At 37.7% G+C, this 288,358-nt stretch overlaps 16 protein-coding genes and 2 long non-coding RNA genes across 29 annotated transcripts; 8 read left to right on the top strand and 10 right to left on the bottom strand.

Annotated features, from left to right (window-relative positions):
• Nucleotides 1-7,151: 7,151 nt before the first annotated feature.
• On the bottom strand, nucleotides 7,152-86,120 carry LOC126373303 (transmembrane protein 151B-like). Its single transcript, XM_050019407.1, has 8 exons — nucleotides 85,770-86,120; nucleotides 25,778-25,926; nucleotides 22,296-22,499; nucleotides 19,706-19,790; nucleotides 12,256-12,421; nucleotides 10,640-10,763; nucleotides 10,000-10,120; nucleotides 7,152-9,924 (listed from the first exon to the last, which is right to left on the bottom strand). Exons 1-8 carry the CDS (start codon nucleotides 85,815-85,817, stop codon nucleotides 9,022-9,024), a joined length of 1,800 nt encoding a protein of 599 aa, XP_049875364.1. The 5' UTR covers nucleotides 85,818-86,120; the 3' UTR covers nucleotides 7,152-9,021.
• Nucleotides 27,184-34,182, bottom strand: LOC126373281 (uncharacterized). 4 transcript variants are annotated; one of them, XM_050019360.1, is made up of 4 exons: nucleotides 33,536-34,182; nucleotides 32,808-32,881; nucleotides 32,229-32,513; nucleotides 27,184-31,587 (listed from the first exon to the last, which is right to left on the bottom strand). In XM_050019360.1, the coding sequence occupies exon 4, from the start codon at nucleotides 31,378-31,380 to the stop codon at nucleotides 28,042-28,044; it is 3,339 nt and encodes a 1,112-aa protein (XP_049875317.1). In that variant the 5' UTR covers nucleotides 31,381-31,587; nucleotides 32,229-32,513; nucleotides 32,808-32,881; nucleotides 33,536-34,182; the 3' UTR covers nucleotides 27,184-28,041. The 4 variants fall into 3 exon arrangements, with proteins under 4 accessions (XP_049875317.1, XP_049875318.1, XP_049875316.1 ...); XM_050019361.1 differs by lacking the exon at nucleotides 33,536-34,182 and having other exon boundaries at nucleotides 27,184-29,035; nucleotides 31,429-31,587; nucleotides 32,808-33,225; XM_050019359.1 differs by lacking the exon at nucleotides 33,536-34,182 and having other exon boundaries at nucleotides 32,808-33,225.
• Nucleotides 86,121-105,652: 19,532 nt separating the features above from the next.
• LOC126373053 (uncharacterized) lies at nucleotides 105,653-119,081 on the top strand. Its single transcript, XM_050019010.1, has 5 exons — nucleotides 105,653-106,066; nucleotides 113,235-113,322; nucleotides 113,448-113,681; nucleotides 114,512-114,641; nucleotides 118,395-119,081. The coding sequence occupies exons 2-5, from the start codon at nucleotides 113,254-113,256 to the stop codon at nucleotides 118,493-118,495; spliced, it is 534 nt and encodes a 177-aa protein (XP_049874967.1). The 5' UTR covers nucleotides 105,653-106,066; nucleotides 113,235-113,253; the 3' UTR covers nucleotides 118,496-119,081.
• Nucleotides 119,082-119,083: 2 nt separating this feature from the next.
• LOC126373050 (uncharacterized) lies at nucleotides 119,084-121,013 on the bottom strand. The gene has a single exon (XM_050019006.1). It carries the CDS (start codon nucleotides 120,946-120,948, stop codon nucleotides 119,335-119,337), a length of 1,614 nt encoding a protein of 537 aa, XP_049874963.1. The 5' UTR covers nucleotides 120,949-121,013; the 3' UTR covers nucleotides 119,084-119,334.
• Nucleotides 121,014-123,581: 2,568 nt separating this feature from the next.
• On the bottom strand, nucleotides 123,582-126,580 carry LOC126373052 (trypsin, alkaline C-like). Its single transcript, XM_050019009.1, has 4 exons — nucleotides 126,487-126,580; nucleotides 125,234-125,423; nucleotides 124,185-124,443; nucleotides 123,582-123,969 (listed from the first exon to the last, which is right to left on the bottom strand). Exons 1-4 carry the CDS (start codon nucleotides 126,527-126,529, stop codon nucleotides 123,640-123,642), a joined length of 822 nt encoding a protein of 273 aa, XP_049874966.1. The 5' UTR covers nucleotides 126,530-126,580; the 3' UTR covers nucleotides 123,582-123,639.
• A 1,979-nt stretch (nucleotides 126,581-128,559) lies between these two features.
• Nucleotides 128,560-140,649, top strand: LOC126373051 (uncharacterized). 2 transcript variants are annotated; one of them, XM_050019008.1, is made up of 4 exons: nucleotides 128,560-135,117; nucleotides 135,794-135,917; nucleotides 138,388-138,568; nucleotides 139,729-140,649. In XM_050019008.1, the coding sequence occupies exons 1-4, from the start codon at nucleotides 134,662-134,664 to the stop codon at nucleotides 139,841-139,843; spliced, it is 876 nt and encodes a 291-aa protein (XP_049874965.1). In that variant the 5' UTR covers nucleotides 128,560-134,661; the 3' UTR covers nucleotides 139,844-140,649. The 2 variants fall into 2 exon arrangements, with proteins under 2 accessions (XP_049874965.1, XP_049874964.1); XM_050019007.1 differs by having other exon boundaries at nucleotides 128,560-135,141.
• A 350-nt stretch (nucleotides 140,650-140,999) lies between these two features.
• LOC126373267 (multiple coagulation factor deficiency protein 2 homolog) lies at nucleotides 141,000-148,437 on the bottom strand. The gene is made up of 5 exons (XM_050019318.1): nucleotides 148,344-148,437; nucleotides 144,637-144,793; nucleotides 143,888-144,023; nucleotides 142,821-142,911; nucleotides 141,000-141,973 (listed from the first exon to the last, which is right to left on the bottom strand). Exons 1-5 carry the CDS (start codon nucleotides 148,354-148,356, stop codon nucleotides 141,849-141,851), a joined length of 522 nt encoding a protein of 173 aa, XP_049875275.1. The 5' UTR covers nucleotides 148,357-148,437; the 3' UTR covers nucleotides 141,000-141,848.
• Nucleotides 148,438-163,733: 15,296 nt separating this feature from the next.
• On the top strand, nucleotides 163,734-190,432 carry LOC126372930 (homeobox protein unc-42). Its single transcript, XM_050018832.1, has 6 exons — nucleotides 163,734-164,235; nucleotides 181,748-181,920; nucleotides 182,725-182,832; nucleotides 185,735-185,902; nucleotides 188,027-188,117; nucleotides 190,323-190,432. Exons 1-6 carry the CDS (start codon nucleotides 163,734-163,736, stop codon nucleotides 190,430-190,432), a joined length of 1,152 nt encoding a protein of 383 aa, XP_049874789.1.
• LOC126372931 (uncharacterized) lies at nucleotides 172,245-174,685 on the bottom strand. The gene is made up of 2 exons (XR_007567244.1): nucleotides 174,287-174,685; nucleotides 172,245-173,896 (listed from the first exon to the last, which is right to left on the bottom strand). It is a non-coding gene; the product is annotated as an uncharacterized LOC126372931 (long non-coding RNA).
• Nucleotides 190,433-192,786: 2,354 nt separating the features above from the next.
• On the bottom strand, nucleotides 192,787-219,331 carry LOC126373473 (cilia- and flagella-associated protein 61-like). The gene is made up of 33 exons (XM_050019631.1): nucleotides 219,183-219,331; nucleotides 218,683-218,817; nucleotides 217,828-217,988; nucleotides 215,961-216,105; nucleotides 214,718-214,853; nucleotides 214,233-214,396; nucleotides 213,036-213,093; nucleotides 212,167-212,273; nucleotides 211,434-211,556; nucleotides 211,009-211,100; nucleotides 207,894-208,008; nucleotides 207,365-207,476; nucleotides 207,071-207,147; nucleotides 206,470-206,646; nucleotides 205,655-205,733; nucleotides 205,140-205,265; nucleotides 204,497-204,609; nucleotides 203,936-204,067; nucleotides 203,246-203,440; nucleotides 202,553-202,681; nucleotides 202,309-202,469; nucleotides 201,610-201,812; nucleotides 200,727-200,922; nucleotides 198,946-199,115; nucleotides 198,319-198,419; nucleotides 197,893-197,961; nucleotides 197,236-197,368; nucleotides 196,248-196,421; nucleotides 195,175-195,288; nucleotides 194,276-194,371; nucleotides 193,898-193,966; nucleotides 193,393-193,425; nucleotides 192,787-192,942 (listed from the first exon to the last, which is right to left on the bottom strand). The coding sequence occupies exons 1-33, from the start codon at nucleotides 219,329-219,331 to the stop codon at nucleotides 192,787-192,789; spliced, it is 4,200 nt and encodes a 1,399-aa protein (XP_049875588.1).
• Nucleotides 219,332-220,020: 689 nt separating this feature from the next.
• LOC126373022 (REST corepressor 1) lies at nucleotides 220,021-229,311 on the bottom strand. Of its 3 annotated transcripts, none has more exons than XM_050018975.1 (11): nucleotides 229,041-229,311; nucleotides 228,603-228,755; nucleotides 228,140-228,354; nucleotides 227,865-228,053; nucleotides 227,268-227,348; nucleotides 226,149-226,264; nucleotides 225,769-226,000; nucleotides 225,170-225,323; nucleotides 222,982-223,134; nucleotides 222,605-222,696; nucleotides 220,021-222,290 (listed from the first exon to the last, which is right to left on the bottom strand). In XM_050018975.1, the coding sequence occupies exons 1-11, from the start codon at nucleotides 229,144-229,146 to the stop codon at nucleotides 222,195-222,197; spliced, it is 1,587 nt and encodes a 528-aa protein (XP_049874932.1). In that variant the 5' UTR covers nucleotides 229,147-229,311; the 3' UTR covers nucleotides 220,021-222,194. The 3 variants fall into 3 exon arrangements, with proteins under 3 accessions (XP_049874932.1, XP_049874933.1, XP_049874934.1); XM_050018976.1 differs by having other exon boundaries at nucleotides 228,603-228,740; XM_050018977.1 differs by lacking the exon at nucleotides 227,268-227,348.
• A 4,027-nt stretch (nucleotides 229,312-233,338) lies between these two features.
• On the top strand, nucleotides 233,339-242,915 carry LOC126373018 (uncharacterized). Its single transcript, XM_050018972.1, has 14 exons — nucleotides 233,339-233,747; nucleotides 234,050-234,234; nucleotides 234,858-234,931; nucleotides 235,270-235,375; nucleotides 235,864-236,033; nucleotides 236,702-237,204; nucleotides 237,985-238,169; nucleotides 238,455-238,589; nucleotides 239,075-239,236; nucleotides 240,393-240,558; nucleotides 240,994-241,095; nucleotides 241,627-241,814; nucleotides 242,340-242,527; nucleotides 242,760-242,915. Exons 1-13 carry the CDS (start codon nucleotides 233,633-233,635, stop codon nucleotides 242,493-242,495), a joined length of 2,247 nt encoding a protein of 748 aa, XP_049874929.1. The 5' UTR covers nucleotides 233,339-233,632; the 3' UTR covers nucleotides 242,496-242,527; nucleotides 242,760-242,915.
• Nucleotides 242,916-242,968: 53 nt separating this feature from the next.
• LOC126373017 (titin) lies at nucleotides 242,969-262,604 on the bottom strand. Of its 6 annotated transcripts, none has more exons than XM_050018970.1 (15): nucleotides 262,334-262,604; nucleotides 256,784-262,186; nucleotides 255,984-256,437; nucleotides 255,606-255,709; nucleotides 255,354-255,455; nucleotides 254,737-254,812; nucleotides 254,411-254,561; nucleotides 253,698-253,924; nucleotides 253,266-253,492; nucleotides 252,228-252,363; nucleotides 251,669-251,828; nucleotides 250,701-250,889; nucleotides 249,831-249,999; nucleotides 246,446-246,555; nucleotides 242,969-245,480 (listed from the first exon to the last, which is right to left on the bottom strand). In XM_050018970.1, exons 2-15 carry the CDS (start codon nucleotides 262,156-262,158, stop codon nucleotides 245,068-245,070), a joined length of 7,893 nt encoding a protein of 2,630 aa, XP_049874927.1. In that variant the 5' UTR covers nucleotides 262,159-262,186; nucleotides 262,334-262,604; the 3' UTR covers nucleotides 242,969-245,067. The 6 variants fall into 6 exon arrangements, 4 of the variants coding, with proteins under 4 accessions (XP_049874927.1, XP_049874926.1, XP_049874925.1 ...); XM_050018969.1 differs by having other exon boundaries at nucleotides 262,338-262,604; XM_050018968.1 differs by having other exon boundaries at nucleotides 256,784-262,604.
• A 316-nt stretch (nucleotides 262,605-262,920) lies between these two features.
• On the top strand, nucleotides 262,921-263,979 carry LOC126373024 (N-alpha-acetyltransferase 20). Its single transcript, XM_050018979.1, has 5 exons — nucleotides 262,921-263,066; nucleotides 263,157-263,272; nucleotides 263,360-263,489; nucleotides 263,574-263,710; nucleotides 263,782-263,979. Exons 1-5 carry the CDS (start codon nucleotides 263,014-263,016, stop codon nucleotides 263,865-263,867), a joined length of 522 nt encoding a protein of 173 aa, XP_049874936.1. The 5' UTR covers nucleotides 262,921-263,013; the 3' UTR covers nucleotides 263,868-263,979.
• On the bottom strand, nucleotides 263,954-266,812 carry LOC126373019 (protein crooked neck). The gene is made up of 5 exons (XM_050018973.1): nucleotides 266,624-266,812; nucleotides 266,352-266,537; nucleotides 266,083-266,198; nucleotides 265,739-265,895; nucleotides 263,954-265,617 (listed from the first exon to the last, which is right to left on the bottom strand). The coding sequence occupies exons 1-5, from the start codon at nucleotides 266,660-266,662 to the stop codon at nucleotides 263,992-263,994; spliced, it is 2,124 nt and encodes a 707-aa protein (XP_049874930.1). The 5' UTR covers nucleotides 266,663-266,812; the 3' UTR covers nucleotides 263,954-263,991.
• Nucleotides 266,813-267,952: 1,140 nt separating this feature from the next.
• LOC126373023 (mitochondrial ribonuclease P catalytic subunit) lies at nucleotides 267,953-270,777 on the top strand. Its single transcript, XM_050018978.1, has 5 exons — nucleotides 267,953-268,218; nucleotides 268,352-269,156; nucleotides 269,274-269,651; nucleotides 270,098-270,287; nucleotides 270,605-270,777. Exons 1-5 carry the CDS (start codon nucleotides 268,170-268,172, stop codon nucleotides 270,755-270,757), a joined length of 1,575 nt encoding a protein of 524 aa, XP_049874935.1. The 5' UTR covers nucleotides 267,953-268,169; the 3' UTR covers nucleotides 270,758-270,777.
• A 472-nt stretch (nucleotides 270,778-271,249) lies between these two features.
• LOC126373472 (uncharacterized) lies at nucleotides 271,250-276,630 on the top strand. The gene is made up of 5 exons (XM_050019630.1): nucleotides 271,250-271,331; nucleotides 273,006-273,180; nucleotides 273,854-273,998; nucleotides 275,301-275,412; nucleotides 276,452-276,630. The coding sequence occupies exons 1-5, from the start codon at nucleotides 271,250-271,252 to the stop codon at nucleotides 276,628-276,630; spliced, it is 693 nt and encodes a 230-aa protein (XP_049875587.1).
• A 3,588-nt stretch (nucleotides 276,631-280,218) lies between these two features.
• LOC126373025 (uncharacterized) lies at nucleotides 280,219-282,568 on the top strand. The gene is made up of 3 exons (XR_007567275.1): nucleotides 280,219-280,352; nucleotides 281,357-281,449; nucleotides 282,348-282,568. It is a non-coding gene; the product is annotated as an uncharacterized LOC126373025 (long non-coding RNA).
• Nucleotides 282,569-288,358: the final 5,790 nt, after the last annotated feature.

The raw sequence follows: 288,358 nt of genomic DNA, 5'->3' as shown, positions 1-288,358 counted from the left end.
CTCTGCGAACTAGAGCCAGTCCATCGCTCATATATTATGCATATTAGCTCATACTGTCAGCGATAATTGCTACTAGTCCAAACACCACCAACCCGCAGTGGAGCAGCGTGGTGGAATATGCTCCATACCCCCTCCAGTTGATTGAGGAGACCTATGCGAGATATATTTATTATTCAAATTCAAATTATTTATTTTCAGACACAGGTCCATAGATGTTAGTAACAATTATAGACTGCATCAGCTACTACTGTAGGCTCTACTGTACTGTTTACTATTTCCTAATCTCCTCATCAATCGGAGAATAATTTATGAAAATGAATAACTTTGTACCATTTCGTCCTCTGGTTTTATATGTTTAATATCTTTCCGTAGTCATCTTCTCTCGTGTGGGTTGTCAGGTGGATTACCAACCACATCAGTTCTGGTGGCAATGTTACTATTGAGCCGCCAAAGGCCCCTGACATGACTCATGTAACGACTACTTATCGACATCAGTAAGTAGTAACCAGGACCAATGCATTAATCCGTATCCGTATTAATATTAAAATAATAAAGATCAAAATCAAATCAAATATACTTTATTGCACAATACCAAAAAAAAAAGAAAAGAAAAAAAAGATCTAAACCGAAAGAAAAAAAAGTGTTATAATCTAAACCGTATTTTTTTTAAACTGCTCTTTAAAGTATTTTTTGTTTTCATCCCAGACAATATTTGAAAAAAATGTACTAATAACGCCGACAAACTGATAATATTATTACCAAAAACCTTGTAAAAGCAGCGGAAATTTCCAATTTGAATAATTTAAATTTCTATGAAGCACTGGAGGTAGACTCGTAATTTAATAGACCCGTCATAAAACTCGTCTTAAACAAGCAAATGCATTGTTTTACGAGCTCAAAATTTTTTTGTAGGTATTCAAAATATTCGTAAACATTAATTCAACAACCTTTAATAATACCTACTTGGAAAGACGACCTACTTTGTATTACAGAGACTGATTCGATTATTAAAACGCGTTCGTGTGTTCAAAAAATGCACGGCTCGAACGCCTTTCGATAAGCGAATCGTTCTCCTGGAACCGGGAAAGTCATGAAAAAATCTGACGTGTATTGTCTACAGGGTGTTAGTGACATCATAACGAAAACTTTGACGGGTGATTCAGTCCATAATTCGGAGTTGATATTAAACGGAATTTTCCGTCGCAGAACTATGGAACGGAAAATAATTTATAAAAAAAAACATAAATATTCCGAGAGGAAAAAAATCCACTTGATATCAACTTAGAATCTTGGTCTGAATCATCCCCCTCAGTATCCGTTACTATGTCACCAACACCCTCTATATACGCTATTCTATGAGCGCTCTTAAAGCCGTATATAACTAGGACACCATGGTTGGGCCACCAGTCGGAAATTATTCGGGATTGCCAGCAACAAATGGATTCTGCATTCAGGTGAGGTGAATCGAAATAAATAAATAATAAATAAAAAACACAAAAAACTCAAACAGCAATTCAACCAGAACCTGTCTAGTAACTGTAAAAGTCCTTTAATTAATGGAGGTACCGAAGCGCTCAGCTTAATGCGGGGAACAAATTGATTGAAGTACAAAATACAGGATCTATTGGAACAACAAGTAAATTGTCTATAACGTTTAGCTCATAACCATATTTTGATAATTTGATAAGATCTCGGTAAGCCCTCGTCAGATACTCACCGCATATCGCGCTTGATGCGATAAATAAGCCAATATAATTGGTTCGTTTAGTTAAGGATTAGTATAAAGTGGCAGAGCGCCGTACTCTAGAAAACAAGTACTAACATATTAAAATACATTAATTTAAGAAAATCAGGATTGATTTTTAGTCATCCTTTACAGATTTCTATTTCTTCTTAACATTTTATTATTTATCTTGCACCAAGTCAAATACCTAGTACTATTCCTAGTAACCATAAATAAAGATAACTTACAAATCTCACAAGAGGCCGAAAGTCCTATTTGATTGAAATCAAGGCAGAAGAAATGGTTGTCCTCTATCCTCTGTACCTGCCACAATCCCTAAAGGCCATTGCCAGGTAATTTATATCAGTCAAGATATTTTTGGGAGAAGGTTTGAAATCGTTTGTGATTCACTATCTTTTTTTCTTGGGGTTTTCAGGTAGAAATAGATGAAATTTGTGCCGCGAGAAGTGACGCGATCCATTTGTTGTATTGTATACCTATCTTTTGTGAGGAAAGTCATTTTTCGATTAAAGCGAACACATAGTAACGCTCTTTTAACACTTCATTATTTATTATAAGTAGCTACATCAATTGAATGTAATAAAGAACATAGTCTTTCTATACGTACCAGTAAATTGATTATTATAATAAAACTGTGATATATATTAATATATGAATACATACTTATACTCTCTTTTCACATTAAATCAAATCCAAAGTATATATTTTAGCAAAAAACATGTAAGACGAATATAAATATATTATTATACCTATTATGTTAAACAAAAGGTCCTTAATATCGCAAATAAATATATCCAGCATTTCCTTAAGGAGTCCCTAACAGAATAAAGATATACGTAATAAAATAGAGCGGTGGGGGAAAATTGAATTTTCCTCATGTGCAAAATGGTGGTGGTGAAAAAAATCTATTATTTTCTCCGGTTGCGTGATGCGAGGACATAAACCGCGGAAGATGGTCCCGTTTTATTACGGCACATCATTGCGGGAATCTATAAAGCTAGAAATATGGCGGTATTTGAGCCGAGGCTACCTTTACACTGTTTTAGCCCATTGTAGGTATACGGAAAAATTTAGTCAAGGAATTGGCCTTTGATAGTCTGGAATGGAAAATGCTACACCGACAAGAGTGTGGCTCTTAAATTGATGATGATGAACAATGTAGTATACCCACTCCTCGACAGCTATGTTTAAGTATCATATAATAGGGGGCGAACCTATTGCCACTAGTCCTAGAAACCACGTGACACCAAAGTTTAATTCTTACTATGATCTCAAATTAAAAGAAAATAATTTAATAGAAGGCATTAAATCCGTAGAATATTGCTACGGCGTAGCTGATTGCTATGAGAATTCGTTCGTAGCCCATTAAAACTTGATCTGTGAAAGATCATCAAAAGTTTTGGTTGGTTGTGAGTTCTGAAGGTTAAAAAACATCTTTATTAAATAGGTATAAAAAGTAGGTACTTACATTTTTTACAAAAATACAGGAAAAAGTATGTTTATGGTGTTTCATCGTTTTTCCCGAGGGTCGAGGCCAAAATACGCAACCCATGTTCGACATTGCCCCCGTACTGTATTGTTAAAAAATATTTTTTATTTGTCAATCCAATATTCATCATAATTGTGAAACGATTGCCTGTTACGATAAACATTTACTTCCACGTTTATTCTTGATCAAGATCATCTTGAAAGGTAATACGTACTTACATAAACATAGACCTGAGGTTTTGCGTTGGATAAACATAATAATATTCTAAACAAGCTCTATACACAAACAATACAACGAAAAAACAATATTTTTGGAGTAACATCTCGTACTTACTCGTAGCATTAAGTAAGGGTTGGGGCCTTTTTTAAGCTGACATTATGATTATATTAGGTGACTTCGCAATTCCATAACAATTTTATGTTTGTACCTGTTTTAATAAATTACACCATTTTAATACATGTTACAAAATGTAGCATGCATTTAAAGTAAGTGTGTGTGTGATTGTGTATTCACGTGTGTATGTGAAAATCAAAATCCTTTTACTTTCACTTTCTTCCTACTCTTTCTCTATTTTTCCCTATGTCAATTTCACACGTTCGCGCGTCCAGTTTGTACCACGGTTTGTGCCTTGTGCACCACATAAATCATTGCGCGGTGGTACATTGCTTTGCACTCGAGTAGGTATGATAAATAAGCACACATTTTATCTTCATTTCTACGTATAATGGAAAGCCAATGTTGCAATAAAGGACGACATTGTTGTCATTTTATTAGAGAAATATACACATATGTAAAATTTAGTAGTAAGATAGAAGCCGTCATATTGTTCCATATCCCTATGGAAATAGCGGAGGTCCGTGTTGCTCTATGTATATACGTAGTAAACTATTTTAACAAACTGATACGTGGTTAAATATTAAAAAAGATAAATAAACTATATATACATACACAGATATATACCTAGTTATATATGTTTAAGTACTTACCGTAACCGAAACCGGTCCATTACGAGCTCTATCTTACTAGGAATATAGTTAAATCTTCCTTTATTAACTAAGTATTCCGAGAATGATAAGCAGCATCTTTGTTTTTGTATTCGTCGCCAGACGCACTATTTTCATTAAAGCGGAAATTAGCCGCATTTACCTTATTTTAAATAAGGCGTAGGAAAGCCACGAAGGGTCGAACATCCTTTTTGGCAGTCAGTTAAAAAGGTTCTTTATTCATACGACAGCCAGTATACTACATAACAAAGCTTTGTTTTTATTTCCTGTTTGTTTTAAACTTGCATCTGCGCAATGTGGCCTCATAAACTATTCAGTGTCTCGTTGGCGTTGTCGGCCACACAAGATTTTCATGTAAATAGACCAGAGAATTGAAACGAGGTTCACTGTGTTAAAACGCGTTGTCTCGTTGTGTTCTGCTTTGGGGCTCAGCACTGAATTCATAACGACTTACTTACCTATGGTACCCTAGTGTCCGTGGTTGAGCGTTCACGATCCGGAGATCCCAGGTTTGAGTCCCAATGGGGACATACCACATAAATCAGTTTGAGACCCCGGTTTGGTTAAGACATTACAAGCTGATCACCCGATTGTTCGAAAGTAAGTTGATCCATGCTTTGGAATTCATGTTAAGCTGTAGGTACCGGTTACTACTTAGCTACTTACTGATTTGTAAACGTTTGGAATGTATCATGAGCATATCCGACACGAACTTAAATTAGCGGCACGCTATGATGGCACTAGCAGCCGTTTGTCTCTTTAGCAAGTTTTGTATTAATTAATACGTTAAAGAAGCATATAGTTGTACATTAGTGTGCTCATGAAGTTAAGAATTAATTTATAACTTTACTGCCGGAGCTAATTGCTGTACATTATTTTAAAACGATCATCACAGCGTGGCGTAGTTATGCGGATTTTTTGGTAGCAACCTATGTATACTGGGTTAGCTGAGATTGTTTGGTGTCACTATTATAGCATAAAATCGCGCACTCTTCTTTTACCTTTTTTAATATTCTTCTCATCAGTCACCAGAAAGGACGTAGATATTGAAGGGTATATTTCACCTCGCTGCATAGATACGTAAATATCAGCGCCAAAATATACAACAACAAAAGTGATGTCGAAACTTTAAATGAGTTTTATTTGTACGAATTAATTTCAGTCAGAACTGTTTGTATTATTCGATTATATCAAACATTTGTAAGTAAGCAATCAAGTTTTAAGTGAAAACAAATATAGACTTTAACGTAGTTTATTGAAAATAATAAACATCTCTTGTTCATCGACAATTTACAATCGAAAATATTTTGTTTTCAGCGTAACTACATAATATACCATATTTTACATTACAATGTTGCTTATAGACAACATTAAAAAGCGTGGTATAACTTATGTTTAGTACTTATACCAATATCTACAAGTAAGTTTCACAGTTTGTGTATAATATAACATACAGGGTGTCAAGATACGTAATTATGTAACAATTATTGTTATCATCGTCTGTACGTATATATACCCATTACTGGGTACAAGCATGTTTGAAAACACGTTACAACTTACAAGGCCCGATATTTGGTGCTTTCATCAATTTGCTGCCAGCCATTTTAAGCAAATCTTCGTTCCACCGAGCCTCTGTCCCCGCTATAACGCGACAGACATATCACACGACGTTTATTTATGTAGACAGCGATGCTGAGAGACTAGCTGAGTTGCAAAATGTTCCTATTGTATAACCCGCGCAAATAGAAACGTCTTACAGGTACGGAATGTCCTTTAAGAAAGGTGTTTATATAGTTCAGGCGGGTTATACGTAAGCGAGTGTATAAATTTTCCTTCTGTGCAGCTATTGAGTCTCGAAGCCCACGTTATTTGATGCGTCGCGCACTACGGCGTAACCCATGCAGCCGATTGAATTTGTATACTACAAACTAAAGAATGATTACATTAATTTCAGAAATAAATGTATTTAATGTTTACTTTATTCTTGACACTCTGCACATAAATCATGCTTATCTAGCATTTGTGCTAAAATGTTGCACTGCATTGTGCACATGTGAAGTCAAATATAACCCCGTCCTATTGTTACTGCAAACACCCGGATAAATGCTACTGTTATAATTGTTATGATCTCTGTAGCCTATGTAAACATAAGTAATGGTGATTACTACACAACTGCACATTTCATTAGTTAATAATGGAGTAACAAAATAAATTTAAAATTAGCTTGTAAACAAATTCATATTATGTAAAAATAATAATAAAATATTAATATATTTATTTACTTTAGTATTTTGTTTCCTATATAATATCAATAATAATGTGGAATGTTCTATTTAGAATAATATTTAATATTATATTCAATTTTAGTATTACCATTTTACGGTAACTTTGAAAATAGGATATCATAGCATCGCCCGTTTGTTGGGTCGCAAAATTGGGTCAACAGAAATAAAAGTTGGTATCTCTGTGAGGTCAGGAAATGTATAAATCAAATAAGATTAGGGAAGGTGGGTCAGTTTCTTGCATCTAAAATGGTCTGGTCGAATGGTAGAGCCAACTGTGTTAGTGAAAATGCACTTAAGATAAATTTAATAATAACCCTGACACCAGGGTTGATGGGGTTGGTAATCCAACTCACTACCCACACGATAGAAGAAGAAGAGAATAACTTATTGCAAGTCCGAAATCAAAAGAATCATACGTTGTATAGCCTGCACATTAAGTATTATTCAGTTGTTTGCAGTAACAACTCATAACTCAATTTATACAAGTACTTATTTATCTTTCATTATCTAAATAAGCATTAAGTATTTCATTGGCACTTCAAACAATAATTACTTATAATGCAACTTTTTATTTACAAGCTTTTTAAAATATATTGTGGAAACTTGATAAGAAAATAGGTTCAATAAATAATTATGAGTAAGTAATTGTAATATAATAAAATTCAATTCAATTCACAGGTAGATAATTAATAATGTTCTGTTATTCAAATATTAAGTAAGTAGATTAATTGGTTCCTCGAATATTCAATTATAATTGAACCTCATGCGTCATCTAGCCAAAATATCCTAAATTATGTTAATATCACTTTGGAAAAATTACAATATAATTGTGGTACGTAATTTTTAATCACAAATTCATTTTCAACGAAACGTCGGCAACGAAAATTCATAAGTAAAATATTTAAGATTTATTTTTTATTCGTTTTGCGTATTATGGATCTTTTTAATTTCATTTAGATTTCTCTTCGGAAGTTCATATTATTCCCAATTTTACAATATAATTCTTGATGTTTTATTAAATGAAGCTTTATATTTTCGTTGCCAAACCGTTTCTAACTGTCTTAGGCTTCCTAAAGAAACGCCGCATTTTCTTAATCACGAACAATAAAGTATACAATATACATTCGGTTTATGAGTATAACCTTAGTTTACACATTTTTCAGCCAATATACAAAATCTACTTGTCCACTTGGATGTATCTATAAATAAATAGCAACTTCCAAAATGTGAGTAAAACTTACGTAATACTTATCAGTGTAATCGGCCCCTAAGACATCAATATTACTTACTTACGAGTGCACCATTATTTATGACGTCATAAAAATATTGTTCCTCATAAATTGACAAAATGTCGAGTGAGGGACGATATTATTACGACACGATGCCTAAAGCTATTACAACAACGATACAAGGCACTGCCTTATACCACATTTAATTTGAGACAAGCCTCCGCTGTTAGAATGGCACCTAACAAAAAATATTGACAATAAAAACTACAAAGTTCTAAATATAATCACGGAAATACAAAAATACCAGCCTTTTTAATATAATTTTAAAATAAATGCTGAATGAATTCCACGTTCTGTAAATCGTTTTATGCTGACGAAATTGACGTCTATCCATACATAAATTTCTTACAGACCAGTTCCTTACTGCCACAGAAGAAATACAAAATGTATTGTATCGATTGTAACATCGGTAACCACAACTGACAGCGGAGACAAACCTTTTATTATTATAACTGTAACAACAAGCAAGTTATTTTATTTTTACAACTCTGTGGTAGAAATGACTGTCGTTTATTTTATTAAGTAAAGAGGAATACGGCCATGGACCGGATAACAACCGGAATGAAACAACCACGTCAGGTACAGAAATAACGCAGTGGAAAAATGTTTACGAGCTACCTGTAATTTAAGAGTTGCGTATGTCGGATGAGCATGAAGTATTTAATTTATAGCTGCCGTGATAGAGGACCAAATGTCTCATAAATATAGAACTTCATTCGCACTTGAGTTATTTCAACAGAAGCGTATAATAATTTCACAATATTCATTATTACGTTAATTATATCATAAGGTTATTATTTTATTACATATCTGTTTCCATTTAATTTCGCAATAAAATTTAAGTGGTTTGATAGCTGGAATATTCGCTTCAGGAATTTATTTTATTGAAAATATATTAAGAGTATGTTATTTATTTAGCACAACATTATAAGTTCTTGTTTATGTAGAGACGGATTATTTTATACCATTAAGAGAGTATCATAAAGCAACGTCTATTTCAATTTCATATTATCTACCAATTTTACGTACAAACCTATCGAATACTAGTAATTGCGCAAGCTCTTTCGATTTTTCAAATTTTCCAATTCCAAAAGCGATACCTACTTACGCTATCTCACTGTATAAATAGTGGCCTCCATTTTCACACGAAGACAACATCCTATAATTTATTGCACCATAAAAAGTCAATTATATGAGAAACACTAAAACGCTATAGTGGTGTTTCATCCCCAGGCTCACTGTACGGTAGCCTCACTACTTTGGCTCCGGATAGTACTCCTACTCCTTCCAGGCACGACCTTCTATTCGCGAGAACATCTCTCAAGAATGCCCTTCTAGGACCTGCTAAATCAGTACCGGTAATGGACCTCGTGAGTTTTCTCAAAGCAGGCAGCTTCAAAGCCTCCTCGTAGGAAGGAGGCTCGTCAGTCGGTGTGGTCTGCGCTCGACCACCGAATGGATCTCTAGAACACGTCGGTGACAATTCCCTGGAATAATATAGTGTGTTCTCCCCATTCCGTCTACCTTCAGTTTCTGGCATGGGCTCGTAGTTGACGGCGTTGGACGCTCTGAAGTCTTCGAGGATTTGTCTGGCACTTCTGGTGGTTGTGAGCACTCCCGCCCAGGACCGCCTGTTCTGCTGTTTCGCTTCATTGGACCGCTCGTTCCCTGAGATGTTGTAGCTGGAGTGCGTGCTGGCTATTGTGACTCTCGGCCTTCGAGTGGGTTCGTCGAACGAGTTCGCTTTCATAGTCGGCCTATTAAGTCTAGTCTCAGATTCAATAGCTACTACTACTCCGCTATTGGATTGATTTTCTACAGGATCTTCTCTAACAGCGGCGTCGATGCGCATCGCTTCTGAGTAGGAGGGCACTAAGGCACAGTTTCCTCGAATTGCTGCGAACAGCTCGAGGCTATCTACAGTGGAGGCGTGGGAAAGGGGAAGAGTGCGGGTTGGACGGGGCGCAGAACACATTACGGCACTTTGCTCATCAGCGAGAGCCCAGGCATAGTTGTTCGTCTGAACTGGAGGCATAGTATCGGACAGGTGAGTGTCTAAATCTAGTTGACGACTCGGATCTAATTCGTAGTTTGTGCCGAATATCTTCGTTATCTGTAACAATAAATAACGCTTAGTTCAGCAATACTCATAATCGTGAGGCGACGTAGGTAATTAAAGTTTACTAACCGTGTAATGAACGTAGGCTGTGTTACATTCAATGACGATGCGAAGCGGCCAAGAGAGGAGTAGACAGGAGAGCGTCCAGAAGAGCAATTGGGATGAGTACCACGGGCAGCGGTCGGTATCTCTGGAAACGTGGAACTCGTTAGCAACTCCTCTTTTTTGTATAAAAAAAAACCGGTGAAATAACATCCGTGTTAACTATATTTTCTATATTTTTATGCTTATGTTTATATTTACATGGATTTTTATCCGTACACATGAAACTCGAGATTTATAACATACCATAAACAGTCTATATACATCCCACTGCTGGGCCCATGCCTCCCCTTAATCAACCGAAGAGAATATGAAGTACCGAATACTCCACCAGTGATCTTACTTTTTCGGACAATCAGGTGCTTCAAGCCTGCAATAACCTTAAATATAAAGGACAGTCTCAAAGTGATTTCGACAATGTCTCCATCCGGAATCTAACCCGAACCTCTACATCGTGAGTCTAACGCTCTAACCACTAGACCACGGAGGCTGTCGTTGCAAAATCCAACAATGATTATATCAGGTTGACTACTTCTTGATAACTTCGCAAGAAGAAGATAGGGAGTAAGTATGCTATATAATTCTTAAAATAAAAGTAAAAATGTACCTGTAAGCTACCATGTACTCCTTAAAAGAACTAACGCCAATTAAATCCAGACCCTCGCGCATTTCCATGAAGTCGTCAAATCTTTCATGCTCCGCAAAAAACCTCGATCTTTGATCTTCAAATTCTGAAACAATAATTTGAGTGTATTCCGGAACTTCCTCTATCACGTATTATTAAACTCCGTCTTTGTATTTATGCCGCATTCTTCCGAAATAGCAATAAATGTTTTCGCAGAAAAATAAAGTTATTTCGCATCCAATTTGGCTGCTCGTAAACCTGGTTTGTTATGTTTCGACTCTCATGCCTTTTAATAGCTTCAGACAGAATAAAAAGTATTCCGGTTGTCTGAAGATATAACTAGCTGCATATGGAGTCAATTTAAACTATATGTATAATTATATTTGTTATAACAACAACAGTAGTGGTAGGCGAATCAAACTAAATATATTTTTCGTTGTGATAAATAAAACGAATCCAAAAAAATAAATAAATGAAAAATGAAAATATAATCATGTATGGTTATTTATTATTAATATTATTTCTAGCATTCACCATTGATACCCCTGCAGGGCAAAGGCATCTCTCCCTTTCTCTCATAATATTAGTTCAACCTCTTTTAAATCAATGTACACGTATAAGGAAAAATAAAACTGTTTACGAAGTTACTTTTCGGTGAAATTATGAACATAACTTAAACTCAAACTGTAATCAAATAATCAGCCACCATGAAGAAGAAGAATTTCACCATTTTCAACTAACTAAACTCTATTTAAGTCAAAGTAAAGTTCAAAACTATTTACCCCAAGTTTTACCTAAGAAATAGGAGTTTGCTTAAAAGGTTTTTCGGTAACTTAGAGAGTTGTAACTACGGAATTTGTAACGCAGAAAAACTTTATACTTACTTATAAAAGTAACCAAAGGTATAAAAAACACTTTTATAATGTAGTAATATAACCGTCTACTTCTGTTCTCTATTAGAAACTTAAAAAGATAAAAATAAATCATTTAAAAGATAATGGAATTCATATTTCAAACAAACTAAATAAAATTTTTAATTATACGTTTGATTGATAATAAAATAGAATTCATTTGAATATGGGTTTCAATGACATTTATCCAATTAACTGGCTGCGATCCAAAAAAGTCCGAACAAGGAAAACAAATCAATTGTATTTTCAACCGAGGATTTTTGTGTTTGATATGATTTCTTTCTTTGTTACCATTGAACTCTATATTTATATAGTTATGATACGTAGCAAATACGTAGCTTTATGCTTTTTTGTTTTTATTTGTATTATTACTTACAAACTGTTAAATAAATGTAAGTATACAGACCTTCTCATCAAGCCTTTCTAACTAGACTATTCGAGACTTAAAAAAATACTTGTTAGCAATATAGACTCTGATTTCTATTGTTTTCGTGGTAAAAAAAACATAAACTATATTTTTTATTTTTTTATATTCTAATAGTTTTTGTTTGCGTATGTAAGTAAATTCTTTATATCCACATAATGCATTAAACTGTGAATATTTTAAGATATTAGGACAGGGTTTTTTCTGTTGAAACTGAAGCCTAAACTACTCTGTGTGTGTATTAAACTTAAAGTACTGCTTACCACTGGCAGCTTCAATGTTAGCGAAGGCAAACCCCTTGCTGAAGCGGACTTTCGTGATGGGCGTCTTGGAGTCCAGCACCAGGTTTCTGGACGCGTCACGTTGGCCGCAGCACGCATGCGCGAACGACGTGCTAGCACTGTGTGTGTTCACGCGCTCGTAATACACCTGGGGAGGACAGAAAAGAGATTAGAAAAAAAAAACAAAATCTCCGATATGATATTTCACTAGGTCTAAAATGAGAAATAAAATCAGTCTGAGATGATCAAAAATCGACTTTTGGAATTTTAATTACGAATTAAGTACCTAACAACGAGCACGATGCTGCCGGTTGTATTGATGACGTCGCCCGGATAGTATTTAAACAAATTCAATAGAAAACAATAGGGTCGACTTTTCGTACAAGTATTACACACACAATTGACAATCAATCAATACAGATGGACAACCGATATAGTTCACCGTCTATCACATACAGGTAGTGTTAGTGACATCGTAACGAATACTGAGGGGGATAATTCAGACCATGATTCTGAGTTAATATCCAGTGGATTTTTCTGTCGCAAAATTCATGATTTTTTTAATATAATAAATATTTTCAATTCTATACTTTTTCGATGGAAAATTCCACTGAGAATAATGAGCTGAATCATCCCTCTAAGAATTCGCTACGATGGTGTTACTTACACCCCATACAAGCAGGTATGGGTGTTAGTGACCCCCACGAATATTAAGGGGATGATTCAGACCATGATTCTGAGCTGATATCAAGTGAAATTTTCCGGAAAATTCATGAATAGTTTAGTGTGTTTTTTAATTATTTTCAGTTCCATATTTTTGCGACGGAAAATTCCACGTGATGTCAACTCAGAAACATGGTCTGAATCGTTTTCATATATAACAATTAATTAATTAATAGCTCGGTGAAACATGTTTACTTGGTTCATCGTGTGATATCTATCTGTGCTAATATATGTCTAGTGTAACCTCACTTTTTATTATGTGCTCAAAAAACAAGAAACTTTGAATTATCAAGTTACCCGTGCTGCGATCACATCCATTATTTTAACTTTTCCAAACAAAACTATGGAGTTAAAAAAACTCTTCGGAAACAAAGTAGTTTAAGTTAGAGAAAAGCTACAGTTAAAGGGTAGCTTGTCTGTCGGTTTTTTTATAGGATACACTTCGGTGAGTGTGCTCAAGAACTTCACGAGGTAATTCCACCCACTCTATTCCATCTACGGATAACTAGACGTCGGCAGGTATTTATCATCGGCATCCTTATGTTGTGGACATAGCACGTAACGTTTTGCCTCTTCCTTTTTGATGCGAACAGCAAAGGACTGGAACTGTCTGCCGTCATCTGTTTTTTCCAACTCATTATAATCTGGGAGTCTTCAGGGCTAGAGTGAATAGGCATTTGCTAGGTAAGCGTGATCCACCCTAGACAACGTCGTCTCTTACCATTAGGTGAGATACGGCCTCTGTGGTCCAGTGGTTGAGCGTTGGACTCACAATCCGGAGGCCCCGGGTTCGAATCCCGGTGGGGACATATCACAAAATTCACTTTGTGATCCCTAGTTTGGTTAGGACATTACAGGCTGATCACCTGATTGTCCGAAAGTAAGATGATCCGTGCTTCGGAAGGCACGTTAAGCCGTTGGTCCCGGTTACTACTTACTGATGTAAGTAAGTAGTCGTTAAATGAGCCATGTCAGGGGCCTTTGGCGGCTCAATAGTAACCCTGACACCAGGGTTGATGAGGCTAGTATTCCACCTCACAACCCACACGATAAGAAGAAGATTAGGTGAGATTGTGGTCAAACGCGAGCCTATATTATTATTAAAAAAAGCATCACCTCGAAAGTTACGGAATTACTGAGGTAGAGTGGGATGGTAGAATCTAGCATACAATAATTAACGTGACTAAAGACGACCCTTATTATTATGTACCTACTTACTTCTTCTCGTGCCTACCTCCGCGTGCAATAGCTAGAAGACTGTAGCTCACTAGGACACCATAGACACCAACGAAATGTATGCAGTTGTATAAATGGAAATTACTCTTAAGCATCTTTGAAAATTAGGTACTCTATCGGTTAGCCCGGTGCGTGACTTTGCTGACTCCAAAATCTAAATCCGCTCTGTCGTTAACCATGATCATGATAGCAAAAACACACAAAACTATCTTTCATTACGTAAGAAATACCAAGGCATTTACGTACTTTTAAAAACGATATGGTGGGTGGTATAACCTGACTCTGTTTTCTACACTTGCACATTTAGCACTAACCTATCCAATTTTCCTCATGATTTATGAGATATACGGAGGGGCCTGACGTCATAAAGATCTTCACGCTATACGCAAATACCATCCACGACTACTGGATGAAGGGGCAGAAGAAAAAAAGAAGTACTCCACTAGCAGACGGGGAAAATGCTATTAGGATGATGATGATATTGGCGTCAAAGTAGATACTTTGGTGACCCCCTGACCTTTTTGACCTTTGGTATATTCTTTATTTTATACCACACCCCGGACACTTTATACAAAACATCTCGTTTTAGACAGATACTACACATTGACGTGACTGTGTGTGTGACTTCTGAGGCCCATACGATTCAAGACTAAAGTAAGACCGAGGGGGGTGAGATAAACCTATCTCAGCCGCTGGTGGGGAGCGGAGAGTTGCTGTTCTAAACGTAGTGTTATTCCTTATTCTAAGCTTATATATAACCTTCTACGTAGTCCTAAGCCCATTTACACTAGTAAAAATGAGGGGCTAAATACAGTGATGTCCTATTGACCCTTCTAAAAAGGTTTGCAGGCCTCCTTACATAATTAGACAAGGATGGACACAATTTGTCCTGACATTTGCGTTCCCTTAATTTGTACAAAGCCAAGTTGTTTTAGGATAAGTGATAAATGACAAACAGTTGGAAAGTATGGTCTGGTTTCTAACTATGTTAAGATGATAAATTACTGAGGTAATTGTTTGGTAAGATTCGTTAATATGTTTCTTGCCTCAAGGATCTTCAAAATATCTAGAATAATTGATAAACTTCTAATGCATGCAGCTTGAAATGGTACACGGGATCAGGTACTTATTTTCAAACATGCATGATGGAAAATGCCTTGTTTACCCAAAATTGCATTGCAAGGCATATGAAGAAAAGAAAATTATGTTTCATAAGCGGATTACGGACTCATATTAGTCAATTTTAAAACAACAAGTCTGTAATGATAAAATTCCTTCCTGTGTAAATGGTGTAATTTTAACAGATGATGGGCTAATAACCTAGCATCCTTGCAGCCAAGACGAGCAAAGCGAAGCGCAAGGGCAGGCACTACCTACCTTTTCTCGAAACTTTTCGCCGATTTTTTGATCCTTAAACTAACAGCATGCTATGATGGCTGTTTTGACATAGGTAATAAAGTAAAGCAATTCTCTCGAAACTTGATGAACACAATAAAGGACAGCTATATGCTCCTTTAACGTCGATATTAATTAATACGAGACTTGATGAGCGTGACAGACGGCAAAACGGCTATAAAGCGTGCCGCTACTTTAACTTAGGGCAAACGACCAAAAGTAATAATTTCTTTTACGCTTTATAGGTTTGCCCACTTAAGAAGGGATCGTAAGAGAGCCGCACAGGTAAGCTGCCGAAACTATTATTACATCCGCCTCTTCCTTTTCCTTCTTAATCAACATTTTTTTTAAAACTTTCAATAAGTACGTCACGTATAATAAAACAAATAAGTTATTGAATGTAAAAATGTGAATAATATCAAAATGGACAATTTAGTTTTTTAACGTAATAAGAATTTATTGTGCGAAGAGACGTGTATTAGCTGAGTTTTAAGAACACAATAATATAGAGAATGACGACGAAGCGAAATAGATTAGGCTTTAAACGTCACCGAAACAATTTTTCTGTTGAATATAGATCTATAAAAATAATGTGATGGGACCTTTAGCGGCTCAATTATAACCCTGAGACCAGGTTGATGAGGTTGGTAATCCACCTCTTAACCTACACGATAGAAGAGAGGAAGCGATGATGATAACTTCAATCGTCTGCATGCAATCCCATTCCTATATTATAGACTCAATGTTATAGACAATAATAAATATCATCAAATACCACGTTTTAGTGAAATTAAGTCCAATATATTTGAATACTTTTTTACAATTTATAATTCAGCTTGGTTTTTTTTAATTAAAAACTAAAATGTCCATTTTCTTGTTAATGTGACGCACTAAATGAAGAATTAAAAAGAAACATTGTTGCGGCTAAAAGAAGAGGCGTAAGTAATTAATAGTATAGGTAGCTTACCTGCGTGTCTCTCCCAAATAATCCCGAATGATGTGGATAGACCTATGAAAATATAAAACGATCTTACAACCACTTTTTTTTAAATAAGTGCTGTATACGCTACTTATGCTCCTATTATTTGGAGCGCCTAGTCTCCGCTAGTGATTAAAACATTAATTACCTTGCATGTTTTTATTATTTATGTTCGTGCTGTTAGTTTTATTTTAATTTTTATAAAACTGTAGTGTTTATAAGGCGTTTTAAAGTAATAAAGAGGATAAAAAACTAGACGCTCAAATATAGGCGGCAGCACTGTTGAGTGTTCCTAAATTTTGACAGTTCTCCGTACTGTCCTGCTAACTAAAGTAACTAAACTAACTAAATATTGGTAATAAATTCCTATAAAATATGCATGTAGTGTATCCTGTCTGATAGATGAGTTGCGAAAAAGAAAAGCAACCATCAGTTGAAAAAAGGTAGTTTTGATTGAAAATAAGTTTTTCTAAGTTTTCTTCTTTACGATTTTTAGGGAATAAATATAACACTATGATTTTGCAGTTTAACGCTAAAATATTTTACTAAATGTTCAAAATTGCCCTACAAAGTCAATTAAATACATTAGTCGTGGGTAATTTATTTTTTATAAAATGGCAACTCAGGGTGAGATGACGTCAGCGCACCTAACCTTGAAATGTTAGCTGTCACTTTTGAGTATAACTTGTTATGTTGTACCATGGTTGTATCTCTGACTTACCTTCTAATTTCTTAATGTCGTGATCTTATCGTGGCGGTATTTTACTGTACTTGTAAAGTAAAGGTAAAATTGTATCAAGCATTGATTAAAGATGGCGAAAGGGAAAATAGGTATAAGAATAAGGTAAGATTACAAATAACGACTCATTTCACCTACGGCTTAAAAGACTTTGGCTATAAGTAAAAGTAGAGCAGATTGATTGCAGATTAGATATGAGAATAGGGCTGTATTGTATTGGCGGGTAAGCCACGAAAATATATTACCGTCACGATCATAATACTACTGAATTTATTACACAAGTTATTGGGATCAGACTTTATTTGTAATTTATTGCATAGCCAATTTATTAGGGTAAGTGTGATTGCAAATGAAATTGTCAAACCATTGGAAGACAAGTTAAATCACTTTGTGGTCCCTATTTTGGTTAAGACATTACATACTGTTCACCTGATTGTCCGAAAGTAAGATAATCCGTGCTTACTGATGTAAGTTAGTAGTCGGTACATGAGTCATGTCAGGAGCATTTGGCGGCTCAATCAATAGTAACCCTGACACCAGGATTGATGGGGTTTGTAAACTACCTCACAACTCACATGATATAAAAAGAAGTAACTAACAAATCGCAAACTTAGGTGACTATGGCAATATTAGTAAATTGCATAAATAATAATATAAATGGGTGAAATATTGAAAAATTTCGGTGACGCCATTTTTGATTTTCGCGGTAATTCATTAGGTTTTCTTTTTGTCGTATTAACTCTTTACTTCTTTCTTTTTGCTTTCTTTTTTGTTCTTTGTGAATACCTTATTTAATTAAAATTTGTAGCCAACACTTTAAAAGACACACAAAATGTGCCACCGAAATGACGTACAGAGGCACTTTACGGAACCCACATCACTAGTCTACCCGTGTTCTAAGACTGGCATACAAAATTCTCGTTTCATCATAGTTATTAGCTGCTTTGTCTTGTGTACCTGGAAGGCATTGTACTCTATCCAGCATTGTACTAGCACCAGCTAATGTGAAACGAGCCTGTCTCCTATACATCTTACAGGAACGTTTTTCTTTTTACCAAACGATTTTTTCCGTACATGTTGACGTTACATAACATATTCTTCTATTAGGGTTATGAGGTGGATGGAGCAGCCAAAGACCCCTGACATGACACATATAACGACTACGAACTTACATCAGGAAGTAGTACCCGGGACTTGACGTGCATTCCGAAGCGCGGATCATATTTCTATCGGACAATAGGGTCATCAGCCTGTAATGTCCTAACCAAACCAGGGCTCACAAAGTGATTTTTGTGATATGTCCCCACCGGGATTCGAACCGGGACTTCCGGATTATGAGCCCAACGCTCAGCCATTTGACCACGAAGGCCGCATAATGCTGAAGAAATAGCACACTTTACTTTGCACAAGGTTTTTCTTATAATATGGGCAACCACAAAAATAGGGATTTTGTTAAAACATAGGGGATGAAAGAGATTCTACGCATACGAAGGCAAGTAAGAATGATGAAATGTACCTTTCAAAAAATATTTCTGGCAAAATGACCCATGCCCCACAAAGTTCCTTTCGCAAATTATGCCCATGTCGCAGGATTTAGAATAGTCATTTTATTTTTAGTGTAAAGAATAACATAACATCACGCCTTTATCCTCGAAGGGGTAGGAAGAAGTATATAGTCTCCACTCCTCGCCAGCTATTTAAGTCCCATGTAATAGGGGACGATCTCATTGCCATTGACCGGGCACAAATCCTGAAAACCACGAGAAGTCAATTATCTAAGATCCAAGCATGAATTCAATCTCATAAAGCCGGATTCTGTGGTTTAGAGATTAGAACCAGGGACACTATGATGTAAGCCGCGCGTCCTCCTACCAGGGGTACCACGCCACGGATTTCAGGACACAGATCCAGTGAAAAAGACGCACGAACATTTTTATATAGATTTTATACTTTTTGATAATTATATACAATCTCCTTAGTTTATAAGAATTTCTGTTTTATTCTTCTACATGGTATGATTGTCTTTTGTTTCTTCTCTTCCATTTTCGCTGTCACCAAGATCGGTCGTCGAGTTTTTAAGTTATTTTACTTTTGCTTTTCTTTAATGTATTTATTTTTTTCTTAGGTATATATATTTTATAGGGCTCTATAGCCATCGGCGGCGCTGCGGGAACCCGTAGACTCACAAGTGCTGCAACAATCATCTACGATAGATGCTGTGGCCAATGATGATGATGATATATATTTTTAGTAAAAGGGATATTCCTTTAGTTTTTCTTTTTATTTCCGCGCACCCGCTGCCGAACATTTACATCCAGTATATTCAGCAACGAAAATAAGTAGGTAAAGCAGTAACCAACCTGCGTGGTGGTGTAAGCGTCTCCGTTGCGGTACCTCGTAACTTGCCGCTTGCGTCGGACGTAGTGGTAGCATATCGCCTTCCACCTGCAGCAAATCACACCTTTAGTTGCATTACTAGTATCCTCCAACAGTTCTCAGTACTGCGTATACAAGAATACAATTACAATTTCGTACAGAACACAATAAGGCCCCAATTCCTGCAAACACCACCTAATTTTATTTTAAGTTTTACCTGTCATTTTCTTATCCGCCGAAAATGAAATGGACGGATGATTGACAACGGTGAATTTTAAAATGAATGAGGTAATTAATGAATAACCCGGGCGAATAATAAATGTGTGCTATTAAATTAATTCTGTCGGATTATTGGCCAATGTAAAATTTTAAAAGGGTTGTTTTCTGCCTGATATTAACGCGTGTGGTATATATTTTATGCCTGTAGATTATCCGTTCTGTCCCTTTTCGGCGGATAAGAAAATTACAGGTATAACTTAAAATAAAATTAGACTATGTAAGTATACTAACAAATTGCTTGTTTATCTTAGGGCTGCTACTATTTCTGAGGCATTACGTAACGGAAATAGCGTTGCATAAGTATTCCAAATAACTTTTGTGAAAGAAACTTGGAAGAAGAACAGCGATAAAATAAACTATTATTCCTTCTTTACTTGTGTTACTTCCTATTGGAGATGTCTTTCTAAGAACATCTCGTTCGATCGTTTAGTACGATCTACTCTAAATCGTCGAGCGTGTATGAAACGATTGATGAATATGAGGAAGTAAACGTGTGTCAGGATCGAAGCAAATTGAATTTCATAATCACTGCCTGCCCCGGTGGGAAATAGGCGTGATTTTATGTATGTATGATTGTATTACTTGTATTACCCTGCACGTTTAACAAAAAATATTGTATTGTTACACAGTACAAAACGCTCCCTACGTTAAAATCAAGAAGAGACAATTTCATTTTTCAATTCACCGTAGAAATAATGTTTGTGATATCTTAAATTATAAAAGCAATTTGAAAATATTATTGAAGATTATACATTTTTACTTTAATCGTATTACAACCAGGACTGTGAGGGGAGGAGGATAAAAACAACACAACAAGGAAATTCCCTCCAATCGAGGTATTAGAGAAAATAGATTCCGTAACATTTTATATTTCTTTGCCGACCGTAATAACCCTTCACTTCACTTTAACCCTTTTTATCGTGTATTTTTCCTTCAAAATTGCTTTATCGAAACACAATTAACTCAGGTCGTTTTAGATCCTCCATTTCTTTTATAGACATATCTATAGATATATTTCTATTCCATGACAGTCATCAAGTGACAAATTAACAATCTCAAATTACGGTTTATTTTGTTTATAAAGACACTACGAGAGAGTGTAGAGGGTACACTAGCGTCTTTCGAGCGTCGTCGTCAGCCCAGCGACCGCGCAACGTCGACGCCGCGGCGACGTGACGACGGCATGCGCCAGCGCTGGCCGGCTGCCGATCGCCGAGCGTACGCGGCGCAGGCGTCGCGTAGCCGCAGCGCCCGCGCCAGTTCAACGTTTTTTACGAACAAGTATAATTCACAACACAATCAATTGTAATAGTTCGTCAAATATTCGTTTTGTCATCCGTAAATAATCTTTTAATTTTGTATTTTTTGGGGTCTCTTAGTACTTAGACGTCTATCAGTCAGCGCTCCGTGTTCGTCAAGTGGCATTTCCATGGTGGGTCCAAATTAGTGGGATGGGAGATATCAAATAGGTACCAAATGAAAAATTGATGTTCACTGTTGTACTTCAGTAGGTAAAGTTACTTGCTAAGATTTACGAAATCTAAACTCAACACGTTAACATTCAACTTTCAAAAGTTAAGGAAAGTTAGCGTAGAAATACATATACATATCGAATTCCTTGACTCAGGGTATACACGTACGCGTATCTGAAATTGAATAATCTTGACTTTGTTACCTATTACAAACGAAAAAGTAGGTAAGTAATAACTATTGAGAGTTTCTTTTTATAAGTTAATTAAAGAAAACTACGTCAACATACAACATCACACTTCGACTTTCTAACTTTGTCTTTGATTCAAGTGAACAAGAAAAATTGCTTGCAAAAAGTATACCTATTACATTTCTCTATTCTCTATTCAAGTTAATTATCGTCCTATCCTAGTGACGTCAACGATTTAATTTAATTGAAAGATCAACTTTGGATGTTGTTAATTAAATAAATGTTCAAAGAGCAAATTCGATTTCTGTGAGAAAGAACAGAAGCGTTAAATTACTTAACTCGTTTTGGCATTGAACATTTTAGAGTGATTAAGGTGATGTAAGACTCCGCCCGCGCCAATTCGTATCCGGCGCCGACTTCACCCCCTCTGGGTCTTACCTTAGTCTTAAATGACCGAAAGCCACTAAAGACTAAGTCGCGTTTATACTTACTTACGCATTATATGGCACAAGGTAAGAATGAGATTATTGTATGAAGTATCCAGGGTTTGGTAAAGGTAACGCCTGATTGTCCCGATATTGCGGCCAAACGTAAACCTCTCTTATCAACAAAATCTAAGGAAATATTTTGCTTACCAAACTCTCGGCGTGGCGTTCCTCATGGCGTGTACCCTGGCACTGACAGCAGCGACGTCCACTCGTCTCGCCAGCTGTATCCTCGCTGTACTGTGGTAGCATTCCACCAGGTACACCAGATATAACAGCAATACGAATGCGATGGGAATGTACGCGTAACCGACGTCGCATGGTGACTCGCGCACTGTCCGCTTTATAGGGTACCTGAGGGAGACAAACCTATTTGGCGTTATAATGCTTTCTAAATAACTGTGATCGATATGTTTATTTATTTATTTGTACACAATAAAACAGACACAAGGAACATACAAAGAAAACAGATAGCACATGTAAGCTTATCTTTAAACAAAGAGATGTGATGAGATGTTTATTATTAAAGTGAATAATTCTTGAGTAGATTATGCAGTCGCGTCAGGAAAGTTACTTATATCGACATATGTCAGTCCGGTGTGTATGATAATGAGGGTTTTGTTGTTTATTAGTTGGTTTGTTGTGTTGGAAGGGATGTTTGTGTAATTATTATAGACTGATGTAAAACATTACATTATTCTTTTCTTTAATTACGTTATAAATACAAATGTTTATACTAACAAATACTGCTACTGGTAGTTATAAAAATATTGTATTACATAAAAAAACTTCTACATTATAACTTTTTATATTTTAATATTCTGAAGTTTTGAAACCGAAAGAAATTGGAGTAACAATTTGTTGTAAATTTAAAACACTCTCTGGTGAACAAAACCCAAATGTATATAGAATTTATCAACAAAGGATAAGGGCCTAGAAATGAGCTTTATCATCTTTAATGCACAGGGTAAACTGTGTGTATAGCAGTACGGATGACAAGGGACCCTTGCCGCTCGCAAATTGATATTTGATGGTTTGTTGGGCTTAATAAAGCTGTGTTGAGGAACTGGAAATCCCTTCCTTTCAACTATAGCCTGTGACACAGCGTACATTAATCTCTTGTTTCTGTGCGCGAACAAAAACTGCTGCCAGAAGCATACCTATTGTTGCTGCAAATTCTACTTTTCGGGGCACGCCGCCATTCATCGCAAGACGAACTAAGTACCCACATCGAGCCGAGCTTTCTATTAGGCAGACGTAATAGGGTGATTAGGCGTATTGGTAATTTAGCGCACAAATCAAGGTATTTATAATATATCTTTTTGGGGTCGAAATACAAAACGATACGATGACCAAATTGGAGATGTCCTTAGAAAAGATTTAATACAATCTTCTCTGAACCGGCGTGCGTGTATGAAGCGATTGATGAATGTGGAGGAAGCAAGAGAAGTGTGTCAGGATCGAAGCAAATGGAATTCTATAGTCTCTGCTTACCCCGGTGGGAAATAGGCGTGAGTTTATGTATGGGGTCGAAATATTGTAAGTCGCGCGGCTCTATAAATACATAAATATAGTGTCATGTATAAACACGCCCACGTCATCCTACACGATCGTTTGTCAACCTTATCCATTTCCACCGCTAACCTTAGCATGATAGTATCCGTTTCTAGTTTCCACTTTGTATAAAAGCAGAAAATAAATGATGTGTCCTATCATTGACAATGCAAAACTTTGTTAGTGTCACATTTATCTAGAAGTTGAATAGGTACCTAAATAAATGTATTGGTTATATAATGTGAGAGATTCCCAATGGGATTCGAAATAGATACACAAAATATATTCATTTGATAACCCTGTGACCTGACAAGGATAATTTCCAAATGCTCGGCTTCCTCAGGGATTCAAACCCACGATCTTATTTTAGCCCAGCGACAGGCAAGGCCGAACAGGAAATCATAAATGCTGCCATAGTTAAACTTTTATAAGTTTGAAGTTATATTTTGTATTATTATATTGTTATTTATGTAATAAAGATAAATAAATTTGACACGAGTTGTTTACGTCCCTAGTAGGAGTGGTAAGCTAACGTAAAATAAATTGTGTACAACAAATTTTATTACAACTTTTTTCTCGCGTTTATATAGACAATTCTAGTCCCTTCTATCGCGTGGGTTGTGAGGTGAATTACTAACTATTCTAGTTGGGATTGCGGATTTGATTTGCAGATTCCGAGGCTTTGCTGTTGAGTTTCTATTATTTCTTCTTCACCTTGCGAAATGAAGTAGAATAAAAATAACTGCACAGTTGACATTCAACATGTTTGTCCGTTGCGTTGCACAACTGATTTTAAATTTAGAAATTCAATGACCTTTTAGTAATTTGCGCTACGCTCACTGCGCGAGTATAAATAAGATATCAATTGATCCTGAGCTATTAAGTCACTATTATACTGCTATTAAAAGCTTCCGAATAAAAGTAAAAGAACACTTTTACAAATCCCAATGCGGTGTTTTAACATATTAATCTAACAAGTAATTTTAAAATAATAATCACAGTAATACCTAATAAAATATTTATCTGAGATACCTGTTTATATATCTTCCACTACATACTAAATACTGTCATATAAGAATACAAACATACACGAATACTTACCTATTATTTTATTTAGTTTTTTTATTAAAAATATATTTTTACTTTTCAGCACATTCATTTAAAATATGTACTTACTTAATTAGAAAATTACAAAATGTGCCTAGACTTTGCGTCCATTTTTTGTTTAACGTGTTACCTGATTATCTTACCGGTTTCAACTGAAAACCAGCGTCATAGTCTAGGCTATGGCATTATGCTGAGGTGGAACCGTTTCGGCATACATTCATAACTGTATTATTATATGTTAATTATGTTAAAACAATAAATATGTCGAATAAATATTTTTTTCTTTTCTTTCTTTCTTTCTTTCATTATTCTGTAGTAAGCTGGCTTGCTTCTCAAACCGGTGATTTAATAGAAACCTCGGTGAGGTGTGGTTACTTAGTTCATCTTGCATTTGATGTACCTCGTGACTTCCCCATTGGGATACAGTCGTGAGTCGTGAGCTTAAGTCATATATGTTATATTGATTCAGTGACCTTTAGTAAGTTGCGCTACGCTCACTGCCTAAGTCGAAAAGATTCTTATCTAATGACCTCCTAATTTCATAGATAACAGACATTATCTTTGTTTTTGGGTAGAAATGATGACTCTTTTTACTACACCCAGGCACAAGAACATCTTCCACTCATTATTATTCTGATCAAAATAAACAGAAGCAATATAGATATCAATTGTACTGTTTTCATGTGTTATGTCTGATTGTTGAAATTTTAGTTCTGTGCAATAAAGTATATTTGATTTGATTTGATTTGATTTGACCAACTATTCATAACGTGATCCAAATATTAGGCAACAATTATTTTTATAAGATGCTTCTGCCATTACATTATATTTTTGAATAGTTCTGTACTTACCTGGACAATGAGAAAAGAGGTAATTACAACACCATCTATATTGTTTTTGGGGAATGTAGCCTGGAATGTCCCTCATTTCTTTGAAAGATTTACAAATGAGGGCTGTAAAGTGGTACTCACGTGTTGAGGTCGATAAGCTCGCGGTCGATCTCGGCGGTGTTGCACCAGGCGACGGAGCCAAGGCAGCCCGCGATCATCAGGGTGAGCAGGAAGCACTTCCAGTTACCCTCACGCCGCAGCACACCGCCGAGGCTCTGTTGGCGCGGACGCTGCCACAAGGGAATGAGGTTAGAGTTTATTGGTTAGAGAGAATAACATAGCATCACGCCTAGGTAGAGCGTAAACCGCTGGAGTCAAACGTACGAAATTTCAAGTAGTTAATGTGTATCCTGTTGGCAACATCAAAGTACTGTAATATTTTTGCTATGGCAATATTTCAGGACTTACGCCACGGACTTTGCCGACGAGGCATGTTTTCTTATTTCTCGCTAACTTATATGTGAATAATTTCCTAGTTTTTAATTTAATACAGTCCACTTAACATCTCTAAGAGTTTTTATTTACCGGAGCAACCATCGTCTCCAACATGGCCCTTATCTGCTCGAACCGACCAAGAGACATTGTGTTCTTTCTAAAATACGTAAATACACACGCTCACGCTTATTTCCCGTTGGGGTAGGCAGAAGTGTATAGTATGTACAATACAGTCTCTCCTCGCCAGCTATGTTTAAGTCTCATGTAATAGGGGGCGAGCCTCTTGCCATTACATAAACACACATAAATGCCTATATACGTCCCACTGCTGGGCACAGGCCTCCCCTCAATCAACCGGAGGGGGGGGGGGGCAGGCCTCCTCCAACCCGCAGTGGAGCAGCGTGGTGGAGTATGCTCCATACCCCCTCCTCTTGCCATTAACCGGGCACAAATCCTGGAAACCACGTGATATCAATTATCTATGATCCAAACATGAATTCAAACACACACAGTGCTAGAATTCGAACCCGTGACACTACGATGTAAGTAACGCGTTCTCCGAACGGGCTATTGGATTCATCATCATCACCAGCCCATTAACGTCCCCACTGCTGGGGCACGGGCCTTCCCTATGGATGGATAGGGAGATCGGGCCTTAAACCACCACGCGGGCCCAGTGCGGATTGGTGGTTATTAACGACTGCTAATGCAGCCGGGACCAACGGCTTAACGTGCCTTCCGAAGCACGGAGTAGCTCGAGATGAAAACTTTTTGTGGTCACCCATCCTATGACCGGCCTCTGCGAAAGTTACTTTACTTCAACAATCGCAGATCGAGCGTGTTTACCGCTGCGCCACCGAGCTCCTCAAAGAGCTATTGGATTACCGGCATTAAATAAATTTAAACTGAAAGAATTAAACCAGTTGAAATTTTGTTCAATGAAAGTATTGCTATTCTCCGAAGCGCCTCTTGATATTTAATATAAGAGCCCATTTTGCCTCCTTGTGAAATTGCTTGTCTATTATTAAATTTCTGTTAGGGTCTGCGGTTGGTCGTATTCAAAGACGTTGTTGTAAGTTATAGCAAAATTATTTATTTTCTTGCACACGACATGTTACACGTTACATCTTGATGGCGTTGAAGGAGGAAGAGAGAGCGATTTTAAAGTTGCCACAATAATAAAAAAAATAATATTTTATTGTTGGTGTTGCCAACATAAGTTAGGGCCTCAGCAAATAATGAAAACAAATTTAAGTTATACACTAGAAGACAGCTATGCTTTAGGTATAGTTAATTGTATATAATCACTACAAAGGCCTCAGTTGAAAATGTAAATTAAGCTCTATATAAAATAAAGGTATACTACAAACAAACATATTGTTTTACTATAAATTAAGTATACACAACCATCACATTTTAAAGAGTACCTAACATGACTTAATTATTATAAGATATTAAAGGTAAGTACTAAAAAAATATTTGTTTTACATTATAGATTATGGCTAGCACAGTTTATAATCGTAGAAAGTTATTTAGTTTACTATGTAACATAATATAACGCTTATTTAAGTAAATTATTCATTTACCTAAGCATAACAATTTAAGTTGAGTAATTATTTTATGTAACAGCAAGTATTTATGTATCTAGGTATTATAATTATCAAAGATTCAACACTTACTTAATTTATATAATAATATTCGTTAACGTAAGTTATGTAACAAATTATGTATTCAATGGCATATTATATTTACCTAAAAGAACACTATATAAACACATTAGTATTTCTTATTCTATTAACATGGAACTATGAGAGCATCACAGTGTTAAGTTACAATTAAATGCATATTTATATGCTTGAAAGAAAAGAAAATTATGTTATTTAGATAATTATATTTAAGTACTTACTTTTCTAATTACAATCTATTGGCAATACACAAATCTTCGTTATGGACCTGTTGTGCTTGTGACCATTAGCAGTTTGTAGCTCTACAGCGCGAACTTTTCCGTCTTTTCCAGGAAATACATTCGTGATACGTGCCATAGGCCAATATAAGGGTTGTGTATTGTCATTACATAATATTACAAGACTACCAATAGTAACATTAGGCATATCTTTACGCCATTTAGGCCTACATTGAAGTAGGTTTAAATAATTCCTACTCCAGTATTTCCAAAACAGTTGTTTCATATTGACCGCAATTGACCAGAACTTTAACAGATTTATACGAGTGTTACTTACATCACGCTCTGGGTAAGTATTTAATGGTGCACCCGTGAGGAAATGCCCTGGTGATAAGAATGAGAAGTCGTTTGGGTCAGCCGTCACTGCAGTCAATGGACGAGAGTTCAATACTCCTTCTATTTCCGTCAATACGGTATTTAGTTGTTCATAAGTAAGCAAGGCTTTACCTACCACACGTTTTAGGTGGTGTTTGGCGCTCTTAACGCCACTCTCCCACAGGCCACCGAAGACTGGGCTGTAGCTGGGAATAAAGTTAAAAGAAATGCCACGCTCCGAGGCGTATGTGCAAACCTGATCCTGGTGAACCTTATTAGTGTGTAAGCGATACAAATCATGTAATTGATTCCTTGCCCCTTTGAATGTGGCGCCGTTGTCGCAGTAGACGTCGCTGGGCAGGTTCCGTCTCGCTATGAAGCGCTTGAAACAAGCCAGGAAGGTTTCCGTGGTAAGGTCAGACGCGAGCTCTATATGAATCGCTTTTGTCACGAAGCAGACAAATATAACAATGTAACCCTTTCCTATAATAGGCTTCCTTATGCGGCTGTTTTTGACAGAGACCGGACCAGCGAAGTCTATCCCGACCTTTTGAAATGGGCGGCACGCTGTTATTCGTTCAGCAGGCAAGGAACCCATCAATTGAGCTGACGCGGAGGCTTTCAGTCTGAAACATGTGACACATTTATGAATTACCTTCTTTACAGTGCGCAATCCATCAATTAACCAAAATCGTTGTTTCAGAGAAGTTAAGACTAACTTTTGCCCCGCATGAAGAAGCTTTAAATGTTCATCTCGAATTATTAAGTCAGCAATTTCAGAACCTTTAGGTAGTATTGCAGGGTGTTTTGCATTGTATGGCATAGAGGCATTATGCAGTCGGCCACCAACCCTAAGTATGCCATTACCATCTAAGAAAGGGGTCAAAGGTGTTAAGGAACTACCAGTTAGCTGTCGTTGATTAGATAAACATTTAATTTCACTTTCATAAAAATGATGTTGTTCGTTTTTCACAATCAATAATAAGGCTTTATGAAGTTCGGCTGTAGACAAAAAACCTGTTTGTTTAACAGCGTCTTTTTTGAGATTGTTACAAAAACGTAGAATGTAAGAAAATACACGTGACATTTTATTGATATTAGAAAACTTTTTAAGCTTTTCGTATACATTTGTGTCTAATGTAGTAGTTGTATTACATACAACTTTATTGTCGCTACATTTGACCTCAGGTAAGTATGTAGGCATGTCAAGTATAGATTGAAAATTATAGTCCTTGTTATGCAAAAACAAAGGACCGTTCCACCATAAATGGTGGTCTTTCAGCTCTTGTGGCTGCAGGCCTCTGCTGAGGCAATCTGAAGGATTTTCAGCAGTGTTAATGTATTGCCATGAACAACTATGTGTAAGCTCCTGAATTGCTCTGACTCTATTTGCAACATAAGTTTGCAATTTTGTCGCGTCGGTTTTTAGCCACGCTAGGACAATTTGAGAATCAGAGAAGAGGTAAGTGTCATGTACATTAATCTTTTTTATAAGTGTATTATATACCTTTACAGACAATTCCGAGAGAAGCAGCGCAGCATTCAATTCTAGCCTGGGCACAGTCAGCTGTTTCCTGAGCGGGTTTACCCTGGACTTGGAGCATAATAATTCAAGACGAATGTTACCTTGTGCGTCGATAGAGCGCAAGTAGAGGCAGCAACCGTATGCTACTGATGAAGCGTCAGCAAACCCTATAAGTTGGTGGACAGCTATACCTTGTGTCGTCACACATCGAGGCACTTTAATTGGCTCCATGAGTGATAAATCATGTGAGAAATCGACCCACATCTTACGTACGTTTTCTGGCGGAATGGAGTCCCAGTCTGTTTCACTAAGCCACAGTTGTTGCATGATGACTTTCGCACGAACAAGTATAGGCCCTATAAGACCCAGGGGATCATAGAACTTACTAATATAACTTAATATGTCCCTCTTAGTATCATGAGTGCTTTTGTATGGCTCTGGGCAGGCAGTTTTGAACAGATCGTCCTTCACGTCAAAACTCACCCCTAATGTTTTTACTGACATATCATTGTGCAGTTCGACCTCTCCAAAATAACGACTATCCACTGGTATAGTTTGAAGTAACGCAGTGGAGTTGGAGGCCCATTTGTGCAAGTAAAAACTTCCCAGTTCAAGTAGCCCTACTAATTCAGCTTTCATTTGTAAAAGTTCGCATTCGGTCTTGCTAGTCACCAGCACATCATCCACATAGGTGTTATTTATTAAGATAGCAGAGGCCAACGGAAATTGGTCTTTATATCTTGTGGCAAGCTCTATAAGGCATCTTGTGGCTAGATATGAGGATGACTTGAGACCATATGTTACTGTGCTCAGCTGTATGCATAGAATGTCTTTTTCAGGAGACTCTCGCCATAAAATGTTTTGAAGAGACCGTTGTGATGGATTTAATTGAATGCATCTAAACATCTTTTGAATGTCACAAATAAAGAAATAGGCCTCTAATCTGAATGATATTAAGATTTCAAAAAGTTCTTTTTGGACTACTGGGCCATTCATTAATAGATCATTTAAAGAGATTTTATTATTTGTACGCATGGAGCCATCAAACACTGTTCTTAATTTTGTTGTTCGACTGCTCTCGTTTATAACTGCATGGTGTGGGAGAAAGAAAACAGGATCTTTGCTAAGATCATAGCTGTTTATATCAATATATTCACCATGTTTTAATTCAGTGTACTGATCAATGAACTTTTTGTATTCTCTGAAAAGAACTGGATTTTTTTGCAGTTTCTTTTCTAAATTAATGAATCTTTGTAGTGCCTGATTAAAAGAATCTCCCAGTTCAGAATTAATTTGCTCTAAAGGGACTTTAGTTGGCATAGTGACTAGGAATTTATTATTTTCAAGCCTAGTGGTCTCCTGAAAAAGCTTTTCACAATAATCCTGTTCAGGTACTTGCTCTGGGAAGATTTCAGGTACTTTTTCTGCCCTCCAAAATGCACTCATGTTTTCATTTAAGCTAGTACTACATTCCTGACAAAATAAGGATATAACCTGGTTACTGGATGTAGTAGGCGTGCCTGTACTGCCGGCGACGACGTGACCGAAAGACGTGTGTAGTATTGATGGCTGCTCAGGACTGGCTGCACCCGGACCGCAAGCAGAACGCTGGCTGCTTGTAGTGGCGGCTCCTTCAAGGGGCGGCAGGAGGACCTGAAAAAATATGTCAGCTCCAAGCAATAGGTGCACATCTCCAGGTTTATAAAAGCACGGGTCGGCAAGTTGGCAGTTTGATGGCAGTGCAATGGATGATAAGTCGACATGAGTTTGTGGCAATTTGGAGGTTATCGTTTTTACCACATGACAGTTGACATTTATCTTGAATGGATAAACAGTGGAATGAACCTCAAGGTTTATACATTTGTCAACAGACTTTTCATGGTTAGTAATGCCTATTATAGTAGTATTAGATTTAGTGGGACTCACTTGTAATAAATCGACTACCCGTTGTGTTACAAAAGAAGCTTGCGACCCACTGTCAAGCAGAGCCTTGGCGTAAATGATTGTGCCTGACTGAGAAATAAGTTTAACTCTTGCAGTAGGCAACAATACCTGACCCTGAGTGGTGCTGGAGAGCAGTGTGACAGACGGAGTAGTTTGTGAGTCAATACCATGCAACAATGTGTTGTGTTCCTTTTTACACTCTGCACATTTAAAATGATATTTGCATTTGCGCTTATGTTGGGACAAACAAACTTTACATATTTTGTTGTCTAATGCAAACTCTAAGCGCTTGTTTGGTGCAGCAAGTTTGAAGTTGGGACATTGAAATAATTTGTGCTGGGATGACTTACAGTAAGAACATGCAGCAGAAGCAGAGGGTGTTGCTACAGCATGGCTAACAAGGCGTTGCGGGCGCGTGTTCTGGACAGGAATGTTGTCGTTGGTTTCTAAAGCCAACGCTCGCCGCTCTAAAAACTCTGTCAGCTCCACAACTGTTGGCAGAGACTTGTTGTCGCGCTCCATCTTGAAAGCCCGGCTTGTCAGCATGTCTAATTTGCGTAGCACAATACATACGATGATGCTGTCCCATATGGGCTCACCCAGGTTTTTTAATGCTGCCAGATGCTGCTTGACTTCTGAAATAAGATTATGAAGATTTGAAGGTGTTGATCGAGTCATCGTTGGCATGTCCAGTATGGCATGTATGTGTTCATGAACTATTTTTGTTTTGATGTCAAATCGTTCTTTGAGTAATCGAAGAGCCTCTACATAACTGGTATCGTTCATCGGCAAGTTATTTATAAGAGCCTGGGCTTCGCCCGATAACGCGCCCTTTAAATAATAAAATTTCTGAACCGGAGACAATGAGTTGTCCTTGTGGATCATGGCCGTGAAGATTTCTATGAATTCGTAGTACTCGGTGTACTTACCAGTAAATGTAGGAATAACTACGTTCGGTAGCTTTATCCGTGATGTTGAGCACGCCGCGTTGCCGCCTTGTAAACTGTTTAAAACAAGGTCGAAATTTGCCAACAAATCGAGGTATGTTTCTTCCACGTCCGCCTGGTCGTCATTATCCTGTGGGTCGACTGCTAGAATCTGCGCGCACAGACTATTATAGTCTGCGTAAACCTCCTTTAAGTGCTGCCGTTTAACTTTAATTTTTTCGACCGGCATTTTCGTATAAGATTCCTCACTATACGAATTTTTCAAACGCGTAATTGCGCCTTTGCAGCGACCTCGGCTTGCTACTAACACTTTTATATCTGCCATAGTGACGAGATTAAATCGTATAAAACTGTTAAAGCTTAACTCTGGTTCAATTGCAATCAATATGAAAACAAAACAAACTCGATTTCTTGTAACAGAACAGTGGCGTCTAAAATGGCGACGTGTAAAAATTTCACAAACAATAAAATATAGAACGTATGAATGAATGAATGACAATTGACAACTATATAAAAAAAAAACCTTTTTTTTTTTTTTTGATCAACGTATGATACAAATTACGGACAAGCGTGAACACACATCGAATGAATGACTACGACTACCGTGACGTTTACGAATGAATGACTTATTATTATTTTTTTTTTGTAGAATTAAAGAATTAATGTTCATGAATGAATTAGGTATGTTAGAAAACTACGTAAAAACTCACTTAATAGTTCCTTATACTATATAATAATATACTCGTTATTGATGTCACGTTAGCCCGTTACTCCTGATGAAGTCCCTTGCAGGTCCGGTTGACTGGTTCGCCAACTGTTGTAGTCCAGCATGCCAAATTAATCATCCCAACTGTTAACTTTGTTGCTTCCTTGTATACATATCGCGCCATACCCGACGAAAGTTTTCTTGCGCCGTGATCCTTGCAGGCTTGGTTGACTGGCTCCCCAGAGTTGTTACAGTCTCAGGCTGAATTCATCTTCGCAGCCGTTTTTGTTTGCTACTTTCTGGCGCACATAGTGTAGCCGTGGTTCGCGCCTCACCCGACGAGAAATGTCTTGCGCCGTGATGGCGGCGTACGGCGTTTTCGCGTGGCCTCGCGTCTTCAAAGCGACGAATGTTCCGCAAACCCTTCTCAAGATGCACCAATCCACAGGTTGCTCGTTACTTTTCGAAGGACCATGTTAGGGTCTGCGGTTGGTCGTATTCAAAGACGTTGTTGTAAGTTATAGCAAAATTATTTATTTTCTTGCACACGACATGTTACACGTTACATCTTGATGGCGTTGAAGGAGGAAGAGAGAGCGATTTTAAAGTTGCCACAATAATAAAAAAAATAATATTTTATTGTTGGTGTTGCCAACAATTTCTTTAATGAAAAAATCATAAACGACCCGTTTCAATTCCCTACAGTTTTAATAAGAAAAGTGGACGGAAATTTAATTACACGTGAAGTAAAATACAGTACCAGCTTCTCTTTTAAACGTCGTTTCGAAAAACAATTTTGAAAAAATAACATTCGCTGTTAACGCGTCGTTCTTTCGATGCCGTTTTATCTTTGTGATTAAAAGACTTTAAAAATTTATTTAAAAAGATCCTTGACCTATTTCGAAACCGGATGACCCGTCTTCTTGATAAATATTTTACTAAACCTGTCAATGAATGGGTTTATAACAACAAGGAAATACTTACCTACCTACTTGTTTGCAAAAGCGGGTATTCGCAAGGGCCCAAACCCAATTGCGGAATACCTCCAAGTGTTTGCTCTCGACTGCTTTTTCCCCATTATTCCTTTTAGAACCTGATTCATTATAAAGAAATAATGTTGAAGTTTCTTTAATGTTGGTTTCATTCCCATTTTAAGTGCGATAAGGTGCAAAAGTCCAATCAGTTTCTTGCAAAGTAATAAATTAACTGGTTGCACTTAAAAACTTCCTGGTTATATGTCGTTTCTGTAATAGACCAAAAACACCTACAAAAACATAAATTTTATATTTATGATTTGTTTACTAATAAGTAGTTCATAATTTCACCACTGCTTACAAAAATAATTCGCTGAGCTCAGTATTGCCGTCTAAGTTCGAGCCAACTGTGTTAGTGAAAACTGCACCTTAGATAAATTAAATTAATTATCAGATTAAATATGTATGACAGCATTCGTTAGCTGGTCCGACTATAGGGATCGCTAAAGGGGATTTACCGGCTTATATCTGCAGTACAGTTAATAAATATCAGTCTTTCTGAGGAACAGCCTTCGTGGTCTAGTAGTTAGAGCGTTAGGCTCACGATCTGGGTCCGGGTTCGATTCCCGATGGGGACATTGTCGAAATCACTTTGTGAGACTGTCCTTTGTTTGGTAAGGACATTACAGGCTTGAATCACCCTGATTATCTGAAAAAATAAGTTGATTCCGTGCTTCGGAGGGCACGTTAAGCCGTTGGTCACGGCTATTAGCCGTAAAAATACCTCCACCAACCCGCATTGGAGCAGCGTGGTGGAGTATGCTCCACACCCCCTGCGGTTGATTGAGGGGAGGCCTGTGCCCAGCAGTGGGACGTATATAGGCTGTTTATGTTATGTTATGTTACATCTGAGTAAAAAATAAAACCATACTTATCATCGGAGCTAGAAGGGCGCTATACCGGCTTGAAAATCACCTTTAACCATAAAATCTGAGGCAGATTAGCAGTGAGGCACCTTGGTAATTGAGGGTAGGCAATAAGACGGGGCGATCGGCAATCAACCGACGTTGTTTGGATAAATTCCAGCAAGTGGCTTCTCTTACCGCGTTGATTGGATCAATACTGCTGATTAGCTAGGTATGTAAGTTCGGATTAGATTCGGCAGAGCGTGAAGCAGTGGAATCGAACATTATGAAGTTTCAAGTAGTTAAGTAAATGTGTGCTGTTTATCTGGCGGACCGACTGAGAGAGATTGTGTCCTTTCTATTATACATACATACATAAGATCACGCCTGTTTATTTTTATTTGTATGTATACAGGGTGTTAGTAACATCGTAACGAAAACTTTGAGGGATGATTGAGACCATTACTCTGAGATGATATCAAGTGGAATTTTCCGTCGCAAAAGTATGTAACAGTAAATATTTTTAATAAATAACAAAAATTTTCATGAATTTTCCGACTGAAAATTCCACTTGATATCAACTCAGAATCATGGTCTAAACCATCCCCCTCAGTATTCGTTACGGTGTCACTAACACCCATACCTACTTGTATGGCTACCGTATGTACTTGTGTGGGGTGTAAGTGACATCGTAACTAATACTGAGGGGGATGATTCAGCTGATTATTCTGAGTTAATATCAAGTAGAATTTTCCTTCGCAAAAGTATAGAATTGAAAATAATTTAAAAAACATGAATTTTGCGACGAAAAATTCCACTTGATATTAACTCAGAATCATGGTCTGAGTCATCCCCCTGAGTATTCGTTACGATGTTACTAACAACCTGTATGTCCTGTGTATATGTTTTGTGCAATAAAGAATTATTGATTGAGTGAGTTTCTATGTGCAAGTAAATGTGTTTTCGAATAGAGAGACAACTTAAGACTGCTATTTCCTAACAGAGCTCAACTTGCATCCACATTTGCGTTGCTTGGATTGAATATCAGATATCTTGCTATTCCTTTTCCTCGATCTAGCATAGACCACAAAATTTAACTTACTTCTTCCACTCTCATTAAAGACTTCATGCTTTCCCGCCTGTTTAGAGTACTCTTGACCTTACTAAAATGATGGACTGTTATTTATATTCTGGGCTACAGGGTAATCATCTGTTACCATATGATTTACCATATTTCATCCTAGGACGTTGTATCCAAAGTGCCTGAAAGTTGTCTTCAGAATTCAGGCGTGAGTTTTTATACCTATTGTATAGGCTATTTGTTTGTATGTAATATTATAATAATAATATATGTGTGTGTGTATGTATATATTTATTTATTTACAGTATATTTTAGTTATGTTGGTAATATTATACTTATGTTTAATACACCATCCCGCGCTCCAATGCATAAACTTCTTTCACCCTAAGGTTGCCTGACAGAAATTGCTGTTTAGCAATAAGGCCGCCTATTGTGCTTATTTTTTTATTATTCGTATGTATATGTCCTGTGCATGTGTTTTGTGCAATAAAGAATTATTGATTGAGTGAGTTTATATGTGCTAGTAAACGTGTTTTCGAATAGACGGACAACTTAAGACTGCTATTTCCTAACAGAGCTCAACTTGCATCCACATTTGCGTTGCTTGGATTGAATATCAGATATCTTGCTATTCCTTTTCCTCGATCTAGTATGCTAGTTCTATGGAACGTAGCTACGTGAAGTTAGATCAACCTTATGTCACTGTCACTTTTCGAAATCGTTTGCAACTTGACTAACTCCCCTGTTCAGTTGTACAGGTACCTTGGCAGGAACAGTTGGAAGATTGTAAAAGACTAGAGCGTCGTTCGGGTGAGAGCCTTCAGCGCTCCCCATTTGTCCGGCCAAGTATTTAATGCCATCTGCGGCAAATCTGCAATAAATCACGTCAAAAAAAAAATAACTAGAGCGTCGCATTGGCCGTATAAAACCCTAATAGCGCTGAGTGGAACAAGTGATTCCAGACTTATAAATAAAATCAGCTCTTTACTCAAGTAACAAAAGGGAACAATAAACTCTTTGTTCTACTATATCCAATATTGAATGCCGGTGGTCTTTGTTTTATATATGTTTAAATGTACTTACTTAAACAACTTACTATGAAGCTCTAGAACTTATTATGTAAGTAGTACAAACACCAAAATAAAGTAAAAACTTAGCGAGCTTGAGAACAAAGTCAGATAAAATAAATGAAAAAAGTAAATTAGCAAGAATTACCACTAAGTATCGCAAAACACCTATTACACTTTCACAGAGGAACACTTTACTTATTTCGTAAAAACACTAACTAAGCTAGCTCCCTTATTAAGCAGACTACCTTATTCCCCGGAGAGATAAAATCGCTTAGTGCACGTTAGAAATTCAAATTGTTTTCGCCTGTTTCCTCAATTACTCGGGCGTTGGGATTTTTTTTTAATTAGGTGGAAAAAAGCATGTCTGATATAAATGGAATACTTAATTTCCGCCGAGTCGCGTCCTCAGGGACCTTCATCAGTGATTTTGTTAAAATTGCGGAGCAGTCCGCTGCCCGACTCCAAATTAGATCATAGAGTTTTATGGGCCACGGTGAATTGTAAAAAAGAGATTGGAATTTCATTGGATTGGACAACATTTTTGTGTTAAATAATCAAGGACGACTTATTTTGACACTAGAAGATTTCTACAACTTTTGCATCTTCTATGTGTGCAGTAACTCTCTGCGCACAGAGAAGATACAAAGATGGTTGAAATCAATACCGAAATAATTTCTTAAAATTACATTATTAACAGAACCTTTCAGGTAATATATCAAAATTGTCGCTCGTGGAAGTGTGTACTTGGTTCATCTTGCGATGAATATACAATTGGGAATATAATCTTGAGCTTATATTATGTTATGAAAGAGATAGCTACATAATACCAATCTCTCAGAGAAACTCATATATCTTTCCAAGTGTCAAGATTCTTGCAAACTTAGCTCGCAATCTCATCCTTGTTAAAGGTCGAGTCAAACTCAACTGATTGATTTTAGATTCTTACCACACCAGTCGTTTACAACGGCGGATCGATATTGTAACGTCATTGTGCAAATGGTTTTTATCATGGTTTAGACCGAAAAAAGACCTTACAAACTATTCTGCTGGAGAATTTTATTGACATTTCATAAAGATCCATCATCATCTAGCATTATTCCGTTTTTCACAGAGTCCGCTTACCTAACCTGAAGATTTGGCAGGTCCGGTTTTTTACATAAGCGACTGCCTGTCTGACCTTCCAACCTGCGAAGGGAAAACCATCCCCAGCCATACAGGTTAAGTCACATACCTCCGAAAATGCATTTCTCGGGAATGTGGGTTACATTTCGTAAAGATTGAATAATAAAACATAACAACTATGGGTATTAAATAATAAACGTTTCTTTCTTTCTTTCTTTCTATTGACTCTGTTACTATCATAACTGTACCTATAGTTCAATCAATCAATAATACTTTATTGCACAACAACATATACAAAGGACATAAACATACGAATAAAACATAAGCACAATAGGCGGCCTTATTGCTAAACAGCAATTTCTGCCAGGCAACCTTAGGGTGAAAGAAGATTATTCTATAGTTGCTAAGTTGATTATTATTATTTTATTATTAAATTTTATCTAATAATATACAATAGGTAAAACCCGTGCAATAAGTATCAGCTATATCCCACTGACACAATAATATTCAGACTGCTAACATATCACTGTCAGTATGAAATATAAGTAGTCGACAATACATTTATCTAAGAAAATATACCTAACTCTATCAAAAATAGATGCAAAGTCTATCGATTTGTAGCTCCATCTATCTCAGTACGGATTACGGACGGGAAAATAGGTGACAATGGCGTCACAATACGTCGGGCTATCGAGGTTGCCACCTGGATTATTTGGCGTGTGACGTAAAGGTTGCAACCTCGCGGGGTACGATGCAAACGCGACCTCATACATAGAATTATCGTTGGCTCGACGTTTCACGCTCGGAAATTGCTTGTGCGATGTAATTTTGAACCTATGCGGTGGTTTTGGGGGATTTTATCATAAACTATAGACTGTCCGATTACTCTAGCCATAGGGTCAGCCAATCGGGTAGCGACCTCAAACACCAACCCCGCCAGCGTGGGTGATGATTTCTCTCATTCAGCGCTTACCGCTATCGGGCCACTAGCATCGATTAATTCCGTGCCCAAATGGGGTGCCTCAGGTCTGTGGTCAGGCCAAGTAGTTCATGCTACATGCGGCAAATCTACAATAAGTCACGTCAAAAAAATATCCACTCTTTGGATAAATGCTTGAGTCTAGTAGTAACTCGTATTAGGTCATCATCACTTATTTAAGAGAAACGCTCTTATCGGTGTAGCATACTCCATGCTACTTTTTAGGGAAAAATAGCAGTGATTTCCCTCTTGCCTTCCGCCTTGTATATATTACGTACTTAGGTACTTTAAATAAATGTAAACTTAATAAGGGTAGACCGATGCTTGTAGTTTAATCACCATGATTTATTCGAATTAAACTATGCCTGCATCAACCTACAACGAACTCACGGGTCCTGGAGTTTCTTCTTCGTTTGTCATTACATTTTTATTTGTAATTTTATGCTCCAATTGTATACTGCAAACCAAACCAAAACTTAAACCGCTTTACTACCGCTTCGGAACAAAGCAATCTACCACAATTTCCCACTAAAGCTACCGTGGTAAAGTCCGGATGAAAAAAGTCACTACCTGCACACTATGAAAATAGATTGCTAATGCATTTTCCGAGTTTTAAAATAGAGTTGAATTTTAGTTCAGGATTTCATAATACTTCACACGTGCATACGACTAAAACCAACCACTTTTGATTATGATTTGATTAAACTATTTTTCATTTCATCGTTAATGATTTTAAGTCTCAGTTACGTAAACCGTTTAGAACGAAGGAAAATGTACAAATTTATCGATAGCAATTAATTCATAATCCGATTACGTCAAAGCGTCTAGGTGCGTAGGTGATTAATAATATGATTTTAGAATGGCTTCTAAACTATTAAATCGACTATTATTTAGATACCTATATGTTACAGATTAATCAGACTCTACCACATGATGAACAAGTTGTTTTTGCTCAAACTAGCTGAATTGAGTAGTTTTCTAGATCAAAGATAAATAATGAAATTCTGATTACTAAATAAAGACCGATGTAAAGGTGACAAAAAATGTTTTCTTTTTTCTATTTAACTTATTATTTATGAATTTTAATAATAAAAAATATAATAATAATTGCGACATTTTGTCACGTTTCGTGGTTTGACGTTTAGTAAAAAGTAACTGATTTGTCTAGTTGGAAACTAGCCTATTTATCTGAACACAACTTACACCCGCTTTGCGCGAACAACATTTACCATTTTCATCTCATACATAATATAATACATTCACTACACAGTATAAAACAAAGTCGCTTTTTCTGTCCCTATATCCCTATGTACGCTTAAATCTTTAAAACTACGCAACGGATTTTGATGCGCTTTTTTTAATAGATAGAGTGATTCAAGAGGAAGGTTTATATGTATAATAACACCCATTAAATAGTGGAGAAATACTATTATTTTTGAGGTTTTTAATGTGATGTCGTAAATAATTTCATTTTTTCCTCAGCATTGTACCCGAGCGAAGCCGGGACGGGTCGCTAGTAATATATATGACATACAAAACATATATAAACCGAGACTCGAGGATGAATGAAAGTAGATTTGCGAAAAAAGTTGTAAGGTGTAAAAGGTGTAAGAGTTGGGCGTACATTCCGCGATCAGATCCAGGATGTTTGAAAGAAAGGCCAGGTCAAGAGTACTCTAAACCGGCGAGCATGCATGAAGACTGATGATAGTGGAAGAAGTGAAAGTGGTGTGTTAGGATCGTAGTAAGTGTAATTCCGAGGTGCCTACTCTAACGGGCCATAGGCGTGTTCTTATTTGTGTGTATGTATAGTATATAGATGATTCGATCCCGGTCGTGTTTTCTAATCCCGGGATTTAGGGAAAGTTAATCTCGGGAACCCGGGATAGTCCCGGAATTGTATTGGTAATAGAAAGAAGTAACAAAAAGATAGTGAAATATATCGAAATCAACAATTTTTTTTAAATCTTTAGTTAAAACTTCAAAAACAAGATAAAATTATACATTCTCTTGATAAAATAAACAACAGACACTTCTGTAAATAATTTATGACATAGTTTGATTATTGCCTAGTTTTTTTTTATATTTTCCAATAAAATTAAAAAGTCATCTACTTAAAATTTGTTTAATACATCTTGTAAACGTCCATTTCTTGTTTGTGATGTAACTAGTTGTTAAGTGCAATAAAGTATATTAATTATACCAAAAAAAGACTATATGCTAAAAACATTTAAGTCTATGCTTAAGACTATGCTATAGAAAATAACACCCGTTGGTTTTCATCTTCATTTTTGTTAAGAAAAAATCTATCAATACTTACACGACGAGAAGCGGATATTTTACACATGTTTACACATTCGTTACACGAAAATTTTATTGACTTATCTGAAAAATAAATAATCCGGAAAATCCCGGGATTCGTTAATTTTGGGACTAAATATGACCGGGATCCCTCGAATCCTCTAATAGTATACCAATCTAGGAATATACATACGAGTATATAGTAACAGCTACGGTACACACGGGCTCGCTACATTAGAAAGTTAGTGCAGCCTTAGAAGCACAGTGAAGTTTACTTTACGCTTCTATCTACATTGCGGTGGAAAGTTGCCGATATTTAATTCAAAGTGGTGTAGCCGGTTCTGCACGTTTCCACGCGAGTTCAGACCGGCGTAGGTAATCTGAAATTAATGTCAAATAGCTCTATTGCTTTTTTAGATGACTTGCAACATTATGGCCCTCTGTTTCAATATTGCCTGTGCATGTGCGTTTAATTTGCGGTCGTATCGTTCTGCTGGATGTCCATCATTGAAACAACATTTGTTTATATTTGTTAAGCTGTTAGTGATATTAGGTTCCCCGCCCAACACGCTGTGCACCTAATGATGATAAGTGGCATGGGGAGTACCTAACATAAATTGGCAGGTTCTATTTTTTTTCTTTCCGTTCGTGCTAAAATAAACAACTAACAATACATGTGTTATGTCGGGAAATGATATTTTTAAACGATTTTAGGCAAGAGAAGTATGTCAGGATCGATGCAAATGGAATCCCATAGTCTGTGCTTACGCCGATGCGATGGGAAAAAGGCGTGAGTTTATGTATGTATGTCTACGTAAAGGCATAACATTTATAAAACTATCTAGTTAGATATTTATTAATTTATTAATGTTGGCTTCAAAAATATAAAAAAATTTAGATTTTTAAACTAGCAGCACGCGATGGCCATTTTGATTTAATAATAGAGTACTTACAGCTATTCGCTCTGTCGATATTGTTATAAATAATACGAAATTTACCTAATGAACAAAACAGAGTACTATTGGCTTCTTTAACGGCGAGTCAAACGTCAAAACTAGTTTAAATGGAACACAACAAACACAGAATGCTTATAATCAGCTAAAAAAAACTCTGCAGCGCTGAAATGCAAGGAAAATTTTGAAAAAGTTTAATACGAAAATCCTTGTCAACAATACAAACCCCATCAAACAAAGCATGAACTTTACAAGTTCTAAAAGCCATTACCATTGCCATGTAATTTAAGGGAGAACACAAAAAAGCTACGAACAAACATAATGACAATGGACGCAGAAGGGAATTTGTGGACTCTTTGCGGGACTCGTTAACTAAATTCATGACTTGGGCCATGAGGACAGAAAAAGAAAATTTTGGGGTTTCTTTACGTCGCATAAGTAATATGTATACTTGCCTATTCACGACTTACGATTCCAACCTAATTAAGAGGACTTTTTAAAGCATCGTGAAACATTTCTAGGCGGAGAAAAATATGAGTGGAACATTTAATAAATAAAATGTTTTTTTTTTTAAATTTATTTATTACTAAGCGGCAACCCGTTCTCTTCTATCGTGTGGGTTGTGAGGTGGATTACCAACCTCATCAACCCTGGTGTCAGGGTTACTATTGAGCCGCCAAAACCCAGACTCATGTAACAACCCGCAATTGATAAAAATACATATTCTAGCAGTCTTCTTTTAGATATTCATTCATCTTGGGTGGCATATAATGTGCTTAAAACATACGCATTTGCAGATCAAGGGAATTATAAAAAAAATGCATTTATAAACAATGGAAACTATTATTTTTTTTAAGTAAATATTGTTACTAAAAAACTTGTAGAAAAGATTTTTATTGCGGCAAGGCTTACAACATGTCAGAAGTCGTTAAGTCAAAACAGGCTTCCGGCTTGAACTTCGACATTTAGGTCGGCGTCAAGTTTGGAAACATAAATTCCGGGACTATACAGGGTAGTTTGCAACTATTAGTTTCCTATGTCAAAGATAATGAAATTATCTGATATTAAAGTGATTACTAAACGGGACCAAAACAAATGAAAAACATTTGCTTTTCCAAGTTCAAATCAAGAATAACAGAACAATGAGTTCGATATTTTATTTCGGTTGTGTTTTCATAATAATTAATCGAGGTAAATACAGACATACTTTATATAAAAAAGCTTATCACAAGATTAATGATTACCTAAATGATACCTAGTATTAAATTTAATGTGTTCCCCTAGTTAATGAATAACTTATAATGTATACCCTATGTATACCTACACTGATTTAAAAGATGTGTTACTGTTGCAGTTTCTTGTCAGAAGAATGACAGCCAAAACACCTTTCGAAATGACGTAGATTCAAAAATGTTAAATTAATCTTCAACAAGTTTATCTATGACTAGCTTTTGCCCGCGACTTCGTCCGCGTGGCGTGTTATATAAGAGAGAGATCTTTGTGTGTGTGGGAGTGCATATCAAATTTCAAGCATCTAACTTATGCAGTTTAGATTTTTTCATACAATTTTTTTCCCAATAACTCCCATTTTTCAAAATACAGCCAAAAATGAACTTTATATTTACTAAGGTATGCATGCATGCTAGATTGAATCAATTGATTGAATTGATTTTTTTTTAATTGATTGTTCATTGAGTTTTAATTTTAATACACACTTCCTCTCTTCCCTTCAACGTTGCTGTGCCCTACAGGGTCCATGTTTTAGTTCCTATGCCTATGTAACACCCCATTGTACTACATGGAATGCAATAAATAATTTAATTGAATTGAATTGAAAACATCTATCTTACGCGGTTTCGTTTTTTTCATACAAATGTTTTTTTCCCGCTAACTCCCGTTTCCGTGGGAATTTTGCAATATCCTGTTGCAACTAAGCTTTAAGTTAACTAAGGTACCTGCATGCCAAATTTCAAGCGTCTAACTTAAGCGGTTTAGATTTTTCATACAAAAGGATTTTCTCGCTAATTTCCGTTCCCGTAGGAATTCCGGGAATTCCTTTCTTAGTGCACCTCTACGGTACCTAAGCTATGTCCCTTCCAAATTTCAAATGCCTACATTTAGCCGTTTAGGCTATGCGTTGATTCAGTCACTGAGTCAGTCAGTTTCTCCTTTTATTTAGATTTGATTTTTTCATACAAATGTTTTTTCCCGCTAACTACCGTTTCCGTGGGAATTTTGTAATATCCTGTTGCAACAAAGCTTTAAGTTTACTAAAGTACCTGCATGCCAAATTTCAAACGTCTAACTTGAGTGGTTTAGTTTTTTCATACAAAAGGATTTTCCCGCTAATTCCCGTTCCCGTGGGAATTTCGGGAATTCCTTTCTTAGTACACCTCTACGGTATCTAAGGTACCTGCGTGCCAAATTTCAAACATCTAACTTGAATGGTTTAGATTTTTCATACAAAAGGATTTTCCCGTTAATTCCCGTTCCCGTGGGAATTTCGGGAATTCCTTTCTTAGTGCACCTCCACGGTACCTAAGGTACCTGCATGACAAATTTCAAACGTCTAACTTAAGTGGTTTAGATTTTTTATACAAAAGGATTTTCCCGCTAATTCCCGTTCTCGTGGGAATTTCGAGAATTCCTTTCTTAGTGCACCTCCACGGTATCTAAAGTACCTGCATGCCAAATTTCAAACGTCTAACTTGAGTGGTTTAGATTTTTCATACAAAAGGGTTTTCTCGCTAATTCCCGTTCCCGTGGGAATTTCGGGAATTCCTTTCTTAGTGCACCTCCACGGTACCTAAGGTACCTGCTTGACAAATTTCAAACGTCTAACTTGAGTGGTTTAGATTTTTCATACAAAAGGATTTTCCCGCTAATTCCCGTTCCCGTGAGAATTTTGGGAATTCCTTTCTTAATGCACCTCTACAGTACCTATGGTACCTGCATGCCAAATTTCAAACGTCTAACTTGAGTGGTTTAGATTTTTCATACAAAAGGATTTTCCCGCTAATTCCCGTTCCCGTGAGAATTTTGGGAATTCCTTTCTTAGTGCACCTCTACGGTACCTATGGTACCTGCATGCCAAATTTCAAACGTCTAACTTGAGTGGTTTAGATTTTTCATACAAAAGGATTTTCCCGCTAATTCCCGTTCCCGTGGGAATTTCGGGAATTCCTTTCTTAGTACACCTCTACGGTATATATGGTACATGCACGACAAATTTCAAACGTCTAACTTGAATGGTTTAGATTTTTCATACAAAAGGATTTTCCCGCTAATTCCCGTTCCCGTGGGAATTTCGGGAATTCCTTTTTTAGTGCACCTCTACGGTATCTAAGGTACCTGCATGCCAAATTTCAAACGTCTAACTTGAGTGGTTTAGATTTTTCATACAAAAGGATTTCCCTTCACTACTCTGCTCCTATTGATTGTAGCGTGATGAAAAGTATACTATTACCTGTCCAGGAGTGTGAAGAATAATTGTACCAAGTTTCATTAAAATCCGTCCAGTAGTTTTTGTTTCTATAAGGAACATACAGACAGACAGACAGACAGACAGACAGACAGACAGACAGACAGACAAAAATTTTACTGATTGCATTTTTGGCATCAGTATCGATCACTTATCACCCCCTGATAGTTATTTTGAAAAAATATTTAATGTACAGAATTGACCTCTCTACAGATTTATTATAAGTATAGATAATTAACTAGATTTCGCGTGGTTCGCTCGCAGCAAGCTGCTCGCGTGTCCTGTATTAGTTCGAAGCTTTGTATGGCGGCCATCTTGTTTTCGTGAAATCAAAAAAGTTCTAGGTGCTATAGTTTTGCCAGGCCGTAGCGTGTCTCTCTGATGCGGAGCAGTTTTCCAAGATGACGTTCCGATCACACCCCTGTACATCATTTTTACACCCGAGACATTTTTATGAAAAACAAAAATTTATATGGCGGCCATCTTGTTTTTCGGCCATTTTGTTTTTTTTTCACCGGCGATAAAATTTGACCAAGATTTAAATAGGTTTCGTGAAAACAAAAAAGTTCCAGGTGCGATAGATTTGCCAGGCCGTAGGGTGTCTCCCTGATGCGGAGCAGTTTTTCAAGATCGAGCAGTATTAAAATACTCAACATGACGATCCGATCACATCCCTATACATAATTTTTACCTTCGAGGCATTTTCGGGAAAAACGAAAATTTTGTATGGCAGCCATCTTGTTTTTCCGCCATTTTGATTTTTTTTCAACGGTGATTGAATTTGACCAAGATTTAAATAGATTTCGTGAAAACAAAAAAGTTCCACGTGCGATAGTTTTGCCAGGCCGTAGGGTGTCTCTCTGATGCGGAGCAGGTTTTCAAGATCGAGAAGTATTTCCATACTTACCAATACGTTCCGATTACATCACCATACACAGTTTTTACCCACGAGACATTTTGTGGAAAAATAAAATTTTGTATGGCGGCCATCTTGTTTTTCCGCCATTTTGATTTTTTTTCAACAGTGATTGAATTTGACCAGGAATTAAGTAGGTTTTGTGGAAAAAGAATCGTTCTAGGTGCGATAGTTGCGCCAGGCCGTAGGGTGTCTCCCTGATGCGGAGCAGTTTTCCATGATCTGGAAGTTTTCCCATACTCACCGGGTGGTCTCGATCACATCCCCCATACATCATTTTTACCCCCCGACGCTCCTTCTGGGAGAACAATTATGTCAGTGAGTGAGTGAGTGAGTCAGTCAGTCAGTCAGTCAGTCAGTGGGTTTGCAGCTATATATAGTATAACTAGATGTCGCGTGGTTCGCTCGCAGCAAGCTGCTCGCGTGTCTTGTTTTCCCGCCATTTTTTTACCGCGATAGAATTTGACCAAGACTAAAATAGATCTCGTGAAATCAAAAAAGTTCTAGGTGCTATAGTTTTGCCAGGCCGTAGGGTGTCTCCCTGATGCGGAGCAGTTTTCCAAGATGACGTTCCGATAACACCCCTATACATCGTTTTTACACCCGAGACATTTTCTGTAAAAACAAAAATTTATATGGCGGCCATCTTGTTTTTCGGCCATTTTGTTTTTTTTTCACCGGCGATAAAATTTGACCAAGATTTAAATAGGTTTCATGAAAACAAAAATGTGCCAGGTGCGATAGTTTTGCCAGGCCGTAGGGTGTCTCCCTGATGCAGAGCAGATTTCAAAAATCGAGAAGTACTTCCATACTCAACATGACATTCCGATTACACCCCCATACATTGTTTTTACCTGTAAGTCATTTTTCTGAAAAAACAAAATTTTGTATGGCGGCCATCTTGTTTTTCCGCCATTTTGGTTTTTTTTCACCGGCGATTGGATTTGACCAAGATTTAAATACGTTGTTCGAAAAAATCATTGTTCCAGGTGCGATAGATTAGCCAGGCCGTAGGGTGTCTCTCTGATGCGGAGCAGGTTTTCAAGATCGAGAAGTATATCCATACTCAACAATACGTTCCGATTACATCCCCATACACAGTTTTTACCCACGAGACATTTTCTGGAAAAATAAAATTTTGTATGGCGGCCATCTTGTTTTTCCGCCATTTTGTTTTTTTTTCACCCACAATAGAATTTGACCAAGATTAAAATAGGTTCTGCGAAAAAAAATTTGATCTAGGTATAATAGTTGCGCCAGACTGTAGGGTGTCTCCCTGATGCGGAGCAGTTTTCCAAGATCTGGAAGTTTTCCCATACTCACCGGAAAATCTTGATCACACCCCCCATACATCATTTTTACCCCCCGACGCTCCTTCTGGGAGAACAACCCTGTCAGTGAGTCAGTGAGTCAGTGAGTCAGTCAGTCAGTCAGTACATGGGTTTGTAGCTATATATAATATAATTACGTTGGATAAATGATTTTGATTTCATTTACACGTCCTAAAATGAACTACGCTCCTTGAAGTCCAGCGCAGTAGTAGCGTAAGTTGCCTGGCTTTTTCTTACATATTATGCCCATTTCTCTATTTCCTGTCCTTGATTATCTTCCACACGAGGTTTGTTTCACAAACAATTTAACGTGGTATATGCGTGTAACTGGCAACTGTCAAGATTGGATCGTGACACCGAGCAATCACAACATTGTGTATTCAGGATCGTATTGTATCGATCCTCTCCAACTATTTATATTTCCATAACAATGTTCGATGGTATCGCACGAAAGCACGCACGTAGTAAAAACAAACAGATAGATACCTACCTACGTGAAGTTGATATTACTACCAACTTCACCTACCTGAGTCACTAGTAGGGATAGTAAAACGTCACTAGTGTGTTGAAGTACTACCAAGAATAGGCTACTTGACAATCTAGTCAAATGTGATACTTTTACGAAACGTCAAAACGAAAGTTTTCTTTGGAGTTTGCGTGGAAATACTGTCCTGTGACGTCATCAATAAACACGGTCAAACGTCGTACTCATTGTTACTTAATTCATAAAACAAAATCGAAAATAAGTTGAAAGTAATTTTAGATTGATTTTTGATCATCTTAGACTGGCTTCTATTTCTAGATTAGCATTTTATAATTTATCTTTGACCCAGTCAAATACCCTCTTCATATAGCGTAACAGCTTAGTACATTTAGCTACAGTTATGCTAAAATGATTTGAAAACAAACATGTTTTTCAATAAAACTAAGCCATAATATATCCGACAAATTTGGAGCCATTACTTGTCCTAAATAAACCAATAAAATAAAAATAATTGGTCCATATCTTAGTTTAATTAGTCTATAATTGTTGGTACAAATGATACTATCTAATTATATGTATATTAAATGGCTCGCGTCTATTCATATTATATTATTAATATTATTCTTTACACCGCCGCGCCGTCCTCTCTGAAAAGACTTTGTTAACACTTTCATAACTCTGAAATAACATTGGTCCGTTCTTCACTTCCATCTTGTCAAGTCATAACATTAAGAAGTCGTTTAAGAGCCCTCACAATTATCCCGCGGCCCTCCCTCGCTCTTTCCACTACATAATTCCTTAAGGGGGAACTCGAGCACTCCCACTACCAGAATTTCCATTCAACGAAATATTTAAGCTGAAATAATTCATACTAAATCTCTATTCTGTATTAAAAGATTTTGCTTCAATAGTATTCATTGGATAATGGGTCCGGCGATTCAGACTGTCGCTAACTGAAGTGGAAATGGACTTTAAAATAGTTCTTAAGCTATTGTTACTGACATTGTATAGGTCTAACAACGGAGTGTTAAGTTACTGGATAGATTGTTCTATAAAGCAAAATAAAGGCTGCGTTTTGAGCCTGGTTTATATTAACATAAATGTCACCAAACATCGTAGATATCGCGTTCTTTTATATATTTTTTTGAATGTGCCCACTTTGAATGTGCTAAGTGCCCAGTGATGTGCTTTCCCGGGAAGGTACCAAAATGGGAATGTTCACGTTGTAAAAACTCTTTAATAGTGAGGTTACTGGCAGTTTTTTTTTCTAAGTTGTTTCTTGTACTTGGGTCTTATCTGCCTAAAGGTTAGTTTACGTAGTAAAGCTCCTTTTGCATAAGTTTTGCGCCATTTTTCTGCCGGGAACGTTCCCAAAGTGGGAACAGTAAGTGCCTACATCTACCTATAAAATAAGTAAATAAGTAAGTCAAATTATTTGTAACTTCTAAAATAAGTCGCGGAGGCCTCCAGTCTATCGCCCTCGGAATACTTAATGAAAACAAATTTACGCTACACTTCCAAAGCCTGTCACGGAATCCTATTACACGACGTTTCAGAGATACTTAAATGTTTGTGTTGTCGTAAACGTTTACGTTCCAACCACAAATGAAATGGAAAAAATGCGTCGACATATTTTCTTTTAAAATATATTAATATTGACGCGGGAAAATAATGGTACTCTATTTTTGAAGTCGGTGAGCTACAAGTCATAAGAAAGCAACGTTCAATATTATGTTTTTTACGAACCATTTTACTCCATTTTTTTAATTGTCTTATTTTGACATGACGTAAGTGCATATGGACATTAATTAATTAATTTTAGAATAATTAAACAATAGTTTATTTAATTTAATACATTGATTGTATTTTAAATTAATTTACTATTTAATTTATAGTAAAAAATATTTACCTTTTTAGATGTTAAATAATTATAATAATTTTAATAAAATTACCTACATATTCTTAATAAATTATTACTTGAAATATATTTATTTGTGTTTGCGGTATATAAAGCGAAAGTTGATGGTAGGGCTGGCAGAGGAAGACCGAGAAGGACTTACGATGATCAAATTGGAGATGTCCTTAGAAAAGGTTCAATACGATCTACTCTGAACCGGCGTGCGTGTATGAAGCGATTGATGAATGTGGAGGAAGCAAGAGAAGTGTGTCAGGATTGAAGCAAATGGAATTCTATAGTCTCTGCTTACCCCGGTGGGAATAGGCGTGAGTTTATGTATGTATGTATGTGTGAAGGTATTAATTAGGTAGTTCAAAATATAAATGACGATGTGCTTTCCTGTGAGGTAATTTAATAAACCTACCAATGCGATGTAGATTAATGAACCAAGCGGCTGTATGGAACTGAATCTATGATCAAGCTAAGTTGATTTAATGGCTTTCATTTAAGAAATACGAGTTTTGAATAATAAATGTGTAGTATAAGAGAAATTATTTCTACAAAATACGATCTACTTATCATTCACATTGCATTTTTTACTGAGAAAATCGACGCTGTGTACACTGAATTTAAGTAGGTACCTCTTTGCGAAATTATTATTTGTCGATAGAAAAACGTTACAAAAAGTAATAAAACTTCTCAAAGAGGGTTGTAAGCAATACAAACATAAGAGGGTTCGTAGAGAGAGGAAGGAAGGAACCTCCTTTATCCTGTAGAGGATCATAATGAATGAAAGGGTAAACAACCAAGGGATTTTATATACATCTCGTTAATGTTTTTCTTGCATGAGTGCACTCATACGTTTGCATGAGTAATTTAGCAGGGGTCCATATTGGCTTACATAAAATTCTAAATCATATTATTTGGCTTACTAACGATTTGTGTTCATAGTATAGTCATATTTTTTTTATGTATACAATTTTATTACTACCATCGGAGGTCATAAAGTCATAACAGTTAAGTAGTGATCTTGTTTTTTATTAATATTGTCAATACCAAGAACCATTTTAAAATGATATTTTTATTTCTACATCTTTTTTCTTCATAAAATTCAATGATCATATTGTTTTAATTAGTAATATTGTTAATAGGAACATACTTAAACTCACAACGTCGTTGTTCAGAAAAGCTTAGATAATTAATAAAAGGCAGTATATTTTTTTTTTGTAAAGAATTGGATTTGGCACTTCGCCGGCCGCTCCCGCGGCACGCTTGCTTCGCTCGCTCGGTTCGTGCGTTGTGGTCACAGTTCTACCCTAACCTACAGAACGAATACTGGAATAAAACACATTTATGTGGGATATAGAAATAAAACGGGAAATTGTAAATATCTTTACTCCTTATATTTTAATTAGTTGTAACAAAATCCTCTCACCCGACCGACATCGCACCATCGACTCGCCTTTCTTACTTTTTAAATTCATTAACCATCATCCTTTCATACCATAAACAATCTAATTCTCATTCATTATCCTTCCATAGTATTCTCACTTTCCTACATTTATGAATATTATAATTATTTATTGGAATGATTTTGAGTTTCGATCATTAGTATAAACAAATTTATTAAAACAAATATTATTAAAAAAAAAATTTAAAAAAATTTCAAAGATTATTTTTTTTAATATTTCGTTTATATTTTTTATGAATACTGATATTACTGATCATTATGATTTTAATTGGTATGAGAAATATTTTCGGACCTCCGATGATAGGAGATAAAAAGTTATGTAAGACAATGCGCACCCATTTAACAGACATATCACTCACACTCGTTATTCGTATCAGGGCGAGTACAACTTCAAGGTACCAAACGACAACCAGCAGTAGTGGTTTGAGGTCTAAAGGTCAATATTATTATAATGGTAACGGGTTACCTTAAAGCACACCCCAGATACTTTATACAAACAACCTTGCTCTACACAGACACCACATATTTATTTATTTATTTATTTATTTACATTTCAATTAGTAATATTGTTAATAGGAACATACTTAAACTCACAACGTCGTTGTTCAGAAAAGCTTAGATAATTAATAAAAGGCAGTATATTTTTTTTTTGTAAAGAATTGGATTTGGCACTTCGCCGGCCGCTCCCGCGGCACGCTTGACGTTATCGTACACGCGCATCTGTGTGCGTGACGTCTGACGCCATACGATTGAAGACTAAACTATATTCAAGGGGGTGAGATAAATCTAGCACAGCCGCTGGTGGGGAGCGGAGAGTTGCCGTTCTATACGTAGTATTATTCCTTATTCTATGCTTAAAGATGTAAAGTCCATTGTTCTATTAAAATCCAATCTCGATTGTTAAACTATTGAGTCTGGAAAACTGGGTCTTACCAGGTTAAGGTTAACCTTAAGCCCTTAAGCGCTTATTACAGTCGCCAATCTATCGTGCCCGATGCTTTAAAGTCACGGGCTCGAGCATTGGGTGTAGGTATAAAATGTATGGTGAAATCGTGGCCCCACCCACCGATGCCCGACACACAATAGATGTATGTATTTGCCCAATAAATTGTTCACCAAGGGAAGAAAGTGACCGATTACCGACGAAGGTGTAGTTTGAGGCCTTAACTAGTCACGAGTTGGGAATCATACCTTCTTCCCAGTGGCACATAGTGCTTTTTACAACACCTACAAAGAAAATAGCTAACATTTTTGTATAGCTAAACATTTTCACCGTATATGTTTGTTTAATTGTTATGTTCTTTTAATGCTAAGGCCGCTATTAATAAACTAACATCAGCTTCGACTCTGCTTTCAAGATCGTGTCAATGTTGTCACATTGATCTCATATAAAAACAGGGACTTGAGCATGGTCTTGAGGGCTGGTGGTCTCAGCTGAGATTAGTTTATTAATACCACCCTTACATACGCCGCGCCCAAACCACTAGCAACATTTCGCAAACTTAGATAATAATATACTAAAAATGTTTTATCAATATTGAGCGCTAACAATAAAATAGAGGCAGGTAAACGATATTCATGGAGGCTCCAATTTTCTGCTCTCAACGCAAAGAGCATTACATTATGAGCGATACCAAAACCCGCAATGCATGCTGTTTATCACAAATTGTGAAAAGCAGTTTCCACACTAGTTATTTATTTTACACAAGAGGACGCTCTTGCAACGTCCTATTCTATACACATCCTATTTGTTTGGAAAATGCAATGGATTCCTAGTGTATCTGTTGGGTTAAAAGGCAATATTGCAATTTGACATTTGCACATAAAGAAGTAAGTGTATAAATTCAAAAGCAATATTGCTTTTTGAGATGAATTGCTTCGATGTGGCCTTTTTCATCACATCACTAATTTAAAAGACTCTTGTCGGTGTAGCATTCTCCATGCTACTTTTTAGGGACAAATAGGGCAGTGGTTTCCCTCTTGCTTTCCGCCCCGCAGTACTCTGTCTGACGCGAGCCGCGAGTGTGCGTCTGTCTGAGTGACGTGGCCTTTTCAACCCCCTGAATTACTCTTTTCAGCCTTTTGGGTTGGGCGATTTTCTAATAATAAGTATAATAGATTGACTTAGGTAGAGCGTTGTGAGGGTTTAAGTACTTATTTATTTCGCGCTGTAACGTGATTTTATTAACAAAGTACCCACCTACATGTTTTACAGAAAATATTTGCACTGATATGCCTTAAAGCTGTTGAGGGAAGTAATTAATACCATCTACGGCAAATCTACAATAAGTCACGTCAAAAAGAAATCCCGAGGGAAAGCCCTTAACTTTTCCTCCAGCTTTTACTTACTTTGCGACACGAATTAAGTACGTCATTTAAATTCTGAAGATTAAAATACATAATAAGTAATTGACTAAAATGAATTGAAATATTGAAATATCCCCAAGTCAAGTCACTTATATTCTTATCTTAAACTCATCTGGAGCGTTTCCTCCGATATTTGCTCAGCGATGAGTTTATTTAAGAGCGTCGTGTCGCCTCATTGGATTATAAACCAATCCCGACCAGTCCCAGGGCGAATAAACTAACTTTAATTAGCTGTCCGACTTACACAGACAACCAGCTGTTCGCACCAAGTTAATACTACTGCATTTACTTGTGTAATATTAGAATGACGACATATATAGGTTAGACCATCTTGACTTCTATCCTCTAGAGTACTTGATTGAGTCATCATACTTACTCTTTGAAATTCGTTTAAGTTTCTTAAACTCTTATCTTCTTCTTCTATCGTGTGGGTTGTGAGGTGAATTACCAACCCCATCAACCCTGATGTCAGGGTTATTATTGAACCGCCAAAGGCCCATGACATGGCTTATGTAATGACTACTTACATCAGAAAGTAGTAACCGGGACCAACAGTTTAACGTGCTTTCCGAAGCACGGATCATCTTACTTTCGTGATCAGCCTGTAATTTCCTAACCAAACTAGGGATCACAAAGTGATTTTTGTGATATGTCCCCACCGGGATTTGAACCCGGGACCTCCGGATCGTGAGCCCAAAGCTCAAACCTGGTCTAGTCCACGGAGGGCGTTCTTAATTTCTATGATCTTCTGGCTAATCGAAGTAGCGTGAATAAGTAGGTATGTTATACTAAAATTACAGGGAGGCCAACGGCATTGCCCACTGCCCATTCATATTAAATATCGTACAAGGCAAAACTAAGATAAATCGCCAAGGAAGTCACAGGTGTAGTTTTTATAAGAACTGCCTATATAACTTGGCAAGCAAGGTGGTGATCTTGTTTTCGATTTTTTTTTGACACTGACAGTCAAGAAGTGATAATAATAGACAATCGTTTTTTTTTAATATGATGATGTTGGTAGCATTTTAGGTGCCCGATGGATAGGCTAGTGACTAGTGAAATAGGGTTGTAAATTCCTAAAAACCAAGCCATAGCCAAAACCAAGCACGGAAAATAAGTAATTTATGGTCTTTAATTTAATGCTAGTGAAGTAAAATTTTATTGTAAAAACATAAAAATGGAAAATACAAAGAAGAAAAAAAAAATAAATACAAAAAACAGAAAATACCTTAACTAAACATTGTAGCAGGGATCCCTGCTTAGTCAAACAGGCCCCCCCTCGCCTCGCCCGGCGCAAAGGTCCCCATAACACTCACCGCGTTGCCACGTTGAATGGCGATGGACAGCCTTTGCATCAGGTAGGCCCCGGAGCGAGCATCACATCCCCTCTCTCGTAACCGACGCCCAATCTCCTTGACAAAGTTAAGGGCGTCCGATCCCCAACATCCCGTCGTCTCGAAGGCCAAAGGGACAAAGTGGTATTTGGCCCCCAGAACAGCATACTTGTCCCGCTTTCTGTCTGCTGCAGCTTCAGCAGCCGCACCGGTATTCCGCACTGTGGTCTTGAGATGAGACGCAGCGAAAGTGCTTACGCAAGTTGCGTCCCACAGTAGGCTTTTTCCCCTCTCCCAAGGCACCAGTGTTAAACCGTCCGGCCTTTTCCCGTCAGTACGACAAAGACCTGGGGGCTCCAACACGCATGGTATGTTGGCTGATATCAGTGCCCTCCGGACGATATCATTCAACGCGTGATGGCGAGGGAATCTCCCCGAGCACCGACTGCAACTCAACGCATGATGGCCATTCGCTTCCACCGTGGACCCGCAAATGCATAAATGTGTTTGACAAACATCGCAGCCCAGGCGGAGAGCAACCGCCACATGTGATTTATAGATTAGGTTTTCCAACAATGGCAACAATATGTGTACGTAATGTTTTTATGTACGTACTAGCTTTAGCCCGCTGCTTTGCGCTCATTAATTTCGGGGTAACACGATTCCCCTTTTCTAATATACAATTTTTAGATTCCTACTTTGAAAACTGCGCAAAATCCCATATAAAATTTCCCCCCCTCTTTGAGAGGTCTGGGGAAGATTTCCACAAATAAATGAAGCACGATTTTTGTTAGATACAAATAGTCCGCATACCAATTTTAGCTTTCTACCTTGAAAATTGCGGAATGCTCCATACAAACTATATAGGCCATTTTTGTCTCTTTCTATCCCCCCCCACTTCCCTAAAATGGGGGGGGGATAGAAAGAGACAAAAATGGCCTATGTCACTCTCCATCCCTTCAACATTTCCCATTTAAATATAAATATGGATATTATATGTAGTATTATGGAATTATTCAAACTAAAATGATTTTTCTCTCCTTGGATTTCAAATTATATACATTCTATATATTATTATATAAAAGTTATATTATACTCGTAAAAGATATAATGGGCACTACTCGTAGAACGTCCAACATTTTTAATCTGAAATCTTATTGTGTCTGTTGGTCAGACGTCGCTAACAACAAGTGGGTGTCGCCTAGTTAGGACGTTGAGGGAGACAATTAAACTAACATAAACTGTTTTTTAAAAGCCCTTAAATGAAAGAATAAAAATATTTTTTGACGTAACTTATTGTAGGTTTGCCGCATATGACATTCACTACTTGGCCGGAAACCACTACTTGGTTCGATTAATATAAACATAATTGTTAAGTGATGACTAAATAACTTTATTTTTGCATTTAAAATACTTTTTTAGTTGCATGCAACAGCCTCCGTGGTCTAGTGGTTAGAGCGTCAGGCTCACGATCTGGAGGTCCGGGTTCGATTCCCGATGGGGACATGGTCGAAATCGCTTTGTAAGACTGTCCTTTGTTTGGTAAGGACTTTCTGTCTTGAATCACCTGATTTCTGAAAAAGTAAGATGATTCCGTGCTTCGGAAGGCACGTTAAGCTGTTGGTACCGGCTATTAGCCGTAAAAACACCTTCACCAACCCGCAGTGGAGCAGCGTGGTAAAGTATGTTCCATATCCCCTCCGGTTGATTGAGGGGAGGCCTGTGCCCAGCAGTGGGACGTATATCTTAGGATATTTATGTAAAATACTTAGTAGTTGCATAGGTGCCTATTTAATCCAATTAAAACACAGCACAAGTCTTAGTGGAAAATAAAAAAAAGAACAGACGTTGACGGAAAGTATTGTAAAACCATACGTAAATCTTATTTATTAGCAGTATTATCCACGTACTTAATTATTATAATAATTAAGGCCACAGTATATTCGGGCTAGTCCCTACCTGAATATGACATAGCGCCATTGTACCTTTATTATAATAGTAATTAAGTACGTGGATAATACAGCTAATAAATAATAATTTATGTATGATTTTACAATAACTTTCCGTAAACGTCTGTTTTTTTTCCACTAGGCCTTGTGCTGTGTCTTAATTGAACTAATTCAAATAAAATAGTATTTTTAATGCGTAACATAGTCTATAGGTACGTATATAAGTCCCACTGCCCAACTCACCTCGATTGAACCTTTATATTATAATGAAATGTATATAAATATTCTTTGTTTGTTACTTGATTATCCAGTGTTTGTTCTGTAAAGAGTGAAAATTATAACAATTGTGTACTAGGTTCAAGATAAATTATGAAATTCTGATTACTACATAAAGACAGATGTAAAACTAACGATAAACATTTTCTTTTTCTATTTATTATTTATGAATTTTAATCAAGAAAAACGTAATAAGAAGTCCTTCATTCTATCACGTTTTTCTACGACGACACAGTGTGCTTTTTCATACAAATTTCAAGTCATTTCGTGTTGTTACGTTTAGTAAAAAGTAACTGATTTGACTAGTTGGAAACTAGCCTATTATCAGGATATTTTTGTACCTACATAAAACACTGTAACCTCTAGGTCACATTGTAAACAAAAGCAGGTCAATGTACAAACTTTATACAAATGTTTAAACAGACTGAGGCGGCTAGTGGTTAATACTGAATGTAATGCGTTTTCATCGGAGAGTGGCGCACTTTACTGAGTACAGTGAGAGCTAGCAATCTCACTAACATTTATTTGCCTTACAGCAGCGAGGTTTTATAAGAAAAATAAAAAGATAAACTGGGATTAGAGTTGCTGTAGCATATTTTTAGTATCACATAATATATTTCTACATTGTTTTAAGTTTACGCGGTTATTGGTGCTAATTCCTGTAAATACCATCTAATTTTATTTTAAGTTATATCTGTCATTTTCTTATCCGCCGAAAAGGAAAGGGACGGGTAATTGACAAGCATAAAATTTATGGAACACACGTCAATTTTAAGCACAAATCTAAACCAACCGTCTAAAAATTTTACATCAGTCAATAACCCGACACATTCATTTACTCATTCTTCCTAAAATTAAGAGCTGTGAATCATCCGTCCCTTTCCTTTTCGACGGATATGAAAATGACGGATATAACTTAAAATAAAATTAGGCGGTGTTTGCAGGAATCGGGGCCATTATCATAATTAAAACACATAATAACGGGTTTTTACCGTCGATTCTTAAGGCACATTAAATTATATTATTTTTTGCTTATAAATTATTATTATTATTAATAATAGTCATGTGTGTCCTACCCACTGCAGAGCAAAAGCCTCTCACTTTTTCTTTCACTTCTCCATGTTTGTATTAACCTGTTTGTACAAATAATCTTTTTACTATAATTATGTCAGATTTCCTCATCGTCAGAAAATGAGTAACTACTGAATTTCCGAAAGACATTATACTCGCTCCTTGTTCGAGAGGTATTAACAGTATAGTCTACGTCTTATGCTCCAGCATCGTCACAAAAACCGTAAGGAGCTTGGTAGAATTGAGATAGAACTTCACTTACGGGTAAGTTCGTTTAATCTCATAATTATTCATGTTATTTCTTTCATACTTATAAATAAAGCTCTTAGCTAAATATAAGAAGAAAATGTTGTCAAAGAGGATAGTGTTTTTGTTTCGATTTTGGCGAAAAAACAAAACCAGGAAGTCAAGAAAATGAACAGGAACCGGAAATTGCGGGGAAGAGGGACAGAAACAGGACTACTCGCTGCGGGTAGGTACTTCGATAAGATATCCGACATTTACGACTTTAGTTTTTTTTTGTCGTAAAAAGAAAACTTGGTTTGTACATCGAAACAGAGGCGGCCCTAGGGTGGTGCGAGCGGTGCGATCATGGCGCTAAAATTGACGAAGACGGGACTACCCTACAGGGGAGTAACTGGATTGCGCACACCTGCCCTGTGAATTAGACCTCTTAGCGGTAAAGGACATTTTTAAAAGACTCAATTAAGTAGGTATAGTTTGGTTGTCATAAACTAATCGAAAAATATACTGTAGTTTGAGGGGTGCCACTGTGAGGTCTCGCAAAATATTTTGCTAGTGCCGCCACTGCATCGAAACAAAAATGTGAATACAAATCGGAGCTACAAAAACAATCTGCTTTGTGAGTGGTTGTTCCGTTCCTGTTGAATGAATTGTCTTTTGAAGGGTTTCAAAAGATTACTTCGCACAAAAGATTTTTTGTTCATAATCTTCACGGAATAGCTGGATTCCATGTAATGTTTGATTCCACGTAGTAATAATCAAATCTGTAAGTAAATAAGGATGGAAGCGAACGGAAATCGATAGTCAATGGACCTTTTAATAAGCGTATCCAGTAATGTGCCGTTCCTGTAGTAAAAACTATTTAATAGAAAGTTCACTGGCTGCTTTATTTTTTCAAATTGTTCTTTCTTGAACTCTGATCTAAAGGCTAGGTAACAAAGCTCTTATTACATAACTTTTGCGCCTTTTACTTCCGGGAATGTTCCAAAAGTGAGAACTGAGCGTAACTTTAGTTATGTGCACACGTGCGCGATGTATATGTCGCAGTCGGATTGTATAAACCGCCCTGTTACGTTACGACTAGCTGTTTTCTAAAACGGCTGCTTATGGATTCCGGCGGGTTAGCAATTAGCCGGATTGTTATGAAAGTAATTCCGCCGTAATATGTTCAGCGTTTAACCTTTTACAACATGGCTAGCCGTAATTCTGTGGGTCAATAGCTGCCTCTTTGGCAGTTTTTAGTTCCCATTTCTACACTTGCAGTACAACAATGGCGTCGAATAAGCAGTGATTCCAAAGAATGATGCATGTGTGTAAACAGTGCTTTTCAGCGTGGAAAGTAAAATAACCATGGATAACAGAACGATTTTTGGAGATTTTGTATTGTTATTATGAACACTCTATAATACTAAATTAGTAACTGTGTTTTAAAACGGCTAGCCGTAATGTTAGGTCGGATTTAACAATCTGACTGCGACATGTACATTCTGTGAGCTTTACAAACACCCACAAACTGTCTGTGAAACTCTGAATAGTAAGACTACGACTAGCTCTAGCGAGTTAATCAACTTTACATTAATTACGCAATGTAAGCGGACTATGGCGCATTCGCAGTGCAGTGGAGTACAGAAGTGAAGTGGAGTAAGAACAGATGGTGATAGGTAATTAGATCAATGGGCTGGAATGCAATAAAGGAATTCTTTCCCTCTGAACTTTTAAGAAAGTATTTCTTAAACGTTTGAGATTTGCGTCACACCCCGGACACTTCACTTTAGTACACATTGACGTTATCGTACACGCGCATCTGAGTGTGTGACGTCTGACGCTATATAAGATTGAAGACTAAAGTAAGACCGAAAGTGGCTAACCTCAAGCCTAGCTCTCTAGGTGGGGAGAGTTGCCGTTCTATACGTAGTATTATTTCTTAATCTATGCTTATATGCTCGACTGCGACATAAAAGACAATACGATCCATAATAAATATCATCTTAGGACATCGTATCATAAGGGCAAGATGTCTTCTGATTGGTTATAGCTCTGCTTACACTTTTATGGGTAACGGATGTGAGTAATTATGTATGTTTTTTCTAAATGGATGATTTCCAATAAAGAGCATAACACACTCCCGATAAATGCGTTTCGGAGGTATGTGACCTAACCTGTATAGGGCTGGATTTCCCTTCGCGGGTTGTAAGGTCTTGCAAAAAAACCGGACCTGTCAAATCCTCAGGTTTGAACGAAAGGGATCACTAAGGTATTTAGTAGCAACCTGCCACTTACGTCATTTTCGTTTGTTATACACAACGCGATATAACAAACGGACGGAACTATACGTATCTACCATAATATCATCTTTATATACCAGCAAATAAACTAGAGTATACATCACCGTTTTATTTAAGAAGTAGGAAATGTTACTAGTCATACACATTCATCAATTTCATTTACAGTACCTACAAATAGGAAAAAATATCAAAACAATATGTGTTGTATACATAAATAACATGAATAAATATGATATCTTTATAACATTACGTATATACATACGTATATGACGTTGTTTGATGACCAACCCAATTTAGATGCTAATCAAGTGCGTGCTACGTGACGAGGTATATTTTTTAGATAGGAGTACTCACAAAGTCTATATGAAAGTGATGTGTAATAGGAATACGATGCATAAATAACACTTTTCGTATAGGTACTTACCCAAAATCCCAACGAAACAGAGCCCACGTGAACACAATTCAATTTGCGAGTTGGTTTAGACAGTGACTTCACCGCATTTTGGAAATGTGGAAACGATGATTACTATCGTCTTAGTGCGCTTACAGACTAGCGACAAAAGACTAGTTTCCAACTATCAGTTACTTTTTACTAAACGTCAAAACGCGAAATTACTATGGAATTTGTATGAAAAAGCACACTGTGACGTCATAGAAAAAAACGTGATAAAATGTCGTACTTGTTATTACCTTTTTTTTGCTCTTTTTTCGATTTTCGTTAGTTTTAGAATAGAATAGAATAGAAGTTTATTGCAAGTCACAAGTTATACAAGGTGTTGTAATAAATATGCGTACATGTGACGCCCTGCTAGGGCACAGCATACAATAGGGGCAACTAGTTGCCGATTACTTGAAAATAATAACAATAAAAAAGGAATCTATAACTAACATATCTTAAATCTACTCTTTAGGAACTTTACACTTAAATTAATAACCTATAATACCTATTTATTTAGAGCAATTGAAGCATAACTACCTACTATATATATTTATTTGTTTAGATCTGTCTTTACTTAGTAATCAGAATTTCGTAATGTATCTTGAACCTTTAGTACACGACCCAATTGTGTCGTCGACACAATTCGTCCCTGACACCGCATAAGGGCGTATCTCAGTTTTTTGCAAAAATGAGTTATTTATACAATTTTGATCGTCTAAACGAGATCTACAACGTCGCAAAAGGGTGTAGCTCTAATCACAGTATTTAAGAATTTAAGGGAAGGGCTTATCTCAAATCACGAAAAAAAAGAGCAATGCAAAAGGACGTAATTGAAATACGCCATTATGTCGTACTTCTTCAACTTGAGATACGCCCTTACTCAGTGACTTCATTATCGTTTATTTGTTTACTTGCGCCCGCATGAAGTAAATATCTTCCGGTGTTATTAACAAAATATATAGATTTATAAGTGCCTCCAAGTAAAATTTTCCATTGAATGTCCAACTCACAGGTAAGTTGTAAAAATTCAGGTAATCCTTTGACTTCTAATAAAGAAGATAATGAAACGATTATGACAACATAAACCATCTTTCTGTTTCATCCATTGCACTGTCGACAGCTGAAGTAGAAACCTCAGACAGTATGATGGCAATTGCCAGTTTTATTACTTCCAGCTTAACTAATTTCGACGATGAAGATTTACGTGATTTAAGCAAGCTTGAATCTATAGAAAAAGACAGCAATGCTTCGTACAGACAACCCAAATTTTTCCAATACCATACAACCAGTCTTAGATATCACAACAGAAAAAAACATTTTATTCGAATCAAGTCTTGGAACAAACAAAGATGAAAACGAGAGTTTTCCTGATAATAATTATTCAAAACTTGTTAAAAATTCATGAAAATATGAATTCAGCTCAGCCAGTGGGTATGTAAGATTATAGATCATGATTACGAAGATGCTGAAACTTTCTGCCCCTCTAATAGTTTTACGCCTTAATTGTTTGGAGACCTCAGTGACCTAAATGATCCTGACTACATGCCTGAGTATATGACGTCTCATAAATCACCAAAATATATATATCTGCTCTAGATTGTAATGAACAACGACCAATCATGTGAAGTAGGACATTGTAAAGAAGTTGTTCAGAACAGGAGCTAATGTTTTCGATGCTCCGTTCTTCTCTGCAAAGTGCATTTCGAAGAAAACGATCTACAATGTACAACGCATGAATCCAAAAAAATGCACAACATAGGCTACGGAAACGATGTATATGTACCGCAATCATGTGAAGTCACAGATTGAATGAATTAAGTATTCAGCTCGTATCATCGATGCTCTATCTAGACACACGGTAGCGTGTCAAGCCAAGTTCAAGAAACAGAACTGGCGAGCCACACCGTGTGTAATATTACACGAACCATATGGAGCCACTTTTGGCATCCTCATAAATCACAAACTTTTTCACATAAACGTATCAAATTTGGCTCATATATTGAGACTTGCGAGGTACATATGTGTACTAAATTTCATAAGCTTATCTCAAACGGTTATTTAGATATTAATGTCCAAAAATACTCATTTTTATCATTGACTGACTGAACTCTAACCCAGTTCCAGATGACCAAGAGAGTTAAAATTTGGTATGCAGATAGGTAATTAGATGAATACAAAGAATTAGATGAATAATACATAAAAAAACTGGCAATTTTCTTTTTTTTTCAAAAACATAAATGTGATATGAGAGCCAAGTTCAATATTATGATAAATGCCTTGGTTGTTGACTTCAACGACAAAAGAAGTGAGATCTAAATGGGTGCCAAGTTCAATGGTCAGTCCTGGAATTTATATATAAGTAATAGTATAACATATCATATCTTCTTATAACATAAGATAATGTATTGTAGCCTAAGGTCTGTCTGAAATTTTGATCTCTTTAGTTTTAAGAATATTTTGTTTCTTAATTGCACAGATCTTAGATCTTTATTGTTTTTTTTTTGTACACGATATAAAATATTACACATGAAAGTACATTTAAACACACACACACGCAATCGCTTTTATATACAAACAAACAACGCACACACACGCACATTTTAACTTCTTATGTTCCTACGTTCCGTATTTTTGAAGTGTTTTTAAATGATGACAAATTGTGTTTTTGACATCAAACATAAATAATTTGCCGTTCGTAATGAATTTGTTTTATTTAAAATATAGGATAATTAGTAACACTTTCTACTTGCACCCATATTCAACTCTCCATACCTATTAAGAGAGGCGCCACAAAGGGGCGTCAGTGACTTTCAGGCCTTTTTTTCAGGAAACCATGCATTTTCCGGAAGTGTAAGAACTATAAATAAAAAAAAAAAAAAAAATAATAATTGTTTATTGTCATAGAAAAGATCGACACAACATTGGGTCGACACAAATCGAAAGGATCGACACAAATCTATGCCTTAATTCAACCTTTATCCACCTTATAAATTTCATGGCTGTATCTATATCACTTTAGATTTTATGAACTGAAAACCTGAGGAACTCGGAGAAAAAAACAGTTTTTACGCTCTCCTGAAAAGTTAGGAAAACTGAGATACGCCCTTATGCTTTGTCAGGGACGAATTGTCGATTGTCCATAAGCGCCCTTACTGGACGAGTTATAAATTATTTTACTTGAAACGGTTTGTATTTTTTTTTACTTTTTATATTAAGCCTGCCTGACTGAAGGTTAACGTGTCTTTTATATAGGACAACCCTTTCGTTTTATGCGAGTAATGAAAAGGGATTTATAAAATGTGGTCCTTTTAATCACTTTAATTACTTATTTGTATACAAATAAAATCCCCGTTACGCAATTCCACGGCAGCGATGAAATTAATAAAACAGAAACGAAATCTTGTAAGCGCCTATTTAATTTGTATTTAGAACCAGAGTTTACCTACACCCGCTTATTTATTATAGGCCTTCTACAGTTTCCGATGCTGAGATAAATTAGGTAAATCGGGGTGATTTTGAAATTCTCATTTTAAAAAGTTTTAAATAAGACTTAAATATATTACATTTTGATTTATTGTTTAGCTTAGAATGGCGTGCTTAACTTCAGACAAATAAATCAATCGAGTAATGTGACACTTCCAAATCCAAATACCCGACAAAATACGCAAAAGAAATTGCAAGAGAGGATAATACCTTCATCTCCATATTTCGTAAACCGTGTCGAGACAGCTCGAGTCGCTGACGGAATAATGCGAGTGTCACTTGCTTATCTACATTCGATGTCACGGTAATCTCTATGTGACACGTCTGTTGAAAAAATAAACATCCTATTCTTGTTGCCACTTTGAAATTGTATACCGCTGTAGCGGAGAACAACATTTCAAATTCTGTTTATAACAGTATGAAATTTAACGACTCCTATCATTTTATTTTTTCCACTTTATGTAGTGACTCACTGCGGGCTGCAAAGGTAAAATGCAGCTTTCCTCCGCTTAGGTAAATTAACTTTCTCATTGTTTTGAAAACTCGTTTTTAAATCACTCGAAAATTGATGCTCAAAGTTAATTTTCAGCCGTAGTAATTGATACAAAATATCTTTTTGGCAATTTGTTAGCTTTGACTTCAGTTAGCTAAGGCTTTGCAGGGCTGGAGTATTTTTGCACACATTGAATAAGTCTAGCTTGAATGATTCAAAAGTAAGGGTAATTTTCAACTAGTCATATCAGTTACTTTTTACTAAACGTCAAAACACGAAATTGCTATGGAATTTGTATGAAAAGCAAACCTGTGACGTCATAGAAAAACGTGACAAAATGTCGCACTTATTTTTAAATTTTTCTTTGTTAAAATTCAGAAATAAGTTAAATAAATAAATAAAACGTTTTAGTCGCCTCCAGGTATGTCTTTATTTAGTAATCAGAATATCATAATTTATCTTTAAACTAGGAAACTACCCAATTATCAAATTGGAAGTCTATACCACTTGCGTTTCGGTTTTGCTCTCTCCTCAATGGGCCGTCCGGAGCGGGGGTCATCTTCAATCGACTCTCTTCCTTGCTTGAAAAGACTATGCCACTTGTAAACCATGGTTTTACCAGGGGCAGAGTCCGCGTAAACTGCTAACAGCTCTTGAAAAATCGTCTGAGCGGATTTTCCTTGCTTGGTGAGGAACTTAATGGCGGCGCGGTGTTCAATTTTCTCCATATTCGCTGAGTTCTTCCCGATTCACTTGTTTGTTGGTCGATAGTTCAAACGTTAATGACCCGATTTGCTTCAAACTTGGTACATATACTGTTAATGAGGTGTGCAACTAGCGGCTACCTGTACGAGCAAACCAACCCCCTCCAACCCCTCCATTCCGCGAACTTTTTGACCTCCCCTCGTATATCGTCGCTGCCAATTTAAAATCTATTATGTGCAATCGGGTCAATTTTACAGAAATTAAAAAAAAGTCCGCCTGATTTTTTTTTTAAACTGTTAAAAATATTAAAAGATAATTGATATTTACGTATATAAGTGGTACATTGTGTGAATTAAGTTGTAAGCTCCCCAAACAAAATAAAATAAAAATAAAATAAGAGTTTGTACTGAATGTTTCGAAGCAAAATACTATTCGATCCTGACAAAAAAGAAATTTGGTGAGGGCGATACATAAGAGCTTTTAAATTGGCAACGACGATATTGCGTTTGTTTAACCAGGTTTAACCAATACAATTATTTCACCAACAAGGAAAATGCAATAACAATCAATCTCAGAACGAGTTTGTACGTAAACACAATTACAAATGGGAGCAAACAGGACGAAAGCAATAGGAGCCAGGGGCCGGAAAATGATATAAAATAAGAAATAGTGCTACAGTCAAACTACTACAGACGTTAATATATTACGGACGTTTGTTCGTGAACTCAATAGACGTAACAGGAGAGCTCTTTTTCACATAACTCAAATAGATTTCTCACCACTAACTAGATAGATTAATGGCAATTATTTAATCTACTTAATTCTAACGATTGATTAAGGGCGTGAGTTTATGTTTATACTAAATTCTAAAATAAACTCACAGGCAAGGTAACCTTTTTCAAGGAAGGTACATCCACCAATCTAAGTGCTTACTGTAGGTTGGTGTCTGAAAACTGGAAACAGGATAACGCTAGGAAGATGATTTTAAATGACTTAATTATACTTGATATAAATGAAATGTTCGTTCTTTGCAGACGAGGGGAAGAACCACAAGATAGTCCAGTGGACTCGCAACGGAGACAGCCAGTCGGATTTGTTGGATATAGATATTCAAGTAGATATTTGACATACTTATAAGATTTATACCTGTAATGAGGAAAATACCAATATCACTAATATTCCTCTTTTTATAAGTATAGTATTAAGTACATACATAAACTCACGCCTATTTCCCATCGGGGTAAGCAGAGACTATGGAATTCCATTTGCTTCGATCCTGACACACTTCTCTTGCTTCGTCCACATTCATCAATCGTTTCATACCCGCACGCCGGTTCAAAATAGATCTTACTGAACATTTTCTAAGGACATCCCTATAGAAATAAAATAATATTATTTGCCGTTTAAAGCACATTATTACGAAATTATACCCACCTGCAGTGGAGGTGCGGTTCCAATTCAACAGACAGCGCCGAATGGAGACCGCAGTCGGTGGGCTAAATTAAATATTCGCCTGTGACAATAGTGGTGGGATGGAAATGCGCTTGGATTTCGTTCTACACACATAAACGACGCCGACGCCCGTAATCCCTAATTGGATGGGCAGTGCCAAAAGTACCTAATCAGAGGGCACTTTTGATACAGCATTCGTTCTACATAATAGTCGATTCGAATTCAAGCTTATTTTGTTTATTTGACCATTGTCATAGAATAAAGAATAATATTGCGGGTATAGTCTTATCTCCGCCCCGCACCAATACGTATCGGGTGCCGAACTAGATTTACCTCACCCCCTCTGGGGTTTACTTTAGTCCAAATGACAGAAAGTTGCTGAGGAGTAAGAGCGTGCGGACTATCTGTCTCGTTCGCACTTACGCGAGGAAGCTTACGCAAGGATTTTTGCAAGAAGTATGTCTCGGGTGTACTTTAGTTTAAATGGACTTTTTTTGACGTAGGTTTGCCGCAGATGACATTAACTACTTGGCCGGTCAAATGGGGAGCGCTGAAGGCTCTCACCGGTAAAATAGCCGTAAGTCGTTAAGTAGTAGGTAAGGGTCTTTCTCGTTCGCACTTACGCGGTATGGCGGTAACAGATAAGAACTAGATTTTTGTAATTGTGGAGTATCCCGGGTGTGCCATATTCAAACGTGACACTCTCCACGCCCACTTTACCAGTGCAGTAGGTAAGCATTAACGTAATGAAATGAGGAATAATATTGCCCACGTCAATATTTGTGCACATTGACACAAGTGCAATATTCAACAATTATTGTTTTATACATTGTTTACTCTTTATTAGCATACATTTTCGGAAACATTTTCCAATGTTGGCATTTGTGACAGTAGGCTGAAGGCTGTGTAGGCTGTAGGCCGCCTACAGGGTCTACAGGTGGCGGATAGTTTTTTCTTTCTTTCTTTCTGTCTTTTTGTCTTTTTATTTTGTTAAGCCAGTCATTAAAAACTTTTGTATTTCTTTGTTTTGGTAACATAAGTACGTATACTAGCTAGCTTAAGTAACATAAATATCCAGGAGAGAGGCATCATAGGCTGTAATACAACTATTCGTATACTTAGTCAGCTATGGTACCTACCTATTTATATCTGTGTCTAAGACTAAGCTATTTTAAGGAAAGAATTGTACCTACTTTTTTGGCAATAAATTAAATTATTATAGTAGAACGGCCATGAGATATGATAGTTAGCTGCAACCAAACAGCGACAGGATTAACCTATAAAATGCTACTTAGGTTAGGTCCTATGATGATCTTGTGACGCAGCGATTATGCGCCTCTAGTTCAAAACCGCACCCCTGTTGCCGGGCAGCATCAGTCTCAGTACTGGTTGGAGGCCCAAGAAATGAATTCTGGTAGGGCTCTAGCTAGAACATTACCGATTGAGAAATTGGTCGGTGTACTACAGAACGGAATGCGATTGGCAACCACCATTCTACACTTATGGAGTAATAAAGATAAACAAAAATATTATTATAAAAATCAAAAACCCACTGCACACTAAAAATAGGAAAACAAGCCCCACAATAATATTGTTTAGTAAAATAAATAAAAACTTGTTCTAAATACTAACTAAATAATAATTTGTAAATGTTGATTGAAAGTATCCAAATTTTTGTTCAACAAAACACGTATAATTAATTTTAATTACGTATATTATTAAATGCTACACCGACAAGAGCGTGGCTCTTAAATTGATGATGATGATATTATTATTAAATAATAAAATTAAAGAATTGTAATTATTTTTGAGGACATTCATGTTTCTGCCGTGTTTTCGGTATTAAGACTCTTTGGAATCTTCATATTAAGAACTAAAAACCTTATTTTTTTATTCCTAATATATTGCTACGAAACATAAACTGGTGAGGTGTTTCAATGTTTTATGAGAAGTGTAGTATTATTACGTACTTGTGGATGATAAGTAAGTGACTCGTGACTCGTGGAGCTACTGGGCAGCGGACGGATCGATAGACAGGAGTGAATAAATAAACCCAGGGCTGTTTGTTCCCCGCTCCTTGCCAGAACGAGGAGAATTTTATAGCATATAACATAACCTTACTACTATATCCCAATTGGGGTAGTCAGAGGTACATAAGTCGCAAGATGAACTTAGCACTCACACTCACCGAGCGTCCTGTTAGACCAACCTGAGCCGTATCGCCGACTATAATGGTCGAGCCAACTGTGTTAGTGAAAATTGCTCTTTAGATAAATTAATAACTCATTGGTATAAGTCCGGTACAGGAGTCCCCAATTGAGAAGCTAGCCGGTGTACCACACGATCGTGGAATATGAAATATCTTTTATTGTCATAAATAAATAAGTGTTACAAAAAACACATGTCATTGCTTAAAAACTAGATATTAATTACATTTAAAATTAGTCAAATAGCCCGCCTCGGAGCATACCCGGCTCAAATGTACCCATCACGCTGGCCGCGTTGCCACGTTGGATGGTCAGCGAGATGTGCTGAACCAGGTATGATCCGGAGCGGGGGTCGCCACCACGATCTTTCTTAATATTATAACCAAAAATCATTATATTACTAAAAAAAAATCTTTTATAAAAAATTTGATCACCATAAATTTTTTAACATTATATTTTAAAATACAAAGAACATAAAACTAATTATTTATAAAAGATAATATCCCCCTTTTGCGCTTACTACTTATTCATGTGTAAAAGTTATGTTCCCACCATTATGAACTATAGAAAAATGTATTTGTCATTACTTATTCAATATTTATTGTAGAAGGAAATGAAATGAACGTGGGAGAGGTTCAGCCCCGACAGAGCGTCATAAAAGATGGACTATGAAAGCAGTTTATACAAAGGTCAAGGTTGAAAATTTCTAAAGAACTTTCTAGATAGAGCGTCGTCGCATACTCGTCTTTTCCTTAAACGTGAATGTTAGAAGGACCATTCGCACGTTACGATCGGGTAATGCATGGATGTGCGATTTTCATGTGTTGGTTCATATTTTGGTCTGTGTAAATAAATAAATAAATAAAATAAAATAAATAAAAAATTTTAGGGTAAAGTCGCTAGCCACATGTTACTAAAATGTTGAAAGAGGGACCATTTTTGATGACGCACCGTTTTTAGTTTTGTAGACATCGAAAAAGTCAAATGTTTTACTTTCCGGAATACCTACACACACTACTATATATACTTTGATTATTAGGTTCACTGTTTTTCAAATCCAGACATCACAACTCATTATTTCACATAAACATAGACATTTTTGGTCAATTTGTATAAGCTATGTAGGCTGTTGGCTGGGTGTCAGCCCATTAACGTCCCCACTGCTGGGGCACGGGCCTTCCCTATGGATGGATAGGGAGATCGGGCATTAAACCATCACGCGGGCCCAATGCGGATTGATGGTTATTAACGACTGCTAATGCAGCCGGGACCAACGGCTTAACGTGCCTTCCGAAGCACGGAGGAGCTCAAGATGAAAACTTTTTTTTGTGGTCACCCATCCTATGACCGGCCTTTGCGAAAGTTGCTTAACTTCAACAATCGCAGACCGAGCGCGTTTACCGCTGCGCCACCGAGCTCCTCAGGCTGTAGGCTGTTAACTACCCTATATTGTAATCATCACTTTTTTGATATCGTACAAGTTGCATCGCGTCGTGAGGAAGCTCGCTAAATTTCGTGTTGGTCAAATTCTTCCGAACGTAGAATATTCATGAAGTTTTCTAACAATGTTACGATGGGAAGCGGAGAAATATCACTCTCTCAGGAAAAACTAGGGGCTGATAACTGCCTTTTTTCTGGCTCTTTTATAGATATCCCAGCACTCATTATACTTGATCGAGTGGTTAAAGCTTTCAATATCCGCGCATGTATCGTGTCAAGAGCATAAAGGCTTTCGCGCGGTTTAAATTAATAAGCGAGTAAAATGAAGTGTATCATTGAAACGGTCGATTTTCCTTTGATTTCGTAGAAGCGTAATTTCTTTTGAAACTGCTGCTTACCTTTCTAAACGTGCTAATAAAGCTCTCAAATTGACTTCGACGGAAGTTCGCCTTCACAGGTAAGTTTGGCGACTTTCTGAAAGTTTCAGACGCGGAGGTGGTAGCGTTGTCGCGAATTTATTCTATCCCTCTGCTGTTACAATTCTTGACATTAATCAAACGCTAATAATATATTCACATCGTCTTTCAGTTCAAGGTCTCTCATTCGGATTAACCAATTTTTCTGCGAACGAAAAAATATATCGCCAACTGAAAAAGTATTTGATGTTTTTTCTACAAGATAAATAAAATGGGCATTTGACACCCTTGAATTAAAAAGGAATCCTTTGAACTTCTTACTTTTTTGCTCGCTTTGCGTTTGCGATAATTATTTATATCATAAAAATACTATCAAAGAAAACCTTTTATTGTTTGGAAACGTAAGACGGTAGAATTTTGTAATGAAGACTGGGATTCTTTTTGCTTTGGACGGTATTTTCAGAGAGAAATGTAATTAAACGAACACGGTTTACTTTGCGTTTGTTACAAAGGGACGTTCTTAAGGCGGCCATTATTATTAGAGGACGTACTACATCAGGTGTTGGTAAAGAAATACGAGAAATATCCTGTAAATCCGTAGTAGCTGCACAGCCCCGCCTTTTACGGTCGTTTCGGTGCCTCCGCCGACTGAGGATTAGCATTTTTGTAACTGAGAATTTTCCTCTCTACTGAATTAAAATGCTCCATTAAGATACAAGAATGCAGATAGCGTGTAATGCTGGCTAATTTTGTAAGTGTACTGTAGTAATTACTATTACGAATGAAAATTATGTTAAAGACCATTTTAACTAACAAGTATGGCGAGAAGGCTACAAATTGAGTCTTCTGACATTTATATTGGAAACATTTTATTAAAAATGCACTTTATATCACATATGCCTCGTATAATTATCATCGAGTATGATTATCGAATAATTGCAAAGCACTTATGAATGTACACGTAAATATATCAAAGGCATACCGACTGTGCGGTTAATCAGCTCTCGACAATAATAAATTAATTAAGTTTGTAGTGTTAGGAACTAATTGGATATGGGGTAACCATTACATTAACAATAAAATATTAATTCCGTAAAATATGAAGCTAATCTACGACACAAATCTGTAACTCTACAATAATGTCAATAGGCCTAAATTTAAATATAACCACCAAAAGCCAGCTATATCTTGACAAAGGGTAGCAATAATTTTGTAATAAATATGAGTTACAGCGGCTGGGCCCGAGTGGCATTTCAATTAATGTTCGTTAGTCTGGCTCAACTAATTGGTCCGTCCATCTCAGTAATCTACCTATATTCGCGGCTTACACAGATGAACCACTCATTCGTGCTCAGAATTTAAAAAAAAAATTAAGATATTTCCAAATAAAATAAATTGAAAACGATTCCATTTACGACGTTTACGTTAGTAGTATTTAACGGAATGTTAAGCTTAGTTTTTATGTTCCTTCTCCTTGAATACTATTTCAAACATTGAAGTGGTATACCTACACCAAATTATTTTTTTAGTTTGACAATAGGCTAGTTTCCAACTAGTCAAATCAGTTACTTTTTACTAAACGTCAAAACGCGAAATTACTATGGAATTCGTATGAAAAAGCACACTTTGACGTCATAGAAAAACGTGTAAAATGTCGTACTTATTATTACGTCATACATGACTAAATTAATAAATAGATTCGTCTTTATTTAGTAAATACAATTCCTTAATTTCTCTTGAACTTAGTACACGACCCAATTGTAATATGTCTCTCTCTTTCTCTTGCAGTTATTGTTAGAGGAGGATAGAATTATTTTGAACTGTCGAATTAAGTTAAGATTTTGAGCCTGCCAGAATCGGCACCACTCAAAGGAAAAACAGCAATATCTTATATCAATTACGAGAAGCACCTCCAAGTTCGAAATATTTATGTTTAAACTTGGTCACTTGCCAAGGGTTATGTATCATTCCACAGCGGTTTCTGCTCTGGTACCCAACCCAGTTGTCAATTTAAACCCGCCCGAAGGCCACGAAGGCTTAATGACTACTGGCACGTGTCAATAACTATGACTGACGTGTAGCGTACTCCTGACGGACCCTAGGGTCATTTCGTTTATATGAGTGAAGCCAATACTAGATAATTTGTCGTCAACTTATACTGAAAACCACGTAATTGTGCCTTTCCGATGTGATTTTGTCTAACAAAACCTCGATTCTTCTATCATTTTTCCCCTGTTGATATGTAGGGCTCAAATAACAGATTCCCACTCCCCGCGATCTTTTCAGGCTATGTAGCTTACTCCCATGACATATCGAGAGTTTTTAATTCTCGGTCAACCGATGGTCACTAGGTTTCTAAAAACCTCAATTGATTAAAAGCTCGATTGATTTCGAACAATCCGGATGACTGGTTCTGCTGCTGAATGGGCCGCTTTATGAAAACGGGCTAAGTATAAGGCTCTTGAGGGGCTCTTCATTCCCTTCGCGGTGGAGGTGAGTGGGGTATGGTGCGCTGAAGCCAGAAACTTTGTGCGCGAGTTGGGGCGACGCTTCAGGAATAGTGGTGCGGATCCCCGCTCAAAATCGTACCTGGTGCAACGCATATCGCTGGCTATACAACGCGGAGACGCAGCCAGCATTATTGGTACATTTGCGCCAGGTACGATTAGAGGCCCAGGCGGGCTTTTTAATTAAGATTAAGTTTAATTGTTAATTGTATATAATTTATTTTATTTTGAGTTTTGATAATTCGTTTTAGTTTTATTTATTTAATTTTATTTTTGTTTTGTTTGATATTTTTGTTCTGTAACTGTTTTGTTTATGGTGTAAATAAATTTTATTTCATTTCAATCCAGGTCAAAATGTAACCCACAACCTGTAGATTGAGATTTTGTTAAACAAATCACATCCAAACATGATTTTTCAAAAAAGCGGTACCCGTGTTTCACAATATGTATATGTATATTACTTGACTGAACTAAACATAAGTTATGACGTGAATAACACAAGTATTTCATAAACGCTACAAAAATCTTGGCTTCAACCATCTTAATATATTATTTTCATTAACATTATTTCTGTATTTCACATTAATGGTTTCATTATCTTTGTATCTGCTACAACCGTATTAGGCTCTACAGGCGGCTTATTAAAACCAAGGTTCCGTACTTTGATGCTTAATTAACGTTTGTGATAATATAATGATGTCAATCACAGAATTAATTAATTACAGATGATATTTTATTAACCCTATTTGCTAAAAGAAATCTTGACATTCAAACTAAGTTCTCAGATGACTATATAACGACTATGTTTTAACTGAAAAAACCTGTTCTTGATATTTTTGAACCGGTTTTTTTGTGGACAGAAATTCCCGGGTCTTTTGGAACCGGGAAAAACTGGTTTCGTTGCCCTACGGTTGAGAGCCCAACCTACACTAAGTCACGTCAATAAACAAATTCATAAAAGTTTAGCGATAGCGATTTAGTGCAGTATTATTGATACGTGTCACTCAAAATTTCTTTCATTTGATGAGGAAGGGGCTGTTTACGTTAAATGCTTTTTCTTTCATCTTAAAAGTCATTAAGGCCCACCCCTCTGGAAAAACGGGTAAATTAGATACCAGTGAAACATAATTTGTGCATTTAACACAAGAACTCCTCTTCATACATTTAATATGTTAGAGTAAGAATATTATACTCTGATCCCAAGGTAACAGTGACCTTTGTGGAGGACGCATAGCGCCAGTTAAACAATGGCTCACTGTCACGGATTACTTTTATTGGATGTTCTCTGTACGGAGTTCGACACAAGAATGGTACAACTCGTGCGGCTCGCCTTCTTATAAGGGTTGTCCCCACTACCGTACCTTGCACGTGTGTCGTAAACAAGTGCAGGTGTTGTTTGTTTGCTAGCCGCACGTGTTGTTTACAGTTAACATAATATTTAGATTTTCAATATTTCGCTGTCGCGCTATCAAATATGTCACATGACTGACACAAAGCAGCCTTTATTCGAATGGTTAAGCAGAGTGCGAGTAGAAAATCATAATTATAAATACATACAGGCAGGGTATTACATGCGATGGATTAATATTATAATAACATGTCACATACCGATTAGCGGTGGATTGTGAGGATTTAGGATGACGCGCATACAAGCTGCTTTTGCTAATAACTAGCAGTGACTTTTACTATGCAGGTTTCTTGGAAGTACACTAGAAAAAATATTTAACAAAACAGAGTGACTACATAACACAAATACTCATAAACACACACACACACACACACACATAAACACTACGCACTATATTTTATATTAGGTACATACTTAACTTTATGGTTTTGTATAATAAAATTTATTATTTGTAACTACCCATTCGTTATATATAGACTGATGTTAGACTTTATATAGTCACTCTTTATATAACTTTTTATATAGTCACTCTGTTTTGTGCCCAAAAACTAAAGTTTTGCTAAATATTTTTTTCAGTGTAAGTAATTTTTTGCTATTTCGATAAAGCTATGGATATTCTTTGGTTTTCCAATTGTAATTGTCCCATTTCTTGTGTTGTAACTATTAACTAATCTGTGCCAATACAGGGAACTGATATTTATAATTTGTTATGACAGAAAGGAATATCTTCTGGCTACAGAATCTGGTAAGGCAATAAAGGAACAAACTTGGGAATAACCCACTCGGTTGAAATTACCTATAAATTGTCTTCGAGCTTACACTGAGATCATTTTACTGCGGCGTTATATTTGAATCTGTTATTGCCGGTACTTAAAGTTTACGGCAGCGATTTGCACGGAATCATTCCTAAAATCAATGATCAATTATGTAATATAACACCAGGTCTGCCCTTTACACTCTGCATGTCTGATGATTTCTAACGCTATGGTCTTCATCAAGAAGGCTATAAAATAGTAGTAACACTGAGACTAAGTATGGCTTTAAGACAAGATCAGGACAACAGAGAACAGGCTCCGGACACAGGTTGGCCGCTGCAGAGATAATCTCTGCAGGTGGGGATACCTGGTTGATGGTTGCGATGAGTGCGAGTGTGGAGTTTCACCACAAACTATGGCTTACCTTTTTTGCTGTCCTAAATGCCCTAACACCTGCACTATTAAAGAACTTCACGAAACCACTGACAATGCCGTAAGCGTGGCCAATTATTGGTCAGCAAAAATTTAATATCGATCGCCATCGACTCGCAAATATACCATCTATCATACCAGGGGAATAGGCGATACTGTACGTACTGAAAGTTCCTCTATCATTTGTCTATAGTTTGTCTTTATGTACCATGTAGGTACCTCTGGAGTCACGAGACACGACCACAAAAGTTATCCGGGTGTTTCTCGTTCACCCGATCAATCGATGCAGCGAGACATTCTTCCTTATTCACCATACTAACCGAACACCCGTCAGTTAAAAGGGAAAAAGAAATCCCATCGGGCCGATTGACCGGTCGATCGATCCGACGAACGGGAAACACACCTGGGTATCCTTTTGTGGAACACGTGTGTTGTCATTTTGATTACTTATTAGGATGCTAATAAACGACAAGCTTTATTACCTAAGCCTATGATTTACTTACGTATTCAATATTCTTTATTTGCATACTATGATAGTGTACAAGTTTGTAAGTTACATTATGAGTTTCACATCACAGACCCGAACGCACAACAAAATAGAAGTTTAAAAGACAGAAGGAATCTTTTCAAGTGGTTAAGGTATTCACTAGTGCTGTCATCATCATCATTATCAGCCCATTAACGTCCCCACTGCTGGGGCACGGGCCTTCCCTATGGATGGATAGGGAGATCAGGCCTTAAACCATCACGCGGGCCCAGGGCGGATTGATGGTTATTAACGACTGGTAATGCAGCCGGGACCAACGGTTTAACGTGCCTTCCGAAGCACGGAGGAGCTCGAGATGAAAACTTTTTTTTGTGGTCACCCATCCTATGACCGGCCTTTGCGAAAGTTGCTTAACTTCAACAATCGCAGACCGAGCGCGTTTACCGCTGCGCCGCCGAGCTCCTCACTAGTGCTGTAGTAAACTATAATGAATACGGGCAAGTATTCATTATAGTTGAGGTTTTTATCTTTCTGTAAATAGCATAACAACACATCACGTTTGTATCCCCTAAGGTATAGGCAGAGGTGCATAATTTAGACACCGTTTGCTAGCTATGTTTATGTCTCATATGAATTGTGAAATGGAAGAGAGTTTCGAAATTATAATGATAGAGGCGGTAAAAAGGAGAGGCCAGTATGTGAAGAGTTTGCACTCTGCTACAAACATAAATGACGATAAAATTAATAAAGCAAGTTAAAACGATCAGCATCATCTCCCTGGCATCTCCCATTTAAACGTTTTAAATCGACCCTCACAATCTACGTCCCTCAAACTCCCTATCCCACATCACTGAAGGCGTAAGAAAGAAGTCGTTATTTCTCCCTCCCGGCATAAATCTTGCAAAGGCTCGGTATCTGCATTGCATATACGTGCTAATGTCCCGAGGCTCACGTGTCGAGCCTCGATCGGTCCAAAGTTGAACCGACCAATGACGAGCTTCCGGAAAATCCCAGTGAAAAGCCGTTTAACTTTGCTGAGGCTGTTTACGAAATGAGAAATGCAATACTAAGTACTTATACGTAAATGTGTTTGAGTTTTGTTCCTGATATCAAAGGATTAAAGATATTTATATATTTAAGTGAATTCATACACCGTATCTCATATAAACCTCACTCAATTACATAGCTGGCGAGGACTGGTTGTACGTACATACTAGACACCTCTGCCTACCCCTTTGGGGATACAGATGTGATGTTTTGTTAATTAAATGACGACGTCATGTAAACATGAAATATTATCTGGCACAATTGTACAATAAAATACCAGATAATATTTTAAATTTGTCAGAAAATAATTTTAAAGCTCATGTGAAGCTTACTTTATGTAAAAAAGCTTATTATAAGATTAATGACTCCCTAAATGATAAAAATGTCTGGTATTGAATGTGTTCCTCTAGTTATTAAATAACTTGTAATGTATACCCTTATTGGTTTTTAAAAGATGTGTTGCTGTTGCAGTTTCTTGTCATTTCTTCTCCTCAGCCATAACACCTTGTGAAATGACGTAAATTCAAAAATGTTACATTGACCTTCAACAAGTTTATCCATGATAATTACGTTGAATGAATGATTCTGATTACTACTTACTAATTAATATTAAAATGACTTATCCAAAATGAAGAAATAGAAAGAAATAGTATATGCCGTCTGTCTATAGCATAGAGCATCAGGGACCTCCGCGCACTGGGTCTATTGCCTTGTATTTTTCTTGACTGTTATAAGTTACTTAATAGAAAATACTTGTAATCTCACCCGTGACACGTTCCTGTCACCTTACATTTTTCTATTATGCATAATGGCGGCTATATTCTTACCACTAAAGTCTATTGCTCAAAGTAACTCATTTTCGCAACTTTACATAATTAGCTACGTATGAGTTCTTGTTAAACAAACACGTACTTAACTAAGTACGTTTATGTAACTACATAAACTTAGTAAAATAAATGTTAGCTTTACTAATCTGTTTACACATCTTGTACCATGAGTCTACAACTACGAATTTTCGAACTTGTACACCAACGAAATAATAGGAACTTAATAATTCAGAAACATAATCCACGCACCTGTAATTAATCTTACCTGAATCCTCTTGTTAAAATATTTAATATACATGTAACAGGCAGTAACTTCACTTTTATAATTTATATGCAAATAAGATAAATAATTATCTACTTTATATTATAAAACATAAACGCTGTAATGTAAACTCCAACCTTTTGTAAAATGATTTCTTTATAACGCCATCTTAAAAATAAATAAATTACTGCAGTTTACTTATTTGGAAAAGATTTCTACTTAGCAATAATGCCTTTTGTACTCTTTCTATTTCCCTTTTCTTTTGTATTTTGTATTTCCTGTTTGTGCAATAAAGTATTTGCTGTTATTTTATTTGATTTTACTATATTTTACAATGTTTTATAATTATTTTACGGAATAGGACACAAAATTTAGTATTGCAGTCAATTAAATTTATTGCTTACAGTTTATGACTGTACTCAACACGAGGCTCACATGAATATCTTAATAGGTGAATTTGCAAACAATGCCCGCAGAGCATTATGTGCTCTCACACGAGTGCTATGATAGCACTGCTATCACGTACCTTTACAATCTACATCGTATGAGTGCTATTATGCGAAAAGCACCTTTATAATTTATGACTAGTGATGTCACGAGTTTAGTGGAATAGATTTCAAAATTAGTTTTTTCTCGAAGTCGGTTTTTAGCGTAGAGACGAATTTGGCTAACAAATACCCATTGGTGAATTAGAGGAGTAATTTACTCAAATAAAATATTGAACATGATTGTAAAATTATTTTATTTAAGTTCTATTGTTTTGCATTTTAGATGATAATTTTGTAACTTTTCCTAAAAATAGTAAAGTACCATTCCGTTTACTTTGCCAATTCATGCTTATAAATAAAGGAAACTTACTTGATGTATTTGTTAAATTATTATTTATGACACCATTTGGCGAATTTACTCAGTTCTATCATACATTGTATAGAAATCTATTGACGAAAATTACTCGAGTTGAAAAAATCGTTTACACCGCTCTTACAACACTCATCATATGTATGGGTTTCATCATATTATTTTATCATCGTAGAATCCTATACAAAACATGTGGTTTGTTTTGTAGTAACACTGAATATGCAATGTTATGTGGGTAGGGATTAATGAAGGGGTCTTGGAAAGGCCGTTAAACAGTTCATAAATAATTACTTATCAAACCCTATGGCAAACAGAAGGTGACTCGTAATCCCAATTCCTGCGTTATGCTAATTAACAAAGGGAATGTTAGGAATGAAAACAGAAAGCTCGGTGAGGCGTGGGTTTTTAGTTCATCGTGCGATTAATGTAATTCTGACTACTCCAATTGGTCGTGAACTTATGTTATGATATAGATGGTTCATCATCATCACACGTCATACATCTTTTCCAGATGATTTCTATAGTGTGTAGATGTTTGAGATATCTGTTTCAACAAATTCAAATTCAAAAATATTTTTATTCAGTAGGTAACATAGTAACACTTTAAATCGTCATCTTTTACAATACGGACGTTTCATCCGTCTAAAACTACTGCAGGTTCTGACAACTCAAGCTTCTCACAACTTAAATCACAAGACGAGCCTCAATCTCCTCAGGTCAACCAGGTTACCAGTTGTCGAATATACTTATAGTGATTGCGATTTGTATAATCCTCCGATACCGGCCTCTCCCCGATACTGACCCCACGGTCGTTATCAAAGATTTCCTTTATTTGTCCAGCATAAATTCGGTTTTTGAAGTGTTTTAGACTTCAAACACTTCAAAAACCGAATTTTCTATTTACATTGTTGTAAGCTTCTTATGTGATCACCCATCATCCTAGCGTTATCCCGTTTTCTTATGGTCCGCTTACCTAACCTGAAGATTTGACTGGTCCGGTTTTTTACAGAAGCGACTGCCAGTCTGACCTTCCAATCCCATGAAGGGAAATCCAAGCCAACACAGGTTAGGTGACATATCTCCGGAACGCATTTCTCGGGTATGTGGGTTTGCTCACGAGGTTTTCCTTCACCGCTGAACAGATTTCCACGTAATCTGCTGGAACGCTATCATACCTAACGCGACGCCAACAATGGGCCGACAGAGAATGTAATTACAGGCTCGCAATATCACTGAGGCTTCATGATTTATGAACCGCCTTCCTTGCTAGTTAGCCATAATATCGCTTATCGGTTATTTGCATTAATAATTTTAATTAAACTTTGTTCCGTGCATGGCAAGAAATGAAGCAAAATTTAGAACTTTCACGCTTTTTAAAACCCCAACCACGTAATAAAAGGTCTACTGTCTAACTTTATAGTTTTCTAGGCGATGAAATATTGATTATACAATTCGTCAGGTAGATTTTATTAGCATGGGGTATTTTTCATATAAAACAAATACCAACATTATGTAGGAATAATTGTATGTATGTACAAAGTAAACTTTTTCTTAGTTCTTGTTGTTGTTGGGATGGTATCGATGAAAAACTTATCAAGTTTACGTACAGAAAATGCTCTTATGTTCACAAGTAACGAAAGCTATCACAGTTTTCTCAGTCACATAATCTTATTGCAAAATGTTGAACAAGAGCATGTAGTGAAGATAACGGAGTCTCGGACTTTAAAAAGAAAATGCTATCTCAGTAAACTGTGTTTAGGTCTTACAAAGCTTAAAGAAACGAGTAAGCCAATAACCTTGCATGAAAAAAGAAAAAGAAGACTTTATTTAATGGAACTTTTTAATGTCGATTACATCAGACGATGGTGGTAGAACGCTTGCCTCTCACTTTGAAGTCGCAGATTCGAATCCAGCACAGGCCTAAACCAATGATTGTCCAATTCGTTTTCGAATTCATGTTTGGTTCATAAATGATTATCATGTGCTCATCATGAAGAAATCCACATTCCCGAGAAATGCATTTTCGGAGGTATGTGGCCTAACCTGTTTTCCCTAAACGTTTTTACAATAAAATACCAGATAATATTTTAAATTTGTCAGAGAATAAATTTAAAGCTCACGTGAAGCTTACTTTATGTAAAAAAGCTTATTATAAGATTAATGATTACCTAAATGATAAACATGTCTGGTATTAAATGTGTTCCTCTAGTTATTAAATAACTTGTAATGTACCCTCATTGATTTAAAAGATGTGTTGCTGTTGCAGTTTCTTGTCATTTCTTCTCCTCAGCCATAACACCTTGCGAAATGACGTAAATTCAAATGTTACATTGACCTTCAACAAGTTTATCCATGATAATTACGTTGAATAAATGATTCTGATTCTGATTCCTGTATTGGGCTGGGTTTCCCTTCGCGGTTTCAAAGGACAGACAGGCAGTCGCTTCTGTAAAAGCCGGAGCTGTCAACTCTTCAGGTCAATGAATAATGCTAGGGGATGACATTAGATGATGGTAGGTAGTTGCTTGCTGTGTAAACATCACGTTATTCAATTACCGAGTGATCCTTTACGTCCTTTTTTATTATAAATTATAATATAGCTACGCTATTTGCAGACCATATTCATGTGGGTATGATAAATAATAGATATATCAAGGTATTTTTCGAACTCTGAAGTGCATCGTCGTCTTATGAAAACCTTGAAAGCGGGTTATAAAAACTAAAGAAGGCTTTTCATATTAAAACTGCACACAACAGGGGAAAAAAAGAAAGGTCGGCGCATAAACCGTGATATAAATTCTTGCATCTAGCTCGTTTTGCTGCACGCGACATCATACAACTACGTCTGAAATAAGTAAATAGTTTTTATTTATAACCTACTACGTAGTAATAGGTGAAAAATAGTTGCGAAACAAGTTATAACGTGTAATAGGATCAACACAACGACGTTGCGTGTGTAGCAACCTTTATAATTAGAATGAAGTTTTAAAAATAAAAAAGGTAATTTTATCAAGTGCATATATTATGTAATGTAAAAATAGAGAGTTTCGTGCTATAAGTACTAGAATGTACAGTCAGAGTATTATATTTAAGCTCAATAGTAACCCTGACACCAGGGTTGATGAGGTTGGTAATCCACCACCATATATATATTGGTTGGTTATTGGTTGGTATTATATATAATACTACTACCACTATCGTATGGGTTGTGTGGTGGATTACCAACCTCATCAACCCTGGTGTCAGGGTTACTATTGAGCTTAAATATAATACTCTGACTGTACATTCTAGTACTTATAGCACGAAACTCTCTATTTTTACATTACATAATATATGCACTTGATAAAATTACCTTTTTTATTTTTAAAACTTCATTCTAATTATAAAGGTTGCTACACACGCAACGTCGTTGTGTATTTAAGTACTTATATAGTTTTAGTATACTTATACAGGCATAATAGGGCAAGTGGTACCCCATGTATTCTTGCAGAAACTAAACGAAAGCTACAAACATTTTTTTTAATTTAAGGTACACATAGGTACATCGAATTTCAATACTTTATTTTTTTAAACACACAGCATCATAACGATAAGAAATTGGTATAATAATGCTTGTCAATAATATTTACCACAAATTAAAATAAACTATAATATACGTAAATACTAAACTAGGTACCTATATAAAGAGTAACTTAAAATGATTAGGATTCATTTAACGAATACAAAACCTATTTATAGAACAGTTTTGAAATACGAACTCTACCTCGCAGAGAGCTGGTATACCGAGGGCGAAGAAAATTGCTTCATATACTGAGAGATCGAAACTATTGTACCTACATACCACTATTTTAGGAATGTCAGTTAATTGTAATTATTGTACTGTGTATGATGTGGATGTTGTCACTTTCAAGGGCCGTATTTTCATGTCAGATCGAAGCTATAGAATATCAATATACATCAACGGATCGAAGTAGGTACCAATTTCTGTTCTCTTTCTGTTGTATCACTCGCCTTATAGAGGCCTTGTAAAGAAAAATAGTATGAAGGTATGTATGAGAATATTTTTAAGTTTTAGTTCTTATTGATCACTGTCATCATTTATTGAAGTACTTACTTAAAAATAATAAATAAATTGTATATCTACGCATAATACGCTTTTTTACGATATCATATTTTGTATTACACATTTTTTTTCGTCTAGACAGATAAATTTATTTTTATAGTTTACCTTGAAAATAAAAAATGAGCTCTGTGAAGTAGACTAAAAAAAAACGCGACATAAACTAATACCTCTCAACTTTTAGCGGTAAAATTTCCAGCGAATGTAATTTTACAGAGTAGTTTCCAACGAAAACTGTTAAATGTAATAAAAGTGGTTAATTCTGGTAGCGATTCGAAAGTTTCCGAGTTGTGTCCGGGCAATGCAGATAGACTTTATGTAACACAGCGAGAGGCGAGTCTTGGAACCGCTCCAAAAGAAGCTCCAAGACCCCCCGTTACATAACCAGGTGAGGACCCACCACTACTTACCAAGTCCTCGTCGTCATCAGAGAATATATTCGCTCGGTCTTGCGTCATGTCTCCTTGAAAATCCAAAATCCATTTAAATATTCCTTCATGGCTTCAACACAATGCACAGAGCATCACTGAAACACACTTCAACTGCATCCAAACTCGCCGTGAAAAAGTCGCGCCCTTGCGATTCATATTTGAAGGTAGCACACCTGAGACCTTGGCACTATCGATTTCCGAACGTTTTAATGCCACTGAGTATAACTTGGGGGTTTGTTTTAGAACGCGGGATTATGACTTAAAATTGAATTTTGGCTCGAGAAAACATTTGAAAATACGAGAGAAGTGAGGGTGACGCGCACGACCCTCTCGGCGTGACGATTGGGGGCTTACTGCGGTGTGGGGCGGCCGAAGCGAAAGCACTGCAGCGTCTAGTAACCATGGCAACGCGTACGTTTTCACCTCGCTTACTATGGGCTTGCATGCATTGTAGACAGTAATATCATCCGACAAGGGAAGCGAATTAGAGTGCCTTTCCACCTCTAAGCCCCGGAGGCATTTTTCCGCGGGTGGATAAGGAATGAAAAACGCTTTATGGGCACTTTCAGGATAAGACTTTATCCGCTTTTATGTGGAGCTAAGAGGACCGTAAGTTTTTGTGATTTTAATTAAATGTGTTCTGGTAACCTTCATCATGATATTTATTTCAACTTGTTAAGTTCATGAACCCAATTAAACTTGATTTTGAGACTCCAAAAATACTTCAGCTAATATACACTGAACTTCGACAATAAAGTGAGGTAGGTACTTAACTTTATTCTTACTTCACGTAGGTACCTACCTACGCGGCTATAAATAATTCTACCTCAATTTGTCGAATACAGCGACTTAATCCGTTAAGTTTGGAACTACAGCCGCGAGTTGAATTACTTGACGCTTGGGTACTGTTTGACAAACTCTACGCTACGACTTGCGACAGGTGCACAGCATTATAGAAATATCCCTTCATTATAACATAGCTTTACCATTGCACGTAGTACCAAACAACAACGCAACATTAACTCGGGTGCATGAAATAATACAAACAATAAATTGAATTTGAGGATCCTAACCGTTGTGCTATATGTCATCATGATTCAAAATAATAATGAACGGCTAGTCTGCAAAATCTGCAAAATGGTTTTAAATATATGACATTAAAAAAATAAAAAGAGTTTATTTCGGACATGTTCCATAGAGGTTAGTAACAAGCAATAAACAAACTTAATCTAGCGTTAGTAATAGAACGATTAAAAAAAAAACATTTACACACGACACGGCTCGACAATTACAAATAACAAGAAAACGTACACATTAACACAACACATTACTAAAAAGCAGGTTCCGACCGCCTGGTCACCGGTATCTGCAAATCCACTTCAGTATGTAAGCGCATCCAGTGGCCCAGCAGTGGGGAGTCCCTTATAATTATATTATTACATTAGTATAGAATATTTAGGTATATTCTGTAGTAAGTACATAGTAATCTATTTATTTGTATAGAACGGCAACTTTCTGCTACCCACCAGCGCTACGTTTACCTCACCGCCCTCGGTCTTACTTTAGTTAGGCATCTACGATAACGTCAATGTGTAGTATCAGTGTCCAGGGTGTGATGTAAGGTAAAAAATAAAATTACCGTGTTAATTTTGTTTTCCCGACGTTACGTGATAGTTTACTTTGTGTATAAAGTGAGTGAATCTTTAAAAATGACTATATTCTTTGGTAATACCAATAAAAATATAAAAACAGATCTTATTCGTCGCATCGTTAAGACAACCAACTAACAAACTACAAGAGCGGGTATAATCGCTACATACCTTTTTTATGACGTGACTTATTGTAGATTTGCCGCAGATTGCATTAACTACTAGGCCGGACAAATGGGGAGCGCTGAAGGCTCTCACCCGGTACAACGTTTAAGACAACAGGCCTGAAGGTGCTCAGTTGAGCGCGAACCTCGGCTCAGGGCGTCGTCTGAGAGGAAAATATTTGAAAGAAATAATCGACCCTAGCGGGTTGATAGCGTTAAGCGCTGATTGAAGGAGCGCTACATAGTGATTCTACGTTTCCTATTGTCAAAGGCTTCGAGCTCCTTTTAGTTATACTACCTAAACTTGTCGTTTGAGATATCACCTAAATCTAATTATAGGATCCTACAGAAAGGCAATCAAAAATACATAGGTAGTATTTCATTTTAAAAGCTAATTATACGCTATAGGAACTAAACTGCGAGAGAATAAAGTAAAAGCTCTACCGATGGGTTCGGTGGTTTCACATTGCATTTTACTTATCTCGCTCCAAGTTAGGGATGCCGATTTACCACTTGCTATTAATAATTACAATCAACATTATAAATTTTAGAAAACGTCATAATTTGATAAAACTCACAATGTTCTGGTTGTAGTTGTTGACGTAGATCAGGTGGAATTAAGAATATTAACCGCCTTACCAATAAAACCATCAACCCGCAGTGGAGCACCGTGGTGGAGTATGCTTCATACCCGCTGCGGAGGCCTGTGTCCAACAGTGGGACGTATATTTATAGGCTGTTTATGTTAAGTTACCAATAAAAAATACTCAATAGATTTTTAAGTACACGAAAAATTCCAATTGATATCAACTCAGAATCATGGTCTGAATCATCCCTCAAAGTTTTCGTTACGATGTCACTAACACCCGGTAGGTATATAACACCCGCCGCCTATAGTATACAGAATAACTTTTAATCTAGAATTTTCTTAATCTAGAATAGGTACTTCTAAAAGCTGTAGGTAAGTAAGAAAAAGTCCTTGACCTTTCGGATACTGTACGTCGTGCTTCAGTATACTAAAGGACAAACTATCGTTACCTTCATAAATAGATCCACGTCTTAAAATATTGGTCAAAGGTCAGTTATCACCTAATGTGGTTGTTAACTATTTGTCCGATATACAGATTTTTGTTGGTAAAACTCAGATTTCGCCGTAAAAAACACGTTTACCTAGTCATTCTTACCTTATCAGCAGCGTTACCCTACTTCAACGCTCGGTGCCACTTAGGGCAGCTTTTCTTTGACATAATCCTCTGAGACGTTACCGAGATTTAGTATTATTCTTTATCTTATGCCTGGGTTGAGATTCCGCGGTCAGCTATGCGCAGTCAAACATGCTCTTTCAAATTTATCTTCTTCTATCATGTGGGTTGTGAGGTGGATTGCCAACCTCATCAAAGCTGGTGTCAGAGTTGAAGAGGTTGGCAATTGAGCCGCCAAAGGCTACTGACATGGCTCATGGAACGACTCCTTCGTAAGTATTAACGGGGTCATCTGCTTAACGTGCCTTCCGAAGCACGTATCATCTTACTTTCGGACAATCGGGTGATCAGCCTGTAATGACCTAGCCAAACTAGGGATCACGGAGTGATTTTTGTGATATGTCCCCACCGGGATAAGATCGTGAGCACAACGCTCAACCACTGGACCACAGAGGCGGTCAAATTAATTACTGGGTGCCAACCCTTGTTGCGTTCCTTACCTTTATCTGTTAAGTGATATCTAAGGGAAATAAATAATTTAATCTTCCAATTTCAGCCAAACACAACCCTAACAAAAGACATTCAGCGTCGAATACCAACGAAGGTTTGGCACGATTGAGAAATTCAAGCTTTGAATCTTATTACGTGAATTCCGATCGCGGGTTTAAGATGTCCTGTGCAAATTGCCTATCAGATGGCCCATTATTTCAACGTAGTTTGAATTCTTTGGAATTATTCAAATTCTTGAAATATTTTAATGTTGTAGGAATATGATACCAACTAGAGAACATTTTATTTTATTATACCTAAGTATATTTATACAGTACTTATTGAATATGTTCATATATAGTTGAACACGAGCAGATAAATTTTATAAAAGTCCTTGTTGATAATATAATGTTTCCAGAAAACTGTCACAGTAGACAGTTGTAAGTGTCTTCAGTTACAAAAGGCGGGTATCAGATAGGCTTTATATTCCATCACTCACCTGAAAACCATTATATACCTAGGCACATAATCCGAGGCATCACTTACCGTGAAATATAATTTCACATTTCAGATAAAGCACTTTATATCAGAAACACAAATTTACCTATGATTTTGTAAAATCCGGTTTTTGAAGAATTACTTTCAGTAAACCTTGGCAGACATTTTTATTTAAACGTTGGCATTATTTCTGAGTTGTTTTTCTGAACCCTGCTACTTACTCCGCCGGCGTGGTCGACGATTTCCCTCATGCAGTGCAATTTCAGAGCGATGCCCTGAGTCGAAGTTCGCGCCTAACTGGGCACCCTCAGGCCTGTTGTCTTAAATGTTGTACCGGGTGAGAGGCCTCAGCGCTCCCCATTTATCCGGCCAAGTAGTTAAATGCCATTTGCGGCTAATCTAATATAAGTCACGTCAAAAAACAAATATCTGCGTTGTTTCGACGGTAAATTGGTGTACGAAACATGAAGCATGACTCTTCATATATTAAGGTAATGGAAAAATATTGGATTGCGGTTGTTGTATGAGTACATAGGTAGGTAAGTAGGTATAGGTAGGTAGTTGTTTACGTGACTTATTTTAGATATACACGTGTTCCTCGTCATAAGGCAGCAGACCACTCGTTAATGAACCTATTTTACTACTACTAATCAGAACGACTAGTTGAATACAATTAGTGATTATAGTGACAGATAAATACTAAAATAAATAAATAAATAAATAAATAAAGTATTAATAAAGACCTTCCCAACATTACCTAACTGAAGAACGCCAGCAAAATACTCCCAAGGTAAGGCAACGAATATCAAAGTATACGACAATATTGATTTATATTGAATCCTATTACCATAAATATGAATAAATTGAATTGGTAAACGCAGTCGGGAGGCACGCTAAAATATATTATATAAAATACTGTCTCTTTTGAGGGTGCGATTTGAGTAAGCTACGCTGAAATAATAAAGCTGGAATATGTTAAGGAATGATGACAGGAAATATCCATTAAGTACGGTTTGTATTCTTCGTGATATGTATGCCTGGGATTGATTGCTATCCTTTTAATGCTTGGCCTGCAGGGTTAACATGCGCAATGTGATAAAATTATCGATTCAATAAATTTTGTCGAAATCGATAAATATGTTTTTTCCCTAACATGCTTGGCACGTGATGATGTTCGTATTTTGACAGAACGACATAATTATATCATCAGAATCGCGCGTGGCTCGACGGCGCAGCGGTAAACGCGCTCGGTCTGCGATTGTTGAAGTTAAGCAACTTTCGCAAAGGCCGGTCAAAGGATGGGTGACCACAAAAAAAAAGTTTTCATCTCGAGCTCCTCCGTGCTTCGGAAGGCACGTTAAACCGTTGGTCCCGGCTGCATTAGCAGTCGTTAATAACCATCAATCCGCACTGGGCCCGCGTGATGGTTTAAGGCCCGATTTCCCTATCCATCCATAGGGAAGGCCCGTGCTCCAGCAGTGGAGACGTTAATGGGTTGATGATGATGAATCGATAAAATGACCGTGACAAAATTTTCTCACGTTCCGCATGTTAGCACTACTTTAAACGTCCACCACACCGACGGGTTTGGTATCCGGTGTTTCCTTTAGCGAGCTGATTGGCCGCCTCTTTGACTAAGGTAATCAGGTTATCCGGATCAAAGGTATATTACGTCCTTTATTGGTACGAAATGTATTATCATTTAGCGCACACCTACAATACAATTATTTCAATGTCGCCACCGCTCCCGTTCATATGATATTATTATGTATTAACCATAATAATCAGGAGCGCCCAAGGAATTAGGTTGACTTTGCGTAGTCTCAGTTACAAGTTAACAATATCGCAGTAGACTGAACATCAAAGTAGAACAGACTGTGTTCCTGATGACAAAAATAAAATAATAAAATAGTGAAACCACAAAAACATACACATATTACATACTAACACCCTATATGCATATATTACGACCTCTGTGGTCCAGTAGTTGAGCGTTGGGCTCACGATCCGGAGGTCCCAGGTTTGAATCCCGGTGGGGACATATCACAAAAATCACCTTGTGATCCCTAGTTTGGTTAAGACATTACAGGCTGATCGTCTGATTGTCCGAAAGCAAGATGATCCGAGCTTCGGAAGGCACGTTGAAATTTACTGATGTAAGTAAGTAGTCGTTACGTGAGCTGTTTCAGGGTTCATTGGCGGCTATATAATAATCCTGATACCAGGGTTGTTGAGGTTGGTAATCTACCTCACAACCCACATGATAGAAAAATAATATTATAATATTTATATATTGGGTATACAATTACGTAGCTTCTAAACCATATGTAGAATGAACTATAATATTGAATGCTAAATTATGAATTATATTCAACCATTACAAAACGGTATATTTCGGGGTAATAAGGAAAATAGCAAAGACATAGATAGATAGGGGATATCCTTCACAGCCGCTTTATACACGGGGTACGAAGATACAAACCATTGATCAAAAGACTGTGGACTAAGCTCTTTATTTTTTTACAATGAATACCTAATAAAATGTACACAGGTACATAGGTTTACAAAGTTAACAAATATTGAAAATTTGCACAAGAACGATGCTAATAATGTAACGATACAGAATAATTTGTCGTAAAGCATTTTCCTTTTAGCTCAAACACAATTCAATCAAGCGCTTTTATTTCACGAACGTTCAGAACTACTTACTGAACAACATTTAGCAACAATCTGAACTTGGATAATTGACCTGAATCTATGCGTGCTATTTCTAAATACCTATTGACCGTGTTACGTTTAGTTTCCCAATTAATTGGACTAATACATGCGTCCATAAAACATAGTAATTGCTTTCAAAGTCCCTTTGGCGAAGAGTCCAATTTGCCAGCAATAACAAACTCATTTTGCAATTATTGACGATCACCTCTGACACATTGAAACCTTCGAATGACGACCTTGCAGGTACGGTATGTATACACTTTGGTACCATGTCACATTAACTTTTTTGACAAATTGAACTGTAAGTCTCACTAAATGTCAAATATGTTAGTGCGACAGAGTCCCAAAGTGGGTACATTATATTGCTCATGACTGTACACAGTTCAGTTAAAGTAGCCAGGTTCTTGTAAATTATAACATAACATAGCGTATATCCCCGAAGGGGTAAGCAAAGGTGTATAGTATAACACCACCGATGTGTGTGGGTAAAATTGCTTATTCACCATACCTTTTATTCATTGAATGAATATTTAAATTTAAAGTCACAACTTTTTATTTAAATTAAAGTTAATTGCTGTACTTATATGTTATTTGTGTATTAAAATATCTATTATTGTTTTTTTTTTAAGACAGATTTATTAAAAGTTAGATTTAAAGCATGTTCCTTTACTTATAAATTATTTAATATTCGCACGCTATATGGTTGAGTGATGGACTTCTTTGTTGCAATATATTATTTAAGATCTTTTGTACCACTCTAGAGCGAATAAATTTTATTTAATTTCATTTTCATTTCATTTCACCCCCTCCTCGCCGCTATGTCTGAGTCCCTTGTAATAGGGGGCGACCCTATTGCTATGCCGGACACAAATCCTGAAAAAACTGTGACGATATAAACTATAGGATTTCTATTTGTCGTGTTGTTATTTGTATTTGTAGAGCTTACTTCTACGCTCGTATTTGTATTAGAAAATTTTGATAACGCATCTGCTATCAAATATTGTTGTAACTATTTTTCTGCCGTTCATTTGTCATATTTACTCAGAAATGAGATTATGCTTTCCAAGAAACGTTTGGCTAACTCGACTTTTTCGTGTAAATTAATGTCAGGGACGTTCTTCAGACCTTCAGAAGTTATTGATGATAAATTATATGTATATTAATTTGTATGGAATATAATGTAGATGATATCCCAACAACAAAGTAAAGTTGAATTAGTATTAGATGCAATGGTCTTTTAAAATGTAATTTAAAACATTGTAATGCACGTGCTGGCGACGTTTCTATGATCTCAAATAGGGCCCTAATTTTAGACATGACCACTGACCCTTTAGCTGAATTCATGGACTCAAAAAGTCATAAACCTTTTTAATAAAATAAGTACCTAACAATATAAATCTGACGTGTATTAAACCTTTGATCTCAGTTCGTTGTCAGGTACGTAAAGTCGTGGATTACAGAAACCTTTTCAGGTTTAATTTAAAATTCTTCGAGAACGTTCTGTAAGCTTGAAATTGCAAAACCCTCGTTGTACACAGACTCTACACATTGACGTTATCGTACACGCCCAGCTGTGTGTGTGACATCTGACACCCATACGATTGAAGACTAAAGTAAGACCGAGGGGGTTGGGGTAAACCTAGCTCAGCCGCTGGTGGGGAGCCGAGAGTTGCCATTCTATACGTAGTATTATTTCTTATTCTATGCTGTGGGTGTAGTGGTGAATAATAGCGAGGATAGTTGGGCGCCGGGCGGTCGCGACGCGGCGGCGTCGTTCGGAATACCGCCCCTGGCTCTCTCCAGACGCGGCGCAAATTCAGACGAAAATCGACCCTGAGGAAATTAGCTTGACAGACTTTTCTCTTCATGTGGATAGCTACTTATAAATATATTGAAATTGCTCGGTTTATTATCTATCAGCAAAACTTCGCCATCCCAAGTAATCATCAGGATTATCTATGTCAGATGTTAGAATACGCTTCTCGTTACCAAATTCCGTATTAATAAAATATTTAACTGTAGTAACATTGTTAAATCTTTATTGCCTCAAAAACCGAAATGCGGAAATTTTATTCTCTTTAATAGATAACCTACCTTCTATGGGTCACTGAAGATGTATCTTTCATATCTCTATGGTCTAATTGGAAGAGAACGGGTCACATAATCCGACCCTGTGGAAGCGTGTTTGAAATAATGATATCCAATGTAAGAGTTATTTTCTTTTCAGTGAATTAGATCGAAGTGGAGATGAGGGTTGATGCTCGGATCACGGCAGTGGCCACGAAGTCTGTAACAACGGGATCGGATGCTAATGGGACTTGTCTCACAAATTTACATATCACAAGTCTTGTCTTGGGTCGTACAAGAAGCATCGGTAAGTTCAAATTGACATTTTATATCTACACGGGTTAAAACCTGAAAAAACATTATTTGGCCTCAATCATCCAATGTTCGTACTCAAATATTTATTGTTCTGTGTTGTTAGCTTTCCTCGATAAACAAAAGTAAGTACCTACCTAATAAAACTAATAGTGTTTTAATTTATTTCCATTTACAGAGATACCGCTCCACCAGATATTACGTAGGTTTAAACCTCGAAAAGAAAGCACGTTTCTGCGTGGGTCTTCATAGTTTATCTTATGATGGATGTACCTTTGACTAGCCCAGTCAGGAATATAGTCGTGAACTTATGAAACTTATGTAAACTCACTATTAATTTATTTGTAAATAATAAAGTAACGACAGAAAGTAACAATAAAAATAAGAGTGGTCCGCAGTGTTGTCAGTAAATCGCAACAATTTGTAACAGCATCAAATATTAATAACAAGTTTTAACATGAACTTTCCTCAGTACTCTACCCACTCGCACTATCCTCTTGCTATCCGCTTCACGCCTGAATTGAACCCCCAGAGTACCATTCAGTAAACTGGTGAGACACAAAGTCGATAGTCAAATCTACTTTGCTAGGCCAATCCCTAACTTACGTCATAAATAAAACGTTTGAACACGTTGTGCTCGCTACACGCGCCTGTGACTCAGCTGTGTGGTTATATGGGGTGTGTTCCTTATTTATATTATGAGTTAGTTAGTAATATGATCCGTGCTACGAAAGGCACGTTAAGCCGTTGGTCCCGGTTACCACTTACTGATGCAAGTAAGTAGTTGTTACATGAACTATGTCAGGGGCCTTTGGCGGCTCAATTAATAACCCTGACACCAGGGTTGATGAGGTGGGTAATTCACCTCACAGCCCACATGATAGAAGATATGAGTTAGGGATATAATAAAGACTCTGAAGTCCAGTTCCAAGTACATGTTCATTGATACCGATCAGGCGCCTTAGCCAGGTTGCAAAACATTACAGGCCAATCCCATAAAGTGAAAGTGAATCCGATTAAGGTGACAGGGCAATCCCATACATTTATATTACTGTTTTTATCGTTTTTCGAAATCGCTTGCAACTTGGCTAAGCCCCAGATCAACTCATTTAAGTAATGTAGGAAGGGGTCAGACATTATAAGGGTAATCGTTTAGATGCTTATATTCCAGGATCCTCCGTCTTTCGCAGGGCATGTAAAATAGTCGCTCTGGTTATTAGCATAAAATGTTAATAGTCGTTGTTAAATCCAACAGACCTGTTGTCTTAATATTGTACCGGGTGAGAGCAATCAGCGCTCCCCATTTGTCCGACCGTGCCATATGCATCTTTATAATAAGTAACGAAAAAAACGTTATTAAACCAATATTATAGGTAGGTATATAATTTAACTTTCGTAGCGCGAATCTGTAGTTTTAGAACAAACTAAAAACAATAACAATAAAGACATCACACGAACGTTCTATTTTCAAACCGTGTTTTTTACACCAGGGGAGTTAAAAGCCACATAGCAGCAGTTCATCTCAGGAAGCAATATTGCGCACTTACTTTTATATGCGCAAATGTCAAATTGCAATATTGTTTTTAGAAGTATTGTTGCAATGTGGCCATTTTAACCCCTCTGGAAATGTCGCGAAAAAGGAAACTACCCCTGTAGACACATGCCAGGGCGCGGGCTAATACGTTGCTCGTAATTCGTCCGCACTCACCGCGAGCCAATTCACTTAATGGTAATTACGTACGCGTTTACTGCTAACGTCTACTAAACACGCAATGTACGTCAAACTGCCACCTTCCGCCATAGTTACTGGAATAAGTAAAATATGCCTAGTTATAGAAGAGAATAGTTACGAGATTTTCTCACTTATGAAATTAGTTTTTGTTAGCAACTCATCATGTGGTGCAGCTTTGTACAGAGCTACTTTCACACGCCACATGTCTTTTGAAGCATTAATTTGGTTTTGACTATTGTTCTGTTCTACCTCTACAATATTCTTAAATTCACTTACACTGTATTTCTTTGCTATCTAATAATAATAATAATAATCGGCACGGAGGATAATTAACGTTATGTCGTAAGATTTCCTTAATTACTTTTATAACTAAATTGGGAAACTCAATTAACTTTTTAAACCTCAAGCGCTTATAACTACAACATTATTTTTTATTTTTTTAAATATCTTTAATCGTTGAACCGCCGCATTACAAAACGGCCCTGTTTTTGGAAACAGCTAGCCGTAATGTAATACAGCGGATTATACAATCCGACTGCGACATATACGCAATAGTTTAGCAGCAAGTAGTATGTTAACCCGCTTAGCTCCCCAAAGAAAAAATATCACCCTACAACAAAACAGAACTCGTGAAAACTCCCTAACAAAACATCACCCTATTGTTTGCATGGAACATGCGAGCTGGGGTGGCCAAGTGGTAGCAAGGTCACTGAGTGCGCTATGCAGCATTCTCAACATGATAATACTGATATATTAGTCGCATTGCTTTCCTGCAGTTCTACGTTTTGCTGAAAAACTGCTTAATACTTGGAAAAAAGTACTTACTGGATTTTCACGGCTGCCAAGCTTGATACCTAGGACACGCAGCGGGACGTCAAGCGTTTTCTCCGTTCATGGAGAGACGGGATGCGTCAAGCAGTGCGTCATCACGCGGTGTGTCAAGCATCACGTCAAGCGGCACGTCAAACTGCGCCAAGCAACGCGTGCATTTCAGTAACATAGCGAATCATGGCGCGTCACCCGCCATATGTGACTCTACAATTCAAACAAACGCCTGCAAAACGCTTCTCCTGGAACGCTCAGAACATTGTCATACGTTTGTTTTTCCCGCAGTCCTTAACGCGGCCTAAGTTTTACGAGCAAGTGTAAGTATTAAGTCTCCTACTTAACTCCTTTCCCTAAGTACTTGTAATCTGATATGACTCTATCCTGGATTGCCATTTATGTTTAAGTCCTAAGAGACAGCGAGCCCATTAACCGGACATAAATCCTGGAAACCAAGTGATATCAATTATCCATGATCCAAACGTGAATTCAAACTCAAAAATCTGAAATCAGGGCCCGAGCCGGAATTCAAACCCGTGACGCTACGATGTAAGTCATGCGTTTTCCGAACAGGGCTAGCACGGGTTTAGAACGGTCCTAATTACTGTATTTATTCTTGTTACACAAAACATCTTTTCTCCTTTAACGACGAAACTTGAACCTGCACGCGATATCAACATCACGTACAGTTTTACAAGAAAAATATCCAAGAAAAAACATTTATTTCGCTTTCCAAGGTAACAACAAAAAGAGAAGGCTTTACTTTCAGCACTTATCTTTATAACTATTCAAATTGCACTGTTGTTTATCGCATATCTGAGTTACTTAACCTCTTATCTATTCTTTATACATTATTCTTAATAAATCTTCTGATGTTATTTGAAAATCTCGTGTGAGGGTCTTGAAAACACCTCTAATTCTCATTGAAAGCACGGGAGCCACGTGTGCTGCCCTCATTGGCTGATTGAGGAGAGGGTATGTTTTTGTTATCAACTGAAAGTTAACAGTTAAGTCAAATTAACAGTCCATTCAACCCGTCCTCTATAATTGATACGTCCGCCTGTTAACACAATGTTATCCATCAGACGAGACTTACGATAAGCTTTAAATATAATATCTTCTTTCTACTTAAGAAAGAAGAATTTTCTTTTGAATTTGATATAATTCTTTTCTCAATCATCTCTACTCGTATAAAATTCAATCTGTGTACGTGGGTCTCAGGAATTGATGGCTCGACCGCGGGCTAAATCGATCGTCAATCGATCTTAGCAATTCGTGCGTCCCGACTATAGGTAGGTAATCGGCCCATACCGCGTCCAGATTGATCGCCTATACTTAAGAAGAAAAATGCGACGGAATTCGCTAAGTACAGGTATATTTCAGGTCGATAGTTCGACGTATTCAGATCTTTTATGAATAATAGAGTGATTCCCTAACTTCGTCTTATAAACCATGTGTTGAAGCTATAATTTGTTCTGTATCGAAGTAAATATGTCTAGAGTTCCATATTAATACAACACATTCATAAGACTACGCCTGTTTCTTGTTGGGGCTCCTCTCAAATCGAACCTTTCGCTACCGCGTAGAAGGGACGCTCTCGTCACCGCACCCGATACATGCCGGAGTCCCACAAGGCTCCGTCCTCTCCCCTTTACTATTTTCATTGTATACTAGTGACATTCCCAAATCCCCTAATACCGAATTAGCTTTATTTGCGGATGATACAGCCATCTATTCTTCGTGCCGTGGTCGAGTTATGATGACCGGAATCCTCCAACGCGCGGCCAATGCCTTGGGCAAGTGGTTTCGCAAATGGAGAATCGAGGTAAACCCGGAGAAAAGTGCAGCGGTGTACTTTTCAAAGGGCTATTATAACACGCCACGGTCACGCCGTCAACTTAAAATCATTAAGATGTTTGGCAAGCCGATCCCTTGGGAGGAGCAAGTCAAATATCTCGGCGTAGTCTTAGATAGACGTCTTACTTTCAAGGCCCATATCAAACGTGTGCGCGATCGCGCCGCGTTTGTAATGGGCCGTCTTCACTGTCTTCTTAACAAGCGAAGTAAATTGTCCCTTAGGAATAAGATGAAAATCTACACGACTTGCATCCGTCCGATCATGACCTATGCAGGGGTAGTTTTCGCTCATGCGAGTCCCTCTCAAATCCACCGTCTACAGGTAATACAAAATCGTGGTTCCTTCGCAATGAAAATCTGCACATTGACCTAGGTCTGCCAACCATTGCCCAATGGCTCAAATTAGCTTCCAAACGTTTTTTCGATTCTGCTCCGCACCACCCAAATCCCCTGGTAGTTGCGGCTTCCGAATACATCCCGCTTAGGGACGGTACTGAAAAGTATCGGCGTCCGAAAGACGTAATATACGATCCCGACGACCCGATTACTCTAGCCATAGAGGCAGCCAATCAGCTCGCGACACCAAACACTTCAGGACCCCGATACCGACCCCGCCGGCGTGGTCGACGATTTCCCTCATTCAGCGCTTATCGCTATCGACCCACTAGGGTCGATTAATTCTTTCAAATATTTTTCCTCTCAGACGACGCCCTGAGCCGAGGTTCGCGCCCAACTGGGCACCCTCAGGCCTGTTGTCTTAAACGTTGTACCGGGTGAGAGCCTTCAGCGCTCCCCATTTGTCCGGCCAAGTAGTTAATGCCATCTGCGGCAAATCTACAATAAGTCACGTCAAAAAAAAAAAAAAAAAAAAATCTTGTTGGGGCAGGATGAGACCACTGAATTCCACTTACTACGATCTTGACACTTCAGTTAATACAATATTATCTGGATAACTACATTTCAAGCACTTTATAGTTTTCAAAAAATCGCAATCGCAATTTATTTCTTGACATGGACACAGGAAATCTACTCGTCTCTGTACGGATCTAGGCACCTAGGCACCTCTAATTAAGCATTCCAAATAAGACCCTAAAGATCACAACCGATAATATTCTCTTGTTCATGATTTTTAGAGCTATACAATTTTCAAACATTTTATAATCGATTAAGAAGGAAATGCTTAAACAACAGCGAGAATCGTAATAAGGAAGATTGCCTCCTCAATTACAAGGCGAGCTGGGTAAGTAGGTACCTAACTTTAAACTTATCTTTGGCTTTTATAAAACTCTTACGACTAGGTACCGTCTCAAAGAAAATTAGAGACACTAAATAAACCAAACGCAAGATTTTTGTTCACAAGCGAAACCAAAAGGCTGGTGGGGTGAAACGAACATCGTCTAATGGTCCGTAAAATGAAATCGTTCACGTAGAAATATTCCCGGCCGCAGGGAATTCAATATCTTGTTGCGAAGTAAACATTCCATTTCCGAGGCTCTGGGTCCCAGTCAGACGACAAGAAAATGTCCAAGTGGTAAAAGACAAGACGAACTTATAATTTATGATAATTACTCAACCTAAATGCGTCACGCTTACCTATCTAAAAATTTTTCTTATCATTTTCATCCTCGTCGTACCTCGGAGCCTACTTATTAATTCATAGCAAAAACTGCTCATCTTTAATTTGCATTAACATTTCTTTAGGCGTTTGGAATAAAAATTAAATACGTCTTTATTCAAGAATAAGTCAAAGAAAAAGAATGTGATTTACTCTTTGACCTCAGACAGAACAAAGGTGCCTGTTTAAAGCGATAAGTCACGTCCGCTTCCACCCTGCACTTGAACCAGATTTGGCAAGATGTCTTCTATCAATTTCCCTACATAAGTACCTATTATATAATTTTTCGGGAAAGCAATTCGTTGGAGTGTTTGCATTTAATAGCTCCTGCTCTCCTCCGAATTTGTCATAAAATTAGTTTATTTCGGGAAATTAAAGCTACTGGCGCATGTCGAAGACCGAAATTTCAATGAGAAGCTTCTAATTATTATTGTAAGTGATTGCTATTTTAGAATAATCATTATTTTGAATTTGTCACCGACCTACAAGGGGTGTATTACTTTCATAATTATAAAACATATAACTCGTCTCTATTTAATAGGTTTTACAAATTACATAGGTAACGGATTTCCTACAGCTAACGCAGTAATACTAATTTAAAACTCATTCCGTCCATCCCAAGAACCTTTCCACTGCAAAATAAAAAATGCTACTCAACAGGTAAGATTGGCCCATAGAATATGAACAAAAGCTATGGACATAAGAGACATAATTCAAAGAGCTGCGGCGGTCGTTTGAAGCCTTTTTGCAGCCACTTCCCATGAGTACACTCGTCACATCGCTTCACACTCAAACCTAACCACGAGTGACAATTTTAGGCCGTTAGAATGTCGCGCCGCGCTAGGAAAAGCTCGCGGCTTTATTTGCGGTTCCGGTCTAGGCATGGAACAAGATCATCCCGGATTATTTTAAGTTCGAATTTTCAATCACTTACCCACCGTAGAGGAGACCTGAAGAAAAGACCTGTCCGTGGAAGAGGCCTGTGCCCAGCAGTGGGATGTATAGGTACGTATAGGCTATTTATGTTATGTATGTTTATGTTATGTAATTAATTATAATTATTTTTTCCATTTTGGATCTCGCGTCTATACGAGTGAGTGTGAGACTCATATAGGACTATGAATATGTATAGTGCGATAAAATCTCACAAAATATTTGAGACAAATTTTATAATGTTTGACACCTGCATGTATGTACCTACACAGCTTCACAATAAATTATGTTTCTTGTTTTTCTTGTTTCTTGTCACTTATTACCCCGGACACTTCGCTGAAGTTTATCAATGAATGATGAAATATGACAAATCTGTATGGTGATTATTCATTATATTACCTACATGCATATTCTCATAATTTATGATACTAGACACAAAAATTAATAATTGTTATACTTGCTATAGACTTTTCGGAATTGTATTTATTAGGTACAAAAAAAAAATTAAAAAAGCCGCGGTGGAGTCACGATCATTAACAGCGAGGACTCCATTGACCACAGATGAACAAGAAATTCAGTACTTAATCGTCTTTTTCATTCACAATGCAATTCCCCACATCGCATCGATTTATTAGGCCCTTCGTTAGGCATAACGACTGACTGTCACTCATCTTTCTGCTGTGAATTCACTCTCAACCCACATGCCACACAAGGGTTTCCATCTTTCTCACCGTTTCATCATCATTACCCTCTATAGCCGCTATTTTTCCCTCTCATATAACATTGGCCAATGGTTGGGAAGCAAGGGATTATTACGTTCTAATATTTCACTTAAAGCCGGGATTCTTCAATGTGGGTAAACTGAGTACCCAGGCATTATATTTTAACCGTTTAACATTGGAATACTACATATATTGTTTGTATAGTTCAGTTTCTGATCGAAAAGAGTCATTTAATATTATGTTTTTAAGAAAAGTTCACTATAAAGTTATTGCGTAGTGTTTGGGTCTTCGTCTATGACCGAATTACTGTAATTGTATTTTATAATCAGAAATCAGAACTGTATGAAATATAAATATGTACATAATAACGAGTTCTTACCGCGTTTAAATGGGGATATGAGACTAGGGAGTCTCATAACAACAACAAATCCAACACAACAACAAATCCACACAATACATAACAATAAATCCTAATTATAAAAAGAGCGATAATTATTATTCATAAGATACATCAAGCTTTTTGAGCCGTGGTAGCCCAGTTGGTAGAACCCTTGCCTCTCACTTTGAGGTCACAGGTTCGAATCCAAACCAACGATTGTCGAAATTGTTTTCGAATTCATGTTTGGATCATAAACTATTATCACGTGCTCAGCGGTGAAGGAAACATCGTGAGGAAACCCACATTCCCGAGAAATGCATTTTCGGAGGTATGTGATCTACCCTGTATTGGGCTGGCTTTTCCTTCGCGGGTTGGAAGGTCAGACAGGCAGTCGCTTCTGTAAAAACCGGACCTGTCAAATATTCAGGTTAGGTAAGCGGACCCTGTGAAAAACGGGATAATGCTAGAGAGATGATGATGAGATGTACATCAAGCTTCTAACTGTAAATGTAAGTTTTGTATGTTGTGTGCAATAAAGTATGTTTGATTTGATTTGATGTAACTGATACGTAGAAATTAGGCGACACTTTTATGTAGTCTGCTTCCATCCAGTATACACGCCATAATTTTATTTTATGTCGTATCATCGTAGCAATATGGTTCTTTATGACGTCACTAAACGATCCCCCATGGCGCTTATGAAGTAAGTTCTAAGGGCGCGGTAAATCATACGGAAGTAATGAAAACACAACACATACATACTTTATACTTATTTATGTGGCATTGTACGGTCACGAGCATAATATGTATACACTTTGGTACCATGTCACATTAACTTTTTTGACAAATTAAACTGTAAGTCTCACTAAATCTCAAATATGTTAGTGCGACAGAGTCCTAAAGTGGGTACATTATATTGCTCATGACTGTACACCTATTGGATAATATAAGGTTGATAAATAACTGCCTTAGGTATTCAGTGAACTGGAGATAAGCGGGATAGACGGTGGAATGGGTATGTTTTGTATCATCGCTCTACATAATAGAAGAAAAGTGAGGAAATATTTTGTGAGCCGGAATTCTAACCCGGAACCTTCAGATGGTGAGCCCAACGCTCAACTACTGGACCATGAAGGCCGCTAGAGGTATACGTAGCTACGTCAGGTAAGTATTTATTGCGACCGATTTATAACCAGCTTTATTGGGCTTATATAACATTCTCAGGGTTTAGTAACAATGACCACACTTACTTTTAGAAACAAAAAAGCAAATAAATTAATAAAGTTTTCTCTATTACTTCCAGCAATCACATTCCCATTAAACTTTTAAAATAGCTATTCGCTAGGAATTCCGCTGCGAAGGAACAAATCAAACAAACAAATTGGATTCTTTGTGTTTTTTCAGTCACTCGACTATTGAATACGACGTCTGAGAGAATGAGAAGGAGGCAAAAGAATTATCACTTTGAATGTTGCTATCTATTACATTTCTCTAAGGTTTCGCTACGAAATTCAATTCAATTTTTTATTTATAATAAATATTACACGTCAATGAATATTTCCACAAGTACACTAATACACACAAATTCAAATTCAAAAATATCTTTATTCAATAGGTAAAATAGTTACACTTTGAATCGTTAATTTTACATAACGAACGTCTCATCCGCCTAAAACTACTGCAGCTTCTCACAACCTGACCTCATCACAACACATACATACCTACACACACTATATAACAACACATTATCACTATATTGTTGTTATCCTGATTTTATGTTAATGAGAAACTCTGTTAAGTCGTAATAGGCTCTATGAACCAAATACTGTTTTAATTTATTTCCGAAGCATTCGTCGCTGAGTGCATCCCTGATATATATCATTGGGTATGGCGTTGTACACTTGAAGCCCAATTCTTGTCTGATAGATAGAAGAACTGAGTGAGCTAACACTATTTAACCCCTCCTTTGACCGCAAAGAGACAACCTTTAGGGCCATATCTCACTAGGACACCATCGTGGCGGGCTCCCCAACGTTCGCGCTGCCAGCAAAATGTATGAGATAGCCTTTGGACAACTGCATATGTACATTTGATAGATGTCCTAGTGAAGTAAGTAAGTTAGCGTGTTGGTAATTTACTGAGGGGGATGACCCAGACTATGATTCTGAGTTAATTTCAAGTGAATCAAGGTCTGAATCATCCCTCAAAGTTTTTATTACGATGTCACTAACACCCTGTATAATTTGGGACCAAAATACAAGACGTACTTGATGTAGATATAGTGCAAAATATGATCATCCATCATCAACATTGGCCACTACATCTTGAGAGATGATGCTAACAGTGGCTGCGTAGCTGTCACGCTTTTACATTTTTGAAAATTGTTACCTTTGTATTGAAAAAAATATCATTAAATCGCGGAGGTCCGTGTTCCTCTATGCATTAATTACAATAGTCATTACTTTGTAACTATCACAAATTGGTAATATTAGTAATATTTTAGGTACTATTAGTAAGACCATGATATTCCGTCATGTTAGACCGTGTTATTCTTTATTGTATGGTAGGTACTATGTAGTCACAATGTACTTGTCGGTGGCAACGTTTTTATTTACAGAGTCCAACGGTTAATATCCCCTCTGACGACGATGCAGTCAATTGTTTTAAGTAGAATGTTTCTCACGGCTAGTTGATACCACAACTCGCTATGCATTACCAACATTTTTATACAGTTTTAATAGTCGAATATACGGAGATACAGTATAAAAAAGTCGTTCGTTTCGGTTGACGACCTTGGTTGACGATTAATTCTTCCAAGACAAGTCAATAGGTTGCGTGCTGTGGCCTCGGCGTGACGTAACCGTGCCTTCGGATTCACAGTGGCCGCGCGACTCAACCTGCGCGGGCGACGTACCGTAAACAAATTCGAATTACGAACTGTTTTAAATCCCAGCCGTTTAAAAACCGAACTCCCAGTTTTATAAATTTAATGTGTCAAAGACACACAAGTGATTTGTAAACGATGTGTTGTTAAAATTGTATGGAATGCCATAATGGATTAGATTGTTTGTGTTCGCAACGGTGATCAACCGGGAACTTGTTTACATTTTATGGGTAAGTTTTTATGGCCATGTTCTATTGAATATACTAGTTAAACGCCATTTAACATCAAAATGCTCTAAGAGTGTTTTTTTATATTTTGTTAAAAGACTACATTAAAAGTTAGTTAAGTATTATAAAATCTACTGTCATTACATTACATAGGTACCTAGTAGCCTTTTTTGCATAAGTACTTGTAAGTTACGGAATATAATTTAATACCAACTCTGTGTGGGATGGAATGTTCTGGTCGTTAGTCAACAAATGCACTTTTGATGACAACAGACTTTATTTTAATTCCGAGTAACATAACATTAGCGGGTAAGAGAAACCTCTACCTGAAATCTAAACATAGCATAGCAGTCATCATATTATTTATTAAAAAGGAATTTGAAAAGGCAAAACTAGTTCAGAACGCCGGCAACGTGTTTGGAATATATTGGCGAGATTAACATTTTATACAACGATGATGTGATAGAGTAGCTGGTCGTATACCTTGACCACTGTTGGCAACCTCAACATTAAATTTATATTTTTAATACTATGACAACATTTGTCTGTCCACTTCCGTTTTTTTGTACTCCATGTTTTCATCTCAGGCTTATCCTCAGACAACCAGGGGCCTGTTTAATAAAACTTACAATTGTAAATTACAACGACAATTTGGTGTTCATTACGTAGCTAATATGAAACTGCAAAATATTCGTGATCACACACTCCGCAATGTACATCAAATTGTCATTGTAATTTACAATTGTAAGTTTTATTAAACTAGGAACTTTACACCCAAATTCTAACAACCACTTCACATTGAGTAATTCCCAGTAGGAACTGTAATGATGTGATCTCTATGGTGCACATGATCACATCATCCTGCCTGGCGCGTTATTCGTAATTTTTATGAGACGTCAGTTGACAGAAAGAGTGTTGATGGCGCTGTGCGCCGGGTACAAGGTTTGTTTCTATCCCCCTTTTTTATAATTAATATAATTATTGTAAATAACAAGAAGACCAGCAAAAACATGTTAAAGCGACTTCTTTGATTGACACGGTGCGACAGTACCTACTCAAATGATGCAGAAAAATAACAACATAATGTGCCAATGGAAACGTTAACTAGGATAGGCAACTCGAGCAGGAGGAAGCGCCAATTTATTTTTATTTCGTTCATTATACTTTCGTACATATAAATAAAAGGCCAGTGACCTCATACATAGTGCATTTTTAGTAATCCTCAAGAGCATTCAGAGTACTTCATCAGTCTTCATCTGCCACCCTTATTATACCTAAATGATATAAGTAGAGGTCTCCGGTACTTTAAACTCGAGAAACAATGATATGATATCACGATCGTTTGTCATACATACATACATAAACAGCCTATATACGTCCCACTGCTGGGCACAGGCCTCCCCTCAATCAACCGGAGGGGGTACGGAGCATACTCCACCACGCTGCTCCAATGCGGGTTGGTGGAGGTGTTTTTACGGCTAATAGCCGGGACCAACGGCTTAACGTGCCCTCCGAAGCACGGAATCTTCTTACTTTTTCGGACAATCAGGTGATTCAAGCCTGAAAAGTCCTTACCAAACAAAGGACAGTCTCACAAAGTGATTTCGACAATGTCCCCATCGGGAATCGAACCCGGACCTCCAGATCGTGAGCCTAACGCTCTAACCACTAGACCACGGAGGCTGTTCGGCTGATCGTTTGTCGACTTTTCTTTAATTAAAGTACTTTCTAAAATGTAAATAAGTAACTAGATACTGCACAGCTATTCGAAACTAAATAAAGGCATAGAAATAAAACGATAGTTAAGATTCTCAATATTCTCAGTAGTTAACGCAAAGTGAGGAGTTTCTTGAGAGTTGTCGAGTAATACTTGAAACGAGATGCTGTCGCTTGCAGCCGGTATAAAAAGTAAACCTAGCAGGAACATCCTGACGGAAATGTCGTCATTTTACCGATTTACTACATTCCTACATTCCTTTTACATTAGATATATCTTTTAAAATCTAGATAGGTTTCTAGAAAGCTAATCCATTAGGTAAGTATTCGGAAAGTAGGTACTGCTTATATTTATACGAGAGTCACAGTGTCCCAGCTACTAAGTAGGTACCCCTGGTTGGGCGTTTTTGGTAGGGGTGACTCTAAAGTCGATAGTAATATTGAGTATCCCTTATCCAGGGTTGATAAGGTCGGTCATCGAACTCAAAACCCGCAAGAGAGAAGAAGACTTTGTCTGTTTTTGTGTGTATGTATGTATCACACGGATCACACCTAAAATACTAAATCGTTTTGAATGTCAATGGGAATTTTATTGTAAAAAATATACGTAGTACGAAGTTGCGTGCAGAAAGGTAAAAAATGAGCAGTAAAACTTAGAGTCAGAATTATAAGTTTGAAATATAGCCTAATTAAAAACTAAAATGTTTTACAAATTCTAAAAACATCATTAACCAGTTAACTGAATTAATAAGTGTGTAATAAAACTCAGAAATCATACAAGATTTGTAGTAGAAAAGTACCTAATATTTTAAATACTAATAAAGACTTAGCTGTTGTCCAGTTTTAACCACTTCACCAATCTCTATGTATACATATAAATATGTATATACTTATATAAATACGTCATGCGAAAACCTTGAGAATTCCTTATTATTCTTTTTAAGTGACTTGTAGTCACGATTTAAAAGGTGCGCAAATCGTTACTCGTAAAAAATGATAACAAATACCGAATTTTATTTAACACCAGATTTCTTTTTATTTTTTTAATTATGTTAGGTACATATTTACATATATACTTCTATCCAATCTATATAAGGAATACCTTGGTCACGCCTTAACATGAGAACGACTGCGGATTTTATTCACCTTTTTTGACTTCACTTTGACTAAACTTCAGAATTCAGATTCTAATATTGTATTCAACAAAATAATAATATTATTTTACTTTTTGTTTGACAGATTTTGAAGTCGGTTTAATTTTAAATTAAATTACTTCTTTTCTAGTAATTCCTATCGTTTTATGAGGGATATAATCCTGACCACCTGAATTGCGAATATAGTTGTGAACTTATGTTATGACGTCATGAGTTTAAAGACAACAAACAACTGTCTGTGTGTGTGCAGACTGTGTAAAATACGTTATTTTAAAGAATAACAGACGAAATGAAGAACTAACAGGTGTAAATTGGCTCTTTAACATAATTTTATGGGCAGGTGCACGTTACGTAAACAACGACATTGGTATGCATTGGTGCAACTGTGCATCGTGACCAATTTATTCTTTCGTAGAATAAAATATTTTTCAAAGCGTTTTTTTTTTGAACGTTTAAAATAAAAAATGTTGTCATCAATATGATAAATAACTATACATAACATAAACATAACATAGATGTTATGTGTGTTGTGATATGTTATGTTATGTAAATAATTTTAAGTGTACTTAGTAAAAATCTAAAAATATTTTTTAAGTGAAATACAGGATTTTATCCCCGAAGTTAATTAAGATAAATTATTTTGGGTTGAAAGGTTTTCCCCATGAAATCTTTTATATAACAGAAATCAAGTACCAGAAAAAGAAAACTGTGTCATGTTTGCTAGTTTATTATCAACTTCTCACTTACGTTCTCCGAAGACTATATCAGACTCCTAGGTCAAGATACCCCCTACCCTAACATGGACAATAATATATCATTCAAAGAATCAAATCGTCATTAGAATCCTACACATTCCAGTACAAAAGATAAAAAAGAAGGCCGCACTAACGAGTGTCGAGGTTCAAATCAGTTGAAGTGTAAGCAATAAGTCCACACGCCCACGTAAGGGACCGAATTGGATAGCTCAGGGGCATTGCCTTTTGAATGGGCTAGTACACTTTCTTGACAATTTGGAACTTATAATTTTGTATGACATTAAAGAAGATACTTTCGTTTATTTTTGTATTTGTCTCATTCTTAGAATCGTACCTACACCTAATGGGTTATGAGTCAGAGGTGTAAATGATGAAGTGAATTTATTTGTTAAGATACCTACAGTCATGGTTCAGTCATTATGAAAACCTTAGTAACTTAAATCTCTATCTCTCTATCTTATATATCTTGGATATCCCAATGCAAGTTCTCAGTATTATTTAACCCGCGACGCAAAAACGACGGGGTGTTATAAGTTTGACGTGTGTGTGTAAATGTGTATGTGTCTGTCTGTGGCATCGTAGCTCCCAAACGGATAATCCGATTTTAATGCGGTTTTCTTTGTTTGAAAGGTATATCAATCGAGAGTGTTCTTAGCTATGTTTGGTGGAAATCGGTTCAGTTCTTCAAGGTTATCAGGTCGTTTGTTAAGTGTGATAGGAATGTTGACACGCTATTTTTTGCTTTTTATAGAGTTTAGCATGTTTTTGTCAACTGCGACAACGCTATTTTATGCAAAAAAAACTTATCACAGTTCCACTAAAACAGAAAGTAGTACCTACCTACCTACGTGTGTCTTTTGAATTCTATATTTGGAACAAAGAGCAACAGCGCATTTGCGCCTTACTATTGTGGTATAAGTAACTGCTCATTGATCTGTTATTGAGCGATTGCCTGTTGCATTCATAATGATATCGTCTATCAAACTAATGACACCATCTGTATTGACAATAGACAATGCAATCAATATGGTACGAAGAACATCTTTTCTTGCTAAGTAGGTCCTACAACTACACAAACAACAACAATATTCAACTTAACTGTGTTCTTGTCCTAGAGTGGTATTAATAAACTAATCTCAGCTTCGACACTGCGCTCCAGATCATGTCATTGTGACAGTTCTTATATAAAAACAGAGACTTGAGCATGTTCTTGAGGGCAGTCTCAGCTGAGATTAATGTATTAATACCACCCCTAGTGTTTAGTGATATCTTAGATTGATTCAGTTCTTTGCCAATACACACATACAAATATAATAGATTGATAGATATATAGATATTATGTGCATCATATATTCTAGGTGATAAACAGTATAGAACATTCAAAGTTCTTTTTAATCCTTGACCTAGCAAACCTTTAACCTTCATGAATCAGTTTACCGGGTTTTGCGGGTAGGAAGGTCAGACAGGTCGCTGCTGTAAGAAATCGGACCTGTCATATCTTCAGATTAGGTGAGCGGACCCCGTGAAAAATGAAACCAATAACGAGACGATGAATAGGTTTACCAGCTTTCTTCTCAAAAGAGAAGCGCCGCCGCACACTTGCGCCAATGAGTTATTAATTTATCATACTATTTTCACTAACACAGTTGACTTGACCCTTGATCATTATAGTTCAAAACAAATTCAAATTCAAAAATTTCTTTATTCAGTAGGTAACATAGTTACACTTTCAATCGTAAATTTTTACATAACGAGCGTCTCATCCGCCTAAAACTACTGCAGCTTCTCACAACCTGTATAGCCGGGGAAAAGAAGCTGCAAGATACCTCGGCACAGGGCCCTAGACGTTCTTTAAAAAAAAAATAGTCGGCGATACGGCTCACCTATCACATTAGTCTAATAGAAATCTCGGTGATCTGTGGGTACTTAGTTCATCATGCGATGAATGTACCTCTGACTACCCCAATTTCCAATATAGTCGTAGCGTGTGTTTTATGAGTAGGTAGTTTTATGAGCAAGTAGGTATAGATTATAATTATTTGTTCTTACTGCGTATTTACTACAAAAAAGTAAGTTTTCCTTGAAGCTATATCGGTCTCTGCATATGTTAGCAATGAGGCTTGACATCATTGCATTCAAATTCAATGTTCCTTGTAAACGACAATTGCGGCGCACTGAGAACATTCAATTTGTTAACAATACTAATAGCTAGTTTAAAGGAAAATATCGCTTTAAAGGTACCTACAATGGTGCTGATTCCTGTACACACCATCTAATTTTATTTTAAGTTATACCTGTCATTTTCTTATCCGCTGTAAAAAAAGGGACGGGAAAAAAGGGATTTATAGAACACAGGTCAAAGGCAGAAATTTAAAAAACCCTTCCAAAATTTTATATTAATGGAATTTCAATAGGCTGTTTATTTTTAGCGTGGGTACCCAGTTCATCTTGCGATAAATGTACCTCTGACTAGCTCAATTTGGATAATAGTCGTGAGCTTGTGTTATGTTATGATACTCTTTTTTTTTTGATGTTTAAAGCACGGAAGAGCTCACAATGATTGTTATTAAACGGTCACCCCTGGCTGATCGAATCATGAGATTACTTGATTGCTCATTTCCAATTTGGGCTCTTCATAAAGCATAATCATAGCTATAACATTTCAAGTCACGTAAAACAAAGACTATATCTCGTTCTTGATCATTCTTAGAGATACCAATATGGGCGCGACGTGGACCTCATACATAATTATTGAGCGCATTCCCGACATACATGTTCCTTACTACTACAACACCTACACTCACGCCTTATTAAGTACCCCTGGCCTTGGGTAGTCCACTGAGCCAACAGCCCTAACAATAACCTTTACAGTGCCCAGCGAACCGGAAAGACATTCACACCGGCATAAAATGAGCCCTGTTGATTAGCTATAAAAGTAGATTACCGAGGACCTTATTAAAGTGGATGTATTTGTTCTCATCACGCCAATTAGACGGGTGTGAATCCAAAATAACATATCGTGTATCGCTATCGGAGGTGGCAGTCGTGTGAAGACAGTGTTTGTGTTGACAATCAGTAGATGGAGCATTGGACCACATTGAACGAGAAACAATGGGTTTCACCGAGACATTAAGTTCTTGCCAACAATACCGCGGAGTAAATCCAATATGAGATAGGTAGGCCCGTCGACTTAAGACAAAGCTGTCAATTGTTACTCGTGTGGTATCACAGTATTGAGTAGACAAAGATGAAATAATTTTAAACTTTTTAACAATGTATGTCCCCGCAATGCAGCAGTGTGGTAGAATAGGTAACTATCTATGTGCCATGCCTCCTACGGTTGAATGAAGGGAGGCATGTGTCCTGCTGCGGCAAGCCTAGACTTCTATATTTGTACTTACTAAAATTGTAGCGTAACCCGTATTTGTATTTTTAAACATACTTAATCTCATTTGCACAAACCATCGTTATAGTTTAATAACTGACCCACGGTTTCTTACAATAGTGGTAAACAATTTATCATCCGCATCTTTCTATTTGTTACAGAATCACGAATGGGGTCAAGATGACAAGAAAGTTTCTCTTCTGTTTCCCCCTGCGACTGGGGAATATCATATTTGGTTATATTGTTATTGTAAGTGCTTTTCTCTTTACTTGTGAAAGTGTCTGCTTAAATGTATTTAGCAATGTACCTTTATTACTCTTGCTTTGATAAAAAATACAGGCGCTTTAAACGTGTATCATTGTCTTGTGTTTCAGATAGTTGCAATAGCAGTGATGGCATTTAATTTATACAAGCTTGGACTTGGAATTGTATCTGAAAAAACTGAAATCGACGAAAAATTTCGAAATTTCGAGAATGTCGACAGTATCTTTGGACAGAACAAAAAGGATCTTATAGCATTGATTGCTCTGGCGTACTACTCAAGTTACGTTGTTATTGCGTTTCTTCTATTTATATTTAGTGCTTTATTTACATGTGGAGCGTATCGAGTAAGTACCTATATCAATAAAAACTCCATCATATTCTTAAAATTATTAACTCATTCATGATACTTAACAGCAATCTGGCAGTAACAAAATCAACGCAAATAAGGAAGCTGGAAGTCTTGAATTCAACATAATACCTCTTAGAAACACTTAGCCTTTAAGAACTTTGAGGAAAGTGCAAGCTAATTTCACGTTCTACAGAGGAAATTAGGCTGTCAGACTAGACTTAACGTCATATCATGTTCAAGGCGAAAGTAAAATGAGCAAGTTCGTTGCTATATGTATACGTATTATATGAACATGCATGCAACGGGACTTTGTTGCAGCGTCTGTAACATTATAATAATAAAAGTAATCATAATATAACAATATATATTAGCATTATAATAGTAATCCTGACACCAGGGTTGATGAAGTTGGTACTCCACCTCACAAACCACACGATAGGAAATTAAATATTATATTTATTTCAGGCTCAGACTCATAGTACCTACATTACGATTAAAATTCAAAATGATAAAGTAAAATAAAAATATATAATATAAAATTCAAATTTAAAACTAAAATAATTGTATTTTAAAAATTCTAAAATGATTGTCGTCAGAGTCAGCTTTTAAAATTTAAGTTGTCATTCTGAATGCTGTGCAACACCATCAAGTGTCGTATAAACACGTTGTTTATCCTGTGCAAGATTGCAGACTGTCTGTTGTGAACGTCAATACATCGTTTTTTTTTTATGATGTGTCTGAGATGTGCTTTCTATTAGCCCATAGTATTCGACCTACCATAAAAGGTCGTCCATCGGACTAATCCCGACACTGTGTCAATTTCAGGCAAACAGCTGTTTGATAACGACGTTCTTCGGATACAGCTTCGTACATCTGTTCCTGTCCATCGGTCTGCTGGTGTGGGAGGCGCTCACTGCTGGCTGGATACAGCTCGGACTGATTGTAGCCTCCGATTGTGAGTATTCTACAGTACTTAAATTCGTAAGACCTGGAGAATAATAAGAATGTCTTTTTAAAATCCAAACTCATTGTTTAACTATCGTGACTGAAAATGTCGACCGCAGGAGATTATTGCATTATGGAATGCATTTATACTGGTCTGTGGACTGAATAAAAGACATAGAACTGTCAAGTTATCTTCCCGCGGGGTAAACTAACAGGAATTGTGTCTTTTGTAACGACGGATTTTCATTCAGACATTATAAGGGCGATGGGTTGATCATCTATCACCATACGGTTCATCATATCCATCTTCGGACTTCAGAAGTGCTACTGTTGTCTTCTGTTTACTTGTTATACTATCCACCCCAATATAAGTTACCGGCTTGAGGTCTTTCAACCAAAAGGGTGAACCAGCCCAACCTCCGAAAACACATTTTTCGGGTATGTGGGTTTCCTCACAATGTTTTCCATCACCGCTGAGCACATGATTATTTATGATCCAAACACGCATTCCGAAACAAATTCAAAAATAAACTATATATATAAACTAATAAATAAAATAAACATTCTTACAACTGGAGTACCCCGTCTTTTAACAAATGGTTATTAACTATTATTAGAAGCGTAAGTGTATACGGAAACTCACAACATATATAATAATAAATGTTGCTAAAGTTGACCGTAATTAGGGAAGTTAACTGGGTTAGTGCTCGTCCAAGCCGGCGAAGTTTGCGAATCCAGAAGGTCCCTAATTAAGATATTACAAAAGTTACAATCACATTAAATTCATGACTATATTAAGACATGCCATGTTTTTTGAATAAGGTTTTTGGAATATCCAGAAATCAGAAATCAGAATCATTTATTCAACGTAATTATCATGGATAAACTTGTTGAAGGTCAATGTAACATTTTTGAATTTACGTCATTTCGCAAGGTGTTATGGCTGAGGAGAAGAAATGACAAGAAACTGCAACAGCAACACATCTTTTAAAAACCAATGAGGATATACATTACAAGTTATTTAATAACTAGAGGAACACATTTAATACCAGACATTTTTATCATTTAGGTAGTCATTAATCTTATAATAAGCTTTTTTACATAAAGTAAGCTTCACGTGAGCTTTAAATTTATTTTCTGACAAATTTAAAATATTATCTGGTATTTTATTGTAAAAACGTATACATAACCCCAAAAAAGATGAATTTAATTTACTTAATCTAGAATTTTGAATAGCAATTTTATGTTTATTTCTTGTATTGTAAGTATGCCTTTCACAGTTTCTCGGAAGGAGAGATAAGTTTTTACGTACATACATAATGTTTTCATATATATATTGACTTGCGACCGTCATTATATTTATTTCTTTAAACAGCTCCCTCAAAGAGTCCCGACAACGCAGCTTATAAATAGCGCGAACTGCTCTTTTTTGAATGATGAAAATAGTTTCTACATCAGCGGCTCGACCCCACAGCAAAATACCGTAAGACATTATGCTGTGGAAGTAGCTGAAGTAGACAAGTCTAGCAGTGGGTACATCTGTGAGTTGTCGGATCCTTCTGACGGCATATGCTGCTGAACTTAGCTTGCCCGCTAGTGATACAATATGTGGGCCCCATTGAAGTTTTGAATCTACAGTAATTCCTAAGAAAACTGTGTGTTCAACAAAATCTAGTTTCTCGTCGTTAATTTTAATGTTATTATTTACTTTCTTTACGTTTGGTAGAACAAATTTAATACACTTCGTTTTCTTAGCATTTAGAACTAGGTTATTTACTGTAAACCAACTTAGAACCTGCGACACAGCGCTGTTTGCTTCGTCAAATTCCTCTAACTTTCTGTCGATTTTAAATATAAGAGAAGTGTCATCCGCGAACAGCACAATGTCAGCTTGGTTCTGTACTACATAAGGTAAATCATTTATGTACACTAAAAAAAGAAACGGACCCAAAATGGATCCTTGAGGAACTCCCATTTGAACATGAGAGCCCGAAGAAGTTGTACTATTGATTTGTACCTTTTGTATCCTACCACCTAGATATGAATTTAACAAACTGAGAGCTCCATTATTTAGTCCATAGTGCCTCAATTTCAAAAGCAAGGTCTCGTGATCCACGCAGTCGAACGCCTTAGACAAGTCACAGAATACTCCTACGGCATTCTGCGACTTCTCCCAAGCATCGAAAATGTGTCGAACAAATGTCACACTCGCGTCTGTTGTAGACCGACCCTTAGTAAAACCAAACTGCTGGCTGTGGAGTAAGTTATTTAAATTAAAATGACATAGCAGTTGGTCGAGAATAATTTCCTCGAAAATTTTACTAAGTACTGGTAGAATAGAAACCGGTCTATAATTCGTGGGGTCTGATTTTGTGCCCGATTTAAAAAGAGGTATAACTTTACTGATTTTCATTAAATTTGGAAAAGTACCATTTTCAACACTCATATTAAAAATGTAAGCTAGATATGGTGCTAAGATATCAATAACAGAGCTCATCAATTTGACAGACAATCCCCATAAATCTTTCGAGGTTTTAAGTTTCAGCTGTTTGAATACTTTAACAATACTACTCGGATCAACGCGTTTAAAATCAAATAATTTAGTGCAAGCAGTAACATCCTCGTTATTTTATATTGTCCAATAACCCGGCAGAATTAAGTTGACGGCACACGTCAAACGGATTACTTATGAGCGAGACGCATATTAAATCCCCCGTCATTCATTTAAAGTTAACCAGTTGTCAATCATCTATCCCTTTCCTTTTCGGCGGATAAGAAAATGCTAGGTATAACTTAAAATAAAATTAGGAGTTGTCTGTCGTTGAAATGACATCTTCGTGTATGTTTATGTCCTTTGTATATGTTGTTGTGCAATAAAGTATTATTGATTGATTGATTGATTGAAATGAAATGTGATCCTTATCACTCATCTATTCTAAGATACTTTATTTGCTATGAATTCATTCAAGTGCCTGAAAAGAGTATAATTTGTAAGTGAAATAGTTAATACACCACAATTGTAATGCCAAATACTAGTAAATGAATAATCATGTAACCACTTGCTAATGACCAGATATAATATTCCGGACAGGCAGACACATATAAGGTGTTAGTGACATCGTAACGAAAACTTTGAAGGATGATCTAGACCATAATTCTAATTTGATATCAAGTTGAATCTTCCGTCGCAAAAGTATGGAATGGAAAATAATTAAAAACAAAACACTAACACTTTCATGAATTTTCCGACAGGAAAATCCACTTGATCTACTCAGAATCATGGTCTGAATCATCCCCCTAACTATTTTCATTGTCTCAAGTTGTTTCAAGTCTCAAGCTTTTTTATCATTTTTTTGCTATATGGATGCTCGTAATCATTTACTTCCTATACATACTTTAGAAAATATCTTTTGAAATACAAAAAGATCATTTAGAATACAGAAATCCACACAAGCTGCGTCAAAGAACAACAACAAACAGCAATAAGCCATGTCAGGGGCTTTTGGTCGCTCAATAATAACCCTGACACCAGAGTTGATGAGGTTGGTAATTCACCTCACAACCCACACGATAGAAGAAGAAGCAATAAGCTTTGTCAACATTACTTACTCCAAAAGACCACGCCGAATCATCTCCAGCCAAACCTATCAAACTGTCAGCGTTCCTTTGCTGTATTGCCGGAGAGATGCGCTGAACCAGGAATAACCCAGATCTATGATCATGCCCACTTTCTCTCAAATGTAATGGTTGTAAATGTCCACAGTGCTCCTCGTAGTTTGCCTGTTCAGCGTCAAATACCTGATGGAAGCCATCCGGACCGGACACATGTACTGCCAACCCGGCGAGGTCTACTACAAGTACTAATTAAATATTATGAAATTCAACACTTCAAAAATATAATTTATTATACCCGTAACAATCAGTTAAAAAAATAAACGTGGCGGTGAAAATCTGAGCTAGCAATAACAGTCAGCCATACGCCGACCTACGATTATAAACTTTTATCGATATAAAGATCTCTGACTGTGACTTTTGAGTGTATCTAGTATGTGTTGTTTAATGAGACAACAAGAGTATTACTAAATTCACTCTACTAAACAGTACAAATCGTCATGAGTTTGTTAAATAGTAAAATAACCTGACTAAAATAACAATGTGACATGACGATTACTATCTTTATCAAACTACTTATTTATCTGCAGTTACTTATTATTTAATATACTTACCTAAAGAAAGTTCAAATCTTGGTAATTTATCAAAAATTCTATTTTTGATTCTGAGTAGTTCAATTCGTGTTGATATTGAAGGTTATGTGATTTGCTTAAGTCTATTATAAATATATTTTTGCTTAGATTGTCTAAGATATATAGAAAATTATAATTAAGAATTATTTAAATATTTTGCATTCTACGCACATGTTAAATAAGATAAAATAAAAATACTTCAAACACTTTGTCGTTTTATTTTTCGTCAAATAAATTAATGAATTAAACTAATGAAGGCCATTGTAAAAGGTACACAAGCAACAGATTCGAGGCACCCAAATACAATCGTGGCATTTTTACTATCTTACATCTAAGTACGTTTGAGTACTCGCAAACATTTCACGCATATCCATTCAAACTTAACAACAATCACAGTCATATATTAATTAAGTACTTATAATAAATAAATAAATAATTTAAATAAATTACGAATAAAGTCTATTGATATCTGTAATAGATATTTTGCATGTGTATTTGTTCAGGTATTGATTCACTGAGGTCTCTCCGCCGCCGGCGCCCGAGCATCATGGGCACGACCATGGCCATAGTAGCAGGAACCATACCCGCACCCACAGCCGCCAGTACCGTCGAACTATCAGGCGACACGTTCGAAACTATCTTTCTCTTAACCACTCTATTATAAACCGGCTTATGCTGCGTCCCTGCCGTACCTAAATCCTGCAACTTATCCATATCACGCTTCGATTCTTCTACAGTTTGGAAGCTCTTCTCCACCTCCAATAACCCTCCATGAGAAGTCGTCATGTTTGTATGCGCGTTGTCTACTGGCAACACTGTCAACGCTACCGCTTGGTGTGACGTCACGGACGGGTAATCCGTGCGGTCGTCGGAGGCAGCAGGGTTCAGTGACCTCTGACGCTTTTTATTCCGATATCCTTTTGTAGTTGAAAGTAATACCCACTGCCCATCGCCATAAGGAGGTCGCGATGAACGGTCGCTGTCAAAATCTGATGACCCCGCATATACCACTTGAGTAGGTCGACGAAGAGGTCGGTGCACTACCGCCTGATGTAAAGCTTCATACTCGTGAGGGAAATTAGAAGGACGATGATCAGTTACTACTGAATCTGATATTCCATAATATACTGAATCATCGGCAGGGTAACTTTCATGTGAATCGCAGTTAGGTCTGTGAGGACGCCTGCTTTCATCTGGAGACCATGTTGATGTAAAAGAACTTTGCTGGGGCTTTGCCCATGACGGTTTTGAAGGTATTTCCGCATCATAATCTATTGGTACGTGCAATTTGTTGTTAATATACTGTGGTCGGGGCATAGAAGTGGGAGTAGGTTTCTTTTGTGGGTAATTGTAACTGTTCCCCATTCCTTGGTAAGAATTGTAGGGATCGTCAGTAGGAAACCTATCTTGATCATCATTCCAAACAGTGGGTTTATGTTTCTTGATATTTGGCTTCCATTTCGATATCTTGCTGGTAGACCATGCCACTGGTTCCAATGTCACCCACCCATCTTTGTCATCATAGGGATGTTTGTGCTGTTTGACCTTCAGTCTGTTCCATGAAGTGTACACTTTTCCATTTCCATCATCATCCTCAGGTTCATCATTATTCAAGGATGAATAACGATCCGCTTTTAATTTGTCTTTTTTGAGTTTCGCCGCAAGTGCTGTTATTGCTTCTAGACGATCCTTGGAGAAATCGCGGTAATCTTTAACTTTATCTGTATCTAAAATATAGTCATCAAACTCTTTTTGTGGTCCTTCTTCCCCGTTAAACCCTTCTTGACACGACGGCCCGTAACACCGGGGGTTATTATCGTTAACGTCGTGAACTATGTGCGTCATTAAATTTTTCACTTCAATATCATCCTTATCCACGGCAATTTCTTCCCATCGATGTTGTGGCTCAGTTACGGGTCCAGCTTCGATAATGGTGATAGGTTGTTTTCCAGGCACATCCAACTGGTACGTCTTCACTTTCTCGTTGTATTTTTCGATTTGCGTCGGGTCATTAGGATCCGCGTAGGCCAATGCCAATGCGCAAAAGGTTACTAGTCGCACTGTCAGTTTCATCGTGGTAATTTCACTTTCGTCGGGTCGCGTGACGGCGCGCTGGCGAGGCGCGCGGAGACTGAACGCTGGCGCGGCAGCAGCCGGCTGATATAGTTTTGATTGTGATGCACAATAACCCTCCCTGCGCTCTAATGCAATGGTAATTTCAGTTCGGTCACGACGAATGAGCGAGATAATTATGTGGCGATTGTCGTTTGCCGGCGACTATCTTAATTGACTATCACGTCTCTCTCAAGCAGGGCCGTGACCCGCGCTCAGGTGAAACCGTTTTTCATTTTGTGAAATGTTTTCTCCGTGGATAATGGAGGAAAAGTTTCGCAGGCTCTTCGACAATTGCTTTTAGATTGTGATCTTTATGTTTGTTTATGACTTTATTTCGTGATTTTTTCACAAGATGTCAGAATCAGAAGTCTTTTTGAAGCTGTTCGGATTTTATTTTCCTAGTGACGGCTAATGCACGTTAGATGAGTAAAAATAGAGGATGCCGCGCTGTGTTTATGTTTAATTGTATCTCCTTTCCCCTTTACCTATCAATCGGATCGAAGCGCGACCCGAGGCGCCGCCTACTCCATTTCTCGGCGCGTCTGCTCTCTCTATAATCGACGTTATTATCCCTATCTCGTCTCGATCAACTCGCTCTAATTGCACCTGCACTTTTACCGGCCGATCTCGCTCCTGTTTGTCTCTTTATGTTATACTTACTTACAAGAATGACAATTTCGCGTGTATGACAAGCATAAATCCTGTAAGTAACTGTGCTAAACGGAAGCGTGTAAGTATATGTGCTACTTTTAATAAGATATCCATACAAAAGACATTGATAACTTCTTGGCTTAAAAAAATAAATAGAAAGAATTGAATTGCCGGTATAGACTATTCGATTACCTTAACAGACACAACAACAGCGTTCTTTTCTAAAAAATGATGTGGTCTGTCAGCAGCTTATTTAACACTCATTGAACACAGAGCTCGCGTAACAAACGTAATTTGCACGGAGAAAGGTAACGGACGAATGGTGATTGAAATTTTATTACGTTTCTTTTTATTTTATTTTGTTATATTGCAAAAACTTTGTAAACAATCTTATATGACGAACCGGATATAATTACATAATTACTAGACTAGTGAACTCGGAACTATTGTACGCATGTCTATTGTGTTTTGTAAAGAAAGATGTTTGTTTTCACAGGAACTATTTTGATGTTACGTGATATCTTTTATTAAACGTTGGCATTACAATATGGACGTTTAAAACTGCTTGTATGTAGGAAGTTTCTGGTCCATAAACTATTAACATAAAAAAGAAAAGATTTTGTTTTTTATAAATGTATTCCAGACAAGAGTAATCTCGTAAATTCCCGTATTTTATTACCATAGGGTAATATACACATTACGTGCATTAATTACATTATTATTAATAAATAAACATTACTTTTAAGACATCTATTGTGCCGATGCATGGTATGAACCAGTTTTATACAGCCGGTGATGTTAATTCTGGCTGGCAGACACAAAATTAATTTTATTTTTATAGTTCTAGAACTAGCTACATCTGTTTCTACACTACAGATGATATTTTTAGAGTTGTTAAAGGATGAGTTTCATGGGGGTCTAAAAAATAATTTTATATTTGCGTACCTACCTATATAAAAAAGTAAGTGCGCAATGCCAACAAATGTCTATAGAGCAACACGGACCTTAGCGGACCTGTCAATTAGTTTTTTAGATGAACTCCTTCAATGTGCTCCGGACCCAATGCCATTAATGTCATCGCAAAAATTATCCTAGAATCTTTTTTCTTTTTGCAAATATCGTCTTGGAACTTATGTATGTTTTAACTAGGCATTTTAAAAAACAAACAATTATATGATATTTTTACGGAGTCCCAATAATATTGACTTCCGGTGCTCTGAAACTCACAACAAGGTAAAGTAAAATTGCCTTTTGTACACCAGATTCGGTTATCGGTTACTTAGTTTTTTTTATTTCCCCCGGGGTTAGAGCCTTTAGCGCTCCGCATTTGTCCGGCCAAGTACTGAATGCAATATGTTAAAAGAAAATCCCCTGCAGTAGTACGTGGCCGGTCACGGTAGGCCCGCCGACCGGCGACACTTCTCTTCTCATTTAACGCCAGGTTCCTTTATGCTTTCTACAACGCCAAATGGATCTATCCACGGATTTCTAAATATATTTTCACTCGCACTTTTCATTTAAGTACTCGTTTGTTTTGAAAAGCGGCAACGTCTTCACCGATTATCGTAGAAGAGAAAATTCGCGTTTATTCATAATTTGACAAGTTCTATAAACGACGATCGTAAACATCAGAAATGTTACAAAAGCTAAATACAGGCAGTTTGAATATAAGCATTTGATTGATTTGCCATTTATCGATAGAAAGTTCCAAGTTGATAATGTTTAATCGGATAACGATAACACCGTCTCACGCGACAATGATGGCGGTACTTACCAAAAAAAAACATGAAATTGAGTCGAATAGTATGTTTTTTTTTTATCTTTAGGTAACGCTTACAATTTTGCGAGACATTCGTAGAGACATGACCACCCGCGAGACCCGGGATCATCGTCAATTACCTACATCTAAAGTGTCGAAAAATCAAATCAAACATCAGCCGTATACTCATAACAATTTATTCTTAAAATCTAAACGTATTATTCACAGTTGTATTACATTTATATGGAGCCATTCTCGACGATCCAGTTGGACAGGTACGCGACATCAGCGTAGACGCCAGGGTAGAAGGCATCGGCGCATCTGTAGCCCCAGGAGACAACTCCGACGAGGATATCACCCTGGTGGGCGAGGGGGCCACCAGAGTCGCCCTGGCAAGCGTCCTTGCCACCGACGTCGAGAATACCAGCGCACAGCATGGAGGCAGTCAAATCGGGCCAGTTCTGGAAACCGGGCTGTGTCTTCAGGAATGCGTAACGCTCAGCGCAGAGCTGGTGGTTGATGATGTTGACATCCACGTGCTGAAGCTGCTCCGGAGCGCTGCCGCCAGACTGAAATATTTAATTTTAGAGTTAAGAGAAAGTGTACGTCGTGCCTTATTGAGAAGTAAAAGAATAGATTGAAGTAAATTAAAATTAGAATTTTTTTATTAAAAGCCTAATCAATATATTTAATAGAAAAGGAGCATATCACTTTACGTAGGATTAACCCGCGTTTTCCCAGACGTAATTGCGAAGAACAGCTAGTAACCACACAAACTAGTTACCGAGAGGGTGCCCCATCCAAGAGTGGTGGTGACAGTTCCAGCAGGGACAATGTAGTTGGGTCCGGCGATGCGAGCCAGCTGCACTGAGGCAGAGATCGTAGCTGGAGTAGCCAGGTGGACGATAGCGACGTCATTTTCCAGAGACCCGGGCCGGTTGTAGCTCTCGTGGATCGTGAAGGAGTTCACGTTGTGGATGGTACCACCTGACGACGAGAAGGTGGAGCCCAGGCGCACACGCCAGGAGGAAGGAGAGTCACCGCTATGGGAAACAAATTTATTTATTTATTTATTTTTTAATAGATCACTTACAGCTATGCACATTATAACATACAGAACATAATTAAACAAAGTAAAATAGTACTTATATAAGCCAATTACAAGTGAACACAACCTTCATCATAAAAAAACAATATCTAGTCTGATGAGGCTAACTTCTCAGCAGCTTAAATCTCACTATTAATAACATTACATCATATTATTGCACTAGTTGGTACAAAAAACAAATAAAACTATACTAATACTAATTTAACTAAAAACTGGCGCTTTATATGTATATTCTCTTCATTTCATCATCATCAGCCGTACGACGCCCACTACTGGGCATAGGCCTCCCCCAAGGATCTCCACGACGATCGGTCCTGCGCTGCCCGCATCCAGCGGCATTCTTTTCATTTAATAAGATGTAATGGCATATTCGGATCTGTTTGCGTCAATGATACATAAATGTACACAACTAAGCGACGGCTTGTGGCCATTAGTGGCACATGTGTTACGCTGTTTACATAATGTCATTATTTTCAAAATGCATCCATATAATGCATCCATTCATAGAATGGACACCTATTGGGCGTAGAGGTCTAACAGGCCTAAGAAGCGTTGGACAGATGACCTGGATGCTTTTGAGGAAAAGTGAACAGAGATCACACGGATCGAAAAATTGTCCCAATAAGGCGCGGACTTTTCCCAGCAACGGGAGAAGTTCGGTAGCAAAACTAATAATAGAACTACTTCTACAAAAAAACTTTAGGCTAGGGAAAAAATATGCTTACGAGTAGCAGTGAGCAGCGGAGAGGATGGTTCTGGTGGTGATGAGGGAGCCACCGCAGGACGTGGACCAGAAGACGCCCCACACCAGGTACTGCATGTTGGAGATGTAGGGGTAGGTCTCCACGGTGGTGGGGCTTCCGCCCACGATGCGCTCATGCTGCCTCGGCAGAGCGCCGGGGATGGCGCTGCGTGCTATAGAGGACAGGAAATTCATGGTCAAATTTCAGACTTATCTGTCGTATGGGTTGTGAGGTGGATTACCAACCCCACCAACCCTGGTGTCAGGATTACTATTGAGCCGCCAAAGGCCCCTGACATGGCTCATGTAACGACCAACACCTTAACGTGCCTTTCGAACCACGGATCATTCTTACATTCGGACAATCAGGTGATCAGCCCGTAATGTCCTAACCAAACTAACGATCACAAAACGATTTTTGTGATATGTCCCCACCGGGATTTGAACCTGGAACCTCTAGATCGTGAGCCTAACATTCAAATCAAGACTATGACAAGACTAAGACTGTTAACAGACTGTCTAAATGTATCTGTGACTTTTTGTGTTGTTATGGGCAAACTGTTGTTTCCTGATTACTCTGGCAGGTATTTTTTATCTGTAATTACTAAATACAAAGAATTTATTAAAAAATAATCACAATAGTCAAGTCTTTAATCATTAAGGAAGAAGAATGGCCTGCCCGAAAAATCACTAAACAATTATCTTGCAAAATCACTCCCTTAACAACGCTATAGAATGAATAATAGCCATGAGTATTAATTTGGCTGTAAATTAATTACGAAATACCTTAGCTAAATAAAAATAAAACCTACCATAATATTAATTTTGTTGCTACTTATCATCAATAATAAGGTCCCTTTGGAATCTTCTGCAGTTAATGACGTTATAATTATTTTGGATTTTTTTTTTAAAGTAACTTTACATCAAACGGCCTATATTTTATTTAGAAGATATGAATGCATGGGATTAACTGTCCGAGAACTGGTATTAGGCAGCTAAATTACTCAATTGTATAATAATATTTTAACGTCTAGGGCCCTGTGCCGAGGTTTTTCTTGCAGCTTCTTTTCCCCGGCTATACAGGTTGTGAGATGCTGCAGTAGTTGTAGGCGGATGAGACGTTTGTTATGTAAAAATTGACGATTCAAAGTGTAACTATGTTACCTACTGAATAAAGATATTTTTAAATTTGAATTTAAACTAACTAACCGAGTAACCCAAGTTTAAAGTACTTACCCAGGGCGGCACCCACAAGGGCTAACAGAATAATAACACGCATCTTGATGAACTATGGGCTCACTGACACAAACTCAAATAAAAACACATTTAAATATTGAAAATTTATCTCTAATCTCACTGATTAACTTACTAAATTAATGGGCAAGTGTATATCGGACTTATTTTAAATCGGATTCCGTTGGATTTTTTACACATCGAACTTTAAATTAAATACCCCGACAGTCTGAGAGCACTTTAAATACCCCGACAGTCTGAGAGCACGCACATCATCGGGATGCGCACTATGGGCAATTCTCTCAGCATAGCTATGATGAAATCGACGGGAAATCGGCTTCTCGCCCTATAGATAGTCCATCTTCTTCTTCTTATCTAGCGCGACGTGTCCCACTGCGGGGAAAAGCCTCCTCCATTTCTTCTAAGACTCTCTGTGCTCCCTCCGGCCAGGCTTGCAGGAAATCATCCAAGTCATCTCCGCTTCGGTCTGCCACGCCTGCGTCTCTCTACTCGGAGTCCATCAATTTGTAAAATATTCCATATAATCCGCGGCATATAAGTTAAACAATGGCGGTCGTTTGCGTAGGCAGGCAGCAGTGTTTGCAAAAGTGATACATAAGTGTTACCTTTCAAAAGTATTGACTAAATAATTTAAGGAACCCCAAAATAAAAATAAGTAATATAATTATCAACTAGATAGACTATTGATAAAGTAACGACTGTAATTAATCATTGTAAAGAAAAATAATCCGGAATTAACAGATTAAATAACTAAACTAAACTGCTTCTTAAAACTACGTCATTAGTTCGATAGTAACGTTTTCTTACTCAATAATATTATTGTCAAGTATTCTACATATATCCTAACAAGAGAAACAAGAAAATTGAATTTCATTTTAATTATTTCCGATGGATAATAAATAATAATGTAAACGCTTATTTAGGACAAACCACGATAAGTACGAGTACACATATAAAAGAAAATTACAAAATAAGTAAATGACAGGTATAACTTCGATGGTGTGTTATGGAATCAGCATCAATATCTACACATTCTTAAAAAAAAAGTAGTTATCGCTACTAGATTTTTACACCGGAGAAACCGATTTTATTTTATCTTATCATAACTCAGATTGGTTTTACCATATTGATATTTTTGTGTAAGTAATTATGCTGACGCGTAAATACTACCTAATCGTTTTAGGTTTTACCCATCCATATTAACATGACCCCGCATGCCGTGCACCGTGCACCATACGTGCGTTGCATATGCCTTGCCACGAATGTGATAGTACATGAGACGGGACAAATGCCACGCAATGATTGTTTCATCCGATTTAAGTAAAATTGTGTCAATCAGGACCTAAATTACGTTTTTCGTAGAATATTCCATGCTGATTCTTCCCGGGCATTTCGTAGAAGTACTTACCTAAACTAATATATTATTATTTTTTGACGTGACTTATTGTAGATTTGCCGCAGATGGCATTAATTACTTGGCCGGACAAATGGGGAGCGCTGAAGGCTCTCACCCGGTACTACGTTTAAGACAACAGGCCTGAGGGTGCCCAGTTGGGCGCGAATCTCGGCTCAGGGCGTCGTCTGAGAGGAAATATATTTGAAAGAATTAATCGACCCAAGTGGGTCGATAGCGATAAGCGCTGATTGAGAGAAGTCGTCGACCACGCCGGCGGGGTTACCTAAACTAATATGGCATCACGAATCTAATGCATCATAATGATATTAAATGAAATATTCCCGGTGGGGAAATATCACAAAAGTCACTTTGTGATCCCTAGTTTGGTTAGGACATTACAGGCTGATCACCTGATTGTCCGAAAATAAGATAATCCGTGCTTCTGAAGGCGCGTTAAGCCGGTGGTCCCGGTTACTACTCACTGATGTAAGTAAGTAGTCGTTACATGATCCATGTCAGGGGCCTTTGGCGGCTCAATAGTAACCCTGACACCAAGGTTCAAGGTTCACAACCCATACGAGAGAAGAAGAAATGAAATATTTGTCACGTAGTTCGGCAATCAGCATAAGATCGCTGTATGATAAAATTCAGTTCGAAATTGATGTTATAAGTCTAAAATTATATTTATTTTATTTTTATTTTTACAGTACATATTGTAGGTACGAGTGAGTATTTTGTGAAACATTTAAAGATTACTCGGTACTATTAAAAGTGATAACGAAACAGGTTTTTTTAAGATTAATTAGTTTGACGAATTTTAAATCTGATTAGTATATATAGATAGTTATATCAAAAATAGGTGTCGTACCTACACGACCGATAAACACATAAAATAATGTGCGACGTCGTTATCGTAGAACGTGTTAGCTGTAGTTTTGATTAGTATACTTTTGGCTTGAATTCCAGTAGCGGTTTGTATGATTGGTTGATTTGACCGCGATACAGCGCGGTTTCTTACACTTACGAATCCCAACAACCACGACAAAAAGTCGATCTATTCTAGAAGATCTAATTTTACTATTTACATTAACATTTATTTTATTCATTTATTTTTATCATTTTAGATTTTAGTAACCCTGACACCAGGGTTGATGAGGTTGGTAATTCACCTCACAACCCACACGATAGAAGAAGATTTACTTTAACATTTTAGAAAAACAAACATCTTGTCTGGAAGAGCTCGTAGGCACTCAAGAGCTCTACTTGTAGAGGAAAATGGACGAAAACCAAGTGACCGTATCATCACGCAAATAGCACCTTACTGTACGTTAGCGAACGATTGCATCACGCCCGGTAAAGTTCGAAAGTACAATTGCCTCAATGTTACAAGAGCAAGAAAGAGAGCACTTTCGCACGGTACCGACGCCGAAAATGCGGACAGAGGCATCCGTGGAGAAGACTCCGTTATATAAATATTAAAAAGAAAAATTTTAACACAAGTTAAAAAAGAAAGAAAGAGGCCGAAACGGACCGATAGCAATCAAAATCTAATAACTACAAATTAAAACTATATCATCTTCCTACCCTTATCCCGTTTTTTTTTTACATGGTCCGCTTACTTAATCTGAAGATTTGACAAATCTAGTTTTTTACAGAAGCGACTGCCTGTCTGACCTGCGAAGGGAAAACGTACACATTAGGTCACATTCCTCCGAAGCGGATCTCTCGGGAAAATGGGTTTCCTCACAAGGTTTTCCTTCACCGCTGAACACACGATAATAATTTATGATCCAAACATGGTTTAGGTCCGTGTTAGGATTCGAACCTGCGACCTCACTCTGAGAATCAAGCGTTCTTCCAACTAGGCTACCACGGCTATTTGCAAATTAAAACAAAAAATAATAGTATATTTTGTAATGTAGTACACAATTACAATTACAATAACATCAATTCATAATCTATTGGTGGTAGTAAATCACAGACAAACATCGACCTCGACTTAATTAAAACTGATATCATAATTATTTGGTATAACAACACAATACAGGTAATAACAAGTGGGTATGTAGGTATATGTAGTGTAGTTTTGGTATAAGTTTACTAAAAAATATCTTCTTCCTCAAATACGTACTGACCCCATATAGCACGACACCCACATTGTCAATGTTGCCAATGTTGGACAATGGACTCCCTTTATCCCTTCAATTTTTCCAAGGCCATGGTAATTTCATCACGCCCTCTGTCTAGTCTTAAGGTACTTAATTCATGATCAGGCGATCTAAAAGCGGCCTCACCTTGTAGGTAATAGTGCTATTTGACAAATGTCAAAGTGCATTAATAAATTGCTGCGATGTGACTTATTTGATCCCCCAGATCACTTGGTAGTAATTTTGACTACAGGTCATTGACATTTCATTCAAGGAATCTGAGGCTATGAAGTCCTGGCCTTTATCAAGTCATATACCAAAAAAGGTGTTCTTTTTATTAAAAAATTCGTCTCCACGTCATCGTGGCGGTCAAGGCTGGCACTCGTTTTCACTTTCCGCTACCAAAACATTTTCTCCGTACTCTCACGCCGCGCTAGATTCAAATCGCAGTAGGACGCTGAGAAATGGAAGCGCGTGCGCCGTGATACTACTGTACAACAAATATTATGATGGCGCTTAAATTGCGCACGAAACTTGCTTGGAACGTTCGCACGGGTTGTTTTTAAGCTAACGCATGTTAATTTTACTTAATTTTACAGTACATACGGAAATGTTATTATAAACTAAGCTACAAATAACTTACTATAGAGGGAACTGCTGTATACTTTTATACCTAAAGCATACATATTACATAGAGACTGATTATTAAGTATACGAAGCGAGTCAAGAATCTCATTAATAATCCTGCTCTGGTTGAGGTGCCTAAGGCTGCTTAGCTTCGAGCACCAGCGCGTCGCATGGTTGCTTATTTATCAGTATATTATCGAATACATATCGGCGACTATGCATTGGAATTACACGAATTAATTGGCAACTAGACATGAGCTGGGATCCCACCCTTATCAACTTCTACGAAGCATTTCGCTTCCTTATACGAACGGTTAAGAATTGGAATTCTGTACCAGTGAATCTGTTTCCCGAAAAATACAAAGATATATAATATATATATATATGACAATAAACGCATAACGCATGAACGCGGGTAGGTGCATATATTATATACCTCTGCCTACCCCTTCTACGATACAGGTGTGATGTTAGGTATAGAAAACTGAAGGGGAAAATCCGCACAATCAAGACCACAAGTAAAATTCATGGAAAATGATAACCCGGAAGAAATAAAAAATAGAGAATCACAGAGAATAATATCAGTAAAAGATGTAATGCCTATCTCAGGTTAAAACGTTCAAAGCTTGTAAGGATAAAAACTCTCCTATTCAAAAGTCACACAAAGTATAGAGAAAAATCTTAAAACTGGCTGAATCCCTATTTTTTTTTTGGTTTAATAACTAATGATATCAATATTATAATAATCATTATACTCTTCTCCCAATGAAGTAAAATCATACATAATAAAAAAACATCTCATTGTAAAACGGGCAAAATAATGTACAACGCCATCTCTTACCCCGAGAGAAAACTACAACGTGTCTAAGAACGCTTCAAAGCTGAACTCTAGCATTGGTAGAGCCAATGTACGCTCTCTTGTACAAGTAGTCTCTGCAAGTGCTGTAGTGATTTTTTTATTTGGCAACTAGATGGCGCTATAGGTAATAAAACTAGCTAGGATAGAGTCAAAATGTTGATGTGCTTACCGGCAGATTGTGTACCCGAGATACCTGATACGTAGGTAGGTTGCAATTTTTAACGGCTTTCTTAAACATTTCAAAGTTCTAATTGATAAACTAGGAACTTTTACAAAACATTATTTAAAACTTTATTGGTGAACTAACACTTACAATTTATAAATAAATAGCTCTAAATCATATTTTTTGGGTAAATATTTTAGGCAGATAGCCAAATATAATATTTTTTTACAGTTTATTTTATTTCACGAATCGTAAATTAAGTTTTCAAAGTGACGGGTTCACATTTCTGTAAATACGCAATCAAGATCAGTCTAAAGGGAAACGTACTTATATTTTTAACTCTGAAACGATAAAAACGGAAAAACGATTGTTTATCTCTGTGCAAGTAGAGCAAAGATGGTTATATAACAGAATGAAATACGTTTTACGCTCTGAAAGATAACATACACGCAACTAAATACAATAACACTTACATGCGAGCTACGAGACGACATAGTAGATACAAAGTGGACAACAAGCCTACCTTATACCTACTTTCTTTAAGGTATATCTTTAAAGTATCAGTTAACGAAATTTTACTTGCTATATTACAAGTATTGAAGGAGTCTACTAATAATTAAGAAAAAAGAAAAGATATAAGAAAAAAGTCGTACAAGGTACGTCGTTAATCCTTTCAAGAAACACATCTCACGTATGGGTAGTGAGATCAATGACAGATCTCATCAACCCTGGTGACAGGGTTATCATTGAGCCGTCAAAGGCCATAACGCTTAACGTGCCTTCCGAAGCACGGATCACCGTACCTACCAAACTAGGATCACAAAGTGATTTATGTGATACATCGGAATTCGAACCCGGCTCCTGCGGATCGTGAGCCAGACGCTCAACCACTGGACCACGAAGGTCGTTAGTGAGAGACGCCTACAGATACACTCATGGCATTTACTTCTGTTATGGTAGGTAGAGCTAGAATCGTCTAAACACAAGTTGCAACCACGATTGTTCACAGATTTATTTTGTATGACGTGTATTACTTCAGTTTTTTTTTTTATCTTAAATATTATTTCCAAAACAAAAGTTTTTATACTTTTACAATCTCCTTCAACACTTTCACTGCCGATGGTATTATTGTTGTCAAGTCGATGTTGTTGCAAGTGCACATATTACATGCGCGTTACGTGTTGAAATGGCCGATGCAAATTGCTGCATTGTGATGCACATTTCTACTTGCTCTTTTAGGATGCATCCGCATAGAAAATTTGCTTTTACTGAAATCACATTATCTGGCTGCTTACCTTCTTGAAATGCATCTAGTTGAATAAGTTTGCTTGTACTTTCTTGGCTTGTTACTATTTTTCTATTGCATTGTTTTCGCAGTTTATTTTACATGGCGACTCTAAATATCCCTTCGGTAGTATTCGGTTTGTTTTCGTGGAGCGCCCCGGTTGGATCACTAATACGTGACTTACACCAATGAGTTTTAAATTATACACGGCAAAACGGCTCATCTGATAGATGGTTGCTCAGTACGTTAGTATTAAGTATGTGCTCAGGTGAAGCGTAGCCACTCAATTCATGTTGCGGGAATATCATCTCGGGAATATAGTCGTAATTTTATGTTATGAAATATTCCATTTTAGAAAACGATCCAATCTCATTCAAAATCCTACTGGGATAATTGTCAAAGTTGTCAGAAGTCGCTTTTAGCAGTTGTAAGTGATTTGTATGCTTTGATGGATAATGAACAATGATTAAATAATGAATACCTGCTGACAATTACAACTCATTCAGACATATTCGATATATTGGACGGGACTAGTGTTGCCAAATAATCGATTATTTCCTAAATAATCTAAATACCTATATGCCTATCGATAGCCGAGATACCATCAATTATATTGCAATAATCGATTAATCGATATACAGTCTATTATCGGGCAACACTAGACGGAGCTTAGCTAACTTCTCCAGCATTCGTAATAAGTTGCATCAAACATTATTTATATTTCCATCCCTAACTATGCATGGAATAGATTGTACCTTACCTAAGCACCTACCCTTGGGTAGGACTAAAATCCTGATATCGCAGTAGTACCTACTATATTTTGAATTTTGTACAGACTCAGGCCACTGCGTGTGTAAAGATCTATTGTGGCCGAGAATGTTTTATTTACCTTCAAAACGGGGTCAGTAGCAAACAATTCATGTTGTAAACGTTATGTCACTGTCACCGAAATGCATGTGGTGTTCCAAATAAGAGATGTAACCATTACGGAAGATCGACACCAGTACCGACTGTTCCGCCAGGCTTATCGTCAACGCTGCATCTATTGTGACCGTCGCCGGTATTACTTTCATATAGAATAATCTTTTTATCTATTAAGTCAGAAGAGCCACCGTAGAAACAAGTATCTGTAGCAAAAGTATTTTCTTGTTCGTCAGTGTTTGTGGGTTAAACTTAAATGCCGTAACCTCCCGTTGGCACCTATAATACATTTTGATAAAATTATGTTTCACTTTTGTAAACCTCTCGTAAATTATAGATAACAAAGAAAATAGTAAATATATAATACAATACAAAAACTCTTTATTGCACTTAAAACATATTAAAAATACATTATTATAATTAGATAGGTAGAACAACGAGCGGCCTTATTGCTAAGATAGCCTTCTGTGTTTGTATTTGAACTCGTATGAAATGGTTTTTATACACTAGTCGAATGTTTTGTGTTATTTTAAGTAAGTAGTTCTATATCAACAGTAGTAATTTAATAAAATACTCTACCAAGTGTAGATTATGAAGTCCGACAAAACTTTATGTCTTAGTTAATTTAATCTCACTGTTAGTAACCAATTTTTAAGGGTAAGTAACTAACTGTCAAGCACTTTAAAAATACCACACAAGTTTCAACATAAAAATATCCAGGGCGCCACTAAAAAGCAACAACAATAGCGCCATTAGCGGATGTCATCGTGCGTGCGAAACAAAAGGACGGGAAGAGATATAACTGTGGACTTGGCTGCCCGGCTTGAATACTACCTCGAACTACGGCCCGACTACCTGCTTCCTCAGTCAGTACTATCACAAACCCCATACAAGATGGTCGGGATCGTCATACTCCTATCCTGTGTCATACTAGCTTCGGGAGAACATTCCGGCGCGTACTCGTCTCCTCAATACGCGAAGAAAATGTACCCAAAAGGATTTGACACCAACGCCCTGCTGCCTCGAGAGAAACCTCCCGTAGTCTTCAAGAGGCATACGGATTCCATCGACAGGTTTGACAGCGAGCATAATGAGACGTCATACGGGAGGTCTTCCTTCCTGGACTCTGCTGGCAACTTCCTCAGCGGCTCCGGCGGCCAGTTAGTATCGACCCTGGCTAAGGACTTCATTGCAAGGTCCACAGGGAGCAGCCAGGTTGGTTTTGACTGCATATCGCAGGTTCGTATCGCACACTGTACAAATTGCACGCATTCTTCTTGCATGAGTAAGTTGTTTCCGAATATCTATTAGTAAGGGTATGAAATGAGTCATGAAGGTATGACGTCATAATCTGACCCTTTTAAGTCTCCTTTTGTTGAAAGTCCGACTAGACAGACGATTACCTTAGATTAGATAAACACAGTGATGTAATTCATTTATAACAGACAAGTAAGTTCTCGTTAAATATAGTTATATAAGATATTTTTTTTATTATTACATTTTCATGACATCGATTATTATAATTGAAGATTGATTTGATTGATCGATTGTTATATGTGCCGAAATTTGCCCGAAATAAAGGTGATAAAATTGTGATATATTTTCAGAACTGTATGTTTGTTAGTTCGATTTAACGACACAGGCCTCCACGGGCCTTTCAGCTTACATTCGACTTCGTTTTTAATGAAAGACTTGAACAGAAGACGTCGTTAATCAACATGAAACATTTAATGTTTTTCATTCGTCATTAATCATGTCATTATACATAATATAACCCCATGACTGTATTACCAAATTGAGCTAGTCAGAAGTAGGTCGCTTGAAGAAATAAGTACCCACGCCTCATCGATGTTTTTGTTATAAAAAAGCACTTATTATTATATTTTTCTAGGTATTAAGCTTAAACTTGACTAACTTGGTGATCCTGATCGTGCTGAAGGCGTTGATCCTAGCTGCGGGGTTCTTCGGCGCTGGCGCATGGAAGGGGGGACACCATTACGCGAGAAGCCTTGACGGTAAGTAAATATACAGGTGTAAGTGGGCCATACCTTAATACCTCATACATGTCGAGCATTTTCAGGAATATTTTTTTTCAATCTTCAAAAATACACATTTCAAAAATAGAATACCTGTAAAAATACCTTGGTATTTTTGGTAGAATTTCCACTGGAGTGTTTACCTGAAAAGGCTCGATAAAGTTCAAGTAAAAACACTAATCACTCTACAAATAAAAAATAAACCAGGAATGAACGTGGGTGTAACTATTTGACAGCCAAGCAAAGTTCAGTCGAATTGTTTGCATTCAATTTTGCTTGGCTGTCAAATACTTAAACCCATGTTCATCCCTGGTTTATTTTTTATTTTTAAGGTGGTTATAGAAAAAGACGAGTAAAATATGTCAAACGAGTCATTTACGCGACTATCTTATTTATAATGAGGGATATGTGCTCCAAATTCTCTCTTGAGGGTACTAAATCACGATTACCTACGTCTTAATACCTAAGTAAGGCCAACCAGACGAGATAAATAATGTAAACAAAATTTCAGGGGTTCAAAACATTTTTATTTGAATACCTTAACTTTTATTATCATAAAGTTCGATTATTAATCATTCGCATTACATCTTTACTATATCTACGCTCATAATTAAAGCACATAATAACGGGTTCTTACCGCGTTTAAATGGGGATATGAGACTCCCGATATTTCGACACTGTTGCAAGTGCCATGATCACGGGATGACTGATGAGATTGGAGTGGAGTAGGTAGATCCATAAAGTTCTACGGGCAGACATATCTGTCTACCCTCTTTCTTTGCCGCTTGTTTATATTTTTGATATCGGAATGTTCGGAACCATCTGAACTCGCACCAAACTCACTACGACAAACCGCACTCACTGTGTCCTCACGTTTTTTCACCACATTAGGCCGTTTCAAGCTTTTTACAACACCTACTACTGGATTACAACACCTACTACTGGATTGTCGAAATATCGGGAGTCTCATATCCCCATTTAAACGCGGTAAGAACCCGTTATTATGTGCTTTAATTATGAAAATAACCGCGTAAACTTAAAACAATGTATCTTCGCTCATACTGTATTTCCTCAATAACAAATCTAGAATCCGTAGTTTTATCATCAGCTTTATGAAACACGACATATTTTATTTTCAAGGTAATAAATGTTATGTTCACACCTGATGTTGTTATCACCTGATTGTCCGATTGTGAGATGATTCCGTGCTTTGGAGGGCACGTTAAGCCGTTGATCCCGGCTATTAGGCGTAAAAGCACCTCCACCAACCCGCAGTGGAGCAGCGTGGTGGAGTATGCTCCATACCCCCTCCGGTTTATTGAGCGAAGGCTTATGCCCAGCAGTGGGACGCACCTATATAGGCTGTTTATTTTATGTTATGTTAACGTTATGTTGTCTTTATAAATAAACAACATCAATAACTTTAATCATCCCCCTAAGTCCATCTATTTATATCTACTTAGTCCCTTACATCTTCGTAGTTATTTTTTGTCCCTATAAACGTCCAGGAAGCACAAACATACTGGCCACTAATAGCACAATGATGCATCTGCCATTACTGTGAACGGGGTGTACCCTTTGAGTATATTATAGCACATGGACTGACCATCGCCTCTAATCCAATATTATCCTGATGCATTGTCCGTGTCGCGGCGACTTACGTCCTAATCCCATTGGCACAGGATTATCTACCAGGCCCATATCACCCGTTGACCATTGGCCTTTATGCCTTAAATAAGGAATGATGGCACCTTTTAGCGTCGTGTGATTACCACGACAGTCTTCTGTTTTCAAAGTACTTCGATATTGGCTTAAACAGATTTGTGTGGCACAAAATCTTCGGAATTTGAATGCTTAGTTTTGCAGAAGATGTTTACTATCTATTTATTTGTACTCTCTTGAGTTTGTTGTTTTTATTACGTGTTTGGATTGTAAGTTATGTGTTATTCCGTGTTTGGATTTATATTTGTTACTGTGGTGTCCCTATAATAAACGTTTCTTTCTGAAAGTAGAAGCGACGTTTTAACAGGTTGACGCTAATTTTCAAATTTGTTCATCTTTCTTGATGTCAACCACTTATTGTACTGTAAAGGAGCCATAATTCAATACTTGATCACAGGTTTTTGAGATTTTTGGCAATTTTACTCTTCAGCCATAACACCTTACGAAATAATGCAGAATTAAAAAAACATAAAATAGTAATTAATAACTTTGATAAGTAGGAAGGAATTTACGTCGAATTTTAAATGAATTTGATACTAAGAATAATTTCGAAATATAGATTTATCTACCCCATCAAAAGTAAAAATGCATTATGAGTCATGTCAGGGGCCTTTGGCGGCTCAATAATAACCCTGACACCAGGGTTGATGAGGTTAGTAATCCACCTCACAACCCACACGATAGAAGGAGGAGTAAAAAGTCTAATGAAATAATGAATTACTTTTAGACAACAAAAACGCGACGTACATAACGGAAGACGAAATTCTGCTATACCTGAGCTACCTGTCAGGCCAGCAGAGCAAGGACTACGGGTGTCTGTATCGGTTGTCATGCCAACGACCGCAGCAAGCTGCTCTTTACTCCTCGGGAGCTGATCTGCTGCTGCAAGGAGCTAAACTCATGCAAAGGTGGGTCTGCATTACATTATTTATCTAGTTCTAATAACAAGTCTGTTTGTACCTACTCTCTACTAATTACCTTTGCCAAACGTTCGATTCTCGGTTGTTATTTTATGAAACAAACATTGCAATAGGTATAAAATGCCTGATGGTGGGACCACGGGTAAAACATGGAATGATGGCTTAATCTTAGAATAGTACACATACATACATATAAATAATAAACTCACGCCCGTAATCCCAAATGGGGTGGGCAGAGCCACAAGTAATCAAAGATAACTTCCTAAGATGGATATGATGAACCTTATGGTGATAAGGGATCAGCCTATCGCCCATAACATTAGTCCATCATGTTAGAGGACGCAATCCCTATGTCGGTTTTTACGACATGCCCGGGAAGACAAGCAGCTGAACGTGTTCTATGTTTTTTATTTGCTCCCAGAACAGCATAGAAGCAAGAATAGTAAACCTGCGTAAATTTTTAAATAAACAGTTTAAATATAAATATTAGTATTTATCTTTTTCATGTGAGTTAATAAAATTAAAAAAAAAGATTAACGTATTAGATACTTACGTGATTATAGACAGTTACTATGTTGTAAATGCTTATCACGTGCTAATTAAGTAAAAAAGTAAATTATTTTAATTTAATTAATTATAATTATGAATGCAAGGAATAAAATTACGCTTCGATACCAAGATGTCGCTGCAAGTACTTAGACAGTAGCGGTACAGCCCAATACTTTGTATCTGTCTATCTTACCCATAGTTTTATGAACAGATCTACCTTATCCGTCCTGTGGCCTCATAATCTTTATGCAGCATAATTTTCAATCAAACAATACAAAGTTATCATCACCAGCCCATTAACGTCCCCACTGCTGGGACACAGGCCTACCCTATGGATGGATAGGGAGATCGGGCCTAAACCACCACGCTGGCCCAGTGCGGATTGGTGGTTATTAACGACTGCTAATGCAGCCGGGACCAACGGCTTAACGTGCCTTCCGAAGCACAGAGGAGCTCGAGATGAAAACTTTATTTAGTGGTCACCCATCCTATGACCGGCCTTTGCTAAAGTTGCTTAACTTCAACAATCACAGACCGAGCGCGTTTACCGCTGCGCCACCGAGCTCCACAAAGTTATATGCTTCAATAATCAATTTCAGCAACAGCATCGAGCTTCACGAATACGAAGACATTGCGAAGGGCATCCGCGAAGCAGCCGCATGGGGCGAAGATGGACAACTTTGCGACAAACGCTACACATGCGGGGATAATTAGCTCTATCTCATCAATAAATAAGGCTGATAAGGCGCACTTTGAGTCCATGTTCTTATAAACTCGTCTAATGCTTTTTTTGTTGTAAGTACCTACGTATTTCCGTACCTTTAAGAATTGGGTAGTTTCCTAGATCAAAGATAAATTATGAAATTCTGATTACTAAATAAATAGAGACCAAAAGATGACAAAAAACTTTTTCTTTTTTCTATCTTAATATATTTATGAATTCTAATAAAGGAAAATGTTATAATATGTGCGACATTTTGTCATGGTTTTCTATGACATCACAGGTTCATGCAAATTCCGTAGTAATTTCGTATTTTGACATTTAGTAAAAAATAACTGATTTGACTTGTTGGAAACTACCCTATTTTCAAGTACTATGAGAGTGCGCACTTCGGGCGCGATTTAGTCGTCGTAGACAAGTATTTATATACGTATAAGTATGATGTAATTTCGGACGAAAACATGTCTAAAGTGCGGCTTGCCTAGTTAGTACTAACTAGGGTCCTTTTAGAAGTCTATGGTGCAGTAAGGTCGCTATGGAGTTGGTTTGTTTATTGACGTCATCTTCAATTAATTACTCCCTTAAGTTATTACAATTATAATTTCTAGCGTTTTTATTTTGTTATTTTGCCGATTTATGAAACTAGACATTAAACATTACCCAATCAAGGTACAATTCGAGTTTAGAAATTGATTCGTATCTATCTGAAATGTTGTAATGGGACAGTAATGCATTTAAAGTAAGCACAATTTAAGTATCGTCTAGAAAATGTAAATAGGTTTTAAAGTCATAAACATAAGTTGTGAGATGTAATAAAATTTATTGTCTAATATTTACACAAATTGTATAAACATGCACCTGTTTTCTTTATATCCACCAACTTCAATATTGTACAAGTCATGTAATATCACTTCGACAAGGATATAATGAGCATTAAAATTCTACTAAAGTCATGATAATTATTATCCTTCGACCAATATTAAAATGATTTAAGTCGAAGATATTCTCCACAAAAACATAGAATAATAAATAAAATAATAAAGTACTACGCAAAAGGTACTTTTACTATATTTAAATTATGTATGTTATTTTAAAGAATACTGAAAGGTAAAGCCGATATTACCTTTTGCATTAAAATATAGAGTCAGATAATATGTTTAGCGGGAAGTGGGTGTCTTTACTGTACACCTCTGTTCCTGAAGGGGTCCTTCGGGGATACAATGATGCTATGTTGTTGTTGTCACATGATATTGTTTTACAACTGTACAATGCCCAAATAAAAACCAAAGAAAACCTCCGTTTAACCCCGTTTACAAAAGTTGAATCAAACTGAATATGTTGTTGCGGTAGGTTGAATAGTGAGTATTTTACCATAAGAAGAATCTGCTATGAAAATAACGCTGAACACATGATTGTATCAGCAATATAGTAAATAAACGATAGACAGATATTTAGGCCTTCAATTGTACCCCACATATCTATAAATCACATACAATTAACGTTACTTAGGCCGTCAGCCATGCACTTCACAGCATTCTTGACATCCTATTTTGCTAATTTAAAAGCATCCGTCACACACGTCGTCGTCAGCTTTTACATTGATGTACCATATACAGAGTGACGAAATTATTTCATGTGAAATATTATTATTGCCCTGATAGTTAATATTTTATCTTTTAAGAACGTCATGTATAGATGCGATATACTTACACGCAGTACCATTCGCAAGGACAGTAAGAGTGGTGGCGAGATTTGTACGAAAATCGTATAGAATACTCGTATGAAGTTAACTTATATGTCAGTATTCATTTTGGGTTGGAAATATGCGCCTGCCACATTTCAGCGAGCTATCGATAGCTTAATTTAGTGTTTGCTAGACGAACGCTACTTCGTTTACATTGATGAGATCTTAGTACTCATTTGAATGCAGACAATAAGATTTCAGAAGTTTAGAGTTCACGTTCTTAAGACTTAAGTGAGTTCAGTATATCGGTGTATTTATGCTGCAAGCACGTGTGGTGTCCGTTCAGACGGGTTGTTGGCGCGAGCAGCCCGGTACTCCGCGTACGACACGAAGCCATCTCCATCAGTGTCGTCTGACTCCAAGGTTCGATCCACTATCGCTGGAACAATTATTTTTTAATATTATAAACCCGGTATCAAAGCCCATGATTGCCCTGTTCGGAATCGAACTTGCATCGTAAGGTTCGGACTCTAAACCACTGAATTCATCTATTAGATAATTTATATCGCGCGGTTTTCAGGAATTGTGGCAATAGAGTCATATCTATTACATGTGACTTAAACATAGCTATTACATGTGACTTAAACATAGCTGAGGAGAGGCTGAGGTGTATAGGGAGGTGTAATACAATAGTAGTAATAGGCAGAGGTCTACCACTTCGAAGATACAGGCGTGTTGCTGTGTTATGATGTTTTGTAATATACCCCGCGTGAATGGAATGCCGGCACATGATACTTTTCATACGTTTTAATAAACTAATAACGGCCTCTGTGGTCCACTGGTTGCACGTTGGGCTCACGATCCGGAGGTCCCGGGTTCGAATCCCGGTGGGGAAATATCACAAAAATCACTTTTTAATCCCTAGTTTGGTTAGGACATTACAGGCTGATCACCTTATTGTGCGAAAGTAAGATGATCCGTGCTTCGGAAGGCACGTTAAGCCGTTGGTCCCGGTTACTACTTACTGATGTAAGTAAGTAGTGGTTACATAAGTCATGTCAGAGGCCTTTGGCGGCTCAATAGTAAACCTGACACCAGGGCTGATGATGTTGGTAATCCACCTCACAACCTACACGAGAGAAGAAGTATGCAGAGGTCTACCACTTCGAAGATACAGGCGTGTTGCTGTGTTATGATGTTTTGTAATATACCCCGCGCGAATGGGATGCCACATGATACTTTGTATACATTTTAACAAACTAATTTTATACATTTTGGAAACTTACCGATGTAAGCATCAAGATCGTTAGATTCAGGCTCTATCGAAGTATCCGCATCGGGATCAGCCTCTTCGTGTTCTATTGTATGATATACAGCCTGCAGTAAAATAAGTATTTTTTTTAAATTGTATTATTAGCAGACTCAACTATCGTATTTTTGTGGTAATCAAACACCTTATTAGGTATTTGAAAATATAATAGTTGAATCAATTATAAAGAACTCATTTAAAAAGTTTCGTATTACACAGTATTTTACTTAATTAGAAAAACACTATTGAATTCGCCTTGAATACTATAAAATATAAAAAAACTCTATTGCAATTTATATTATACACAATATAATTACATAAACTGCCTATATACGTCCCACTGCTGGGCACAGGCCTCCCCTCAATCAACCGGAGGGGGTATGGAGCATACTCCACCACGCTGCTCCACTGCGGGTTGGTGGAGGTGTTTTTACGGCTAATAGCCGGGACCAACGGCTTAACGTGCCCTCCGAAGCACGGAATCATCTTACTTTTTCGGACAATCAGGTGATTCAAGCCTGAAAAGTCCTTACCAAACAAAGGACAGTCTCACAAAGTGATTTCGACAATGTCCCCATCGGGAATTGAACCCGGACCTCCAGATTGTGAGCCTAACGCTCTAACCGCTAGACCACGGAGGCTGTCCAATATAATTAACAAGTAATAAACTAAGCAAACCGCCTTCTTCATAATCTGCATACTTAATTACGTAAAGCTTAAATAACAGCCTCCGTGGTCTAGTGGTTAGAGAGTTGGGTTCACGATCTTAGGCCTGAAATCACTTTGTGAGACTGTCCTTTGTTTGGTAGGTACATTGCAGGCTTGATTCACCTGATTGTCCGAAAAAGTAAGATGATTCCGTGCTTCGAAGGGGGTGTTAAGCCGTTGATCCCGGCTACTAACCGTAAAACACCTCCATCAACCCGCAGTGGAGCAGCGTGGTGGATTATGCCCTACACCCCTCCTACCCGGTTGATTGAGTCCCTTGCCCAGCAGTTGGACCTACCTATATAGGCGGCTTATGGTATGTTTAAACAATATTACCTTAAGCAGTTCTAGTCCATCAAGCTTGGAGTTCTTGTCGAAGTCATGGGCGGAGAAGTAGTGGAACTCCAGCTCCTCAGGAGACATCTTCGCCAGCATCTCTGCTGTCAGTACTGACGAGTCTTCTTCTATGTGTCTGTTGGATTGAGTAGACCAATGGAGAGTAACTGTCATTACTATTCAGCGGCAGAGGACAGGAGTCCAAGTACGGCTTTGAAATAGACTACTCTGGGCGCCATCCCACTCGCGTGTGACAGAGTACTGCGGGGCAGAAGGCAAGAGAGAAACCACTCGTCTATTTTTCCCTAAAAAGTACCATGGAGAATGCCAAACCGACAAGAGCGTCGGCTCTTAAATTAGTGATGATGACCAATGGGGATCCCCTATTGGAATATAGTCGCAAGCTTATGTTATGTTACCAATGCCTAGATGGCGCGTTTAATAATTTACAAAGTCGCAACTTAGGAACTTACTGGGTGATAATTATGAATCGGACTTCCGATATTCATCTTTATCTTGTGGTAGATACGACTTTTTACACTAATTCAGAGTTGAACTTGGATTGAAACCAAGTACTTAAATTCGATCTGCTATAGGAAGCTGACGGAAAGGAACTGTGACTAAACTATATTCCGGCAAGTAGTTACTGCCACTTACGGTGAATCCACAATAAATCACGTCAAAAAAATAACTACAACGGCGATGTAGTTTCAAGTAAGTGTCAAATTGTTTATGTAATCAGAACTCACTTCCTATCATGTAGTAGCTGAGTATCTCCAGTGAGCGACTCCGAGTGTCGAGGCTTGTAGTGGTGGTGTTTCTGCTCCACCGGGGTCTGCCCGTGGGGGTGGTGAGGCCCTCGTCGCAGCCCCCACACCACACAATTGGTCAGCAGAAGGAGACATGCTGGAAATACGATTAAATCAAATACTTATTATCGATGACAATAGTCTTATCATATCTAGCCTATTCGATCCCACTGCTGGGCAAAGGCCTTCCCTTAATTTTTCCACTCCTCTCGGCTTTGTGCGATCTCCAGCCAATCCCTCCGATAAGCATTAAGGTCATCATACCATCTTTTACGCGGTCTGCCTCGTGGCTATACCCGCCTTGTGGTATCCAGTGACTAACGACTCGCAGCCATCGCTCCGGATGCATCCAGCAAACGTGTCCAGCCCAAACCCACTTCAGTTTGGCGGCGGATGAAAATAGTATTTTATAATTATTGTAACTACGCTTATTTCCAGAATTTTCCTTATTCTTAGAAATATCGTTATTGAAATCGACTAATAGTTTAATTTATTTTATTGCATGGTATTTTATTTTATTTTATTTTATTGTATTGAAATGTAATTTGTAATGCTATGGGACTAGTACCTGAAATAAACGATAAATAAATAAATAGATTATATTTGCTGCTAACATAATAATTGTTATTACTATTAAGTAATAACTTTAATCTATATGTGTAACTAGACACAAATAGGTACCATGGCGCGTAACTTTGGTGTGACTTTATTACTGTACAAAAATGATACAAAACCATAGAATATGTAAATATTTCAATAATAAAAATAATAAGAGATAAATCAAGTTAATTCTATGTTTCTGTATTGGTTCACCATAAAAATAAACCTGCAGACGGACCGAATAAAAACGGAAGCAAAGCCGACAAGAACCTGGCGGAAATATTTATCATTAACCTAATATTCATTTGCACTGACTTCTTTTTTCACAAATACTACCGACGGCTGTCTGAGAGAGTAAAAAGTGAAAGATTAAAAACCAGTGACATAAATTACGACGAGACTAAAGTATCATAACTTTGAAACCTCCAAAGTATTTATATTTGTCTCGTAACTACACGGATCTGCCCCATACCAAATCAGAGTTTTGATATTGTATTTATTCTTCTGATTTCAACATCTAAGCCAGCGCACGCGCCATCAATTTGTCCGACAATTGACAAATAACAAAACAATCAGAGCGGGACAGTACCTGTCTATAATTTGAAGGGCTTTGTTGTAACATAAAGGGTAGTTTGGGGGCCTTAGAGAGGCAGCTGGGGCCTCATGGGGTCTAGTCCCCTAGAACCGGGCCCCCACTGAGACGCAATATTCACACCTCATTTGACAAGTGCCCTGCCCTCACATTTGTGAATGCCGTCAAATTAAATGTTTGGCTGTAAATTGCAATCGTAATTAGCTGCCTTGCATAGTATGCAGGTTCATTTATGAATTGCCTTCTGGTTTTGATAGCGTTGATTTGTTATCAACCTTTTTTTAAATACCTCTGTTTTTGATAGTAATTTTAAGACGGAATCGTTCGACCTTTTTTAAGATCGAATTGTACGATCGTACGTCCTTGTTTTCAGTCACTGTACGGTACGGAAAAGTGGATGCAAGTAAATTGTTAACCGACGCGACGAGTGACTCTACATACAATCACATTCTGGACAATCCATACAAAATCTCATACTTATCATGTGCCGGCTCGCTCCTTAGCAGCGTACGGCCATTTAAGACTAATGTAAGACCCAGAGGGGGTGAAAGCGGCGCCCGATACGAATTGGTGCGGGGCGAAGAGTTACCGATGTATACGTACTTAGTATTATTTATTTTAATAGGTACTAATAGTCGTTACTACTGATGTGTGTAATTGTTCATTGTTGGATGGTACGTTTTAAACCATACACGAATTGTCGAAAGTGAAAGTAACTTATCATAAAAACAAAAAAAAACAATAACAAAAAATATTTAATCACCAAAATCTCAAAATAAAACAGGTGTCGTAATACCAGCTTGCAAAAAATCTATTACAATGGAAGTTTCAATATATCGAATGCATAATTTATTTATTCAGAGCCCCCTTGGCGAACAGTTGGTGGAAGAAAGACGAGCTGGTCTATAATCGGACCCTCTTTATTACAGAGCAACCCGTAATGGAGGACAAATTATGGATGTAGTGACAAGTGCGCCGTCCATATGTCGGGGTGTCCGCTACAAGCGATGCTGGGTGGGGACATACTGCTCTGTACACTGGCGAACAATTATCAACCTAGCCAAGTTGCAAATATTCCTATTTCTACACTCGCCAATATAATGCCGTCCGAATTTAAACATAACATCTTGCTTAAGCACGATAAGTTACTGCAAGGCATCTCGATTTAGGTCACACCCCGTACACTTCATACAAAACACCTCGTTTTACACACACTCTACCCATTTACGTTATTTTACACGCGCATCTGTATGTGTGACGTCTGACGCCATACGATTGCAGACTAAATTAAGACCGAGGGGGTGAGGTAAACCTAACTCAGCCGCTGCTGGTGGGGAGCGGAGAGTTGCCTTTCTATACATATTATTTTTCCTTATTATATGTTTAGGTAATCGACACAAGGTCTCGTGTGGGTTATGAGATCAATGAACGACGTCACCACAGTGGTGTCAGGGTTACTATTGAACCGCCAAAGGCCCCTGACAAAGCCGGCTGAAATAACGAAATACTGAGACTGTTGAGATACAGTCTGGACAAAAAAATATATGATGATACCATCGTTTTTAAGTCTGTCTTTGGCAAAAGTATTAACCCAATTCAATTAACCGATTTAAAGATAGTAAACACATTGATAACTTCGTCACTTAGAGTCCACGCCACGAAAGGAGTCGTGCTGACTGTGGTCGCAGTATCTGCATAGAAATGATTATGACTTGTCACTCAGTTCCATTGAAATTTCGCGGGACTTCTTCCATGACGCGAACTGTACAAACAAAACCTCGACTAGTGAAAATCTCAGCAAGATAAAATAGCTAATCGTCAAAGTCCGTGTGTACAAAACGTGAATTAAAAGTACAGCCGCGTAAGGGCAGTACTCCTAGGGTACGACTCGAGTCCCGGCCCACCGTATTATCACCCTAACACCCTAATCCCCCATGATTACAATAGATCTTACGCCACGGGTCAAAAAATCCTTTATTCCACAATGCGCTTTGGTTACACTTTGGCTTTTAAAAAGAGATTGATGGTTTTAAGATAGCTTTGAATGAGTGAAGACAATTATGAGGCCGGATTTAGTTGTTAAAGGAGAAAGTGTGTAGAAAGATAGGTAGGTTATTATTAAATGGATTCTGGGCTATAAAAAACATAATCTTCATTTGTAAAATTATTCAAATTCTAGAACAGATACCTGATTCGCTTTATAGAGAGACGAATATTATTTAGGGAACATTTCTCATAGCAACGATACATTGAGTCCTTACCATAAGCAACTTCCTTACCTCATGAGAGATTTTTAAACATTTGATTATTTGGTAATAGTTATTCATAATTATGTTAGTATTGGTAACAGTAAACGCGGTCAGGTAACTGAAGTAACCTGCTTCAAGTAACAATTAAAACAAGAAAGCTAATACAGAAAACGTTATCAAAATTAAGGTAATCTACAGATACTAACCTTCCAGTTTCATCGTTATAACATCACTTGCCTTCTAGCAATTTGAACTTTCGCTATTTTTTAAAGATAAGCTTCACATTTATAGAAAGAATTATGTTTTAATTACAAAATATTTTCTTGTTATTCCGCATCTGTCAATCGAGGAATGTCACTAGAAATCAATTTAACAGCGCACGCGCCAAACGCGCTAACAAATATCAACCTTATGTCAATGGTTTATGATCTGTTGTGGGTAAGGCAGTGAAATTACTTCGGCGCATGTCAGCTTTTGCGTAATTGCGCCACTCTTCAATAGATGGCACTGGCTGTCGAAAGAGGTCTACAATGCTTTTATGACTCTCGGCTATGTCCTCGGCCCATGATTTCAGATTATAATTATTGGTTTTTAATATAAGTAATCGAAATTCGTTGTACATAATATTGATAATTTAATTGTAACAAGGTGCTAATGAATTGATATGGTAGTGTAATTTTTTTGTTAATAATAACAAGTTCACAATGTGCTTGACCCTACTTTTAATTGGGTATTCATGCGTCGGCGAATAAAAGTCAAAAAGCCGAGATTGTAATTTTTAAATAAACCAACATCCAAATAAGTTTACTTGCTTACAGATACCTATACGTACATGTACTACTACTCGAACTTCTGTATAAATAATATTATTTAAAAAATAAAATGTAATTTCTCGTTCTGAACATTTTTTTATTTATATTTTATTTTTCTTAGCGTCCGATTACAAATTTGCGCGAGGCTGTACAAAGCTACGCCGTAGCTAGTAGGGGAAGATCGTAGCCGTAGCTAAACATTCGTAGCAATTGATTGCTACATTGATGTACGCAAATCAAATTATGTTATCGATACTTCTGTGATAATATTGTAGGCAAATTATGCTTATACGACCTTTGTGAAGTTCGGTCAATAACATAACATAGCATCACGCGTGTGTCCTCGAAGGGGTAGGCAGATGTGTATAGTATACCCACGCCTTGCAAACTATATATAATGCAATAAAGTGTTTAGTTCAATGTAGGTACGTATCTAATTATATGTCCGGTCCGGTTTATAGTTACTTACATGCGATATTATATATTTTTTTACTACAATTATTTTTATAATATCTTTTATTGTACCCATATTGACTAAAGAAACAAAGGAAAGGGAAAAGACAAAAAAGCGGGTTTTATCTAGAATAATTTTCATCGAGTCAATTCCGTATGGTGTATTTGGTGATTATACACTTATAGGTAGATAATATACAGATAGCAGATAGGTAAGGGCACTGATGTGTAATATGAATTTCTTTGGGTAAGAGTATTGAGTATAATTACAAGCTCACAAGCCCCTTAAGGCTTTCCATGAACTTGAACCAACATAATCGCCATGTTGTTTTTATATTGAATAGATTGAGCTACGTAAACTCATTTAGGTTGGCCTATAAAAAGCGCGCTAATGCACGGTTAGCTTTCATATAGATAGATCATTATCTCCCTAGCATTATCACAGGGTCCGCTTACCTACCCTGAAAATTTGACAGGTCCGGTTTAATTAGAGAAGCATCTGCCTGTGTGACCTTCCAACCCACAAAGGGTTAGGTCACATACCCCCGAAAATGCATTTCTAGGAAATTTGGGTTTCCTCACTATGTTTTCCTTCACCGCTGAGCACGTGATAATCATTTATGATCCAAACATGAATTCAAAAAGTCTGTGCTGGATTCGAACCTGCGACCTCAAAGTGAGAGGCATGCGTCACGTAGATAGATATATAAGTTCGCTCTTATGGATCAGCCGAACTACGTAATAACATTATATAAATAAAATATGAAAAAATTTCTCAATAGATTAACAGAACATATTTAAGTAAAGTCAGCAGTGGGCGTCGTACGGCTGATGATGATTTAAGTAAAAACTTATTTTTAACATATTCTTCTGTAAGAACCACGGGAACACGAACACGGTATTATAATAGGTTATTTTCAATATTTTAAAATAATTTATTATAAAGTTTGTGAATCATTTAGTACATAAATCAAATTTAAAACATAATAGACTGTTATAATACATTACAAGTAGGAAACATTCATCACTCTGCTAGTTTAGAAGGCAAAAGTGGTCGAGGGTTTTTTGGAGCATTCTCCTTACTGGAAGAGATCTGTACCCAGTACATATAAGATACATCAGTATTATACATCTCCCCAAAGTCTTTCGTATATTCATATGTACATGTGAATATTACTAGTATTTAAAACTTGTCGAAAGCCTTTTATTATGCGAGTCATTTATCTTCATTTAAGTTCGCAGCGTATCCACTCCATGCGGAGTGAGCCTCGTCAACAACCTGAACCCGCTCATTACGTCATCCGTCAATAACCGCCTCTGAAATTCTGTTATACGATTCATTTTGTTTCAACTCGACATTGAAATAGATCTTTATTCCTTTAAAGATAGGAACAGAATTTGCTGGCACAACAAGTGTAAATTTTTACTAGTCAAACGTCTCAAAGATGTATCTGTGTGATTTTTAGATTCTGCGCTGTAATGTATAAGGTTTAGAGAGTAATTTTGTATGTAATAAGGAGTGGGTTAAGGCGTTTCGAGATATAAATGTTTATGTTTATAGCGATCTGTTGTGGGGAAGTTAAAAAGAGACGGGCGTATGTAAGCGTGTGGAGGACGTATGATCAATACAAGGGGCGATGCCGTGTGCCAGCGGAGTCTGCCATAATGGTCGTTTTCTTACATTTGCATGCTAATTGACATCTCTACTCGCAGCCTTCTAGTACTTCCTTTTGTCTTGCGACACAAATTACGATGTGTTACAGCGAAGCAAGTTTAGCGAGGCACCAATTTGAATTGTACGTTGTGTGGTTGAAGACTTAAGTGGGACGGAGTGTTAGGAAATGTGGACTGCTTTTTGCAAGTACTTACTCGATCTAGTTAATTTTGTATTGTAATAAAGCTATCTAGGTTTTATTTGGATTAGATATACAATTGTTACAGATAACATGAGATCGTACCGAATTTTAGACTGAACAAATATTTACAGATAGTAAACTACTTTGCTTTACGAAAAATAACTACTGTGCTGAAAGTATTCAAAACCTCCGAGAATATTGTGTTACTGTACATTTACCCCGTAAATAAAACATAAATCCGTGTGTTAGAAACAATAAATTTTCGGTTTTCTGTATCAAACCATGGTATCAAACGGAGATTTGCGGTGCAGGGCGGGGGTGGCGTTGCTAGGCAACCGGCCCCCCTCCCCTCCCTTGGAGCCCCCACCAGGATCACTTTTAAACTTTCATGTCGGAAAGTTTTTAAGGTTTGCTTGTGGCTCTCAGATTCGTTTTCTTTTTGTTTTAAGCCTCTTTACGTCGGAAAACAACGCGCAGAGAGCTTCGCATTAAAAATTTCGCAAGAATGAAGACAATGCTGGCAGCATACTTCGTCACTGGTTTAAGGACGCTGTGGTATATTGTTCTCAAACATGACAGTTTAAAGATCTAATTACCCAAAAACAACTGGTCCTATGGCAACAAGAACTAGATATTGTTTATCTTGTAGCTGCGAGATCCCATCTGAATAATAAAACGTCGATAAACATCGCCAGCGTCAGCACTTTGGTGACAACGAAAAAGAAAAAAGTATTTTTCCGCTGCTTACATTCTTTAATCTGCGAAAATGTCGGAAAATCCCGGCGAGATTTACCTTCAGGAAAAATATCGTAAACATAAAGTAAACGTGTAGGCGGTAAGTATAGCCTTGATACGTTAATGGATCTTAAAAGTGGAAGGAAGACAAATAACATGTCGATGTAAAGGTCATATAACATAGCTAGACTAAAATAATCGTGTTGAATTTCTTACACTACTTACTTTTTTCAGCCATAACATTTTCAGAATTAGTGCTTGGTAAATTATAGAATTGTCGAATAAAACTAAAATGAAATCTGAATTTTAAATAAAGTGTTCTCTGATGATCCTACGGTATAAAATAAACGATATTTTGACACGCAACAATAAACACAAAGTTAGAGTTAAAAGTCCTAAAGTAGAACTAAATGTCGGGTAAACCAGGGATACTTCACAATATTCGTACTACTGCCCTCAATTAGTCAACTCATTACAGTAGGTAAGTATTTTCCGACAACTCGGCCTTAATGTGAGCTCCTAGGTATCTGGGGTCTGTTTACCGGTATTTTTTTCTAAAAACTTTTTAACTTGAAGAGTGCGGCTTGCAAAATTGATGAGGCAACGAAACCGCGCGGCCAGGCAAGCAACCCGTAGGTGCTTTTAGCTCGTAATTGGCTGGCTTTTAAGACTACCGCGCGCGTTCGTTTGGCGTTCGCCCGTACTGCCGACGAGCAAAACAACGGGAATAAAATGACATTTCAAAAAAGAAAGCGATTTTTCCAGCCAGTGCTACAGGAATCCCGTAATATTGTTAATTAATGTAAGAAATGCTCGTGCTTATACTTAGTATTAAATAAATTAAAACACATATGGCGGAATCCACAGTCACCCTGTATATTAATGTAAATACTATTTACATTAATATACAGGGTGACTTTGAAAACTTTGTGGGATGATTCAGACCATGATTCTATGTTGATATCAAGTGGAATTTTCTGTCGCAAAAGTATGGGTCAAAAAAATAATTAAAAAATACATAAAAAAATATGATTTTTTTGACAGGAAATTCGATATCAACTCAGAATCATGGTCTGAATCATCCCCCTCAGTATTCGTTACGATGTCATTAACACTCATACCTACTTGTACGAGTATGGCTACACCGTATGTACTTGTACGGGGTGTAAGTGACATCGTAAAGAATACTGAGAGAGATGATTCAGCTGATTATTCTGAGTTAATATCAAGTGGAATTTTCCATCGCCCTGAGAATTCGGTACGATACCACTAACACCCTTTGTTTCGTAAGTACTTACCTACAAAATTTAGTTTTTCTTACGACCGTACATGAAAATTAAATCGATAACTCGAAACATTTAGATCAAGCAATACGAAGCCTAGTAAGTATAATGCTAATACGACGAATAGAACGTAGACATTTACACAAGAGTTCTACAGAAACCGAATTTCAAGATTAAGTAAGTGCGGTGATGTAAATTCTTAAATCAGAAATGCACTATATACCCGGTACTTATCATTTATTTCTGTGCAATGTTTGTAGCAGCACTATATTAATGTTGTAAATACTAAATTTAATAATAGCCACCAAGTCAATGTAATAATACAGTAGCATTACGTAATTACTTAAAAGAATTCTATAGAATGTGTTTCTTCTGTTTTTTATTAAATAAGTTTTTTTTTCGAGACTTCGGAGGCCACTATTCCTCAGTGTGTTTAAGTACTTTCTCGGTATTGTATGTGTTAACCTACCTAGAAACATATAATCATGTTCACGTGATGGATATATGTGCAAATTAATTGCGCATGCTACTGTTATAATTACGTAGTGGGTATTTTTTCAGAAAGTGGTAATATATTATATTTACTATTATAAAAGTCGTCTACGCTACGCTTCGCTCGGTGATAATTGCATAAACAATTCAATAATTGGTAATACAATTACTACCAATAAAAAAACAAAGGGATAGAAAACTCTACCACATTTTATTAGTTCACATGAAAATACTACAATGAAAGTACAACAAAAAAGTTGTAATACTTACTTACCAAAAAAAAATACGTCGAGCTGGCTGCATGCCATACGCCGTTGCCACGTGCCTGCAATAAAAAAGTTAAACGTTCCGATTTCAAAAGTAACGGTGGGCGTGAATGGCGCGCGCCAAAAATTAGGCGGCAATTTTGACAGCGGGAGAAGTGAGAATTTTCCTGTCAAAATATTTTTACAAACAATCGCTGCTTCAATTCAACGACTAATTTTGACCGCCCCTTTTGAAATAACAAAACAAAACCACAATTAGCATAATAGTTACTTGTACGTTTATTGTTCGAGCACAATGAGCGAATGAAGCTTTCATTGTGTGGAATTTATTTAAGACTCCACCTTTCGTATTGGAAACATTGTTATTTAGGCAGTTTAGAACAGAAATACCGAATTCGCAGTAACTATCAGTGTACTGTAAATTATTCTTCAAACAATTGGTGTAAGTATATTAATAAGTATAGTTTATCATAGGCAAACGAATATCCCTGACACAGTCACTGACATAGTTTTGATCTATAAAACTAATAATCATATTATTATTGCTTTTAATTATTTTTATTGATTTAGGTCTCATTTTGTATATGTTTGTAAAATTCCCTTTTATATTGAAAATCAATATTTGTCTGTACTAATTATTTTATTTATCGTCAGAACTTTTCCTTCATACCGATGTTATTCGCCATCCCTGCCGTAACAAGAATATTCTTCCACGGATTAAATGTCGAGGACGGGATCTCTTTGCATTAATTACTTATTTCAATTAACCTGGCTAACAAATCGGGACATCACATAAATATTTAATCAAGGAAAACGGTCCAAAAAGGATGAATTATAAAATTAGCTCTCAAACGTTTCAGCGACATGGAAGGGTGCTTTTAGCAAAGTAGTTTTATTTCAAATGAAGTTATAAATACGTATCTAAATTGAAGCTGTATTATGAAATAGCAGTTATTCATATACAAAAAATTATAATTTCGCGTTGATATCAAATATGAAATGAATCGACTACTTACTTACTAAGGTTTGGGAGACGATTGTGCGAAATAAAAATGTCTTTCATTTGTTTTATTTGTATACTACACAGAATAAATATAATTCAAATATACTGAAAACGAGACACATGTAAAGTACCTTACTTATCGTTCCTTATGTTTGTATGGCGGCAATAATTATAATTACTAACCTAACCTAACTGTATCAGACCAGAATTAAAGATATTTATTTGAAACTTCTTTACAACAAGAAATTCTTTACGAAAACCATTTTCTTGTACGTATACCATTTTCCATTCGACCGACCTTTACAAGTGCCTTTGGATGTCTTACGATTACCAATTCCACAATGCCTCGGGCAACACTACTCAAGGACTCAGAGGGGAGGAGTTTCGGTACTATAGGAGGGGGGAGGTAATTGCTCGAGATGATGTTTAATAAGTTTTTAATGGCTACGACGGTGCGGGCGCGCCGTTTATTCCAACCCGAATACATACCCAGTAGCTCTACATCAAACGCCAGTTTACCTTGATCCTAGAAATTACATAGATCAAGCCAAAATCACACCATGAATCGTAAATTTCACGGGCCGTTTTAAAATGGTCAACTATATTTGTCTGTCGTTCTTCGAAACATTCCAATTTTGCTTTAAAATGCACCCTTTGCCCCGTTAACGTTTTATTTTGTCTTGCCTGCTGAATTTTTGATGTTGACAATTTATTTGGGATTATCTTTATGTATTTGCTTTTATGAACTATGTTGCTCAGCTTTTTCGAGTTAATGGCACTCTGATACAGTGCGCTCCTAGTATTTGGCTCCTGAAATGGCATTGTCAGTAGTATCAAGTCCACCCGCGAGCAGGCGGCAGGGCAAGAAGGATAAGACTTATTGTACTAGAATGCTAATGACGGTACTAAAGAAAACGGCGCCCGAATGACGTATTATACGATCCCGACGATCCAATTACTCTAGCTATAGAGGCGGCGGATTAGCTCACGACAACAAACACTTCAGAACCCCGATACGAACTCTGCCGGTGTGGTCAACGATTTTCATCATTCAGCGCATTTATCGCTATCCCATTAAGGTGGATTAAGTATTATCCTCTCAGACGACGTCCTGAGCCGAGGTTCGCGCACTACTCGGCACCCTCTGCCTGTTGTCAAAATTTTGTACCGGCTGAGGACCCTCAGCGCTGCCCATTTGTCCTACCAAGTCGTTAATGCCATCTGCGGCAAATCTACAGTAAGTCACGTCAAGAAAAACATTCTTCTCAAATGCTCCTTATAATATATATTTGAAACAATGTTCTTAAGCAAACTTTGTAGCAGTGTATTGGTTGGGTTTCCTTAAATGTTCTTTAAATTACCTGTACTTACTTCTTTTTCTTTCCACATCAGAAATTAAAAGCATTTCAAAACCTTCTAACTCCTATCACGTTGGTCTAACAGGAAGCTCGGTGAAGTGTGGATGCATAGTTCTACACATAACATAAGCTCGACTACATCCCTATAGGGGTAGTTACGTCAAAACATTCTGTTTAATAAATAAATTTCCTCTTTGGAGTAAATATTGAATAAAATAGAACGCCTAGTGTCACGGATTTTAATCCCGGCTCGAACTCTGCTCTGAATACGACTTTATGACTTTGAATTCATGGTTGGATCATAGATGAATCATCTGTGGCTATAGGCTCGCTCCCTATTACATGGGACTTAAAAGTAGAGCGAGTAGTAGTGGGTGTACAGTCATGAGCAATATTTAATGTACCCACTTTAGGACTCTGTCGCACTAACATATTTAACATTTAGTGAGACTTACAGTTCAATTTGTCAAAAAAGTTACTCGTGACCGTACATACTACATACCTCTGTCTACATCTGCCTTTTTTCTATTCCGTGGCTTACCCCTACAGGAAAATAATTAATAATGTTTCAAACATCAGTTTTTTATTTACAGGCCCGCTTATGTAGCCAATACATTTTACCCAACCAACAACACACTTAATAGAAACGTATACTAAATAGATATTGGAAAATATTTGTGGGAGTCTGGAACGAAGTATCCACCACCGGAAGCGCCGCGGCTATGCACCGGAAGGGGTCACGTCGTCAGTGGGAATTTCTTCTCTACTTATATTTCACGAGTCGACGACTCGCCTTTCGCCCTGACACGCTCAGAAGTCTGGTTTGCACTGGTTTACTGTAAAAACTTCATAGTACGAAATATTAAGATTACCTTAGTTAAATATTGTTACAGACACCGAATCGAATGTTATTTGTGAATTATGTAATAAATTCAAATTCAAAAATATCTTTATTGAATAGGTGACATAGTTACACTTTGAATCGTCAATTTTTACATAACGAACGTCTCATACGCCTTAAACTACTGCAGCTTCTCACACCCTGTATAGCCGGGGGAAAGAAGCTGCAAGAAAAACCTCGGCACAGGGCTCTAGAAAAAAAACAAAAGAAACATGCCGTGTAGAAAGTCATCAAACTACTGTACTTATATCTATTTTCAGCGATTATTTTTAGGCGTTCTAGGATGTTAGAGACAGGTGACGTACATAAGATCCTGTTTTATTTTCATTGCAGGCTTGAATCACCTGATTATCCGAGAAAGTAAGATGATTCAGGAAGGCACGCTAAGCCGTTGGTACCGGACTACTACCAAATTCCTGCACCAACTCGCAGTAGAACATCGAGGTGGAGTATGCTCCATACCTCCTCCGGTCGATTGAGGGGAGGCCTGTGCGCAGCATTGGGTCGTATATAGGGTGTTTATGATTATGTGGTACTTACACACATTCCAGTTTTATACTCACTTGTCCACTACTAAGCTATTTGATTACTTACAATAGAAACATTTATTTAATAGGTCATTACGGTCATGAAATTTTTACATAAATACTGGTGGTGTAATGATACAATCACATCGATATAAAATTATTTTTTCCGTTTAAATTTTAAAAGAAGAATTAATAGTATATTAATATACTTACAGTAGATAAGCGTTACAACTTATTTTTTGTATTTGGACTACGTACCATTGATCTACTAACACTAGCGGTGGTATTAATAAACTACTCTCAACTGAGGCTGCCCTCAAGATCATGCTCAAGTCCCTGTTTTTATTTAAGAACTGTCACATTGACATGATCTTGAGCGCAGTCTCGAAGCAGAGATTAGTTTATTAATACCACGCTAAGTATTCATGGTAATAGATCAGTGTAACGTCCTATAATAAAGTTAACCTTAAATGATTGCAACAAGTAAACTAAACTCAACTCACGTTTGCCAATATAAATAAATATAGTGGTGTAATAATTGCAACATTCATCAGAGCATGTGTGCGTCCCGCCCTCTACCACCCTTCAGTCTTTACATTGCACCCTCCACCTACCACTAGCGTGTTATTTGTATTCTAAATACCAAATTATACTCATTTTACTAAGACTGGTAACGCGTGCTTTCGTTTAGTATGAGTTTGCTAAATAAACTGTATTAAGATGATAGAAGGAATTACTTTGGTTTGATTGTAAGATACTTCTCTTGCAAACGTCTCTTTACTAAGAGACGTTTGTCAAGAACGAAACAAATGGAATTTCATAGTATCTGCTTAACCCAGTGGGAAATAGTCGTGAGTCTATGTATGTATGTTGATTATAAGAAAAATAACTACTTAAGTAAAAAAAAAACAATTATCTTATTGTCCAAATGTCCAATGTAACAAAACGTAACTGGGTTTTCATTCCGATAGCGTATTATTATCATAATCGCTACTTTTTGTTTGATTTTCAATACAGCTATTGAAAATCAAGCCTGAAGTGAAAGCGTCGAACTTGAACAGCATTATCATCACAAATCAAAATGACTCAAACTATCCTTAATCACAAATGAATACCTAATTAAATTTTGAGTCTTTCTTCTATCGTGTAGGTTGTGAGATGGGTTACCGACCTTATCAACCCTGGAGTTAGGGTTGCCAAAAAAAATGAGCTGCCAAAGGCACCTGCCATGGCTCATGTAACGACTAGTTACTTACATCAGTTAGTAGTAACCAGCACCAACATCTTAACGTGTAACACACATTTGAAACATTACCCCATACGGCTACACATAAAATTATCCCATCTACCCTCGTCGTAAGTTTGGCAGCACATTAAAAGTTGGTCTCAACCATATGGAGAATGTTTCAGCTGCTTACAACGAAGGATGCCCTTAACGCTTGTCGAAATAATGTGCTACTATTTATTGGTACAGATAACAAATGATAAAATGTTTGATAGGTACTTAAAAATAATGAAAGAAACATTCATTATTTTAGGACACTATATAGTACAGATGCATTTAAGTACAATAGACTACTTGACAACCTAGTCAAATGAGATAAGAGATACTCTCCTGTGACGTCATAAATAAAAGCGGTCAAAAGCGGCATTCGAAAAAAGATTTTTGATCATCTTCGACTGGCTCCTATTTCTAGATTAGCATTTTATAATTTATCTTCGACCCAGTCAAATAACCTATTCAACAGTGAATCAATGTAATGCATGATATGTGTGTACTTACGTTTCAATTTTACATTTGAATATGACAATCGCTACTGTTCACGTACTCTTGATCCCACAATAAATTACAAATTGTAAGAAAGCAATTAAGTATTTAGGAATAGTAGTCACATATTTTTTATTGAAAACAGTTTGACTTGAAAAACAGTACTTAACGAATTTTGTACAATTGTATAAAGCATAAAATGAAAATCTCGAAAGACATTGCAGCCCAAGTTCGCTGACACATTTTCAACTTATACACACCACTTAACAACTCATAACGTATGCTATATAATCTTTTAAATAAGTAATATCTTAATATGTCGATATCTTTTAGAAATGGTGTCGTAAGTTTCCCTCACCAGTTAAATAATATACGCCAAAGTCCCGCATGTAGGAATATATAACATTAGTACTGAAACGTACAAACGCCAGAGTGTTACTTCAAGGAGCGGGAATCAATTAAAACTAGTAATAAAGTTGTAAGACACTTCCCTTACTTGCACTCCAACAAACTTTCTTGCTCGGGATGTAGTCTATTTTGCTTTGGCTGCTCAATTTAATCAACTACATTTAAATGTATCAAATAATGTTAGATGTAGATAATGATACACCTTACATAACTTAAACAGCATATGGGTTCAGTGGGTCTAATATGACTGCATTGAAGCAATTCATCCAAAACAACGTTAGTTATTTGACATCTGTTGATTTTTATTTATTTATTTATGTCACTCACAACAACTATCATTACAGGCTAACCTAATGCGACAGAGTTGGGAACTTATTTATACATATTAAAAAATTATATATAATATCCGGTTTCCTTATTTAAGTAACATAACAGATCACTCACATTGCTATTTTTGCGAATTCACTCTTGGAACACGAAAACAGATTGATTGATGAATTGGCAATCGCAAATGACAAATTGCATTTTTCTAAGGAATTGATTCAATGTGGCCTTTTTAACCCCCCAAGCCTACCCCACCACGCTGCTCACTGGAGGAATTCAGCCTGCAGGCTGCATTACCTAAAAGTAAGATGATTCCGTGATTCGGAAAGTCTACTATTAGTAGTACACCACCACATACAAAGTCTCAGTTATCCTAATGTTCGAGTTAATTATTAAAATCATTACATCATACAAAAAACCACCGCACATCAATACTAATAATGCTTCACGTTTTGTCAATTTTCCGAAGAGAAATCCTACGTGTAGCTGGATGCTGTTTTGATGATGTTGTAAGGGATCGTCCTCACAATGCGATTCGATGTCGCAATGATCTGCCGTATTAGGGTGCGGTTGCCAGTATTGGACCACATGTTTTATAATTGACAACTGATTGATTTTCCTGGTAAATCATGAAGTTTGATGAAGGATATTTCATGATTTTATTGCAACCCATGCGAAAAAATGGCAGTTATAGTGTTCCAGTAATTGAAGACACGATTATAGAAGCCAAATGTGAGTATTACAGGGCGGATATAAATCTTAATGTTTTCTGATGTGGTTGATAACACGTACAACAGAGCCGCCAGTAGCTCGCCATCGTTCATTTTAACTGCTCAAGCTTAAAAATAAGTAGCCAGTTCACTAAAACAATAAATAATTTAATGGCAAAGCAACTAAGTAAGAAAAATATCCTTCGATTGTACTGTCATAATAAATAAAATAAATAAAAAACACTTTATTGCACACAAATTTACAAAACATTTACAGGATAAACTTAACAGTGACAGTTAAGTTATTTTTTTAATAACAAGATAATTTTGATGCTTGAAATTTTCTTTTGGGTAACATTATGTATTTTCAAATATCTTCATAGATAAAAAGTCTGAAAAAAAAGTCAGAAAAACAAACCTTGAAATGTCTTTTTTAATTTCTATTATCAAATTGAAATAAAAGTAATTAAGTAGGTATAGGTAAGTAATTAACATCTGTTCGGCTGTATGCAATCTTAACATTTTTTCATATATTTATTCAGTAAGTAAATTCAGTTGAACATGGAACATAATTGTTCGAGATTAGACCTCTTTTTCCATACATATTCCACATAAACGTTTTGACGATTTACCGGGTGAGAGTCCTCAGCGCTCCCCATTCGCTGGGGCAAAATCTGCAATAAATGACGTCAAAAAATAATTGACGTTTCATATGAATATAGCTTATCAGCTACTTGCCCTATAAGTATTCAAACGAATCGCGTCGCTCTGTGAGGAAGGTCGCTTACATCCAAACTTTTTATTTATAGCTCAATGCACACAGAAGCGATATGAGAGCGTGGCGGACGGGAAGCGGGAGTTTATATGAAACCGCGATTTCTGTGTGATCGATTGCATAGAAACTCAACTTGTACTGTGTACAATAGCAATGTCCTTTAAAATAGCTAGTTTACTTAGCTCTTTAGTTTCTATCGGAACCAATAAACAACAAAAATGCCAGGGTTGATGAGGTTGGTTATCTACCTCACAACCCACACGATAGAAGAGAAAATGTAATTGCAATAAACAGACATCCAAAACCATATCAATAAGATAGGTATTTTATAAAGTACAATCTGCGATATAAATGAACAAATAAACCTTTTAAAGGGTTGGTTTTCAATCAATTTGAATACGCAGTTTATCTTATCTTCATCATGTTAGAACTCGATACTGCTAATGATATTCACGGCATGACCACCACGAAGGGTTACCAGATGCTATCTTTAAATATGAATGCGCCACACTTGTCGCTCTCTCCGAATTTTATTAATATTTTATTACAGTTATAATGTTCACCGGCCCTTTTATTCTGGAACCCTTTAAATGTTTAAAGTGAATTTGGTGGTAGTTAGGTTGCTTGAAGGTAGACTAAAACAGTCTGACAGAAGTAAAATGTTCCTATTATACCGCCACTAAAGTGCCAGACGGAAAATGAATCTTTGGAGAATAACCCTTCCCTTTTCACCAGGGTGAGGAGCAGCCCCAACAGCATCCTGAAGACATTAGCTGATCGTTACACATCGCCGCGAGGTGTTTTGTGCGTAGAGTGACAATCACAGGACCCGTTCTCGTGATGGTCATTTCTACTCCACTACTACAAGTATTGCATAATTATTACTGACATTAGTTTTTAAATATAGTCACTTTGACTAACTTATATGGGAGTAATGTGTTTTGATCCGAAATTCTTAAATAATCTTTAAAAATGTATTTATTTTATTTTATGCTTATTTCTACAACTTTATTTTTTTTTTAGCAAATTGCAAAATATCATAAAAATCAATAATAAGAGTTAGTTACATATTAATATTTTGATGTATATTGTATGTGTCATGTAGTATAATTAGTTGCTTGTGAGTAATTAACTTTCTTAACAAGTATACATCACCGTCAATTCGGTATGTACCTACCTTATATTGTACATGTATTGGCTATAGATTTTAGTATAACAATCAAATAATAATTTTGTTGCTTTTTCAAGTACATCTATGTGAATGTATCGGTAATCACACCCGTCGAAACTCGAAAAAGACAAGCCAAAATATTTCTTAAAATTAAACTATTATTAGCCTATTAGAAAAATATGCAGCTATAAACTAGTGTCTATGATTCGAACAAACTCTCAATATAGTGGAAAATCACTGACACAAGGAAAAGCAACTGATTAATAGGAGCTCGTGTGTGTAGAAGCTCGCTACGTTCCGATGCAATCGATCATGCAAACACCACCAGCACAAAGCACTCGTGTGATTCAACCTCCACCCTCCTTGTTTCACATTTTACCTCAAGAAGTTCATACATGACTTTTGTAAAATAAAACATTGGTGCAATGCATAAACTTTAAACGCAGGATCGACGAGGAACCAAGGAGACAATAAAACAAAGAAAAGGCTTTCTGCCCGGAGCGGTGCCGTGGAGCGGGCGCCGGCTCGGGACGGCCAATCAGCGCGCTGCCCCGCCCCATCGGCCGCCGCGCCGCCCCCACGCGCCCGACATGAATGAGACGCAGCATCCCTATAAAGATTTTACATCGATTATGGGGGTATGGGAGCAGTGCGTTTCGTTCTCGCCCGTGGGCGGCGTCGTACGGTCCTCTCGCGCAGTCGCGAACAATTAACGCGCGGGGCGGCGTGCCGCGTCGGGCGCGACGTCACTATAATGTGGTTAGTCAGTGAGCGTCGGGGCCGAGCCGACGGCGACGGGTCTGAGCACGAGGCTCGGTCTGGGGAGCGCTGGTCGCTGAGCCAGCGCGCCGCCAGCACGGTGGAGTTCAAGAGCGCGGCGTGCGCGGGGGCTGCCGAGCCACCCGCGCCGCCCCTGCCTGCGCTGCCCGACCCGCAGCAGTTCAACATCTTCCCGGCCTTCTTCAGCCGGCAGCTCAACTTCACGAGCAGCGGGGGCTGCGCACAGGGCGCTAAGATCATGGAGGAGCTGCGCCCCAACTTGGTTGGAGGGTTACTGGGAGTTGGAGGGTTGCTGGACGAGCATCAGTCGGATGCCAAGTTCTTGCCATCCGGGGAGAGTAAATACACGCCTGAAAAGGGTCGCAAGTGCAGTAATGCTTCGTCATCTTCAGCTGAAGAGTTTGGCGCGCTGTACGGCGACCACGCTGCGACGCCGCCTGCGCCGCCACTCTCGCGCTCGCTACAGGATCACACAGGTTAGTAAAGCTTCAGTACACCATAAACACTTCCACTGTTGCCCATCAACCCTCCTATTTACCTATTGTCAGTTCCTGTCCCTGCGTAGGTCATTCGTTGTCTTTTTCGGCTTTAATGTCCGTCTCAACAAGTTGAGTAAATAACAAAGTGGAACTGCACATTGTTTTTATCGGTTCTCTATTGTATTCCCTAAAATTTCTTATCCTACTTTTTATTTTCCTTCACATTTTAGTCCTAAGTATCGAATGTCCTAATGATCCTAGTCCAATTTTGTTAACTCCTAGTGTTCATTGCCCTATTTTTTTTCATCCTAATGATGGTAAGCCCTAATGTCCATAGTTACAATCGTTTATATTCCTAAAATGTATAGTCCTAAATAAAATGTGAAGGAAAATAAAAAGTAGGATAAGAAATTTTAGGGAATACAATAGAGAACCTTCACCGCCGCCTCTCGGCCCTTCGGGCCTCGATGGTCACAAGTAACCTAACCCACTCGGCTATATGGCAGGGGGCTCGCTTTGCTCGCCCCCTGCCATACAGCCTTCGTAACCTATATCTACAGTGTCGGGGTGCCGCGAATTTCCGTGCTCGCTTCGCTCGCACCCGTGACTGCTGTCATATCGAAACAAATCTTCACCGCCGCCTCTCGGCCCTTCGGGCCTCGATGGTCACAACTAACCAAAATATGTCAAATAGATCATATAGGGAATGAAAAATTCGGAATTTCAAACTTTAGGGACATTAATATTAGAACTAAAGAATATTAGGACAAGTATTACGGTAGGATAATCAATATTTAGGATGATCGAACATTAGTACAATTAAATATTAGGAAAATGATGTTCGGAAAATCGACTTTAGGACTATAAACATTAGGAAATACAACAGGCCCCCGTTTTTATCTTATATCAACAAGATATACATAAACGTTTCATCTTCTGACAGTTCTTTGCTATTGTTTCAGTAACTACGTATAATACAACACTACCTATTCAGTATTTGCCTTAGATGTTGTGATCAGCACTCAACCAAAACATTTAATTTTATTTCCATAGAACTGTTAGTTAAAAATATCTTCATTCTGTTATAATTCTAGCATAAACCGATTTTGCTGCCTCTTTCGCTAATTTCATTACAATATGTTCTTTAAAATAATAACAAAGTTTCATTAAAGGTAGTTAGCTTATTATTATTCTACAGTTACTTTTTGAAGTGCAAATGGGTGTTTAAACTATTATTAGGATTCTCTATAATATAATAACATAGTTTAATTTCTAGAGGTATATCAACACTTATTGGGATAAGTGTTTCCTTCTTTCCCTATTGTTTATATTTAATTAATACTTTCAAAATAATAGATAAGATTTTTATGTCAACTTAAAATTACAGCATACTTAGTATAATATTAGACGGATTTCAAGAGCGAATAAAAATATTTAGGTATCTATTATAAAAGTAGAGGTAGTCGTATTTAATTATAATGACATTATTGGGACGATTTAGGTCTTGAATCAAAAAACCTTTCGACGTGCTTAACCCGGGAAGCTGGATAAGCCAAGAAGTGGGATTTTATAATAAGTATTTGATGCGGTTTTATACAAAAGCCCGCGTCCGTTTTCTCGACACTGTGTGAAGCAAGCCTTACAAACATTGTATAACATAACTTAAGCTCACGACTATGTTAGTAATTTATCTAGCAAAGGATATTAGGTATGTATAGGTAACAAGAAGTTTTTTTCTATTATAAATAGCTTACAACTATGATTCTCTGCTAGAGTTGGACAAAAAAATATAAAATGCGGCTAACAACTTTTCTATGCTTTTTTATACAAAATAATAAAAAAATAGATGCATTGATTTTATTTATTTCAGATGAATATTTATTTATTTACTTTTCGGAAAACCAACAGCTACTTTAAACATTGTAGTACATATAAAAATATATAGGATACAGAAATGCTAATTATAGGTTTCCACAATAAAGTAGCAATATAAATTAATTAATATTATAATATTAAATTAAGTTGACATGAGAGGAACGCATAACAAACAAAAAACACAATTATTCTGTCACAGAAAATATCTAGCTTTTAATTATTTTAAAATATTAAAAGCTAGTTATTATTATTCATTGTTGATTAAATAAAAACGTTATTATTTGGAAGACTTGCGGTCTAATAATTCCTTCAGACTGTAGAAAGAATTATCCAGTAGCAAGTTTGTTTGATAGTATGAGATATATTTCGGAGCATCCCGAAATACAATTGTTTCTTATCTGACTGTAATTGGGTCCTCTTTATAATGATAAACTACTTATACGGGTGATGGACTACGAACCTGAAACCATAATATGAATACGATTCCAGCACCAAGTACGACTAGATCTTCTAATGTCTTCATATCCCACATTATACAAACAAAAAGCGGGTGTCAGTTTATTCACGTATGTTCAAATTCAAATACAAAAATATCTTTATTCAGTAGGTAAAATAGTTACACTTTGATTCGTCGTTTTTTTTTCATAACGAACGTCTCATCCGCCTAAAGCTACTGCAACGTGTCACAACTTGTAGCCGGGGAAAAGAAGCTGCAAGAAAATCCTCGGCACCGGGACCTAAAGGATCTTTTGAAAAAAAACTGTCACACAATTTAAAATTTGGCTGCCTAATATCAGTTCCCAGAGAGCTAATCCCATGCATTCATATCTTCTAGGTAATCACTAATCTTATAACCTTTTTTAAACTAAGTTAAATGAACTCTATACCTTTTTGCCACTACTTGAAGGTCTAGAGAACCTATAAAGAATAAAAAATATTATAAACCCTTCCTTCCTTAAATAGGCATTCAAATCGATGAACCTATTGACAACTTCCTATTTAAATGTTCTTATTATTACTTATTATTCTCTCTCTCTCTATTTAAGAGCTGCGCTCTTGTCGGTGGAGTAACCGCCATTCCTCTCTTCTTCCCGCCAAAACCTTCACCTCCCGATACTACACGACCTGCACCTTCTCTTTTATTTCTTTCATAAATGTTATCCTAGGAAAAATTACATTATAGAAGGAAAAATTGAAGGGAAGAGAGGAAGGGGTAGACTTATTATTAGAAACTACATCTATACTTATAATAAATCTGTAGAGAGGTCAATTCTGTACATTAAATATATTTTCAAAATAATTATCAGGGGGTGATAAGTGATCGATACTGATGCCAAAAATGCAATCAGCAAAATTTTTGTCTGTCTGTCTGTCTGTATGTTCCTTATAGAAACAAAAACTACTGGACGGATTTTAATGAAACTTGGTACAATTATTTTTCATACTCCTGGGCAGGTTATAGTATACTTTTCATCACGCTACAATCAATAGGAGCAGAGTAGTGAAGGGAAATTTTGGGAAAACGGGAGAAGTTACTCCTTTTTTTAAGCTTCCGTCACGTGAGCAGCCTTAATGGTTAAAGTTACATAGAAATCATGTATGACGGAAATATCTTCTAAATATATAAAAGGAAAAACTGACTGACTGACATATCAACGCACAGCCTAAACGGCTAAACGTAGGCACTTGAAATTAGGAAGGGACGTAGCTTAGTTACCATAGAGGTGCACTAAGAAAAGAATTCCCGAAATTCCCACGGGAACGGGAATTAGCGAGAAAACCCTTTTGTATGAAAAATCTAAACCACTCAAGTTAGACGTTTGAAATTTGGCATGCAGGTACCTTAGATACCATAGAGGTGCACTAAGAAAGGAATTCCCGAAATTCCCACGGGAACGGGAATTAGCGGGAAAATCCTTTTGTATGAAAAATCTAAACCACTCAAGTTAGACGTTTGAAATTTGGCACGCAGGTACCTTAGGTACCGTAAAGGTGCACTAAGAAAGGAATTCCCGAAATTCCCACGAGAACGGGAATTAGCGGGAAAATCCTATTGTATGAAAAATCTAAACCACTCAAGTTAGACGTTTGAAATTTGGCATGCCGGTACTTTAGATACCGTGGAGGTGCACTAAGAAAGGAATTCTCGAAATTCCCACGGGAACGGGAATTAGCGGGAAAATCCTTTTGTATGAAAAATCTAAACCGCTTAAGTTAGACGCTTGAAATTTGGCATGCAGGTACCTTAGTTAACTTAAAGCTTAGTTGCAACAGGATATTGCAAAATTCCCACGGAAACGGGAGTTAGCGGGAAAAAAACATTTGTATGAAAAAATCGAAACCGCGTAAGATAGATGTTTTCATTTCAATTCAATTCGCAATTATTTATTGCATTCCATGTAGTACAATGGGGTGTTACATAGGCATAGGAACTAAAACATGGACCCTGTAGGGCACAGCAACGTTGAAGGGAAGAGAGGAAGTGTGTATTTAAATTAAAACTCAATGAACAATCAATTAAAAAAAAAACAATTCAATCAATTGATTCAATCTAGCATGCATGCATACCTTAGTAAATATAAAGTTTATTTATGGCCGTATTTTGAAAAATGGGAGTTATTGGGAAAAAAATTGTATGAAAAAATCTAAACTGCATAAGTTAGATGCTTGAAATTTGATATGCACTCCCACACAGACAAGATCTCTCTTTTATAACACGCCACGCGGACGAAGTCGCGGGCAAAAGCTAGTATAAAATAAGTTTTGTAAAGCATTATTTACGTTCATTTGTAACATAAAATACAGAAATTTAGTAAATATTTTTGTATGGAAAGGGTTATTTATCATTAATTTAAAGAAAATAAATTATTATATTACCTCTTGTGGCACAAATAAAATGAAGCCTTAGAAGTAATGATAAATGAGAAAAAGACTAATTTATTTACGTTTTACACTGAATCTGCTATACGTACGCCATCTAGGTAACGGATAGGAACTAGACTAGGGTCCCTACACCCATAACGTGATTTTCGAAGCACGGAATCATCTTGCTTTTGTGAACAATCAGGTGATTCAATAACCAAACATAAGACAATTTCACAAATAAATATCGACAATGTCCCCATCGGAAGTCGTTCCCGGATTTTCAGATCGTGAGCTTAACACTCTATAACCACTCACCACGGAGACTATTTTCTCGTATATCAGTATTATTATTACGAATCTTAGTCTCAAAACAAATTATAAATTTTTAGGGTTCTGTACCAAAATTAAAGGAATCCATCACGCGCCTTTGTTTTTCAATTACAGCTGTTATACAAGTTCTACTTAATGATATACTTTAAATGTTATTAATAATGTCGACCCTCCTTTACAGCGAATATATATTTTTTAATTTTGTTATTAGGTATCTACCAGGTAGTTACATATTCGTATATTTTCTTAAAAGAGAAGAAACACCTTTTTTGTATTTTTTTTTTCTTTTTTTTCCTTTTATTTATTATTACCTGACTGACCTGATGTCCTTTTTAACCGAGTTAAAAAACGAAGGATATCAAAAAAACGGTCATAATATGTTAATATACTTATATGTAGGTTTCAACACGCATCTGCCACATTTCACAGGCATTTAATACTAAAGTTTCATCAAAATCGGCTGATTACCTATGTTTTTACTACTATTTTTTTGATTTTTGAGAATAACTTCAAGTATGAAGTAATACATACTTAATTATGGTATAATACCAATGATCTCGTTGATGTCTTTTGTATGAAGGAAGCATTTATCAGTGTTTCTAGGCAACATGAAGTCGTATGAAGAATTGATTATATGATTAAGTATCCTTCAACTTAGAATATAGGGGAAATTTCATGATTTTTATTTTGTAATTTTTTTAATAATTTGTACTTATTTTACTTAATTTAATACTTGACTTGCATACAAAGTTTAATAATTTGATAATGATAATAGAATTGACATTGAATTAAATTGTGTTAATAATGTTTTTTGAATAACTTTTTTAATTAAGGATATTATTGTAGAAAATTTTTACATGCCAAATTGCGGCAAAATGTGAACTTCAAAAATAATTGTAAGATCTTATGTTACCATGTTTTTGTGCAAATAAACAATTTATGATTATGAAAATCGGTTTAGTAATTTTCATGTCATGTCAAACAAGCGTTAAAAATTCCGACTATACTAATAGGGGTAAACTAATATTATAAGTATCATTAATAATGGTTTGAATGTAAATTAAAGAAAATTTTAAGGGCGTATCGAACATACATTAAACGAATTATAAGGCCAAACCACTCCAATATAACTATATTCAAGCGATTTGATAATGTAGATACTTGGTTAGTGTTACCTACTCGCGAGTAAACTAAAAAGTTTAAAAAAGGTAAAAAAATAACGTCATTTAAAATAATTAAACCGACTTATACCCTAATTTTCTTTTTTGTTATTAAAAAACACTGCCTCTATACGAAATTAATTCGAAGGCTATACTCGAATAAACTAAAAGATATTAGAATATAAAATTGCGGGCACGTAACGCGCACACTATCGGGTATGTGCGAGTAATTACAATTCCAATTAGAGTAATATTGCAAACAATCGGCCCGGGGCTGACGTCATGAATACGAAATGTCACTAACGACCGCCTTCCCCCCTCGACCCGCGCGCGGAGCCTGAATTTTCAAGCGGGTTGGGTTGCCTACTCGGGTATACGTATTTACGTATCTATGTAAGCAATTAATGCGCGATCGCGTGAAAGCATCACCTAAACGGTACTTGAGAGTGTATGAGTTAGTACTGGAAGAAGTGACAGATTTCTGTTTAACATACATACATACATAATATCACGCTTATTTCCCGTTGGGGTAGGCAGACACCACGGAATTCCACTTACAACGATCCTGGTACACCGCTTGCTTCTTTCACTCGCATCAAAGACTTCACGCATTTACTTGTCACCTTTAGTCAGCGGCTAGATCAAATCTTTCACTTACTTCCAATGCCTTCAACTAAATAAAAAATCTAGTCATATATTCTTTTTTTACACACACAACACACAAGAATTACTCATTAATTACGATTTAATGTTATTAAATATATATATACATCCTGTATACGTCCCACTGTTGGACACAAGCCTTCCTTACGAAAGATACAATATTAAACCACTTAGCTATCGGGTAATCGAACTACGACTAAGTAAAATTAACCATTTATAATACTAAATGGTACCGAAATACCGGTAATCGACCAATTTGTCTTTCAAAATTAAGTTTCAGACGAGATAGGTATTTAAAATTTAGTTGAATTTTATTTTCATTAATTTTATTGTAACGTTTTGTTAGCTGCGAATAGGGAACATAGTACATTCGATTCAATCAATCAAAAATAGGTTAATGCCTCGACAAATAAGGTATTTAAGGTACCTACATAACAAGACCGTTTCCGTCGCAAAAGTATGAACTGAAAATAATTGTAAAACACTAAAATTGATATGAATTTTCCAACAGAAAATTCTACTTGCTATCAACTTAGAATCACGGTCTAAATCATCCCCCTCAGTATTCGTTACGATGTCACTAACACTCATACTTGTAAGGCTACCTGTACGTATTTGTACGGATGTAAGTGACATCGTAACGAATACTGACAGGTATGATTCCGCTTATTAATCTGAATTAATATAAAGTGGAATTCTCCATCGCAAAAGTATAGAATTGAATACCTAATTTAATAAAAACAAAAAATATCATGATTTTTGCGACGGAAAATTCGACTTGATATTGACTCAGTATCATGGTCTGAATCAGCCCCCTTAGTATTCGTTGCGATACTTACGATGTCACTAACACCCTGTATAATACAAACTATAGATAGTAAGTAAATACAGTAATCCGGCGCGCAGTCGATGCAAAGGCGTGTACACAGCGCGAGCGTCACGTCGGCACGTCCCGCACTAACAATGGCTGCAGGGACGTGCCAGACACACTCACATGCACACCACCTCTACAGAGCTGAGCTGACTGTGTTTACTTTAAATTTTAAGTACACTATACAAGTACACATCTATTTAACTATACTACGGACTTTTTGTGAGTGAAATAAGAAAACATTTAGGGATATTGCATATTTTATTTGAAATATAAGTAATTAAAATTGTATGAATATATCAGAACCACATCAGAACTCGATAAAATATTGTTTCCAAAGAGACTTTATATCAGTATGGTCGGCGGTCGAATCCACCTTTAAAGAAGTTATCGAATAAATTGTTTTCATTTTCCAAATTTAAATAACAACGTTGCTACTTTGTCACTCTGCTACTTTGATGCGACTTGAAACAAACATTACGTAACAGAATAACTTCTGATTACAAATCCATGGCATGTTTTCAGAACGGAACTTAGAGAACAAAATAGTAGTTATGAGGGCGCGCTTACCGCCACGTAGGCACGTAGCGGCACGTCCTGGCACGACCCGCACTAACAATGGCCGTGGGACGTGCCACATGACAAGGCTTTATCTCGCGCCCAACCACCCAATACTCGTAGTCGTGCCGGCGGAGATACAACTCCATATATTGTACAATGTACCTAAATACTTTGTTTATTCACAAGCAGAAGCTCGTAGTACTTACATGCTATTTTTATAACTAATACACAATTGCTAAATAAGTATATTTTATGAATACAGTATATTGAAATATCTGTACAATTGTAGGTACAATTAGTCAGAGAGTTGTAAACAATCACAAAAATAGTTTTTATTTTGCATTCACTTAGTGTTTTTTTGTGATTTATCGAAGCGGGATTTCCTATTGACTATTAAATAAACAAATACTTAATGAAGTATATTCATAAAATCAAGAATTTAGTTTTGTTTACTTACTAGTTAAAAAAAACCTGAATATAAAAAGGGTGTGTAATTTCTTGGCAAGTCAGGAATTTCCGACAAATTCTAGACAATATATACTGTCGTACTCCGATAAAAAGATATAAATTATCTTATGTAAATATTAAATGACATTTATTTAAGTACATATTTTATTAATAAATTCAACATTCGTTTGTTTATAAAGTCATATTATTAGATATATATTTATGTGAGTAAGTAGGTAAATAACGGTAACGGTTTCTTTTAAGCTTATGTATAATGTACATCAGCGGGAACATTCCGTGGCGAGAAACGGGAGTGTTAATGAAACTGCCGCATTCGGATTCGGTCAGAACAGTTTGTACCCACACGAATATAAACCCAAACATTACATATTTTATGTAAGCATTGAGTTTTATTTTTCTATATAATATACAAATTCATCCATATTATAATTTGAAACCTGATCCCCGGGTACAACAGGTTGCGCTTGAAACATGAACTTCTTAGTCATTACCTTCTTCCATCTGTTGCTCACGTCAGGTCTTTTAGTAGGTTGGACTACTGGTCTTGGAGAAGTCATGCCTTGATTGTTATTGTTGTTTATATTAGGTCTATTGTTGACATTTCTCTCAGTCGTCGTGCCTTTCTCCTTCTGTCTCTGTTCCTCTTTCAACTTATTCATCTCTTGCAGTTTAGCTAGGATATCTTCTAACTTTTCTTTTTGTTCTTCAAGCGTAACCCGTGTGTCAGGGTTCAGGTTGTTCATCGGTCTTCTGTTTGGTTTATTGTAAGGCTGTAGGTTAATATTTTGATTGAATGGTGACAATTCCTGCTGGTTTGTGCCGAGGAGTGATTCAAACAATCCTACTCCTAACTGACATCGGTATTCTGAAAATAATTATGCTTATTAATTTTCTTTTACTAGGTACATTATACATTTACAGGTGTACATTTATGCGACAAATAGTCCACTTGAAGAGTTAATTGTTTTGGAGTAAGTAGTACGATTTAGACAGTAGTCATTCCACTTGCTCAGGCTTGATTGATTAAAAGGTGGAACTACTCATCAATTTGTATAGTGTATTTATTTATAACTTTGAATGGTACATTTGTGAGTGGTGGATGATAATTATCAGATTGAAAACTTGATTTTTATGGGATACTAATCATCAATAAATTTATTTTTTCACTCTCTGAAGACAATGCCATTCAACGACCATTATCAAATGTCTACTCGTATACATTAAGTACAAGAAAATACAAAGAAAACACACTTACCAGGAAGAATTAATAACATTGAAAACATCCAAAGAGAAACTGAAGAGTGCATTATTCCAATGACGTCACGTCGTTGTAATGTAATTAATAATTTAAACTTTAGTTATAACACCGTCTCAAAAGTATGGTACGATCTAAAAATATATTTTCGGTTTTTCTTCTTTACACTGTTATATATATACTTAACACTATTCTCTTGTTTTTTATTTATACTTTATGTTTGCTTCCACTAGAACATTTTCCGTTCACTTCTCATCACACACTGAAATATATCAAGTCGCTTTTATTAATGTACAAAGTCGTTACTTAACTATTTTGATAATTGTGATAATTGATATTATCATTTGTCAATACGGTTTACTGTCACAAATTAGATTGTTTGATACATTATACGATATAAAAATAAGAACTTAAGAAGTACCTATAATGTCAGCTTTAAAAATATCTCAACATGCCTACCCACATTCATCATTCATACACATTTTTGTTGTATTTTCTAATGTCAATGTGGATAAGAAATGACTAGCCATGAGACCGGTTGCCATAAACCATACAGTTGAAGTTGACTAGCCATGACATTCAAGTCGGTCTAAACTAAATCTAAAGTAATTCAGTATAATTGAATATCATTGACTGCTATTTAAATACTGTACCTAACTTTATAAATGAAAAGTTTATTTTAAACCTGCGAACTATAGTAAAGTATTCGTTTAGTTGTATCAGTTTTTAACAATAGGAAATAAGACCTAACTAAAAAACTAGAATTTCACGACGTTCGTCTTTCTATGTGTCGCTGTTAAGATATAAATAGTAACCAAAACTAAATGTGCTTATTAACCCTAAAGGATGGCTTACACAGTCAACAACAGCACGCTTAATGGACCATCTTAGTGTCTAACACCCGTATTGCAAGATGTTTACTCAAACCTTCCTCATCTTCGTCCTCAGTTGAGAAGATTTTATTTTATTTTTTTATATTTTTTCTTCGGAAAACCAACAGCAAAAGAAATAATAGATTATGTTATAACTATACAATAAGCCAATTATCCCGCGTGATGGTTTAAGGCCCGATCTCCCTATCCATCCATAGGGAAGGCCCGTGCCCCAGCAGTGGGGACGTTAATGGGCTGATGATGATGATGATGAAGCCAATTATAGGTTTTCGCAAATAACAACTTAATATCTATATGCAAGAACAAACTTGCCAGAAAAATTCACGCCCAACCATTTGGAACCCGCTACTCAGGAAACCACAACTCAGCTGGTGCCTAATATCTTTAGGTCTAATATTAAACAGATCCAAATCTGTATCACGTGACAATTCATTGAAGGATTTACTAGCTCTGCATATGTAAGAATTTTGACGGTAATTAGTTGTAGCAATGGGAAGAAACAAAGGAACGTTAAATCTAAGACGTCTGCTAGGTACTCGGAGGTTAATGCGGTATAGTAAGTCAGGACAATCAATAGCACCTGAGGCAATTTTTACAAGGAATTGTAAGTCAGCAATACTACAAAATGCTGAATGTTGAATGCTAATGCTGTCTGTAAAAGCTTCATAATGTATTGCTGTATGTGTACCTAAATAAATAAATAATATTACGACAGACGTCACGTTGAGTGTAAACTGATAATGCAATATGGCATGACGTCATTAATTTTGTATTATTTTGTTGGCAGTGTGACATACTCGACTCCAGTGAGTAAATTCCTCAAGTCAAGGAAGTAAATGTTAACTTAAAATACCATAAAGCTCAACTGAGGAAGAGTGGAGTGAACATCTTAAAATACGGCTGGGTTTAAATGCTTTATTCATTAAATAAATCGTAAATTGTTCTACAGTCTAATATAAAAACAAAGAGCAGTCATTCAAAGATATGTACTTACCACACAAAGTCGGATGAGTTTTAATAGGAATTTTGCCCTAAATAATACAAGGTGAAGCTTTGAAACCCTTTGACAAACTTAATTAAGTAACTGTCGTGGAAGCTGTCTTAAAGAACATTTTAAACAAACATGTAGGCATTTAGATCTTCTTCTTCTTCTATCGTGTAGGTTGTAACGTGAATTACCAACCTCATCAACCCCGGTCTTAGGATTATTATTGAGCTGCCAAAGGCCCCTGACATGGCATTTAGCTAATTACATGTTATTTAGTATCAACCTTTTTTTCTTTGTTGTTGACTTTGCTAGTTCGTGATTTAAACTCAGCACTCGCACACAAAACATTCCTCTCTTGTTGAACAAATAACTATAGTCATTAAAGTAAAGTACCTACTATTTCTTTTATTTTCATTAATGACACTAATTCTTGCAATAAGTATGTATTTAACAAAACCTACGGATTTGTCCACTTGGAAGCTTAATCGGCGTAAAATTACACCTTGTCAACAGCTGTAACATGAACCAAGTTACAAATCATTCTGTACAAATGTTATGGACTATTTGCTTCAACAAATAAAGGTAACGTTAAGAGCAAACATAAAGCGGTAAATATAATGCTGGTCGCGTGGCCGGCGCGTGCGGTTCACACCTGCCTAGTGAGCACCCCTTTATATTTTTCGGAATCGGAAGTGGTTGGATTAAATACTTTATATTTTACATCGTGACGGAAGAATCTTTGGTAAATTAATGAAGACATTGCGTTGAATCACGACAGTGATAGTGTTAGGGCTGATTAGCAATAAAGGCATCTATTATGTTTGTTGTCCGTTTATAACTATTCTATATGTGTAGTCATGAGCAATATAATGTACCCACTTTCGGAGTCTGTCGCACTAACATACTTGACATTTAGTGAGACAGTTAAATTTGTCAAAAAAATTAATGTATACATATGAATGCGTGACCGTATGTTATGTCTTGTGCAATAAAGATATATCGATCGATCAAAACGATATAATATTATTTTAATATTCTAAAATACTAGCCGATTCGAAGAAACATTACGACAATTAATTTGTGATATGTATACTATTTGAGCAGCGTGGTGGAGTATGCTCCATACCCCCTCCGGTTGATTGAGGGGAGGCCTGTGCCCAGCAGTGGGACGTGTATAGGCTGTTGATGATGATGATGATGTATACTATTTGCAATGGCTAATAAAAATGATTAAAATAAAATTACATAATATTTAATCGGAAAAAATAATCTTTACAAAAGGACAGCAACACTATAACAATTTAAAAAGCAGCTATGAATGTTACAGACGTGTGACATTTTAAATTCACAAATTTAAACCACTTAACAAATACATACACAAATTCATGTTCACAATTCCCAAGGGGGTAGGCAGAGCCACAAGCAATCAGAAGACAACCTTCAGCTTCCTTCGATACAAAGTCATTGGATGGAATTAGTTATTGTTCTGTCAACTGTTGATCAAGCACCTATATTTGACGGAAGACAAGATTCAAGCCTGTGAGATTACCAACAAACAGACATTTCAAAATTAGGTATCAAGGGGTTTTCTACATTTAAAAAACAGATCCCTAAACGATAAGCAAATAAAAAAAAACGTAATCCCCTAAAGTACTAACCAATATGCGCATAATAAATCCGGTGTAGAGAGCTCTCGACATAATGGAGTGTAGATTGTCGCGCGTTGTACCCTACAACAAGTAGGGACCAAGTACAATCCGCTAAACCCATTGTAATTACTCACATCATAGCCAAACACCCGAAGGGTCAGCTGGCTCTTAAAAAAAGTTACCTTTTCAAGTATTTTTTTTGTTAAGCTAGAAGTGAAAGGTTAAGAGTAAAATGTCTTGCATTTTAATTTATTAAATAAAAAGTTTAATGAAAAATTAATTGTGTGTAAGAAAAATATATGTAATTTAGTTAATATTTTTTTGTGAGTTAAGAAAACAAAATACATCATAATAACGAAACACAATAATACAAAATAATACATAATACTTAGATCAAAACTTTTACATAAACAGGATGAGGACCCGGTGCTGCGATATAATTTTCTTTGTAATTACAACATTACAATAATTCTCTTTGTTAGTTAGGAAATCTTAAAGGAATGCAAAATTTACCGGAACGTTAGAGACGCGAACGCACAAACATTGCATTAACAAGAAACCAAGGCAAATGTTTACAACAGTGGTTTCCGCAACTTATAACAATGTCAAGTAAAAGCTTGAAATCGAAGATAAGAAAATGAAGTTTGAGATATCTATATCACAGAGTAAACCCGTATGTTATCACGTTAACGGAAACTAACAAAACCTATCAGATATCTGTTCCAATCACATGAAAAATACGTAAATAATTAGTACTCTCTACAAAAGCACTCGACAGATCGCTGTCATCACAAACCAATAAATAACGATCAAAGATGACAATCTGCGGATTTGCGGCGCCATTATTAAGCTGTTAGAAGAGCGGCGACATATGCGCCAGCGCACCCCCGCGGTGCAATGCTACGGGGTGCTATGCCGTGCTCTAGGGTGCTGGGTGTTATAAGGTACTCCCAGGGTGGTCCGAAACTGCCCCCTAGCTGTAATAGATTTTAAGTTTGCTGCACTTGCGAATAGGAAACTTTCAAGTGTTTTTGTAGTTTGTTAATAAGACCATAACTAAGAGGTGGCAAAAATTATATGATTTAGGAAAAAAAATATTCAATATTTATAAAACGTACCTAATTGAAAACTTTTTTTATTACCTATTACCTAACCTAAGCAAAAAATATATATTTGTACTTAAGTAAGTACATAACATTATTATCTATTATGAACCTTGAACATTTTGATAAAATCTTATTCTGTGATAAAATACGCTTGCTTACCGTATCTCAATGTTTTCCGCAACTTGAATTTTAGACGATTGACAAATATATATGAAGTAGTATAATGTTCTTGGCTCAAAAATGACAAAAGTGTCTTTGTAAAAACATGTTTATCCCTGGAATCAATTTAACATTGTCGCAGTTAAGTAATAGTAACGGGCAGTCACCCGACACCTCTGCCACCACAGATGGTGCTTTTATGTCAATCGTCATAATTAGGGGCTTACGACCCCTGATGACATGTTACATTGAATCTCTGTCACGCCCCGCACAAATGTTCTCCACTCAACTCCGGATAAATAGTGTTCATTGACTTATCACAAGAGCTTTGACAAAATAATATCATGTTTATGAAAATTCATTTGAAGTCCAGCACAATATGTTAAAAACTATATATTAGGTACGAAGAATGCCTAATGGACTGGCTGTGTCCGTTACAAACCTTACCGAAGCTAAAACCTTCGTCACAAGTAAAAATCCATAAGTGGCATTAAACATCATTGTGTATCACAGTTTGTTCGTAGTAAATGCTTTCAACGTTTACCGCTAAAAACGTCTCTACCACCATAATTTGATCTCGAAAAAATGACAGGTAAAAGCGAAACCAATATATTCGCCATCAAAGCCCCTAAAAACATAGAAGCGAGGAAAAAAACAACCTTTTAAACGTTAAAAGGCACCGTTTACCGCGGACGCAAACACTTAGCTCCACGTTAATTAGTAAGTAGCTGGAACACCGTCAAAGGGAATGCATGAATACTTGCCCAACCGACCTCCGGCGCCGCTTTTAAAATCTCCCCCTCTTAATTCGAAGGCTCAGAGAAACCGAAGGTAAACTGATTATGTCGCCAATATGCGAATTTTTCAGGGAAACGAGTTTACGTTTGGACCATTTGAAGTCGTATGGAACATGAGGGAATAAATTATACGTGCACCGGGATTTGGATATTAGTAACATGCGAATTGGTTTCAGCTACAAAATGTTGTCAGGGAAATACGGGTATAAGTTGTGAGTCGCCGGCGGCGCCGCGGCAGCGCTTTGCAAATATAGTGATGTCGCTGTATTTCGGCGAGCCCGGCAATATCCGATTGCGGTCTCCAGTTGAGTACACATGCCGGTGATTGGCACGAAATGAATGTTCTCTGTACCGCGTATCTATGTAGTCATAAACCTACTACATCTGAATACTGGATGACCTACATTTTTATTAAAGTACTGCATACAATACTATAAAAAGAAGTGACCTAAAAGACAATAAAAACGACTATGAAATCGAATTGAAAGTGTTTTTTTAAACTCATCCATACAGCAACAATCTATAACTTTTTCTTTTTAACGGTTCTGGGTGAGGGGTACTATAATTACTTCGCCCCTTTGCCTTCTCTCCTCCTCTAGCAAGGTAGACTAATTTAGGCATTTACCTACTAGATGCATTCTATATTACGTGAACAAAGGAGAACCCCACATCGTCAATTACCGTCAGACGAGATTTTGGCAAACCCGAAGCAGTAGAGTAGGTAGCCAAAAACATATTGGGTTTAAACGATGTCGTAGGTAAATAAAATTTTATTTCTTTACATGCTATGTGTCGGTGGCACGTTTGGAGTGACGTTGAAAGAAAATAACAAGATGAGTCCGACATACTACTTATAATATCAAGCGCTTACATAGTCACAAATCTTACGTGGCAAGAACGAACGAATCATTATTACAACACAAGAAATACATTATCTAGCAGTAAGTATAGATAATAACATTACAGTAAACATGCTCATAAATTGACAATGTCTTTCACGCACCCAAAAAACTGGTTAATTACTTGTGACTCTGCCTATATACCATCATGGGCATGAATTTATGTATGTATAATGTATATGTACACCCAGAACCACCGTAGTAGATAAGTTTAGGCAAATGCACAACTAGCAGTACGACGTACGATCTTTATGTAAATTAAATACCTCGTGACACACTTTATCAACTCCCAGACAGTAGTCACCCAGATAACTGTATGTCCAAACGGAAACGACTGCGCCCGGGCCCGGCGTCGCATTTCTCGCGTCGCGGGGCGCCAAAAGCGAAAGTGGCCCTGCTAACAGCGTTAGTTAAAGCAACACAATTACAATTATGAGCCAGCCGCGAACTTGACCTACGGCAAGGGATCGATGCGCACCGACCGCTATGCAAATAAGAAGCCGGGCCTTCTTTGGAAACTGGTGGATGGGTGGACGGGTGGACGGAACTAGGAGCGCGACCCGTCTTGTGCCAAGGGTCTTAGTAGGTTTCAGGCGTAGGGGAGTTTTTCTTGCGTTTGTTGGCCTTTAGTTGAGGTTTATTAAATTATTATTTTTGTAAATAAGGGCAGGAGGATGACTTCAGAACTCGAGCACTCCAACTTTTTAAGAACTTATAGTGCTTCTTGATTATCTATGAACTGGACTTTTTTTCTATGATAGTTATAAGTATCATGTTATCAAAAAGATATGACTTAATAGCAGTTAATTTTATTTCATTGTAACCATTCGGTTTAGTAAGGAACTTCAAACGCGTCTACCTTCCAAACTCATGATATCCAGGAGTCCTATTAGAATTTAGAAGTTCCGCCTACTTTTTCGGTGGTTAATTTCAAAGTTTAACAATCACTAAAACTAGCATTCTATTACAGCGGAAGGCGCATTCAAAAAATTAAAACCGGAGCCGGGTGGGAACGGCAATTCGGGCACTTCGGGTGGCTCGGCACTATCACCAGCGCTGGGACCGCAGCACGCGGGCCACACGCCCACCACCGCCTCATGCCCTACTCCTGCACGCCGGCGGCATCGAACTACCTTCACACAGGTATGAGCAATCACCAATATTCAACGGCAACTCGGGCACCTCCGGCACCTCGGGCAGCTCGGGCAGATCTGCGCTATCGCCAGTGCTGAGACCGCAGCCGCACCTCTTGCCCCACTTCAACCCGCCACCAACTGCAGCTACAACACATAGCGAACTAACTTCACATAGGTAGAGCAGTAAGCAATATGTGCTCTATATCTTTCACCGGCAGTTTTCAGAGTAGCATTCTATGAGTCTGATTGCAGTAAGTACGTAGTTACATGAGCCACAATAGGGGACCTGGTAGCTGCATAAGAACTCGCAAAGCTGCCAAACTAACTAGCCGTGTTACCCAGATTGGTGAAGATGGACTCCATAAATTCTTTCATCTCCCCTGGACAACTTATATTATGCTTTCTGAAAAAAAAGATGCTAACCTCGTTTCTTAATCTGATACCACTTGAGAACTATGACTGTTTTCTACTCACACAATATCCAACTGATTGATTTGCAGTGAGGATGTCGCCTAACCTCACGTAAGTAGAAATAGTACATAGTTATAGCCTTTATAGGAAATAAAATAAATCGTACTATATTCCTTGGTCCTCTTCATAGACTCGTATTCTATTTAGCCTTTACGTTGGCCTACTGCTGAGCAAAGGTCAAAGGCCTTCATCTCTTTATTTTTCGTAATTCTCAACGATCTTTTGGTTTCTACCCCGTTTATCGACATGGCAACTCTAAATCACCGCTCGTCTTACTGGAATACTTTATAGCGTGCTTTACTTTTTACAGCAGTGTTGAAACTATGAATGTGTTCAACAGGAACAGTTAGCAGAATTAGAAGCAGCATTTGCGAAGTCCCACTATCCTGACATCTACTGCAGAGAAGAGCTGGCGCGGACCACCAAACTTAACGAGGCGAGGATACAGGTCAGGATACTTTACCAAAGTTCGAAAACCTCAATTAGTTAGAAGATCATTTTCAACTAAGTACCTAATTACGTATTAGCATTTTTTTAACACATTTCGCCCCCGACATCATACATAAGTACACCGTACACCCGTATTCGAAACGTCATCCATCATTGTACATAAAAATGGACGGGCGAAAAATTGGAATTAGTCAATATGCGACACAATCGAAGCTCGGTATTGAAAATGCAGAGGAATTCGTGCAAAATGGCCCACCCGCGGCGAATGCAGGGCGACGCGAGACGCGTATGGCGTGCGGCGTGCGGCGGGTGCGAGCGGGACGCGCGACGCACACAATGCTGCCGATCGGGACGGTCTTGGGCGGAATTGTCGAAATATCAATGATGCGCGAATACTCGGATAATACAATTTGGAGCAGAGGCCGGAGGCGGATTGAATTAAAGCGCCATCTGTCGTCCTCGGCCGTATGAATACGAAATGCTTACAGTTACTCGCGAGCGATCTTTATCTCAGTTTTAAAATTGCTCAATCCCCCGGGACCCTCGTTATTGATTTGTCCCTGGAGCGCCTAATTTGTCGCTTTAGATATTTTATTCAGAACGTGACTTTTAGCATCCTCTTAAAAGTCATGACTAAATAATTATTCATGATATTTCGCTTTAATGGGAATGCTTTATACTGTTGTATCTATACCGGAGCAGGTTCAGTAATATGTTACGTGGAGTGGTTGTTTTAGTAGAACACGCGCACGTTTCATATATTATTCACCGTGCCGCCAGCGAGTTGGTAAATTACTTTTATATTTCAAAAACAATGAGGAACAAAGTTCGACTTAAAATATAAAAGGCTTTGCGAAATGATATTAGAACGGAGACTTTTCCATATCTCGGCCGTTAAAAGCGCGTGTCACGTAGGCGGTGGCCGTGTGCGCTAAATGTGTGTTAAACAAGTGCCAATAGAAGCGCGCGGTGCGACGTGCGAGTACAAGCTCCGCCGCTCCGCGGGAGGCTATTAACGTTCACGCGACGCTACATAAGAACGTAAACGTTAAAGACGACAGCGACGTTGAGCTCCCTCCTTGTGGAGGAAATTTCGATATAAAAATACAGCACTGTCGGGGCTTGCGGGGCGCGGGGCGGGGCGGCCCCTGAGGCATTGCAATCCCATCAAATGGATCCGTAACGAAGTTAGCCGCTCATCCTCCCCGCGCGCCTCTCGACATTGTCTCTGCCCTCAAATGAATTCTACAATTGGAAATAAGAAAATGTTTTGTTGGATCCCCGTGCTTTTTCAGTTTAAAGGCGACCGTTTTCTCCGGATAACTCGGCGCCGAGTGGGCGGGTCGCATCTATCGTTTGTATTGTGAACTGAACAAAGTGTTTCAGGGGAGGGATCTTTACTGAATTACGTTTTATCTTTCTTCAAATTGTTGTTTACAGACGCTTACAAAACTTTTAGAAAAGGTTTAAATACCGTACAGATTTTATGTATTTAAGTAAACGAACTTTATATTTTTGAAGTTCTAAGATTTTATAGGTACAAAAGACTTCAACGCAATCTTGGTTCTTATTACTTTAAGATATTTCCTTTCTTCTTTACAAAACTTTACAAAACAAGAGATCTTTAATAATAAAATTAAAGATAATAAGCAGAAAATGTCGCTCCACAATTGTAGTAAAGCGATCGCAGCCAAACCTTCAGGAAATTGCTTCGTTTTTCATTACAACGCGCGGCGGGCGGCGGCGGTACTCGTACGACGCCAGATAGCTTTGCGAAAAAACTAATATCCCATTTACGTTTCCTCACCCCTATATACGCAGTATATATGCTGCAGGGTGGGTTTAGGAAGTTAGGTATAGGGTGTATCGGTTTATTTATATGGAGAACGCGTGAGAGGGGAGGGCCACCCTCTCCCTCTAATCAGTTGTAATCACCATATCAAACGACGCACGCTCTCATTCTTGTTGACAACACGCAAATTAGGGCAGCCTCTCTTTTCTCTCTCTTATTTTGTTTGTCTTTCCACATTAACTAAGAAAGTAGGCACCAGTAATCGAACATTTTAAATATATATTTACTATAAATTACAAGTATTATTTAGTTTTTTGATAATATAGTTACTTATACAGAATAAATAAGATTAAGCGTTTAAAATCATGAAAGTAATATCGTTGGACTTTTTTAACGATAGGTAATGTATTAGTAATGGCGCATCAAGCATACCTTTTTGTCGATTGAATCGAATGGTCTATACAATACTGAAAAAATGTGCAACAAAAATTACGTACCTATAGAAACACGATTTCTCCGGATAACTCAATGACTACACACCTATACATACATACCTATATCGAAAGAATTTCGCATGGGCAGAAGGAGGACCCGATGGTGTAATGGTTAACACGCTCGTTCCGGTAAAAACTGCGGGCTCAAGTCCCTTCCGAGTCAGAAATTTTTCGATTTCAATTTTCTCTTATAGCAACATCGGAAAAAATCCCTCGCAAACCTTAAGACTGACATACGGTACTTATTATGAACGGACTTAGAATTATTAGGAAACCATGACTTAGAGGATGCATTACCCCTTCGAGGATACGGGTGTGATGACGTAACGTGAATGGCGGGGCGTGATATGCATTATGCTATATTGAATATAAACTATTTTTGATTTTGATTATACATACCTATACCTATACATAAAGGGGGTAAGCTGAGATTGGAATTCCATTTGCCTCGATCCTGACACATTTTTCTTGTTTCCTCCACATTCATGAATCGTTTTAATACACACACGCTGGTTCAGAGTAGATCAAACTAAACCTTTTCAAATGACATCTCCAATTTGATACGTAATTTGATTTTAAAAAAAGATAATTCAAGTAATTGTGCAACTCACCAGGTCTGGTTTCAAAACCGACGCGCCAAGTACCGCAAGCAGGAGAAGCAGTTACAGAAGGCTCTGGCGCCGGCGGTGCTGCCGGGCTGCAACGGCATGATGCGCAACATACAGGGCTACCGCGGCTACCAGCCCTACCCGCACCCCAACACCATCAACCGGTACCCGCAGGTGAGAACACATAGCTATTTACCCCACCAAATAACTTATTTACCCCGCTACTGGAGTCAGACCTCTCGGTCAGTCGCTCCACAGCAGGTTTGCGGAGGTGTTTGGCCTTGTAGCTGGATAGTAACAGCCCTACAGCTTCCACAGCCACCAGTCTTACCCAGACAAGTAAAAGAATATTTTATTATTCACTAATCTTTCATCTACTCAGACTGTATCAGGACTTCTCTCTTTCATGTCATTCTTTCTGGCTCTGTCCAAGTCTTATCAATTGATTTCTGGTATACTTCAAAAACACCCGACCATGGGCATAGAACAAGGAATAATACTACGTACAGAACGGCAACTCTCCGCTCCCCACCAGCGGCTGAGCTAGGTTTACCTCACCCCTTCGGTCTTACTTTATTCTTGAATAAAACGTCAGACGTCACTCACACAGATGTAACGTCAATGTGTAGTATCTGTGTAAAACAAGGTGGTTTGTATGAAGTGTCTGGGGTGTGACCACTAGGGTCTCCCTCGACATATTTGGTCCATTTATTGTCTTCTGTTAATTTTTAGTTCAAGAGGAGCTGATGTATGTGCTGAAGTTGAAAAATACATAACATGCAACAAATTCAAAAGAGCTCCTTTCTCTCTTTCAATCTTTGACTAATTAAAAGGTGAACTATTACGACCAGACAAACGTCACATAGTCGTAGTAGATCCTATCTGTACATCTCCTTTCTACGGTCTAAGTACAAGCTGACTAATGTCACCAAGAGCTCGCTTTGACCATAGAATGTTTAATCAGCTGTATGCTAATGTACTCATAGTGCCCGAGTAGGTACAGAACTATAAGAAACGTAACCAGCCAATAGGACGTATATATTTAATACTATTACGTAGTACGTATTCCAGGCAAAAGTGCGTACTTACGTACAACGCGTACATTGTCTCATTAGCATGCGGTGCTAATCAGAGCGCTGATTACGAGATAATACGATTGCTGGATTGCGCGGCCGGCGGCGACCGGAATCGTCGATACATTTCACATACACGCCAAACACAATACTCTTAATTTTCCATGGACATACAATTTCATTGGTGATACAGTTTCAAAATGCAACGCAGCATTGATGAAGCTGTGTGTATTAACAGAAATATTCGGCGTGACTGCAAACTGACTGTAAACTGTATCGCAAATATTTTCAAAATACTTATTAAATAACAAATATATAACATAAACTCACGACCATAATGTTTGTTTCCTTTTGTTGGTTGCCTGGAAGAAATTGCTCTAGAGCAATAAGGCCGCCCAAATTGTACTGTGTTCTGTGCAATAAAGTATATTTGATTTGATTTGATTTGACCATATCTCAATGGGGTAGTCAGAAGTACATCCATCACGAGATGAATTAAGTACCCGCACCTCACCGAGCTTTCTGTTAGACCAACGTGATCGGTGGTGAGCCGTATCGCCGTCTATAATGGTCGAGACAGCTGTGTTTGTGAAAACTGCCCTGCTTAATCTTAATCGTTAATTATCATTACTGAAAGTGCATCAATATCATCGGTCACTTACGATACGAAATCCACATCGAATTTCCATTTAAAGTAACTTTAACATGAAAACAGCGAGCGCTTTATGTCGATAATATATGGTCGACTCCGCTAACGTTAATCTCGGTCACCGCTATCGCATTACCCATTAACTGAGGTGTTAAACGTAACAAAATATAACCGCGACATAATGAAAACGATTAACATAAAATGGCAAGTGAAAAATAATTACTGGGCCGGCCGGAGAGTGGTAATCAAAGCGTTGATGAGATTTCGGCGCGCCAAAATGCATTGGTTTTGCGAATAGTGTTCTGTCGGCGTGTTTCCATCAACGCTCGTCTTTGTGAAAACACCTCGCCTGTTTTGGGATATGCTTTGTGTTCGTTATATGGATATGTATGGATATGTTGTGTACTGTTGCTATCATTTTACTCCATGCCCAGGGAGACAAACAGCTTATCGTGTTCCATGTTTTGTTATTCGCTATAATGAATAATATTTTTTGTATTATATGTGTATGTTCTCTCCAAACAGCACCACGGGAGCTACGAGGAGTTGCAGAAGGACATCTTCTCATTGTCGCAGATGGGCGGCGGCTCTTACCCCATGCCGCAGGGCTTCTCTATGGGCCACGGGGCTAACATGAGCGCCGTTGGTATGCGCCAGGATACTATGGGTGAGTTGCGACACATAAGATTTCATATGGGTACATCAAACACACAGCCTCTATATGCCCCCGCTGCTAGGCACGGGCCTCATCTGAATTCGAGACATTTGTACCTTTTCGTTTTATCGAATAACGTTAAAATCATCTCAAAATAAAAAAATCCATATTAGGTAATACTAAGTAACTGAATTAAAAACACTAAAATCAAAGTAAGATTCTTATTAAACGAGTATATACCTATCCGCTACACGCGCTACCAAGCCTCCAAAGTTTCCGTTACGACCAACTTTTAAATTAGTATCAAATAAAATAAGTTATAATATTTCAGTTAGAACTAAGATGCAAGTTGGGAGCGTAAAACAAAAAGCGGTAGACGGCAGGAGACAGCTTTCATCAACTTTCCATTAGGGCCGCCAAGGCAATTATAAAGTTGGAAGAGCGAGGATGATCGCCGCACCGCCTCGTTTTTATACAAATACCCCATGGAGTAATGAGAAAACTTGCTCTCTTTGCCACACAACGAGCCCGACAGATGATCTTGAAAAAGAATAAAACTTAATTAGAATTTGTTAACACCAACGCTTCTTCTTTATTCTAGCTCTAATTCTTTTCCACTTAGTGACACTTGTGCGGCTCAGGGCGCTATTGAGCAATGATTTTTTTTTGTTTAACTGATAAAGTACTGACTGAAAAGTTGTAATTTTTTAAAATACTTAACTTTCGAAAATCGTAACGTTCTTTGACACATTACATGATAGTTTTAAAACGCACTTTCATTTAGATCCATAAATGTACCGAAATGCGTCCGTTTTAGTGATTGCCTTAGTGGTGAACGAGTATAATAACGCTAACACAGTTGCTGTTGAGACGCAGAACGTTACAGTAATCCAATGATGCTCCAGTCTGCGGCCGGAGATTATTAATTTGCTCAGCTCAATTCAAGACATGTGTTAATTTGCCCTTAGAACATATCAGACTAGGCATTACCCAATTCAATATTCAAATCTGACCCGAATCCATTATATACATTTGACCTACTTCATCTTACTTTTCATTCATACTCAGAACAAACATGAAAAAAAGCAAGCAGATTCATTTTACAGGTATAGTTTTCTCAGGTTTATAACGTTTGACGATCAAATCATGGCATGAAACGATTTTTTTCCATTTCGTTTCATGCCGTATTTTCCTCTACAATAGCGCGAACGTAATAACTAGGTACTTTCAGGGAAAAAATCTTAGCGCGATAAAGCGTGAAAGTCGTAGCAGCCGCGGGCGAGCAGATTCCTGCGTAGCAAAAAACGAGCAAGTAATAGGACCGAGGCATCGTACCGTAGATATTCTAATAAGAAAATTTCCACTACATTTACTTTGGCGGGCGTCCTCGCGGCGTCTTCGCAAATATCTTATTTCCTGCGGCGAGATTGCATCTTGAGAAAACGCGAGGGTCGATTCAGTACCTCACTATTCGCTTCCCTACCCTCCCCTCGGTATACTTCACATAGTTATCTATATACCGCCGTAGCAGGAAAACAGGAGTGGTACGCGACTGCGCGCCGCTACGAATACGCTACGTTAAGTGCTACGCCCTTCGTCGAATATCTCTGTATATATGTGGAACTTCCAAAAATAAATTTATGCTAGGTAAACGAACTCAATCTTTTTTGTTTTTATTACTAACATATTGTTTCGATATTTTATTTTCCTAAGTCTTATTTTAATCATAAAACTATTTCCGAAACAAGCGTATTTTTACAGATAACAAAACACAACTGACTTAAAGTATCTTTATTTTTGTTCATTCATATAAATAGAAAAAAATCCTGTTTGTCATACTGGTTCACACCAGTATGACAACACAACCTGGTGTGACGACGAATCTGGAGGGGAATAAGTTCATAATTCAAGGGGCAAAACATGACATTAGTAGAGGTAGTGTCTTTATTTTTCCAATTTGCTACTTTTCTGGGCTGCATATTATTAGTGTAAAAACAAAGTACTTAAAAACGAACTAAATTATCGACCGTATATTCTTTGATAGTTAAATTATTTTATTTAAGTACCACGTAAACAGGCCACTTATAAAAGAAATCATAGGTTTAGGCCCGTGCTGGATTAGAACCTGCGACCTTACAGTGAGAGTCAAGCGTTCTTCCAACTGGGCTACCACGAACTGGGCCATGTTATGTTATAAATAAATGTTATCAACAACAGGTATGAGCGCGGAGGACGAGTGGTACAACAAGTCTCTTTCGGCGCTGAGGATGAACAGTGGTCACCACGCGAACCTGGCGGCGGCGCCCATGCTGCAGTACCAGACCTAATCGCTGCTCCACGGTGCCGACTACTCGCCGGCGCCGGCGCCTGACTACCCGCCTCCGTAGTCGGCGCACACTCGCCCACGCGACCACGGACTATACGGTAACGTGCAGTGACCGTATGTTGTATTGTGTACGTATAACACTGGTGTTTATTAAGGTGTATATTCAGTTGTATATGTTTTATTTTAAGGATCATTATTATGTAAAGTTATATTCGTTTTTCTTTAAATAAGCACTTTAAATTTTTAAGTAAAGCACTGTTTCGGTGTATTTATAAGTTTCTTTAAAACGACTTATTATTTATTCGTAGTTTAAAACATACTTTAGAAAAGTGGCGAAGGTAAAGTTATTTAAAAAGAATATATTCTATTTTATTTAAATCTTCATTTGAAAGACATTTGAGTTATTTTTTGATAAACTTATGTTAAACTTTTTTAATAACATTATTAGATACAACACATGTCACTGCATATTATTATCGAGCGTCATTCGACACGTTAGATTATGATAGGGTACAAATAGTGTTTTATTTTATCGGAACCATCGTTTCTGATATACGTAATTTCATCGTATGCTAGTCATATTGTACAGTCATTTCAATCATAAGCTAAGTAATGTATTTTCTTGATTGTTGTATGATTACTTGATAAAGTCACCGCGTCTTTTGATAGCTCCTCAGATAGTTCTTAGCTATTTTGTTAAACAAACTCCAAATCACGTAATTACAATACGGGAATCACATCCGATATTATATTTATATAAATTCCATCGTAAATTCTAAATACGAATGGGTACCTGTGTTTTAACTAAAGTATATTACGCCGGGGATAAGTGATACTATAGATTTGAAATCACAGCACGCGATATGCACTGTCAATCCGACTTTATATTATATTTATAGTTTGTTTCTTACCAATAAATCTATTTTAGGTAAGTTTTTCAAATTTTAAACATTATTTATAAATGGTACACCAACAGCTTCTACGATACTGTGCTATTTACTGCACTCATAAGTACTTAGTTTTATAACCATATCTGATTCGGTTTATAAAAATACCTTTCTATGGAAATACTATTAAATCCAAGTAAAGCTTTGAATTATTTATTATAAGTTGAAGTTTCGGTTACGCTGGAGCTATCAAAATTGATGCCAATTTTCTTTGATACAGCCTGTGTAAATATAAATCGACTAGGATATAATTTTAAGGTGTTAACAGCTCAACGATATTGTAACGTTCAATAAATATTATTTAGTCAAATTATTAAGAGGCCATTCCAGTACCAAAGAGGAAACTAGTTACTCCAAAAATCAATTGTCTTTAAAAATACGAGTATCCGTTTTTACAGCGTGTGAGTAGATATTAAATAATACTAATGATGATAATTTCGATCACTTGGGCTGTTCATAAAAAGGTTGCTTTTTAAATTTCACAAAAGAATATGTGTATTACCATTCCACTGTCCATCCCATCAAGTATTCGTATTAATTGAATACGAGGAAACTTATACCTCTATGTATCTGAATCAAAGTGTAGGTAGAGGTCGTTGAACAATGATGTTGCGATAATGTTGCTAACTATCACGATATTGTCCAAATCATTTGAGAATCCGTTATTTTAAGAATATGTCTTTTTGAAAACCTGTCATTATGAGAATACAGGAATACAAGAACCTAAAGTATGACATGTCTCTTACATTATTGTTTCGTCAAATTTTTCAACAGAACTTTACTTAACATTTGCGTATTTATGACCTTTATATATACAATACAAACAACAGCCCAAAACCTCGCATTAGCTTGCAAATATACCAGGCCCACACCTAACTATCATGTAAGACTGTGAGAAACACAATCAGTGGCCGTTTTGTGCATTTTAATGTAAATATAAATTGTAAGAAAACTTGTCTTTAATAAGCAACATGTGTAAAATGAAATAAATTGTCTAAAATGTAATCGTTCGTTATTGCATTATACTATTCAACCTACGTCGACCGACTTCTGAGATACCTCACGAAATCTTTTTTTATCTAGATGACCATAAATATAATAATTGTTTAAATGAGCGCACCGACGTGCGCCATAAGTATATACCACGGGCATATAAGCGCTTAGCAAACATGACATTAAACAAGTACTTACCTTAAGTAATATAATAGAAAAAAAATGAATGATAGAAAAATATATAAAGTATAATAAAGTATTATTGATTGATTGATTGATTGATAAATATAAAAAATATATACAAAATGAATGAATGATAGAAAATAATTATAATGGAAACAAGAAAGAAGGACTTCGAAATAGATAATTTATATAGCATAAATTGAGAAAATAAACAATAACAACGTTATAATAATTAGAAATACTCAGGGTTAGGCGGCGCGTAGTGGGGGTTGGTGACGCTGTTGCGCGATATATGTCGCGCCATGTGTGTGAACACGACGCGCTCGCCGCCGACCTCGTCCCAGAACGCTGTGATCTGCTCGCGCATCGCCGGGTTCTGACCACACTCCTGTGGGACCACACCTTTATTTGAAACTTGATATAAAAATATACTTGCTTACTTTATTTTATTTTTTAATAAATCAATAATAAAGACAAACCTTAGATAATACAAATTCCTCAAATCAAAAGGTATGTCACATTGCTAATATTTTTTATATATAAAATATAAAACCTGCTCAAAGACATTACCAATTTCAATGTATAAACAATGCCAAAATAACTTATTTACATGCTAAATAGAATACGCACTACGAAAGAAGTCCTGCGGATTTCAATGGATTCCTAGCAGTTACTACGATACCAGCGCCGCAGCGGCGAGATTCTTTCGTGGCGCGGTCTCTAGTATAGTTTATCGCTACGCAGCTTAGCATTGTGGTAGGACGTAAGAAGGTCTAAAGTGGCTCACCGGGAGTGAATGTCGATGATACATTAAAATAATAAAGAAATATAAACTTACCGTCGGTATATCGCAAGGCTCCAATTCTTCCACCTAAAACATGATGGAAGAATGATACTTGAAATAAATCATTGGATAATTTTGAGTGAGCCCTAGAGTATCAAATATCTCTCACACTCAGCAACTCCCACTGAGTAAGGAGGGCCCCGACACCGACCCCGCCGGCGTAGTCGACGATTTCCCTCATTCAGCGCTTATCGCTATCGACCCACTAGGGTCGATTAATTCTTTCAAATATTTTTCCTCTCAAACAATGCCCTGAGCCGAGGTTCGCGCCCAACTGGGCACCCTCAGGCCTGTTGTCTTAAACGTTGTACCGGGTGAGAGCCTTCAGCGCTCCCCATTTGTCTGGCCAAGTAGTTAATGCCATCTGCGGCATATCTACAATAAGTCACGTCAAAAAAAAACTGAGTAAGGAGGTCAAAACGAATTTCAAAGTTTTATATAAAAAAAATATGTATTACTTATAATATAGTAATTAAGTATTATGCATTGTTATACTCACCACTCGATTTCTTATTTTTTCCACAAAATTGTCAAGCATAGTGCGGAAGTTCTTCGGTTTACGTAATTGCTAAAACATAAAATACTATTATTATTAAAAGCAATTATTAAACAGACAAGCCGCATATTTTACTTAACGTATAGAATTCGTGAACTTTGGGTTTGTATAGTTAACCCGTGTAGAGTTAGAAGCCTGGCTCTACATGAGATCTGATAATTTTTTGATATTGCGATCGATATGATCTCGTCTTGGCACATTTTACATGAACATGTTTTTGGTGGGAGTGTTTCTTCTTCTTCTATTCATTCCTCTTGAGAACCTCAGTAGCGAAGCCTCGTACAAAAACTAGTAAAATGTCAATAGTAGGTGAAAATATACCCTGTGGTCCAAATCGAAGAATACTGAAGAGGATCTTTTGTCTTTGGCTGCCTCTTCACCAGCTTCTATCTTCGACTTCTTAGCCTCCATCAGTGGCTGTCATAAATTATAATAAAATTAAAGTGTTTGAACATTTTTTACAGAAAAAGCGACTACTGTGTAATTTAATTTTACTATTTTTTTTTTTTTTTCATTTTGTTATTTTCTCTTGACCATGACTTTCTGGAGGTAGAGGCCTGGAGTCCTAAAACACAGGGTATCCTAGTTTAGGCTCCAGACTTTACAAATATTACCATGTATTTTAGTGAGGAAATAAAGATTTTACTTACTGTTTACGTAAGTACGTAACTCATTAATTGCTTTAACGGTAACGGTGATAAATCCTTAGCAAGGTTACATCCTCGGTCTTCTATTTTCATCAAGATCGACAGACCATAATTGGTTAGATGATCTTTCTCTTCCTAATTTTGTTGCTTAAAAATAAAATTCAAAACGACCAGCCCGCAATATAACGTGCTAAAATTCCGGTAGATTACTATCAACATTCGTTACAAGTACTATCTTTGGAAGTTCCATGACGGACATAAGTTCCAAACTTAAATGTGCAGGGTCTGCATGACAACCGCGCCGCGCGCCACCTACGTAGATAGCATTCGTATCGTTTATTGGTCGAAGCGCTCAATATAATTCGCGCCGCAGGCGGCGCGGTTGTCATGCAGACCCGGCAGGTGCAATTAATACTAATATAAATCCATGTTCAGATTATAGATAAAAGATTTCACGTGGTTTCCAGGAATTGTACCCGATTAATGGCAATAGGCTCGCTCCCTATTACATAGGATTTACCCCTTTGGGGTACAGGCGTACCCCAAATGCTATATTATGTAAAATAAAGTTACCTGAACGATGTCGTAACGGTTGATGTTGTTCAACAATTCTTCGAAGTTCTCTTGATAAATGGCCGCCATCCACGGCTGAGTGAAAAAGGAGAAGAAGTCTTCTATCTGCTCCGTCTGTGGAAATCATTCATAGTTATAAACATTATGATAGCCATTACCCACTAACATCCTATAAACAAATAGAGTCACATTCACTAAGGAGTTTTTCTAAAAAAGTCCGAACCGTGTTGTAAATACGTATACATTAAGTTATGTAGATAGTATAAGATCGTTCCTTCAAATTAAGATGTTATGAATAAGATTATAAAGTGAAATATCTGTTGTACAGTGTCGTTACACGCCGTCGCCTGTTGCAAGATGCGCCGCGGACCCTTATTTACAGAGATTGGTTGTCTATTTGTTATAGGAGGTCTATAAGGATAAAAGTCTATGTAATGCAGCACATTCAGCTGCAGGCGGGAGTAGGTAAGTAGTTGTCGTCCGTCCTTTATTAACGTAAGTTAGAGTCACAACTCACGGTAAACTTAACTACACGACAAAACTTCGCATAAGTTGTTCTCGTTTACTCATGTTGACATTTTGTGTTGACGTTCTGAAGTCGATCGCACACAAGAGTACAGGTATTCAAATACCTGTCAATTTGTTCAGGTTAGATAAGCCTATTTTCCCTCGTGCGAATTGAGAGGTCAATGACCGACCTCATCCCCCTGGTCTCAAGATTACTATGGAGTCGCTAAAGTGCATGGTATAAATTAGAAAATCAGATAGGTGGCGGCGAACAGTTCTTACGGTAATTTCTTTCGTAAAAGCAACCATCGACAAACGAACCAAAAATTGTAACTGTCCTATTAATATGCAATACTTAAATATTCATTGAAATTGATGAAGATTTGGTTCCATGAAAGGTATACGCAGCTCTAGGATAACATGTGTTTAGTGTCTATGCTAATTATTATACTCTATGTACTTAAATTCAGACCATTCGTTAATCCCCTTCCATATAAAGTCGCGATCTGTCTCTTATTTTATGTAATTTCACTACAAACTTAAAAGGTGCCCTGTTCAGAACTCACCTGACACCGAAGCAGCAGCTTGTTAAAGAAGGCCTCGTGCTTGCCGTACAGCTGGGACAGTATCTCTGGGGAGAAGTACTGCTGGCTGAGGCAGGTAATCGAGTCAATGCAGTGCAGCAAGTTCAGCTGCAAGCGGAAGTAGTTGCCGTTCTTGTCCGTTATTAGCTTGTGGCCCTAAAAGAAAATATGTAAAATAAGGTTATAAAAAAGTTCTAATACAACGACGAGGTACAGTTAATGATGAGGTGAGGGCGTCAATGTTTAACGGAAATAAATTGATCGAAAACTTCCATTGGGAGAAAGAGACCAGAAAATACGCGGTCACGCTATGTTGCGGGCTCTGCACGGGCTGCGCTATCATCCACGACGCGATATATACCAATAGACGTAGCTAGGTGTCTACACTACGGCGTAGTTACACTAACGTACGGACATTGATCGAATCCCGCGATATTCACGCCGCAGATAATACCGTGTTGGTCACCGTGTCTTTAACTTCCTATGATTTGAGAAGTACGTACGGCCAAAGTAATACACATTCCATTAGTTTTCCAATATACTTCATTTGAATTGTAAACAATGCGTAGATCAGCAAACCACTCAATTTGGGCGATGGTTTGACAACCTGTTACTTGTGTATCATCATCATCAGCCCATTAACGTCCCCAATGCTGGGGCACGGACCTTCCCTATGAATGGATAGGGAGATCGGGCCTTAAACCATCACGCGGGCCCAATGCGGATTGATGGTTATTAACGACTGCTAATGCAGCCGGGACCAACGGCTTAACGTGCCTTCCGAAGCACGGAGGAGCTCGAGATGAAAACTTTTTTTTTGTGGTCACCCATCCTATGATCGGCCTTTGCGAAAGTTGCTTAACTTCAGCAATCGCAGACCAAGCGCGTTAACCGCTGCGCCACGGAGCTTCTCTTAACTTAGTTTAATTGTGTATATATTTATACAATATTATACAAATCACATGTATACCTGATGTGGCAGAGCCATTTGGACCTCCATAGGGTTCTCCATCCCCGGCCGGCGCACCTTCATGTAGTAGAGCGGGCCGGCGTACGTAGCTGATATCACTATTGGTGACATGAACTTCAGCACAGGTTGCCATCTGTACGTGTATTTAATTAGTACCTTAAGTTAAAATGGTATCTATCTTGTAATAAATAAACATCTAAAATATGACCTGTTAGAATTTAGGCTTTGGACAAACACGGAGGGAACGGCGTGACCCCTCTAGAGGTTAGTAAAGCTAGTTAGACGCCTGTCCGATTAGTATTATTATGTAAAAGTACTCTATGTATGACACCGCACGGTTCCCGCCATGCCTGAATGTACTGAAAATATTATATAGCTTGTAGATATTATGTAGCTAGTATGTAATGCCACTCATTCGAAGTGTCTGGTATTTCGTCTGGATTATACGTTAGATTTAAAGGTTTGCTATAACATTTACGTGTACTTATCTATTTAAATTAAACTATAAGTAACCTGCAACGTCTCTGGTAGAACAGTTGAACACCATGATCACTAATTATTGTGTTTCAAGGTGATTCTCGGTCGGATTGATTTAAGAAAAAATATTTTTTCGAATCTGGCTACTAACACTTGGGAATATTGTATACGATTGCTTACCTCCTCCCAACTGGTAAAGTTAGCGCGAGACGAGAAATTGTGCACTCCGGTATACTGGGATGAGAACGACTAAAAAGTACAACCGGATTATTATTCACGTATATTTACATGTAACATAAAACATAAAGAGCCTATATATATCCCACTGCTGCGAACGGGCCTCTATGTATGTACCATACTCCATCGCGCACCTCCAGTGTGAGTTGGTGGATTGGGCGATGGTATAGAATAGGTAGTGTATTATATATTTATTATATATATTTATAAATATAGTATTTTATATTTTCTTACTCATTATGTTTAACAACCTACTGATATGGTAATGTATGGACCATACAAGGGACAACGGATAATATGTGATGGCGTAGGATGATAAAGAGCATGGTAAATATAAGATTGTTTATAATCGCAGACGGTACGGTTTACCTGTACAAAGAGGAGCTGTATCTCGGCAAAAGATCAGCACAAGTGAAGTCTGCGTGGCAGGCTATGAACGGATCCATCTTGCGCAGGAACAGATTAGCCAACTGAAACAACGTAAGTACCTATGTACGTGTTTTAACAAATCAGAATTAGGGGTTGATTCAGACCATGATTCTGAGTTGATACCAAGTGTAATTTCTTGTCGCAAAATTCATGAAATTGTTTATTATAAAAGGAAAACAACAAGACAATAACATTACATAAAAAAATCACAAAGCAACAAAAAGCATAGATGATGTTCATTAGAATGATCTTAAGGTGGTGGTGGACGTCCTGAGAAAATGTTAGTGTTTACTTATTATTTTCAGTTCCATGCTTATGCGACGGAAAATTCCTCTTGAAATCAACTGAGAATCATGGTCTGAATCATCACTCAAAGTTTTCGTTACGGCGTCACTAAGGGTGGTATTAATAAACTAATCTCAGCTTCGAGACTGCCCTCAAGATAATGTTACAGTTCTCATATAAAAACAGAGACTTGAGCATGATCTTGAGGGCAGTCTCAGCTGAGATTCGTTTATTAATACCACCCTAACACCTGTATAAGTGTCAGTATAATGCAGTACATACGGCCTCGCCGACATCCTCCGAGTTGTAGTAGCGATGCAGGAGTCTCGAGGCGTACAAGCGGCGCGAGTAAGTGCAGCAAGTGCCTGCTCCGTAGATGTGAGGGTCATTGGTCTCGAACATTGGTCCCACCACCAACCCGCCGTCGTATACCAGCCCGCATTCATTGATTGCTACAGAAACATATAAAAATATTAACTTTAAGGCTGCTTTACCACCTGAGCTGTGTGAGGTAGTTAAGCGGTGTGCGAGGAAAAACTCCACCAATAGAATCACTTTACTTTCCTAGCCTCGCTCAGCTCAGCTCTGGTGGAACAGGCTTTAGCGAAGCGAGGTCATTCTACATACAAAACAAGCGAGAAATGTGTGCGAAGGATCGCACATTTGCGTATTTTGACAGCTCCGCTACACTTCATCGTAGGAAACCCCTACATATTTCCACAGCACAGTTACACATCTTCGTACGACACATTTTACTCGCACAGCTCTGGTGGAAAAGCAGCCTAATATTAGGGGCAGGGGACAACGAGTATGGATGGATTTCGTGAATAAAAGTATGTGAGTGGAAAGTATGTAGTATCAAATCAAATATACTTTATTAAGTACGCAAAATTCAAGATTTTTTTGTTTTTTTTTTATTATTTTCAATTCTATACTTTCGCGACGGTAATTCCGCTGGACAATAACTCAGAATCATGAGCTGAATCATCCCCGTCCGTATTTGTTGCGATGTCATTTACACCCCGTACTTACAGCCATTCAAGTATGTCCTAACCAAACTAGGGATCACAAAGTGATTTTTGTGATATGTCCCCACCGGGATTCGGAATTCGTAACAGTTAAAAAATATTTTAGCATTTTTTTTTAGATATTCACTACTACACACTGGTACTGTGATTGAGTACCTAATCACTGGCAAATTATACATCCATTTGCGATAGTTCGCGAACGATCCACGCAGACATTAATTTATGCACGTTCGTACTCGTATTAGTGTACTATGCAATCATCAAGGGGGATTACGTATAGTTAGGAATGTTGCTACGATTAATATTTTAGTTCTGGATAAGTTTCAAACATTTTATTGTTGACCAAAAAAATAGAGGTACTTAAGTAACAAAAACGTCAGATTTTTAGTTTATTGATTCGATGATAAAAATACGTCCCCCGATCTATGATGCACACACACATAAATACATACATATACTCACGCCCATAATCCCTAATGGGATGAGCAGTGCCATAAGTAATCAGAAGTAAACATACAGCTACTTTTCATACGAAGTTTAAGCATATGACGACTATTGATTACATACAGGTTACAGCTGATCAGCCAATAGGGTACTTTTATCCAAGAGCAATGTCTCCGAGAGCGACACATCTGATAGAGCGAAGTGGAAGAGAAGTACGAAGAAGGCAGACCCCATCATCAGATGGGAATAATAAATGCCAAGGAGAGAGAGAGAGTGAGAAAGAGCCAAAAGGGTACTTTATGGTCCGTCATATTCCAAAGGACATAATCCCTTTTAAACGTTGTACCGGGTGAGAGCCTTCAGCGCTCCCCATTTGTCCGGCCAAGTAGTTAATGCCATCTGCGGCAAATCTACAATAAGCACGTCAAAAAAAAAGAAGACAATCCCTGTCCTAATAAAGTCGGTATTTACGACATGCCCGGGAAGATAAACAGCGGAACGCGTTCTATATGTTTTGCTCGCTTCCAATCCAGCATAGAAGTAGATAATGTAGATAATGGAAGATTATACACTATTCTACAAAGAACCAACCTTTAAAAGCATGTATATCAATTGCCTTTAACCCGTAGTAGAATAAAGCGTAGCATTCGACGTTGATACAATGCAGAGGGGTCATGAGTTTGATAGACGTCACCCAATCCCTTTGTGTTTCCCAGTCGATCAGCCGACACTGCCGCAGCATACGCACCCCCATGACTTCTAGACTGCTTTGTACTCGTTCGTCTACCTGTATATAATAAGGATATCATTTAATTTTGATCAATTGATGGCGATTTTGGCAAACACTGATGTTAATTTAGGCACTCTAAAAACAGTGTCATGCTTCATTTCATCTTTCAATTTCAGAAATTATAATTAAATTGGTATTGGCCAGAACCGGCACCAATATTGATCAAAATAAATTAATAAAGAATTTTATAAAACATGATTTGTTTAATTTTTCACACATGCACTTTGATAATCGTAGCCTATAGCATCGAAAACACTACCCATTAAGAAACAGAAAGTGAGGAAATGTTCTTTAGAATCCGAGCCTACTGTCCTTTTATTTTACCCTTCCAGTAGGTAGAGACGAGGTCTGTGCTCAGCATTAGGACGTATGTATAAGATATAGTTGACGTTACCTTTATCTTAAAACATAATATAATAACAATTTATTTAATAGCAAAGAGATTTGTACGTTTAGTACCTATATAGAAAGTGTACAAATTATTTGTTGAACTCTGATTTCCAAACTATGCTTATAGGCCTGTGTCTTGAGGATCAGCGTTAGACAATAATATTACAATCTTCAATGCTAGAATGATTAAACATCTGCGCGTGTCCCACCTTAGACCACAACGTGACCTACCAACAGGTGAGATTGTAGTCAAACGCGAACCTAAAATCAATAAAAATATCGGAACCTAGGTACCGTCTCATCGTTAAAGCAGTTGACTCGAAGCGCGGTGGGGTCTTCAGGAGGGAAGTTCTCCACAAAAATGATCTCATTGCCCATCACACCCAACTCTATCAGCGCAGAGATACAGCAATATGCCTCTATGCAGTCTCCAAACACCACTATTGGGTTGGATTCTTCTAAAGTGCTCTCTGAAATGATACAGAGCAGTTTTACGTCTTAAAACTTGTCTGAAGTTTCAGTGGCAGTTGCAGGACACGAAGAAGATTAAAAGGTAGGAAAGGAAAAAGCTATTTGTCATCATAATATCAGCCTCACAAATCAAACAGTTGTCTCACGAAGAACAAAACGACTGTAAAAGTAACGTACCTATATCCGGTATGAATTAACTAGTCACTCCCGTGGTATTAACCTTCTTTCACACGAGGTGCCTAGTTTGTAAGGGTCATAACAACTTGATGACGATACTTAGTTTATCAATCGATATTTTTACCACTGACTACTTTTATCTCCCTAACGTTATCCCGTTTCTCATGGGGTCCGCTTACCTAACCTGAAGATTCGACAGGTCCGATTTCTTACAGAAGCGTCTGCCTGTCTGACCTTCCAACCCGCGAAGGGAAAACTAATCCAATACAGGTTACGTCACCACTGACCACTGACTACATAATGGGAATATATCTTGTCGTGTGCTTATGTTTTATCCGAACTAACTCTCATCGGTCATCATCTTGAGCAGCTTTCGCAGCACGACGTTGGCCTGGAAGAGGCAGTTGATGACGAACACGTTATTCGGCAGCTCCGGCGGTGGCGGCAGCTTGTCCGGTTGGTACTTCGGGTTGTCCATCAACATGCGCTCGCATGGCAGGCCTTTGCTGGTGACGATTTTAACGACATTTAATTCCTACTTAAAATAGAAATAGGTCTATAGTTCCTATTATCATACCGGTTTGCTTACCTGATTACCTTCGCTCTCTTTCGGGACTCTTTCAAGTAGTTTGGATGTTGGAACTGTTGTCCACATGTCAATACCAATTCATCATAGTACTTCACTCCGCCGCCTTTCAAGTGAATGCATTTCTTTTTTCTGTTAAAATATTACATAACAAATGAATACTCAAAGACTGGGGGGTAATAGTTTTCAAGAGTAAGTATAAAGTTCAATGAAAATAAATGTTTTGTTAACCTAAGTCAAACTGTCTTAATGGAATAGAATACGAAGGTTGACCCCTAAATAATAACGTTCTGCTGAAAGAAAATATGAGAAGAGAGATATCCAAGACCAATTTTGTATCGTTAACGACCACTTTGCCTGTTTGTTGGGTTTTTTATTCCCAGATCGGCTTACCTAACCTGAAGGTATTTACAGACAATTGGATAGTGTCCTAGGTCAAAGATAAATTATGAAATTCCGATCACTAAGTAAAGACAGATCTACTAAAGGTGACAAAAAACGTTTTCTTTTTTCTATTTAACTTATTTATGAATTTTAATAAATAAAAATGTAATAATAAGTGCGACATTCAGTCACGTTTTTCTATGACGTCACGTGTTGCTTTTTCATACACATTCCATAGTAATTTCGTGTTTTGACGTTCAGTAAAAAGTAACTGATTTGACTAGATGGAAACTACCCAATTCTAAAGCTTACCTATCAATAGAGACTACAACAGCAGGAACGACGTCGAGGTAGAAGCAGAAAGGCACACTCTTGAGGTAATGATCGGAGTACCGTCCCTCCCGAGGAATGCATAAGTCAGCAGCTTTGAGGCACTCTGCGACTGTTGGCAGTCCGTGCTCAGATACCAGCGTTAGGTTGGTGAATGTTAGGTATTTTGCCGTGGGACTAGTTGGGTGACAGAAAAACAAACTTAATTTAATATTATGTTTCTTTGAGCTTCGAGATGAAACGCGGGTATGCGAATATTGTAACCTCTGACCCAGTGGGGAATATTGTGGTGAGCTTTTATTCATATTCATCGAGTTATAAAATGACAATTACTTGGTTTCCTAGGTCAAATATAAATTACGAAATTCTAATTACTAAGTAAAGACAGATCTAAAGACGACAAAAAAGTTCCTTTTTTCTATTTTATTTATTTATGAATTTTATAAGTGCGACATTTTGTCACGTTTTTCTATAATGTCACAGGTTGCTTTTGCGTACAAATTCCATAGTAATTTCGTGTTTTGACGTTTAGTAAAAAGTAACTGAATTAACTAGTTAGAAACTACCCTATTCACAGCTCTTAAATTAATAGTAAACACTTACTAATGCAAAATCATAAATAATGATTTGAAATAAGAATACAAGCCGGGGGATATATAAGAACATATTTACCCAGTGATCAAAGTTTCCAGAAATGCTAGCCCGGTTCGACTAGCCCCGACGACTACGATGCCGTTGTTGACAAACACCTTAGGGAAGCTCGACAGTTGTCGCTCCATAATCCATAAAGCGAATGGGCATGCTCTGCGAAGAACAGAACTATATTAAAGGTTGCTGCACGCAGAGGCGGCACCGAGAGCATTCCGGAATTTTGTATAATTTTACAAAATATAGCCTGAAAACTATGTTTCATTTACATAACAAGCTTTATAAGTAGACAGAGACTACCGTTTTATTGAGATGTAGGTTTTCATTAGACCCTTGTATCCATTGATGTATAATATATGATGTTACTATAGTAAATTGTACATACGTATCTACTGTATTGGCTACGCGATAAATAGAGCAAATCTATTGGCTGATACTAAGTACCACGTCGCACACATTATTCGGGCAGGGTGCTTCGAAGGCAGATAACTTATACTTACAGGTATCAATTTACAAGGGTCGACTACGCTATGCTACTTCTGCCACTTCTACTTATTTATTTTTTCACATGTACCGTCAACTAACTTGTCTCTGAATATGCGATCCAAGTCTCTATCCCCGCTGATGTTAGGCAGCGAGCGACGCGGGCGCACCGGAATCATACGCTCCGCCAATGACATCATGTTACGGTACGGACTCTACGTCAAAAAATATCGATCATAATCTTTTGTAGGTTGTAAACTTGCAAGTTCGATGACCTGCTGATGACATCGCTAACACCCTTCGCAATCGGTAAAATTAATAAAAATCGCAATTAGTCAAAATTGTAATCCTTCAAAATAGTAAAGTGTCAATATAGAGTATAGAAAGTGACATGACTAAATAAAATCAACAATAACAAAGTTTTTCACAGGGCCCGCTTACCTAACACAAAGAAACATACACACGACTAAAGACTATAGAGATCTAAGAGTCATCTAAGAGTTTTATTGTACTGAGTAGATACATAAACCGTGTGCTTATGTTATGTTATATCATCTACTTACCTAGTATTATATAAAAAATAATACCTATTTCTTTCGATGGTCACACCGTAACTCGACAACGGCTTTACCGATAACATTCATCTTTTTTTTTCTAATACTTTATAGAAAGTTCTTTCAGAAAACTACGCAGAAAATAGGAAACTTTTAGAAAATTATATAAAAATCACGACTTCGATTATTACCTGCTCCCCCCTAGCGAAGGGGTGGCAAATCCAGAAAAGCGTCGTGAACTTAGACTGGCGTATGACGTCACGAAGATACCACCGGCCATGCGGCTCTAAGACCGGGGACATTACTCCTGCTATAATCTGTACAAAATCATCGTTATGGTTGCCTGCAAGAGATCGCTTAAGGTGATAAGGTCGTCAATCGCAATATACACTTAAAGCGAGACTTACATTTACTACTGTAATTGATTCTTATTTGGTGCAATAAAGTTCTTTTAAAAATCTTTTTCCGTAAACACAACTACCCTATCCCCTATAACCCTATCATGAAACCGAAATTGAAATGTAGGAATGGCAAAACATAATTTTAGTAAACATAGGTAGCTGCCAGTTAAGACATTTGCACTTTACAAAAGTAAATGTTGGTTCGTATAAATTCACTCGAATTGAAAAGATTTTTTTAAGTCGATTAAGAAAATGCCTTTGTAGCACGCGGACATTATTACGGAGTTATCTACAGTCTGACTTACAGTGCCATCTGTGCCGGGTCGGCGTGGCTCGGGTTCCAAATCGTATTGCGTGCGAATTGACGTCCCATCCCTAAGCGCACTGTAACCAACACTCAACGTTACGAATATTGACGACAGATGTCGGTTTTCAGAGATAAGTACAATCTTAGAAGCTTTTTTTAACGGCCTCCGTGGTCCAATGGTTGAGCGTTCTGCTCACGATCCGGAGGTCCCGGGTTCGAATTCCGGTGAGGACAAATCACAAAAATCACTTTGTGATCCCTAGTTTACTAAGGACATTACAGGCTGATCACCTGATTGTCCGAAAAAGTAAGATAATCCATGCTTCGGAAGGCACGTTAAGCCGTTGGTCCCGGTTATTACTTACTGATGTAAATACGTAGTCGTTACTGAGTCATGTCAGGGGGCTACGGCTGCTCAGTAATAACTTTGACACCACAGGGAAGATGGGGTTGGTAATCCACCTCACAATCCATACGTTAGAAAAAGATTTTTTGAACGTACTAAGTAGTAAGTACCCACTTAATTTTAGATTGGTTAATAGTAGGTAATATAGTATTAAAAGAAGAAGATTATCCTCTTCAGAATGTAAGTTAGTGAAATTTTCTACACTTTTGATATTTCTCTGCGCAATTCATTCCTTCTGCGCAAAAAAATTGGACAACCGTAACAAACCCTTCGTCGCGGGATAAAAAAAACCAACACTGATTAGGGAGCGTCACCAAAAGCAAACGCGAAGGCGCAAAACCATCTAAGTACCGTCGCGTTTCACGGTCTTCTCGACCTATAAGTCACAAGCAACAACAAATACGAACCCTATAATGACGACGCCCACAGGCTGGTTCTGAGCGAGCAGCATGTATGGCTCCAGGTTGTGGTTGACCAGTGACTCCTCGAACATTTCAGTGACCTTGTCGCGACGCGGCACGTGTTCCAGCAGGTCGAACAGATTCTCCAAATCCGCCTGCTCTCCTGGACGGACACTGACCTGACTGTTAGATCAGTTTCTTCAATAATCATCATCATATTTTAACTACACAATCCTCTTGATTCACAACGTCTATTGGTCGAAATCGTATAAAAATCCGTTGGGTAAATTTTGAGTTTATCGCGTTCAAGTAGATAGACTGACAGGTGCGACGGGGGAATTATACCGTAGAACTTACGTTTCATTCCGATGCTAATTCAATTGTAAGTACCTACCAACAGATAGTCAAATGGATTCTCTTTCCCTATGGACGTTTTCTTTCGTATCTCAAATGCGAGAGAAATCCCTGTTGGTGTAAGTTCGTATCCTATTGTTAAGACGATTGTGGTCACTTCTAAGGTTAGTGACTAGAAAATCTAACTAGTGAATATAGATCCCAGTGAACGTTTAATTAAAATGGGCTCTAGAACAAGCAAATCCTTACTCACCCTCTGACGGAATTAATATGTGCTACATACAGCGACTCATTGATAAACCTCATGTGAGTGCCGCGTGGTGTTACCAACTGGAAAAAATAAACTGTTCTATTCATTCCATATCTAGAAATGAGGTTTCATATTGTGTGCTGCCGGTCGCCTGTTCCTTACAAAACAACTCCCCTTGGGCTCTGATAAGGCATACGACGTACCCGAGATGTTGCAATTTTTACTCCCCAGAGTACCTATGTATGAAGTTGGTCTAGGAATACTTTATTGTTACTTATTTAAGTTGTGTTTACGTACCGAAAAGTGTTCTAAAAGGGGGAAGGAAGTGTGGCTTGACGGTAAACACATAACGCAGTAATCTCTATTCGGGAACAACTCGTACGCAGCCTCCAGCATGTCAAACGCGTACCTATATTATAAAGACTATTCTAATATGTAGATATAATACAGCTGTGAAATATTTTTGATATACTTAAAAAAATCTACTGAATCTAAAACTGTACTGTAATTTTTTTTTTGGCAAAAGTTTATCTTGCATCGCTCAAGCGGTCAAGTAAGTAGAGCGTTGTAAGAATGTTAACAGAGGAAAATCATTTAGAGACTCATTATTACCTACTCGTTTACTCGTATGTCGTAATTCGCTTTCGTATTAGGTATTAGACATACCCTCCATATTCAGTGTAAATATAATAAATCAAATAAAGTAGTAATAGAACCGTGGTACTGATTGAGCACTAGATCCCTGATTCGTGCTGCTGTGGACAAGTCGCACTTCATCCTCAAGCTCCGGCAGGAGACGGCACCGAAAGAAGAAGTAATAAAACACCTTTCATCAATATCGGGGTGCATAGCAAATAACTCCATGAGAAAAGCATTGGAAGTCCCGGAGTAGCGTATTACATATTCCGGTGGTTTGACAGCACTCTGCCCGGACATAGATACTGAAAAAATAACCTTATTCAATGCTATCTGATGTCTCATAATCGTTGAATAATATCAAGTAAGTGCTTTGCTAAACTTAACCCTATACAGTATGGGTATATTTCATGTATCATAACATCATACATAACATATCATTGCATTACGTCATGGTATATTATTTACACCCACTCCTCGCCAGCTGCGTTTAAGCCCAGTACGGGATGACCTTATTGTTATTAACCCGGCACAAATACTATAGGTAATATAATAATATAATATAATATCTTTATTTCGTACCATTAAAGCCTTAAATATATGACAATATTTGTTTACATTTATAAATGTGTAGTTACAGGCTGTGACATAATTGATATGAGTCGGCTGTTATCCCTAAAAGTTTTTAAAACTGAGCTAAGGATACCAGCTACCATCCAAAAGTTGTATGCAAAAGCCAAAAGTGAGGGTGCTGACAATGAATATTATTATAATATTTAAAATTTGAATGATATCAAGTTATCAATAAAAAGAGAAAATAATAATTAATAGTTACTAAGGTAAAATGCAACTTGCTATGTGCGTGTGTGTGTGTGTGTGTGTGTGCATGTGTGTGTGTGTGTGTGTGTGTGTGTGTGTGTGTGTGTGTGTGTGTGTGTGTGAGTGTGTGTGTGTGTGTGTGTGTGTGTGTGTTGTGTGAGGTGTATCTTCTTGTATATTATTATGTTTACTAAAGATAATCAACCAACAGGTTTAAGTAAATTCTCCGTGTCATCGTATGATAGTCCTTGTAACCATTTGGTAACAGCCTTTTTGCAAAGTAGTGTTGATTGGGAGTGAATGGAAAGATTACGTTGAAGCGTGTTGTACAGAAAGGGACCCAAAAAGCAGAAGAATCTATAGCTACAACTGGTATTGAAGAAGGAAGATTTTGCGACTAAGTGGTTACGCCTTGTATATGTAACGTCGATGTCAACGGGAGTCTGGGAGTGTTGCATAAGTATAGTATGAAGAATGAACAGTTGTCGGACGGTAAGTACGTCACATACCTCATAGAGTAGAGAGGTGGAAAATAGCATAGGTTTGAATGTAGCTACTTTTAACAGTGCCCTTTGTGCACGTTCTACAGATTTGAAAATGGTTTTTGGTGCACCGCCCCATGTAGTGATGCAATAAATAAGTATTGATTGACAAAGTGCTATGTAAACCATTTTTAAAGTTGGAGGGTCTGCTACATGTCTTAAATGTTTAAATACAAATATTAATTTACGGACTCTATTTGATATGAGGCTAATGTGTGAGTTAAAAGTGAGGTTGCTATCTATAAGGACTCCGAGGTATTTAATGCTATTAGTTCTTTCTATTTTAGGACAATTACAAGGTGAAGTATGAGGGATTTGAGTGGAGTGTGCAGCGATGGTAAATATTGCCGGGTCAGGAAGATGTTTATTACGCAAAGTAAAAATCATATGCTTTGTTTTGTCTACATTTAAGGTGAGCAGGTTTTGGTTCAACCAATCAGACACTAAATTGAACCCGTTTTGGGCTGAATCATACACTTCCTTCCACGAGTTCCCCGTGAAAAGTAAAACAGTGTCGTCGGCAAAAGAAAACAGTTCCCCATTGTCAAGATGTAATTGACACAGGTCGTTAATGTAAGTTAGGAAGAGACTGGGACCCAGAATACTACCTTGGGGTACGCCGTATTCGACCTGAAGGTTTGAGCTTGTGTGACCTTCAATAGTAACGCACTGGACCCGACCTGTCAGGTAATTCTGAAAGAGTTTCAGCGGGGTTCCACGAATACCTAGATTTTCTAATTTTTTTATAAGTAATGGAAATGACACCGTGTCAAATGCCTTGGCTAGATCCAGGAATATAGCAAGACATTTTCTTCCCTCATCCAAACTAAGAACAATTTTATTAGTCAGTTGGTGTACAGCTTGAGCAGTAGACTTTCCAGTACGGAATCCGAACTGCTTATTACTAAGAAGGTCTTTATTTTCAAGATAATTTATGAGGCGGGTGTTTATTAAACGCTCCAAAACTTTAGATAACACTGGCAATACTGATATTGGGCGATAATTCGTTACACGATCTCGGTCTCCACCCTTGAATATTGGATGTATTAAACCTTTTTTAAAGACAGTTGGAAATATACCTGTTGAAAGTGATAGATTACAAATATGTGTTAGAGGTGGGATAATTATATTTCTGTACATTTTAACAAACTTAGTGGAAATACCGTCGCATCCTACTGCACAATCGTCTCTAAGAGATATAATAACACGCTCTACTTCATCTTCATCGGTTGGAAGAAGGACAAACGAGTCAACCACAGAATAAGAAGGTGATTTATTTGCACCATTGTAACGAGTTCTAATAATATTTTCCGCAAGGTTTTTCCCGACACCGGTGAAAAAAGAGTTTACGTGATTGATTGAATCTTGAGATGATGTTTTACAGAGAAGTAATTCCCGCGAACAAACTTTTCCTTTATTTAAATATGCAATGTCTTTAATTGTCTCCCAGAGCTTTTTGCTATTTGACCCTGCCGCCCGCAGTTTATTTTGCTGGAAGGTTCTCTTTACTTTCTTAAGCAGAGCATTGCAGAAGTTCAGGTATCGTTTAAAGCTTATCTTAAGGATTTCGTTATGGGGTGATCGTTTACATTTTTTGTAGAGGTTGTCTCTGTTTCTAATACACCTTAATAAGCCTGGTGTGATCCAGGGCTTAATAATTCTACAACGTCGTGGAATGGTTTTTACGACTGAGTTTTCAATTAGAGTGTGACTTAGCATGTTGACCATGGTACTCGCGGCAAGATTAGGATCTGACGCCGTAAGGACAGGTGATAGATCTATTTTATTCATGTCACTATGGACCCCGGCGTAGTCAATTTTGGTCATGTGTTTTGGGGGCGTCAGTGATTTAGTTGTTAATAGTGACAAAATGATAATGTGAAGGTATAACATTATTATTGATAATTTAAAATTTCGAACATTACATGCTAACTTCAAACTCACAAGACTTCTTTTTATCTCTCCTAGGGCCAATATCGTCAACTTTTTCCTTTTTTATTCCATCAATAATATTTCTCGACATTCTACCGGTGGGTCTGCAACAATTATTGTAAATTGTAGAATTACAGGAAATTGGGGGCTGATTATTCTTACTCACATTTTCAATTGCTTCTGACAAAAACCGAACATATCTATGTTCTACAAACACTAGGTTAATAATGATAATGATGCTACTTTTACAGATGAACCAACGGAAAGAAGAAAATTTTCAGCCTTTAATCCACACTCCGCTGTGAATGGTGGTAGCTTACCAGGTTTGGAATCCCAAACCTGCCCAAAGGCACCCAATCGCGTAAAGGGTCGATTTTACGTGCACTCTGAACTTCAGAGTGCTATATATAAAAAGATATAGGTAATGTAATAACAACCGGATTATATCAGGCAACTTAAGCAGTTCAGGCTCGATGTTGACAATGTCGAATTCGTCAAACTCCTCTTCGTCGTCAGTGATCAGGTTGAGGAAGTTCAGCATGGACGCGCGGCCGAGGTACCTTTGAAAAAGAAGGAATGTATAAAGCTCAATGAATGAATGAATGAACACTTTATTGCACACACTTTTATTTTGATTTAAAAACACCTACACCACACCACATCACACCACACCAAATCGAAGCAATATTGATTTTTAAATACAGTGGCCTTTTTAACCTCCCTGGATTTATTATACAAGACCATGATCAGGCGAGTCTTAACATATGGCAGTCAAGTCCAACCCATTCAAGGCGCTGAAATAAAAAGCGGTGGATGTGCAGGATGACGAGACTCGACAAAATCCGCAACGAATAGTTCGCGGCAGTCGCGCCGTACACGACATCGCCGAAAATTTTGGTTTAGCCACATAAAAAGACCTTCCGATTATGCGAGCAATGTGTCTGAAAACACGATGGGCGGATGTGGTAAAGAAGAACTGTGTAGGTAATGTTTCACGTTGGCAAGTCCTATAGAGCGAAGTGGTAGAGATAAACAAAGAATCTAAAGTAAACAAATGTGCCTTGACGGTGGACCATCAGATGGGCGTAAGCACAGGTGACTGCTATAAAAACAAAAATCATTCAATTGTAAAGGTTAATACTGAAAGTGTATAGCGAAACGTGACAGTACCGGCCGTCCTCGGCCGCGTACACGTGCTCCGCCTTGTCCCCGTCCTCCTCCGTAGACGACCCCGGCGTCGAGGTTGGCGTCCACGACACCGACACTTTTGTATCCAACTTTGTAACAAATAAAAATAAAATTAATAAATACGTAGTCAGATGTACAGCAACGGCGTGATGGACTAAGTACCCTTTCACCGAGTTCTAACTGACTATAATATGCAAAAAGACAAAAGATTCTAAGATATATTGTTAACATAAACTGCCTATATACGTCCCACTGCTGGGCACAGGCCTCCCCTCAATCAACCGGAGGGGGTCTGGAGCATACTCCACCACGCTGCTCCACTGCAGGTTGGTGGAGGTGTTTTTACGGCTAATAGCCGGGACCAACGGCTTAACGTGCCCTCCGAAGCACGGAATCATCTTACTTTTTCGGACAATCAGGTGATTCAAGCCTGAAAAGTCCTTACCAAACAAAGGACAGTCTCACAAAGTGATTTCGACAATGTCCCCATCGGGAATCGAACCCGGACCTTCAGATCGTGAGCCTAACGCTCTAACCACTAGACCACGGAGGCTGTTATATTGCTATATACATAATTTTCAAATTATACTTATCTATAATAATATAATATAAAAATAAATTGCTGTTAGACTTGCTAAAACTCAAAAAAAGCTGAACTGATTTAGCTAAATTTAGTCTTGAAATCCATGTGGAAGTTCAGAGAAGGTTTAAACGATGAGCAACTATAGAAACGGGCAATACGAAGTTCGCCGGGTCATATAGTACGTATATTATATTTTTAACTGCATTAACAATTATGATATTGACCACCGTTGTTCGAAGCACCACCCTTGTACTGTCACGTAACTTACCCGTTTATTCACAGCAGTACTCGAATCCTCCCCGTATTCCAAGTTAATATCAGATAAACTGAAACGGAAAACAGTGCAGTTTAGAAACCAGATCATTCACTAACATTATTAGTAAACCCTACCACCTAAACCTACCTACCTGTGTAAATAAAAGTAGATACATTCCCGTACGGTCACGAGCATTCATTAATACACTTTGGTACCATGTCAAATTAACTTTTTTGACAAATTGAACTGTAAGTCTCACTAAATGTCAAATATGTTAGTGCGACAGAGTCCTAAAGTGGGTACATTATATTGCTCATGACTGTACCACCTGCCCACTTCTTCTCTCGAGTGGGTTGTGAAATCAATGACCAACCTCATCAACCGTGGTGTCAGGTTTGCAATTGATCCGCTAACGACCCCTGACATAACTCATGCATTGATATACTTACTTATAATTTTATAATAAATAAATAAATAAACAAATAAATAAAAATATGTTTATTACTCTCACATCAACACGATAATTGGTAATTAACAATAAAACAAGATTATGATACAGTGGTTGGTGAGAGAGACTGGGGTCTGTGAGAATATTATAATAATCATTTTTAATTGTAACATAATATTATGTTACTATAACGGAGCTCATGTAACGACTACTACTTACAGTAAATTGTAGACGGAAACAACATCGGCTTTTAAGACATTGTTATGACGATAAGCAGCCGAATAATAGAATAATAATAGAATAGGCCGCCCAAATTGTACTGTATTCATGTGTTATGTCTGATTGTTGAAATTTTAGTTCTGTGCAATAAAGTATATTTGATTTGATTTGATTTGAATAAAGAATAATGCTACATATAGAACGGACAGTCTCCGCCCCGCACCAACTCGTATCGGTGCCGACTGCCGAGTTAGATTTTACCTCACCCCCACTTTAAGGTGTTCAGTAGAAAGGAAGCACGTGTGGATTGTCTGTCTCGCTCGCACTTACGCGGTGGCACACAGTAAGAACGAGTTTTTTTTACGGAGTGTACGGGCTGTGGCGTGACCCACTCCAGCATAAGCTCACAACTATGTCCCAATGAGGTAGTCATATGATACATCCATCGTAACATGAACTTAGTATACAACGACCTACAGATCGAGCTATCTGTTAGACCAGCCCAGGTAAAAGTTAAAAAATGTTCAATATAAAGTGCTAACAAGCTGTTTGAATGTAGCTCCAGGTTATCCTTACTCCGATGATGCTTCGGGGCCTGGTCTATGTGGCGCAGGCCTGCGAATGGAGACAACTCGTAGCCCTCTTCCAAGGCTTCGAAGTTGATCTGAGTGTTCAAACACATCACACCGACTGCGAGCTCCTTGTGCTATTCAAGGATAAATAATACGTAGAATTGGGCAAAAAAGTAGGTAAACCTAACTAGGTAGGTACATTTTTTCATCAGATTAGTCCGTATCTCGTGTAACCGGGACCAACGGCTTAACATGCCTTCCGAAGCACGGATCATCTTACTTTCGGACTATCAGGTGATCAGCCTGCAATGAGGTATACATAATATATAACCTAACCAAACCAGGCCTCACAAAGTGATTTTTGTGGTATGTCCCCACCGGGATTCGAATCCGGGGCCTCCGGATCGTGAGCCCAACGCTCAACAACCGAATACGAAAATACGAATGATAATGACCTCACAGACTACAAGCACCCGGTCGGACTCGGGATGGCGGGCGATGAGTTCGCTGATGTAGTAGTCTCCATACAGCTCCCGGAGTCGCTCAGAGTGACGCTCGATGATCGGCACTATATCGTCGTTGTCTTCCTCGCTATATATACGAATATACTTAACTGTTAGAATGAAGCACTTCCAGGCATAGACCTCGGGTCATTGACCTTTATAATAATAATAAACAGTGTGATATTTTGAATCGAAACATCATCTCCATATATCAAGATCGAGTGAGTGAATAGACATTCTCTACGCAAGCTTCAGCCATCTTAAACACATCTTCACTTAGTTAGGGTACCTGCCATCAAGGGAGACATAGGCAATAAAAAAGGCATTCTGTCTCGGAACGAGTTAAATAAATTGTTCAGTGGATTTTTCTTAGTTAACCAGTGAATTCGACTTAAGTTAGAATTGGGTTGGGAAAATAAATTGTGAAATTCTGAATACTAAATAAAGACAGAGCTAAAGGTGCAAAAAACGTTTTCTTTTTCTATTTAACTTATTTATTTATTTATAAAAAAAAAAAAACGTAGTAATGAGTGCTTCATTTTGTCACGTTTTTCTATGACGCGTCACAGGTTGTTTTTTCAAACAAATTCCATAGTAATTTCGTGTTTTGACGTTTAGTAACAAGTAACTGATTTGACTAATTGGAAACTGCCCTATTCATGCTTGGATCACAATAATATAGTGGATAATCGATATCACGTGAATTCCAGGAACTGTGTCTGAAATGACCACAGGCTCAATCAATATTCCATGGAACTTAAACGTAGCTGGCGAGGAGTTGGTGTAATACACGTCCCTGCCTACCCCTTTGGGGATACAGGCGTGATGTTATGTTATGTTGTTTCTTAGTTATAATTACTGTATGAATATACAATTGATGGATGGATTAGTGGCGATTGATGGATGTGGAGGAAACAAGAGAAATGTGTCAGGATCGAAGCAAATGGAATTCCATCATTTCTGCTTACCCCGGTGGGAAATAGGCGTCAGTTTATGTGTATGTATGAACAACCAGTTCAATACATTTTGTGATTACATTTCAATAAAGATAATATTTTACAACAGCCTCAATGCAACGTAAGGTATTGGTGTTGTGATGTTTCATTAGCATAGGGATGTGTCAGTCGAGATTAGGTCGATCGATTCTTTTCTATCTAACATTGTGTATGTATGAATGTTAAATGTGTATACAAACACGGCGCGGCGCACACGCAGCCGTGGGCAGACTTCCTTACGCTCAGCGATCAACAGCGCCGGCAGCTTGTCTCCCGGCATGCCTCGCTCCATGGCTTGCACGCGTCTGAATGACATCTCCGCGCGTGATGATCCCGGCACTAGCTCTGTTGGCATCGTTCAAATCAACTTCTATATAATAATTGTATGTTGGTATGGATATCTATGTACGTTTGCTGGTAAGCGTAAGCGTTAGGCCGCATCGTCACTCACCTTCAACATACTTATCTACAGTGGCGGCCATACGGCGGTGCGAGGTGTGCCACCGCCAAAATCAACCAAGACTGGTTCACCCTGACCGCAAACTAAAACTTCGTCAATACGAACCTACTTCTTCTCCTTCTTCTTCAATACTTCGTCATTAGATTGCGGACAGCCTCCGTGGTCTAGTGGTTAGAGCGTTAGGCTCACGATCTGGAGGTCCGGGTTCGATACCCGATGGGGACATTGTCGAAATCACTTTGTGAGACTGTCCTTTGTTTGGTAAGGACTTTTCAGGCCTGAATCATCTGTTTATCCGAAAAAGTAAGATGATTCCGTGCTTCGGAGGGCACGTTAAGCCGTTGGTCCCGGCTATTAGCCGTAAAAAAAACACCTCCACCAACCTGCAGTGGAGCAGCGTGGTGGAGTATGCTCCAGACCCCCTCCGGTTGATTGAGGGGAGGCCTGTGCCCAGCAGTGGGACATATAGGTTGTTTATGTAGATTGCGGACACATAAAACTCATACCGGGTGGCCGTAAACAACATTTTATATTATTTAAATAGGTAAATTTTGATGGCTTTAAATGAATCGAAAAATTTTGTATTTTAAGGGGCTGATGGGTACCACTTGGAGGTCTTCACCGCCAAAATATTTTGCTAGGGCCGCCACTGCTTATCTATGTTGAATAACACATACCTACTATTTACAAATACTTACTTGATGCAAAGACCTATATCCATATTCTAAGATGAATATGATGAACTCTACGGTGGTCAAACATCGCTCATATCAATAAGGAACTCTCCAGGCTACGTTTCGCAAAAAAAATAAAGATGGCGCTGTACAGAGTCGCCTTCCTTTATTTAACCTTCAAAAAACGTATAAATAATGATCCTCATTTTTACACCCAGGCAAAATTACATCTTCCACCCAATATTATTCTGATCAAAATAAACAGAAATAGAGGTAGTACTTAACTTAATTCTATACATAATTTTTATTTGTTTCTTCCATTACATAATATTTTTGAATAATTATCTCCCCGAACGATGATAAAATAGGTAATTATATCACGTTAAATCTGTACAGTTCCATCTATATTGTTTTAGGTACGTAGCCAGAAAAGTTCTTCATTGTCTATCATGTTATAAAGGACACAATCCCTCTGTCGGATTCTACGACATTCCCGGGAAGACAAACAAGCGGGAAGTTATCTCTCTCTTTATTTAAGAGCTGCGCTCTTGTCGGTGGAGTAATCGCCTCCATTTTCATTACTCCATAGATAGGGCGTGTAGAAAGGTGGTTGTCCCAATCGCCTTCCGTTCCGCAGTACACCGACCAATTTCTCAATCGGTGATGTTCTAGCTAGAGCCCTACCAGAATCCATTTCCTCAACCAGTACTGATACCGCTGCTGCCCGGCATCAGGGGTGCGATTTTGAAGTAGCGGCGCCTACTCGCTACGTCACAAGATCGTCATAGAACCTAAGTAGCATTTTATAGGTTAGCCCGTCCCAGTGAGCTACCCACTATGTTCTGCTAATCCTATCGCTGTTTGGTCGGAGACTGCTTATTTTACACAAAGAAAGTTATACACAAGTGTTATAATTAAAGAACACGAACGTACGTAAACATCCCAAGACGGTCTTAATCATGCCAATGAAGTGAATGTAAGGGTCGTGCATGAAAACGGAGCGCAGCATCGCGTCCACCACGTCCCGAGAGTACTCAGTGTTCCAACACATTAGATGGATGAATAGAGTGTTGCGAGCGTTCATATCTATAGCCCTGGAAAATAGCGGTAAAAATACGTCAAATACCTACATAATCCTGCACTTACCACAGCTTTAAAAATAAGTAGTTCCGATCAGTAGGTGTAGAGATGAAGTAAAATAGGACATTCAACAGCATTCACATTGATAAGACTTAATACTGCTGAGCACATGCCTCCCCTCATCGATCGAAGGAGGGTCCGTTTCCCCAAACCCTCACGCTGCGTGCAACGGCCTCCGTGGGCCAGTGGTTTGAGCGTTGGGCTCACGATCTAGAGGTCCCGGGTTCAAATCCCGGCGGGGACACACCACGAAATTCACTTTGTGATCCCTAGTTTGGTTATAAGACATTACAGGCTGATCACCTGATTGTCCGAAAGATGATCCGTGCTTCGGAAGGCACGTTAAGCCGTTGGTCCCGGTTACTACTTACTGATGTAAGTTAGTAGTCGTTACATGAGCCATGTCAGGGGCCTTTGGCGGCTCAATAGTAACCCTGACACCAGGGTTGATGGGGTTGGTAATCCACCTCACAACCCACACGATAGAAGATCACGCTGCTGCAATGCGAGAGCGTACCCACCTGTCAAACAACCAGGTCAAAACCATTTTGAAAAAATCGTTCCTAAAACCCGATCAGAAATATAACCTGGGACTAATAATAATATTATTCCTCAGATGAAACTGATTATCCTAGCATAGCTACTCACTTGTATTTGGACCAAATGTACTCCTCCCACCCAGTAGGATGCACTGAGGGGACAAGGGGGTACTCCCGCGCCGACAGAAACCCGATAACTTCTTCATCTGCATCCAACTGAGTTATCGCTAACACCGAGTTCTCACTTCGAATGAGGAAAATTATACATATATTATAGATATACAGATAGACCCAGTCAAACGACTGATACCTACTTAATAGGTGATATTAAAACTCATTTAAGAACCTACACCGTGAATGTAATCGTTTCTAAAGTGATCAAGTGATGTGATTGCATTGTAGATGCAATATAATGCGATGTTAAGTCGGTCGCTTCATGTTCAGGCAAGACCCAAGTAAAGACCCAGTGCTTTCTGAACTAACCCAACTGCTGGGTTTAATCCCGAATAGATTTGCTGTTCATAATTAACATTTACGAACGATAATTCTACATTACGTAACAATTTGATAGCATATACTGACGAAAGAGCATATTCAAACGAAACTCACATAAGATAAAGGATATCTTGGGTGTTTTTGATACGGAAAGTAGTCTTCATAGATTCGTTGCATAGTTCCATGATGGCGTTGACGTCATCCTGGTCTGATAATCGCACCTTGCCCATCGCCGTCGGCAGCTTGGGACGGGATCGGGTCATCCTTAAGTTAGAACCTGGTGATTCAGACATTCTAGTGCAAATTAATCCTTTTCTATATTTATTTTAGGCACTTGTATTCTTGCTGTTCAGATTGGTGTTTGGCACATTTACAAATGCTTTCACAAGTTTGACAGTGTTTTTTTTCTAATCTGTGTAGGTATTCAATCACAGAGGTCCGCCAGAGCCAAAGAGTATAATAATTATGCCGGAGCTCCATGTTGGTCTAGTATCACAGATCTATTGGATCTATAGATCCTAGATCCGCCGCGTCAGAACCCCTGTAACTCTCGTGTTACAAATCACAGCATTGATATATTATATATCAATGTCACAAGACATTGATAGTAATATAACAAGTAATATGCATAAGTATAGCAACACGGACCACCGCGGCACAAATTTAATACTATATTACAACACTATACTACCAGTATAGTACTGTCTGTGCACAAATCACAGATGTTGTTCTTATGCAAGAGCATTATTTTCTTTTTTTTTAAGCTTCTTGTTGGTCTTCTTGTTATGGTACTTTGAGAAACTGACCTACTGTTTTAAACAATGTTTTATCTAGATATGATGGAGAATCAGTATTTATTAGTTTCCTCGCTACCGAACTACTTATCACAGATCATATAATTTTAGAGTAGTTCAGATAATGATAATATGGATGAATAAATAAAAATCCGGTATAATTTATATGATACTTAAATTTATTTAGTATTCTTAATAAAATTAAAATCCCTGAATTTTAGAAATACATAGTAATTAGTCAATTGTGATTCGCACAGACTGTTTTGATGGGACTAAAACTAAATTGTTTGTTTGAGCTTTCTTATTACAAAAAAACCTCATAAACGAAAATGATTCATATTCTAATATACAAAACACATAATAATAAAAATAATTTAATTGTGTAACAACGTACGTACTAGCCCTAGTTAGCGTGAATAAATAAGATGACTTTATTTGTGGGTGTCTTTGGAGCGATCATAGTAGTTGCCATTTGTAAACGCACCTTACAATACAACTCGTATGTTTCGCGGGAGCTCAACGTCTGCAATATTACTTCCGGATGTGCAACTTACATAATGCAGCATGTGTGTATGTATTTACAAGCGCTTACAAAAACTTCCAACCCCATTAACTAAAATTAAACTAATAAAATTATTGCCGAATATTAGTAGACTTGTGGAAAAAAATGGATTATAGTAATAAAAGGAATTCAAAATATTGCTTATGTCGATGTTAGGCGGATATTGACCTAAATAAAAATGACGATTTCCGAGTCATTAAATATATAAAAACAATTGGTGGTTCATTCAATCGATGTCTTAATTACTTTTTGATTTAGTAATTATTCACACGTAAACTAATCAAGTATATACAAAAAAAATGTAAGGTTATAAACAAAATTTACATCGGTAACCACATCTTCGGTTCTTGTTTAAAATAAAATCATATCAAACGGCTCACCATTATGTCGTGATGTTCAACATTAAACTACGGCATTATGCTACACGAGACGTGATAGTTCATCACATCGTACTAAACAAAATAAAACCTAAACACTACTGTAAGAAGTTAAAACGAATATTACGATAAAATGATTCAACTAAATATTTCACACATTCAAACTTATCTAAATATTGAGATGTCTTTTACTTGTATAAAAATATCGTCAATATAGTATTATCTATGTCACTAATCATTACAAAATGTGCACGCGGTGTAAAGCAATTTAATCCATTATCTCACTGTATAAGGTACTGTTATTGCAAAGGCGTTTCGTAACTTGTCTAATTCTATTTCAGCGGAATTTCATAATTTCTGGCATTAAATTTATCGCCACTATCTACTGAGTATAGTCAAGTTAATTTTATTTAGGTATAATAATTTAAAGATAGTATTAACTAGAAGCGAAGTGGACAATATACTGATAATATACTTATTAAATAAATTGTAGTAACGCTATAAAACCGTCTAACTAATATTTACTCTTATTACTTTTATCATTTTATAAAACTATTTGTATTATACTGCATATTTGCAGCACTACTAAAATATACCTATCTACTCTCTGCGTTACATCGTAATATTTTGTTTAACATGCGAGTACATGAGACATGTATATCTTAAGGCAAGTGAATAATATTAATTACCTATAGTACGTGTTAGTAACACTCTCACAAATCCGCTGACAAACTCAGAAGAGATCATAAACTAAAATATCAAACGGCCGCCGTGTCCAATGAGAGCACAGCTCACATACACTCCATTATCGTATTTCATTCAAACCAGAATAAAATGCATATTTAATTCCTAATTACTTTAACAATAAGTATGACGATCGCACAATATAAAAAACTTACTTCTAGTAGCATATCAATATCGAATTAAATATTTACAAAGTTCACGATACAGTGCAACCTACAACGTATACTCGACATTCCCTAGCCTGACGCGACAAACTTTACAACCAACATAGCCGTGATCACTAACTCTTCATTAAAAATACTTGCACCATTATTTTATCCTATACTAAGCCTACTTTACGATACTCTGCGTCGCCGCGTAGATATAAATGCCTAACTAAACTCTGGCACGAATTTTTCAGATACACTTTGCATCGTGAATAACCCGTTCTCGGCCGCGATCACGCAACGCATCGGACCGGCTAGTGTTATTATTACATATTCGAATGTAAATAAATTATACGCTTCATTATCTACGATGCACTCAATAGGTTCGGCCACGGAATCGTATATAATTCCGAGGTCGAAGATTAACCAGGTCGATATATCAGCGATGCGTGTGTGGAGCCAGGGCGGGGGTGGTGGCGGCGCCCACGTCAGTCCCGCGGCGATCACTTGGCTGGCTTGGCGGGCTTGGGCGGCGTGGTGGGCGGCCCGCCCTGTTCCGCCGGCGCGCCTAGCGATACGCCCTCGCTGTCCACCTCCGTCTGTCGACAACAAAACCAATTTATACGCATTACACCCAAAATTGGCCAATCCTTTTACCAAAATAGCTAATCTATGTTCCAAATGCCATTGCCAAGAGTTTGCCAGCTCCAAAGAAGAAGAAATGTCGACAGTAAACTCTCAACATTACATTAATGCATTTACTACGGCAGCTTTATTAATGTACGTATTATGTCCCAATAGAAAGAAACTTATTTATTACCCATTTTACACGCAATGTACTCAGCAAGAATATCTTACTTGGCATTTATAGACATAAATAGGAGAAAAGAAATAGTATCCAATCTTTACTTACCTTTTCATCTTTACCACTGCCAGGAGGAGAGCTGGTGCCGTTATTCGTGGTAGTATTCTCAGAACCATTTTCATTCTCTGTGCTTGTGGCGCCTGTAAACCGTAGGGGAATACAAACGAAATTAAATAAAAATATCACATTATAAGACCGTCTCTTAGTTTGGTTAAGACATTTCTGTCTAAAATCACCTAATTATCTAAACATTAAATGGTCAGTGCTCCGGAAGGTATGTAGTTTTAGTGGCTACTACTAGCCGAAGTAAGTTCGCACGTTACACGAACCATGTCAACCTTGACGGAACCTCAGGGACCTTGATGCACTGTCGGTGTTGAGATCGGTCATCGACCTCACAGCCGACACGAACGAAGAATAGTTACCGGCTTGTATGTGGTGCGCGTTGCCGCGGTCGGCCTCATGCTCGCGCAGCACGGCGTCCAGGTTGTAACGGCGGCGGTACGAGATGAAGAATGTGCGAACATGTGCCTCTGTCTTCGTGCCCAGCGTCTCCGCGATCGCCTGGAAGTCCTTGCCTGCAGACATTGAAGGCTCCAGTATAGTCGTATGAAACATACATGCTTATACAGTCACTGCACGACACAGGTTTTTTGAAATGGTAATATAATAAGGGCAGTTTTCACTAACACAGTTGGCTCGACCATTATAGACGGCAATACGGCTGACTACCGTATCGTTAGACCAACGTTAGTCGGTATAACTGAAAGTTGGGTGAAGCGTGGTTACTTAGTTCATCTTGTGATGTACCTCTGACTACCCCAATTGGGACATGTCCAACACCATTTCGGCATACATTCATAACTGTATTATTTTATGTTAATTATGTTAAAACAATAAGTATGTCGAATAAATATTTTTTCTTTCTTTCAAAACCATGTAGTGACCATGGTCGTGAGCTTTTGTTATATTGTGTTATAAACTCACTCCAGTGATTCAGAGTGGCATGTCCAAAGCAAAGAGTAATCAAAATACAACTTACTGCCACTTTAGATTGCAATATAGTACCTACATCGTATTTGAATTTAAGATCGTTTTGCCCTAATACATTTTTCTATGAGGTGATTTAACTCCCGAATCGCCCAAATATAATCTGAGATTGTAGGTTGATCATTGTTTATCCCATTTTCAAAATGTTCTTACTCTATCATTACCCCGTTTTTCACGGGGTCCGCTTACCTAGCCTGAAGATTTGACAGGTCCGGTTTATTACAGAAGCGACTGCTTGTCTGACGTTCCAACCCGCGAACGCACCACCCCAATACAGGTTAGGTCCCATACCTCCAAAAATGCATTTCCCGGGAATGTGGGTTTCCTCGCGATATTTTCCTTCACCGCTGAGCACGTGATAATAATTTATAATCCAAACATGAATTCGAAAACAAATTCGACAATCATTGGTTTAGCCCTGTGTTGGATTCGAACCTGTGACCTCAAAGTGAGAGGCAAGTGTTCTACCAACTGGACTACCACGGCTCTTACTGCTACTCTAATATGCTACTCTATAATTGATTTAATTCAAGTTGCTCAATCGTTTCCAACACTCCCACGCGTGTGAATGAAAGCAAGTTTAAAAAATAACCCTAAAACCAAAATTGATAAGGTCGGTAATTATTGATCTCTCAACCCACACGAAAGAAGAACAAGCATTAGAGCCCATGAGCTGATATACATATTATGTACCCATTGAGGTATAATAATGTTACTTTAGTATATCTATCATTTTCCTGTGCGTCATTCATATGCTAAGGCGTAAAAACCAAGAGCAAATTACCAATGTACTAATTGGATGGGAATTAAATTTGATAAAAGGAAACTGGATTGGTAAAAATAACAGAGTATTAAGTAGGGATATAAATTGGATGCATGCAAATCTGGTAGTCAACCTTTACTCGTTAGAGGCACTAGAAAGAGAATCGACACACTCGACGTCTCTGGGTAACGGAGGGGTACTTATTCCTCACTAGAGGCAGCTCGCTACTTCCTCTGCAAATCTATTTTTATAAATTATAGCCTTAATGTACATATTAATGTGCATATTAATGTGTATATTATCACTGTGTAGTAGTCCTTACATTTCCGGGTGAGAGCCCCCAGCGCTCCCCATTAGTCCGGCCAAGTACTTAATGCCATTTGCGGCAAATCGACTCAAATCTACTAATCTATAAGTCACGTCAAAAAAAACGTTCTTACATCCTCACAAATTTTAGCGTTTTTATAAATTCTAGCAGGAAAGTTCTATCAGGAGCACCTAGGTGTAAAAATGATGAAATGATGTCGAAGGCCTCTTCGACGTCCCGAGGCGGTGATCGGGACGTCACGATAAGTATGAGAAAACTGACAAATCTTCGTAAACTGCTCCACGCCAGGGTGACACCCTACTGCCTGGCGAAACTATCACACCTGGATATTTTTTTTCCACGAAACGGTATTTAAATAACAAAATGGCCGAAAAACAAAGTGCTCAACCGTTAGAGATAGGTGCGACATTTTCGAACATATATAGGGCACTTTAGCGCACCACATACATATACCTAGGGACATTACGCTTACCATATTTCCTGACGGCTGTGACGGCCATGAGCAGCTCATCGTTGGTCCAGCGCGCGTTGATCTTGGCTGGCGGCTCCCCGGGCCGCAGCTCCTCCACGCCCGCGTCGCCCACCTTGCGCTTCATCGCACTCAGCTGCTGCTTGTTCGCTTGCACCTGACACACACACCCACTCTTCAAACGACTTCTACTTCTATAGGTACATGACCACTCGCTAGCCAAATCAAAGTGCATATCTGGATTATCCAATAAACTACACTCGGGACTCATGGGTTGAGCGATACAGAAGGACAAGCAGGAATATAAACAAAATCATACATAAAACAAATTATGACCTAAAACTATTATGTGTGCAGAATACATTTTTTTTATCACAATACCGCCTAGTATTGCAATCTACTACTTAAATTGACTAATAATGAAATCTGTTAAAATATCACATTCTCACATTACATCACCCGGTCGCTGGGTTCACATTCATGCTAATAGGTTCTGTACAAAATATATTGGAATACGACAAAATGCACTCTCGGTGTGGAGGTAAGAGTGAGAATGTGTATGATACGACGCTACTAGCGATCAGTGGCGGGTTGCATCTTACTTGTCGTTTGAGAGATGTAATTTCTCTGTCCATGGCTTTGAGCATAGCTTCACCCTGATTGACAAGCCCGCGCTGCGGAGTGTCGCCGGGCTGCGGGCCGGTGGCCATGGCGACGAGATCGTCATGATTGATGTAAATGCCACGAGGCAACCGGTGCTTGTAACGCTGCTGCTTTGAGCCGGGGCCGCGTCGCCCGGACGGCCCGCACAGCGGTCGCATCGTCCCCGTGCGTCTGTCACATTACCGCCAATGTTCAAACAACAATCCTCATCTCCTACTAAGGTTAAAGATGAAATCACACTGCAGACTTTTTACAGTACTTATTAGACATGCAAATAATTTTAATGCGATGTAGAAAACAATCTAAGTTGATTACCGACCTGGCGTGCACGAGGCATGCCTGGCATAACTTCTGTGAGTTGTGCGTCGTGGTCTGAGAGCACTGTATGCCGCACACCGTGCACCACTTGCCCGCGTTCTCGCCGCCGTTCTCGCCCTAAACCCCAATTCATAATTTACATTCCTACCGCTTACACACACCTACATTCCTATCGCCTATGTGCTGTCATTAAAAATCCTCACACACTTCTTTTAAAAACCCATTACGAAGTTTAAATGATATTCTGCACACATTGAAAATCTCTTGAAGACTCTCGTGTATGGGGCTATTTTAAAGGAAGCATGCGGGATAATAAGGGATGCGGAGAAGGAGGATAAATAGGAAGGAGTGGATATGAAAGTATGCATAGGATTACATTTATTAATATAAATAATGATTACACAGAAACTAACTTTGAAAAGTACATACATATTTGAAGAGGAAAACCCTACCAGGGAATATATTATTATATTATATTGTCATAACAACAAAGTGTATCCTTCTCTTTCTTTTAATATAAAATGTATTAATGACCAGTATTTGTAGTCATGAACTAATGTATACATTGAATGGACTTGTTACTTGGGAAAAAGAAGAATACTTTATAACTGCACTGAATTATCTGAACACTTGATAGATCACGTAAATGAGTGTTTGTTCATGAGTGTGGCAGCAATCAGTTGGTAGATACAAATGCAGAGCGGACAAACTACATGTTGAAAGCAAATGATGATCATAATATGCTGAAAAATTAGTAGCCTTTGAACATGAAACCAAAAAACAACAAAAAAAATGATTTTATATTCTTTTCTGTGACTCTGTAAATGCATACAGTAAAAACATAAAATAAAATCATAATTAATGATGATAAAAAAGCCATCAAAACTTGCATGGTGAAAATAAAATGTAATGAAGTGCAACACTTACGTTGTGATAAATAGCCACCGTAAAATTTGAGAGGGTAACATCAATAAGGAAACATCAAAATCACAGCTAGGAAACTTGGCAAACATCAATATATGGATGATGAAACACCGAATAGAGTAGAGGGAAATGTGATAGAATGTAAGAAGACACTGAACATCAAGAAGTGGAAGACACCTGTGAAGCTGACACCCACCTGCGCGGCGGCCGGCCCGGCGGCTCGCGGCGCGGTCTCGCCGCCCCCGGCGCGCACTACGCCGCGGTGGTAAGTCCACTTCTGTCATATCCAACATACATGATACCATACACCAACAGCCACTATCCAAACATTAGGGCGCCTAGCCACATCCCCCAAATACAGAAAACCCCTCAAATCCTTACAAAAGTTGCTTGGAAGATTAAGTGACCTAATTAAATTCAAAACAAAATAGGTACTTCTTCCACATGCAGAGCGAATAAGAAATTAACCTCAGGATCATGTCTGATGAACTGTGGGGGATTTAAATCCTCAATGGCAATAGGTAAAAATTAAAGGGCCAAGTAATCAGCATATAATTCAAACAAATTATAAATCAATGATGTACCACTCTGCAGTTCTATTTACTAACTAATGTGTTACCTTAACACAATTTCAAAAGAGAAGTTGTTGGACAATCCAGATACACTGAGTAATCCTAGAACAGGTAAAGATTATAGAACATTATGTTTTGTTATCATTTAATATTTTAATGGAGATTGCACACATAAAAGCAACATAGGAAATAAAAATGTAATGACAGAACATGTTACATACCTTCTCATCATTATCAGACTCTTTATCTGAACCACCAGGTTCAGAGCCCCCGCCAGACTCCCGCTTACTTCCACCAGAGCCAGTTGCATTCCGTCCCTCACTCACTACATCCATAAGAGAAGTGCGGGCTCTAGTTTTTTTCCATGAATAGTAGTATTTGACTAGAGATGCTATTGATTTGTCAGGCAACTGTTGAAATCACAAAAACAGGTTTCATCATTTATAACCACTAAAGATAAAGTAATTGTTTATACAGAACAAATACATATAATTACCATTTGTCGTATTCTATGAAAACTCTTTCCATGAAACTGGAAAGCTTGCTCAAATAACACTTTGTCTTCCACTGTCCACTCATCAGGAAATGGTGTGAAGTTTGCAAGGTCCATTGATGCTCGATTGAGGTCATGTTTGTGCCAGAACAACATTCCAAGGGCTTGTTCACCATTATAACCATACTTTTCTTTAGCCGTTGTTATATATTCATCCACTAAAATGTCAATTTATGTATAATTATTGATAATAACCAGCTAATAAATACATTTATAAGGCCATCCAAACAAAATAAGTCAAAAAAATATCTAAATCAACAAACCAATTTCAAAACTATTCTAAAACCTATATTTGATATTCAAGAACTTGTCTTGTACACTGCCGGGAACACATATAATAACTTCTCATTTAATAACTTTTAAAGTTAGTACATATAGATGGCCTTCATACATACATTTTACTTACATTTAGAGTCTGATATTTCAGAAGTTGGTGACCACACAAGCAGAGCTCTGTCAGATATCAATTCAGGCCTCCTTTGCTCCACAGGCTCTAGTTCAGGGCATACTGCCTGGTAATCTCGACCCACTCTAATTTTCTCTGCTGCAAATGGCACTACTGCTTGGTTTCATGTTATTTGGTGGTGATGAGATGAGCGCAGCAGTAAGGCAGATGATGGAAAGCATAAAAAATAAAGCATGTTATGAGATGACACCAATTAATAAATTACCACATTATCAACAAGCAAGATACCAAGCGTTACATGAATGTGTTATTTGTGACGGGCTGCATGATGCGTATGATGACTTCATGACGTGAGGAGTACAAGTAGACGCCCCAGACATACATAAGCTTACTGTCGCATCGTAACATAGTAAATTTGGAAAAGACGAGTTGTCATACCATTCTCATCTTCAGAACTGGAGTCAGGACTTCCATGGCCATTCGGGCTTGGCCCCCTCGACCGCTTCCCGTTTCGAACATCATTACTTCTCTCGGCCAAAACCATGATTTATTTAATTGTACACTTAACAAAAACAATTACACTTATTACAGTTCACAATTTTGAAGCACATAAACTTATAATATGATATAAAAAGAAATGCGAAGCTTCGCACATCAATTCAAACGTGATTCAAACCACCGCATCAATAATTTGACAAACCAGCCATGGACTGCAATGGGTCATTTGATGGCGTCTGTATTTTACACATTCACTTTTTTAATTAATACTTTTACTGAATAATAAAATTGTTTAACTACACAAGTAACACAAAATACTACATTCACTGCATATAACTTTATTATTGAGCTAATATTTTGCAAAACTAATTTAAAATCCGATAATCTAATGTAAATTGTATTTTTTTCCTAACGGCAACACTTAGTTACAGACTTTATAAAAAGAACTGATACACATGTCTTAAAATATTATTCGTTTTATTAAATGTAAATTAACTTTAATAAGATAAAATGTAAAAAATAATATTGCTTTGAGGATTTATATTAAGTGAATAGATACTTCAAGATATAAATATATATGTAGAAGCTCCGTAATTAGTAGCATGGAAATATCGTAATTCTAATAACAGATGGCGCTATTCAAAAGCAATTTTCATAAAGTTATCTATACCTTCTCAAAACATAATAAATATTATTATCTAAGTACTTGTGAATTACATAAATAATCATAAAAATCATTAGGGAAAGAAGGAGTCCCTCCATAATTTAATTTATCCATCACATCAAGAGAAAGTTAGAACCATTCAAGTACTTTCAGCTGTGTAAAAAATCGAGTATCTTTGCCATACCAAATTTTTTTCAAGTATAAACGATAACCTTTATATAAGGTACAAACAAAAGTAACAAAGTACTGCAAAGGGAGAGAAAAATAGGGCCCCTGGCTATTTTAGCTTTGGCTGTAGGTAGGTATTTTATCTTGCCCTTGCATTCCAATCAACGAACAATAAGATGATCCAGTGGCGTACTACGGGAGCGGGCGCAGTGGAGCAGCTGTCTGGCGTGGGTGCCACCTGTACGTGGGCGACACTCATGAAAAAAAAAATAACTTACACATATTCACCATCATAATGGTTGTCAATGATAACATAACATAATATAAACAGTCTATATACGTCCCACTGCTGGGCACAGGCCTAGTATGGAGCATACTCCACCACATTGCTCCAATGCGGGTTGGTGGAGGTGTTTTAGTTTTTTGTGCCCTCTGAAGCAAGGAATCATCTTACTTTTTTGGACAATCAGGTCATTCAAGCCTGAAAAGTCCTTACCAAACAAAGTACAGTCTCACAAAGTGATATTTCGACAATGTCCCATCGGAAATCGAACCTTCAGATCGTGAGCCTAACGCTCTAACCACTAGACCACGGAGGCTGTTAACTGTTGGAGGTTGTCAACAATAAATAACTAAAATTGAAACTATTTTAACCAGTCATGCCCACAACACTCGACATCATCGAGTTCCGGTCCGCGGGAGGCCCATGTTGCTCTATATTTGATTGTCACGTCATGAATGTCTCCCGTACCCATTTTTGGAGCGACGGATGACTCCGTGACATTCACACTGGGTGCCACCCCGCTTAACTACACCGCAACTGAGATGATCAAGAGAGAAGGTTTAGGAGACCGAAGTCCACAAAAGGTACCCTAGAAAATACCTAAAGTTTCAGCAGAACTAAGTACCACTCCTTTAAAAGGAACTGCATAGTGCATCAATAACATGACCCAATAATACGAGGGTTGTTCCGAAAGTTTTTAGTAAAACAAAAATTAGCCAAGATATGGTAAAGAAATATTTATATTTTTTCAAAATATTCCCCTCCAACCCCTATACACTTGTGCATTCGGCTAAACCAGCTCTCAAAACATTTGAAAAACGCATCTTGCGGAAGGTCGAAAAATTGCTGTCGAAATTCTTCCACGGCTTCGTCTGCTGTTTCGAATCTTCGCCCACGAAGCATTTTTTCACCGTGGGAAATAAAAAAAAATCGCACGGAGCTAGGTCGGGACTGTAGGGAGGATGTGGTAACATTTGTACCCCCGAAGTTGACAAATAGTCAACAGTTCTTGCAGCTGTGTGAGCGGGTGCATTGTCCTGGTGAAACAGAATACCACGGACGCCGGTACTTGGGCGTTCATAATTCAACTCCTCGAAAGCCTGTGGCAGACAAACGTTGCAATACCATTCACTAGTAACTGTTCTACGATCTTCTAGCGGAATAACAGCAACTGGTCCACTGCATCGAAAAAAAGCAGCTATCATTTTTTTATTCACGCTCCGACCGCGAACCACTTTCGTAGGCAACTCGTCCTCTTCAAACACCCATTGCGTGGATTGCTGCTTTGTGAGAGGATCGTAGCAGTAGATCCAAGATTCGTCAGATGTAAGAATATAGGAAACGTTTTGCGAAGTTCCTTCTTCGAATTTTTCCAGCACAAATTTGCACCAATCTACACGTCGGGACTTTTGCTCATCGGTGAGAGAATGAGGTATCTATCGTGAAGCAACCTTCCTGACTTTCAGGTGTTCATGCAAGATGGTGGAAACTGCCCGGGATCCGATCTTCAGTTCAGCCTGAATCTCTCTATGTGTAATATTTCTATTTTCCTGGAGTAGCCACTCTAGTCGAATAACGTTTTCATGAGTTACTGCAATTGATGGTCGGCCGGATCTGGGGTCATCATTCAAGCTCTCTCGACCACGTTTAAATTCACGATACCAATAAGTAATCGTTGCTAACGCAGGGGCAGACTCCCCGAAAGCAGCCTGTAAATTTTCCTGTGATTCCTTAAATGTTAACCCTCGTTTATAATCGTAGAAAATCATAGCACGAAAAGCTTCCCGCGAGACGTCCATTGTTGTAAACAAAAGAAGCATGACAGCCAATTTAAAAAAATGTTTGAAAAAATAACGACTTCTTAGTGGCCAATGATTTTCAGCAAGGAGATTAGTGTTGAAATTAGCCGTTAATTCAAAATAGTTTCAGGAAAAAAGAGATTATATTTAACGTGTGGCTAACAATTTCCGGAACAACCCTCGTACGTGCATCAAAATCAAGAACGTTGAACTGGGTATAATACGTAAAATTTTACACAACATGTGAATGCTGCAATTTACTTTCTCTGTCTACCCCGATTGAATCAGCTTTGCGAATCTTATGGAGAAGTTTATAATTATAAAATATAGGGCTACGATACATAATATGGTTGTTATACAATTGTTATATCATCCTTATTTAGACCTCTTTATTTCTTTATTTTTGCTCTGTAACTGTATATTTTATTACCGTTTGTTAAGGTATCAAATTGCAAGATGATCGAATTATGAGCATGCCAGTAGTAATAAAGTACTTGTAGTTAAAGAGCAAGCCACTAAATAAGCATGCTAGTAATGAGTTCTTTGAAAGGCGAATCAATTTCTCTCTCATCAACCTAGTGGTAGTATTGCCAGTATTGACACACACCACTAGATTAGCTGAGGTGCCTTGTCGGATTACGTTTGGATTACGTACCCACCCTTGGGCACAGGCTTCTAAAGGCACAGCACACACCTTCCCTATTTGATTGGATTGGATCCAATCCCCATACATTGTGGGTTGATCAATGTGATCATTTCAAAATTGCCGCTACAGTGATAAATAATTTACCACGTGTGCCCAGCCCACCTACCAACCACCTACGCTTGCAATAACTTGTGACTGGCAACATCAATATTTAAAAAAAATCTATACTGGCAATATTGGACGCTTTGATTGTAAAAAGGCGTTTTCGCACTGCTCCAATGAGGGACTTTCTAGGCTACGTTCCCCAAAAAAATATAGATGGCGTTGTACAGAGTTACCTTTGTTACCTTCCTTTAGAGACAAGATAAGGATCTATTGCTTCGTCCAAGAACCTTCCAATTTCATGCATAACAAACATAATGCATCTTTTATATTTGTGTTTGGGTATAAATGATGGTCCTTTTTATTGTACCCAGGCACAACACATCTTTCACCCATTAGCATTCTGATTAAAATAAAGAGAAGCAATAAATATCAAGCATCGTCACCTATAGGATGAAAACTTTTTCTATGAGTGAATCAGCCGTGAATCTAGTACATTGGGGTATTTTAGGTAAGTAGGGTAACATTGGCGTGACATGTGTCAATTTTTCAGCTCTGTCTGTTGACAAGACGAATTTGACAGTGACAGGTTTGCGTGCGATTTCTTAGTGGACGTGTTGTATTTTTGTCCAACTATTGCGGAATGTTATCAAAATAGATAACGCTAACTCTTTTACTTCATTTCAAATCTAATAACCAATCACGAAGTCTCTTAAAGTCAGATAACAGTAAATGTGTCGCGGATAGGAATGGTTTTTCGTTCGTCTTCGCGTTTATACGATTTTATTATTTTCATCGAATTAAGTGCACAAATCATGAAGGTTATGTAATAAATAGTTTGTTGTCGCGGGGCAGAAACGAGCGGCCAAGATGAGGGTGGTGGCGTTGGTGAGCGGCGGCAAAGACAGCTGCTACAATATGATGCAGTGCGTGGCGGCCGGGCACACGCTCGCGGCGCTGGCCAACCTCCAACCGAGGCATAAAGGTTACTCACCGCTTACACACACACCTCTTATTTAGACACATGCACTTTATTTGCTATGCTAGCACCACCTGAGAGATATTACTTAAAATAAAACATGTTCTACTTTCATAACTTTATGCTTTTAAAAAGCTATTTCTGATGTCAATTTCAATTAGTTTATTTGCAAGAAATATTGCGGTTAAATAGACTTAGTGTCCATGTGTGTAAATCTTAGACATTAATATTATTTGAAAAAAAAAAGAAAAATAAGTAGACCAGATAAGTCAGACAGACTGTATCCTAAATAAAGAACCAACTTCCAGATGAAATGGACAGTTACATGTACCAGACAGTGGGCCACCAGGGTATAGAGCTGTATGCAGAAGCCATGGGACTGCCTCTGTATAGGGAAGTCATCTCTGGAGTGGCTGTAGACCAGGGCCGGAACTACAAGCCCACAGAGAATGATGAGGTTGAAGACCTGTACAGATTACTGTCTAAGATTAAGGTATGTGTTGCTATAATAAAATATGATTAAATAAATACTAAAATTGTATCAAAAAAGGAAAAAGAAATGCAATTTATCTTTAACATATTTTGTGACAATTACATACACCAGATTATTTAATCCAGATTATGATTAAAGTATACAACAACTAGAGTTATCATGTTATTAAAAATCCAAGTAGCTTGTGACTTTGATTTTGTCATTGACTCTGATTGTTTAACTACTTGTGTAAATATAGCTTTGTGCAATATTTTCACAAACAATGTTGTAATCTAAAGCTAATAATAACAATCTTATTCCTTGATAAGTGTACTAATTATACACTAAACTAAAATAGTTAACATATTTTTGTTAAATTTAGGAAGTTAGGTATTTAAAGTGAGTTTACTCACACATATTTTGGTACTGATTCATAATGTAACAAGACATTTAGTGTTGGTCCCAGTCTTAGGAGAGATTAAAGTCATGGAACTATTTAAAACAACAAATGAAATGTGTAAATCTATTTATCACTTCTATTTTATCTTTTTATTTATGATGAGACTTACTTTTTCTAATCTAAATTAACCAGTAAGTGACATTGAAGTAAGACCCCCTGTAGCATGTATAATTTTTTCTGTTAGGATGAGCTGGCAATAGAGGCGGTTGCTGTTGGGGCCATCTTGTCAGATTACCAAAGAATAAGGGTTGAGAATGTGTAAGTATTCTTGTTTTTAAAGTTCATAATAAGAACCTGAAGAAATAGTTTAGATGCCTTATTTTGTATGTCAACAAACAATTATTTTTTTATTATTCATCAAATAAAATGTTGAAAATGTAGATGTTGAAATATATTTCTATAATCTACCCCAGATATATTAAATTATTAAAGTGAGAAAAATACTGAAAATTTAATATAACAAATATAAATAAAAGTAAAAAAATACAAACATCTTAACCATATTTCTTAAGAATTCCATGTAAGAAATATGCTCTATAACTGACTTGTACTTCCATATAAATAAGGTCACACTTCATAAGAATTCTTGCCTACAGGTGTCAAAGATTAGGCCTAGTCTCTCTCGCCTACCTATGGCGAAGGAACCAAAAAGAATTGCTAAAGGAAATGATTGCTGGTGGTGTCGAAGCCATTATTATAAAGGTAACTTTGTTTTATGCTTATCTATTGTACAACATGGTTAACTATCTATTATTAGTTGTATTCAAAAATGTGCAAATTTAGCCAGTGGAAAAGGCAAATATTGTCACTATACAAAGCTGCCTAAGTAAATCAACATGAACTGTTGAAAATCATAAATGTATGCTACTGTGTTTCCTTTGTCTGTCCTATTATGTACAAATAAATAAGTAAGTAGCCACTTATCAATCTTGTATGGTGCAAGACAGAAGTCGTGCAGTCTCCTGTGGTTGCAGTATATTCCTTTTTTTATGTCTGTATCCATGAAATTAGAAAGTTTCACAAAGGTTTCTATACAGTGCCATCTATATTGTTTCTAGGCAACATAGCCTGGAAAGTCCCTCATTCTTCATACCAAATGTTTTTTTCCCTTTGTCCCATCTAAGGGACAGGCTAAGATCGTATAGTCTTAAATACATTTTCTTTGCTGTTCATACCAAATATTTTGTCAGGTGGCAGCACTGGGCCTCGACCCGCGTGTGCACCTGGGCATGAGCTTGCAGAACATACAGCCACACCTGTTGCTGATGGCCGACAAATATGGCCTCAACGTGTGTGGCGAAGGCGGCGAGTACGAAACCTTCACACTCGATTGCCCGCTCTTCAAGAAACGCTTAGTCATGTAAGTAAGCTGCTTCATGTGTATTAACAACCGGTATGAAGTACGTGGCAATGTAGTGACATCTATTACAGCATATTTTACGAATAAAATTACTGAATAAGGTAAATACAACTCGAGGTTTTATCGAAAACATACAGACACAGTCATGTATCAAATAATATTATACAAGTTACTTAATTAAACATGTCATGTTAACTCTAAATAAACATTAACTAACTAAGACACAACAGCCGGGTCTACATGATAACCGAGCCACTCGCGGCACGAATTATATTGAGCGCTTCGACCATTAAACGATACGAATGCTATCTACGCATATGGATCTCAAACGGCTATTGGTCGAAAGCCTCAATATAATTCGCGCCGCGCGCCGTGCTGAGCCTACAGAAATAGTAATTACTTGGGAAATAAGAGTAATTATTCATGAACGGAGTTGTTTTGCACTAAGTTGAATAATTGTATTCTAATTTATGTTAAAGAGGATGGACAGAAGCTTAGAATTGACTCATTACTGTAATGAATAAAAGCAGTTTTACACATTACAATGAAAATGTGGAGTAGTGTCAATAAACACATTTTCTTTTGCATTTTTTACAATTGAATTTCTATCCTACACACACAACATAATGTTCACACGTACATAACAATAAATTTACGCATTTTTACAGAGATGAAAAAGAAATGGTGTTACATACCGACGATCCGGTGGCACCTGTGGGCTATCTGAATTTAAAACTGCATCTTGAACCAAAGGAAAACTTCGAAGAAACCATCAATCTACCTCCAACTGTAAAAAACTGTTTAGATTTTGTAAGCGATTTGAGCGATACCGTATTTAGTGATTTAAGCGACATAGAACTAAGCGAGTCCGAGTTTGAGTCGATGGAGAAGTTGGAAAAGGAGGAGATAAAGAAACAAAATGAACTGAATCCGCTTCTGACGTACTCCGGGGATAAGTCTGAGGATAATGTTGACGCTGTTGAGGAGAAGGACGGGCCTGATTGTATAGGAGACGGTTACATGTACGAGCATAACGAGAGCGAGCGGCAGGCGGTGGTCGACCACCGGTCTATATACGGGAACAAACACGGCTGGTACTTCATCGGTGGCATCGTCGGCGAGGGTGTGGACACCGCCGACGCCACTGAAGACGCCATGAAAAAACTCATTAGTAGGTAAACTTATTCGGAGCTTTCTTTTCGTAGTTATAGTTGCATGCTTACATAGTTTCTTGTAGAATGTTGACGTCAAGGTGGTTATTTTCAGCTTCGTATCATATCGATCTGCTAGCTCGTGGCTCTGTCCACCCCTATAAGCGTTAGTCGTGTATGTCTGTGGTGTGGTCGTCATTTCCGCTTCAAACATTAATTTAAACGAAAGCATATTCATACAAAATGCTTTTGACTGTTCCAATAATAGGCAGGTAGGTATATGTTTTTGGTGCAGTAATAATGCGATCTTCTATCACCATAGCATTTACTATTGTTTTTTTTTTTCTATAGCATTTACTATTGTTTTACGTTTTGTTGCCTTTCTTCATATTCTAAGAATTGGTTTTTAAATGTTTTAGAAGCATGTTAGAATACTCGCTAAGTAAATTTGCTATGACAGACCCTCATAAAATATCCTGGAAAATATCACATCAACAACCATTACATGTAAAACAATGTGCAGGTTTAGGTAATATGAAATCTCCTTGGTAATATTAAGAATATATTCAAAATACTAGCCATTATAATAGAAAATAATAATATTCAAAAAACAATTTAAAATCAAATTACAATCTTTTAAAATTACTTTAAATGGCAATCATTTATTATTTTTTATAGGCAACCAGTCTTTTGTAAACGAGGCATTCACTCACTTAAAATTATTCTAAATGCTATCTTACAGAGGATCGTTTTTTATTTTTCTTCTGAAATAAATGTAATATAAAACCACTAATTTTCAGGCTTGTTAGAGTCGGAAGACATGCAGTTGAAGGAGGTATGCTCAGTGAATATCTACATGAGAGATATGGAGGAGTACGCAGCTCTGAACGAGGTGTACGCTAGATATTTCTGCTTCGAGAATCCGCCCACTAGGGTCTGTGTCCAGTGCCCGATGCCGGGAGACGTCGGACTTATTTTAGACGCTGTGAGTATGAATGTATATGAACAATAGATATATTTTTAATCATGGTACACATACAAACGTAAGGTTGCGTCCGCAATCTCGCGTGGGCAAACTTGCAAGTAATTAAAAGATCACTTGCAGCCACTTTTAATGCGAAGTCCTAAGATGTATATGATGAACCGTACCATACGGTCCATCACATACGCAGCAGACGCGGTCTCTCTGTTATATGTAATTGACAACCAAAGATTGGAATTTATACGTTTTTGCACTGTTGTATTTGATAATTATTCACTTTATTTTCAGGTTGCTCATAAACAAATTCCTATTAATCCACTTGAGACTGACAGCAGTATTTCAAAGGAACGGATAACAATGCATGTACAGGGTATTTCACATTGGGCTCCGGCAAACATTGGACCGTATAGTCAAGCGATTAAGGTACGAATTTAATTTCCATTCCTTTTAATTGCAAAATTACGAGACTTCTTATATACTGCGTCATCCACTGATTCATTCAAATATAATATTCATAGAAGTTCCATAACCGGACCTGTACACAATCAATCAATCATTCATTTTTAAATTAATTATATAAATTTATTTTTGTAAGTTAATTGCCTGATTTATAAAAAACTGGTTATCTTTTTAAAAATATATTTATTATTATTAATTGCCATAAAATATTTAAAAAATTACTCATTTTGTTTTAATCTTTTAAATGGCCTTTCTACATATTTTTTGTACAAAATCGGCCAGCTTCTCTTTAAGATTGGTTAATATAATTAGAAAAAAGAGACTTTAACATATTTTTTAAACTGAAAAATTGTTAACATTTCTAAATATCGGAACACGAACTGTGAAAAAAAATTGGCGGGAAAAAGTTTGATCTCTTTCATTTTTGGTTTATCGTATTGTTGTTGTAGGTTGGTGAAGTGATTGGCACGTGCGGTCAGATCGCGTTAGTGCCGGGCAGTATGCGGCTGGTGGGCGGCGGCGCGCGGCGCCAGTGCGCCCTGGCGCTGCGGCACCTCACGCGGGTGCTGCGGGCCACGCATCCTCGCGCGCACATACGATCTGTTGTACAGGTAAGCGTGTAGCTCATCTAATTTAGTAAAGCAGTATTATTACTTACACCCGTATTCTATAATGTTAACTCCATCTATTTATTTATTCCTTCATCTTTCATCGACTCCGTCCTCAGTGGAGGCGACCTCAAGCCTTCTTCGAACTCTGCTCAAAATATATTCATAAGACGGCGCTAAATCTTAACTCGAGTTTACTTTAGTATGGCATGATGTAATTATTTTCGAATCATTATGTTGGTAGTAACAGTCTCCGTGGTCTAGTGGTTAGAGCGTTAGGCTCACGATCTGGAGGTCCGGGTTCGATTCCCGATGGGGACATTGTCGAAATCACTTTGTGAGACTGTCCTTTGTTTGGTTAGGACATTTCAGGCTTGAATCACCTGATTGTCCGAAAAAGTAAGATGATTCCGTGCTTCGGAGGGCAGGTTAAGCCGTTGGTCCCGGCTATTAGCCGTAAAAATACCTCCACCAACCCGCAGTGGAGCAGCGTGGTGGAGTATGCTCCATACCCCCTCCGGTTGATTGAGGGGAGGCCTGTGCCCAGCAGTGGGACGTATATAGGCAGTTTATTATTATTATTATGTTGGTAGTATGATATGCTTGACTCCAATGAGAAAAGTCCTCAAATCGACGTAATTGTTAACTTAAAATACTCAGCTGAGGCCGAGTCGAGTGGAGAACGTGTGTTAGTTTGGTATCTAGGGGCTTTACCGTGATACTAATTAACACCGGTTGGATGAAGAACATAATCGCAGACAGAACATACTTCTGAAACGTACATTGACTAAAATGACTGAAATTATTACATTAAGTAATTTCGACATGCATACTAGCGTATATGCGAATTTTAAGTTGTTAGAAACTTAAATAAACACGCGTATGCGTCTGGGTTTCCATTTATCTAAAATCAAATGGCTCCTGCAGGTTTAGCTTGAAAAGGTAACAGACAGTTGGGGTAGGCAGTGCCACAAATATTCAGAAGACAATGGCGCCGCCGATTCGAACAACCACCAACTTAATTTGACAGGATTAAAATTATATACTATCTCTTTCTTGAACTTATTGTAAGTGAAGGATGGCACTAGTGTGCGCCAGAATGTGTCTGTTTTGATAGGAAGTTAGTTTCGAATTTGTAAGGCGATTGTATATTTGGTAGAGCGTGTGCTACATGACGCACGGGTCCGCGGTGGGCGAGGCGCGGCGGCAGCTGGAGCGGCGCACGGCGGGCGCCATCGTGCAGTACGCCGTGGTGGGCGCGCTGCCGCGCGGCGCCGCGCTCGAGTGGCACGCCTGGGCGCACACCGACAACAACCGCTTCGAGTGTACGTACTACCCATGTAGCCAAATGACGGCCGGCCTCCGTGGTCCAGTGGATGACTCGGATTCGGGTCCCGGACATATCACAAAAATCACTCCGTGAAACCTGGTTTGGTTACGTTATGCCGTTGGTCCCGGTAAGTATGTAGTCGTGACATGAGTCCTATCATTTTTCGTATATATGTTATTTTTGTTGTTTGTATCCGACTTATCTTTCCATTGATTCCAATATACGAGATGTCATGAGAGTATCAATAAGTTTAAATTGACCGGTAATAAAATAAGTAGATCCTTCAAATAGATTGAAAATGAAGAGGAATCGTTAATACTAACATAAGTTGACAACTGTAGCCTAATTGAGATTCTGTTAGACCAACTATACTACCAACCAACGTGGCCGTTAATACTATAGTAATAATAACTTGTTACTTTTGTTACAGATGAAGAAACGGGATGCAACGTGGGCGACTACAAAGTGGCAATCACAAGGAGGTGGAACTATGAGAACACTGTCGCCGCGTTCGTGTGTTATGTAGCTACAGGTATATATCTCCCACTACCGGATATGTTTGTCCTTTTAATACAAGGTTCGACTTCGTTAATAAGAGCGCGGTAATAAGATAGTCTTTGCGAGTTGCGACATGTCTGCCAATTTTCATCCAAATCGGTCCAGCGGTTTAGACATAGATGCTCTTTCGCATTTATAATTAGTTTTACGCTCATGTCGGTCCTTTATTAGTATTGTTTAGTGCAGTTTTCACTAATACACTTGGCTCGACCATTATAATCGACGTAACGGCTCACTACCTACCGCGTTGGTCTAACAGAAAGCTTGGTGAGGTGTGGGTACTTAGTTCATCTTGCAATGGATACTTACCTCTGACTACACCAATTGATATTAAACACTTTTACGGGTATTGCAACGGTATTTCGAACAATATAAAAAACATGCCTTTCACTGTGTACGTAGGTACATTGACATCATGATAACACTGAATGCTATTATCACGTACACTCCACTTAGATCATCATACCGGGATATAGTGTGAGCTTGTTATATGTACTCCATCCAGGCTCGTCCCCGTCGTCGTGCCAGCTATCGTTCCCATCGGCGGAGGCTTGCGGGCAGCACCGCGCTCGCGCGCAGCAGATGTCAAGCGAAGAGCTGGAGGAAGTACTGACGTACGCGCTGCGCAAGCTGCTCAACGACTGCCGCGACCAGGAGCCCTGCCCCGCCGTCAAGATACGGATATTGTACCAGGTACGGGTTACAGTACATTGGGACTTGGATCTTAGACCAAAAGATAGTCTTCTCATTTTTCATCATGTGGTCAGTCATGAGAAATATAATGTACCCACTTTAGGACTCTGTCGCACTAACATATTTGACATTTAGTGAGACTTACAGTACAATTTGTCAAAAAAGTTAATGTGACATGGTACCAAAGTGTATACATCAATGCTCGTGACCGGACATGTGAAGAGCGCGACACGGGCCGCGCACTCCTTATTGGCTTACGTCCATTTAAGACCAACGCATAGAATAAACAATAATACTACGTATAGAATGGCAACACTCCGCTCCCCACCAACGTCTGAGCTAGGTTTACCCCAACCCCCTCGAACATAGTTTCGACTTGAATCGTATGGCGTCAGACGTTACACACACGTCAATGTGTGGTGTCTGTGTAAAGCGAGGTTGTTTGTATGAAGTGTCCGCGGTGTGACTAAAGTAAGACCCAGAGGGGTGAGATACAAATAGGAGCTGAAGTGTCCGTGCCGGCAGGTGTGGAGCGCGCCCCCCCCGGCGGCGCTGCAGCGCGCGGCGGCGGGCGTGCGCGCGGCGCTGGCGGCGCGCGCGTGCGTCACGTGCGTGCCCGTGCTGGCGCTGCACAACGCCTTCACCTTCCTGTCCATCAGCGGCCTGCGCCTCGACGAGTAGCGCCGCACGCGCCGCCCCGTATACGTACACAGGTGATGCTACACCCTGCGTTCTTTGTACGATACATTCCCACTGACGAGCAGGCGTGCTAAATTGACCAATCTGCAAGCGACAGAGAACACGTTCTGCTCTGCTCGAGTGGGAATGCATCCTTATATAATACGAAAAAAAAAAAGGTCCAGTAAGACATAATAACAAACTGAAGAATAATATGAGATGATGAGACGTAGCCAGAGCTTTATGAAACGTTCTCTTTGTTCTCAGGTTCCCTTTTCGAGAAATAAGGATAAAGATGCTTTATTGCCAGTTTCTAAATATATTTGCTGAATATTTTCAGTATTTATATAATTAATTTTGTTAATTATGCTACCGAGTTTACCATATTGTAAGTCAAATTATATAAATTATTTTTTATTGCAATCTGTGTTGTTATTTCATTTGTCATCCCCTGGGAATGATAATGAAAACCGATATGTAAATTAAATTTATTTTATTTTTTTACAAAATTGACCGAACAGTGCGAGATTTCTAGAACGTTTACACTTGCATTAAGTAGACATAAAAGTTATCATTATTCTCTTACAAGTAAGTCTTAATAATCCACCTGTGTTGATAAAGCAATGAGAATCCTGGTGAGACACCGAAACCAGTTTTGTATACTGTATAAAAGTTATAACATGATTTGATGAATTAATCTGTGGACATAAATTTTATCTTAAAATTGTCACTAAGTAAATTATGATTAATATAACCAAAGCGTAATTATAAACTAAAATTATACATTACACATAATATGAATTTACTGATAATCACCTGCACTTATATATATCGCTAATACAATGTATAATACACAGATAGGGGCATTGCACACAGCAGTGGTTCAGAGACGATAGCGCGCAGAGATTACATAAGTACAGCAAATGCATACATTGTTGTATCGTACGTTACGTATACCTGTCGGGAGCCACGCTGCGGTGGCCGGAAGGCTATACCGAAGCAGACCTCGCCCTGGAAATATACACAACCCAATTTGGCTATACTCGTTAATACTATCTTCATAACCGTAGAATAAATAAATAAATTTTCTCACAATGAAAATAAACATATTATACTCTGAGTTAAATAATTTGATCTTTTACAATATATCTATATAAATTGGATTCGTGTAATTTCCAAAACGCGTAATTGAATCAATAAAGGTAAGCACAAAGGTAGCCTTGTCGTTTTGTACTTTGAAATTAAGTTAGAAAAACAAATTTTCAAAGAGCTGCTGAATTCAATCCGTTAAATTAAACTACAAAAACAAAATATAATTCTTAACATAATCTAAATAGTGTAATTTGTAATTAAATCACTCAACAACTTTGCATCAATTATTTATGCGATGTTTTTATCAATTCTGTGTATTACATTTCGTAAACCACCCATTCTTCTTTTCATAAGATATTTTCTTGATATTTATAAAAATGTGGGGCTTTAATGTTTCCTTAGATAAGAAAACAATTATCTTGAAACTAACTATTGGCTCTTAAGATTGTATACTGTTGTATCCATATAAAAGTATAACTAAAATAAATACCTTATGAAGCAAAAATTAACAATTATGTAACCTAAAATTAGTCTAAAAAAACAAAATGCGCACTGTCTTCATTAGACCATTTTAGCCAATAAGAAATAATAACAGCGACAAAATCAATTTTGAAAACATAATTCAAATGCATTAAAAGGCAGATTTAGTCAATACATTTTATTTTTTCAGTTTGAGACATCGCTTGAATAAGTAGAACAACTAAACAAATACAATTTTTCCGATATAAGTTCACACACACAGAAAACGCACATATTGCCACAATAAACTCAAGGTTTCGTAACGAAATAACAGCTATTACTCAATCTCTACTTAGATACGCTCTCAAATAAATAACAAATCCTGAGCGCGTACAAAATACATGATTTGTTTAGCAGGTTACTAGTAAAAGAACAAAAAATGTATATTAAAAATAGTAATGATTGCCCAGCTACCCATATCATAGTGAAGTTAGTATTAAGTTATACTGTACAGTAGACGTGTTAGTGACCTGCGACCTACAGCTATGCATCTAACCACTTTATGATTGTCTGTTATATTACCTGTCTACTCCCGCCGGGATTATATTCTATAGTATTTAGCGCCTGCCGTGACAGATCGTACATGACCGTAACGAAGATCCTAATGCATAGTAAAAGAATATGCAGCGAAACATAAAAGAGACAATACAACTAGTATCTCTTCACTATCCGATAACTTACATACTATTATATATATAGCCTACAAGTTAATCGTTATATTAATCAGATTTATGCAACAGTTTACCTTACAACCGTATTACCGAAGCGAATAAGAGTTATACATATACTAATAACAGCTAGATATATTACATAGTCCAATTCTATACACTCATAAGGGGACCGCGCACTCGACCGGACCGCACTCGGCGCCGCGGTGACACCGTCCACTACGGGTACTTCATATAAATTCTACGTCAACGTCTAGTAGACAAAAATATTACTCTATGCGGGTCGTTCCGTCGACTCAGTCGCCGAAGTCCATGCGCAGCGCGGCGACGGCCTGCGCGGCCTCGTCGGGCGCGTCCGCGGCGTCCGCCGCGTCGCCGGCGCCCTCCAGCGGGTCGCTGGCGTCACCCGCGTCCGCCGCCTCCGACGCGTCGGACGCATCCGACGCGGCCGCCACGGGCTCGCAGGACAGGCTCTCGTCGGCGGGGTCGAGCGCCGCGTCGTTGGAGTCGGCCGCGTCCTTGCGCTGGCGGCTGGCCATGTACTGGCGGTGCGCGTACTTGTTGAAGCGCCGCTTGGCCATGAACAGCGTGGCGATGGTGCGCGGCGCCAGGCGCACGGCGGCCGCGCGCGACGTGATGCCGCCGCGGCGGCACTCGCCACACGTGTAGTCCAGTACGTTCAGCGCCGACACCGTCTGCCTAACGCACTCTGCCACAACAACCACACACGTTACTATACACCGACTTTACATCACGGTCAAACTTTGGAACTCGTCTGTTACGTGCACGGCACTATAAAATAAGTACAATCTAATTTTATTTATTACAATAAGTTTTTTCCCCTTAAAGTTCAATGAGGAATCCGGTTGTGAGATTATTTGTATAGAATATTTCTTAAAACCGGCACCATAGCAGACGAGCTCAGCACTACAGTTCCACCTACACCTAAAACAAGACAATGCATGGCACACACATATTTGCATATAATATAATATCAGACGACGGTACACCTTATGATCTATGGCTCATTTTTTATCTCGACTTCAACTATTGAGGCAGTTTAACTGTGTATATATATTATTATCATGCTTTTTTATATTTATCAACTAACACAACAGTAGTCATAAATATATTTCAACACTTGGATTTTATTTTGAGGCGATACATTTACTTCTGGGATAACTCAGGCTGTTCATCTAAGGTGTTATCATTCCGTTTAAAATGCATCAGTCTATTTCTAAATAACGGTAGTTAAGATAGCGATATAATGTAGAAAATAAGCATAGGATATACATAACGTACTAGGATCTACATAGACAAACCGATAGAAGACTTTATGTTTGATGTAATGAAACATAATGCACATGCCCACTATGCAGGAATATAGCGAAGCCGCAAACGTGGGGATGCCTCGCTTGATAAAAATAATAGCTACATCCCCACCCTTGATTAAAATACAGGCAATACTAATAAAATAAGGCTGTAATAAAACGATGAGTGTGTGTACTTTCAATAGATTCTGAAAACATGGTAACAAAATGAAGCATTCCACATGTCTATGACCTTGTATTATACGCAAAAAAATAAAGAAAGTAGACCCACAAGTCGTTTTATGCGCGCCGAAATGAGAAGGATCGGGAGGTAAGCGTTGCGTCTACTCGTTCGACGACGTACCTTGATGGTGCTGCCTATCACACAGCTTACAAATGACGAGCTGCATTGTCCCCTTGGGCCCGATGAAGGAGCGCTCGCACAACGGGCAGTAGCGTCCGATGCGATACGCCCTACGCACGCACACACACATACGCACCGTACGCGCAAGCACCGGAACACAGAAACACGCTATTAGTATTGAGATCGACACTTGGCTCCGAGTCGATCTCGGCCTTTATTACTTATCTTCATGGCTCTGGTCTGTACAGTGTCGGGTGTACGGAAGTGATATGGATATTATGTTATAAAAATAATATCATAATAAAGGGAGAATTTAATTTATAGGGTTGTATTCTTGACTTGTGTAGTGTTTGAGTACTTTTGATAACGTATGCATATACAAATAATGTATTACATAAATAGAGTATATCATGTGTTTGTATAGAGCCGAAAGACAAGTAATAAAATTAACAAATCAAGTTAGTGAACGCTCAAAAATGATGGGAGGTATTGATGAGTCTACGCCCGTGTTAGTTTTACAGATGGAGGATGAGTTAGTCGGATCGGCAATGGCGATGTAAGGACGACCATTGTCACTCACGTAATTGAGGCAATACTACATTCGACGGATACCTTAAAGACAAAGCGACTCCAAACTACGAACGTATTGCATCAATTAGACTTTAATACACGGTAGGAATAAAAAAAAATTGGACAGTGAAGTAAATTAATTACAGTAAAAGGTATTAAATTTGAACCCAAAATTATATAAGCTATAGTTGTGCTCACATCCCTAGTAAATGATTTTACTTTATTGTCCTTTTCAACATTGATAGGTCATTGCTTGTTATAATGTTTTTGAAATTAATAAGATGCATTCACATTAACTGACTACACAGAGAACATCAACTAGAATAAACAATGACCCACACAATCAAAGATGTATAAGTAATTACTTATATTAACAAAGTGTAGCATGCAACTTATTAAATACTGGTGTGTGCTGATTCTTTGACGGGTTTTCACAATACTGTACGAAAGGATGATTACACTGAAATTATTTTTTTTTCTTTTAATTAGAATAGATTAAAACTGCGACTATTTATAAGGTACTAGTTATTGGAGATCGTGAAAACCCGCGCCGATAACGCTGTTGGGGGATAGAGAACATACTGCGGGGGCCAAAATGCTACGAGAACCAGAGAAAAAGCGGATGTCGACAGAGTGAAGGCAGACGCGACAGAACGATTCGTTAGTCCACATCGACACGCATGAGTGACGTGAGTAGCTACCAAGGCCAGTTAACAGAAACATATGACACATAGATCGTTGAAAACACTTTGAAAAACTTTGTACTTTGTCATCTGCGTCCCTCGATATACACTCTTCTTGTAAATGGAACTACGGGTTCACGTTTTGTTGGAGCCCCTCTTGGTTTTACTTGAAAAATACGGAATAACAATGTTTTAATTTCTCAACAGTTGTAAACTTCGTCTTACATATAATGTGCCAAAAAGTATCTTACTGTCTATAATTATAATTCATATACATGAAATTGTAGACAGTTATAAAAAGGTTATTAATTACAGAAGATTCTTCACTCGAATATTAATCAGAAACAAGTTAAGGAAAATTTTGGATTAGTAAGCCAAAACCAATTGAAAGATGCAATATAACTATTATATCAGTGAAGAACCCAATGTGCAGGAACACAGAAACGGGTACAATGTTAACATTGCTGTTTGTGTTAGCTAGTTTAAAATTTCACATTGCTCGTCGTATATATTCCTTACTAGCCTCTATGTAAATCATTACCACAATCTGGTGTAGAACTATTCCAATTAGTTCCAGTTCAAATGGACGACTCGCTGATAAAATTGTGGTATCAGTAGTAAAAACAATACTATCTCGCATTCGCTATTCGAAGTATTGGATCACATGGAACTTATTAGACAAGCCACTAGTGTCTCGTATATGGCTGTCATTATATTTTTATTAAAATCCGTAACAAAATTAAAACTACACAGTTTTAAGACCCGGTTTCACAAGCTTTTGAACTAATGGTCTAAACAAACAATAAATTTGGTAAGAAATCCAATTGGAAATTAGACCGAAAAGATATGATCTCGGTTTTGTTCTCTAGACTGTGAAACAGGTATTATTATATAGCTCTACATATTATGTTCATATTTAGCACAAGGTACTAGTTAATACGTCTTTCAAATAGATTAATTCATGCACGCTATAATGTGGAATTATATGATTTTCAACTACTGGAGTAAAAAGAGACATTCTACTAATAATCTCATGGTTTACAATTTAACTGGCAGCACTTTTGATACTAACACGAAGTCAAATGAATAGCAATGTGTGATTAATTCACTAACGCAATAGTACTACAAAGTACATAATATTTACCGAGGTGTTTACGTTAGCGAAATACCTAAAGCACATTTGAAAGTCGAATAGTACCTCGTACTAAAGCACAATATCCGTAGAGCAGTTTATGCCTTCATTGGCCACTACACGAATGAGGGACCTCACTGATAATTTCGTTAATGATTTGCTTTGGCTATTGCTATCGAATACGACTACGTAAAATTATAATCGAATTCTAAATATTATCACAAATTATGACGGATTAGAAAATATAATCCTGTTTATCACAATACTACATGTTCGCCCGCGACTCCGTTCGCGTGCCTCGGATATCTAATAAAAGCTTTCTACTTCTGAAAGATTTTCAAATTCGGTTTGGTATTTCTAGAGATTACTTCCTATAAACAAACTTACAAACATTAGTTGTTTACAATATTAGTGTAGATAACTGCAGTATTGTAGATATTTCTTGATGTAAAATAGTGGAATAAAACAATCATAGTCAAAACACTGGAAATTCTACTCCACGTTGATAGCTTAAATTTTCTTCTCATGGATATGAAATGTCCGAAATAAAAAATGAGAGATAATACCAGCTCGCGACACATAAATTCAAATTCAAAAATATCTTTATTCAGTTGGTAACATAGTTACACTTTGAATCGTCAATTTTTACATAACGAACGTCTCATCCGCCTAAAACTAATGTAGCTTCTCACAACTTGTATAGCCGGGGAAAAGAAGCTGCAAGAAAAACCTCGGCACAGGGCCCTAGACGTTCTTTAAAAAATAAATAAACATAAAATACATAACATACTAAAGAGATTGAAACTTCTAATACTGCACTAGTCAAAATTTGTGTTTTATCCGTATCCGAACCTAAACACGTCCACTGCTGATCCTCACTAACGAATTACAAATTGCAATAGTCTAGCAAATCGTCAGCGACAAAACCAGCGTCTCCACTTAACAGTGTAGTGGACAAAGAAAGTACTAGTTTCACTAAGGAGTGTTATATGGTACTGACCTGGCGCAGGGCGTGCAGAGCGAGTGTGAGTAGACCTTGTGTCCGCCGGGCCCGCGCCGGGTCTGGTGGTGCCACGTGGCGGGCTCGGTCGATGACCCTCCGCCGCCGCCGCCGGGCGACCGCGCCCCGCATGACTTGCATATTGCGCACTCCACGCAGTGCCAGCGGCCTGCAACGGTTAATAAGGGACTTAAAATTAAATGCGATTATTCCTATGTTGCGAAGGGCACTATAAACCATCACACCTGCAAAGGTATTTAGTAACCCATTCTTCACACACCCATTCCACGATATGTTTTTAGGTCCCATATAATACCTGTGCTCATATAAAACCTGCAAACCACGGGATATCAGTTATCTATGATTCAAACATGACTTTTACACACACCAAGTCGAATTCAGTGGTTTAGAGCCCGTGACACTACGATGTAAGTCACCCGTTCTCCGAACAGAGCTATCACGGTTGTATTTTCGGTAGGGCACATAATACAACTGTTGGCATCTGCTGCTGTCATAAACCAGTAGCCGGCTTACAATCTTGCAAACTCGCTCACAATGGGGTGTGGTGGACTGTTTCATACTTTCTCCGATAAAATGTTTTTTTTTTTTCATTTATTAAACTATTTTAACAAAATTTGCGTTTGACAACGATCCACCAGGGGGGTTAAAATGGCCACATCGAAGCAATTCATCTAAGAAAGCAATATTGCAATTTGACATTTGCGCATATAATAGTAAGTGCGCAATGCAAACAACTGTCAAATAGCAATATTGCTTTCTTAGATGAATTGATTCGATGTGGCCATTTTAACCCCCCTGGTCTTAAGCAGCAGGAAACCGCGGTGTGTGTATATGTGTGTATGTACATACCGGCGGGCACGGCGGGCAGCCCGACGCAGTAGCAGTGGAAGCCGCGGTCGCAGAGGTCGCAGAACAGCAGCTTGTCGTCCTCGCCGGGCGCGCCGCAGGTGCCGCACGCCTTGCACTCGGCACACTGCCACGCGTACTCGCGCGCCTTGCGCACCGTGTCCGCGCCCAGCTCCGTGCAGCCCGGGTGCACTGCGGGCGGGCCACGGGTCAGTATTACGCTACATGCTTGCTTTGCTGCTAACATCGGATACGTCAGACATACAAGATCGCACCTTAGGCTATCTTAGATTGGAGACGCCCGGAAGGATATGTGCTTGCATTATGTCCATTTCTAAACGTTTTCGACGAGAAGAAAATGAGTGGGCAGGACTAACATGGAACTTTATTAAATCTAAGAATAATTGTATAAACTATTACATAATAGCGTCAAACACGTGTCTATTAATTTTACTTTGGTCGAAATAGCAACACTTGAGTGTACTAGCTAGCAATACTTTACTATTTCATAACGTATAATTTAGCCCTCGTCTCCGAAGGTGCGCCCGTGCCACACACGTTGGATGGACTTTTATCAGAAGTAAAATACTTTGTGCCGCTGTACAAATTTATATTGAACTCTGAATTCGAACTGTGATTGTGATGATCTGATTTGTTGTGTGAACTTGGCGTGAAGTGAACTTTAAATTAATGACAGGCTTAAAAGGCTACTAGGCCAGAGCCGTTAAACCCTTTCAAAAAAAAAAAAAATAATAACGTATAGAATGGTAGCTACCCCCCCCCCCCCCTCCATTCGTATCGAGCGCCGATCTCACCCCTCCGGGTTTTACTTTAGTCTAAAACGTCTGGACGCCGCTAAGGAGTAGGGTCTCGCTCGCACTTACGCCTTAGGCGGCATGTGGTAAGAATTATATTTTTGTATGTTGTGTCGAGGGTGTGGTGTGGGTAACGAAAGTATTAACAATAGTTACATTTCGCGTTGCAGTTGGCGCAGACGAGGAACCGCTCGTGCGTGTACTTGCGGTTGGCCTCTAGTCGTAGTTTACACACGCGGCACGTCTCCTCGTCGCGAACTTCCTCCTTCACCGCCTCTGCTCCGCTGCTGCGCTTCGTCTTCGTTAACTTCTTTCGCTATACAAACAAAAGAACTCATTATGTAAAACAAGCAATTAATTACAGTGGAACCAAATCTGGCAGCACCTCATAGGATTTTCCTAGAAGCGATAGCGTGCGATCGCTCCCTCTCGCTCTAGCAAACGACGGTTCTGAGTAACAGAAAAGGATAGAAACATAGGAGAGTGCGATGAGGCGCTAAATACATGAAATAAAAAATATAATACCTTCTACATTTGTTTTTTGCCTGCTGCATGACCATTGACTACTGGTGGGGCTATAAAGTGATAGCCAAGGCGTTGTCGACATTTAAACCACCATATTTTCACGTTATTATGTGTTCATAATAATAATGATCACACCACTGTTCAAGAACAAACCAGTTCCCAACACATTGTCATTGAGTATCAAACCAACCTTGGCGGCGGGGCGGTCCCTCGCGGAGTCGTCGCTGGAGCTATCGGAGCGCCAGTCGGGCTCCGAGTCAGAGTCCGAGGGCGCCGGAGACGCGGGCGCGGCCGGCGCCGACATCACTGTGTTCAGGGGGAAGTACCTGCGGCACAACATGCAACGTTAAAACAGTACGACACCAAAGAGATGCGCGTGTTAACCACGCGATAACTAATGACCTAAGGCCTCTGTCTGGTAAACGGAAATAAACATAAGCAGTCTCTTCATACTCGTTGCAGTTAATTATTGATGCCAAAACTCACTCAAAACAAAACACATAACATAAACAGTCTATAGTAGACGACAGGTCGACATGGCAATTCTCTAGTGACGTGACGTTTTCAATATCGATATATTTTTATTATGTATCTAACAAAATGTGAATAAAATAATACCACGTTTTCATTTAAGTTAATATTTATTCATTTGAATTATCTAACGTTAATTTTATTTCTAAAATATTATTATTAGTTTTCAATAATTTCTTAGCAAGTATATGTAAAATATACTTGCTATATTTATAATTTTGATTGACCATAAATAGATTAGATTTCTTTTAAATCTATTGTCTTTCTTTTGTGTTAATGTTAATTTCTAATTCCATAAATTATGTGAGCGAGATTATAATCGATAAACGCGGTCGATACGGACTCGTGCGACACTAAGACTAAGACGCCGCGGGGACTGTGCGGGTGTGCGGGGCGACCCCGCCTCCGCGGCTCACCTCATGCCCCGATTGCCATGTCGACCTGTCGTCAACAGTATATACGTCCCACTGCTGGGCCTCAGGACAGGCCTCCCCTCATTCAACCGGAGGGAGTATGGAGCATACTCCACCACGCTGCTCCACTGCGGGTTGGTGGAGGTGTTTTTACACCTCTTCGGTCTTCAATTATGGCGTCACAAACACAGATGCGTGTGTACAATAATGTCAATGTGTAGTGTCTGTGTATAACGAGGTGTTTGTATGAAGTGTCCGGGGTGTGATGGTGTATGAGCACATACCGCAGCTGGTCGGGCGTGTACACCCTGTAGGAGTGCTGGTACTGGCCGGGCAGCAGCGCGTGCGGGTAGAACCCGGCGGGCGGGCGCACGTGCTCGCGCGGGCGCGGCGGCGGCGCGCGGCGGCGCTGCACCGTGTGCGACTGCAGGTCCACGCACGCGCCGCGCCGGGACACGTTCATGCGCGAGTTGAACTCGCTGGCCGACGCTATCGCCGCTGCCAGCGCCTCCTGTTAAGCCACATTATTTGCTTCAATAACGCCTGCAACGTAACTTGTAACTCGTGTGCCAAAATATATACCTGTCTCATATTGCAAATGACAAGTTCTGATGTGCTACGTGAAATGTGTATATATTTTCGAACGTGAGTTCAAGGCGAGAGATTCAAAAGATCCGTTTCAATGGCAACTCACTTCACGCCTAACATTTTCTTACCTGTCTAGTTTTCTCCAAGTCAACTTTAGGCGGTTCAGGCTTGGTTTCTACAGGTTTTACTTCAGGCTTCATTTCGACACGGTCCACGCGCTCGGTCTTCGTGTCGGGTTCGTCGACTGCGGCCGCCAGCTGTCTCTGCCGCTGGTGAGCGCGATACTCCTCGTACTTGTGAGGGTAGTCTGATAGCATTATGTCCAGGACTTCGCTCGCGTCCACTGCTGTTATACCTGTCGGTGGGTAGGGTAGGTTCAAGACAATGATGTAATGCTTAGGACAAGTATGTCTAAAATTTCAACATTTATATCTTGAGTTACATTACTTCCAAGACAGTTCTTTTTTAGAAGATGCTGAAGATGGTGCAACCCAGCGCCCTTCTGACAATGTTATTCAAGTGTCACAAGATCTCAGTCACTAGAATAAGTCATCAACCCATCATAAAAAACAAGGGAAACTTGTAATTAGTTCCTCAGAGTGGCCCTTTCGATCGAAGACAGCATTTCGATTTACAACAGAATTTTGAAAAAAAGAATCACGCTATGTTAATCACTAATCGAGGAATCGATTGGTATTTTGCTAGTATTTAGAGTATAATAAGATAACTATATTTTTGGACAGTAGAAAGATCAAATAAAATTCTAAAACATGTAATTTATCAGAAGGAGGGGCAGATCATAGTCGTTAAAAAAGAAGAACGACTCAAATAATTTATTTACCAAGGTCGCACAGGGCTTCAGTGACGATGCCCTTGCTTAGCACGTAGTCGCGCTCTTCGCCACAGACGGGCCGCCGCTTCAGCTCCGGGTAGCGTCGCTTGAAGCTCTTCACGCCCAGGAACATCGCCACTTGCTCCTGGATCATCATTACCTGGGAAAGAAAGATATGGATGTTAAAGCGCGCTAAGGGATTGTGACCCTTCTAACATGTTAGTGAGACTGATCACCTGACACCATATGGCTCATTATCCATCTTGGGACTTCATATCAAAAGTCATAAAGAAGCCAGTCTTTTTTTTGTTTGTCATTATATATTGTAAGCCTACCTGGTGTTCCACATCCGGCGTCTCGGGCGGCGGCCACATGTACTCCTTGACATCAGCTGCCGTCCACACTTTGTTACTGCAAACAGCATCAACAACATAAGTTAACATTACCTACCCGAGAAAAGTTTCCAGGTGGGACGCTATTAGCGCTATTCAATGGGATTATGCGAGTTGGCTGAGCTGTATCAAGTAGTATGCAAAAAAAAAGATAGCTAAAGATTTTGCGTCAATAGATAAATTTGGATATCTATAACGGCCTCCGTAGTCCAATGGTTGAGCTTTGGGCTCACGATCAAAAAAATACTTTGTAATCCCTAGTTTGGGTAGGACATAATAGGCTGGTCACCCGATTGTCCAAAAGCAAGAAGATCCGTGCTTCGGAGGGCACGTTAAGCAGTCCGTCCCAGCTTCTATTTACGTAAAGTCGTTACATGAGCCATGTTGGGGCCTTTAGAGGCTCACTAGCAGCCCTGCCACCAGGGTTGATGAGGTGCGACATTGACCTTACAACCCACATGAGAGTAGAAAATAATTAATAACGGGATGAATGGATATTTGGAGTATATAATTTCTGGAAAAGCTTATTAGCTAAGCTCATATCCTATTGGGAAGCTTACCTGTCAAACAAGTCAGCAAACTTAGACTTCTTCATTTTGCTGCTGTCATTGGTAGAGCTTTTCACTGAGCTCTGAGAGTCTTCGTCCAATAAATGCGAGGGCCTGCAAATACACAATGCAAGTTGTACAAACTCTTATCTCCCAATGTTGTTATTTGTCTTACTTTCTGTGTTAAAATAACATGCAGTAGAGGAATTGACATGATAAATTGCATATATTATCGTAGTATTTGTGATCTTTACTGTGACTTACTTGGCGGGTGTGGCGTTATCATCCATCATGCAGGTCTCCTCCTCGAAGAGCTGCACGGTGGTAGTAGCCGGGCCGCAGACTCGCCCGTAGATACCCATGGTTTCCTATAACAATTTACGTATTATAACAACATTTAAAAACGTATTAACACTTATATGTAGGACTGGAATAGAGTTGAACTTTTCCCAAAAATGAAGCAAATACTCATACTTAAAAAGTGGTCAGCCATATCTTGGTCAGTAACAAATTTCATCAACCATGTTTCAAAGATAACTGTGACAGGTCGGTGTGTAGAAGAAATTCTGATCGATCTTGATATCTCATCGGTGGTTACGGGAAAGTGTCACCTCTGTCATCAGTCAGCCCTGCAGTACGCACCTTCATGTACATGGCGCCGCGGCCGCCGCCCCTGCCGCGGCCGCGCCCCGAGCGAGGCGTGCGGCCACGGCCGCCGCGCGAGCCCCGCCCCCCGCGAGTCCCGCGCGCTGGTGTCTCCGGCGACGTCACCGGCTCCTCCATCTTCGGCAGCATGTTCAGCACCACTTTGGGCTCTGTCTCGAATAACTTAATGTCCGATGTCGACGAATTTCTCCTCCGGCTCGACAGCGGTGTCGTACACGAGGACGGCATCTTGTCCAGCGCCTCCGTCATACGGGGCAGCTTGATCCGCGAGCTGGTGGGGTCGATGTCCTCAGGCTTCTCGTCCACAAAGAACTTGTTTGCAGCCTCAACGGCGGGTTCCTCGCGCGGTGGATCGGGCTCCGCGCGCCGCCCTCGCCCTCGACCCCGCCCGCGGGGCTTCGCCAGGATGGTCGGGTGCCGCGGTTGTTCTCTGAAAATCAAATACCATGTTTAATGACGTGACAATTCATATAATTGCAAAAAATCTTTAACAAAACTCAGATAGATGAAACTTATTTAGGTGTACAGATCATAACGCAAAAAAGCAGTCACTTCTGTAAAAAACTGGTCCTGACAAATCTTCAGAGGTAAGCGGAAAACAGTGAAACACTAGGGAGATGGAGAAGATAATTATAAATTATAAAAGATTACAAAATTGTTTATCCTTAACGCTCTTACCCGTCGATGCTTATTGAAACAGAGATGACTCATTCGACTCTCTATTTGCTATTTGTATAGTATTTTATATCATAAATACCTATCTATAACATAAATACCTTGATAATCGAAGTGATCGTTGCGGTCGCTCCTCGAGGGCCGGCACAGGCAAGACGGGCGCGGGTTTGGCGCCCTCGGACACGGGCAGCTTGCGTGGGCGGCCGCGCTTCTTGGGCTGCGGCGTCAGCTGCACGGGCGGCGGCGCGCTCATTGCCTCCACGGGCGGCTCTGCCGGCTTAGGCGCGTCCACCTCCAGCGGATCCTGCGACAGCTCATCCGACGTCGGTGGGAAGTCGTGAGACTCCGAGTTCTCATTAATTATCATTTCTTGCACCTCAGGATGGGAATTTTCTACTGGTACTACCTCGACGACGTCTGAACTTCCCGTTGAAGCATTGGATTCGAGCTCTGGCAAAATGGGTGTCTTCTCTGCACAGTTCATGTCGTTAAAGGCTAACGCTTGAGCCTGTTTCGCTTGTAGATTTGATAAAATATTGTGTAATTTCGAATTACCATTTTTGGAACAATTTTCATTAATTAACAGTGAATGATTAACGATTTTTCCAGCCTGTTTAGTTTCTACATTTGTTTTGGTAGGGGACACCTGTGTGACTTTCGCGGGCACGGGCGTACCTAAAGATTTACTGGACAATAATTGTCCAAGTTTTAACCTTTTAGTTTCTAGCACTGACAGTTCTGGTTCCTTGCTCTGTGGTGGGCTAGTATCTGTAGTGGACGGTCGCTTTCCAGTGTACTTTTTTACTACTGGAGACTTTTCTGTATTTTCTACAATCCTTGAACTTCGTAATCGTTTTCCCATAGGCATAGTTGGGGTATCTGCTAGGGGTTTCTTTCTGCTATTTACAACTTTCTTATGACTCTGTTTGTCATTTACAACTTCCTGAGTATTTTCAGATCCATCATTTTGTTGTGGAGTGCCTGGTCCCTTTGGCTCCTCGGTAATAATTTTTGCTGAAGGACCATGGTCAGTCTTATTTATTTTTAATATTATCCTTGGAGAATCCTGTCCAGAGCTTTGAGTAGAAATTTTATCAGATATGTTGATTTCCAATGGCCTGGTGACATGTTCACCCGGCTCTTTGTGAATACTTTCAGCTGGAACTTGTTCTATAGATACATGAATATCATTAACTTTTGATTGATCTGTGCTAGGTGGGATGGTGATTTCATTTTCATGACCTTTAGAATTATTTTTTTCTCTATAATGTTGTTCACAGCTCATATCAACTTTAATTATGTTTGATTCTGTCCTTATGGGTATTGAATGATTTGCATTAATTCTGTTTTCATCCAGTCTTTTATCCAATCCATCTTTCTTTGTCTCTAATAATTTTTTCAAAAGAGTACAATTCTGTAATGATGAATGTGGCTTCGTTGGAACTTGGTTAAAAGATTCCATTATTGTTCGATTACAAATATCTCCTAATTTCGTATTAGATTCTTTACTCTGTGCTGGTTTCGTTGTGAAGTCTATAGCAATGTCTGATGAAGGAATTTGCTTATGAGTGGTAGATGGTTCATTCTGATTACCTGACTTCTCTGTATGTTTATCAAACTTAGGATCTTCATTTACAATAGACACACAATTTTGTTTTGGTGTTTCAGTCATATATAAATGAGAACTACTTGGTTTACAGTTCATTACTACTTGAGTCATATTAGAAGAAACTCCTTGTAAATCATCAGACTTGGAAGGTTTCACAATCGGTTTTATATTCAGCTTGGACACTTTCGGTATATTTTCATCTATATTATTAGGCTTATATTCGCTGTTGTCATCACTGCTGTTTACTTTCCTATCTTCATCAGATAAGGTTTCTTTAAATGGAATATCAGTCACAGTCTTAATGTTAATTTTCATTACAAGGGGTGGGTTTTTAGTAGAAACATCTTCACTATCAATGTTACTTTTCTGTTGCTCAATTTCCTCCGGTTTTAGTACAGGCTTTATATTCAATTTGGTGATTTTAACATTTTCCTTTTTAGGAGAAGAAGGTGATTTACTTTCTTCTGGTTTGATTAAAGGTTTAATATTCAGTTTTGTTATAACAGGAATATTTTCTTCACTCGGTTTTGATAATTCTTCTGTATCATTGGGTTTTATAATAGGCTTAATATTTATCTTGGTTACAACAGGTATGTGATCAGTGTTATCATCACTGGAATTACCCGTTTCTGATGATTGGTTCTCCGAATCTTTTGATGTATCTTCATCAACAGGCTTAATTATAGGCTTAATATTAATTTTCGTAACAACAGGTATACTATTTCTTTCAGTATCATCATTCAATTCATCACAGTCTTTTTCATCTGAAGATTTTTCTTCAGGATTCCTCAGGGGCTTTATATTTAATTTTGTAACTTTAGGTATATCTTCTACGCTAGATTGAATTTCATTATCTTTAGGTTTAATTACAGGTTTAATATTCAATTTTGATACTACAGGAACTTTCTCTCCCAAACTTTCTGAAGCTTCACTAGTCTCTGAGGGCTTCAAAATGGGTTTTATATTTAATTTCGAAACCACAGGTACATTTTGTTCCTTAGCTTCAGATGCTTCAACCTCTGCAGGTTTCAGAATAGGCTTAATGTTTAATTTTGAAACTACAGGCACTTGGCTCTCTACTTCCTCTGCAGTTTCAGAAGGGTCAGTAGGTTTTACAATAGGTTTTATATTTAATTTTGAAACCACAGGTACTCTTTCTTCTAAGTTTTCTGTTTCACACTCGGTTGGTTTCAAAATAGGCTTAATATTTAGTTTCGTAACAACAGGAATGTGTTCAAGGCTGTCACATACCACTGTTGATTTTCTAGGTGTTTTAGAAGATGATTCTGTGTCAGTTTTGACAACAGGTTTGATTGTTATTTTAGGAATTTCAAAGTCCATTGCTGATTCCGTTAAACAATCTTTTTTAACAGTTTCAAGTGGTTTCAGAGGCTTTATTGTCAATTTGGGGCTAAGGGGCTGTCCCTCAGACTTTGCCACTGATTTAATTGTCAATTTAGGGATTTTTTCTGATTGGTTATCATCAGGTTGGCTAATTACCAATTTAAGTTTTGATACAGATTCCTGTTCCTCATTTTCGTTATGAGGAATACTCTTAATTAGAAGTTTTGGGACATTTTGTTCTGTGTAAAATTTTCCCTCACTGTCAGTGCCAGGTTTCCCAACTTTAATAGTTACTTTTGGAACAACATCAGATGGGCCTTGATCTGAGTTGGATGCTTGATCTGATGTACTATTACTTTCATCATTTTCAGAATATTCAGATTCTGATATTTCACTGCTGCTAGACTTTCTGTGAATATCATTAATCTTTTCCGGTGGTTTTAATATAGGCTTAATATTCAATTTAGTTACACTTGGAATTTGCTCACTCGACTCCCTTTTGAAATCTTCACTTTCTAATGGAGGTTTTATAGGTTTAATAGTCAGTTTGGGAATTGGAGATTTTGGTTCCTCTGTTTGTATATTTCCAAGCTTGATAGTCAACTTAGGTACTTGTTTAGTGCAATCTGATACTTCTTTGACAATACTGGTACTACTAGTACCCTCATCCACACAATCTGATTTACTTTCAGTGGAACATGTCTCTTTTGAAATGCTTAAATTAAATGTGATAGGTGTAACTTTTTTCTGGTCATCACTTTCATTTTTATGCACTTCTGGGGGCACTGGTTGGGATGAGCTCTCTTGCGTTACAACTTCTTGAACTTTCTTTTCTGAACTCACACTTATACTTGTAGTCAGATTTGCAGGTGGATCATTGCTTACAACTTCATTGCACAAGTTTTGTACCACATTTTCAGCTTTTGAAGTTGGACTGGTTTCTAAAGCAGTATCTAGTAATGATGATGGGGTATATTCAGATGATGTTGATTGACACTGTTCACTATCAGGTGTCAATACAGGTTTTTCATCTATAATATCTCTCTGAGCACTGGATGCTGCAATTTTTTGTCTAACAAGTTTAATTTTTTTAGGGGGGCTAATTGATGTTTCTGCTTTGCAGACACTAATTTCACCTAAATTTCTAATCTCTTGTGGCTTAACATTACCATATACAGAAGGTACAGCATCCGATGAACTAGAAACATCTTTTGCAACACTATCACTGGTTGTCTGTTCAGAAGTATCAACATTCACATTTTGAGTGTCCACAGTAGAGGAAACTGTAGAATCAGGGCGGCGATCACTGGGCGCTGGCCTTACCAACCGTCGACGCAGTGGAGACCGTGTCATGGACTCACTTGTTACAGCTCTTCCTTCACTAACACTAGTGTCACTAGATGTGGACTCTGCACTTTCAACAGTTACATTGTCCCGATTATCACTGGACGTCACACACTTTATTGTCCGTTCACATATTTGATTCTCACTAGAGTCTGTTAGATTAGAAATTGATTCTGCCACACTGCTGGAAGGAATATTGGGAGGTAAACTGCTTGGTTTTTCCTCTGAACACATAACTGTTTCCTCAGAGGTTGATTCAGCTGCCACATTCCCAGCAAGACTTGAACTTGCCTGTGGTGATTCTACATGCAAGTTGATTTCAGATATGCTTTGTGATACTACTTTATTTGTATTTTCATGTAAAAGGTTCTCCGTTATTAAATTGGCTGGTATTTCTTCACTTGGAGACACTGATTTATGTTGATTACTTTCTCTTACTGTAGGTTCACTGATAGCATTTGGCAGATCTGCTTGATGTGGTGGATTATCTAATTGTGCATTCTTGGTTGTCACTGGTTCCACGCCTGTGTCACACTCAGTTAAATTGCTTTTCAATGTGCATTCAGCTTGACTACCTATAGGACTCTTCTGTGACACTTCTGTAGAGTTCCCATCATTAGCAGATGTGACAGATGCATTTTCAACTTTTAACTCACTTTTTTCTTCTGATAAGTTTCCTATATAAACATCACTTGCTATTGCCTTACTATGTGATACACAGTCAGATGGAGAATCACTTGATTTTTCACTTCCTTTGGTGTCACTTTCAGATGTTGATGTTTGTGTACAAGATGTTTGGGGATCAGTGTCACTCGACAATGGTTGGGGGACACCGGCAGGGACGTCGGAAGCAGTGCACATGTCGTCGGCGTCAGCATCTGCCGAGCCACGCGATAGTCTCTTGGGGGCATCGGGGCCGTCTACGATCTCATCGATCATGTCGAGGATAGCCTCGGTGCTGGTGTTGACATCTTGCGCGGACGGCGACGGCACGCTGTCGGCGTCAAACGCTTCCTCCGATACGGAAGCGGTTTCGCTGGTTCCGCCGGCTTCCGCTGGGACCTGCAGCATCGCACCGCTTGCACCGCCATCCTCGCACGCTCCGACGTCCTTTTCCCGCGCCGATGCTCGGCGGGAAGCGTTCGTCGCGGCGCCCGCATCGTCTTCCGAGCTCTCCATTATCTACTGTTTTGCGACGCTGTCATATCTGAAATATAAAATGCTCGCTGGGTGATATTTACGTTATGAACTGGTAACCTGACGACGTGCAAGATTGACGAGCCACAGGCACCATTCTAATTCACCATAACGCTACGAAAATTCGTTCACGGGGTCCATACTGTTGATTATATACCTACACATGTACTTCAATTTCATATTCACGACGTTTACCACTCGCCTCGATTACGCGCGGGCTCTTGGGGGCTATTCAACAGCGTAAACCGGCAAACAAAAAGCTTGTATACGCCATTTTTAAAACCAAAGACATGGCAGGTTTGGATGTATGAGCCAATAAAAAATATTTTATACAGACAATTCGGCCATTGTCGTGTTGGTAAACTGCAAGAAGCCCATAGATCGCTCCACTTGAGCTTTTAGCTTGTAAAAAGAGTAATAAATATGTTTTCGACATGTGTTAAAACGAGTCAGACAATAACTCTCCAATGTAAAAGCAATTATTTTTGGTGGCAACAATTTTTATATTTCGTTATGAGTTCACTATTGGATTTATATATTTTTTATTGATTCAAAATTTTCTTATTGTAGTTTTCTTCATGTTGTAACCAGTCTTTTTATTAGGTAGCAAAAATGTAGAAAGAATTACAGTAAAAATAATTAATAAAAACCAAACGGAAATGAAGCGGTTCTATTTACTCACTCATTCATATTTCTGCTGTCTTTGTCTATGGAATGACCAACTATAAAATGTTCATTCAAAATGTTGCCATTCATTCATTGCAATTGACTTGACAAGCTGCATCGTGAAACGATTTTAGGTTATATTTATAGATTTAATTTGTTTCTTATATTGAAATGACGACTATTAGGCCTTTTACATGCGAAGATATGTTAAAATTTAACAACGTGTTAGTATTTAGTAATCGTGCTTTTATTTCTGTATGTAGGATTTCGGCGTTTGGTTTGTTTGTTGTACTTATTTTTATCCTTTATTTCAGAAATCTAGACCCTCTTACAGAAACCTACGGATTATCTTTTTATACTCAGTATCTTGCACACTGGCCTGAATATTTCCAAGTTGCAGAAGCACCAAGTGGAGAGATAATGGGATATAGTAAGTAAACCATTTCTTAAAATTTCGGGTTTTCTTGAATATTATTTATTTGAAAAGTTTAATAACAAAGTCTTATCTTAATTACAGTAATGGGAAAAGCGGAAGGTCATGGTGAAAATTGGCATGGACATGTTACAGCATTAACAGTAAGTCCAGATTATAGAAGATTAGGACTTGCTGCTACACTAATGAACATTTTGGAAGATGTATCAGAAAAGTAAGTGCTATAAACAAGTAGTTTCTGTACTTTTTTTATGAATGGCTTTTCACAAAACATCATTTTGTGTTTAATTTGTTTCAGGAAAAAGGCTTATTTCGTGGATCTATTCGTAAGAGTGAGCAATAAAGTGGCAATCAACATGTATAAAAACTTGGGGTACATTGTGTATCGAACTGTTTTAGAATATTATTCAGGTGACCCAGATGAAGATGCTTATGGTAATATTCCTTTGATCCTTTGATTTTATTCTTAAAACTTGTTTTATTTGACATCCTCTTTATTCTTGCAGATATGAGAAAAGCATGTTCCAGAGATGTTGCTAAGAAGTCAGTCATACCACTCTCTCACCCAGTGCGGCCTGAAGATGTGGACTGAAGAAATATGTTTGGTTCCTATTATAAATAAAGACATGTTTTTCCTGTAATAAGATTGAAACTAAGTACACTTTTATTGATTGAAAAAAATAAAAATATTTATTCATCATTTATATTATCCCTATTCAATTACTATCACTGTCACTATCAGGACTTGGTTGTGTGGTTTCAGGTTCCTGTTCAGTTACTTTTTCTGGTTGCTCAGGGTTTTGCTCTTGGTCCTTATCCTCTGTAGGCACCTCTATAACTTCTTTTTGTTTTCTCCATTGCTTAGCAGCTGCAAGTAGTTTCAAGTTGGGCCTAACCATTTCATCTTCAGGGAATATATAATCAAACACTTCTTCCCATCCCTCTTCCACACCTCCTTCACTGACAATCTTTTGCCGTTTCTTGACTCTTCTAGGCATTTTACCCAAAACTTTTTCAAGTTTAATGTCATCACCAATTTCAGTTTCATAATCTTTCCAGGCTTCTAGAAGAAGTACTCGAGATTCCTTTTCTCCAGCACTTCTCAAGCTATCATTAGCCCGTTCATAAACTCTCCTTGCTAATTCAACATTAATATTGTCAGGATTTTCAGCATTTAACTCAAACTTTGCATATGATAGCCAAACTTTTACATGAACAGTTCTTTCTAACAATCTTTCATATAGTTGTCTTGCTTTTTCTGTTTCTCCCTGTGATACTTCAAAGTCTATATAACTTTTCCACAACAGTTCTGGCATGTCTAGCCTGGGTTGACCAACTGCTATTTCATAAATTGCTCTGGCTCTGTCTATGTCCCCTAACAATGTTTCCAATTCAGCAAACTTAATCCATGTTATGCAGTTTTCAGGACCATATTCCAAGAACTTCTGGTAAAGGATTCTGCATCTGTCAAATTCTCTCAGTTGAATCTCTAGATCAATGTATCCTCTATACAGCTTGTCTCTGGGACACATTCCTAAAGCCAACCCTAAACTTTTTCTTGCTTGTTTCAAATCTTTGCATCTTACTTCAAACTGGGCATACATTAGCCATATTTTTGAAAATGTAAATATTTTGTGAGGGATTAACTCTAAACAAGTTCTATAAACCTGTCTTGTGCGATCAATATCTTCTGCTTCCAGCTCCTCATAAAGAGCATAATTAATCCATAAATAAATGTAACGCCTCCAAAATTGTTTATCCTTGGAAGGAGGTACATTGGCAATTGCTCTTTCATATGTATCCCTTATGTCATCAACATTGCCTTCATTTTCTACAAGCCTTATGTAATCAAACCATGCGTCATAGTTTGTGGGGTTCTCTATTACTTCTTGTTCATACATATACTTTCTCTTATTAACAATAACATCTTCTATTCCTGACCGGTCCCCATATTTCTTCTCATGGATAGTATATGCTTTGTATAACTCTTTATTTCTGTCTTTAGGGATATGGTCTAGAGCATACTTGTATATGACTCTAGCACGGTCATGCTCTTTCTGATTCTCTTCAAATTTTGCAAATGCAATAAACAATCTTTCATCAAGTTCTTCATCTCCAAAGAATTCTATAGCTCTTTCATAAACCTTCCTGGCTCCATTAATAAAACCATGGTTTTCTTCAAACTTGGCATATTTAATCCAATGTTTCACATCCGGGTGGACCATGACAAATCTTTCATAGATTTGGCGAGCTCTGTCTAATTCCTTGTACCTTAGTTCAAAATTGATATAAGTTTGCCAGGCTTGCTCATCTGGTTGCCATTCCATCCATCTTTCGAAAACCTGTAAGTATAATATTCTGAATCAATGTCAATAAGTAAATGTAGTAAATACATTTAAAAAATACTGGAACTTATGAATGGAAATCCATCAATGTATGACAATAGTTTAAAATATAACATACCTGTCTAGCTCCTGCAATGTTCTCCAACATTTCTTCCATGTAAGTGTATTTGTACCAGAATTGAGACACCCTGGGCAGTATGGTGACAGCTCGGTCCCACAGGTTCCTAGCATGGTTTACTTGGCGATTACGCATTTCCATTTCAGTGTACTTCAGCCTAGAATTGAAAAACATTTAATTTGGTTATAATCATAACATAAGCTCACTTCTATATTTCTAATTGGCCTAGTCCAATGTATGTTGTATACATTTTAAATCACTCACATGTATTACTCAGGGTCTGTCTACTTGAGTAGCATTTTAGGAGATTCACAAAGTTTTATGTAAGAAGGAATATCACTTACCATAGGGTAACATTTCTGTGGTCAACATCCAATGCGCGCTCATATATGGAGCGGGCTCTTTGGATCTGTTTCTGTGACTCCTCCCACTGAGCATACTTGAGCCAGTTTCCGATTACCTGAAATAAATAAAAAATACAAGATAGAATGTTGCTTAACATTGAAATAGGTTAAATAGTGTTGCTTGATTTCCTACTTGATCAACAAATGCTGTTTTCAAGTGTCACAGAAAATTTAATATACCTAGTAAGAATAAATTTTAATGATCTCACCAATCGATTCTTCCGGATATTATCTTCAAAAGCTTTCCTTTTCCTGTGTTGGTAGTCTCGCAGTTCTTCAGGATCAGAAATCTTCTGTTTCGGAGGAGGCGGTAATATCTCAAGATCTCTTTCTTTTGCCTCTCTAAGCAGCTGTTCAGCTGTAATTTGGATCTCTGCAGGCGCTTTATTTTTTACCTGTTTAGGACAGTCAAGAAATAATGATTAGGCCTGGAATAAAATGTATAATTTCAATTTTACTACTTTGCTGAAGTGAGGTTTACCTTTGCCACCTTGGGCATTTTCGTGGTTTTGCCTTCCATGATCACAAAATTAGCCGTTCGTCAATTTTATTTGTTTTAAATTGTATAACTCGTATTATTCTTAATTATTGCTTTTTACACGGATTTTATTTTAATTCTTGAATAACAACAGCGCACCAGCGAGCGTCAATTATTGAATGAAATGAACGATATCACCGTAGACTAACTAGACTGTAGAATGAGTGATATATCTATCTATGAAAGAAACGGAAAGAAAAGATTTTTTGACTTGGTCTTTGTTTTTTGAGTCGAAAGAGTCGAAACCTCAGGTCAAAATCGAACGAAACGCAGGTCCCAGGGTCCCACAGACCAAACCAAGTAGAGATTTGGTAGAGATGCTACGCAGGTCCCTTTCGTAACAAAAATAGAAACTGCTTGTTTAGAGTAAGATAAAATGAAAAACAAAAAAATGTTCTTTTTCTAAGTAAAGTTTACCGTACCTAAAAAGGATTAACACACATTTTTGGCGCGTGGATGGATTATATTTAATGTTTCAAATTCACTAGCCTTCAGGTCAAACTAATGTTTCTAGGGGCTTTTTAGCGGGAACGGAAACGGGTTGCTTTCTTCATTTGAATAATCTAAATAATTAATACGAAGTGGTGTTTTGTGGTTAATGATCGCATTAAGTTAGTTGGAAAACATTCGCGATAGTGTTATTATATCGGAATATTCAATAAACAAATAGTAGCTATTTATTTTCGCTTCGTGCCAACAAGCCGCTTTTGAGGCCTTTTGAGTTAATTCGTTTGGGGTTCGGAGTAGGAGTCTGCTCCGAGGGTGGGCTTAGGTTTCATCATTCATCATCTTTCATCATTTAATTAATCATCATCAAGAAAAAAAAATACATAAGACATGGCTGTATGGGATAGTTCGATAGTTCCCTTTACCTTGCCCTTCGGGGAAAACTAAAACAACAAAAAAATGTTTCTAGGTTAGGCTTTTTGGCGGGAAACGGGAACGGGAAAGTTGCTTTCTTCATTGAATAATCTAAATAATTAATACGAAGTGGTGTTTTGTGGTTAATGATCGCATTAAGTTAGTCGGAAGATATTCGCGAGTGTTATTATATCGGAGTATTCAATAAACAAAGTGTATCTGCCTATTTTCGCTTCGTGCCAAGAAGCCGCTTCATAACTCGAAAGTTTATGCAGACTTTTGAGTTAATTCGTTTGGGGTTCGTAGTAGGAGTCTACTCTGAGGGTGGGGGCTTAGGTTTCATCATCATCACCTTTCATCATTTCATCAATCATCAAGAAGAAAAGAAAAGACGTAAGACATGGCTGTATGGGCATAGTTCCTTTTGCCTTACCCTTCGGGGAAAACCAAAACAAAAAAATGTTTCTAGGTTATAATTTACATTTGGTTTATATAAATGCAGAAAAATATTAAAAAATATTGAATTTACTTTAGAAATGTAGCCAAGAATGATACATTTTAGCAGAGAAAGTGGTTATCATCTAAAAACTTGCTAATTTGTGGTATTTATTCGTATAAATATATTAAAATGATTGTAACTGCTTTTTCTCGTTTTTTGTTAACATCCAGGAGTTCCTGTAAGTAGAAAAATATATATTTTTTTATATAATACGTCTTCGATACTTTGACAATATCCCGCTTTTGGTTTAGCATGTACCTAATAAGTTTAGGAGATAGTAAAGTTTATGTAGTTTTGTACAACTTTTTCAGATTTACGAGTAGCAGTGCGATGTATACCCACAGCTACGCCTAGTGGAAAAACCAAATATGTTAATGATCAGATGGAATATATTAAATCGGTCACTAGCAGTAAAGTTACTGACTGGCAAGCAGTTAGAACACACATATTGAGCATGCCAGGTTCTTTCAAAGAAAAAAATATTGACGGCGTCTTACTTAAGATTTTGATAACATATAAAAAAATTGATGCGGCGTTATCATTTGCGGAATTTTTGGAAAACTCAGAAGATGATTTGAGTTTAGGTGTTACAAATGGTATGTTAGGCTTGTATTATGAAATAGCTAAAGAAAGACAATTAACAGATAAGGAGAAGCAATTTATACTGGACTCTTATAAAAAACTGTACGAAAAATACGAAGTTCTAGATTCAACAACTTGTGAGAGACTGTTACATGCACTGTGTGCTGTTGATGAATGGAGCAAAGCATTGAAAGTTTTAGATGATATTAATTTGAGCTGTAAACCAACACATTCTGCTTACAGCACTGTAATAGCAACACTCTTTAAACTTAACAGAAAAGCTCAAGCACTGGAATTGATTGAAAATAGTCTACAAAACAAGCGACCGCTTAAGCATGTGGCATACGAAAGTTGGATAAACTATGTTTTAAGAAAGTACAAAGAAAAGAAAACTAGAGTTAAATATTTAGAAGAAGTATGTGTACATATATCTAGGAATTGTACAATTCTACCAGAGAAAACTGCTGAACTACTCAAAGACACCTATGCTGCCTTGGGTTGGAATGCAAAGTATACAAAAATAAGAAAACAAAAGTAAGTGACACTTGCCATTGCACCTGTACTCTTATTCACTTTAAGTATGTAGTATTGTTTCTTATTCTATGGTTTAAGATAAGTTCTCATCTGTTAATTTATGTTTTTACTTTTCAGTGGCCAATGTGTGTACTGTAAGTCTTCATTAGAATGCCTGAAACTAACAGAAGATGAATTTAAACTAATACAGAAGAATGTCAAGGACAGAATCATAGTTGGGTCAGATATACTCCTAAAGACATCCCCACAAGAGTTGCAGAGGTTTTTGGAGTTTGTAGAGAGAACTGCACCTTATGACATTGTATTAGATGCCCTTAATATATGTTATGCTATGGGTAAATTCAAAGCAGATAAAGTTGGCCCATTAATTTATGTTGTAGAACACTTTAGACAACAAAACAAAAAGATACTTTTAATAGGCAGAAAACACATGTTGAAATGGCCTAAAATGAATTATTTACTTAATAAAACATGTAATTTCTTCACAGATGATATGTAAGTACTGGTTATTTTTTAATTTTACCTATTTTTTTCAAGAAATGCCAGTTTGTTGTAGACAATAGGCTGATCCCTTGTCACTATTATATTCAACATATCCATTTTAGAACTTCATATCAACATTGACAACTTGTCTATGATAATTTGTGGCTCTGCCCACCCTATTAGGGATTGAAGGCGTGAATTTATGTAGGTTTGTTTACCAAGACATTAATTTTGGTGTGATTGTCATTTCATTTGGGCTCACCACTTATCACATTGGTGTATGTAACTGAAAGTTTGGTGAGGTGTGGGTACTTATTTGTGTGTATCTTGTGATGGATGTATCTCTGACTACCCCAATTGGGATATAGTCTTGAGCTATTGTGTATGTTTGATTATGTTATATCATTTTAAAAATTCAAATTCAAATGTATTTATTTGCTTCTTCTGCATTGCTTTAGGTCCCAAGATGATCCATTCTTCATCACAGCAGCTATTCTGAGTGGTTCCCATACTGACTTTGTGTCTAAAGACCAGTTGAGAGGCCACAGGTTCCAGATGCAAGAGGAACTGCGCTATCTGTTCCAGCGGTGGCAGTGGCAACACCAGTGGATGGTCTTTATCAACAAACATGGAGCTCCTTTCATACAGGTGATGGAATATAGAGATGTATTCATTTACCAACAAACTCCTTATTCAAATTGGTGACTAAATAGTTAACAACCACTTTTAAATGGAAAGCTTTCACTATTTTCTTTTAGGAACTTTACTTTTCATCATTGCAATGTCTTACAATCCAAAGTCAAGTTTTATCAAAGAAGGTACCTACATCTACATTCCTTACTTTCTATAAGAGTGAGGGAGATCTACCAATTCTCTATGCTATAAAGAATAGTGCAAAAACTTGGTGGTGGAATCTATTTCGCAGATTGTCTTAGCTTTAAATTAATTATGATTTTCGCTTCCAGGAACCTCTATCTGTAACACCTTGCGCTCAGAAAGTGAAGGACGCGTGGCATATACCGTTCGAGCGAGATGAAGCGACGACGGTTCACGGGCACGTCAGAGACGGGACTCCCGACTGGACAAGTTGGTTGTGTCTGCAGGCGCCTGTTAGATGACGAATAAATTTATAAAATTATCACGTTTTTCATTTAATACTCTGTTTCCCTGGGTTAACCCTAAGGAGATGTAGCGTGTTGACTTGAAAACAGATGTTGATGAAGCTTCTAATATAACGAACAGCGAATTTGAAGCCGTCCAGTTGTTTCTGCGTGATTTGCTTACGCATAATACCATTATTTGTAAAATGTTAGTCTACTTCTATCAGAGGCTTGTTAGACTGCCTTGGGAATTAGGCTGGCTGGAGTGATCCAGCGAGGATCCAGCCGTTTCAGGTATCAAGCAAAATAGGCGCATACATCGAGGTTAAGTAAATAGTCTACGAACAAGAAGTCTTAACTATATTTCATTGATACTGGTCAATACAAATGTCGTGATTGATTGACAGACATAACCATCACGATTTTAATGGTTTGAAACGTTCAATAGCTAAATAAGCAAACGCCTTCTTTCGGTTTTTTTTTATAAATTATTTGTACGATTAACTAATAATGCCAGGTAAAGCTAAAAAAATAGCACCAAAGAAATCCAGTTCCGATCAAAATGTGAAGAAGGAACGGGTGAATACCGACCGTTAGTATATGTTTATATTATTAACAGTCATCTGTGTCTCACTGCAGGGCAAAGGCCTCTCTCCTGCTCTTCCCTCTTCCCAGCCTTTTGGTACACTCGTTCCAGGAAGCGAGCCAGCTCTACACGCCATATTTTTGGGTTTTGGTTGGTTTAAGTATATATTAATATACCTAGGTAGGATTATATGTTGATTTATTTTTACATCTTTATAATACAGACTATTAGTGACATCGTAACGAATACCGAGCGGGATGATTCAGACTATGATTCTGAGTTAATATCAAGTGGAATTTTCAGTCGCAAAATTAATGTTTTTTGTATTTTTTAAAATTATATCCAATTCTATACTTTTGCGATGGAAAATTAACCATTTAAGTACTTCTATGGCTACCTGTATGAATTGTACGGAGTGCAACTAGTGCATGTGACATCGTACGTATCGAATACTGAGGGTTAAATTCAGCTCATTATTCCGAGTTAATATCAAGTAGAATTTCCTGTCGGAATATTTATTAGGTTCCGGTTACTGGTGGAATAAGCCGAAGAGGTATGTCAGCTTTGTAATCGTAGTAAGTGGAATTTCGTAGTCTCTGCCTACCCCAATGGGGAAAAGGCATGTTTTTATGTATGAGTAGCTCAGTAATTAACTTGACAACATCACCATGGGTTCGTGTGGTCCGTCGTTTCTTAGTTCGCACTACACGACAGAAGAACTGGGGTAATGTGTGTGTGTTTCTTCATGGTATTTAGGTGATTATTTATCTAACACAAAAGACAGACAGAATATCTACATAATATAGACCAGTGTTTTTCAACCTTTTTCATGATGCGACCCCCCTAGTATAAAAAAATATTTCGCGACCCCCTTGACCCTTCGGTTTTTTTAATCATTTATGTGTGTATGTTACTGAATTACCAATATTCATTCCATACAACGTATTTATGGTCTCCATGATTAGGATATATACGTAAGTACATACTTATCGGATATAAAAACACTTACCTACAATTACGTACATCGGATACATCGAATTCAAGTCTTCTAATTTGGATACCTTTTGGCTAATGAGAAATGACCTCCAGGGGGTCGCGACCCACAGGTTGAAAAACACTGATATAGACTTAGCATGAGCTCACGACTGTTTTCCCAATTGGGGTAGTCAGAGGGACTTTCATAATGTACCTATAGTACTCAGGCCTAACTGAGCTTATCATTAAGTATTGACCTTCTTATTATCTGTTTTATTTTATTATAGAATGGTATTGTGGTCATACTGGCTGGCGCGTTATTCGTATTTTGAAAAAGATACAGGGAGTGTCGATGGCCCGTGGGTCGGGCGCAATGTTTTCTGTCCAGCTTCCCCCTTTTTTTATAAGTAGTTAGTTAGTTCATCTTACAATGGATGTACCTCGACTACCCTAATTGGGATATAGTCGTGAGCTTATGGTATCTTTTAAGTAGTCATTTTTCCCAACATTCAGCTAATCATGCCACGTTTTAATTACAGGTCTTTTTAATGAAATTTTTTAAATCACAACAACTTACTATTCTTCAGGAATCTAAAGGTTGGAAACATGGACCTTAACCTGAAACCTTCATCCTCGTACAAATGGGGAAGTTTTTTTTATTTTTTTCTTTTTTTTTATATTTTTTTTGTTGTTGTGGTTTTACAGCATTATGTGCTTGTCCAGTGCGCCGTCGTTTCAATGCGGAGCGCACGGAGATGCTTGCTCGGCCTAACTCGCGGCGCCTACGCTCGTTATGGGACGAGAAATGCGCCGTGCTTCCCAAGGACCGTAGAGATAAGATTAAGAGCGCGCTCGAGGAAGATTACTTCCTGAGCCCCGAGTAAGTTTAAGTAAATTAATTAGAAGTAAGTACGTAGTCGTTACATGGGCCTTGTCAGGGGGCTATGACGGCTTAAAAATAACCCTAACACCAGGGTTGTTGTGGTTGGCCATCCACCTCACCCACCTACACGATACAAGAAGAATTAGAAACCTCAATGGACTGGCGTGGTGGTATGATCCATACCTTCTCTAATGTTTGAGCATGCTTCCTATTTGCCCAGCAGAGGGGTGGGACGAATAAACTGTTTTTTATATAATTAGAAACCTCGTATCAAGCATACTAGCAGCGAGGCTTCTTATATAGGGAGTTGCTTACATTAGGTAGATAGTTACATAGGTACTGGATTTGTATATGAGCCGTGGGATTTCCAAAATCTAGACTGTCACACACATTTATTCACGCCTCTGGTCGGTGTGGAGTGGGCAGAACTACGATACAACTTGCAGCTGCGCTTAGTGCGTTTTACCACGAAATAAATAAACTGCTTGGTTTGTCTCAACATACAACATAATCGCACAGGCCTCCCCTCAATCAACCGGAGGGGGTATGGAGCATACTCCACCACGCTGCTCCAATGCGGGTTGGTGGAGGTTTGTCTCAGTAGGTACTTATTAGGTAAGTAGGTATCTGTTGTAAGTATTCTTTAATTGTTGGACTTCGTTTCGTTCAGACAAACGGAGCAATACTTCCAAGCGTTGAACGAGCACCACAAGCAGTGGTCGGGCCCCGGCGGCATGGTCAGCCGCCGCGAGCAGGTGGAGCGTTCACGGGAGCTGCGACAGCGACAGAAATGGCTGGTCAACTTCAGCGCGCAGGTTAGCATTGGTACCTATTCCGCTACTCACAGTCCAAGCGCCTATTTTGTGTGCTTGTTTCCCGAAAAGACTATGTCTCACTCCAGCCAGCCCAATTTACAATGGAAGTTCAACAAACCTTTAATGTTTCCGACAACTTCGGGGAAGTATGTTCTATGCGATTCTCTAAATAAACTTCGCGGATGGTCGTTCGTTGACGCACCGTCAACTCAACGCACACCCCTATCAACTGGAATCGAAATTAGCGCTTGCGCTGCATGATCTGCAACTAAGAGTGTTTTGACAGTATTCTTTGAATAATAATCCTGACACAAGGGTTGCTGTTGTTGGTTATCCACCTCACACCCACACCATAGAAAAAGAGTTCTTTAAAGACATAGACAAGAGTCCGTCGATGACGGTTCGTCAATGAAATTTGGCTGGTAGATAGTAGCTTAGAGAACCACACTGCACCTCAGGCGAGGTGTCTGGCCCGGTAGTTCGCGACTCCTTCGCACTCCCGTAGGAAGTGGGCCGTTGTCGCAATATTTCCAAGCGTTGGTTAGTCACCGAGAGCAGGTAGAACATTTACAAGAGCTCCAATTCTTGCTCTTAATCCCTATTGAATGGTAGTGTTAGCTAGGAATTTGTAGGAAGGCGGACATGCACCACCCTTGATATTGATAGCCTAAGGTAGGTACATAGCTGGTACGTACAGGATATCATCCCATACATGCGCGCGCGGCGTGGTTCTCATGCAGACCCAGCAGATGTAGAGTCATCTACTTATTTCTAAGAATAAGAATAAAATAAATTTATTGCCAGTAACAATTTCTCCTACCAAAATGACTATTTTGTTAGGCAATTGTTTACGTAATAGGTATACGCGAACTAAAATATCAATTCCATAAATATAAGTCCCAGCATTTAATTTGTTTATTAAATTCAATCATTTGTTGTACACAGGGCAAGAAAAAAAAGAAAAAATAGATAAAAGGTATTTTCAGCTTATTTCTACACGAAAATACTTAGGCTATCTACGATAGCGACAATTATCATGTATTAATACACTTTGTACCATGTCACATTAACTTTATTGACATATTAAACCAAAAGTCGCAAACCTGGAGCAGTCGTAGTTATGAACTGCATGAGGACATTTCTTTTTGTAGGTAGGTAGATAATCCTTTTAACGAGTACTTATATTCCAGTTGACATTATTCTTCGAAATCAGCTAAGTAGTGAACAAAAACGAACAATACCTACCTATGTGTTGCATTGCGAATGAATAATTTCAACTTATCTTCTGTTTCAACTGCACAGGTGGCGTACCGAATGTGCGACTACATAGCAAAAGGTCAAAAAGAAATGCTGGTATCAAACAGGTTGCGAAGCATCGCTGACGTCGTCTTAGAGAGGGTAGCTGAAATACTTGGTGAGTTTTTTGTAATTAAATAGCTAGCTAGCAAACCTGCCGATGAAGCTGGTAGAAACGATACTGTATCCCGTTAAAAATCCATAGGCATAATCTTTTTATCCTTTTAGAAATACTTAAGTCGAGGTGGGTAGAGCCGTAATTATTAGTCATTACAACTCGACATTGATTCCATATACGTGTTAGTGACATAGAAACGAAAATTTTGAGGAATGATTTAGACCATGATCTTGAGTTGATATCAAGTAGAATTGTAGAAAAAAGTATGGCACTGAAAATACGTACTTGTATGGCTACCAGTATGTACTTGTACAGGGTGTATGTAAGTGACATCGTAACGAATACGGAATGATTAAACTAATTATTCTCAAGAGATTTATACTTGCTTACTTTTATACTTATTACCTTTCTCTTTTTTTTTCTTTTTAATAAATTAAATATAGTTTTGTACAATCTAGATAATTATGGTCGCAAGCTTTGAAGAAAATGAAGGGATTAATTAATGAATGTCATTTATAGCCTGATCAAGATTATAATATTATTTAAGTATACAAATTAATTTCATAGCGTTGTAATAATAATGTATTCTAATCGTTTATTAAGGTGAATACGGAATGATTAAACTAATTATTCTGAATTAAAATGAATTGGATTTTTCCGTCGCAAAAGTATAGAATTGAAAATAATTTGAAAAACACAAAAATCATGAGTTTTGCGACGGAAAATTCCACTTCATATTAACTCATTATCAGAATCATGAGCTGAATTGTCCCCTTGGTATTAATTACGGTGTCACTAAAACCCTAAGTTTATGATGTTACTATAATATGTTTAGAAATTTTACGACATGTCTGGGATGATACGCAGCTAAAATAAATATGAGTACTTCCTTGACTTCTCCAGTAGATAGATTACCAGTAGATTCCAGTAGAAAAGTACCTGACGTATTTCTTGTACTTAGTTTTCATATCCTTCTGGATCTTGCTTTGGTAAGTTTGGCTATTTTTAAGCGTAGATTATTAACGTGTAATGAATCCAGGCGAACCGAAGCCGTCGCGTACGCACCCGGGCCGGCTGGCGCGCTTCATGGTGGCGATATCGGACCGCATCGCGGTGTGGATCGAGAATGCCGTTTATCGCGCCGATGCCATCGAGCCGCGCGAATCCGGCCCCGACGAGCACATCCGCCTCGACTCCGAGAAGCCGCTTATTTGCTAGACAACGTGAGTTTGAAAGGTTTTCTAACAAAGGAGAGGGAAAAGGAGAATCATACATACATACATAAACCCACGCCTGTAATCCCTAACGGGGTGGGCAGAGCCACAAGTAATCAAAGACAACTTGCAGCCACTGTTGATACGATGTCGTAAGCTGGATATGATGAACCTTATGGTGATAAGGGATTAGTCTATCGCCCATAACATTAGTCCATCATGTTAGAAGACACAACCCCTCTGTCGGTTTTTACGACATGCCCGGGAAGACAAGTAGATCAACGTGTTCTATGTAGGGAAAGGAGGTGTGTCGTAAAATCCTCCTCCCTGACCCGCGTATCTTTTTCAGGCTATTCTTGAGCCGCTCGAGTCCGACGGTCGCTCATATAATATGCTAGAGACTGTTTGAAACACTAGTTTAAGGCGATTCTCACACTGCCCCGCATGATGCGGCGTAGCGCGTGGATGCGTGTTCTTGTAAGTATCTCCGTTTGTATAGAAAACACGCACGGTCTAACACACAGAAAATGCATCCACGCGCTACGCTGCATCATGCGGGGCAGTGTGAGAATCGCCTTAGGATCAGTTTCCACCGACCAAGGTATAGAGGAGAGGAGATGTGTCGTCAGCCTTTATTTGAGTAACCATTTATTCCGGGATGAAACATAACATAACAAGCGCCCGACTATATCCCAATTGGGGTAGTCAGAAGTATATCCATTGCAAGATGAATTAAGTACCCACACCTCACAGAGCTTATGATACATACGTACATAAGCTCACGCCTATTTCCCACCGGGGTAAGCAGAGACTATGGAATTCCATTTGCTTCGATCCTGACACATTTATCTTGCTTCCTCCACATTCATCAATCGTTTTATACACGCACGCCGGTTCAGAGTAGATCGTACTGAACCTTCTCTAAGGACATCTCCAATGTGGATGAGCTTATGTTGTTATTATGTTATACTTACATATACGTAGGTGTAAAATATAACGTATTCGAATAAAGTGAAATATTATATATGAGTAAGTGTTCGTATTTAGGAATTTATTCAGTTTTAACATTTCATACAAGACACAATACACGCACGGTTGCGGTTTTCTTTACGACGCGACGTTCATGATTTTTTTTGGCCATTGACCTACAATGTAGGTAATATACTGAATAGGTACCTAAAGATTTTCGGTATTTTCGGTAACGATATTGAAATTATAATGATTTATTGCACTCGACACACGTTACATTCGGGCGACGTTACAGGAAAAGGGGGAAGAGAGCATAAGTTGCCATCATTAAAATAAAAAATATGTTTTAATGTTGGTGTTGCCAACAAAAGCTTTCATGTTTCTTCATAATCAACTGTTAGTTGGGAGGATCGTGCTCGTGTTATACCGGAATGACGCCGCGTCATTCACAAGAGCGTCAATTTATTTGAAAAGAACCGTTTACAAGGTGTCGACGCAAAGCGCCAAATACGGAAGACTCGACCGAAACCCTCCTATAACTACACACTCAATTCGTCAGGCCAGCTTTATTGTGTGCCGTGTGACCGGATCTTCAAGTCCATGTTCGGTTTCACCGGCACATCAGACCCCACCACAACAACGACGCAGGATAGATATTTAGGAATCGCCGTTGCCGGATACGGTTTGAACAACATGAGAATGGTATTTATATATATACGTATGTAGAGATATATACTGAATATGTTATACTATAATCCCAAATAATTGTTTACTAGTTTCAGAGGTTAGCTTAACGCGTTTAGTGTACCTAGGCTTTATGCAAGGGTCGTACTTACGTAATACAATTTTATGTTTATTAATTTTAATAAATGCTGTTAGTAAGCTGGTATTATGGAAGAATGTTGATGATAATGGTAACGATTGATAACTATGATGCAATGTCATTTCAATAGCCGTCATGTACGGTCACGAGCATTAATTTATGTATACACTTTGGTACCATGTCACATTAACTTTTTTGACAAATTGAAATGTAAGTCTCACTAAATGTCAAATATGTTAGTGCGACAGAGTCCTAATGTGGGTACATTATATTGCTCATGACTGTACGGTAGGCCTCTCTAGAAATTACTTACAAGTTTAACATCTAGACACCTAGCCTTCATGCCGTGTTTTAAATGATATTGTAATAGATTCCCTTTGTGTTCAAACACTAGAATGATTGTACTGACCATAAATAATCTTGATTTGCAAACAAGATTCATGTGTTTTATAATGTGATCAGTCGTGTGTGTAGGAACAAAGAATTAGATTATTATACGTATATAAGTATACTAAGAAAGCGACATGAAAGTCGGAAGTGATAAAAGAACCTAATGCTCGTTTTCAGAAAAAATAACAGTCTCTACGTATATATCACTTAACTTCGATTTCGGTCATATATATATATAGTCAATAATCCTATCTAGACAGGCACAGGCGATTTGCCTTACTATTTTAAATTAAAATTCGAAAATATCTTCATTCAGTAGGGAATACCTATGCTGCATCAATAGTTACACTTTGAATTGTATTTTTTTACATTTCGAACGTCTCTGTCTTAAAACTTCTGCAGCTTCTCACAAGCTGTATAATATTGTACGTTTGTATACAATAATACCTGTATATTGTTGTAATATTATTAACGTGTACTTAAGTGAAATATATAACAACAACAACATGCTTTGCTTAAGTAGCCTATATACGTCCCATTATAAGAGATATATACTTACTTACTTTTATACTTATTACCTTAATAAATTAAATATAGTTTTTTACAATCTAGATAATTATGGTCGCAAGCTTTGAAGAAAATGAAGGGATTAATTAATGAATTTCATTTATAGCCTGATCAAGATTATATGTATATTATTTAAGTATACAAATTAATTTCATAGCGTTGTAATAATAATGTATTCTAATCGTTTATTAAGGTGAACTTCTTGAATGACTAAGTTATTAGAACGCCTACATTTAATTCTGGTTTGCATTCAGTAACTAGTTTTATAAATGTACAATGTTCAGGTATAGCCTGTGAGATAAACAAATGGAACCTAGGGTTCCGGCTAAAGTCTAGTATATTTTTATAATACAGCGTCACGCCTGTATCCTTGAAAGGGTGCGCCCTCCTCCTATGTCAAGACATACGTCAGTAGCCATTAAATCCTGTTAGAGGATTATTGGTTGCTTAATTTCCTGATTAATTTGAACTGGCTCTGACCGACGCGCAAAAAAGTCTTTATTTCTCTAGCTTATCGCATCTCCATGTAGTTTCCTACTTCTCTACTTTCGTAGCAAATAATTACCTCTCCATCTTATCATCTTTATCTATCACATCTTAACTCTGCCTATCTTACGGTGCAGAACCCATAAAAGGCGAAACCAGTAATTTGTACTGCTATATCCTTATCACTAACGATAGAAAATAAGTAACAGCTCCTTGATGGCAATGCTGAGCCTATAAATATTGTTTCCCTTATCTAGTCTGAATAATTATGCGTTTAATTTTTTATCGGCATCAAGAATGTCAATTATACATTTAAAATAGAGTCAGTTATGACCTCAGGAGGTGCTAGGGCTAGGATACCTAGACTAGGTGACCTTGCAGGGCCCTATATAACGCTAGGCTCTTCCGTGGATCAGCATAGTTGCACTCAGAAGGCTTAGAGCAGTTCTAGTGAGATCTACAACCAACCAATCGCCAATATGAAATTCACCGTAAGTTCTAAGTTTATTATTGTTATTTAAGTATCTTTAGATTTTTTACCCCCTTAATAAAAAAAGTTGCGAAAAAATGCTACCAAAAGAAAACCGTGAGAGCTAACGACGGTCGAGTTTGTAGCTCTGATTTTTACATTTTTATAATATAGAAAACGATAATAATTTTTTTTTTAGTTTTCTATTACTATAGTTTAACATACCAACCAAATCTTTTTTCAAAGTTTCTCAATTTAATATCAAAATTAGTATTGTTCCTACTTCACTACATTTTTCTTCACGGTGTATTCTTAAGTCCTTTTACACACGAGCAGCACTTGCTGTTGGCATCGGTTATAATTAATTCAAATTCAAATTATTTATTTCAGATTAATATCCATAATTATAAGTACATTAGATTAGATAAGTTAAAATTAAATTAAATTATATAAAATCAAATAAAATTAAAATTATCAATGTCCTAATAAATAAAATAAAATAAATATTATTAATAAAAATGACATAAAATACATGAAATAAAAATTTGCTAGCGGCTAATGTCGATAGCTGCAGTTGACGTTTGAAGTGTCGGCAGCACACGTCAACGTGTCGGCTGTTCAGTTGGCTCTGTCGTTCTAAGAGGCCGAAGAATCTTTAAAATCTTAATAAAGACACAAGTGAGGCAATCACTTAATACAAATCCATATTAGAGTGGAGGTGACCCATTATTACATTATTAAACTGGGTGACTACTGCATAGGTCTCATATAACAAATAGACAACCAATTTCTGTATGAAAAGTGCCCGCGGCGCATTTTGTCACAAGCGACGGCGTGGAACGACACTCTCCAACTGATATTGCACTTTATTTGAACAGCCATAACATCTTAATTTATGAGAACGAACTTATACTATCTACACAACTATTGAAGCTTTTCTAGAAAAACTTAGGGAATATGAGTTTATTTGTTTATAGGATGTGAGTAGTATACTGTAGGTATAATATAATATTTTATGATTGGCAGATGTTCGTCCTCCTCTGCTGTGTGGTGGCGTTCGCCTCGGCCGCACCCCAGTTCTTCTACGGCGGATGGGGAGGTCTGGCTCCCGTCTCCAGGGTAAAGCTTGTTTTTTCAATATGGCTATTATGTTCATGGCAAGTGACGATGCGGCCTTTGGCGTCCAAATGTATGCATCCACATTGACATCAGCAAATCCTGTATCGCGGTTGGCAACCTATTTGTGGACGCGTAGCTTTAGGTGTCACACCAGGTAACTTGGTAATGGTTACGTCAGTTTCGTCATATACCTAGCGTTATCCCGTTTTCAGGGTCCATTTACCTAATCTGACGATTTGACAGGTCAGGTCACATTGGATTTATTAGTTTAGCATGTTTAATTCAAAAGACAGTGAGAACGCAAAGCGTACAATAGGATGGCATAACTAGAAAAGAAGTGGGCGACAACTGTAACCCTGCAGCCTTGGTGGTGCCTTGTATTCTTTGTGCTGATTAAAGTATATTTATCTTATCTGCAAATCCTTCTCTCAGAATGGCTTTTTCAGACATGCCGGAATATCACTTGCAGGAATTCTTTCTTGTAATAAAAAGACATAAGACCACGCGTATTTCCCGATCGGGTAGGCAAAGATCACGGCATTCTACTTACTATGTTCCTGACACTCCACAGTCGCTTCCTCTCTCATCTAAGACTTGATGCATGCTGGCCGGTTCAGAGTACTACTTGACCTAAAAAAACGTGTAGATAAAATGCCTGGTATTAAATGTGTTCCTCTAGTTATTAAATAACTTGTAATGTATACCTACATTGATGTAAAAGATGTGTTGCTGTTGCAGTTTCTTCTAATTCCTTCTCCTCAGCCATAACACCTTGCGAAATGACGTAGATTCAAAAATGTTAAATTGACCATCAACAAGTTTATCTATGATAATTATGTTGCATAAATGATTATGATTCTGATACGGAACCTTAAGTTTACCTGATGTTGTTTTCCAGACCGTGGTGGCCGGCCCTACCGTGGTCAACGGTGCCACTGGTGTGCCCGGCCTCATCGCCCCAGGATACATCGGCACCACCTTCATCTAAACACCCCACCACCATACAATCGCCATACAATCCGCTCAACATTGGACTCAGATCAAATTCCTGTAAATATACATTTATAGTTTATTTTTCATCATACTATGTCTCGTGTATAAATATAAAATTATGACACATTTTTTCGTTTCATTGGTTTTGAGTGTTGCATCCTGTCCTGGGGGTTAGTTGTGAGGCAATAAGGTAATAGTGACGCCTCGCAGGTATTCATCAACCTTGACGTAAGGTGTTAGTTTATTTCGGACGGGTAAAATACCCTATCTGTCGCTTCGTGATCGAAATGTTTGCAATTTGGATAACTCCCTAATTCTCGACTGACATGATATAACATATTATACATCAATACAAGGGTCTTGTCGCGTGGATGACAATGACAGGAGGGCGCTGGTATGCACCATCTCCATACATTCTCCGTTAATAACAACTGTCAAAAATTACGTTTTCATAGGATGCGATATCTATCACGTGCCAAAATATCCTTGTCAGTTTACAGTGCTATAGTACTAAGTATAACTAAACATATTCATTAGAGTGATAAACAGACTCTTATGTATCAAAGCTTTTTTAACAAAAGACCGCCGGACTTACAACAACTTAAAAAAGAGCAACAAATTGAATGCGTCTATAAATAACTTTTCTTATGCGTAGATTTACCAGACCAGTACAAATGTAATTTCTTCATCATGTCATGAATATTGTGATCTATAGTCAAGTGCTATCCTCATGATAATAAACATAATAGGATTGCAGATCCAGAAGTAACTGTACCGGTATGGTTCTCATAAGAAAACATAACATGTGTTCTTTACTGTAGATTTCATTAAATCTTTCTTTTGATAATTGTTTTGAACTAACAGTCTCTGAGAAGCAGTTTGATAACATACTTAATAATTTGCTCGGATGAAGTTTGTAAAACAATTCTTGACTAACCGTATTATTTAAAAAATGTTTTGTACCTTCTCGTATTCGCCAATTTGTAAATCTTTGAAACGTCGCGTCATGTACGTTTTAATGGTGTGAGCTTGTCCAACAGAGCCCATGTAACAATGTATGTCATAAGAGTAAATTTTACAATTAAAATTGTTCTTTTATTGTGACAGTGACGAAACCATTGCCTCATCAAAGTAGTGTGTGACGGAAAATTACTTAATTCTGCGTAATGCGAGTAAAAGTAGGATAAGAAAGTTAGATCGAAAATGTCTCGTAGGTGAGACGACATCTTCGAATAAAATTACCATAAAAAGATGACCCGCCTGCAATGCAATAAACTATTAAGTAGCTGATTATACAATAGTTTTTATAGCTACTTGTCATGCACTACAAGAATAGAAAGGAATTCGTCATTTCCATCGTTTTCTACTATAGTATTAGCCTCCAATGAATTATTCATACAGGTAATTTTCTGGAGAACAAAACGATGATTTTAATGAATAGGCGTCTCTTATCATAACACATAGAAGACACAATCTTCCAAAACAATAGGCAGGTGTGTCGTTACAAGTAGGTTGCAATCTTTGAAATGTTTACGTTCTACCATCGGAGATGCAGGAAGGAATGTTGCTCTACTTCCTTTTCAATTATTTATTTATTCGTTGAAGTATGATGACGATATCTGCCGTTAGATCTATTATCAACGGTGTAATCTGAACATTGGAATGGTGTAACGGCGAGCGATAGTAAAAGTGGACGGACTTAGAAAAAAGACAAAATGAACGACGAGCGAACGCGGCCGCGACCGGCAGCTACATAATAAAACTGAGCTCACTTCAGATCGCAACTGCTGACAAAGTTTACCTCTTGTATCGATTAAAACTATCTTTGTGATTCGCTTATATCAGCGAGCAATTGAATAAGAAAAATAAATGGTTTTGCATGAAGAATTTTCGTTTATGTACTTATGTACTAGGTACAGGTGGATTTTGGTTGGTCACGGGGGTCCGGAAGTGCGAGAGTTAGGGGGTAGGAACGTACCTACACGCTGTTAACTTTATAGCGGAACTCAATGTTCAGGTTATATATTTCTACAATGTAATACAATGTTTTGAATTAGATCTATAAATAGATCCACGTCTATCTATTTTAAATTACGCAATTCATTTTAAATTAAGAAAATTTTCATGCGATCATGACTCATACTCATACTACATTTTAAACTTTTGGTATTTGTAGTTATAATATTTATTTTTCTATGATTATACTATATACAAAAGTTGTACAATACTTAGTAAATTGAATAAAAGTATATAAAATTACAAGAACTTATGTAACAGACACTTGTCTATTTAACGCATTGATCTTTATAAGTACTATAATAATTACTACTTACCGCATAAAAAGTAATAAATTGGACTTATAAACGAAACGATACGTACCTAACATTATGCCACCACGCTTTTCCATTGCGGGTTGATGACATTATTTTCCTATATTTTACTTGTCACCGAGTAGGTATGTAAGTATATAAAACGCATATTACATTTCCTACTTCTTTACGCAATTTTGTGAAATCGGTGATTTAATTTGTATAAAGCATTAATAAGAAATGTAAGTATATTCAGTAAACCGATGTTTTAAATAATTACAAAAGATACCTATAACGGTAATTTTGATTGGTAAGTAAGAACACTGTTGATATATATATATTTTACAGGCTGTCTTTTGGTACGGGATGGAAGTCCTGAAAGGCCGCATTCAAGCAATATAGATATATATAAAGCAATATTGCAATTTGGCATATAACAGTAAGTGCGCAATGTCAACAAATATCAAATAGCAAAATTGCTTTGTTAGATGAATTGCCTTTTATGTGGCATTTTAAACCCGATGTTGCTCTACCTATGTCCTGACTAGTTGGTGATAAGCCAAATGGTTGGTTTATATCTTGGGATACTTATATTATTATTATGAAATAAATACTGCTACTTCAGATAACTGTAGTATATATAAGTAAGTAGACTTACTTTACATTATAGCAGTATTATAGCAGCTAAAATGGAAAGTCTGTTACCACGCATCTGCTTGTATTATTTATTTGGTGTTGCAAGCTTATTCCAAATTATGCGTGTTATTTAACATTATACTTTGTTAATGTTAAAAGTAACTCCAAAGCATGCTCAGAAAGGCGTGTTTTATTTTGTCGCAGTGAGTCGTTAAATTGATTTATTATAGTACTTCTTTATTACAGAAATAGATTTTTAATAAAGTCGTAATCGTTTTCTGATTGTGATGATGTAATTTAACACATTTTTTTATATTCACCTATAATTCTTCTTCTATCGTGTGGATTGTGAGGTGAATTATCAACCCCATCAACCCTGGTGTCAGGGTTATTACTGAGCCGCCACAGGCCCCTGACATGACTCATGTAACGACTACGTACTTACATCAGTAAGTAATAACCGGGACCAACGGCTTAACGTGCCTTCCGAAGCACGGATATAATTAGGACCTATAATTGAATAGTAACTATTCGAAACCTAACCTACCCCAGCTCACCCAAGTCCACTGTTACTTAAGGTCAAGTATGGATGCTGGATACCTAATAGTTAATAAGGCTGTCTAATTGAATCTGTATGTTCGTAGGGTTAGTTGTTATAGACGATAGGCTGATAATTTCCATCTTACGTCTTCGCATCAACAGTGGCTGCGAATTGTCCTTTTTTTATTACTTGTGGCTCTGCCAACCACATTAGGGATTACGGGCGTGAGTTCTCGTATGTTTTATAATTTTTCCAGCCTTTTTAGTATCCCACTGTTGGACAAAGGTCTTCCTGATTTTCAAGGGAGTTTCTAAGCTTTTCTGTTTAGTGTTTTTAGTGTACTTAATGGTGCTAATTCCTGCAAACGCCATCTAATTCTATTTTAAGTTATATCTGTCATTTTCTTATCCGTTGAAAAAGAAAGGGTCGGGTAATTGACAGGCATAAAATTTATGGAATACACGTCAATTTTAAGCAGAAACCTAAAACAACCGTCTAAAAATTTTACATCGGCCAATAACCCGACACAGTTAAGAAGACAGCTTGTCAAACGGATTACATATCAGCGAGACGCCTATTTTATTAGCATGGGTTATTCATTCGTTTTAAAATTAACTTGTTGACAATCATCCGTCCCTTTCCTTTTCGACGGATAAGAAAATGACGGATATGACTTAAAATAAAATTAGGCGGTGTCTGCAGGAATCGGGGCCAATGTGTAACAACAGTGATATTGGGTTAATAGATAACCTAGTCAAATGAAATACTTTTTACGAAACGTCAAAATAAAAGTTTTCTTTGGAGTTTGTATGGAAAAACCGTCCTGTGAAGTCATCAATAAAAGCGGTCGAATGTCGTATTATTGTTACATAATTCATGAATAAATTTCAAAAATAGTAGAAAAGTAAAATGAAAGCATTTGAGCTAGTCAAATACCCTTTGGATATTACTCGCGTGAGAGTCTTTAGCGCTTCTCATTAGTCCGGCCTAATAGTGACTGCCATCAGCGGCAAATATGCAATAAGTCAAACCAAAAAAAATAACCGTTTGAGTGTAGGTGGGCCTTATATACTGGCACTGAATAGGAAATATCTAAGCGCTAGAAAGTAGGTTGTGTATCTAGTATGCAAAAATACACTAATATCCTAGACGGCGATCTACTTTGCTGCCAATGACTTACATATATTATACATATATTGCGATATGCAGATAGCATCTTTGAGACACCTACCTTATCTAATTTCTTACGAAAGGAACCAGAAGTGTATGTAGGTGCAGCGAGAGCAACATGTAATCTTAATGCGATTTACAATCGGAAATAACATAGTTACATACAGGGTGTTAGTGACATCGTACGGAATACTGTGGGGGAAGTCCGTCACAAATGTATGGAACTGGACTTAATTTAAAAAATCATCAACATTTATATGATTTTACGACGGAAAATTTTACTTGATATTACAGGATCATATGCTGAATCATCAGCTCATCATGATATTCGTTACGGTGTACATACACCGTAACGAATATCTTGCTTGAATATCACATATAGTGTTAGGGACATCCCTAACACTTGTATACAGGGTGTTAGTGACATCGTAACGAATACCGAGAGGGTTGATTCAGACCATGATTCTGAGTTGATATGAAGTGGAATTTCACGTCGGTAAATTCATGAAATTGTTTGTGTTTTTTTTAATTATTTTCAGTTCCATTTTTTTGCGACGGAAAATTCCACTAGATATCAACTCAGAATCATAGTCTGAATCATCCCTCAAAGTTCACGTTACGATGTCACTAACACCCTGTATAAATGCACGTCACGTACCCGGTACCACATAGAGTGTAGGTAAGTAGGTTCTACATACGTTTTACTTGCCTACATGTTTCACAAAGCTCAAAATATAGGAAATTTTATAAAAGTACCTATCGTAAAGAAATAAAATTCACACATATAAACGCACGCCCGTATTACCTAATGGGGTGGGCAGCGTAGAGCCACAAGTAATCAAAGACAACTCTCAGCCACTGTTGATACGAAATGCTAAGATGGATTATAACGAACCCTATGGTGATAGGGATCAGCCTATGGCCTATAACTAATAAGATCGAATCAATTGAATTGAATAGCCAATTGCTAGGTGAGCGACTCCCGCCATAAGTCAACTTGTGAGTTATCAACCGGTAACATTGAGGTCAAAAGCTATTCTGTAGGTATGTATAGTTAATAAAAAAAATGTTTAAAGAGCTTTTAAAAACCTTTTGTTCCGCGCGAGGAATGAAACTCAATATTATAAATTATATTAGATAATACTGATTTTAAATAAGATAAAGGTATGTCCACATTGTCCACTGGCCACTTTTAAGCGTTACGTGACGACGCGCCTTAATTACAATTATTTCCAATTTAAGTGTGATAGATTTCATAAT

The sequence above is a fragment of the Pectinophora gossypiella genome, chromosome 15 (genome assembly GCF_024362695.1).
Source record: "Pectinophora gossypiella chromosome 15, ilPecGoss1.1, whole genome shotgun sequence".
In the NCBI taxonomy this organism is placed as follows: Eukaryota; Metazoa; Arthropoda; class Insecta; order Lepidoptera; family Gelechiidae; genus Pectinophora; species Pectinophora gossypiella.
Note: the sequence above shows the minus strand (reverse complement) of the source record. Positions and strands in the feature narration are given on the sequence as shown.

Excerpts from the sequence above, each read along its gene's own strand:
- LOC126373281 (XM_050019360.1), bottom strand. The coding sequence starts at position 31,380 with ATGAGTGCATTTTGGAGGGCAGAAAAAGTACCTGAAATCTTCCCAGAG.
- LOC126373303 (XM_050019407.1), bottom strand. The coding sequence starts at position 85,817 with ATGACGCAAGACCGAGCGAATATATTCTCTGATGACGACGAGGACTTG. Across the intron at positions 10,764-12,255 it reads TAACATTGAAGCTGCCAGTG|AATTTGAAGATCAAAGATCG; the intron begins GTAAGCAGTACT and ends TTATTGTTTCAG. Across the intron at positions 10,121-10,639 it reads GAGTACATGGTAGCTTACAG|AGATACCGACCGCTGCCCGT; the intron begins GTACATTTTTAC and ends CCACGTTTCCAG.
- LOC126373053 (XM_050019010.1), top strand. The coding sequence starts at position 113,254 with ATGACAAGAAAGTTTCTCTTCTGTTTCCCCCTGCGACTGGGGAATATC. Across the intron at positions 113,323-113,447 it reads TATTTGGTTATATTGTTATT|ATAGTTGCAATAGCAGTGAT; the intron begins GTAAGTGCTTTT and ends CTTGTGTTTCAG. Across the intron at positions 113,682-114,511 it reads TTACATGTGGAGCGTATCGA|GCAAACAGCTGTTTGATAAC; the intron begins GTAAGTACCTAT and ends TGTCAATTTCAG.
- LOC126373050 (XM_050019006.1), bottom strand. The coding sequence starts at position 120,948 with ATGAAACTGACAGTGCGACTAGTAACCTTTTGCGCATTGGCATTGGCC.
- LOC126373052 (XM_050019009.1), bottom strand. The coding sequence starts at position 126,529 with ATGCGTGTTATTATTCTGTTAGCCCTTGTGGGTGCCGCCCTGG. Across the intron at positions 124,444-125,233 it reads TCCGCTGCTCACTGCTACTC|CGGTGACTCTCCTTCCTCCT; the intron begins GTAAGCATATTT and ends TGTTTCCCATAG. Across the intron at positions 123,970-124,184 it reads TTGGATGGGGCACCCTCTCG|TCTGGCGGCAGCGCTCCGGA; the intron begins GTAACTAGTTTG and ends TAAATATTTCAG.
- LOC126373051 (XM_050019007.1), top strand. The coding sequence starts at position 134,662 with ATGTCATCGTGCGTGCGAAACAAAAGGACGGGAAGAGATATAACTGTG. Across the intron at positions 135,142-135,793 it reads GTTTTGACTGCATATCGCAG|GTATTAAGCTTAAACTTGAC; the intron begins GTTCGTATCGCA and ends ATATTTTTCTAG. Across the intron at positions 138,569-139,728 it reads GGAGCTAAACTCATGCAAAG|CAACAGCATCGAGCTTCACG; the intron begins GTGGGTCTGCAT and ends AATCAATTTCAG.
- LOC126373267 (XM_050019318.1), bottom strand. Across the intron at positions 144,024-144,636 it reads CAGCTACTACATGATAGGAA|ACACATAGAAGAAGACTCGT; the intron begins GTGAGTTCTGAT and ends TCAATCCAACAG. Across the intron at positions 141,974-142,820 it reads CGATCTTGATGCTTACATCG|CGATAGTGGATCGAACCTTG; the intron begins GTAAGTTTCCAA and ends TAATTGTTCCAG.
- LOC126372930 (XM_050018832.1), top strand. The coding sequence starts at position 163,734 with ATGTGGTTAGTCAGTGAGCGTCGGGGCCGAGCCGACGGCGACGGGTCT. Across the intron at positions 182,833-185,734 it reads TTAACGAGGCGAGGATACAG|GTCTGGTTTCAAAACCGACG; the intron begins GTCAGGATACTT and ends GCAACTCACCAG. Across the intron at positions 188,118-190,322 it reads TATGCGCCAGGATACTATGG|GTATGAGCGCGGAGGACGAG; the intron begins GTGAGTTGCGAC and ends TATCAACAACAG.
- LOC126373473 (XM_050019631.1), bottom strand. The coding sequence starts at position 219,331 with ATGACCCGATCCCGTCCCAAGCTGCCGACGGCGATGGGCAAGGTGCGA. Across the intron at positions 206,647-207,070 it reads CATATTAATTCCGTCAGAGG|TCAGGTCAGTGTCCGTCCAG; the intron begins GTGAGTAAGGAT and ends CTGATCTAACAG. Across the intron at positions 194,372-195,174 it reads ACCGTTACGACATCGTTCAG|CCACTGATGGAGGCTAAGAA; the intron begins GTAACTTTATTT and ends AATTTATGACAG.
- LOC126373022 (XM_050018975.1), bottom strand. The coding sequence starts at position 229,146 with ATGGTTTTGGCCGAGAGAAGTAATGATGTTCGAAACGGGAAGCGGTCG. Across the intron at positions 228,756-229,040 it reads CAGTTCTGAAGATGAGAATG|TAGTGCCATTTGCAGCAGAG; the intron begins GTATGACAACTC and ends GAAACCAAGCAG. Across the intron at positions 228,355-228,602 it reads TGAAATATCAGACTCTAAAT|TGGATGAATATATAACAACG; the intron begins GTAAGTAAAATG and ends TTGACATTTTAG.
- LOC126373018 (XM_050018972.1), top strand. The coding sequence starts at position 233,633 with ATGAGGGTGGTGGCGTTGGTGAGCGGCGGCAAAGACAGCTGCTACAAT. Across the intron at positions 235,376-235,863 it reads TCGAAGCCATTATTATAAAG|GTGGCAGCACTGGGCCTCGA; the intron begins GTAACTTTGTTT and ends ATATTTTGTCAG. Across the intron at positions 238,590-239,074 it reads CGTATAGTCAAGCGATTAAG|GTTGGTGAAGTGATTGGCAC; the intron begins GTACGAATTTAA and ends TTGTTGTTGTAG.
- LOC126373017 (XM_050018968.1), bottom strand. The coding sequence starts at position 262,158 with ATGGAGAGCTCGGAAGACGATGCGGGCGCCGCGACGAACGCTTCCCGC. Across the intron at positions 255,456-255,605 it reads GATAACGCCACACCCGCCAA|GCCCTCGCATTTATTGGACG; the intron begins GTAAGTCACAGT and ends GTGTATTTGCAG. Across the intron at positions 254,562-254,736 it reads CGCCGGATGTGGAACACCAG|GTAATGATGATCCAGGAGCA; the intron begins GTAGGCTTACAA and ends TTTCTTTCCCAG.
- LOC126373024 (XM_050018979.1), top strand. The coding sequence starts at position 263,014 with ATGACGACTATTAGGCCTTTTACATGCGAAGATATGTTAAAATTTAAC. Across the intron at positions 263,273-263,359 it reads TGGAGAGATAATGGGATATA|TAATGGGAAAAGCGGAAGGT; the intron begins GTAAGTAAACCA and ends TCTTAATTACAG. Across the intron at positions 263,711-263,781 it reads CCCAGATGAAGATGCTTATG|ATATGAGAAAAGCATGTTCC; the intron begins GTAATATTCCTT and ends TTATTCTTGCAG.
- LOC126373019 (XM_050018973.1), bottom strand. The coding sequence starts at position 266,662 with ATGGAAGGCAAAACCACGAAAATGCCCAAGGTGGCAAAG. Across the intron at positions 266,199-266,351 it reads ATATCCGGAAGAATCGATTG|GTAATCGGAAACTGGCTCAA; the intron begins GTGAGATCATTA and ends TATTTATTTCAG. Across the intron at positions 265,618-265,738 it reads ACATTGCAGGAGCTAGACAG|GTTTTCGAAAGATGGATGGA; the intron begins GTATGTTATATT and ends TTATACTTACAG.
- LOC126373023 (XM_050018978.1), top strand. The coding sequence starts at position 268,170 with ATGATTGTAACTGCTTTTTCTCGTTTTTTGTTAACATCCAGGAGTTCC. Across the intron at positions 269,652-270,097 it reads AATTTCTTCACAGATGATAT|GTCCCAAGATGATCCATTCT; the intron begins GTAAGTACTGGT and ends GCATTGCTTTAG. Across the intron at positions 270,288-270,604 it reads ATGGAGCTCCTTTCATACAG|GAACCTCTATCTGTAACACC; the intron begins GTGATGGAATAT and ends TTTCGCTTCCAG.
- LOC126373472 (XM_050019630.1), top strand. The coding sequence starts at position 271,250 with ATGCCAGGTAAAGCTAAAAAAATAGCACCAAAGAAATCCAGTTCCGAT. Across the intron at positions 271,332-273,005 it reads GGAACGGGTGAATACCGACC|CATTATGTGCTTGTCCAGTG; the intron begins GTTAGTATATGT and ends GTGGTTTTACAG. Across the intron at positions 273,181-273,853 it reads GATTACTTCCTGAGCCCCGA|ACAAACGGAGCAATACTTCC; the intron begins GTAAGTTTAAGT and ends CGTTTCGTTCAG.